The following is a 255,472-nucleotide window of genomic DNA, read 5'->3' on the forward strand; positions in this document are numbered from 1 at the left end:
GATACCTCGGAAGCCAGCGGAACTCCAGCGTTTCTCTGACAACCAATGATAACCCCTCCCGTGATGATCGGCGCTGCCATGACAACCCATGACATCACCCGCACACGTTACAACACGTCGAGTCATTTTTTTGTAGCACAGTATTAACGTCTTATTGTTTTCACAAAATAACATCAATAACATTATCAGATCACCTGCTAGTGTGTACTAAACACAACCTCAAATATCAGTGAATTGATACAGAGACAACCCGTGGCACCAGCATGGGGTTACAATGAAATTAATAAATAAATTACGACATAAAACAAAAACACATGTGGGTGTATTTTAATCAAAAATCCATGCATCCACAATTCTGATTATAATCTCACAGCTAATTCTTTACAAATGATCAATTTCTATATTTCTCGGCTAATGTGGTGTATAGTTTAACATATTAATGGATTTTAGAAATCATCTATGCTAGTCTGCCGCTCAAACAGTTTTAAATATAATTTAGATTTAAATGGCAGGTAGTATATCAATCAATTTCTAAAACAGGTCGCATTTTGTAATTTAAATAGGCCTACGTATGAGCTACCAAAACTTATTTTTGTTTCATGTCGTTATTAATGTATTTACTTATTTATTTGGTTAAACTTTAATCCAGCCTTACATTTTAACTTCTTGAAGTTACCACAGTGTGTCTGTGTATGAATTACTGACGAGTAATATTTGTGATTTGATTACTCTAGCAGATGAATTGATAATGTATGGATGTTATTTTGTGAAAACATTACAATATTAAAAAAAGAAATACTACAACATTTAATAAATAAATAAATTATACACCAAACTGTAGCACATTTCTTTAGTCTTAATATCATAACAAATATACTTATTATAAATACGTATCACCTTTTATTTGTTGGAAAACGGTCTGGAACTTCTAGTAAAGTATTATTTTAATACAGTACTGTTTGAGTTAAAATATTGTTTTCTTCAAAATTCAAATGCCAGCAACGGTGTGTTAATTTAACGAAGCGCCTAACGCCGCTCGGAACGTTCGCATTTTTAAATCCTAACGGTCTCTGCTCAGCTGAGTGGAATGTTCACGAGCCGGTTGCCTAGCAGCGTCTCCCCCTCCTTCTCTGCCCCGCCCTCTCGTCCTCTCTCGTTGTACCAGCTATGAGTTCAAATTTAGCTTCGTTGTATCTGCGCAATTCTTTCCTAATTTTTACAAATTAGCTTATTAGGGGCTTCGTGTTTTTAAAATGGTTCAGGTGCAGTCCGGACAGACTGACTGGAGCATCATTACAGTCTAACGCACTGCTCTGAGCTTTGTGTGGCGGCTGATACACAAAATAATGAACTATTATGACTAATGACTAATGACTGTTAAATAAATCACATGTATTGCTTTTTAATGCTAAATATGTATCTGGTATTCTAAGTATTATCTACAATGAATAATTCAGCTATATTCATATTCATAATGTAATATAGTATTGACAGGATCCAGTATTATAAATAAATAAACACGCTTTAAGAGAAACAGCAGTGATGTTTATTGACCATTCCCATACATTCTCTATATGTTTCTACATTGTTTTGAACAGGGACAAGGGACTCAGTGATGTTAAAAAAAAGAAAATAGAGCCCACAATTAACCAATATAGAAAGGAAGGGGGAGAAATGTATTGCCTGTGTGCAGTACCTTACACTTTTCTCTATTAAATGTCATTTGAAATGTGTCTGCCCAGTTCTGAATGCTGTCTAGATCACTTTGAATGTCCTCTGCTGCTGCAACAGTGTTTGCCACTCATATTTGGAACTGCAAACACAAGTCAAAAAGGAAGTTAGAAAGGCCAAGAGAGATAGATATAAATGAACATTGCTAAGGGGGCTAAAACCAATTCCAAAATGTTTTTCCAATATTATAACAGCAAGAGAACATTCAAAGAGGAGGTTAAATGTCTAAGAGATACAAATGGCAAAATCATAGATGAAAAAATAAAAAATAGCAAATATATTAAATGATTACTTTTCACAGGTTTTTACAAAGGAGGATACGGACAACATGCCCCACGTCAACCTGTTCCTATCCAGTTTTAAATAACTTTAGCATAACAGAGGCAGAAGTGTTAAAGGGATGAGAAGCTCTTAAAATAAACAAATCCACTGGGCTGGATGAGATCCTCCCAATAGTACTCAAAGAAATGAAAGAAGTTATTTACAAACTGCTAACCAAGATCATGCAACAGTCTCTTGACACAGGGGTTGTACCGACAGACTGGAAAATTGCAAACGTAATACCGATCCACAAAAAGGGAGACAAAACCGAGCCATGTAACTACAGACCAATAAGCCTGACTTCTATTATATGTAAACTTATGGAAACTGTAATAAGATCCAAAATGGAAAATTACCTATATGGTAAAAGTATCCTGGGAGACAGTCAGCATGGTTTTAGGAAAGGGAGATCGTGTCTAACTAACCTGCTTGACTTTTTTTGAGGATGCAACATCGACAATGGATAATTGCAAAGCATATGGCATGGTTTATTTAGATTTTCAGAAAGCTTTTGACAAAGTCCTGCTAAAAGATTAATTCTCAAATTGAATGCAGGTGGGATTCAAGGAAATGCATGCACATGGATTAGGGAGTGGTTAACATGTGGAAAACAGATTAGAGGAGAAAACTCAAAATGGAGCGAGGTAACCAGTGGTGTACCACAGGGATCATTATTGAGTTCTCTGCTATTCCTAATCTACACTAAGGATTTAGATTCTGGTATAGTAAGCAAACTTGTTATTTACAACAACACAAAAATAGGAGAAGTGGCAAACACTGTTGCAGCAGCAAAGGTCATTCAAAATGATCTAGACAGCATTCAGAACTGGGCAAACACATGGCAACTGACATTTAATACAGAAAAGTGTAAGGTACTGCACGCAGGCAATAAAAATGTGCATTATAAATATCATAATATGACACCAATTGAAACAGAAGTGCAGCGCTTAGAACACATATACAAATATAACTAATCCACTCTTCTATTAAACTGTGAACTTAGTGTTTGATTGAATCCATCTCTGTGTTTGTATAGCCTGGAAACAGGCATCAGTGCCTTGCATAGCTGCACACACTGCCATAATTCACACTGACCACAAGAGGGAGCCAGAGCACCACTGCTGTTTATAATGTAATAACACAGTAATAAGACAATTGACATAGGCATCAGTTACCTCTCCAGTCAGCCCAGTTCTCCCATTGTTAACACAAACCTCCTCACATCCAGTCATCTAAACACTACAGTGTGGTCTGTGTCTGTATATGAGCAATACTGAAATTGAAGAAGGAATTTATGAAAAATACCAAGGAGTTTATGTTGACTCAGAAATGTCGTCATCTAGACAATGTGGGGAAGCTATAAAAAAGGCCAACAAGATGCTCGGATATATTGTGAGAAGTGTTGAATTTAAATCAAGGGAAGTAATGTTGAAACTTTACAATGCATTAGTAAGACCTCACCTAGAATATTGTGTTCATTTCTGGTCACCACATTACAAAAAGGATATTGCTGCTCTAGAAAGAGTGCAAAGAAGAGTGACCAAAATGATCCCGGGTTTAAAAGGCATGTTGTATGCAGACAGGCCAAAAGAATTTAATCTATTCAGTCTTGAACAAAGAAGACTACGCGGCGATTTGATTCAAGCATTAAAAATCCTAAAAGGTATTGACAATGTCGACCCAAGGGACTTTTTCGGCCTGAAAAAAGAAACAAGGACCAACGGTCACACGTGGAGATTAGATAAAGAAGCATTCAGAACAGAAAATAGGAGGCACTTTTTTACACAGAGAAGTGTGAGGGTCTGGATCCAACTCCCCAGTAATATTTTTGAAGCTGACACCCTGGGATCCTTCAAGAAGCTGCTTGATGAGATTCTGGGATCAATAAGCTACTAACAACCAAATAAGCAAGATGGGCCAAATGGCCTCCTCTTGTTTGTAAACTTTCTTATGTCCTAGAAGCGGGAGTTTTTAAATGCTGTCCAAATGCTCACTGACATTAATCGATAAACTTGACCTTGTTATAATACAAGTTAATACAGACAGCACAGTGAGTCTTTAGAGCAAGGTCAATTCTAGCACATCATGATAATACAATACACACATTTGTGATTTGTTTCCCCAAAGTTGGAGAGTAATTCATTAGTAGAAGTGAAAGATGAGAGATGGTCCAGGTTCAATAACCAGTTTAATGTAGGGAGCACACAGTAAAGTAAAAGCAGGGTTTGCCATAACACCTCCAGCATCTCATCATGCCTCTTGGTTTACCCACAATATGCAAGTAACAATTACCTGGGAAAGAGCAACGTGCTTCTGAACGGCTAAACCGATGACATTATAGAAACAATCAGGCACTTTCTCCTTTACTAAATATGCAATGCAGAAGAAAGAGGAAATACATGAATCCTCCCTTGCCTGTTAAGAGTTCTTTGTTGTCAATAAAGAGTGCTTTTTGAATGATTTCAGTGGTGGCAGTTTGACAAGAATACATGTCTTGTGAAATAAACCAGTCCAAAACGAGACATTGATGCTAATAGTTTTATTGCTTAAAAAGCTTTACAGAAAGAGGCAGGCTTTTACCCAGTTTCATGTAACAGCAGATAGTGTTGTTTTGGCAGGACAGCATTTATACTGGTCAACAGTTGGAGCATTTGTTGTCATGAATGCAAATAAAGAGATTTTAAAATAATTGAGAGATGAAGAAAATCTCTATATAAACACAATGTTTTTGTCAGTCTGTGAACAAGGCCTGTCACGGGTCACTTTTGACATCACAGGGTGGCTGTGAGGAGCTGGGAGAAGAAAGGAGTCTACTGGTCAAACCTGACTCGGTGCAGTGATTATGAGCTGGGGCAAATCAATCAAGCACGCTCTCCAAGTAACGCTTTGTATATGTGCCCATGTGGAGTTGTATTTCTATTCAAACATGTGTGAGCATGTGATCTCACTGAGAATCTGAGACTACACGTTAAATAAGGACACCTTTCCATACTTTCCATATTATATATCCTTGAAGAGATTGACCAAATGCACAACAGAGAGCAGCTGTTTTAAACAAACTGGGAATGGCCTGATAGAAATAAGTATGGGTGCTGTAGCTGTGTGTTTGGAGAGGGACCACAACAGAAAGGTTACAGCCATGCTACAAAAGAAGGTTGCTGGTGTGTTTAAGCTTTGCTTGCAGGTCTGCTGTCAGGTAAACTCCATCACTGTGATCCCTGGGCGCTGCTGCTTCTCAGTAGTGCTGGCATCGCCTGCAGCGGTAGGTACGCCAGTCTGAAACCAATTGAAGACATTATCAGCAACCTGGGCAGAAAAGCTATTGTTCTGATCCATACCCTACAGAGCATTGCACAGCTAGGTAATGAGATTGTGGGGTGGTAATGGTCCGCATTGTCTAATAATATAGACAATCAGTGTCACACTGAGCTGCAGAATTGAACTCCCTCCCATGTGTAGACAGCATCCTCCACACTCTTTGTATTGCACTCCTTTGAATTACAAATTTGAGTAAAGCTTTGTGTAATTCAGCATGCAATTTCACAATCCCAAATGGTATGGAATCAACTGCTAAACTGTGGAGCCACCACAACCTCGCAATATAATCCTATCAATAAAAAACACGGAAACCCTCTATACTAGTTCAAATGCCAAACATGCTTCTGAGGTTTTATTCAGAGCAATCCTAGATCAAAGCTCCTCTGTTTTGTCCCCTGCTTTTATATTTTGTTTCACTGAAATGACAAAAGTTCCACATGAGATTGAGGTCAGTGGACCCTTCTTCTCAACTCAAAGCCAACCCTGACATAATGACCTCCCACAGAGAACTACTGTACACACACCATAAAACAGCAGCAAACACATTCATCAGATCTCCTGGGATTATTTGTGGAGTTGGTTACTCCTGCATGAGATCACACACATGTAATAAGTTTAAGTATACATTTCTTGATTGCAGGAGACAGGTTAGACTTTCCTCTTTCCAATAAGTTACGAATGACCTCAAATCGATCAATAGTTTGAGACAATGCAGTAGAAAGATGAATCATAAACTCATCTTGATATTTCCAGTTGAAGGATTATGATGGATGGCATCTGTTATAAAACTTATTCCAACAATTCTGTGTCTCTCTTGGAGTTCCATCCATATTTGACCTGGTCGACCTCATGTTCTAAACTGATATGGAATGACACTTGGTTTTCTATTTCAAATTGTTCTAATATATCCCACAACCAATGTATACAGAAATAATAAGGCATACTCACGGCGAGCGCAGCGGTACCCATGACGGTAGTAGAAATAGTAGTGATAGTGATGAGCTACACAAAAAAAGAAAAGATAATTAGGAACAGTCTATTTTTAACACAGAGCTTCTTAAACCCACTGCCTTCCACACTGTAGCCCAGAACTCAACCCCCTGAGCTACCCAGGGACAGTGGCCCAGTGGTTAATGAAAAGGGCTTGTTACCAGGAGGTTCACATCCCGGCTCAGCCACTCACTCACTGTGTGTGACCCTGAGCAAGTCAAAATGTAAAACTGGAGTCCTATTGTAAGTGACTGCAGCAGCAGTTGTTGATGCATAGTACACCCCCTAGTCTCGAAGGCACTTTGGAGAAAAGTGACTGCTAAAAGACTAATGAATAAAAAAGTAATACTCAGATCCACAAGCATGCACATTGCCTTCCACTCTGCAGGGCACCACTTTCTCTAAACACTGAGCTATCAAACCCATTAACTCCTATACTACAGCCCAGCACTAACCACTAAACTGCTCAAACCCACTACCTTCCACACTGCAGCTCTGCACTCTAGTCACTGTGTCACTGAAGCCTCTCAGCAAAGCTACACTGATAAACAATTCATGCCCTGATTGAAAATAATAAATAAAACCCACTGATTGCTGCATAAAATAAAGTAGAATCCATTTACTTACCATAGTAGCATCTGTACCTTACTGTGAAAGATACAAGTGATATATTGAGTTCAGTCCATTTGAAGTCACTGCAGTGGCTGCTTTATACAAGAATGGGGCCTCAGTAGTGTATTAGAGAGCTATATATTTCAAAGGAGTGTCTCTCTATTTGTACATTTCTATTATTGGCAAAATCCAAAGCCAGGGCTCCTTCTTTATATCCCCTCCCACAGGATACAGAACACCTCGCTATGTGAGTATGTATTAAATGAAGATGGCATTTCTTATTAAGAGCAGCTAATTCATATTATACAATAATACCCCATTCCATATTCTCAACATCAGCTGTAGGAGGCCCCATTGTTAACATGTATTCATTTCTTGTGACGCGCACAGTACATGTGTATTGTATTGTAGTGTACAGTCACATTTTTATTAAAATATCAGATTCACACTTACCACGAGCACAGATGCTATAATCTGGAAATGAAATAAACATAGACCATTAAATACAATTTAAAAATATATATACAATTCATTTCTACATATTAATGTACCATAATAAAATAAAATACTTACAACAGTAAGCTGTTCCAAAGAAAAAGAAAAACAGAAACAGTGGTTATTGGATTTAATAGTTCACTTTATATTCATGTTTGAGTTCCATTTACTGGAATGTTTTCTGTTCCTCTGAGAATATCAGTTGATTTTGATAGCTGTTACAGGCTTAATGAAGACACCAAGGGGCACATTTCAAAGTGTTTCCTACAGTCTGTCCAGAACAATGAAACCACTCCATGGTAGAATATGTTGTAATACTGAAGTGTTTCTCAATGTCTTCAATCAATTGACCTTCAGTCTACAATCCATGCGGTTCACCCAAACCAGGAGCCAGCTCCAGAGAGACACACACTTACTTCTGTAGTATCTTTTGGACAGGGCATCCTTCTTCACTACCATGGACTGTGTCAGGACCACTTCAGAATCCACTTCAGGAGACAGAAAGCACGTGAAGATCATTAAACAAACAGTAGGTTGCATCCCTTCTATTTAAACACAGACCATGTTGAGGAACTCTCCAAATTTGGATTAGGATTTCAATGTACATTAAAGAAGATTGCTGAACAGTAAGGAGCTTCAGATTTCATTTTGTTAGAGTGTGTGTTACGATGTTTTCACCTGAGTTCAGGAGCTGCTCTTCAGTTCTAGTTGCCTGTCTTAGATATATGTACATAATGTAGGCTGGATCAGTCAAAGTGTCTTTATAGAAGAGCCAGTGACTGGATCACGCTTCCTTCTGCTTTCAATTCACTGCTATGCACTAGATGGTGATGGCACTTACTAACAGAAAGATATTTCAGTCTGCATTACATATGAAAAGAATCACACAGACTTATGCACAAAACAACCGTGGTCAACTATGAAAGGTGCTATATAAAATAAATATTGATTGATAAAAAGGTAAGGGAACAGGACAACCTTTTAGTCAAGTTATTATATCTCAGTTGGGCGATCCTTCTTACTGACATTTAAGGAGATCAATTAATACAATACGTCTTATTAAAGGTGCTGCATCAACACATTTAAATTCACATGTTAAATGCAAACAGGTGAAATATTTTCAAAGTGTATATCCCTCAAGCTTTGTGTTTTCCTCTTCCGCATCAGTGTGACAGACAGACAGACAGACAGACAGACAGACAGACAGACAGACAGACAGACAGACAGACACTCAACCGAAGAAGCTATAGGACATCTGTACTCACTGTCAGCTCTTTTCTCCATCATATTGTCTCCTATCAGGTAAAACAGAAATAGGTTTATACAGTTAGAAGTACATTAGGAAACAGATCTGGGCACTTTGTGTTAGTGCCAGTAGAGAAACAGCAGCTAAATGTGCTCAGATTCACTGGGGTTTGGCCTTAAGTCTATCATTTGTAATTCACAATGTGTTCCTCTTGAAGGTTTAACGTTGTACCCACACACTACCCAGACGTGCTTTTCAAAGGACTCACCCAACTCCCGCTCTCCTTTGAGTCCATCACTGTCCAGCTCAGCATCACTGTTGCCTGAATCCTCTGCCTCTGGAACAGGGAGAAGAGATCTTCATGAAGCAATGAAGGATTCCCTCGACTGCAGTGCACAGCTTCATAGGACACTCAACACAGGGAGGCAGAGAGTTCCCCATTACATTGCAATGCAGAGCTGTGAGGTTTAACCAGGAGATTTCTGGATATACAGTAGCCCTTGATGTTATGCATGATTAGCGATGATTAGTCAGATTGAGTTTCTAAACAAATTGTGTGATCTGTGCAGGACTGTGCTTTTTTGTCATTGCTTAACTTAAATCCTGCAAATAAGAAACTTTCTTTCTTTCTTTCTTTCTTTCTTTCTTTCTTTCTTTCTTTCTTTTTCTTTCTTTCTTTCTTTCTTTCTTTTTCTTTCTTTCTTTCTTTCTTTCTTTTTCTTTCTTTTTCTTTCTTTCTTTCTTTCTTTCTTTCTCTCTCTTTCTTTCTTTCTTTCTTTCTTTCTTTCCTTACCCAGCGCTCTCTTGTTCTCCAGTGCTCCTTCCTGCTCCTCTGAGTCTTCCAAAGTGTTGCTGAGATCTGTAAACACAGGCTGTGGTTACATTTTTAATGAGAGCAGTCCTGTGTTGTATCCAGTGCTATGAAAGGAATGACACCATGGAATGGAGAATGCAAACGGACCGATTAGGAAAACTGGGATTTTTTTTTATTTTATTAAGATTTTTGTATCTGTTTTAAAAACATGTAATTATTGTCATAAAATTCTGCACTTTTGTTAATAACTGCAACAGTGTAGAATAGTTGAATTAATATTATATAAATAAACCACTTTAAAGTGCCACATATTATATAAGGCAAGGAATTGTAATAAATCAACTTGCAGTAAACATTTTGCATTTTTAATATCTCTTAAATAAATTATTATATTAAATCTGCTGTATAAAAAGTGGTTTGAATATTAGCACAATAAATGAAAGAGCAGGTTTATATGTTTCAAGGATATGTATATTTTGTGAAAAAGGTAAATCAAACTGAATGAACATTTTAAAATCTCAGTGTATTTTAAACACAACCTGCAATGGTTTATTGAAGAGATGAGCAGGAGGCAAGATCGACTCGAAGGGAAATTTCAAATGCAAACCTTGATTTGTCCCCATGGTGGGAGGTGGTTGATGCAACACATGGTAGTTTTCAAGTACTCCAAATGCTGTGTCTTATTCTAGTGGAGTACAGGCTCATCAAATCAAACCCCAAGACAAGTAGACAAACCTCTGTGTTGAGAATATAGGATTGAGTTCTGGAAGAATGGATCTTACCCAGTTCTCTCTTGCTGGCCTGGTAATCATCATCTCCCAGCTCTTCAGAGTCCTCAAGGAGGCTCCTTGCATCTGCACACAGAGGAAATGGAGGGGGTGAAATCATTCTTTTAAATGGCAATGTACAAATTAAGAACAAAGAAGGATATTCTTATGGTAAGTTGATTATTTAATAATGCAGCATTGAGGAAAAGCCTGCCTTCTCCACTATGTTATCCCATGGAAGACTGTCTGCTATCTCCCTACCCTTCTGTTATTCTGATGAAAGTCAGTCAATGCCATCTCTTCCCCCATTTATTTTACGTTGAAGGCAATCAATGCAATCCCTCCCTCCCTCCCCATGTTACTCAGAAGAAAGGCAGTCTTACCAGCCCCTGACAGAAGACATGCTGTCAGGACTGAGAGGAGAATGGCTCTTGTAGTCCAGGGTTTCATCTTGACAAGGTGCTGATGCTGCTTTTCCACTCTTCAGCTGCTCTGGTCCCTCCACCCTGCTCTGTTTTATACCCTCTCCCAGGCAAATGCACTCCTTCACCACTAAACCCTCATCAAGAACCCTTTCTTTTTCAACACTGTGATACTGTGTGATGCCCTCCTCTTCCAAATTTCCATACTTCACTTGAAAACTATTTCCTCTATACCCTATGATCCAAATCTATTGACACAGTGTCAGTGATCTCCATTGTTCTCTTAACACAGAGCAGGATCAGTGCTGGGATCAGCAGGTGCAGACAGGGGGCCCCATATACAGTATTAAAGGCAAAAGAATGATTAGTTATCAGTCATGCAAAATGAAGCATTCTCTGGAATTTCATATCTACAGTGCAGTACTGCAAACACCTGGCTCACAAACATGTTCATTATACCAGGTGTTGTGGTTGAGCTGCTTCTTTCATTAGCAAATCAGTCAGCTGCTGTACGGTGTGGAGTGCATGTTTCTTATTGAAACATTTCACAATTGTATTACTAAGTCTCTTTTTAGCAGGAAAAAAATAGGATTGAAATACCCAGTGGATGTGAGAGAAAGACCTTGGTGTTGTGATAGACTAATTTCTACCAGCAACAGGGAAGCAATCATAAAGGCGAAGACTAATCCCAGGGCTTAAAGGAACGAGCTGTGAAGAGGGTACTGAATTTGTTTAGCTTGAACACAGAACAATTAGGCGGACTTGACTGAAGTCTTTAAAAACTTGAAAGGTGTTGACAAAGTTAACCAAAACTAATACCTCAAGCATAGCACTGACACCAGGGTCAGAGGGCACTGTTGGAAATTAAGTGTGGATAGCTGAAATAAAAAAAAATGTGTTCTAGAAAGTTCTAGAAATGCGTTCGAGTCCATCTGTGCCCTTGCCCTGTAATAACCTGTACTGCTTGTATAATTTGTTTCTGTACTGTTTATCTAACTTGTTTTCGTGCTGCTCAACTAACTTGTTTTTGTATCGCTTATCTATCTTGTTTGTCTCAGAATGTTATGGGAAAAGGGATAGCTTACAGAAATGATTCACAGGGCGAGCCTCGAGAAAGTGATCTGGCCAATTACTCTCTCGCACACGGAAGCCTAACTTGGTAAGCTATAAAGGACGGGTTCCCCCCCCTGCTCTGGTGAGAGTCAGCCGTGAGGATTTGCGCAGTCCTGCTCGGTAGTTTTGGAGACAGCTGCTTTCTCTTGCCAGGGTCGAGGGGCTCTCCCGATCTGCTTGGAAGGGCAAGGATTAGTTCAGTTGCGTCTCTATGAGTATTGATCTGTGAACCTTTGTTGAGGAGAGTCAGCCGTGAGGATTTGCGCAGTCCTGCTCGGTAGTTTTGGAGACAGCTGCTTTCTCTTGCCAGGGTCGAGGGGCTCTCCCGATCTGCTTGGAAGGGTAAGGATTAGTTCAGTTGCGTCTCTATGAGTATATTATATCTCTGATTAATATATTCTTGTATGTGTGTTTGTCTATTATTGTATCAAGGGTGTGAAATAAAGCAGACCTTATTTGGAATTACTCTGTGTAGTAATTGTCTTATTTACCTCCACATCAACTTCCTTTTCAATTTAAAGTAATTAAAATTTCACACAACATTATTGGCGTTGTCGGCAGGACTCTAAAAAGGAAGTTTGGACGTAAATAATCATAATGTTTAAATGCAAGAATAAGGGGCTTGAGCCTGAGGTGCTGCCTGAATGGGATGAAACCATTAGTGATGGGGCACTAGAATTGAGAAAAGGCGGAGGGCTGCCAGAATCTTGGTGTAAACTATTGAAACGAGCAAAATACAATATGTCTAAGGACTAGTTATACGGGTTTGTAGTGCTTAACATGTACGGGCATACTCAGATTTATGTTTTATGTTTGTTTTGAGAGGGTTTGGTACACCTGTTTTGTCTTTGTTTTTACTGTTTGGTTTATAAGTCATGATAAGGGGGCAATAGGATAAGCCTCTTACTTAACTGTCCACATTAGGTGATACAGATAAGGAACAATCAGACAATAAGTTCCAGTTAAGCCCAAATAGCACATACAAAAGTGTAAATTAAATGTGCAATAAACCAAAATAAAAGTTTATGCTTCGTTAAGCATAGCTTTAAACATGGAATATTGGTAAAAACAAGATAAAACTAAAAGTGTTGTTGTTTGTCTGTTAGTTTTGTGTTTTGTTGGGAGTCTGATCAACTCCAAATATGTTAGAAGATAATATTGAGGGTCATCAAATGGATGACTGGAGAATATAGAACATAGACTATGTTTTAAAATATGGCAAAAAGGGAATATATATATATATATATAGAACAGTAATGTATACGTTCATGTAACAGGAGCAGGGAATGTGCGTGTGGATGTGGGAGATTACTCTGAGTTTTTGGACTTGAGCACAGATCCTATTATTAGGCAGTGATGCAGGAGACAAAAGCAGTGTCACTCAGAGCTACGCGAGTGATGTGAAATGAGATGTTTGCACACATGTTTCCGATGTGTTTTGTTTATGTTGGTTACAATTAGTTTTTTACGGAGCTTCTTGCAGGAGAGGTGATGATAATTAGATTAATGTGATAACTGAAACATGAATAAATCGTGAGTGACATGAGATTATTGATGGTGCAGTATAGGACTGCAGGCTTGATGGATTGTGGTACTAGCATGATAGACAGCCTGTTGGTTAATGTGAATATAGGGTATAAATGATGAAAATGCAATTGAAGGAAATTAAAGTAGTGGCAACATACTGAGAGGATGGAAGGACCGGCTAGTTTTAGCGGTCCAAATATTTGGAATTAAAAAAAAAAAAAAAAAGCAGGGGGGGGGGGGTCTGGAATGCTGATTGGGGAGGTCCATATGAGATAATGGACAAACTGGGAGAAACCAATTTGAAATTGGCAATACAAAAATGAGGGAGTGAAAACTGGCTTGAAAACGAAAACTAGTTTCACTGATAAGCAAGGGCACTGATGCAGTTATTTTAGAGTAGTAATTGTGAGCAATGAAGTAGATAGAGATTTGTAGTTACTTTCAGAGTACAGACACAGGTCTAAGGCTTTTCTCTTCTCCTACAGGTTCATGCTGGAACTGATATGTTATATTATGTTCACAATATGGGGTGGACATAGGCTCTGAGAAAAATACAAGATAGAATGAACAGACATTGGCGATTCTTAGAATTGCAATAACATTATCAATGCAGATGAAAAAGAGACTATTCAAGAATTAACCCTTTTGAATTTTGAAATTAAATCAGATATTGATCAAAAGAATAAATACTGCACTTGTTCTCCACAGGTCCCGAGATAATACTGATGGCGTTTAGGTGGAATGGAAGCACAGTGCTGTTCATCGGAACTGAGAGGACCATTTCAGAAGAGTTTGTGCAGAAAGTTCCAGTACACTTGTGGGACAATTTGGATATGCAAACAGTAACTGTACATATTAACCTGCATAACTTTACAATGCTTGTCCATGATATGTAGTAATTAAGCTCTACCATATATCTGGAACAAGAGTGTAAGTTGCTGAGAGACGGTCATGAGGAAGTATCTGAAACCACAGAGACATTCTTACATATGGGGAACCATTCCGGTCTGCATATCAAAAGAAGAAATATTTATGATGACGTTAAAGTGACATTTTTGGGGATGTAATGGGGACTGTTAATTTCAGTTAACACAAAAATGCAATATACACACATTTCTTTGATATACTGTACCGATAAATTAGAAACTAAACTATGTAAAAAATACAACAAAACACAGTACATTTTTGGGGATGTAATGGGGACTGTTAATTTCAGTTAACATACCTGATAATGAAACTACGTATTATAAACTTGGGGTATAGATGTATGATTGGTGAAAAGATTTGTCTTAGTTTAAAGATACTAAAGGTAATATGTCAGCGATCCTGGAGTGCAGAGATGGGAAGGTCTCATGTAATTTATTACTAATCACATTCAGTAAAATAACAAAAACTGCAAAGGTTGTAAAATTGCCCTCTAGAGGCACTGGGAGTATGGAGTTTGTGTTGTTCATGACACTTAAGAGTGGTATTGTTAAGACATTGTATCTGCCATCCATGTTAGGGAGGTAAAATGGTTGGCGTCTTGCAATGGATTATTTGGAGTGTTGTTAGGAACATAATACTATATTAATATGTACTTGTAATGTAATGGGACATCCTATGTTGAATGGAAATACCAATTGAAAACAGCTGTTCTACTGAAAAATATGGTAATGTATAAGTTCACAAATCTAACTGTTATGTTTGAACAGCATTGCAAGCAACACACCAATATCCAGAATTGGCTTCAAAGGGAAATAGGTAGTACAATAAAAGATTACAAAGAGCGAATAGCCAAACGAATGTGTGAAGGTAATGAGAATGTGTGAAGGTAATGAGAAACGTAGTAAGAGGGGGCTTTTTGATGAAATAGCAGGCTGGTTTGGTGCAGGAAATTCTGTTGCAAACAGCTGGGATATTTATCAAATGTCAAAAGGGCAAACTTGGATAGCAAGTACTGTGGGAGAAGGAATAGAAAGATTGGGGAATGGACAGATGTATGTAAACCAAGGGATTAGGCTCCAGGGTACAGCTATATATGAGCTAATGGATGGAACAGAGGGAGCCCTGCGCAATTTGACCAAAGCAATAGATTGTAGAATATTTGCGGGTGACCTTTTAAAAACAATGAAGGAAGAAATAATGGAGACATGAGCCGTTGAGGGAAATTTTGCACGAAGTTGGCCCTCATAAATTATGTATAAGTACGGTGCATGCCCATCCACAACTTACTTATGTGCCTTATTCTGGGTGTTTATCAGACATATATCTTTGGCATTGGGGAAATGGTACTTATTTGTTAACCAATCATTCCCAGCAAGAGCTTCTCACTAGGATCCAGTGGGAGGTTCTTCATTCAGGAATTCACATTTCCCTGCAAAAACATCAAGAATTGCTGAATCAATCGTCTGAATTAGTTGACCTAGCAAAACAACATCAACACAATGCTACTGTATTAAAAATTAAAACGATAATGGCACAAAATACAATCTTAGGGTTAGGGAAAGTTATTGAACGTAATGCACAAGATGCGTGGTGGTCCATATTTGAGGGATGGTCACCAAAGGCTAAAGGAGTATTAAATATATTAATCCACCCCATCTTAATATTATTGGGGATTGTATTTCTTTTATGTGTATGGCAAATATGTTTATGTATCTATCTTCGCAGAATTACACAGCGAATAATGTATTTGGCAGTGCACAGATGAATCTCGACCGAAGGACCGAATGAAATAAAAAAAATGTGTTCTAGAAAGTTCTAGAAATGCGTTCGAGTCCATCTGTGTCCTTGCCCTGTAATAACCTGTACTGCTTGTATAATTTGTTTCTGTACTGTTTATCTAACTTGTTTTCGTGCTGCTCAACTAACTTGTTTTTGTATCGCTTATCTATCTTGTTTGTCTCAGAATGTTATGGGAAAAGGGATAGCTTACAGAAATGATTCACAGGGCGAGCCTCGAGAAAGTGATCTGGCCAATTACTCTCTCGCACGCGGAAGCCTAACTTGGTAAGCTATAAAGGACGGGTTCACCCCCCTGCTCTGGTGAGAGTCAGCCGTGAGGATTTGCGCAGTCCTGCTCGGTAGTTTTGGAGACAGCTGCTTTCTCTTGCCAGGGTCGAGGGGCTCTCCCGATCTGCTTGGAAGGGCAAGGATTAGTTCAGTTGCGTCTCTATGAGTATTGATCTGTGAACCTTTGTTGAGGAGAGTCAGCCGTGAGGATTTGCGCAGTCCTGCTCGGTAGTTTTGGAGACAGCTGCTTTCTCTTGCCAGGGTCGAGGGGCTCTCCCGATCTGCTTGGAAGGGTAAGGATTAGTTCAGTTGCGTCTCTATGAGTATATTATATCTCTGATTAATATATTCTTGTATGTGTGTTTGTCTATTATTGTATCAAGGGTGTGAAATAAAGCGGACCTTATTTGGAATTACTCTGTGTAGTAATTGTCTTATTTACCTCCACATCAACTTCCTTTTCAATTTAAAGTAATTAAAATTTCACACAACAATAGCCATAGGACAGAGGGTATGAGACACCTTCTCACAGAGTGTGGTGAGGGGATGGAATGGGTTACCAAGTCATGTTGTTAGGGCTGGGATCCTTTAAGACCCGACTTAACAGGTTTGAGATCAATCAGCTGCTGCACTGATGGGCCGAATGTCCTCCCTGGTTCTGTGTTCTGAATTCTGGATCTCCAGTGTGCTGGCATTGATTGGTAACTCCTCTCCAGAGTCAGTTGTTTTCCTTGTACACTCAACCAACCCTAAATATGCTGAGAACAGTTGAGGGAACTAAATCAATTCAGTCTGGAACAGAAAAAAGACTAGAGACTAAAGGTTTTAAAAAGTTGGAGTTAACTGTAGTCACTCTTTCAAGCACAGCAGAGAGACCAGGACTAGAGTACACAGTTATAAGTGGAGACAGACTTAGGACAGAGGTTAGGAGACACATCTTCTCAAAGTAAGTTACTTAACCTCCTTGTGCTCTGTCCTTCGGATGAGATGTAAAACCGAGGTCCTATTGGAAGTGACTCTGCAGCAGAAATTGTTGGTGTATAGTTCATTCCCTAGTCTGTGTAGTTGCTTTGGATAACAGCGTCTGCTAATTGACACATTTATTATTACACCCAGAGTCAAAAAGGGCTCGGGTTGACGTGCTCCTCCGACTGGGCAACATCCCTTGCAGTGGAGTTAACAGACAATCAACAGACAAGGGAACTGAATCTATTTAGCCTGGAACAAAGAAGGATTAGAGAAGACACTTCTCACAGAGTTGGGAGTGTTTGAAATGGGTCACTAGAATGGTGCTGCTGCAGAGTCATTAGGATGTCTTTAAAAGCCAACTCGATGAAAGCCAGGGATCAGTCAGCTACTAGAAAAGTATTGATGCATTAAATTCCCTGATTTTGTTCATAACTTTTCTTATGTTATTACATCAATGCCCTATTGTAAGTGACTCTGCATATAATGCACAGTTCACAGCCTACCTCTGTAAAGCACTGTGAGATGGTGGTCCACTATGAAAGGTGCTATATAAAAATAAAGATGTTATTATTATATTATTACAAGCTAAAAATATTATTATTTATTTATTTCTTAGCAGACACCCTTATCTGTCTTACAACATTTGGAATTCAAAGAGAAAGAATAAATATGGTGTTTAACTTGTAATGCAATATATGAACATGTGAGCCTCCACACCTTGCATTACACTCAAATGCAGGTGCATAAGCTTCTATATGAAACCAAAGGAGTAACTGCACCTGCACAGAAAACAGCACATACTCAAGTATAAGCGCATGCGTCAATTCCTAGTGAGTATATGGTAATAAAACTAAACCTGATCTCACTGCTAAACATTACTACAGTACTAGCTTCAATAGTTCCTTTAAACAAACCACTCCCAATTCCAATAATATGACATTATTAGTACATAAATAGGTTACTTTTTAATTAACCAACCATTAAGAACACAATGAACAATGTTTGATAGTTTTAATGAGCTCGTTGCTAACAGTTACTAGACTAAACAAGCAGCACTTCAAATGAAGCGTGACCACTGCTCCCACTGAACACCTGATTGTGCATTTCAAAGGAACTTTGATGGATATCACATCACTGATGCATGTGCTGAAATATGGAAATATAAAAAGCAAATGTGTCACCAGTAGTTCAATTGCTTTTTGAGTAATGGCTTCTTTCTTGCCACCCATCCATACAGGCCAGCTTTGTGTAGGGACTGGCTTATTGTTGATGTGTGAATGCTGACTCCCACCATAGACACAGAACTTTGCAGATTTCTCAAGGTCATTGGTGGCTTCAGTGACATCCCGAACCAGTTTCCTGCTTGTCCAGCTGCTCAGTTTGGGAGGGCGACCTGATCTGGGTAGTGTCTGGGTGGTATGATGCATCTTCCACTTCTTAATGATGGCCTTCACTGTGCTGAGAGGGATAATCAGAGCCTTTGAAATGTTCTTGTACCCTTCTCTGTGCCTCTCTACCACTTTATCCCTGACTTGTTTCGAAAGCTCCTTGGACTTCATGGTTGCTTTGTTGGTTCACTATGTGAGTTGCAGCTTGAAAGTCTTTATATGCCTGAATGTAATTATCTACAAGTTAAACCACTTTGAGTACATACAGGCTAAAACTATTTCACTAATTTTGTGACCTTTAACTTTATCAATGTGGAGTAGTTTGTGTAGATTCTACATGTAAAGTCTAATTTGAAAGCGTCGTGGAGTACGCTCAGGTGCCAACAAAATGTGAAAACTTTGCAGGGGGGTGAATACTTCTGCAAACCACTGGAATTGCTTAATAAAAATGTCTTGTGCAAAATGCTTTTTCGGGTTCCCATTCGCTCAGTTTATTTTACTTGAGAAAACCCGGCTTTCACACAACGTCATGCAAATGAAGGGGAAAGGTGGGGGCTGCTATATAAATTAGCCATGTGTAAAGTTCTTGTGCTGTTTTTGCAGATGGCTCATGAAAATGTTGTTTCCATGCACAGAGAACTGGTACACAAGAGAATCTAAGCTGATGTAATAAAGATGTGATTTCTAAATACCTTGTGCCTGTTTGTTTAATAGAGTCCCCCAGAGAGAGAGGGGAGTATTCAACACATCTGGAGCAGAAATCACCTCGTTAAGAAGCAATGGTATGCAGCCCATTAAAGTGCTAAAAGGTCTCTGGCGCACCCTGCTGGAAACAGTATTGATTTTACACTTCAAGCTGCCCACATGATAACTGTGGTATACTGTGCTGCGTCCTGAGGTACCACAGATTCACCATGGTATCAGGGAAGATTCCACACAACACACTGCAAGAGGCTGAGCAATGCAGGAGGAAAAAAAGAGAAACTTGCACTCATAATAACAATCTATTTAATATATTACTAATGTGATGTAACACAATCAGAATGCTCAACAACATGATGAACACAGATTTTGGTGAGTTTTTGATCTGAACAGATTGTGATTAGGGGTGACCCTATTTATCAAGCAAGTTTATTCTTTTGTTTTCAGTTAATATTTCTGTATTTAGTCGAATGCACTCCTGTTGTTTAGGTGTCCCCAAGTGTCTGCATTTCTAAGAATGTTCTCAAGTCCTGTAAGAGCCTGCAACTGACTTAACTTCTTCACACTAAGTGCAGGGATAGGATTACACATATGTGTGAATGTTATGGTGTCTTGTGCGGTTTCCTAACTGACTGAATGAAGGTTTCCTAACTGTGTAAAACTCTTATCACTGGTCTGTATGTGAGAAGGTTTCTCTCCTGTGTGAACGCGCTGGTGTCTTTTAAGCAGTGATATATGATTGAAACTCTTCCCACAATCAGCCCAGGAACACGGAGTCCCTCCTGTGGGATTTCCCTTGTGAGTTTCAGGAGCATCTAATTGACAGGAACTCTTCCCACCTTTAATAGAATGAGGCAAGGTCTTCAAGTTGCCCTGGGTTTCAGAATTGTTAAAACATACAGAATGTGCCGTCTCTGTACTCTCCACAGTAAGTGGGTGTCTGTCTTGTAAGGAAGCGATTGTAACTGAGTGAGTTCTCAATGTCTTCACATATTCTTCTTGTTGTTTCTCTGTGTTTCTTGCACTGTGGTTTGCCTCTAGAAGCGTTTTTGCACTGGGCTGATAGAGTGGAGTCGTGTTCTCCTTCATCTACTTTAGAAGCTAAAGAAAGAAAGAGAAGAGAGACAAAGGTTATTGTACAGCATTTTTCCACATGCACTGTTCTGAACACAAGTGAATGAGCAGTTCAGTGATTGGTTGCTTGAGATGAGGTGGATTCATTCACCAGTTAGTGTCCCGCAAGTTTCAGTAACAGCAAAAATGATGTCAACATGTCAGCCAAGTGGAAAATGAAAACATGCTTTTTTTAATGTTTAAAATGGAATATTTTAAATCGAGCCAACAGAGCATCATGAAAAATCCTATTTAGTACCTGCATTTTGATAGTACTGCAATGTATCTAATATTTAATTTGTTTTTTGATAATTAATAATTAATATAGAAATTATCTGTTGAGCTGGTCTGCTGTACAGAACACCTCCACACACATACTTACTGTACTGTGACAATAATAACACAGCAATGCTTACTGTGAGACACACAAAAGTGAAATGTGGCATTGCGAGCAAACATTACAGTCCTCGGGATAGTTGCAGTGAGATGAGCGTTTAAAAATTATATTGTATTTGCATAAAGTGTAAGAAATAAAATAAGACTCATGTTGGTGATCCTGCTGCATACATTCTCCACAGAAACTCTCTACTGAAATGTTTCTTCTGGTGACGCTGAGCAACCCGACTGGATTTGGCATCACCCAGTGATGAGACATGTGATCCCTGTAGCTCTGTAAAGCTGTGGGAGCAGAACTGCAAACAGTCTACCAGGAATGAGGAAAGGCAAAGATCTAACACAGGGGTGTCCATCCAGACACAGGAGTATCACTTTATATAACTGAACCTGTTCAATGTGGAGTGGAATGGCCTCCAGGAGCGTGATTGGACACCGCTGATCTCACAGCATTCTAAAGAGGCGTGGCAGCGGCTTCACATCTAGCAGGTGCCTCAGGAGCAAGCACAGTGATGTCCTTGTTGACATAGTGGTTGGGCAGCTCCCCTTGGTTAAAATATGAATCTCAAGCACACTGCTGGTGTTCAGTACCAGGTTCTGCAGGATGAACAGGCAGCTCAATGCTGCTTGTTTTGTAGGATTACCTCTGAATCCCAGTTCACATTCAGATGGAGAGTCATCACACAGGTTGGATCCCAGCTTGTTGTTCTACCACAAGTGTACAGGCATGATTTTCATGAGGAAGTTCCTCTGCGATGGGGACACATTCCTGCTCTATGAATTCCTCTTTAATAGGAACACATTCCTGTTGAGGGACCTCTTCATCTTTAACACATGCCAGCTCTGTAACCTGCATTAGACTTGCACAGCACTCCTGCTTCTATCTTTGGCCCTTCCTGTGCTTCAGATTCAGGGATAGCGTGGCTCTCTTTGGGATCTGTGGGAAACAAAACTGTATACAATTAGATCTCTTACTTACCAGCTAGGTTTGTTAGTTGCTTTGATCAGGGATTTAAAGTTACTGTTCCTCAGTTATTTCGTATAGGGGTGAGCCGGTATAATAGTTTGGTGGTTTAGGTACATGATGGCATTGATACCATTCCTGATATTCTACATTGCAATTGTCGGTTAACGCTGTGTTTGTGTTCCTATGAACAAAGTGAAGGAAAAGGCATTTTCATATGAACATCTTTTTATTCTACGTCCTGTACAAGACTCAGTGCTGCTGGGCTTTCTCACCTCCTGTAGCCTCACACTGGAGCATTGCATCCACTTCTACCTCCCTGTCAATCACCATCATGACCGCCGTTCTGCCTTTGCATTGTTCTAATGCAAACATCCATTTCTCTACTGCAAACATGCTTAGAAACCAAGCCTGGAGACTTGCAGTCTTAGCAAAGTGTCTGAGGAATGTCTTTTTGTTACCTGATCCTGTATTGTGAGAACGGTTTTGAAGGAAACGGTCAACGCAGAATACAAGTTTCAATGTGTCAAATACAATGAGCAGACAAGCGACTGCAGCAGGATAACCTGCTTATTCTCAAAGCAGTTTCATTTAAACAGGTGATTTACACAACTCAAACTTTTTCAAGTGCAGCAATATGTTTTTTGTACAAACTCCACCTGTGTAATAATCATTAGGCAGAACATTGGAAGCTTACTTGAGCAACATCACATGACCTGTAGATATAAATCCAATAACATCCCTTGTAGTATTAAAATACATTTGTAATGGTGTGGCTCTCCCTACTGTATGTATCCTGTGCAAACTCATCTCTGCTCTTAAATAATAACCTGGATTAGTAAATGTTTATAAGCAATATGAGCGATTGTTTCCTAATTCTGTTTACCATCAGCTGAACAAAGTACTTTATTTAGAGACTCAATCTAGAGACTCAATAAAATGATACAATTCAGTTGACACCTTACTGTGTTGTATTTACTTCCTCCAACTTCAACCCTTAATTGAACTTGTGGAACCACTCGGGTCCAAAATCTTACAGCGGATTGGTGCAGGCAGGGTGCTGCTGCCGCCCCTTTATTCACACAGTGAGGTCTGGAAAGATCGTGTAAATGTGTGTGTGTGGAACAAGAAGGAAACAGGACTGAAGCAAAAGAACGAGCAGCGAATGAGCCGCGACTGTACCAAAGACAAACTCAACAGCACTGGAGCGGAATACAATGAAACCATTTATCTAAAAATAGATTCACAGTCAAACAGTTCAATCAAACACTGAAACCTGATGTGCTGCTGCCTGTATGCTGATATTAAATCACAAATCATTATTCTAACCCTCTGCAATATGGTCTGTGACTGTCTCAGTGGGACTCTATACAAGACATCACTTTACCAGAAGGATGCCATTGAAGCCTCCTAAATTAGACTGGTTAAGATTTTCCAATCTAGTACTTTCTAGAATACCTATTTAAATATATAAAATAATACAATGCCTCGATTTGACTCTTTATAACCAATATCAGGACAGAGCTGCGCTTATTATAATCAAACACTTTAAAACGTGTCTTAAGAAAAATTCTAACCAAAATCTTTCCAATAGAAGGTGGTTTAAGGTGTTTGATTGACCAAGCAATACCACACAATAAAATCAATCTTACCTTGAAATATTAAAGGTTGTTTAATGTCTGCATCTGTAGCGTTTATACACCCTCGCACAGCTTTCAGCTCGTTCTCTGATATTTCCAATCTCAGCTTCAGACTTTCATTCTCTTTCTCCTTTTTGTTCCATTTCCACTCTGAATTCAGTGAATTTGCTGCCGACAGCTTTAGTAATCGCGCACAAGACGGTGTGTAGAGCCGCTTTCACTGCGTGCTCGATGGTAGAGGCGAGCTCGTCTTGAAAGAGCGACACGGACACACTGACGCGTCCATCTTCACTGGTTTGAGTTTCAGACTGGTCTAGCGGAATCCTCTTTTCAATCAGAAACGCCGCCTGCGGTTTGTATTTAGTAATATTTATTTTTTACTGTAGTCTTCCCATTCAAATATATATTCATCACTTCTTCTGGTGTGATAAAGAAAGAACACAAACAACAGGCTTTGCAAGGAGTAACTTTACTTTGGTCTTTCAGAATCGCGCAGAGCTCTGCTGGAGCTTCAACGCGTTTGTTTCTCAGTAAATCATCTCATTGAAAAGCTCGACTTGTCTGTAGCTGCGACTGACGCGCTCCGCTCTGTGTGTGAAATTCAACACAGAAAAGGGATGCTTTCCTTTTCACGGAACTCCGTGAAGGTGATAAACAAACACAAAAATCACTAATTATTAGAAAACATTTCATCCCAGCCTACATATTTTAAACAGCAGGAGACAGCGTGTTGTAAAATCATCACTGACTGCAACCACCTCTCCACACATGAACAAAACAAACCTCTCTATTTCCTGTACTGAAATGAAAGCGTCACTAGCAGAAGGCGGGTCTGGTTGGATCCATCGCGTATTATTGGCTGTAGAAACACTCTATCCCCAGCATGTGAGCCTGATTGGCTGTAGAAACACTCTATCCCCAGCATGTGAGTCTGATTGGCTGGCCTCCCTATGGAGGCGGTTATGAAACTGGATGCCAGAGTTCGCCATGTTGGCTCTTTCAGCGCTGTGTTCAATGCGATGCATTCAGGCGCGTTAAGTAAGTGAGCCGCTCAGAAAGCACACGGAGCTGAATTTAAATGACTTAACGCTCTGCTACAGGAGAGCGCTGAGCGACTTTTAAAAATGGAGAATAATAATGATTTGCTTGTTTGTGTTTCTGAGGTGATGGTTGATGAAATGGCCCCGTGTGAAGTTACTGTCCCCTGCTGGACCTCGCTGAGTTCGGCGCTCTGTTTGGACTGAACCTCATATCTGTCTGTGTTTAATACCGACAATACCGACGTTAATAATGAACATTATAAATGATATTAATACCACAAACCTAATAATAATACATTAATAACTATAAAACAGCTCTACATTTAAAAAGAAAAATGAAATTAAATAATACAAATTCGAAAACAACCAGTTGTGGAGTAGTGGTTAGGGCTCTGGACTCTTGACCGGAGGGTCGTGGGTTCAAATCGCGGTGGGGACACTGCTGCTGTACCCTTGAGCAAGGTACTTTACCTAGATTGCTCCAGTAAAAACCCAACTGTATAAATGGGTAATTGTATGTAAAAATAATGTGATATCTTGTAATAATTGTAAGTCCCCCTGGATAAGGGCGTCAGCTAAGAAATAAATAAATAATAATATTTTTTACATTATTGTCTACATGCATCATCTCAGATAATTACAGTGTCATTTATCAGACCCTTCGGCGTTGTCTTTTGAAGAATTAAACCTGCCAGATCGAACGCAGGCTAACATTCAATTAATCAATCTATCTATTAATCATATATATTTTCTATAGCGCCCGATATGCGCTTCACAAAATCTACTTAAAAACAACAAAATATCTAATTGTAAGGCTGGTCGAACAAAATAAGTCTTCAGTGTAATTTTAAACAAAGAGCGCTTTCCACGATTTAAGATGCTTTCGAGAGACAGAATATTGGAATTGGCTGCCGAAACTGGGGGATAAAACTGCCTGTGATCAAAGTGGGCAGAAAAGTTGCATACTTTGCATACCGTATTTGGGAGAAAAGAAAACGGATCATCTCTGATTTGCAACGTTTCCATGGTTCGGCCCGGCCTCTGCCGTGTGACTGGTTAAAACGATGTTCAGTTTTTTTTTTCTGCTGCTGGTAATTCAGTCATGAGACAGCTGTAGCAGAGTGGCGCAGCGGAAGCGTGCTGGGCCCATAACCCAGAGGTTGATGGATCGAAACCATCCTCTGCTAGCTTGTTTTTCTTCTGTTAGCAAAGTAGTTTTTTTAAATATTAACTGAAGCAATTAATTAATATTACATTTCGCAATCAAGGATGATATAATGCGCAAAGATACTTGTCTCATAAGAGCTGAAATAAATTATAGCGCTTTGATATTATGTTACTAACGGATTGTTTAGAAATGTACGTAATTATATTACAACTATTCTAAAAAAGAATGTTATCTCGAAAAAGGAGGCTTGACAAGCCGAAATTGCTCAGCTGGGAGAGCGTTAGACTGAAGATCTAAAGGTCCCTGGTTCGATCCCGGGTTTCGGCAAACAACAAGACGATATTGGTTTTGTATTATTTTGAACTAAAAAAAACAGAGCACATTCATTCTTCAGCGTAATTGGATGAAATAACAGCGTATCAGAGTGCCATTTTCTAATGTGATTAAGAAATTCAAAAAACATCGTCCCTGGGTGGGCTTGAACCACCAACCTTTCGGTTAACACAAGAACGCGCTAACCGATTGCGCCACAGAGAACAACCTGTTAAGCAGCCAAAGCATACGAGAGTGATGAGCAAGGCGAGATGCTGCAGAACGTGATCGAGGGAGCAGTACTCATCAGAACCTGAGATCACATCTAAGAAGAAAGCAACACGGGGCAAGAAAGTCTATGTAATCAATTATGGCAGCACAACATATGTCGTTTTGTTAGATAACACCCTGGGAGACAACAGAGCAGTGTGTGTAAATAGCTACAATGGAAACCATATACTTACGACTTAATTTTGATACAGAACTGTGGTCATGTGTAATCTGTTTTCATTATGATAAGAAAGCTACAGTTCAGTGGATTATATTTGGAATCTTTGGTTCTGTCATTCACTATCTTCTCAAATAAGATGACAAATTAATAGCTCAGTTGGTTACAGTGAAAGAAACCTCGAAAAGTCAGCCCGGCTAGCTCAGTCGGTAGAGCATGAGACTCTTAATCTCAGGGTCGTGGGTTCGAGCCCCACGTTGGGCGTCCTTTTTAAATACAAATTGAAGATGTTTCTTCGAGACAACGGAGCAAAGTCTGATTCTGTTCACATTGTATACAGTATTGCAACAAAATTACTTATTGGTCATTGTCAAATAGCAATTGCTATTGTAAAAAGCATGCATCGTTTATAGCTATAACGAAATTGAAATAAATAATCTTACTTTTTTGGGTTGACTTCAATCCGTTTCTTTTTTTTAGAATTGTCTTAGCATCATTCATGGAGCATCAGTTGGTATGTGCGTAATAAACCCAATCGGGCCTTGATACGATCCCCTAGTGTGTGCTGAAATAAATAATGCGTTTTTCTACATTAACAAACGCAGCTTGTCAGAATGGCCGAGAATAACACAGATTTCATTTTTGTTGTAAACAGACTACTTGTTAACGTCACTGAAAAATATTTTGTGTCCAAACATGTTATTTAACTTGATTGTTTTAAAATTCCAAATAACATATTACTTTGAAAAACATCTCCGTCGACCACTGGATCGTGGTCTCAGGCTGGGACGTGGACCATTGAGAACAGTATAAACCATCTATTACTAGACGCAGCTTACAGGAGAAATGCCCTCCTTTAACATGCTAGGATGATCGACTTCGGCATTCTCCAACTGCTGTTTACATTTTCTAACACGTTATGAGAAAGAACAATATTTTGGTGTCCAAACATGTGTTATTTAATTTGATTGTTTTAATATTCCAAATAACATATTACTTTGAAAAACATATATGTTTTTAATACAGTCCTATTTGAGTATTTAAAATATGATTATATTCAAATGCCAGCAACGGTGTGTTAATTTAACGAAGCGCCTAACGCCGCTCGGAACGTTCGCATTTTTAAATCCTAACGGTCTCTCCTCAGCTGAGCGGAATGTTCACGAGCCGGTTGCCTAGCAGCGTCTCCCCCTCCTTCTCTGCCCCGCCGTCTCACCCTCTTTCGTTGCTCCAGGTAGGAGTTCAAATTTAGCTTCGTTATATTAGCGCAATTCTTTACTAACTTTTACAAATTAGCTTATTAGGGGCTTCGTGTTTTTAAGATGGTTCAGGTGCAGTCCGGACAGACTGACTAGAGCATCATTACAGTATACCGCACTGCGCTCAGCTCAGTGTGGCCGCTGATACACAAAATAATGAACGACTGTTTAAATAAATCACATGTATTGCTTTTTAATGCTAAATATGTATCTGGTATTCTAAGTATTATCAACAATTAATAATTCAGTTCTATTCATATTCAGAATGTAATACAGTATTAAAACTATCAAACTGACTGGAAACATGGAACACATTAATTGCGATCGATTCGATACCAATAGGATTACATAAGAGCTGTTGTGTATAGACAATGTCATAAACGCCGAAATGAACACGGGCGGTATTTATTAAGGGCTGAATCGTTTAGATGTTCGAGAGATCTAGGTGTACTGGACAAATCTACTGGATTTTTTTCCAAATCGTAAGTGTACCGCCTGTGATAATACATTTAAAACTAAGAAAATGCACAAGCCATACAACGAAAAAAAAAGAGTACAGTATCTTACAAGTGATTGTGCTTCAGCTCATGTCATTAATGTGATTTCTTGTCCTAGCCATTTGCAATATGATGGTAAAACTACTAGACAGTTACAATTGCGCATTAATGAGCGAACATAAAAGTTCAATTAGGAGAAAATATATTCATCCACCACTAGCTAGACATTTTGTAGATGCCAAACATTCCGTTTCAGATCTTAAATTCTGTGGCATACAAACATTTTCAAGATCGCAGTGGTGGTAATGTCACGGGTGACGAATGTGTTGATTATTATTTTATTCAGTGTTATCACTTATGATTTTTGAATTTTAATTGGATTGGTTTTCCTTTTTTTGCACAGTTTGTTTATTTGAATGATTGTTTTATTTTTGAGCATTAGATGCATTTTAATGTGTATTTGTTCACTTAACCATACGTCATCCACTCTCTGGTCCAGACCTCCTCTTAGGGCTCCTGTCCAGACGCCTGTTTGGGCAGCCCTCTCCATAGGGTGCTGCGCTTCAGCTGAAGTCCTCTGGAGAGATCCTGATATCCTGACATAAACCACGAACGCAAAGGTTCTTGTCAGTACCTCTTTTCAAATGTCTTCAATCACCAAATTCTGCAGTCCTCCCAGAGTGAGTCTACGAGAAAAAATAACAAAACGAAACTGACACTGTCCGTGCACAAAAAAACCCCAACCACTCGCTGTCTAATCTCGTCCGATTTATTTTCGTTTACTTCCCTCAGCATCTCTCTCTTTCCTATTCCGGTATCTCCTAGTTCCATGCTCCCAGTCTCTTAGTTCCTCACCCTTTTTATACCTCAAAGCCCTTCTAATTCCAGGTGTGTACAGGTACTTGCAATTGTTTGGGGCGGGACCTGAGGTCCGTGTGCACAGTGCTTGTGATAAACAAAACAAAAAATACTTTAATTACGAACTCCGTTTCACCCGTGCACCAAACAAAACAGACAAATAATAATCAACACAGCAAAAACACAGTGCAAAGCAAACAGAAAATTATGAAAATTATGAAAAGAAAAAAAAACGATCTAAATAAAATGTTCACACACGATCTAAATAAAATATTCACACAATACTAATTAATACGTGCAGAAAATAAATAAATAAACACAGGCATATGATTCCCAGCCAATACAACTGTGTTTATGCCCACGTTTCAAATAATGAAATTTCTAAAAGCAAATCGTATTGTTTTATGTTTTCTTTACTTTAAAAGCTGAGAATCAAACACACTTCCGACAACTTCATAGCCCTGCTGGCTACGAACAAGTATTGAGTCGGCTGTTTCCCATGACCCTGGTGATACACAGTGTTTTCCTAGTATCAGCGTCGGCATTACCATGTGTTTGGCATGCTTGCTGTACACTCTAGCATTGCATAACAAGCTGCCATTACAGCTGGACTTCGTGGCGCAACGGCAGCGCGTCTGACTCCAGATCAGAAGGTTGCGTGTTCAAATCACGTCGAGGTCCAAGCCGCCTTTGTTTTTATTCCGCACTATTTCATTTTTTAACGTGTTTGAATTTGACTGTTTCCGGACATTTATTTATACAATTTAGCCTATACAACATATTGATTGTATAGCGATCAAACAGATATTTATTGTATTGCGATTCATTTTTATGTTTCATTTGATACAGCACAATAAACTAAAGTGAATCCGAAATTACTGTTGACCAGTCTTCATTGACACAGTTGGGTAATAAAGTCATATTAACACTTCCTTGCATGAGATAGTGAAAATGTGTGTAACCTTTCAGTAAGTATTTTAAATTCATTTGGGAAGGTTTAAGATTGTGAAGAAGTTTAAATATGCTGCGTATTTGCGCATTGGGAACTTTGCATAATGACGTTTTTATCAATGACACTTTCTTACGGACAGTAGTCAGGGTGATGATACAAGACCAGAGCCAATAAACCTGCTATTTGCTTGTCCTTTCACTACCATATTCTATTGTGCTTGTTCAGAATACGCGTGAATCCTGAAAACATCTCGTTAATATTTAAACAAAGCCAGCAGTCACTTTATTGATCACCCTGTGGATTAACCGCTATTGGAATACAGATGATTGTGTTAAAGATGTTAAAAGACTTTCTATGTACACGTTTTAGAGCTAAGCGTTTCTTGAGGCAGTTCAAGCGCGGCACTTTCAGGCAAATAGTTCCAGTGTTTGCCTTTTGGACTTAGTCTGGAAGGAATACAAAAAAAAAAAAAAAAACATTTGTTGAGAACCGCATTTGGGAGAAAACTTAACAGTTTCGAAAAGCTTTTGTAAAGGCTTCGGATTCTATTATGGTGTTGCCGAGCTGTTGAACGTTTTTCATTACAGGTTTACTGGATTGCCAAAAAGAATGCTATCTCGAAAGATCAGTCTTGTCACGCCGAAATAGCTCAGTTGGGAGAGCGTTAGACTGAAGATCTAAAGGTCCCTGGTTCGATCCCGGGTTTCGGCAAACAACAAGACGATATTGGTTTTGTATTATTTTGAACTAAAAAAACAGAGCACATTCATTCTTCAGCGTAATTGGATGAAATAACAGCGTATCAGAGTGCCATTTTCTAATGTGATTAAGAAATGCAAAAAACATCGTCCCTGGGTGGGCTTGAACCACCAACCTTTCGGTTAACAGCCGAACGCGCTAACCGATTGCGCCACAGAGACCAACGTGTTAAGCAGCCAAAGCATACGGGAGTGATGAGCAAGGCGAGATGCTGCAGAACGTGATCGAGGGAGCAGAACTCATCAGAACCTGAGATCACATCTAAGAAGAAAGCAACACGGGGCAGGAAAGTCTATGTAATCGATTATGGAAGCACAGCATATGTCGTTTTGTTAGATAACACCCTGGGAGACAACAGAGCAGTGTGTGTAAATAGCTACAATGGAAACCATATACTTACGACTTAATTTTGATACAGAACTGTGGTCATGTGTAATCTGTTTTCATTATGATAAGAAAACTACAGTTCAGTGGATTATATTTGGGATCTTTGGTTCTGTCATTCACTTTTTTCTCAAATAAGATGACAAATTAATAGCTCAGTTGGTTACAGTGAAAGACACCTCGAAAAGTCAGCCCGGCTAGCTCAGTCGGTAGAGCATGAGACTCTTAATCTCAGGGTCGTGGGTTCGAGCCCCACGTTGGGCGTCCTTTTTAAATACAAATTGAAGATGTTTCTTCGAGACAACGGAGCAAAGTCTGATTCTGTTCACATTGTATACAGTATTGCAACAAAATTACTTATTGGTCATTGTCAAATAGCAATTGCTATTGTAAAAAGCATGCATCGTTTATAGCTATAACGAAATTGAAATAAATAATCTTACTTTTTTGGGTTGACTTCAATACGTTTCTTTTTTTTAGAATTGTCTTAGCATCATTCATGGAGCATCAGTTGGTATGTGCGTAATAAACCCAATCGGGCCTTGATACGATCCCCTAGTGTGTGCTGAAATAAATAATGCGTTTTTCTACAATAACAAACGCAGCTTGTCAGAATGGCCGAGTGGTCTAAGGCGCCAGACTCAAGGATTCTGTCTTTCTAAAGAATTGTGTGTTCTGGTCTCTGAATGGAGGCGTGGGTTCAAATCCCACTTCTGACAGTTGACTTTTACTTATTTTTAAAAATAATAAATTTCAGCACTCAATACCATTTTAATTTCCATTTTAAATCGGACTGAAATAGTGTTCCTAACACAGATTGCATTTTTGTTGTAAACAGACTACTTGTTAACGTCACTGAAAAATATTTTGTGTCCAAACATGTTATTTAACTTGATTGTTTTAAAATTCCAAATAACATATTACTTTGAAAAACATCTCCGTCGACCACTGGATCGTGGTCTCAGGCTGGGACGTGGACCATTGAGAACAGTATAAACCATCTATTACTAGACGCAGCTTACAGGAGAAATGCCCTCGTTTAACATGCTAGGATGATCGACTTCGGCATTCTCCAACTGCTGTTTACATTTTCTAACACGTTATGAGGAAGAACAATATTTTGGTGTCCAAACATGTGTTATTTAATTGGATTGTTTTAATATTCCAAATAACATATTACTTTGAAAAACATATATTTTTTAATACAGTCCTATTTGAGTATTTAAAATATGGTTATATTCAAATGCCAGCAACGGTGTGTTAATTTAACGGAGCGCCTAACGCCGCTCGGAACGTTCGCATTTTTAAATCCTAACGGTCTCTCCTCAGCTGAGCGGAATGTTCACGAGCCGGTTGCCTAGCAGCGTCTCCCCCTCCTTCTCTGCCCCGCCGTCTCGCCCTCTCTCGTTGCTCCAGCTAGGAGTTCAAATTTAGCTTCGTTATATTAGCGCAATTCTTTACTAACTTTTACAAATTAGCTTATTAGGGGCTTCGTGTTTTTAAGATGGTTCAGGTGCAGTCCGGACAGACTGACTGGAGCATCATTACAGTATACCGCACTGCGCTCAGCTCAGTGTGGCCGCTGATACACAAAATAATGAACGAATGTTTAAATAAATCACATGTATTGCTTTTTTAATGCTAAATATGTATCTGGTATTCTAAGTATTATCAACAATTAATAATTCATCTCTATTCATATTCAGAATGTAATACAGTATTAAAACTATCAAACTGACTGGAAACATGGAACACATTAATTGCGATCGATTCGATACCAATAGGATTACATAAGAGCTGTTGTGTATAGACAATGTCATAAACGCCGAAATGAACACGGACGGTCTTTATTAAGGGCTGAATCGTTTAGATGTTCGAGAGATCTAGGTGTACTGGACAAATCTACTGGATTTTTTCCAAATCGTAAGTGTACCGCCTGTGATAATACATTTAAAACTAAGAAAATGCACAAGCCATACAACGAAAAAAAAGAGTACAGTATCTTACAAGTGATTGTGCTTCAGCTCATGTCATTAATGTGATTTCTTGTCCTAGCCATTTGCAATATGATGGTAAAACTACTAGAAAGTTACAATTGCGCATTAATGAGCGAACATAAAAGTTCAATTAGGAGAAAATATATTCATCCACCACTAGCTAGACATTTTGTAGATGCCAAACATTCCGTTTCAGATCTTAAATTCTGTGGCATACAAACATTTTCAAGATCGCAGTGGTGGTAATGTCACGGGTGACGAATGTGTTGATTATTATTTTATTCAGTGTTATCACTTATGATTTTTGAATTTTAATTGGATTGGTTTTCCTTTTTTTGCACAGTTTGTTTATTTGAATGATTGTTTTATTTTTGAGCATTAGATGCATTTTAATGTGTATTTGTTCACTTAACCATACGTCATCCACTCTCTGGTCCAGACCTCCTCTTAGGGCTCCTGTCCAGACGCCTGTTTGGGCAGCCCTCTCCATAGGGTGCTGCGCTTCAGCTGAAGTCCTCAGGAGAGATCCTGATATCCTGACATAAACCACGAACGCAAAGGTTCTTGTCAGTACCTCTTTTCAAATGTCTTCATTCGCCAAATTCCGCAGTCCTCCCAGAGTGAGTCTACGGAAAAAAAATAACAAAACGAAACTGACACTGTCCGTGCACAAAAAAACCCCAACCACTCGCTGTCTAATCTCGTCTTCTTTATTTTCGTTTACTTCCCTCAGCTTCTCTCTCTTTCCTATTCCGGTATCTCCTAGTTCCATGCTCCCAGTCTCTTAGTTCCTCACCCTTTTTATACCTCAAAGCCCTTCTAATTCCAGGTGTGTACAGGTACCTGCAATTGTTTGGGGCGGGACCTGAGGTCCGTGTGCACAGTGCTTCTGATAAACAAAACAAAAAATACTTTAATTACGATCTCCGTTTTAACCGTGCACCAAACAAAACAGACAAATAATAATCAACACAGCAAAAACACAGTGCAAAGCAAACAGAAAATTATGAAAAGAAAAAAAAACGATCTAAATAAAATATTCACACAATACTAATTAATACGTGCAGAAAATAAATAAATAAACACAGGCATATGATTCCCAGCCAATACAACTGTGTTTATGCCCACGTTTCAAATAATGAAATTTCTAAAAGCAAATCGTATTGTTTTATGTTTTCTTTACTTTAAAAGCTGAGAATCAAACACACTTCCGACAACTTCATAGCCCTGCTGGCTACGAACAAGTATTGAGTCGGCTGTTTCCCATGACCCTGGTGATACACCGTGTTTGACTAGTATCAGCTTCGGCATTACCATGTGTTTGGCATGCTTGCTGTACACTCTAGCATTGCATAACAAGCTGCCATTACAGCTGGACTTCGTGGCGCAACGGCAGCGCGTCTGACTCCAGATCAGAAGGTTGCGTGTTCAAATCACGTCGAGGTCAAAGCCGCCATTGTTTTTATTCCGCACTATTTCATTTTTTAACGTGTTTGAATTTGACTGTTTCCGGACATTTATTTATACAATTTAGCCTATACAACATATTGATTGTATAGCGATCAAACAGATATTTATTGTATTGCGATTCATTTTTATGTTTCATTTGATACAGCACAATAAACTAAAGTGAATCCGAAATTACTGTTGACCAGTCTTCATTGACACAGTTGGGTAATAAAGTCATATTAACACTTCCTTGCATGAGATAGTGAAAATGTGTGTAACCTTTCAGTAAGTATTTTAAATTCATTTGGGAAGGTTTAAGATTGTGAAGAAGTTTAAATATGCTGCGTATTTGCGCATTGGGAACTTTGCATAATGACGTTTTTATTAATGACACTTTCTTACGGACAGTAGTCAGGGTGATGATACAAGACCAGAGCCAATACTTGCTATTTGCTTGTCCTTTCACTACCATATTCTATTGTGCTTGTTCAGAATACGCGTGAATCCTGAAAACATCTCGTTAATATTTAAACAAAGCCAGCAGTCACTTTATTGATCACCCTGTGGATTAACCGCTATTGGAATACAGATGATTGTGTTAAAGATGTTAATAGACTTTCTATGTACAAGTTTTAGAGCTAAGCGTTTCTTGAGGCAGTTCAAGCGCGGCACTTTCAGGCAACCAGTTCCAGTGTTTGCCTTTTGGACTTACTCTGGAAGGAATACAAAAAAAAAAAAAAAAAAACATTTGTTGAGAACCGCATTTGGGAGAAAACTTAAAGTTTCGAAAAGCATTTGTAAAGGCTTCGGATTCTATTATGGTGTTGCCGAGCTGTTGAACGTTTTTCATTACAGGTTTACTGGATTGCCAAAAAGAATGCTATCTCGAAAGATCAGTCTTGTCACGCCGAAATAGCTCAGTTGGGAGAGCGTTAGACTGAAGATCTAAAGGTCCCTGGTTCGATCCCGGGTTTCGGCAAACAACAAGACGATATTGGTTTTGTATTATTTTGAACTAAAAAAACAGAGCACATTCATTCTTCAGCGTAATTGGATGAAATAACAGCGTATCAGAGTGCCATTTTCTAATGTGATTAAGAAATGCAAAAAACATCGTCCCTGGGTGGGCTTGAACCACCAACCTTTCGGTTAACAGCCGAACGCGCTAACCGATTGCGCCACAGAGACCAACCTGTTAAGCAGCCAAAGCATACGGGAGTGATGAGCAAGGCGAAATGCTGCAGAACGTGATCGAGGGAGCAGAACTCATCAGAACCTGAGATCACATCTAAGAAGAAAGCAACACGGGGCAGGAAAGTCTATGTAATCGATTATGGAAGCACAGCATATGTCGTTTTGTTAGATAACACCCTGGGAGACAACAGAGCAGTGTGTGTAAATAGCTACAATGGAAACCATATACTTACGACTTAATTTTGATACAGAACTGTGGTCATGTGTAATCTGTTTTCATTATGATAAGAAAACTAGAGTTCAGTGGATTATATTTGGAATCTTTGGTTCTGTCATTCACTTTTTTCTCAAATAAGATGACAAATTAATAGCTCAGTTGGTTACAGTGAAAGACACCTCAAAAAGTCAGCCCGGCTAGCTCAGTCGGTAGAGCATGAGACTCTTAATCTCAGGGTCGTGGGTTCGAGCCCCACGTTGGGCGTCCTTTTTAAATACAAATTGAAGATGTTTCTTCGAGACAACGGAGCAAAGTCTGATTCTGTTCACATTGTATACAGTATTGCAACAAAATTACTTATTGGTCATTGTCAAATAGCAATTGCTATTGTAAAAAGCATGCATCGTTTATAGCTATAACGATATTGAAATAAATAATCTTACTTTTTTGGGTTGACTTCAATCCGTTTCTTTTTTTTAGAATTGTCTTAACATCATTCATGGAGCATCAGTTGGTATGTGCGTAAACCCAATCGGGCCTTGATACGACCCCCTAGTGTGTGCTGAAATAAATAATGCGGTTTTCTACATGAACAAATGCAGCTTGTCAGAATGGCCGAGTGGTCTAAGGCGCCAGACTCAAGGACTCTGTCTTTCTAAAGAATTGTGTGTTCTGGTCTCTGAATGGAGGCGTGGGTTCAAATCCCACTTCTGACAGTTGACTTTTACTTATTTTTAAAAATAATAAATTTCAGCACTCAATACCATTTTAATTTCCATTTTAAATCGGACTAAAATAGTGTTCCTAACACAGAGTGCATTTTTGTTGTAAACAGACTACTTGTTAACGTCACTGAAAAATATTTTGTGTCCAAACATGTTATTTAACTTGATTGTTTTAAAATTCCAAATAACATATTACTTTGAAAAACATCTCCGTCGACCACTGGATCGTGGTCTCAGGCTGGGATGTGGACCATTGAGAACAGTATAAACCATCTATTACTAGACGCAGCTTACAGGGGAAATGCCCTCGTTTAACATGCTAGGATGATCGACTTCGGCATTCTCCAACTGTTGTTTACATTTTCTAACACGTTATGAGGAAGAACAATATTTTGGTGTCCAAACATGTGTTATTTAATTTGATTGTTTTAATATTCCAAATAACATTACTTTGAAAAACATATATTTTTTAATACAGTCCTATTTGAGTATTTAAAATACGGTTATATTCAAATGCCAGCAACGGTGTGTTAATTTAACGAAGCGCCTAACGCCGCTCGGAAAGTTCGCATTTTTAAATCCTAACGGTCTCTCCTCAGCTGAGCGGAATGTTCACGAGCCGGTTGCCTAGCAGCGTCTCCCCCTCCTTCTCTGCCCCGCCCTCTCGTCCTCTCTCGTTGTACCAGCTAGGAGTTCAAATTTAGCTTTGTTATATTAGCGCAACTCTTTACTAACTTTTACAAATTAGCTTATTAGGGGCTTCGTGTTTTTAAGATGGTTCAGGTGCAGTCCGGACAGACTGACTGGAGCATCATTACAGTATACCGCACTGCGCTCAGCTTTGTGTGGCCGCTGATACACAAAATAATGAACGACTGTTTAAATAAATCACATGTATTGCTTTTTAATGCTAAATATGTATCTGGTATTCTAAGTATTATCAACAATTAATAATTCAGCTCTATTCATATTCAGAATGTAATATAGAATCGGTGATATAATGGGGCAAGTTCAGCATAGAAGAGGGGTTCTTGGTCTCAGTTCAGCTCCTTCTACATGGCACAAGGCAGCCTCAGCTCAACAGAGGAAGCTGGTGGTCAATGAGGTGCAAAAACAGGAGGAGAGGATGAGGTGTATAAAGGCCATTTCCCAGGCCAAACAGGGAGAATGGATGAGATGGGAGAGTGTGGAACAACGCAAGATTGGCTGGCAAGACCTATGGTCAATGGAACAGAGCAGGATCAGTTTCCTCATCAGGTCAACATATCATGTTCTCCCATCACCACAGAACCTAAACCTCTGGGTAGGAGAGGATCCCTCATGTCCTTTGTGTTCATCACCTGCAACATTAAGGCACATTTTGACAGGATGTAAGGTGGCTCTTAGCCAAGGACGGTTTACTTGGTGCCATGACCAGGTGCTGCGATGTTTGGCCTTAGCATTGGAAGACAAGCGTAACATGACCAATAAGTTGCCACCTGTTCCATCAAAACATTACACACAAAAGACAACATTCCTCCGCCCAGGAGAGCAACCACCAAGAAAAGGTGTTAAAACCAATCCTCGCCCAGGACAACTGGAAGCTGCTAGAGACTGGAATATGCTGGCAGATGTTGGTCAACGGCTTATTTTTCCACCTGAGATTGCCACCACTAACCTTCGACCAGATATTGTCTTGTGGTCTGGATCAGCATGCCTTGTTCACCTGGTAGAGTTAACAGTGCCATGGGAGGATGCTATAGATGAGGCGTATGAGAGGAAGAAACTGCGGTATGCTCAACTAGCCACTGAAGCGGAACAGCGAGGATGGAGAGTTCGGGTTTACCCAGTGGAAGTGGGTTGTCGACGATTTGTGGCACACTCTACAACCCGGTTTCTCAGAGACGTCGGATTCAGTGGCCAAGAGTTGCGTCGCACAGTGAAGAACTTATCTGAAGCAGCAGAGAGGAGCAGCAACTGGCTGTGGTTGAGACGGAAAGATTCTGGCTGGGGACAGGTAAGTAAGCTGGGCTGAGTTGAGTGGGGGACGGAGGGGGGTGATGCTGGGATGCCAGAATCACCGTCGAGCCCTCTTGAGGTGTCGTGGGCTAGTCGACGAAACACTGAGGATGGAAGGTGCCCACTTGAAAACCCCAGAGATGTACCCTACTTAGCTCAATCCAGACGGTTGTCATGCTGATGCGCTGGGGAGGCCGCACTTTGGTTGATCCCTGGAGCCAGCATTACACTTCAGCCATTAACACCAGACAGAAGGATATCTACATCATCATATGGAAGGAAACGTAAATGGAGGGAGACACATATGGATCACATTAGTTTACTGTAAAGCTACGTCTTAGTTGGTGCTTATCTTGGCGAGAGCCGAGTTCAAATCAGCATGAAGTTTTAACATCTACTCTCGTGTAATGGAAATCTTAAAACTATCAAACTGACTGGAAACATGGAACACATTAATTGCGATCGATTCGATACCAATAGGATTACATAAGAGCTGTTGTGTATAGACAATGTCATAAACGCCGAAATGAACACGGACGGCCTTTATTAAGGGCTGACTCGTTTAGATGTTCGAGAGATCTAGGTGTACTGGACAAATCTACTGGATTTTTTTTCCAAATCGTAAGTGTACCGCCTGTGATAATACATTTAAAACTAAGAAAATGCACAAGCCATACAAAAAAAAAGAGTACAGTATCTTACAAGTGATTGTGCTTCAGCTCATGTCATTAATGTGATTTCTTGTCCTAGCCATTTGCAATATGATGGTAAAACTACTAGACAGTTACAATTGCGCATTAATGAGCGAGCATAAAAGTTAAATTAGGAGAAAATATATTCATCCACCACTAGCTAGACATTTTGTAGATGCCAAACATTCCGTTTCAGATCTTAAATTCTGTGGCATACAAACATTTTCAAGATCGCAGTGGTGGTAATGTCACGGGTGACGAATGTGTTGATTATTATTTTATTCAGTGTTATCACTTATGATTTTTGAATTTTAATTGGATTGGTTTTCCTTTTTTGCACAGTTTGTTTATTTGAATGATTGTGTTATTTTTGAGCATTAGATGCATTTTAATGTGTATTTGTTCACTTAACCATACGTCATCCACTCTCTGGTCCAGACCTCCTCTTAGGGCTCCTGTCCAGATGCCTGTTTGGGCAGCCCTCTCCATAGGGTGCTGCGCTTCAGCTGAAGTCCTCAGGAGAGATCCTGATATCCTGACATAAACCACGAACGCAAAGGTTCTTGTCCGTACCTCTTTTCAAATGTCTTCAATCACCAAATTCCGCAGTCCTCCCAGAGTGAGTCTACGAGAAAAAATAACAAAACGAAACTGACACTGTCCGTCCACAAAAAAACCCCAACCACTCGCTGTCTAATCTCGTCCTCTTTATTTTCGTTTACTTCCCTCAGCTTCTCTCTCTTTCCTATTCCGGTATCTCCTAGTTCCATGCTCCCAGTCTCTTAGTTCCTCACCCTTTTTATACCTCAAAGCCCTTCTAATTCCAGGTGTGTACAGTTACCTGCAATTGTTTGGGGCGGGACCTGAGGTCCGTGTGCACAGTGCTTCTGATAAACAAAACAAAAAAATACTTTAATTACGAACTCCGTTTCACCCGTGCACCAAACAAAACAGACAAATAATAATCAACACAGCAAAATCACAGTGCAAAGCAAACAGAAAATTATGAAAATTATGAAAAGAAAAAAAAACGATCTAAATAAAATGTTCACACACGATCTAAATAAAATATTCACACAATACTAATTAATACGTGCAGAAAATAAATAAATAAACACAGGCATATGATTCCCAGCCAATACAACTGTGTTTATGCCCACGTTTCAAATAATGAAATTTATAAAAGCAAATCGCATTGTTTTATGTTTTCTTTACTTTAAAAGCTGAGAATCAAACACACTTCCGACAACTTCATAGCCCTGCTGGCTACGAACAAGTATTGAGTTGGCTGTTTCCCATGACCCTGGTGATACCGCGTGTTTTCCTAGTATCAGCGTCGGCATTACCATGTGTTTGGCATGCTTGCTGTACACTCTAGCATTGCATAACAAGCTGCCGTTACTCCTGGACTTCGTGGCGCAACGGTAGCGCGTCTGACTCCAGATCAGAAGGTTGCGTGTTCAAATCACGTCGAGGTCAAAGCCGCCTTTGTTTTTATTCTGCACTATTTCATTTTTTAACGTGTTTGAATTTGACTGTTTCCGGACATTTATTTATACAATTTAGCCTATACAACATATTGATTGTATAGCGATCAAACAGATATTTATTGTATTGCGATTCATTTGTATGTTTCATTTGATACAGCACAATAAACTAAAGTGAATCCGAAATTACTGTTGACCAGTCTTCATTGACACAGTTGGGTAATAAAGTCATATTAACACTTCCTTGCATGAGATAGTGAAAATGTGCGTAACCTTTCAGTAAGTATTTTAAATTCATTTGGGAAGGTTTAAGATTGTGAAGAAGTTTAAATATGCTGCGTATTTGCGCATTGGGAACTTTGCATAATGACGTTTTTATTAATGCCACTTTCTTACGGACAGTAGTCAGGGTGATGATACAAGACCAGAGCCAATAAACCTGTTATTTGCTTGTCCTTTCACTACCATATTCTATTGTGATTGTTCAGAATACGCGTGAATCCTGAAAACATCTCGTTAATATTTAAACAAAGCCAGCAGTCACTTTATTGATCACCCTGTGGATTAACCGCTATTGGAATACAGATGATTGTGTTAAAGATGTTAAAAGACTTTCTATGTACACGTTTTAGAGCTTAGCGTTTCTTGAGGCAGTTCAAGCGCGGCACTTTCAGGCAACCAGTTCCAGTGTTTGACTTTTGGACTTACTCTGGAAGGAATACAAAAAAAAAAAAAAAAAAAACATTTGTTGAGAACCGCATTTGGGAGAAAACTTAACAGTTTCGAAAAGCATTTGTAAAGGCATCGGATTCTGTTATGGTGTTGCCGAGCTGTTGAACGTTTTTCATTACAGGTTTACTGGATTGCCAAAAAGAATGCTATCTCGAAACCTCAGTCTTGTCACGCCGTAATAGCTCAGTTGGGAGAGCGTTAGACTGAAAATCTAAAGGTCCCTGGTTCGATCCCGGGTTTCGGCAAACAACAAGACGATATTGGTTGTGTATTATTTTGAACTAAAAAAACAGAGCACATTTATTCTTCAGCGTAATTGGATGAAATAACAGCGTATCAGAGTGCCATTTTCTAATGTGATTAAGAAATGCAAAAAACATCGTCCCTGGGTGGGCTTGAACCACCAACCTTTCGGTTAACAGCCGAACGCGCTAACCGATTGCGCCACAGAGACCACCCTGTTAAGCATCCAAAGCATACGGGAGTGATGAGCAAGGCGAGATGCTGCAGAACGTGATCGAGGGAGCAGAAGTCATCAGAACCTGAGATCACATCTAAGAAGAAAGCAACACGGGGCAGGAAAGTCTATGTAATCAATTATGGCAGCACAGCATATGTCGTTTTGTTAGATAACACCCTGGGAGACAACAGAGCAGTGTGTGTAAATAGCTACAATGGAAACCATATACTTACGACTTAATTTTGATACAGAACTGTGGTCATGTGTAATCTGTTTTCATTATGATAAGAAAGCTACAGTTCAGTGGATTATATTTGGAATCTTTGGTTCTGTCATTCACTATTTTCTCAAATAAGATGACAAATTAATAGCTCAGTTGGTTACAGTGAAAGAAACCTCGAAAAGTCAGCCCGGCTAGCTCAGTCGGTAGAGCATGAGACTCTTAATCTCAGGGTCGTGGGTTTGAGCCCCACGTTGGGCGTCCTTTTTAAATACAAATTGAAGATGTTTCTTCGAGACAACGGAGCAAAGTCTGATTCTGTTCACATTGTATACAGTATTGCAACAAAATAACTTATTGGTCATTGTCATATAGCAATTGCTATTGTAAAAAGCATGCATCGTTTATAGCTATAACGATATTGAAATAAATAATCTTACTGTTTTGGGTTGGCTTCAATCCGTTTCTTTTTTTTTAGAATTGTCTTAACATCATTCATGGAGCATCAGTTGGTATGTGCGTAATAAACCCAATCGGGCCTTGATACGAGAACCCTAGTGTGTGCTGAAATAAATAATGCAGTTTTCTACAATAACAAACGTAGCTTGTCAGAATGGCCGGTTGGTCTAAGACGCCAAACTCAAGGACATTGTCTTTCCAAAGAATTGTGTGTTCTGGTCCCTGAATGGAGGCGTGGGTTCAAATCCCACTTCTGACAGTTCAATTTTACTTATTTTTAAAAGGAATAAATGTGTTCATTTTACTATAAAAGATTGTTTTAAGGAAATCAACAGCTAATACCAAACTCTTGTCAGCACTCAATACCATTTTAATTTCCATTTTAAATCAGACTAAAATAGTGTTCCTAACACAGATTGCAATTTTTGTTGTAAACAGACTACTTGATGAAGTCACTGAAAAATATTTTGTGGCCAAACATGTATTTAACTTGATTGTTTTAATATTCCAAATAACATATTACTTTGAAAAACATCTCCGTCGACCACTGGATCGTGGTCTCAGGCTGGGATGCGGACCATTGAGAACAGTATAAACCATCTATTAGTGGATGTAGTTTACATGAGAAATGCCCTCGTTTAACATGCTGGGATGATAGACTTCGGCATTCTCCAACTGCTGTTTACATTTTCTAACACGTTATGAGGACAAATACAAAGTTGGACACTTTCCTTGTAAGTGGGGGTAAGCACAAGTTATTTTCAGGTGTAATGTCTTTATTTAAGCTCAATCTAGTCCTGCGTAGTGCAAATCACATTACTGTTTAAAGTGTTCTTAAATTGTTTAAAACATTAGCAGTGATCCATTTGAAATTTGCTTAATGATTTAAACAACTGAACTTATTGTCAGCTCGGTGCTGAGAAGAAAACACTCCCACTCCTCCTGGTGGATACCGAGACCAATCCCTTCAAAACAGTTTCACTCTAGAAATGATCCTTGCAAATATAGTCTTGTCTTTTATTGGCAGACCGTCACCCCCAGCTGGCAAGCTCTACTTCATATGATACAATGACTGGGCAACAACGAGGTGTTACATTAACAATACAAACTAACTTGAGACAGCCAAGCCGTTAAAGCATACCTTAAGTTTGTCATGTGATACAAAAGCAAGTTTTGGCATTTTTGCATTGCCTGCCTCGTCAAAGAAGCTCGAGCCACAGCACACAGCGCTGCTGCATCGGGACACATAGGTGGATTTTAAAGCGACTGAATCAACGAGCTGAGACTACTTTTTGAAGAAATTGAAAACATGCCTCTCGTCGAAATATTTGCTATTTAATTAAAAAAATGTTTCGAATTTGCAAATGGCAGACTACATTGCCTTGCCCCCCCCCCCCACAAAAAAAAGACAATCTGAATTGCTCATATCAAGCTGCGATGTAGCCTATGAGAATCTCTGACACAATTCGAGGGGAATTAGCTCAAATGGTAGAGCGCTCGCTTCGCATGCGAGAAGTAGCGGGATCGATGCTCGCATTCTCCAAATAGTTTTAACGTATCTGCGTATTTAGTCCCAACGCATTATGGAGATAAATACAAAGTGTGACAATTCTTTGTAACAGAGACGCCCGCCCTACATGTGTATTTTAAAGCACATTCTCCTAATTTGTAATATTCCCAAGACTGAAAAACTGCAGTGCGCCGTCCATCGTATGTCTTCCGAGAAACACAAAGGGAGATTATTTATTTATTTATTTATTTATTTATTTATTTATTTATTAGCAATTAAAGAGTTTGTGTTAATTGAGAATAAAAATAAATGGCTTGAAGTTTGCTTTCATTTGTAACGTGTTTATAATGAAATATCGGTTCTTGTGTTTTTACCAATCATTGTACTGTATACTAGCTACTGTTGCATGTCCATGATTTTGTTCCTCAGCTTCCCATATGGTCTAGCGGTTAGGATTCCTGGTTTTCACCCAGGCGGCCCGGGTTCGACTCCCGGTATGGGAACGTTCTTGTTATTGTCATTTTGTTACAGAACTGTGGTCATGTGTAATGTGTCTTCAATATGATAATAAAGCTACAGTTACTCGATATATATATATATATATATATATATATATATATATATATATATATATGTATATATATATATATATATATATGTATGTATATATATATATGTATATATATATATATATATATATATGTATATATATATATATATATATATATATATATATATACTGAATGATGCAAATGTATTTGACTCTATTCACATTCCCATCGCGTGGAACCATCGCAGTTTGTTTTTAGATTATATTAATCCCTGGTCAAGACAAAGTCTCTCTGGGGTGGGACGATCATTAAGAATGCGGATGTAAGGTCTCCGGTCCCATCATAGAAGCAATATAGTTTATTCACCAATAAATACCTACACATTTATTTATGTTTCTTTTTTTGGTAAATTAACACATTATTGCATTCTGTCATGTCACGCTGTGCACTCTAGGAATGCATAACAAGCATGCACTACGCCAGGACTTCGTGGCACAACGGTAGCGCGTCTGACTCCAGATCAGAAGGTTGCGTGTTCAAATCATGTCGAGGTCAAAGCCGTCTTTATTTCTATTCCACAATATTTCATTTTTTAACGTGTTTGGATTTGAATGTCTCCGGACATTTATTTATACAATTTAGCCTACACAACATATTGATTATAAAGCGACAAACAAATTACTTCCTGGGGGGGGGGGGGGGGGGGGGCAGTTCAGTTTCAATCAAGTTCCAGTCTCTCTGCCATTATCTTGCGCTGCTGTGTTTGGTCAGGTAAAAAGGGCGTGACCAGAGCGGTATGGGCAATCCCGTTAGGTAGCTTGCATGTCAATCTCTCCTTCTTTTCTATTTATACACCCAGCACTGCTTCCGCCCTTCGTCTGTGTTTGTTTTTGGTCTGTGTTTGTTTTTTTGTTGTTCGCTCCTTTCACTGCAGGTAATTTCTCTGCTCAGCGCTGGTAGACAGTATCAGCTATTTTCCTACCTGCTCAGGTGATTCTTTTCATCATTCAGCTTTTGTATTTTTCTGCAGGAGCTCCAACGTTAGTCTTCTCTGCTCCCTCCAGTCTCCAGCGCAGCTACAGCGCCGTTCAAAGCGCAGCGTCATTCTCAGCTTGCTCTGCGTTCTCATCAGAAAGACTGTTCCGACGTCACCGCTGCACTGCAACTCTCTACACCGGCGCCTCACAGACCATGGTTACCACGGCAACGCCTCATCGAGTGACTACTGGGAGTGGTAAGTTGCCATGGCGACCAGGCAGCTTTAACAGGCAATGCGAGCCTGTGCCTCACTACTGCAATCTTCTGGCTCCTGCTGCTGCGCTTTTGCAACATGAGAGCTTAGCTTCAACTCGCCGAATTATGACATCTAAATACTGCAGGCTCCTCTTCTAGACCTACGTTAACTTACTTATATCATCACTAACTGTTCTAAAGCAAACATTTTATCCATAGACAAGGATTTTAATCGCAATAACCAAATATATGCTACCCTGCTTCACTGAAGCCAGTAGTTTCAATTCCAATCGCAACCTCGAGATGGCAGCATAACACCACAAACTACATAATTTAAACTGATTTGCTATCGCTGCGAATCTCGCACACTCCAAACTTTCTATCAATTCCTGCAGTTCGTTGTCTTTCCGAGGGATTCTCAGTCCCCTCCTGCCTCAACCTCTTTTGCTTCATATATTAACTTGATTATTTCAAATCAAAACCCCTCCCTTCGAGGATCTGGTCATGAAGCCATGCTTATCAGCTTTCTGAGATGTTAAGAATCCACTGTCACATTAATTTTCCAGCTTCCTTGCATCAGGCCATTCCTGCAACCTTTTTGCTCCCTGATTTGCACTTCCTCATTTGCCCCCAACTTCATCAAGGCACTTAATACAACTTTCAAAGTCCATTTCATTCAATTTGAGCTTCCAGGCACATACGGAAACTATGTCCTACGATTATCAACATTTCAGTCAAGAGTCCTCCAACACCGCAATAGACAATACACTCTTAGACTGCTCCTGATCAAATCAATAGGTTTTGCAGCAGCCTCCGAGCAACACATTCTCATCCTCTCAGGTTCTGCAGAGGCCTCAGATCTACGCATTCTTCATCTCTGCCCAAAGGCAGACCCATCTCCGACATCATCTTAAACGCCTTAACTCTCAAATACCAATTTCCACTGCATTCAGCAGCTCTCTGCTCTCTACAGCAGGCCACTGCACACTACTGACAGCATTCCACCGTTTCTCTGTTTCCGTCTGTCCTAAACGGAGGGGGTTCTCTGTTTTTGTCTCTCCTAAACGGACCCGAGACACATTTCCAAAGCTCTCCACGCTGCCCAGCTGACAGCTTAGCTGCCTGAGGATGCCGCACTGAGTTGCGAAGGATCTGTCCTTTTGTCCTGTTGGTCCCCTTCCTGTCTCTTGTTCCACTAAATGCCCAGCAGCCAGAGGATGCTGCCTGACCCGTCGGGAGCGAGTGTCAGATTGTTGTATGTTATGTGTTTAAACTTTGCTCTTTCTCTCTCACTTTTACGTCACCCCTCTCAAGCCCTCGTAGGCAACCAGTGAAATGTGAGGTGATGTGAATAGAGACAAATACATTGCATCATTCTGTGTATATATATATATATATATATATATATATATATATATATATATATATATATATATAATTTCAAGTAACTGTAGGTTTATCATCATAATGAAAACACATTACACATGACCACAGTTCTGTAACAAAATGACAATAACAAAGACGTTCCCATACCGGGAGTCGAACCCGGACCACCTGGGTGAAAACCAGAAATCCTAACCGCTAGACCATATGGGAAGCTGATTAACAAACTCCTGGACATGCAACAGTAGCTAGTATACAGTACAATGATGGTAAAAAACCACTAATTCATTACAAACACGTTACAAATTAAAGCAAACTTCAAGCCATTTATATTTATTCTCAATTAACACAAACTCTTCAATTGCTAAAAAATATAAAAAATATCCCTTTGTGCTTCTCGGAAGGCATACGATGGAGGGCGCACTGCAGTTTTTCAGTCTGCGGGAATATTACAAATTAGCAGACTGCTTTAAAATACACATGTAGGGCGGGCGACTGTTACAGAGAATTGTCACACTGTATGTATCTCCATAATGCGTTGGGACTAAATACGCAGATATATTAAAACTATTTGGAGAATGCGGGCATCGATCCCGCTACTTCTCGCATGCGAAGCAAGCGCTCTACCATTTGAGCTAATTCCCCTCGAATTATGCCAGTGATTCTCATTGGCTACATCACAGCTTGATATGAGCAATTCAGATTGTCAGATTTTTGGCAATGTAGTCTGCCATTTGCAAATTCAAAAAATAAATGGATTAGCTAAATAGCAAATATTTTGACTAGAGGTATGTTTTCAATTTCTTCAAAAAGTAGTCTCAGCTCGTTGATTCAGTCGCTTTAAAATCCACCTCTGTGTCCTGATGCAGCAGCACTGTGTGCTGTGGCTCGAGCTTGTTTGACGAGGCAGAAATTAAAATGTTATTAAGTGCTGACAAGAGTTTGGTATCAGCTGTTGATTTCCTTGAAAATCTTTTATAATAAAATGAACACATTTATTCATTTTAAAAATAAGTAAAAGTCAACTGTCAGAAGTGGAATTCTTTACAAAGTCCTTGCTTGTGCTAGAGTGCTGCAGCAAGTTAGTTTTTGTAGTTTGACAGGTTTGTCTCTGTGGCGCAATCGGTTAGCGCGTTCGGCTGTTAACCGAAAGGTTGGTGGTTCAAGCCCACCCAGGGACGATGCTTTTTGCATTTCTTAATCACATTAGAAAATGGCACTCTGATACGTTGTTATTTCTTCCAATTACACTGAAGAAAAAAATGTGCTCTGTTTTTTAGTTCAAAATAATACAAAACAAAAATATTCTTGCTGTTTGCCGAAACCTGGGATCAAACCAGGGACCTTTAGATTTTCAGTCTAACGCTATTTCGGCTTGACAAGACTCAATTTTTGAGATAACATTCTTTTTTAGAACAGCTTTAATATAATTAAGTACATTTCTAAACAATCCGCTAGTAACATATATAATCTCAAAGTGCTATAATTTATTTATGGAGATAGAAGATCCTTTTTGATTCACATTGTAATAGTTTTTGATCGAGATCACCACCACCGCGATCTTGAAATGATTTTTTGTATGACACAGAATTTCACATCTGAACCGGAATGCCTGGCATCTACAGGCATCTACAAGAACTCTGTCTTTCCAAAGAATTGTGTGTTCTGGTCTCCGAGTGGAGATGTGGGTTCAAATCCCACTTCTGACAGTTCAAATTTACTTATTTTTAAAAGGAATAAATGTGTTCATTTTACTATAAAAGATTGTTTAAAGGAAATCAACAGCTGATACCAAACTCTTGTCAGCACTCAATACCATTTTAATTTCCATTTTAAATCCGACTAAAATAGTGTTCCTAACACAGATTGCATTTTGTTGTAAACAGACTACTTGTTAACGTCACTGAAAAATATTTTGTGTCCAAACATGTGTTATTTAACTTGATTGTTTTAATATTCCAAATAATATATTACTTTGAAAAACATCTCCGTCTACCACTGGATCGTGGTCTCAGGCTGGGATGCGGACCATTGAGAACAGTATAAACGATCTATTAGTGGAAGTAGTTTACATGAGAAATGCCCTCGTTTAACATGCTGGGATGATCGACTTCGTCATTCTCCAACTGCTGTTTACATTTTCTAACACATTATGAGGACGAATACAAAGGTTGACAGCTTCCTTGTAAGTGGGGGTAAGCACAAGTTATTTTCAGATGTAATGTCTTTATTTAAGCTCAATCTAGTCCTGCGTAGTGCAAATCACATTACTGTTTAAAGTGTTCTTAAATTGTTTTAACATTAGCAGTGATTCATTTGAAATTTGCTTACTGATTTAAACAACTGAACTTATTGTCAGCTCGGTGCTGAGAAGAAAACACTCCCACTCCTCCTGGTGGATACCGAGACCAATCCCTTCAAAACAGTTTCACTCTAGAAATGATCCTTGCAAATATAGTCTTATCTTTTATTGGCAGACCGTCACCCCCAGCTGGCAAGCTCTACTTCATATGATACAATGACTGGGCAACAACGAGGTGTTACATTAACAATACAAACTAACTTGAGACAGCCAAGTCGTTAAAGCATACCTTAAGTTTGTCATGTGATACAAAATCAAGTTTTGGCATTTTTGCATTGTCTGCGTCGCCAAACAAGCTCGAGCCACAACACACTGCGCTGCTGCATCGGGACACAGAGGTGGATTTTGAAGCGACTGAATCAATGAGCTGAGACTACTTTTTGAAGAAATTGAAAACATGCCTCTCGTCGATATATTTGCTATTTAATTAAAAAAATGTTTTGAATTTGCAAAAGGCAGACATTAGGACAATCTGAATTGCTCATATCAAGCTGCGATGTAGCCTATGAGAATCGCTGGCAGAATTCGAGGGGAATTAGCTCAAATGGTAGAGCTCTCGCTTAGCATGCGAGAAACAGCGGGATCGATGCCCGCATTCTCCAAATAGTTTGAACGTATCTGCGTATTTAGTCCCAACGCATTATGGAGATAAATACAAAGTGTGACAATTCTTTGTAACAGAGACGCCCGCCCTACATGTGTATTTTAAAGCACAGTCTCCTAATTTGTAAAATTCCCCAGACTGAAAAACTGCAGTGCGCCGTCCATCGTATGTCTTCCGAGAAGCACAAAGGGAGATTATTTATTTATTTATTTATTTATTTATTTATTTATTTATTAGCAATTAAAGAGTTTGTGTTAATTGAGAATAAAAATAAATGGCTTGAAGTTTGCTTTCATTTGTAACGTGTTTATAATGAAATATCGGTTCTTGTGTTTTTACCAATCATTGTACTGTATACTAGCTACTGTTGCATGTCCATGATTTTGTTCCTCAGCTTCCCATATGGTCTAGCGGTTAGGATTCCTGGTTTTCACCCAGGCGGCCCGGGTTCGACTCCCGGTATGGGAACGTTCTTGTTATTGTCATTTTGTTACAGAACTGTGGTCATGTGTAATGTGTCTTCAATATGATAATAAAGCTACAGTTACTCGATATATATATATATATATATATATATATATATATATATATATATATATATATATATATATGTATATATATATGTATATATATATATGTATATATATATATATGTATATATATATATATATATATATATATATATATATATATATATATACTGAATGATGCAAATGTATTTGACTCTATTCACATTCCCATCGCGTGGAACCATCGCAGTTTGTTTTTAGATTATATTAATCCCTGGTCAAGACAAAGTCTCTCTGGGGTGGGACGATCATTAAGAATGCGGATGTAAGGTCTCCGGTCCCATCATAGAAGCAATATAGTTTATTCACCAATAAATACCTACACATTTATTTATGTTTCTTTTTTTGGTAAATTAACACATTATTGCATTCTGTCATGTCACGCTGTGCACTCTAGGAATGCATAACAAGCATGCACTACGCCAGGACTTCGTGGCACAACGGTAGCGCGTCTGACTCCAGATCAGAAGGTTGCGTGTTCAAATCATGTCGAGGTCAAAGCCGTCTTTATTTCTATTCCACAATATTTCATTTTTTAACGTGTTTGGATTTGAATGTCTCCGGACATTTATTTATACAATTTAGCCTACACAACATATTGATTATAAAGCGACAAACAAATTACTTCCTGGGGGGGGGGGGGGGGGGGGGGGCAGTTCAGTTTCAATCAAGTTCCAGTCTCTCTGCCATTATCTTGCGCTGCTGTGTTTGGTCAGGTAAAAAGGGCGTGACCAGAGCGGTATGGGCAATCCCGTTAGGTAGCTTGCATGTCAATCTCTCCTTCTTTTCTATTTATACACCCAGCACTGCTTCCGCCCTTCGTCTGTGTTTGTTTTTGGTCTGTGTTTGTTTTTTTGTTGTTCACTCCTTTCACTGCAGGTAATTTCTCTGCTCAGCGCTGGTAGACAGTATCAGCTATTTTCCTACCTGCTCAGGTGATTCTTTTCATCATTCAGCTTTTGTATTTTTCTGCAGGAGCTCCAACGTTAGTCTTCTCTGCTCCCTCCAGTCTCCAGCGCAGCTACAGCGCCGTTCAAAGCGCAGCGTCATTCTCAGCTTGCTCTGCGTTCTCATCAGAAAGACTGTTCCGACGTCACCGCTGCACTGCAACTCTCTACACCGGCGCCTCACAGACCATGGTTACCACGGCAACGCCTCATCGAGTGACTACTGGGAGTGGTAAGTTGCCATGGCGACCAGGCAGCTTTAACAGGCAATGCGAGCCTGTGCCTCACTACTGCAATCTTCTGGCTCCTGCTGCTGCGCTTTTGCAACATGAGAGCTTAGCTTCAACTCGCCGAATTATGACATCTAAATACTGCAGGCTCCTCTTCTAGACCTACGTTAACTTACTTATATCATCACTAACTGTTCTAAAGCAAACATTTTATCCATAGACAAGGATTTTAATCGCAATAACCAAATATATGCTACCCTGCTTCACTGAAGCCAGTAGTTTCAATTCCAATCGCAACCTCGAGATGGCAGCATAACACCACAAACTACATAATTTAAACTGATTTGCTATCGCTGCGAATCTCGCACACTCCAAACTTTCTATCAATTCCTGCAGTTCGTTGTCTTTCCGAGGGATTCTCAGTCCCCTCCTGCCTCAATCTCTTTTGCTTCATATATTAACTTGATTATTTCAAATTAAAACCCCTCCCTTCGAGGATCTGGTCATGAAGCCATGCTTATCAGCTTTCTGAGATGTTAAGAATCCACTGTCACATTAATTTTCCTGCTTCCTTGCATCAGGCCATTCCTGCAGCCTTCTTGCTCCCGGATTTGCACTTCCTCATTTGCCCCCAACTTCATCAAGGCACTTAATACAACTTTCAAAGTCCATTTCATTCAATTTGAGCTTCCAGGCACATACGGAAACTATGTCCTACGATTATCAACATTTCAGTCAAGAGTTCTCCAACACCGCAATAGACAATACTCTCTTAGACTGCTCCTGATCAAATCAATAGGTTTTGCAGCAGCCTCCGAGCAACGCATTCTCATCCTCTCAGGTTCTGCAGAGGCCTCAGATCTACGCATTCTTCATCTCTGCCAAAAGGCAGACCCATCTCCGACATCATCTTAAACGCCTTAACTCTCAAATACCAATTTCCACTGCATTCAGCAGCTCTCTGCTCTCTATAGCAGGCCACTGCACACTACTGACAGCATTCCATCGTTTCTCTGTTTCCGTCTGTCCTAAACGGAGGGGGTTCTCTGTTTTTGTCTCTCCTAAACAGACCCGAGACACATTTCCTAAGCTCTCCACGCTGCCCAGCTGACAGCTTAGCTGCCTGAGGATGCCGCACTGAGTTGCGAAGGATCTGTCCTTTTGTCCTGTTGGTCCCCTTCCTGTCTCTTGTTCCACTAAATGCCCAGAAGCCAGAGGATGCTGCCTGACCCGTCTGGAGCGAGTGTCAGATTGTTGTATGTTATGTGTTTAAACTTTGCTCTTTCTCTCTCACTTTTACATCACCCCTCTCAAGCCCTCGTAGGCAACCAGTGAAATGTGAGGTGATGTGAATAGAGTCAAATACATTGCATCATTCTGCAGTAACATTGCAGCAGTAACTGTAGGTTTATCATCATAATGAAAACACATTACACATGACCACAGTTCTGTAACAAAATGACAATAACAAAGACGTTCCCATACCGGGATTCGAACCTGGGCCACCTAGCTGAAATCCAGGAATCCTAACCGCTAGACCATATGGGAAGCTGATTAATGAGCCCCTGGACATGCAACAGTAGCTAGTATACAGTACAATGATGGTAAAAAACCACTAATTCATTACAAACACGTTACAAATTAAAGCAAACTTCAAGCCATTTATATTTATTCTCAATTAACACAAACTCTTCAATTGCTAAAAAATATAAAAAATCTCCCTTTGTGCTTCTCGCAAGGCATACGATGGAGGGCGCACTGCAGTTTTTCAGTCTGGGGAATATTACAAATTAGCAGACTGCTTTAAAATACACATGTAGGGTGGGCGACTGTTACAAAGAATTGTCACACTGTATGTATCTCCATAATGCGTTGGGACTAAATACGCAGATATATTAAAACTATTTGGAGAATGCAGGCATCGATCCCGCTATTTCTCGCATGCGAAGCGAGCTCTCTACCATTTGAGCTAATTCCCCTCGAATTATGCCAGTGATTCTCATAGGCTACATCGCAGCTTGATATGAGCAATTCAGATTGTCAGATTTTTGGCAATGTAGTCTGCCATTTGCAAATTCAAAAAATAAATGGCTTAACTAAATAGCAAATATTTTGACTAGAGGTATGTTTTCAATTTCTTCAAAAAGTAGTCTCAGCTCGTTGATTCAGTCGCTTTAAAATCCACCTCTGTGTCCTGATGCAGCAGCACTGTGTGCTGTGGCTCGAGCTTGTTTGACGAGGCAGAAATTAAAATGTTATTAAGTGCTGACAAGAGTTTGGTATCAGCTGTTGATTTCCTTGAAAATCTTTTATAATAAAATGAACACATTTATTCATTTTAAAAATAAGTAAAAGTCAACTGTCAGAAGTGAGATTTGCACCCACGCCTCCATTTGGAAGCCAAAACACACAATTCTTTACAAAGTCCTTGCTTGTGCTAGAGTGCTGCAGCAAGTTAGTTCCCTTTCAAGTCGAAAATAACCATCAAGGTATGGGACATTGCCGTCAGGCAGTAGGGATTGGCTGAGCTTTATGTCAAAGCTGCCGTGTAAGCCCGCCCCCCTGGGAGCTTACTATACGCAGCGCGCGGAGAGTCACTTCCTCTTTTGCCTTCAGCATCAGTAGCGGTAGGACTTAGAGCTATTTAACTGATTGTACTCACTAAAGCTTAGGCTTGAGAAGCTGGTTTATCCCCTTCTCCGTGTTTATTTCAGTTATACTCTCCGGAGTTATTATTGTTTATTATTATTGTTATTGTATTATTATTTAGGATTATATATTGTTTACATTATATATTCCTTTTCGCTTTGCTTCGGCATCGCGTTCTTCGTGGTCTCCATCTTTCCTCTGTTCTTAATTATTATTGTGTGGGTTTTTTGTATATATATTTTGTATATATATTTATATTTTATTGTGTATATATATTTTGTTATATATATATTGTATATTGTGTGTTCGGACGCGTGTTGCGTTGGCCTTGGCCCACGCGCATTTTGCATCCTCGGTCTAGTGTTATTATTATTATTATTATTTATTTCTTAGCAGACGCCCTTATCCAGGGCGACTTACAATTGTTACAAGATATCACATTATTTTTACATACAATTACTCATTTATACAGCTGGGTTTTTACTAGAGCAATCTAGGTAAAGTTCCTTGCTCAAGGGTACAACAGCAGTGCTTAGTGCACTTGGGGCTCAGTGCTCGATGCTCGACGCTTCGGCGCTCGGTGCTCGACGCTCGGTACACGTTCCATCAGCGCTTGGTGCTCGGTGCTCGACGCTCGGTGCTCGACGCTCGGTGCTCGGCGCTCGACGCTCCGTGCTTCGGTGCTCGGCGCTCGACGCTCGACGCTCGACGCTCGACGCTCGGCGCTCGGCGCTCGACGCTCGACGCTCGACGCTCGGTGCTCGACGCTTCGGCGCTCGACGCTCCGTGCTTCGGTGCTCGGCGCTCGACGCTCGACGCTCGACGCTCGACGCTCGACGCTCGGTGCTCGACGCTTCGGCGCTCGACGCTCGACGCTCGGCGCTCGACGCGCGCACCCTCGACGCTCGACGCACGCACCTCGGTGCTCGATGCTTCGGCGCTCGGTGCTCGATGCACGCACCCTCGACGCTCGACGCATGCACCTCTGCGCTCGACGCGGCGGCGCTTGACGCACGCACTTCAGGTGCTCGACGCTTGGTGTCCGACGCTTAGGCGTCCGACGCGTGCACCTCGGCGTGTGACGCGACAGTGCTCGACGCACACTCTTTGGTGCTTGACGTCAATACTAGACGCTTCGGCGTTCTATTATGTCTGGGTTCCACCATTGCGTGACCTGTCAGGACAAGTTGCCTGCCAGCGACCCTCAATGAGACTGCGTCGCATGCTTGGGGCCGGACCATGCCGCATCTGCCCTGGCAGATAGGGCATACTGCCAGCTATGTGCGGGGTTTCAGACACGCACCCTTCGCCAGAGAGCGAGGAAGGCAGTTGGAGGTCGTTCCCCATCCTTGGGCTCGTCCCACACCGTCTCTGCCCCACTGTCATCGATCGTGTCGCTGCCGGCGACGTCTCAGCTCCCTCTGAGCCCATCTTACCAGCTTACAGCTGGTCAGAGATCTCCAGCCAGGTGTGCTCGGGAACGTTCCCGCAGATCCTCCTCTCGCGGGGCTCGCCCCCATCGGGAGTCTCGATCCAGGTCTCGATCGCCTCGCCGGAGAAGGCACTCTCGCTCCCCTCGGAGGGGTAGGCGTTACCAGGACACATCTGGGGTGGCTGAGCTCACCTCCAAGATGTCACAATTTATGGAGCTCATGATGGGACAACAATCCCTCCTTATGACCCTAGTAAATGTGGCGCCTCGGGCCCCAGAGCTAGTAACCGGACCCAGCACTAGTCAGCTGACGGTTCCTCCACCAGTGCCCCAGGAAGTAGAGTGGGACGCCGATGCTGTCTCAAGGGACGCATCTGAAGCAGACCCGCTCTTTGAGGACACAGAGCCTGAGGTGGCATCCCAGCACTCTGGGCAGGACGACCCTGATGTGCTGGATACTAATGACCCTATCTGGTCAGTGGTGGAGAGGGCAGCCCGTCACTTAGGCGTGGACTGGCCTGCGTCAGAGCCAACACGACGCTCTTTATTTGAGTTGCCATCGGCTCCGCCGCTTCAGTCCAGGATGCTCCCGGCGTTCCCGGATTTTATTAAGGAGGTGCAGTCCACCTGGGGAGCCCCGGCCTCCGCCCCTGCAACTTCTCGCAAGGCTTCGGCTTTTACCATGCACGGGGCGAGCGAAGCTGGATTAGCGTCCTTTCCGCGAGTGGGCGCCGCGTTCGCCGTGCTAGTAAAGGCACCGACATTATCGGGGCTGGCTAAGGACCCTTCCTGCCCTAACAGGCAGTGTAGGATTACGGAGGCCCACCTAAAAAAGGGTTATGCCGCGGCTACAGAGGCAGTTAGACTGTCTAACATGCCCAGCCTCCTGACAGTCTACCAGGTGGCGCTGATTCGCGACCTGCCTGAGTCCCCATCCGTCGGACTTAGAACCGAGCTGGGTGCAGTTGCACAGTTTTTGGTTAAGCTGGCTCAGCTGAATGCGCGAGCACAGGGCAGGAGCATTGCTTCCCTTGTAGTGGCAAGGAGGCAGCTCTGGCTCTCACAGGCCAGGGTACAGGAGCCTGATAAGGCCCCGTTGCTAGATGCTCCTATATCCCCGGGGCACACGTTTGGCCTAGCGGTGGAGGAGATGCTGCAACGCTCCGTCAAGGCGCGTGAGGCATCGCAGCAGTTGGCTAAGTTGTGGCCAAGCAAGCCTTTCCAGCCAAGGCGGCCGCAGGAGCGCCAATGGCGCAGGGCGCCACCGCAGCGGCAAGCGCACCCACAGGGCAGTAAAACCGCCCCTTTGGGGGTTTCAGCACGCAGCCAACCCGCGTTTGCAAGACCGCAGCGCGGAGGGTGGCGCCCCAGAGGAGGTAGCAGACCACGCCCTCGTGGCTCTGGTCAGGCCCCTCGTGAGCGAGCGCAGCCTAAGCAGCCCTGAGAAACCCTGGCAGCCATTAACCCACCCCTACACTGTTCCACAGCTTCTGTTCTGGCAACAATGCACCAACGACATCTGGGTGCGCAAGACTATACTCACCGGGTACACCCTTCAATTCCGGTTAAATCCCCCCCCCCTTCAGGGGAGTGGTGGTAACTGCAGTGAAGGACTCGGTTCAGTCCTCAGCTCTAGCTCTAAAGCTATTTCGGCTTGCCATGTACGCATTGACGGGTTATCACCTGGTTGCCATTTCCTGGCATCTCAGTTCCTAAAGGGCGCAAGACGCTTGCGGCCTCCAAGGTTGACCAGTTTACCGTCTTGGAGCCTTGATGTGGTGCTAGAAGCCCTTACCAATGCACCGTTCGAGCCTCTCCACAGTGTGGATATGAAGTTCGTGTCTATTAAGACTGCGTTTTTGCTGTCAGTGGTATCAGCAAAGCGTGTGGGCGAGTTACATGCACTTTCAGTGCATCCATCATGTACTCGTTTCGCAGGAGACGGTTCTAAGGTCTCCATGCGTCCAAATCCGGCCTTTTTACCCAAGGTCATATCCCCGTTTCACATGAACCAACCAGTCGAGTTGATGGCGTTCCATCCTCCTCCTTTTTCTTCCCAAGAGGAAGAGCGGTTACACATGCTCTGCCCTGTGCGGGCATTGAGGTGTTATATTGATCGCACAAAGACTGTGAGGCAAACAGAACAGCTGTTCATATGCCATGGTTCTAAAACTTTGGGTCAGCCGCTGTCTAAGCAACGCCTTTCTCATTGGATAGTGGATGCTATTCAGTTAGCATATGATTCTATGGGCCTTCCGCCACCAGGGCAGTTGAAGGCACATTCCACTAGGGGTATGGCAACATCCTGGGCCCTCTTTAGAGGGGTGCCGATGTCTGACATTTGCGCTGCAGCCAGTTGGGTTACACCGCATACATTTACGAGGTTCTACCGGTTGAATGTACTGGAATCCACTGCTCCGTCATTTGGAGCATCTGTGTTGCACTCTATGATGCCTCAGGTTGCGGACGTCTAGAGTGGTTGACAATATGGTGTGACTATTCCACCTTGGGACAGGTGTCATTGCGAGCATAGACGCTGAGGCGCAGCTCCGCATATGTGTAGATGTACTGCCTACGCAGTTGCGTTATGACGTAAGGCTGTCCTACTGCCGAGAATCCTCCCTCGCGACGGCTTGGGTACACTGTTCCCATACCTTGATGGTTATTTTCGACTTGAAAGGGAACGATAGGTTGCGGATGCAACCCCGGTTCCCAGAAAGAGAAAATAACCATCAAGCCGCGAGGTCGCTCTGGAGGCCTTCACGGCCTGAAGGGCAAAAGAGGAAGTGACTCTCCGCGCGCTGCGTATAGTAAGCTCCCAGGGGGGCGGGCTTACACGGCAGCTTGCGCGGAGGCCAATCGGCAGCTTTGACATAAAGCTCAGCCAATCCCTACTGCCTGACGGCAATGTCCCATACCTTGATGGTTATTTTCTCTTTCAGGGAACCGGGGTTGCATCCGCAACCTATCGTTTTATTGGATAACACCCTGGGAGCTCGACAGAACAGTGTGTATGCATATTGCTAAAATGGAAACCAAATATACACGATTCAAATGGGAATCGTATTCAGATTTTAAGCACAAATTTGATAGACTTCACAGTGCAAAGGAGGAAGGCAGACAATGCAAATGAGGCAACTGGCTCCTACTTTTTAGATCATACGAGAAAATTGAACCCAATTAAGCTTTTAACCGCCTGCAGTCTGGAATGAGTTTGAAATGTTGTTGTAACACCTCACTGGGCAACAGCAATTGCATTATATGAAAGTTCCTGTTAATTTCTCAGCGGCACAGCTACCGGTGCCACTCAGAGTTGGAGGGAGACGGTCGGCCACTTGCCCATAAAACAATACTTTCCGGGATCATTTCTATAGTGATTTGCCAGCGAAATGCGTTTATAAAGTGTTTGGACTCGCTATCAACGAGGAAGAGTGAGAGTGTTCACTTTTGAGCGTGAAGGAGGCAGTGAGTGTTGATTTTTGGCCAACTGCTCCCTGTTATTGATGACCCCTCCAGTGTTCCTTAGGGGGCTGGAGGAAGCGGACACGTTCTGAGTGGGTATCTTGCCTAAAGGTACGCAAGACGAACTACAGTTGCAAAGCACTGCTGCTTTTTCGACGATTGATTAAAACTATCAATCTGACTGAAAACACGGATCACATTAATTGTGATCGGTTTGATACCAATAGGCTTACATGGCAGGTATTGTGTATAGACAATGTCATATACACAGAAATGAACACGGATAGTGTTTATTAAGGGCTGACTCATTGAAACGTTCGAGAGATCTCGGTGTACTGGACAAATATACTGGATTTTTTCCATGTCGTAATTGTGCCGCCTGTGATAATGCGTTTGAAACTAGAGATAATGTGAGATAATGTCTGTTACTGGCGGATAGTTTACAAATGTACTCAATTATGTTACAACTTTTGTGTCTACGAAACATATCTGTAACATTTATGTAATGCCTGTGTGGTTTTTTCATGAAGTTAATTTGCTAACAGACTGTTCTGATTTGTTTCTAACCGTGAAGCGATCGCTCTGTTTGCCGTATATTTTCTGTCTGTAAGAGGAGTGTCCTTGTGATCCCATATAGAATGCGACGAAACAGGTCGCCCTCCTTAATATAAACAGATAAAGAATAAGTTCACGCACACACCAGGTGATTTACTGTAGCGTCAGACATTGGAGGTTCAGCAGTGTACTGCAGTGTTGTGCAAAGTCGTCGGTGTAAGTCAGGATGGCCGAGCGGTCTAAGGCGCTGCGTTCAGGTCGCAGTCTCTCTGGAGGCGTGGGTTCGAATCCCACTTCTGACAAATCAGTTTGCTTATTTATTTCTTAAAACGTCCACCTAATGCTTGGTAATTTGATTTGTTTTTCTTGTTAGTATTCAAATCACAAGGTCGTTAAATGAGAGAAAGTCACCGCAAGCCTGCACCTCACCACATCCTTCACACTGTTAAACTGCCTCATTATGACGAGGCCTCTAATTATGCCTTTCCAATACTTTGAATGTGTTATTGTTCAGTTTAACATGAGAACATCTTGGTAGCACACATAATGTCCGCAGGACTTATTTTCCTCGGGTTCTAGTATCAAGTTTTGAGTGTGTGGCCGGTTAGCTCAGTTGGTTAGAGCGTGGTGCTAATAACGCCAAGGTCGCGGGTTCGATCCCCGTACGGGCCATGGCTTTTCTTCTTTAAAGAAACCACAGCATTTGTAATGGTGCCAAAATGAACAATCTTTAACAAAATGAACCGAAGCGATATGAAGTACAACCAGTAATATTTCAGACTTCCTGAGCTTTAAACATGTATTAACAATGAACACATACAATCAATTAAAAACAAAGCTTACGTAGTCGGCAGGATTCGAACCTGCGCGGGGAAACCCCAATGGATTTCAAGTCCATCGCCTTAACCACTCGGCCACAACTACATGCTCGCACGGTTAGTTGTGAAAATATCCAAAAGAAGTAAACGGCTCCCGCAGTAATGCTGTAGATGGCAGTATAGGCTAACTAATGAACCCAAGTCAAATGCCTTTGTTGAAACTCTATCAGATTTGTACAAGGCAAGCACACGTGGGAAAAGTAAATACAATATACTTTCTGTTAACGCTCATAATAATGAATACATCTTTATTTCAAAATACGTAGCTATTTAACTGATCTTTTCAAAACACCCCAATCCACAAAAACAAAGTAGTTATTTATTTCAACTGAAAAACTGACTTGCTTCATGGCTGCTGCCAGAGCACTCGAGAACGTTCTGTCTAGCGTGAGCGGACTAAGCAGATAACAAGATCTACAAAATATCACATGCCAATAAAACTTACCATAATTATGTTCATTTTATTATTATTTATTTAGCAGACGCCTTTATCCGTGGAGACTTACAGAGACTAGGGTGTGTGAACTATGCATCAGCTGTAGAGTCACTTACATTTACATCTCACCCGAAAAACGGAGCACAAGGAGATTAAGTGACTTGCTCAGGGTCACACAATGAGTCAGTGGCTGAGGTGGGATTTGTGCCGGGGGACCTCCTGGTTACAAGCCCTTTATCTTTAACCACTGGACCACACAGCCTCCTATAACAAAATCAGACCCCAGATGGGACTCGAAACCACAATCCATGGCTTAGAAAGCCAGTGCCTTATCCATTAGGCCACAAGGGCTGACACGAAAAGCACATTTGGTAGTAAAAAAGAAAGTGGGAACAATAGTATCGTTGTTTAATACATCCTATCCAAGCCATCGTTGGTGTTCAAACACAGCAGAGTGTTACATTGGGAAAGGGCCGTACTTGTCAGTACGTATTTGACATTCATGTGGGAAGATTTAAGATTGTGAAGAAGTTTAAATATGCTGCGTATTTGCGCATTGGGAACCTTACATAATTAGGTTTTTGATTAATGCCACTTTCTTACAGACAGTAATCAAGGTGACGATACAAGACCAGAGCCAATAAAGCAGTTATTTTCCTGTCCTTTCATTACCATATTCTAGTGTGCTTGTTCAGAATATGCGTGAATCGTGAAAACGTCTTGCCAATATGTGAACAAAGCCAGCATTCACTTTATTGATCACCATGTGGATTAACCGCTATTGGAACACAGATGATTGTGTTAAAGATGTTAATAGACTTTTAATGTACACGTTTTAGAGCTAAACATTTGTTGAGACAGTTCAAGCGCTGTAGCAGTGTTTAACTATTTCCTGGATGTTTGCCTTTTGGTCTTACTCTGGAAAAAGTAATAATAATAATAAAAAGTAGGCAAAACCATTTTTTGAGAAACCGCATTTGGGAGAAAAACTAACAGTTTGGAAACACATTTGCAAAGGCATTGGATTCTATTGTGGTGTTTCCGAACTGTTGAACGTTTCTCATTACATGCAGGTTTACTGGCTTGACAAAAAGGCGATTGACGAAAAGAATGCTGTCTCGATAGCAACATTGCGTCAAGCTGAAATAGCTCAGTTGGGAGAGCGTTAGACTGTAACGGTCCCTGCTTCGATACCGGGTTTTTGTAAACAGCACGACTAGGGTTATTTGTTCTTAATTAATTTTTTGAATTAAAAAAACAGCACACTTTTTCTTTAGTGTAATTGGAGGAAATAAAAACGTATTATAGTGCCATTTTCTAATGCGATAAAGAAATGCAAAAAGCATCATCTCTGCGTGGGCTTGAAACACCAAAATTTCGATTAACAGCCGAACGTGCTAACCGATTATGGTGTTTTATTAGATAACACCCTGGGAGCTCAACAGAACAGTGTGTGTGCATATTGCTAAAATGGAAACCAAATATACACGATTCAAATGGGAATCGTATTCAGATTTTAAGCACAAATTTGATAGACTTCACAGTGCAAAGGAGGAAGGCAGACAATGCAAATGAGGCAACTGGCTCCTACTTTTTAAATCATACGAGAAACTTGAACCCAATTAAGCTTTTAACCGCCTGCAGTTTGGAATGAGTTTGAAATGTTGTTGTAACACCTCACTGGGCAACAGCAATTGCATTATATGAAAGTTCCTGTTAATTTCTCAGCGGCACAGCTACCGGTGCCACTCAGAGTTGGAGGGAGACGGTCGGCCACTTGCCCATAAAACAATACTTTCAGGGATCATTTCTGCAGTTTGTTTTCAACAGAATTGCTAAACTATCTAGAGAGTATAAAGCATTCCTGCTTCAGAGGAAGTCTTCTGCCGGGATTTGGAGGGGCTTTCTTCAGGAGCTGTGGGGATGCCGATGCAACCAGGTGTGCGGAGGCACAATGTAATTCGTTTTACATTGTGCGGCAAAATTGAAGAGAATTACCTAACTAGAATCGACTTCAGTAGAAAGATTATCCAGAAAATGTTGGAGACTTCACCAAAAGACCTGAACTGTTTAATCAAGAGACCTGGAACTGAGGCAAGCTTTGATGTAAGTTTTGTAAATTCTAAAAAAATGGAAAAGTTTTTACAAAGATATAGAATGAGAAAGAATGAACTTCCTCTGAAACATTTTTTGGTTGAACCTCTGTCTGACCGGGAGATTAAAGTTGTGACTATACAGTTTTATAATGAGTCTGTTCATGAATATGACGTGGAAACATGGCTTAAGAGATACTGCAAAGTTACTTCATCTAGCCGCAAAGTTGTGGACAGAGATGGCGTGTGGAATGGAGCACGTCAGTGGCTCATTCAACTGTTTAAGGATCCAGAGGGGATTGGTGGGGTGCGTCACCTTCCCAGTAATGTGACTTTGGGGGCAGCTCGTGGGTTTGTTGTATACAATGGGATGCCGAAGCTGTGTCGTAACTGTGGACAACTGGGACACCTGGCTGTGAGTTGTTCTGTAACTAAATGCAAGAACTGTGGAGGGCCGCATGTAACTGCTCTCTGCCATGAGGAGAAACACTGCAATCTGTGTGGGGAAGAGGGCCATGTTTTCAAAACTTGCCCAGAGTTGTATACCAATATAGTTAAAGGACAGAGAGTAACACAACAGCAGGATGTTGAAAGGGAGGAGGAAGCCAGCAAAGAGAGAACAGAGGAACAGCAGGATGAAGACAGGAGTCTTAAAGAGGACCTGTATAGCTCAGAGTTTTCGGAAAATGAGCCTGATGTCTCTGCAGAGGAGGATAACAGTGATAATGAAATGGAGATAATACAGCTGACCGGTAAACGGAAGCCTGAAGAACAGGCTGTGGCTAAAACAAAAAAGAAAGTCTGGGGGGTTAATATTGCCCCTGATGTTGTGCACGATCAGGAAAGAGAGCATTTACTTGCACATATTGGGAAGCAAGAAAAGTGCCTGGCTGTGATTAGTAGTCCAGACACTCCAACTCGGGGGCTGGAAATTGAAAGAACTGATTTCCAGGGCTCTACATTTCTGGAGGAGGGAGATGTGCAGACATTCTCTGCTGTGTCTGTATTTTTGAAACCAGCAGTTGTAGCAGAGGGTGAGTCAGATAACAATGAAAAGGTGGCTACCATGGGCAAAGACAAAGACAAGATGGCTGCCACAAACAAAGACAAAGACAAGATGGCTGCCACAAACAAAGACAAAGACAAGATGGCTGCCACAAACAAAGACAAAGACAAAGACAAGATGGCTGCCACAAACAAAGACAAAGACAAAGACAAAGACAAAGACAAAGACAAGATGGCTGCCACAAACAAAGACAAAGATAAAGGAGTTGATAACAATACAATCAACGACAAGGATAATATTGAGAACACAAGAGGAGACTATCAGTGGCATAACGTGGGAGAGAAAAAGAAGGGGGATAAAAAGGGACAAACAAATGATTAAGTTTGGGTTTTTTTCTGTCATTCTTGTTTATACAATGATGCTATTGAATTTATGTTCTGTAAATGTTAGAGGTATTAAAGGGACTGATAAGAGAAAGAGTGTTTTTGGTTACCTTAAATCTATTAGTGCCGATATTATATTTTTACAAGAGTGCAGTATTTCCTTTTCAAATGATTATGCAAATTTAAAGAAGGAATGGAATGTTGGGATATCTGTGTGGGCGGGATCAAATGTAGAAAAGGCTGCAGGGTTGGGGATTCTGTTTAAAAACCCTCATATTGAAGTTAAATCTGTTTCTGATATAATTCCAGGGCGTTTGTTAGCAGTTGATATAAAGTCATGAAACAGAAATTCGTTTAGTGAATATTTATGGGGCTCAAACGTGTGCAGAGAGGGAACATATTTTTGAACACTTAAGATTGCTTTTAGTGAGCAACAAAACTCTAATAGTGGCGGGAGATTTTAATTGTGGATTGTTACCTGCTGATAAAAGGAAGCGGAATTTAGATGAATCAGGAAAATTGTTAAAAATAATAGTGAAAGATGCTCACTTGAAGGATGCAGCAAAATGCTTTTGCCCATTAGACCCTGGTTTTACATGGTTCAATAATGCACAGTCCTCCTTTTCTAGAATAGATTTTTGTTTCGTTTCACAGTTTTTAAATGTGAAAAATTTTGAATTGGAAACTGTTTTTTTTTCAGACCACAAGAGTTTGGTGGTATCTGTTGAACTGGTTAACAATTTTGAATATGGAAGAGGTTCTTGGAAATTTAATTGTGCATTATTACAGAATCAGGATTTGGTTCAGGCTTTTAAAAAAAGGTATACAGAGTGGAAAGAGTTGAAAGTGTGTTTTGATTCGGTGTGTGAATGGTGGGAAATGATCAAGAGTAGGACAAAAGGCTATTTTATATCACTAGGAAGGAGGAGGGCAGAGGAAAGGAAAAATAAATATGTTAAATTACAAAAAAGATTACAAAACTTGTTTGGGTTGCAGAGTCAGGGGTTTGATTTCCAGGAGGAAATAAGAGATATTAAGGAGAAACTGTACAAGATGTTTTTAGAAATGGAAAAAAAGGTTATGTTTAGGGCTAGAGTCAAGTACATGGAAGAAAACGAGACTTGTAGTAGGTTTTTCTTTAAAGTAATGTTTAGGAAGAAGAGTTGTCTACAAGGCTTGAGAACTGAGAATGGGGGAGTTCTGAAAGGGAAAGATGAAATGTTAAAAATTGCAGAGGAGTTTTATAAATCTCTTTATGAAAAGAGAGAAACAGATCCTGTAATACAAGATTTGTTTCTTAAAAGTCTGGAAACCAAGGTAACATTAGAAGAGAATAATGATTTGTTGAGGGATATAAATTTGGATGAGATTAAAGAAGCATGCTTTTCTTTTAAAACAGGTAAGACTCCTGGATCAGATGGGTTGCCCATAGAATTTTATTGCACCTTTTGGGAAGTGATTAAAGAAGATTTATTAGAAGTTTTCAATGAATGTTTGAGCAGTGGACTAATGAGCGATTCTATGAGGGAAGGGCTGATAACTCTCCTATTTAAAAATAAAGGGGAAAAAGAGGAGCTGAAAAACTGGAGGCCTATTAGTCTCCTCAATTGTGACTATAAGATCTTGTCCAAGATAATAATGTTTAGGTTTCAAAATATAACGGCAAAATTAATTGATCCTGACCAAGTATGTGGTGTTCCAGGAAGAGCTATTGCTGAGAATTTAGTATTGATTAGAGATGCATGTATCTATGCAAAGGAGAGAGATTCGCCTTTATGTTTAATTAATCTTGACCAAGAAAAGGCCTATGATCGGGTTGATCATTGTTTTATGTTTAAAGTTTTGGAGTACATGGGTTTGGATCAAAGATTTATTAGATGGGTGAAGATGCTGTACAGAGGCATCAGTAGTAAAGTGATTGTTAATGGATTTATGTCTGCTGGTTTTGAGGTGAAGTCAGGGGTGAGACAGGGGTGTCCTTTGTCACCCCTGTTATATATTTATTGTTTAGAACCTGCACTTTTGCGAATTAGAAAGAATACACAGATTGAGGGGGTGGTAATTCCTGGCTCTGATCATCAGGAGGTTAAAGCCTTAGCATACATGGATGATGTGACATTGATGTGTAAAGACTTCTACTCTATTCAGGAAGCTTTGAAAATTATGGTTTTATATGGGAAAGCTTCTGGTTCGAAAATTAATATGGAGAAAAGTGAGGCATTTTGTATGGGGGAGTGGGAGGAGAGAGATGAAATTAAGAAAATGTTAAAATTGAAGAATGATTACATTAAAGTTTTAGGCATGATTTTTGATAAAAATGTGAGTGGGGTAAGGAATTGGGTGGAGGTGATGAGTAAAGTGAGAAAGAAAATCACTTTCTGGAATCCCAGAAAGTTGTCAATGGAAGGTAAAATTTTAATAATTAAAGTGGTGTTTATGTCAATGCTCTTATATGTAGCAAAGGTTTTTCCTCCGGACAGAGCATCTTGCAAATCGATTAATAGGGAGCTGTTTATTTTCTTTTGGTGGGGGGAGAATGGAAAAGGTGAAAAGGGAAACTGTAATGTTGGAAAAGAAAAATGGAGGGAAAGGTTTTCCTAATGTCATTTTTTATTTGTATGCAAATTTTGTCTGTTTTCTAATTAACACAATTCTTCAGATGAATAAGAAATGCAGTTTCTTTGCCAGGTATTTTTTTGGACATTTTGTAAGAAAGATGGGATTAATTTATATAAATTTGACAGTGCCCTACAGTTGGATGATGCCTTTTGTATACAAGAAGGCTTCACGGTTTATTTTAGAATATGATCTGATGGATTGGCCAAAAGCAAAGTGGAAACCTAGAGATTTGCAGAAAAATAAACTGGCAAATGATAAATTAATCAAAGTTAATTTTCAATGTGCACACGTGTCAACAGTTGTGTGGAGAAATGTAGGATATCCTGGCTTATCTAATACTCAGAAGGATATAGCTTGGCTATCTGTACATGCACGCTTACCTTGTCGGCAGCTTATGTACAAAAGTCAAATGGCAATGACAGATACATGTGTCAGATCTGATTGTAAAGAAACTGAGTCGGTTGAACATGTCTTTTGTAACTGTAAGTTTGCTAAAGGATGTTGGGGGAGGTTAAAAGTGCTTCTGAAAAAATTTATCAAAACAAATGAATTGACATGTAATGTGATTATGTATGGGCCAAGAGGGGGTTTAAAAACAGATAATTGGAAGAAGGCATGGCTGATCATCAACAGTGCCAAAGAAGCTTTGTGGTTGTTGAGAAACATGAATCTGTATAATAAAACAAAAAATCAAGCAACAGAAATTGATTTTTGTAAAATTGTTTTTGGTAGAGTGAAAGATTATATATGGATGGATATTAAGAACTTGGGAAGAAACAATGCAATGAAAAACTGGAAAATTAATTCAATGACAGATTTATTTTTGTAAAATGTATGTTTTGGTGATGTGATTATGTAATGGATTTTCTAATAAACTTTTATATAAAGCACTGCTGCTTTTTCGATGATTGATTAAAACTATCAATCTGACTGAAAACACAGATCACATTAATTGTGATCGGTTTGATACCAATAGGCTTACATGACAGGTATTGTGTATAGACAATGTCATATACACGGAAATGAACACGGACAGTGTTTTTTTAAGGGCTGACTCATTTTAATGTTCGAGAGATCTAGGTGTACTGGACAAATATACTGGATTTTTTCCATGTCGTAATTGTGCCGCCTGTGATAATGCGTTTGAAACTAGAGATAATGTGAGATAATGTCTGTTACTGGCGGATAGTTTACAAATGTACTCAATTATGTTACAACTTTTGTGTCTACGAAACATATCTGTAACATTTATGTAATGCCTGTGTGGTTTTTTCATGAAGTTAATTTGCTAACAGACTGTTCTGATTTGTTTCTAACCGTGAAGCGATCGCTCTGTTTGCCGTATATTTTCTGTCTGTAAGAGGAGTGTCCTTGTGATCCCATATAGAATGCGAAGAAACAGGTCGCCCTCCTTAATATAAACAGACAAAGAATAAGTTCACGCACACACCAGGTGATTTACTGTAGCGTCAGACATTGGAGGTTCAGCAGTGTACTGCAGTGTTGTGCAAAGTCGTCGGTGTAAGTCAGGATGGCCGAGCGGTCTAAGGCGCTGCGTTCAGGTCGCAGTCTCTCTGGAGGCGTGGGTTCGAATCCCACTTCTGACAAATCTGTTTGTTTATTTATTTCTTAAAACGTCCACCGAATGCTTGGTAATTTGATTTGTTTTTCTTGTTAGTATTCAAATCACAAGGTCGTTAAATGAGAGAAAGTCACCGCAAGCCTGCACCTCACCATATCCTTCACACTGTTAAACTGCCTCATTATGACGAGGCCTCTAATTATGCCTTTCCAATACTTTGAATGTGTTATTGTTCAGTTTAACATGAGAACATCTTGGTAGAACAATCATAATGTCCGCAGGACTTATTTTCCTCGGGTTCTAGTATCAAGTATTGAGTGTGTGGCCGGTTAGCTCAGTTGGTTAGAGCGTGGTGCTAATAACGCCAAGGTCACGGGTTCGATCCCCGTACGGGCCACGGCTTTTCTTCTTTAAAGAAACCACAGCATTTGTAATGGTGCCAAAATGAACATTCTTTAACAAAATGAACCGAAGCGATATGAAGTACAACCAGTAATATTTCAGACTTCCTGAGCTTTAAACATGTATTGACAATGAACACGTACAATTAAAAACAAAGCTTACGTAGTCGGCAAGATTCAAACCTGCGCGGGGGAAACCCCAATGGATTTCTAGTCCAGCGTCTTAACCACTCGGCCACGACTACATGCTCGCACGGTTAGTTGTGAAAATATCCAAAAGAAGTAAACGGCTCCCGCAGTAATGCTGTAGATGGCAGTATAGGCTAACTAATGAACCAAAGTCAAATGCCTTTGTTGAAACTCTGTCAGATTTGTACAAGGCAAGCACACGTGGGAAATGTAAATACAATATACTTTCTGTTAGCGTTCATAATAATGAATACATCTTTATTTCAAAATACGTAGCTATTTAACTGATCTTTTCAAAACACCCCCATCCACAAAAACAAAGTAGATATTTATTTCAACTGAAAAACTGACTTGCTTCATGGCTGCTGCCAGAGCACTCGAGAACGTTCTGGCTAGCGTGAGCGGACTAAGCAGGTAACAAGATCTACAAAATATCACACGCCAATAAAACTTACCATAATTATGTTCATTTTATTATTATTTATTTAGCAGATGCCTTTATCCGTGGAGACTTACAGAGACTAGGGTGTGTGAACTATGCATCAGCTGTAGAGTCACTTACATTTACATCTCACCCGAAAAACGGAGCACAAGGAGATTAAGTGACTTGCTCAGGGTCACACAATGAGTCAGTGGCTGAGGTGGGATTTGTGCCGGGGGACCTCCTGGTTACAAACCCTTTATCTTTAACCACTGGACCACACAGCCTCCTATAACAAAATCACACCCCAGATGGGACTCGAAACCACAATCCATGGCTTAGAAAGCCAGTGCCTTATCCATTAGGCCACAAGGGCTGACACGAAAAGCACATTTTTAGTAATAAAGAAAGTGGGAACAATAGTATCGTGGTTTAATACATCATATCCAAGCCATCGTTGGTGTTCAAACACAGCAGAGTGTTACATTGGGAAAGGGCCGTACTTGTCAGTACGTATTTGACATTCATGTGAGAAGATTTAAGATTGTGAAGAAGTTTAAATATGCTGCGTATTTGCGCATTGGGAACCTTACATAATTAGGTTTTTGATTAATGCCACAATCTTACAGACAATAATCAAGGTGACGATACAAGACCAGAGCCAATAAAGCAGTTATTTTCCTGTCCTTTCATTACCATATTCTAGTGTGCTTGTTCAGAATATGCGTGAATCGTGAAAACGTCTTGCCAATATGTGAACAAAGCCAGCATTCACTTTATTGATCACCATGTGGATTAACCGCTATTTGGAACACAGATGATAGTGTTAAAGATGTTAAAAGACTTTTAATGTACACGTTTTAGAGCTAAACGTTTGTTGAGACAGTTCAAGCGCTGTAGCAGTGTTTAACTATTTCCTGGATGTTTGCCTTTTGGTCTTACTCTGGAAAAAGTAATAATAATAATAAAAAGTAGGCAAAACCATTTTTTGAGAAACCGCATTTGGGAGAAAAACTAACAGTTTGGAAACACATTTGCAAAGGCATTGGATTCTATTGTGGTGTTTCCGAACTGTTGAACGTTTCTCATTACATGCAGGTTTACTGGATGGACAAAAAGGCGATTGACGAAAAGAATGCTGTCTCGATAGCAAAATCACGTCAAGCTGAAATAGCTCAGTTGGGAGAGGGTTAGACTGTAACGGTCCCTGCTTCGATACCGGGTTTTTTGTAAACAGCACGACTAGGGTTATTTGTTCTTAATTAATTTTTTGAATTAAAAAAACAGCACATTTTTTCTTTAGTGTAATTGGAGGAAATAAAAACGTATTATAGTGCCATTTTCTAATGCGATAAAGAAATGCAAAAAGCATCATCTCTGCGTGGGCTTGAAACACCAAAATTTCGATTAACAGCCGAACGTGCTAACCGATTATGGTGTTTTATTAGATAACACCCTGGGAGCTCAACAGAACAGTGTGTATGCATATTGCTAAAATGGAAACCAAATATACACGATTCAAATGGGAATCGTATTCAGATTTTAAGCACAAATTTGATAGACTTCACAGTGCAAAGGAGGAAGGCAGACAATGCAAATGAGGCAACTGGCTCCTACTTTTTAAATCATACGAGAAACTTGAACCCAATTAAGCTTTTAACCGCCTGCAGTTTGGAATGAGTTTAAAATGTTGTTGTAACACCTCACTGGGCAACAGCAATTGCATTATATGAAAGCTCCTGTTTATTTGTCAGCGGCACAGCTACCGGTGCCACTCAGAGTTGGAGGGAGACTGTCGGCCACTTGCCCATAAAACAATACTTTCAGTGATCATTTCTATAGTGATTTGCCAGCGAAATGCGTTCATAAATTGTTTGGACTCGCTATCCACGAGGAAGAGTGAGAGTGTTCGTTTTTGAGCGTCAAGGAGACAGCGAGTGTTTTTTTTTTTTGGCCAACTGCTCCCTGTTATTGATGACCCCTCCAGTGTTCCTTAGGGGGCTGGAGGAAGCGGACACGTTCTGAGTGGGTATCTTACCAAATGGTACGCAAGACGAACTACAGTTGCAAAGCACTGCTGCTTTTTCGATGATTGATTAAAACTATCAATCTGACTGAAAACAAGGATCACATTAATTGTGATCGGTTTGATACCAATAGGCTTACATGGCAGGTATTGTGTATAGACAACGTCATTTACACAGAAATGAACACGGACAGTGTTTATTAAGGGCTGACTCATTGAAACGTTCGAGAGATCTCGGTGTACTGGACAAATATACTGGATTTTTTCCATGTGTGGCGTCCACGACCTATTCTCTATTTAACTGTAACAAGACTTCTAGGCCGCTTCCATTCTGCAACAACAGTGATCTTCTCAGGGTCAGTGGCTACACCCTCACGGGAAACCAAATGCCCCAGATATTTAACTTTTGTACGGAAGAAACAGCACTTACTGAGATTAGCCTTAAGGCCCTGATGTTGAAGGCGACTAAGGACCATTTCTAGACGTCCCAGATGCTGTTCCACAGTCGAAGAAAACACAACCACATCATCCAAGTACAAGAGGAGAGACTGGCAACTCTGATCTCCAAACAGTCGCTCCATTAGTCGCTGGAATGTGCCAGGGGCATTACAGAGTCCGAAAGGCATCCTGTTAAACTCAAACAGACCAAAAGGGGTACAAAATGCCGTTTTATGCCGATCAGGTTCTGCTACCGGAACTTGATTATATCCGCTTGCTAAATCAAGTGTGGAGAACCAACGCGCGCCTGAGAGGGCATCCAAGTGTTCTTCAATACGGGGTAGGGGGTATGCATCCTTCCGGGTCCGGGCATTAAGTTGCCTGTAATCAACACACATACGCAGACTGCCATCTTTCTTCTGCACCAACACAATAGGAGAAGCATAAGGGCTACTACTCTCACGAATAACCTGGCTTTCCAACAGCTGCTTTATATGGGCCTTTACGGCCTCATATTGCGAAGGGGGTATTCTTCTATGTCGTTGGCAGACTGGCACATTGTCCACCAGGGGGATCTCATGGGTAATAACCTTGGTACACCCTATATCACCCTCACCCTCAGCAAACACAGTATGGTACTTGTGTAGCAACTGCTGCACCTGCTGCTGTTCAACTAAGGTTAACCCAGATAAATCAAGGCCAGAAAAATCAGATAAGGAGCCCATGTTACTAGATGGTACACCCTGCACATTAATAATTGCAACATGTTCAGGGGCCCCTACCTCCTCAAATTGGATACCTGTAGCAGGGTCCTGCACTACCTCTACCCAATGTGCTGTTCCCAAAACTTCACGGGGATGTAAATAGGCTACATTCACCCCTACATTTACCACTGGTACCTGTACCTGCCCCTTTACTATATTTACTACAGCGGAAGGCAATAGGAGTCCAGTAGGTAGGGTACCTTCACCTGGCCCCAAGGGTTCTAATAGTGCTGTCCATGGCAACATACTACCACCCTGAGGGCCAGTAGCCTGAACCATAACCATCGTTCCAGCAGGAATACTGACTAACCCAGCTCCCTGCACTTTTATCTTACCCACCTGGGATGTGCCAGTCACCACGCGTCGACAAAAATGAAGTGCCTTCTGCCAATCTACACCTGCATTAACAACAGGGGGGACCTGAAAAAGCACGGGCCCATGTTGTGAGAATAACTCACGATAACACTCCTCAATTACATTCATTCCCAGAAGCCCTGGTAGCTCTCCTCTACAACACTTGGCCCCAATGCCTGGGGGGTCTTTAACAACCAAAACCCCACGACTGGGAATTAACTTCCCCAATACTTGTACATCCAACTCCAAATAACCCACATACGGTATCTCTAAACCATTGGCAGCTTGAAGCCTTAACCAACCACAATCTCTAAGCTTCCCCCCACCTCTAAACTTAAAATTCTGGGAAAAGAAACTTTCTGTAACAGTAGTAACCATTGAACCAGTATCCAATACACAAGGCACTAAGACCCCACTCATATAGACTTTCACTACCGGACAACGGCCTAACAAACATGATACCGCAGTGGCGCTATCTGGAGTAGCACTGGAGCCTACACTGCCCCCAACCAATGTATGGCTCTGTACACTGGCGGGCCCTAGTTTTCCGATGGCAGAGTCCTGCTACTGGGCTCTAACCTCCCCCCATCACTACCAGGCACTTGCCCATGTTGTGACTGCTCTCGCACACAACGCCGCGCAATATGGCCAGCCAGGTTGCACCGATTACAAATGGGCCTCCCTTCTGAATCATACCTATACCTAGAAAGGCTCGGAGATGCCCCCTGTCCTTTACTAATAGCCCGGGGCTGTTCTAAGAGCTGTAATAAGTGATCAATTTGCAACTGTTGACTACTTAAAATCCCTTTAATTTCCTCCAACTCACTATCCTGTGTTTTTAATACAGCAACCGCTTCACAACTGCCTTGGACCTCTGATTGGATACTACTGAGTCGGGCTGGGGGAGCACGAACAGCACTAATTGATCCCCGTTCCCCTTCCTGAACCCATCTAATTGCCTCTTGACGTAAGGCTATTAAAGTAATCTGTGGGTCTCGACGTACGATACCTTTTAACTCCCGGCGCAACATACTGTCTCGCACATTCTCTGTGAATTGATCCCTTAGCACAATCTCTGAATTTGGAATACTGTTAGAATTACTCCGCAAGACCATTTCGAGTAAGGACATTAATGCATGGGAGTACTCATTAAGAGACTCCCCCTCTTTCTGCCTTCGCTCAAAAAACTGCTTGTACAAACCCACATAGGACTGAGAACAGCCGTATAATTCAATCAATATTTTAAATACTTTCTCAGGATCCTCTCTTTCTTCCTTGGATCGGTATTTTATCTCATTTCTAGCCTCCCCTTCTAAATGGTCATATAAAAAAATTGCCTGATCTACTTTAGACATATGTCAGGCCCTAATGCTAGTCCGTGCTTCCTCCACCCAATCATCAATAGACAATCCACCAACCATGGTCTTACCTTGGAATTTGGGGCACCTCCGTTCCCGTGGTAAATACACTAATCTTTCAGTTACCGCAGGGCTTTCTCCTGGTACAGCTGCAAGTACATTCTGCTGTCTAGCAGCCAGGGTATCATGAGCTGCCCTCAGCGCCTGCAACTGCTCCCTCAACTGCTCCATTTCTGCCATTTTAGCACCTTAAGACAAGTTAGCGCTAAAATGAAAAATAAACTTGATGGGGAGTGTTCTCTAGGGTGCCGAGTCTTCTACATCCACGTTAGAAGAGCCAAGCCACTGTTTCCCTATCTTTCCCTTTATACAAAAAAAAAAAAATAAACAAACAAATAACTTCAGCACTGCAGCATACACAACCAATTTCCAAAGGTCCTGCCGACTACGCCAAATGTGGCGTCCACGACCTATTCTCTATTTAACTGTACAGGTCGCGATGCAGACTACGCCATCTATAGTTTAACGAGAAATAGAACCTCACAACCTTATTAATCTAGCAGCAATATTTGGGTACCCCACACAGAGCCCCTCTCAAATAAATGAAAAGACAAAAGAATGGAAATTGGTTGTGCCAACAAAATCTTTATTATCAACAACAACACTAAAACCCACAATTGCTGCAGTGCAATTACACACAATCTTAACCATATATCTTGCACAATAGAATAATTGCTTATTTATTGTCCCCAGCGACACCTAGAGGAGAGATAGAGAAACGTCCATCCAATTAATAAATATTTGGCTGCTCCACCCACCAAAGCCCAGAAGGGCAGTCAACCACCACCTGTGATAAAATAAACAAAAGAAACCACACGTGAATTATTAAAGTAAATATATTAACAGTGTAACTATAAACAAAATCACCACACCAAACATAATAGTGCACAATTCAAAAAGAAAACACAACCCTGCACCTTACTTGACTAAACGTTCAATGCTCTGTAGAGCAGAGCAGCTACAATAGCGACGCTCTCCCTCTCAGCTCCTATAGACACACACTAAAAGCTAGCTAAACGCTGCACGATACTATTAAAACTGTAAAGACAAATAAAAACGTGCGTACACAAACTAAAACAAACAAGGGACAATAATAAGCAAAAACAATGTGCAAGATAAACACAGGGAAAGACAACTAGCAGAAACAGTGGCTGGCGGCGTTCCACTTCCTCGGGAGAGTCCGGAATACTGACGTCCAAAAGTATATCCGCCGACTCGCCCCCGTCACAGGGGGAACCACGGGAACACAGGAACACCAAAACACAGCTGCACATCGACTACCTGGTTCTCTTGCACCCTTATGGTGCCGATATTTATAATGCCAACAATTAACACTTCCTGGTTCCCGCGGTCCCACCTGTTACACATGTCGTAATTGTGCCGCCTGTGATAATGCGTTCTTATCTCCTATGTCCGCTAACGCTAGGCACAACGTGCCCGAGTGCTGTAGCAGCAGCCATGAAGCAAGTTAGTTTTTCAGTAGAAATAAGGCTTTTGTGTATGGGTGTTTTGAAAAGATTAGTTAAATAGCTACGTATTTTGAAATAAGGATGTATTCATTATTATGAACGTTGGCCGAAAGGATATTGTATTATTATTTCCCACGTGTGCTTGACTTGTACAAATCTGATAGAGTTTCAACAAAGGCATTTGACTTGGGTTCATTATTTAGCCTATACTGCCATCTGCAGCATTACTGCGGGTGTCGTTTGCTTCTTTTGACAATAATACGGCTGTTTTCACGGAAAACCGTGAGATCATGTAGCCGTGGCCGAGTGGTTAATGAACAAACAGAGCTGTCAGAAAAGGAATTCGAACCCACGCTTCCAGGGTAACTGTGATCTGAACGCAGCGCCATAGCTCGCTCAACCATCCTGAATTACACACGTCTTTTTACAACATTGCAGTACACTGCTGAACCTCCGATGTCTGACGCTGCAGTAAATCAACTCGTGTGTGCGTGTACTTATTCTTTTTCTGTTTATATGAAGGAGGGCGACCTGTTTTGTCGCATTCTATATGGGATTGTAGCAGCCACACCCAGTGACATCCAGTGAGAGTCCTAATACCGACACTACTAAAAATTAATTAAAAGGTTTGGAATAGGAATGACAACAGAATGACAAAGGCAGAATGACAGTTCACAAAGCTTTATTACAATGATCCATGATTCACATAAATCAGTTCAAATAACTAACAATAAAATGTATTAAAGTTGTACTAAAAACAAGGAGGGGAAATTGAATAAAGCCAGCCAATAGCCACATTTTAAAAGCATGGGGTATTAGACCAACATATAGCAGCGATTACACTTCTCTTTAAGAGTGCTAGGTGATTGGAAACAGCTCTTCCCAGCAAGGGTTCAACAACAAAAGCCAGATTGTTAATATACAAAAGTTTTAACAGTATTAGGGAACGTTAGCTGCAACATTACAGGTTTAACTATATTAGAGCAATTCAAGAACAATACAAGTTTAGTTAAGATAATTAGCAGCGACGTTCAGGTTTAGCAGCGGTGTAGCATAAGTAAACAGAACCAAAAGGTGTGGTGACATTTACCTGCTGCTGGAACACTTTTAATCTAACAAAACAAAATTGATGAGACCGGGATTTAACCACACATCTCAGAGCTTTATTCAACAGACTAGCTCTCGAATTATCCAGCACTTTACTTTTGGAATATACTCAAACGGCTGTAACACCGCAGACACAGAAACAGCGCGTCTCCAGAACACTCATCTACAGCAGCAGCACACCGAATCTCAGGTCCCACGCACGTGTCGGTACTTCCTCTCTCACCCCGCCTCAGAGAAAGAAACTTTCTCCCGACAGCCCGCTAGCTCAGTCGGTAGATCATAAGACTCTTAATCTCAGGGTCGTGGGTTCGAGCCCCACGTTGGGCGTCCTTTTTAAATACAAATTGTAGATGTTTCTTCGAGGCAACGGAGCAATGTCTGATTCTGTTCACATTGTATAAAGTATTGCAACACAATTACTTATTGGTCATTGTCATATAGCAATTGCTATTGTAAAATGCGTCCATCCTTTAAAGCTATACCGATATTGAAATAAAGAATCTTACTTTCGTGGGTTGGCTTCAATCTGTTTCTTTTTTTTACACTTGTCATTACATCTTTCATGGTGCAAGTTAGTATGTGCGTAATAAACCCAATCGGGCCTTGATACAATAGACAGCCCTAGTCTGTGCTGAAATGAAATAATGCGGTTTTCTACTATAACAAACGCCGCTTGTCAGAATGGCCGAGTGGTCTAAGGCGCCAGACTCAAGGACGCTGTCTTTCCAAAGAATTGTGTGTTCTGGTCTCCGAATGGAGGCGTGGTTTCAAATCCCACTTCTGACAGTTCACTTTTACTTATTTTTTAAATGAATCAATTTGTTCATTTTACTATAAAAGATTGTTTCAAGGAAATCAACAGCTGATACCAAACTCTTGTCAGCACTCAATAATATTTTCATTTCCATTTTAAATCGGACTAAAATAGCGTTCCTAACACAGATTGCATTTTTGTTGTAAACTGGCTACTTGTCGAAGTCACTGAAAAATATTTTGTGTAGAAACATGTGTTATTTAACTAAAGATTGTTTTAATATTTCAAATAACATATTACTTTGAAAAACATCTCCGACTGCCACTGGATCGTGGTCTCAGGCTGGGATGTGGACCATTGAGAACAGTATAAATGATCTATTAGTGGAAGTAGCTTACATGAGAAATGCCCTCGTTTAACATGCTAGGATGATCGACTTCGGTATTCTCCAACTGCTGTTTACATTTTCTAACACGTTATGAGGACGAATACAAAGGTTGACAGCTTCCTTGTAAGTGGGGGTAAGCACAAGTTATTTTCAGATGTAATGTCTATTTTAAACTCAATCTAGTCCTGCGTAGTGCAAAAGACATTGCTATATTTTTATATTAGTCAAGCCGTATTTAAAGTGTTCATAAATTGCTTTAGCATTAGCAATGACCAATTTGAAATGTGCTTATTGATTTTAACAACTGAGCAATTGTAGGCTTGATGTTGTCTTTTTTCTGAGTTTCTACCAGTATGAGACCAATCTTTCTACCCGGGGGAGGTTTCAGTCCCAGCCCACCTACATAGTATTCAGGAGGAGGAAGGCTCTGGTGATTTCAAGGGGTTTGCTGCAAATGTGTTTCTTACCCGTTAAGTGCCATTGTCCTAATCTGAGACTACTTTGTCATTTTTGGCGCATTTTTAACTGGCATGTTATTTGAATTTTCTTTTAACTCTATTGTTATGATAACTTACTCTAATTTTGTTAACCGTAACAGTTAAGTCTAGATGTAAGGTATCAGATTAAATAAACACACCTTGTGTTCAGATTTTTTTTTTGTTTTAATAAATGTATTGGTCCTCTATGGGTAGAGTCAGGTAAACTTCATACCTGCCGTTTCTACACCTTAACATTTACAAAATACACACACTAAATTGAAAAGTAATAACACAAAGTCTTGCCTTCAGTTAATATTTTAGAAAATCTATTTTACTAACAGAAGACAATGTCTCTCTGGGGTTGGCCTGTCATTAGATTGCCGATGTAAGATCCCTGGTCCCATCGTAGAAGCAGGATAGTTTATTCACAAATAAATACATACACGTTTGTTTACGTTTCTTTTGTTGGTAAATTAACCCAATACATTATTGCATTCTGCCACGTAATTAGACGATCAAAGCCCATTTGTGCCAGTGCGCATTCAAAGGAGACGCGCTGAGAGAATCCTAGTTAAATACTAGTTTTACTGATTTAAACTAGTTGTTTAATGTTTTCTTTACTTTTAAAGCTGAGAATCAAACACACTTGCGACAACTTCATAGCCCTACTGGCTACGAACATGTATCGAGTCGGCTGTTTCCTATAACCCTGGTGATACTGAGTGTTTTCCAAGTATCAGCATCGGCATTACCATGCATTTGGCATGCTTGCTGTGCACTCTAGCATTGCATAACAACCATGTAGTATGCCCGTACTTTGTGGCGCAACGGTAGCGCGTCTGACTCCAGAACAGAAGGTTGCGTGTTCAAATCACGTCGAGGTCAAAGCCGTCTTTGTTTCTATTCCACACTGTTTCGTTTTTTAACGTGTTTGGATTTGAATGTTTCCGTGCATTTATTTAAACAATTTAGCCTACACAACATATCGATTGTATAGCGATCAAACAGAGATTTATTGTATTGTGATTCTTTTTTATGTTTCATTTGATACTGCACAATAAATTAAAGTGACTCCCAAATTAATGTTGGCCAGTCTTCAATGACATAGTTGGGTAATAAAGTCATATTAACACTTCCTTGCATGTTATATTGAAAACAGCTCTACAAATACTAGTTTTGAAGAAACTTAAAGTACAGCAAGTAATGATTGATGCCTTAAAGCTTAACAGACCTTTACAAATTAACAAAGAAAACATAAAAAAGGGGCACATAGTCGGCAGATTGTGAACATGAGCGGGGAAACTCCAACATCTTTTAAGTACATCACCTTAACTACTTGGCCAAAACTACTTTGTGTAAAGTACCAAGTTCTATAAACATATCACAGACCAAGAACAAATACACACAGTTTGTTTTTAATAAAACATTGACCAAACCACAATCCCTGGTTTAGGAGGCTAGTGCCTTATCCTTTAGGTGACTGCGGCACTTTCATATGGATAGTAGTCAGCGTGACTAAATACGACCAGAGGGAAAAAAGCTGTGGTTTCCCTGTCATTCCATTGCCATATTACATTGTGCATGTTCAGAATATGCGGGAATCCTGAAAACAGCATTGTAATATGTGAACAAATCAATAACCGAATTTAATTAACGCATGGATTAAACGCTATTGAGTGTTACGGTTGTTAATTAACTTGCAAAGCAAACGTTTTAGAGCTCAATTTTTAAGAGAGTTCAAGAGCTGACATATGCAGGAGCTGGCAATATTGACGTATTCCCAAGGGCTTTATCTTTTGGTCTTTCTGGGAACAATTTAAAAAGAAAAGAAAGCAATGTAATTTGTAAAGAAACGAATTTGATAGAAAACCTAACGTTTTCTAGGTCAGTTGTCGATTTAAATGTGTCCAGTAATGTGCACATTTCCCTGATTGCGAATATAATATGAAGTCTTGCCTTCAGTTGATATTTTAGAAAAACTGCTTTGCAAACAGAAGAAAAACAATCTAGCAGAGGATGGTTTCGATCCATCAACCTCTGGGTTATGGGCCCAGCACGCTTCCGCTGCGCCACTCTGCTGCTGTTGCAGCATACCTCAATTACCTAGCAGCAGAAAAAAAAACTGAACTCATCGTTTTAACCAGCCACACGGCAGTGGCCGGGCCAAACCATGGAAACGTCGTAAATCAGAGATGATCCGTTTTCTTTTCTCCCAAATACGTTATGCAAAGTATGCAACTTTTCTGCCCACTTTGATCACAGGCAGTTTTATTCCCCAGTTTCGGCGGCCAATTCAAATATTATGTCTCTCGAAAGCATCTTAAATCGTGGAAAGTGCTCTTTGTTTACAAAAAGCTCTAAAATGTGTACATTAAAAGTCTATTAACATCTTTAACACAATCATCTGTGTTCCAATAGCGGTTAACCCACATGGTGATCAATAAAGTGAATGCTGGCTTTGTTCACATATTCGCAAGACGTTTTCACGATTCACGCATATTCTGAACAAGCACACTAGAATATGGTAATGAAAGGACAGGAAAATAACTGCTTTTTTGGCTCTGGTCTTGTATCGTCACCTTGATTACTGTCCGTAAATAAGTGGCATTAATCAAAAACCTAATTATGTAAGGTTCCCAATGCGCAAATACGCAGCATATTTAAACTTCTTCACAATCAAAAATCTTCCCACATGAATGTCAAATACGTACTGACAAGTACGGCCCTTTCCCAATGTAACACTCTGCTGTGTTTGAACACCAAAGATGGCTTGGATATGATGTATTAAACCACGATACTATTGTTCCCACTTTCTTTATTACTACCAAATGTGCTTTTCGTGTCAGCCCTTGTGGCCTAATGGATAAGGCACTGGCTTTCTAAGCCATGGATTGTGGTTTTGAGTCCCATCTGGGGTGTGATTTTGTTATAGGAGACTGTGTGGTCCAGTGGTTAAAGATAAAGGGCTTCTAACCAGGAGGTCCCCCGGTACAAATCCCACCTCAGCCACTGACTCATTGTGTGACCCTGAGGAAGTCACTTAACTTTCTTGTGCTCTGTTTTCGGGTGAGATGTAACTGTAAGTGACTCTGCAGCTGATGCATAGTTCACACACCCTAGTCTCTGTAAGTCGCCATGTATAATAAAAACGAATATAATTATGGTACATTTTATTAGCATGTGATATTTTGTAGATTTTGTTATCTGCTAAGTCCACTCACGCTAGCCAGAACGTGCTCGAGTGCTCTGGCAACAGCCATGAAGCAAGTCAATTTTTCAGTTGAAATAAATAACTACTTTGTTTTTGTGGATGGGGGTGTTTTTTGAAAAGATGAGTTAAATAGCTACGTATTTTGAAATAAAGATGTATTCATTATTATGAACGTTAACAGAAAGTATATTGTATTAACTTTTCCCACGTATGCTTGCCTTGTACAAATCTGACAGTTTCAACAAAGGCATTTGACTTCGGTTCATTATGTAAGCCTATACTGCCATCTACAGCATTACTGCGGGTTTCGTTTACTTCTTTTGGATATTTTCACAAATAATCGTGCGAGCATGTAGTCGTGGCCGAGTGGTTAAGGCGATGGACTAGAAATCCATTGGGGTTTCCCCGCGCAGTTCGAATCCTGCTGACTACGTAAGCTTTGTTTTTAATTGATTGTATGTGTTCATTGTTAATACATGTTTAAAGCTGAGGAAGTCTGAAATATTACTGGTTGTACTTCATATCGCTTCGGTTCATTTTGTTAAAGATTGTTCATTTTGGCACCATTACAAATGCTGTGGTTTCCTTAAAGGAGAAAAGCCATGGCCCGTACGGGGATCGAACCCGCGACCTTGGCGTTATTAGCACCACGCTCTAACCAACTGAGCTAACCGGCCACACACTCAAAGCTTCTTACTAGAACCCGAGGAAAATAAGTCCTGCGGACATTATGATTGTTCTACTAAGATGTTATGTTAAACTGAACAATAACACATTCAAAGTATCGGAAAGGCATAATTAGAGGCCTCGTCATAATGAGGCAGTTTAACAGTGTGAAGGATGTGGTGAGGTGCAGGCTTGCGGTGACTTTCTCTCATTTAACGACCTTGTGATTTGAATACTAACAAGAAAAACAAATTTTAAGAAATCAATGAACAAAAATATTTGTCAGAAGTGGGATTCGAACCCACGCCTCCAGAGAGACTGCGACCTGAACGCAGCGCCTTAGACCGCTCGGACATCCTGACTGACACCGACGACTATGCCCAACACTGCAGTACACTGCTGAACCTCCAATGTTTGACGCTGCAGTAAATCACCTGGTGTGTGCGTGAACTTATATTTTTTCTGTTTATATTAAGGTGGGCGACCTGTTTCGTCGCATTCTATATGGGATCACAAGGACACTCCTCTTACAGAAAGAAAATATACGGCAAACAGAGCGATCGCTTCACGGTTAGAAACAAATCAGAACAGTCTGTTAGCAAATTAACTTCATGAAAAAAAAAACCACACAGGCATTACATAAATGTTACAGATATGTTTCGTAGACAAAAAAGTTGTAACATAATTGAGTACATTTGTAAACAATCCGCCAGTAACAGACATTATCTCACATTATCTCTAGTTTCAAACGCATTATCACAGGCGGCACAATTACGACATGGAAAAAATCCAGTATATTTGTCCAGTACACCGAGATCTCTCGAACGTTTCAATGAGTCAGCCCTTAATAAACACTGTCCGTGTTCATTTCTGTGTAAATGACATTGTCTATACACAATACCTGCCATGTAAGCCTATTGGTATCAAACCGATCACAATTAATGTGATCCGTGTTTTCAGTCAGATTGATAGTTTTAATCAATCGTCGAAAACGCAGCAGTGTTTTGCAACTGTAGTTCGTCTTGCGCACCTTTAGGTAAGATACCCACTCAGAACGTGTCCGCTTCCTCCAGCCCCCTAAGGAACACTGGAGGGGTCACCAATAACAGCGAGCAGTTGGCCAAAAACAACACTCACTGTCTCCTTCACGCTCAAAAGTGAACACTCTCACTCTTACTCGTGGATAGCAAGTCCAAACACTTTATAAACGCATTTCGCTGGCAAATCACTATAGAAATGATCCCGGAAAGTATTGTTTTATGGGCAAGTGGCCGACCGTCTCCCTCCAACTCTGAGTGGCACCGGTAGATGTGCCGCTGACAAATAGACAGGAGCTTTCATATAATGCAATTGCTGTTGCCCAGTGAGGTGTTACAACAACATTTCAAACTCATTCCAAACTGCAGGCGGTTAAAAGCTTAATTGGGTTCAAGTTTCTCGTATGATTTAAAAAGTAGGAGCCAGTTGCCTCATTTGCATTGTCTGCCTTCCTCCTTTGCACTGTGAAGTCTATCAGATTTGTGCTTAAAATCTGAATACTATTCCCATTTGAATTGTATATATTTGGTTTCCATTTTAGCTCTATGCATACACACTGTTCTGTTGAGACTCCCAAGGTGTTATGTAATAAAACACCATAATCGGTTAGCACGTTGGGCTGTTAATCGAAATTTTGGTGTTTCAAGCCCATGCAGAGATGATGCTTTTTACATTTCTTTATCGCATTAGAATATGGCACTATAATACGTTTTTATTTCCTCCAATTACACTGAAGAAAAAATGTGCTGTTTTTTTAATTCAAAAAATTAATTAAGAAAAAATAGCCCTAGTCGTGCTGTTTGCAAAAACCCGGGATCGAAGCAGGGATCGTTACAGTCTAACGCTCTCCCAACTGAGCTATTTCAGCTTGACGCGATTTTGCTATCGAGACAGCATTCTTTTCGTCAATCGCCTTTTTGTCAAGCCAGTAAACCTGCATGTAATGAGAAACGTTCAACAGTTCGGAAACACCACAATAGAATCCAATGCCTTTGCAAATGTGTTTCCAAACTGTTAGTTTTTCTCCCAAATGCGGTTTCTCAAAAAATGGTTTTGCCTACTTTTTATTATTATTATTACTTTTTCCAGAGTAAGACCAAAAGGCAAACATCCAGGAAATAGTTAAACACTGCTACAGCGCTTGAACTGTCTCAACAAACGTTTAGCTCTAAAATGTGTACATTAAAAGTCTATTAACATCTTTAACACAATCATCTGTGTTCCAATAGCGGTTAATCCACATGGTGATCAATAAAGTGAATGCTGGCTTTGTTCACATATTCGCAAGACGTTTTCACGATTCACGCATATTCTGAACAAGCACACTAGAATATGGTAATGAAAGGACAGGAAAATAACTGCTTTATTGGCTCTGGTCTTTTATCGTCACCTTGATTACTGTCCGTAAGAAAGTGGCATTAATCAAAAACCTAATTATGTAAGGTTCCCAATGCGCAAATTCGCAGCATACTTAAACTTCTTCACAATCTTAAATCTTCCCACATGAATGTCAAATACGTACTGACAAGTACGGCCCTTTCCCAGTGTAACACTCTGCTGTGTTTGAACACCAACGATGGCTTGGATATGATGTATTAAAGCACGATACTATTGTTCCCACTTTCTTTATTACTACCAAATGTGCTTTTCGTGTCAGCCCTTTTGGCCTAATGGATAAGGCACTGGCTTTCTAAGCCATGGATTGTGGTTTCGAGTCCCATCTGGGGTGTGATTTTGTTATAGGAGGCTGTGTGGTCCAGTGGTTAAAGATAAAGGGCTTTTAACCAGGAGGTCCCCCGGTACAAATCCCACCTCAGCCACTGACTCATTGTGTGACCCTGAGCAAGTCACTTAACCTCCTTGTGCTCCGTTTTTCGGGTGAGATGTAAATGTAAGTGACTCTACAGCTGATGCATAGTTCACACACCCTAGTCTCTGTAAGTTGCCATGTATAATAAAAACGAACATAATTATGGTATGTTTTATTAGCATGAAATATTTTGTAGATCTTGTTATCTGCTAAGTCCGCTCACGCTAGCCAGAACGTGCTCGAGTGCTCTGGCAACAGCCATGAAGCAAGTCAATTTTTCAGTTCAATTAAATAACTACTTTGTTTTTGTGGATGGGGGTGTTTCTTGAAAAGATCAGTTAAATAGCTACGTATTTTGAAATAAAGATGTATTCATTATTATGAACTTTAACAAAAATTATATTTTATTTACATTTCCCACGTGTGCTTGCCTTGTACAGATCTGACAGTTTCAACAAAGACATTTGACTTCGGTTCATTAGTTAGCCTATACTGCCATCTACAGCATTACTACGGGTTTCGTTTACTTCTTTTGGATATTTTCACAAATAATCGTGCGAGCATGTAGTCGTGGCCGAGTGGTTAAGGCGATGGACTTGAAATCCATTGGGGTTTCCCCGCGCAGGTTCGAATCCTGCCGACTACGTAAGCTTTGTTTTTAATTGATTGTATGTGCTCATTGTTAATACATGTTTAAAGCTCAGGAAGTCTGAAGTATTACTGGTTGTACTTCATATCGCTTCGGTTCATTTTGTTAAAGAATGTTCATTTTGGCACCATTACAAATGCTGTGGTTTCTTTAAAGAAGAAAAGCAGTGGCCCATACGGGGATCGAACCCGCGACCTTGGCGTTATTAGCACCACGCTCTAACCAACTGAGCTAACCGGCCACACACTCAAAACTTGATACTTGAACGCGAGGAAAATAAGTCCTGCGGACATTATGATTGTTCTACCAAGATGTTCTCATGTTAAACTGAACAATAACACATTCAAAGTATTGGAAAGGCATCATTAGAGGCCTCGTCATAATGAGGCAGTTTAACAGTGTGAAGGATGTGGTGAGGTGCAGGCTTGCGGTGACTTTCTCTCATTTAACAACCTTGTGATTTGAATACTAACAAGAAAAACAAATCAAATTACCAAGCATTCGGTGGACGTTTTAAGAAATAAATAAACAAACAGATTTGTCAGAAGTGGGATTTGAACCCACGCCTCCAGAGAGACTGCGACCTGAACGCAGCGCCTTAGACCGCTCGGCCATCCTGACTTACACTGACGACTTTGCACAACACTGCAGTACACTGCTGAACCTCCAATGTCTGACGCTACAGTAAATCACCTGGTGTGTGTGTGAACTTATTTTTTATCTGTTTATATTAAGGAGGGCGACCTGTTTCGTCGCATTCTATATGGGATCACAAGGACACTCCTCTTACAGACAGAAAATATACGGCAAACAGAGCGATCGCTTCACGGTTAGAAACAAATCAGAACAGTCTGTTAGCAAATTAACTTCATGAAAAAACCACACAGGCATTACATAAATGTTACAGATATGTTATTATTATTATTATTATTTATTTCTTAGCAGACACCCCTATCCAGGGCGACTTACAATCGTAAGCAAAAACATTTCAAGCGTTACAATACAAGTAATACAATGAGAGCAAGAAATACAGTAACTGTATATGTATCGTAGACACAAAAGTTGTAACATAATTGAGTACATTTGTTAGCTATCCGCCAGTAACAGACATTATCTCACATTATCTCTAGTTTCAAACGCATTATCACAGGCGGCACAATTACACCATGGAAAAAATCCAGTATATTTGTCCAGTACACCGAGATCTCTCGAACGTTTCAATGAGTCAGCCCTTAATAAACACTGTCCGTGTTCATTTCTGTGTAAATGACATTGTCTATACACAATACCTGCCATGTAAGCCTATTGGTATCAAACCGATCACAATTAATGTGATCCGTGTTTTCAGTCAGATTGATAGTTTTAATCAATCGTCGAAAAAGCAGCAGTGCTTTGCAACTGTAGTTCATCTTGCGTACCTTTTGGTAAGATACCCACTCAGAACTTGTCCGCTTCCTCCAGCCCCCTAAGGAACACTGGAGCGGTCACCAATAACAGCGAGCAGTTGGCCAAAAACAACACTCACTGTCTCCTTCACGCTCAAAAGTGAACACTCTCACTCTTCCTCGTGGATAGCGAGTCCAAACACTTTATAAACGCATTTCGCTGGCAAATCACTATAGAAATGATCCCGGAAAGTATTGTTTTATGGTCAAGTGGCCGACCGTCAACCTCCAACTCTGAGTGGCACCGGTAGCTGTGCCGCTGACAAATAAACAGGAGCTTTCATATAATGCAATTGCTGTTGCCCAGTGAGGTGTTACAACAACATTTCAAACTCATTCCAAACTGCAGGCGGTTAAAAGCTTAATTGGGTTCAAGTTTCTCGTATGATTTAAAAAGTAGGAGCCAGTTGACTCATTTGCATTGTCTGCCTTCCTCCTTTGCACTGTGAAGTCTATCAAATTTGTGCTTAAAATCTGAATACGATTCCCATTTGAATCGTGTATATTTGGTTTCCATTTTGGCAATATGCATACACACTGTTCTGTTGAGCTCCCTGGGTGTTATCTAATAAAACACCATAATCGGTTAGCACGTTCGGCTGTTAATCGAAAATTTGGTGTTTCAAGCCCACGCAGAGATGATGCTTTTTGCATTTCTTTATCGCATTAGAAAATGGCACTATAATACGTTTTTATTTCCTCCAATTACACTAAAGAAAAAGTGTGCTGTTTTTTTAATTAAAAAAATTAATTAAGAACAAATAACGCTAGTCGTGCTGTTTACAGAAACCCGGTATTGAAGCAGGGACCGTTACAGTCTAACGCTCTCCCAACTGAGCTATTTCAGCTTGACGCGATTTTGCTTAAGAGACAGCATTCTTTTCGTCAATCGCCTTTTTGTCAAGCCAGTAAACCTGCATGTAATGAGAAACGTTCAACAGTTCGGAAACACCACAATAGAATCCAATGCCTTTGCAAATGTGTTTCCAAACTGTTAGTTTTTCTCCCAAATGCGGTTTCTCAAAAAATGGTTTTGCCTACTTTTTATTATTATTATTACGTTTTCCAGAGTAAGACCAAAAGGCAAACATCCAGGAAATAGTTAAACACTGCTACAGCGCTTGAACTGTCTCAACAAACGTTTAGCTCTAAAACGTGTACATTAAAAGTCTATTAACATCTTTAACACAATCATCTGTGTTCCAATAGCGGTTAATCCACATGGTGATCAATAAAGTGAATGCTGGCTTTGTTCACATATTGGCAAGACGTTTTCACGATTCACGCATATTCTGAACAAGCACACTAGAATATGGTAATGAAAGGACAGGAAAATAACTGCTTTATTGGCTCTGGTCTTGTATCGTCACCTTGATTACTGTCTGTAAGAAAGTGGCATTAATCAAAAACCTAATTATGTAAGGTTCCCAATGCGCAAATACGCAGCATATTTAAACTTCTTCACAATCTTAAATCTTCCCACATGAATGTCAAATACGTACTGACAAGTACGGCACTTTCCCAATGTAACACTCTGCTGTGTTTGAACACCAACGATGGCTTGGATATGTTGTATTAAACCACGATACTATTGTTCCGACTTTCTTTATTACTACCAAAAGTGCTTTTCGTGTCAGCCCTTGTGGTCTAATGGATAAGGCACTGGCTTTCTAAGCCATGGATTGTGGTCTCGAGTCCCATCTGGGGTGTGATTTTGTTATAGGAGGCTGTGTGGTCCAGTGGTTAAAAATAAAGGGCTTGTAACCAGGAGGTCCCCAGGCACAAATCCCACCTCAGCCACTGACTTATTGTGTGACCCTGAGCAAGTCACTTAATCTCCTTGTGCTCCGTTTTTCGGGTGAGATGTAAATGTAAGTGACTCTACAGCTGATGCATAGTTCACACACCCTAGTCTCTGTAAGTCTCCACGGATAAAGGCGTCTGCTAAATAAATAATAATAAAATGAACATAATTATGGTAAGTTTTATTGGCATGTGATATTTTGTAGATCTTGTTATCTGCTTATTCCGCTCAAGCTAGCCAGAACGTTCTCGAGTGCTCTGGCAGCAGCCATGAAGCAAGTGAATTTTTCAGTTCAAATAAATAACTACTTTGTTTTTGTGGATGGGGGTGTTTTTTGAAAAGATCAGTTAAATAGCTACGTTTTGAAATAAAGATGTATTCATTATTATGAACGTTAACAAAAATTATATTCTATTTACATTTCCCACGTGTGCTTGCCTTGTACAAATCTGACAGTTTCAACAAAGGCATTTGACTTCGGTTCATTAGTTAACCTATACTGCCATCTACAGCATTACTGCGGGTTTCGTTTACTTCTTTTGGATATTTTCACAAATAATCGTGCGATCATGTAGTCGTGGCCGAGTGGTTAAGGCGGTGGACTTGAAATCCATTGGGGTTTCCCCGCGCAGGTTCGAATCCTGCCGACTACGTAAGCTTTGTTTTTAATTGATTGTATGTGTTCATTGTTAATACATGTTTAAAGCTCAGGAAGTCTGAAATATTACTGGTTGTACTTCATATCGCTTCGGTTCATTTTGTTAAAGATTGTTCATTTTGGCACCATTACAAATGCTGTGGTTTCCTTAAATATGCTGCGTATTTGCACATTGGGAACCTTACATAATTAGGTTTTTGATTAATGCCACTTTCTTACGGACAGTAATCAAGGTGACGCTACAAGACCAGAGCCAATAAAGCAGTTATTTTCCTGTCCTTTCATTACCATATTCTAGTGTGCTTGTTCAGAATATGCGTGAATCGTGAAAACATCTTGCCAATATGTGAACAAAGCCAGCATTCACTTTATTGATCACCATGTGGATTAACCGCTATTGGAAAACAGATGATTGTGTTGAAGATGTTAATAGACTTTTAATGTACACGTTTTAGAGCTAAACGTTTGTTGAGACAGTTCAAGCGCTGTAGCAGTGTTTAACTATTTCCTGGATGTTTGCCTTTTTGTCTTACTCTAGAAAAAGTAATAATAATACTAAAAAGTAGGCAAAACCATTTTTTGAGAAACCGCATTTGGGAGAAAAACTAACAGTTTGGAAACACATTTGCAAAGGCATTTGATTCTATTGTGGTGTTTCCGAACTGTTGAACGTTTCTCATTACATGCAGGTTTACTGGCTTAACAAAAAGGCGATTGACGAAAAGAATGCTGTCTCGATAGAAAAAACGCGTCAAGCTGAAATAGCTCAGTTGGGCGAGCGTTAGACTGTAATGGTCCCTGCTTCGATACCGGGTTTTTGCAAACAGCACGACTAGGTTTTTTTTTTTTTTTCAATTAATTTTTTGAATTAAAAAAAACACAGCACATTTTTTCTTCAGTGTAATTGGAGGAAATAAAAACGTATTATAGTGCCATTTTCTAATGCGATTAAGAAATGCAAAAAGCATCATCCCTGCGTGGGCTTGAAACACCAAAATTTCGATTAACAGCCAAACGTTCTAACCGATTATGGTGTCTTATTGGATAACACCCTGGGAGCTCGACAGAACAGTGTGTATGCATATTGCTAAAATGGAAACCAAATATACAGGATTCAAATGGGAATCGTATTCAGATTTTAAGCACAAATTTGATAGACTTCACAGTGCAAAGGAGGAAGGCAGACAATGCAAATGAGGCAACTGGCTCCTACATTTCAAATCATACGAGAAACTTGAGCCCAATTAAGCTTTTAACCGCCTGCAGTCTGGAATGAGTTTGAAATGTTGTTGTAACACCTCACTGGGCAACAGCAATTGCATTACATGAAAGTTCCTGTTAATTTGTCAGCGGCACAGCTACCGGTGCCACTCAGAGTTGGAGGGAGACGGTCGCCACTTGCCCATAAAACAATACTTTCAGGGATCATTTCTATAGCGATTTGAAAGCGAAATGCGTTTTTAAAGTGTTTGGACTCGCTATCCACGAGGAAGAGTGAGAGTGTTCGCTTTTGAGCGTGAAGGAGACAGTGAGTGTTGTTTTTGGCCAACTGCTCGCTGTTATTGATGACCCCTCCAGTGTTCCTTAGGGGGCTGGAGGAAGCGGACACGTTCTGAGTGGGTATCTTACCTAAAGGTACGCAAGACGAACTACAGTTGCAAAGCACTGCTGCTTTTTCGACGATTGATTAAAACTATCAATCTGACTGAAAACACGGATCACATTAATTGTGATCGGTTTGATACCAATAGGCTTACATGGCAGGTATTGTGTATAGACAACGTCATTTACACAGAAATGAACACGGACAGTGTTTATTAAGGGCTGACTCATTGAAACGTTCGAGAGATCTCGGTGTACTGGACAAATATACTGGATTTTTTCCATGTGTGGCGTCCACGACCTATTCTCTATTTAACTGTACAGGTCGCGATGCAGACTATGCCATCTATAGTTTAACGAGAAATAGAACCTCACATAACCTTATTAATCTAGCAGCAATATTTGGGTACCCCACACAGAGCCCCTCTCAAATAAATGAAAAGACAAAAGAATGGAAATTGGTTGTGCCAACAAAATCTTTATTATCAACAACAACACTAAAACCCACAATTGCTGCAGTGCAATTACACACAATCCTAACCATATATCTTGCACAATAGAATAATTGCTTATTTATTGTCCCCAGCGACACCTAGAGGAGAGATAGAGAAACGTCCATCCAATTAATAAATATTTGGCTGCTCCACCCACCAAAGCCCAGAAGGGCAGTCAACCACCACCTGTGATAAAATAAACAAAAGAAACCATACGTGAATTATTAAAGTAAATATATTAACAGTGTAACTATAAACAAAATCACCACAACAAACATAATAGTGCACAATTCAAAAAGAAAACACAACCCAGCACCTTACTTGACTAAACGTTCAATGCTCTGTAGAGCAGAGCAGCTACAATAGCGACGCTCTCCCTCGCAGCTCCTATAGACACACACTAAAAGCTAGCTAAACGCTGCACGATACTATTAAAACTGTAAAGACAAATAAAAACGTGCGTACACAAATTAAAACAAACAAGGGACAATAATAAGCAAAAACAATGTGCAAGATAAACACAGGGAAAGACAACTAGCAGAAACAGTGGCTGGCGGCGTTCCACTTCCTCGGGAGAGTCCGGAATACTGACGTCCAAAAGTATATCCGCCGACTCGCCCCCGTCACAGGGGGAACCACGGGAACACAGGAACACCAAAACACAGCTGCACATCGACTACCTGGTTCTCTTGCACCCTTATGGTGCCGATATTTATAATGCCAACAATTAACACTTCCTGGTTCCCGCGGTCCCACCTGTTACATTCGGGATTGGTCTCGGTATCCACCAAGAGGAGTGGCAGTGTTTTCTTCTGAGCACCGAGCTGACAATGAGTGTTGTTATCGGTAACCTACTCGCTGCAAGGAATGACCACTTCAATCTTCAGTCGGGGGTTGCTGAAGGAAGGGGACACATTTTGAGTGTGTATCTCATTCCGGTAGAAACGTAGAAAAAAGAAACCATCAAGCCCACAAATGTTCAGTTGTTTAAATCAATAACCACATTTAAATTGATCATTGCTAATGTCAAAACAATTTAAGAACACTTTAAATAGGGCTTGACTAATATAAAAATATAGCAATGTCTTTTGCACTACGCAGGACTAGATTGAGTTTAAAATAGACATTACATCTGAAAATAACTTGTGCTTACCCCCACTTACAAGGAAGCTGTCAACCTTTGTATTCGTCCTCATAACGTGTTAGAAAATGTAAACAGCAGTTGGAGAATACCGAAGTCGATCATCCTAGCATGTTAAACGAGGGCATTTCTCATGTAAGCTACTTCCACTAATAGATCGTTTATACTGTTCTCAATGGTCCGCATCCCAGCCTGAGACCACGATCCAGTGGCAGTCGGAGATGTTTTTCAAAGTAATATGTTATTTGAAATATTAAAACAATCTTTAGTTAAATAACACATGTTTCTACACAAAATATTTTTCAGTGACTTCGACAAGTAGCCAGTTTACAACAAAAATGCAATCTGTGTTAGGAACGCTATTTTAGTCCGATTTAAAATGGAAATTAAAATGGTATTGAGTGCTGACAAGAGTTTGGTATCAGCTGTTGATTTCCTTGAAACAATCTTTTATAGTAAAATGAACAAATTGATTCATTTAAAAAATAAGTAAAAGTGAACTGTCAGAAGTGGGATTTGAACCCACGCCTCCATTCGGAGACCAGAACACACAATTCTTTGGAAAGACAGCGTCCTTGAGTCTGGCGCCTTAGACCACTCGGCCATTCTGACAAGCTGTGTTTGCATTAGTAGAAAACCGCATTATTTCATTTCAGCACAGACTAGGGTTGTCTATTGTATCAAGGCCCGATTGGGTTTATTACGCACATACTAACTTGCTCCATGAATGATGTAATGACAAGTGTAAAAAAAGAATCAGATTGAAGCCAACCCACGAAAGTAAGATTCTTTATTTCAATATCGGTATAGCTTTAAAGGATGCACGCATTTTACAATAGCAATTGCTATATGACAATGACCAATAAGTAATTGTGTTGCAATACTTTATACAATGTGAACAGAATCAGACATTGCTCCGTTGCCTCGAAGAAACATCTACAATTTGTATTTAAAAAGGACGCCCAACGTGGGGCTCGAACCCACGACCCTGAGATTAAGAGTCTCATGCTCTACCGACTGAGCTAGCCGGGCTGTCGGGAGAAAGTTTCTTTCTTTGAGGTGGTGTGAGGGAGGAAGTACCGACAGGTGCGTGGGACCTGAGATTCGGTGTGCTGCTGCTGTAGATGAGTGTTCTGGAGACGCGCTGTGTCTGTGTCTGCGGTGTTACAGCCGTGTGAGTATATTCCAAAAGTAAAGTGTTGGATAATTCGAGAGCTAGTCTGTTGAATAAAGCTCTGAGACGTGTGGTTAAATCCCGGTCTCATCAATTTTGTTTTGTTAGATTAAAAGTGTTCCAGCAGCAGGTAAATGTCCCCACACCTTTTGGTTCTGTTTACTTATGCTACAGCGCTGCTAAACCTGAACGTTGCTGCTAATTATCTTAACTAAACTTGTATTGTTGTTGAATTGCTCTAATATAGTTAAACCTGTAATGTTGCAGCTAACGTTCCCTAATACTGTTAAAACTTGTGTGTATTAACAATCTGGCTTTTGTTGTTGTACCCTTGCTGCGAAGAGCTGTTTCCAATCACCTAGCACTCTTAAAGAGAAGTGTAATCGCTGCTATATGTTGGTCTAATACCCCATGCTTTTAAAATGTGGCTATTGGCTGGCTTTATTCAATTTCCCCTCCTTGTTTTTAGTACAACTTTAATACATTGTATTGTTAGTTATTTGAACTGATTTATGTGACTCATGGATCATTGTAATAAAGCTTTGTGAATTGTTATTCTGCCTTTGTCATTCTGTTGTCATTCCTATTCCAAACCTTTTAATTAATTTTTAGTAGTGTCGGTATTAGGACTCTCACTGGGTGTCACTGGGTGTGGCTGCTACAATCCCATATAGAATGCGACAAAACAGGTCGCCCTCCTTCATATAAACAGAAAAAGAATAAGTACACACACACACACGAGTTGATTTACTGCAGCGTCAGACATCGGAGGTTCAGCAGTGTACTGCAATGTTGTGAAAAGACGTGTCTAATTCAGTATGGTTGAGCGAGCTATGGCGCTGCGTTCAGATCACAGTTACCCTGGAAGCGTGGCTTCGAATTCCATTTCTGACAGCTCTGTTTGTTCATTAACCACTCAGCCACGGCTACATGCTCTCACGGTTTTCCGTGAAAACAGCCGTATTATTGTCAAAAGAAGCAAACGACACCCGCAGTAATGCTGCAGGTGGCAGTATAGGCTAAATAATGAACCCAAGTCAAATGCCTTTGTTGAAACTCTATCAGATTTGTACAAGTCAAGCACACGTGGGAAATAATAATACCATATCCTTTCTGCCATCGTTCATAATAATGAATACATCCTTATTTCAAAATACGTAGCTATTTAACTGATCTTTTCAAAACACCCATACACAAAGCCTTATTTCTACTGAAAAACTAACTTGCTTCATGGCTGCTGCTACAGCACTCGGGCACGTTGTGCCTAGCGTTAGCGGACATAGGAGATAAGAAGACCTACAAAATATCACGCGCTGCAGTTTTTCAGTCCGGGGATTATTACAAATTAGCAGACTGTGCATTAAAATACACATGCATGGTGGGCCTCTCTGTTACAAAGAATTGTCACACTTTGTATTTATCTCCATAATGCGCCGGGACAAAATACGCAGATACTTTAAAATTATTTGGAGAATGCGGGCATCGATCCCGCTACTTCTCGCATGCTAAGCGAGCGCTCTACCATTTGAGCTAATTCCCCTTTAATGGTGCCAGGGATTCTCATAGGCTTCATCGCAGCTTGATACGAGCAAATCAGATTGTCAGTTGTTTTTTATTTTTATTTTGGCAATGTAGTCTGTGATTGCAAATTTAAAAAAATAATTTAATTAACTAAATAGCAAATATTTCGACTAGAGGTATGTTTTCAATTTCTTTAAAAAGTAGTCTCAGCTCGTTTATTCAGTCGCTTAGAAACCCACAATCTGTGTCCCGATGCAGCAGCGCTGTGTGCTGTGGCTCGAGCTTGTTTGACGAGGCAGACGATGCAAAAATGCCAATACTTGCTTTTGTATCACACGACAAACTTAAGGTATGCTTTAACGGCCTGGCTGTCTCGGGTTAGTTTGTATTGTTAATGTAACACCTCGTTGTTGCCCAGTCATTGTTTCATATGAAGTAGAGCTTGCCAGTTGGGGGCGACGGTCTGCTAATAAAAGTTAAGACTATATTTGCAAGGATCATTTCTAGAATGAAACACGTTTTGAAGGGATTGGTCTCGGTATCCACCAGGAGGAGTGGCAGTGTTTTCTTCTGAGCACCGAGCTGACAATGAGTGTTGTTATCGGGAACCTACTCGCTGCAAGGAATGACCACTTCAATCTTCAGTCGGGGGTTGCTGAAGGAAGGGGACACATTTTGAGTGTGTATCTCATTCCGGTAGAAACGTAGAAAAAAGAAACCATCAAGCCCACAATTGTTCAGTTGTTTAAATCAATAACCACATTTAAATTGATCATTGCTAATGTCAAAACAATTTAAGAACACTTTTAATAGGGCTTGACTAATATAAAAATATAGCAATGTCTTTTGCACTACGCAGGACTAGATTGAGTTTAAAATAGACATTACATCTGAAAATAACTTGTGCTTACCCCCACTTACAAGGAAGCTGTCAACCTTTGTATTCGTCCTCATAACGTGTTAGAAAATGTAAACAGCAGTTGGAGAATACCGAGGTCGATCATCCTAGCATGTTAAATGAGGGCATTTCTCATGTAAGCTACTTCCACTAATAGATCGTTTACAACAAAAATGCAATCTGTGTTAGGAACGCTATTTTAGTCCGATTTAAAATGGAAATTAAAATGGTATTGAGTGCTGACAAGAGTTTGGTATCAGCTGTTGATTTCCTTGAAACAATCTTTTATAGTAAAATGAACAAATTGATTCATTTAAAAAATAAGTAAAAGTGAACTGTCAGAAGTGGGATTTGAACCCACGCCTCCATTCGGAGACCAGAACACACAATTCTTTGGAAAGACAGCGTCCTTGAGTCTGGCGCCTTAGACCACTCGGCCATTCTGACAAGCTGCGTTTGCTTTAGTAGAAAACCGCATTATTTCATTTCAGCACAGACTAGGGTTGTCTATTGTATCAAGGCCCGATTGGGTTTATTACGCACATACTAACTTGCTCCATGAATGATGTAATGACAAGTGTAAAAAAAGAATCAGATTGAAGCCAACCCACGAAAGTAAGATTCTTTATTTCAATATCGGTATAGCTTTAAAGGATGCACGCATTTTACAATAGCAATTGCTATATGACAATGACCAATAAGTAATTGTGTTGCAATACTTTATACAATGTGAACAGAATCAGACATTGCTCCGTTGCCTCGAAGAAACATCTACAATTTGTATTTAAAAAGGACGCCCAACGTGGGGCTCGAACCCACGACCCTGAGATTAAGAGTCTCATGCTCTACCGACTGAGCTAGTCGGGCTGTCTGGAGAAAGTTTCTTTCTTTGAGGCGGGGTGAGAGAGGAAGTACCGACAGGTGCGTGGGACCTGAGATTCGGTGTGCTGCTGCTGTAGATGAGTGTTCTGGAGACGCGCTGTGTCTGTGTCTGCGGTGTTACAGCCGTGTGAGTATATTCCAAAAGTAAAGTGTTGGATAATTCGAGAGCTAGTCTGTTGAATAAAGCTCTGAGACGTGTGGTTAAATCCCGGTCTCATCAATTTTGTTTTGTTAGATTAAAAGTGTTCCAGCAGCAGGTAAATGTCCCCACACCTTTTGGTTCTGTTTACTTATGCTACACCGCTGCTAAACCTGAACGTTGCTGCTAATTATCTTAACTAAACTTGTATTGTTGTTGAATTGGTCTAATATAGTTAAACCTGTAATGTTGCAGCTAACGTTCCCTAATAATGTTAAAACTTGTGTGTATTAACAATCTGGCTTTTGTTGTTGTACCCTTGCTGCGAAGAGCTGTTTCCAATCACTTAGCACTCTTAAAAAGAAGTGTAATCGCTGCTATATGTTGGTCTAATACCCCATGCTTTTAAAATGTGGCTATTGGCTGGCTTTATTCAATTTCCCCTCCTTGTTTTTAGTACAACTTTAATACATTGTATTGTTAGTTATTTGAACTGATTTATGTGACTCATGGATCATTGTAATAAAGCTTTGTGAATTGTTATTCTGCCTTTGTCATTCTGTTGTCATTCCTATTCCAAACCTTTTAATTAATTTTTAGTAGTGTCGGTATTAGGACTCTCACTGGGTGTCACTGGGTGTGGCTGCTACAATCCCATATAGAATGCGACAAAACAGGTCGCCCTCCTTCATATAAACAGAAAAAGAATAAGTACACACACACACGAGTTGATTTACTGCAGCGTCAGACATCGGAGGTTCAGCAGTGTACTGCAATGTTGTAAAAAGACGTGTCTAATTCAGGATGGTTGAGCGAGCTATGGCGCAGCGTTCAGATCACAGTTACCCTGGAAGCGTGGCTTCGAATTCCATTTCTGACAGCTCTGTTTGTTCATTAACCACTCAGCCACGGCTACATGCTCTCACGGTTTTCCGTGAAAACAGCCATATTATTGTCAAAAGAAGCAAACGACACCCGCAGTAATGCTGCAGATGGCAGTATAGGCTAAATAATGAACCCAAGTCAAATGCCTTTGTTGAAACTCTATCAGATTTGTACAAGTCAAGCACACGTGGGAAATAATAATACCATATCCTTTCTGCCAACGTTCATAATAATGAATACATCCTTATTTCAAAATACGTAGCTATTTAACTGATCTTTTCAAACACCCATACACAAAAGCCTTATTTCTACTGAAAAACTAACTTGCTTCATGGCTGCTGCTACAGCACTCGGGCACGTTGTGCCTAGCGTTAGCGGACATAGGAGATAAGAAGACCTACAAAATATAACGCGCTGCAGTTTTTCAGTCCGGAGATTATTACAAATTAGCAGACTGTGCATTAAAATACACATGCATGGTGGGCGTCTCTGTTACAAAGAATTGTCACACTTTGTATTTAACTCCATAATGCGCCGGGACAAAATACGCAGATACTTTAAAATTATTTGGAGAATGCGGGCATCGATCCCGCTACTTCTCGCATGCTAAGCGAGCGCTCTACCATTTGAGCTAATTCCCCTTTAATGGTGCCAGGGATTCTCATAGGCTTCATCGCAGCTTGATACGAGCAAATCAGATTGTCAGTTGTTTTTTATTTTTATTTTGGCAATGTAGTCTGTGATTGCAAATTTAAAAAAATAATTTAATTAACTAAATAGCAAGTATTTCGACTAGAGGTATGTTTTCAATTTCTTTAAAAAGTAGTCTCAGCTCGTTTATTCAGTCGCTTAGAAATCCACAATCTGTGTCCCGATGCAGCAGCGCTGTGTGCTGTGGCTCGAGCTTGTTTGACGAGGCAGACGATGCAAAAATGCCAATACTTGCTTTTGTATCACACGACAAACTTAAGGTATGCTTTAACGGCCTGGCTGTCTCGGGTTAGTTTGTATTGTTAATGTAACACCTCGTTGTTGCCCAGTCATTGTTTCATATGAAGTAGAGCTTGCCAGTTGGGGGCGACGGTCTGCTAATAAAAGTTAAGACTATATTTGCAAGGATCATTTCTAGAATGAAACACGTTTTGAAGGGATTGGTCTCGGTATCCAGCAGGAGGAGTGGCAGTGTTTTCTTCTGAGCACCGAGCTGACAATGAGTGTTGTTATCGGGAACCTACTCGCTGCAAGGAATGACCACTTCAATCTTCAGTCGGGGGTTGCTGAAGGAAGGGGACACATTTTGAGTGTGTATCTCATTCCGGTAGAAACGTAGAAAAAAAGAAACCACCAAGCCCACAATTGTTCAGTTGTTTAAATCAATAACCACATTTAAATTGATCATTGCTAATGTCAAAACAATTTAAGAACACTTTAAATAGGGCTTGACTAATATAAAAATATAGCAATGTCTTTTGCACTACGCAGGACTAGATTGAGTTTAAAATAGACATTACATCTGAAAATAACTTGTGCTTACCCCCACTTACAAGGAAGCTGTCAACCTTTGTATTCGTCCTCATAACGTGTTAGAAAATGTAAACAGCAGTTGGAGAATACCGAAGTCGATCATCCTAGCATGTTAAACGAGGGCATTTCTCATGTAAGCTACTTCCACTAATAGATCGTTTATACTGTTCTCAATGGTCCACATCCCAGCCTGAGACCACGATCCAGTGGCAGTCAGAGATGTTTTTCAAAGTAATATGTTATTTGAAATATTAAAACAATCTTTAGTTAAATAACACATGTTTCTACACAAAATATTTTTCAGTGACTTCGACAAGTAGCCAGTTTACAACAAAAATGCAATCTGTGTTAGGAACGCTATTTTAGTCCGATTTAAAATGGAAATGAAAATGGTATTGAGTGCTGACAAGAGTTTGGTATCAGCTGTTGATTTCCTTGAAACAATCTTTTTTAGTAAAATGAACAAATTGATTCATTTAAAAAATAAGTAAAAGAGAACTGTCAGAAGTGGGATTTGAACCCACGCCTCCATTCGGAGACCAGAACACACAATTCTTTGGAAAGACAGCGTCCTTGAGTCTGGCGCCTTAGACCACTCGGCCATTCTGACAAGCTGCGTATGCTGTAGTAGAAAACCGCATTATTTCATTTCAGCACAGACTAGGGTTGTCTATTGTATCAAGGCCCGATTGGGTTTATTACGCACATACTAACTTGCTCCATGAATGATGTAATGACAAGTGTAAAAAAAGAAACAGATTGAAGCCAACCCACGAAAGTAAGATTCTTTATTTCAATATCGGTATAGCTTTAAAGGATGCACGCATTTTACAATAGCAATTGCTATATGACAATGACCAATAAGTAATTGTGTTGCAATACTTTATACAATGTGAACAGAATCAGACATTGCTCCGTTGCCTCGAAGAAACATCTACAATTTGTATTTAAAAAGGACGCCCGACCTGGGGCTCGAACCCACGACCCTGAGATTAAGAGTCTCATGCTCTACCGACTGAGCTAGCCGGGCTGTCGGGAGAAAGTTTCTTTCTTTGAGGCGGGGTGAGAGAGGAAGTACCGACAGGTGCGTGGGACCTGAGATTCGGTGTGCTGCTGCTGTAGATGAGTGTTCTGGAGACGCGCTGTGTCTGTGTCTGCGGTGTTACAGCCGTGTGAGTATATTCCAAAAGTAAAGTGTTGGATAATTCGAGAGCTAGTCTGTTGAATAAAGCTCTGAGACGTGTGGTTAAATCCCGGTCTCATCAATTTTGTTTTGTTAGATTAAAAGTGTTCCAGCAGCAGGTAAATGTCCCCACACCTTTTGGTTCTGTTTACTTTTGCTACACCGCTGCTAAACCTGAACGTTGCTGCTAATTATCTTAACTAAACTTGTATTGTTGTTGAATTGCTCTAATATAGTTAAACCTGTAATGTTGCAGCTAACGTTCCCTAATACTGTTAAAACTTGTGTGTATTAACAATCTGGCTTTTGTTGTTGTACCCTTGCTGCTAAGAGCTGTTTCCAATCACCTAGCACTCTTAAAGAGAAGTGTAATCGCTGCTATATGTTGGTCTAATACCCCATGCTTTTAAAATGTGGCTATTGGCTGGCTTTATTCATTTTCCCCTCCTTGTTTTTAGTACAACTTTAATACATTGTATTGTTAGTTATTTGAACTGATTTATGTGACTCATGGATCATTGTAATAAAGCTTTGTGAATTGTTATTCTGCCTTTGTCATTCTGTTGTCATTCCTATTCCAAACCTTTTAATTAATTTTTAGTAGTGTCGGTATTAGGACTCTCACTGGGTGTCACTGGGTGTGGCTGCTACAAACCCATATAGAATGCGACAAAATAGGTTGCCCTCCTTCATATAAACAGAAAAAGAATAAGTACACACACACACGAGTTGATTTACTGCAGCGTCAGACATCGGAGGTTCAGCAGTGTACTGCAATGTTGTGAAAAGACGTGTCTAATTCAGGATGGTTGAGCGAGCTATGGCGCTGCGTTCAGATCACAGTTACCCTGGAAGCGTGGCTTCGAATTCCATTTCTGACAGCTCTGTTTGTTCATTAACCACTCAGCCACGGCTACATGCTCTCACGGTTTTCCGTGAAGACAGCCGTATTATTGTCAAAAGAAGCAAACGACACCCGCAGTAATGCTGCAGATGGCAGTATAGGCTAAATAATGAACCCAAGTCAAATGCCTTTGTTGAAACTATATCAAATTTGTACAAGTCAAGCACACGTGGGAAATAATAATACCATATTCTTTCTGCCAACGTTCATAATAATGAATACATCCTTATTTCAAAATACGTAGCTATTTAACTGATCTTTTCAAAACACCCATACACAAAAGCCTTATTTCTACTAAAAAACTAACTTGCTTCATGGCTGCTGCTACAGCACTCGGGCACGTTGTGCCTAGCGTTAGCGGACATAGGAGATAAGAAGACCTACAAAATATCACGCGCTGCAGTTTTTCAGTCCGGGGATTATTACAAATTAGCAGACTGTGCATTAAAATACACATGCATGGTGGGCGTCTCTGTTACAAAGAATTGTGTACACTTTGTATTTATCTCCATAATGCGCCGGGACAAAATACGCAGATACTTTAAAATTATTTGGAGAATGCGGGCATCGATCCCGCTACTTCTCGCATGCTAAGCGAGCGCTCTACCATTTGAGCTAATTCCCCTTTAATGGTGCCAGGGATTCTCATAGGCTTCATCGCAGCTTGATACGAGCAAATCAGATTGTCAGTTGTTTTTTATTTTTATTTTGGCAATGTAGTCTGTGATTGCAAATTTAAAAAAATAATTTAATTAACTAAATAGCAAGTATTTCGACTAGAGGTATGTTTTCAATTTCTTTAAAAAGTAGTCTCAGCTCGTTTATTCAGTCGCTTAGAAATCCACAATCTGTGTCCCGATGCAGCAGCGCTGTGTGCTGTGGCTCGAGCTTGTTTGACGAGGCAGATAATGCAAAAATGCCAATACTTGCTTTTGTATCACGCGACAAACTTAAGGTATGCTTTAACGGCTTGGCTGTCTCGGGTTAGTTTGTATTGTTAATGTAACACCTCGTTGTTGCCCAGTCATTGTTTCATATGAAGTAGAGCTTGCCAGTTGGGGGCGACGGTCTGCTAATAAAAGTTAAGACTATATTTGCAAGGATCATTTCTAGAATGAAACACGTTTTGAAGGGATTGGTCTCGGTATCCACCAGGAGGAGTGGCAGTGTTTTCTTCTGAGCACCGAGCTGACAATGAGTGTTGTTATCGGGAACCTACTCGCTGCAAGGAATGACCACTTCAATCTTCAGTCGGGGGTTGCTGAAGGAAGGGGACACATTTTGAGTGTGTATCTCATTCCGGTAGAAACGTAGAAAAAAGAAACCATCAAGCCCACAATTGTTCAGTTGATTAAATCAATAACCACATTTAAATTGATCATTGCTAATGTCAAAACAATTTAAGAACACTTTAAATAGGGCTTGACTAATATAAAAATATAGCAATGTCTTTTGCACTACGCAGGACTAGATTGAGTTTAAAATAGACATTACATCTGAAAATAACTTGTGCTTACCCCCACTTACAAGGAAGCTGTCAACCTTTGTATTCGTCCTCATAACGTGTTAGAAAATGTAAACAGCAGTTGGAGAATACCGAAGTCGATCATCCTAGCATGTTAAACGAGGGCATTTCTCATGTAAGCTACTTCCACTAATAGATCGTTTATACTGTTCTCAATGGTCCGCATCCCAGCCTGAGACCACGATCCAGTGGCAGTCGGAGATGTTTTTCAAAGTAATATGTTATTTGAAATATTAAAACAATCTTTAGTTAAATAACACATGTTTCTACACAAAATATTTTTCAGTGACTTCGACAAGAAGCCAGTTTACAACAAAAATGCAATCTGTGTTAGGAACGCTATTTTAGTCCGATTTAAAATGGAAATGAAAATGGTATTGAGTGCTGACAAGAGTTTGGTATCAGCTGTTGATTTCCTTGAAACAATCTTTTATAGTAAAATGAACAAATTGATTCATTTAAAAAATAAGTAAAAGTGAACTGTCAGAAGTGGGATTTGAACCCACGCCTCCATTCGGAGACCGGAACACACAATTCTTTGGAAAGACAGCGTCCTTGAGTCTGGCGCCTTAGACCACTCGGCCATTCTGACAAGCTGTGTTTGCTTTAGTAGAAAACCGCATTATTTCATTTCAGCACAGACTAGGGTTGTCTATTGTATCAAGGCCCGATTGGGTTTATTACGCACATACTAACTTGCTCCATGAATGATGTAATGACAAGTGTAAAAAAAGAAACAGATTGAAGCCAACCCACGAAAGTAAGATTCTTTATTTCAATATCGGTATAGCTTTAAAGGATGCACGCATTTTACAATAGCAATTGCTATATGACAATGACCAATAAGTAATTGTGTTGCAATACTTTATACAATGTGAACAGAATCAGACATTGCTCCGTTGCCTCGAAGAAACATCTACAATTTGTATTTAAAAAGGACACCCACCGTGGGGCTCGAACCCACGACCCTGAGATTAAGAGTCTCATGCTCTACCGACTGAGCTAGCCGGGCTGTCGGGAGAAAGTTTCTTTCTTTGAGGCGGGGTGAGAGAGGAAGTACCGACAGGTGCGTGGGACCTGAGATTCGGTGTGCTGCTGCTGTAGATGAGTGTTCTGGAGACGCGCTGTGTCTGTGTCTGCGGTGTTACAGCCGTGTGAGTATATTCCAAAAGTAAAGTGTTGGATAATTCGAGAGCTAGTCTGTTGAATAAAGCTCTGAGACGTGTGGTTAAATCCCGGTCTCATCAATTTTGTTTTGTTAGATTAAAAGTGTTCCAGCAGCAGGTAAATGTCCCCACACCTTTTGGTTCTGTTTACTTATGCTACACCGCTGCTAAACCTGAACGTTGCTGCTAATTATCTTAACTAAACTTGTATTGTTGTTGAATTGCTCTAATATAGTTAAACCTGTAATGTTGCAGCTAACGTTCCCTAATACTGTTAAAACTTGTGTGTATTAACAATCTGGCTTTTGTTGTTGTACCCTTGCTGCGAAGAGCTGTTTCCAATAACCTAGCACTCTTAAAGAGAAGTGTAATCGCTGCTATATGTTGGTCTAATACCCCATGCTTTTAAAATGTGGCTATTGGCTGGCTTTATTCAATTTCCCCTCCTTGTTTTTAGTACAACTTTAATGCATTTTATTGTTAGTTATTTGAACTGATTTATGTGACTCATGGATCATTGTAATAAAGCTTTGTGAATTGTTATTCTGCCTTTGTCATTCTGTTGTCATTCCTATTCCAAACCTTTTAATTAATTTTTAGTAGTGTCGGTATTAGGACTCTCACTGGGTGTCACTGGGTGTGACTGCTACAATCCCATATAGAATGCGACAAAACAGGTCGCCCTCCTTCATATAAACAGAAAAAGAATAAGTACACACACACACACGAGTTGATTTACTGCAGCGTCAGACATCGGAGGTTCAGCAGTGTACTGCAATGTTGTGAAAAGACGTGTCTAATTCAGGATGGTTGAGTGAGCAATGGCGCTGCGTTCAGATCACAGTTACCCTGGAAGCGTGGGTTCGAATTCCATTTCTGACAGCTCTGTTTGTTCATTAACCACTCAGCCACGGCTACATGCTCTCACGGTTTTCCGTGAAAACAGCCGTATTATTGTCAAAAGAAGCAAACGACACCCGCAGTAATGCTGCAGATGGCAGTATAGGCTAAATAATGAACCCAAGTCAAATGCCTTTGTTGAAACTCTATCAGATTTGTACAAGTCAAGCACACGTGGGAAATAATAATACCATATCCTTTCTGCCAACGTTCATAATAATGAATACATCCTTATTTCAAAATACGTAGCTATTTAACTGATCTTTTCAAAACACCCATACACAAAAGCCTTATTTCTACTGAAAAACTAACTTGCTTCATGGCTGCTGCTACAGCACTCGGGCACGTTGTGCCTAGCGTTAGCGGACATAGGAGATAAGAAGACCTACAAAATATCACGCGCTGCAGTTTTTCAGTCCGGGGATTATTACAAATTAGCAGACTGTGCATTAAAATACACATGCATGGTGGGCGTCTCTGTTACAAAGAATTGTCACACTTTGTATTTATCTCCATAATGTGCCTGGACAAAATACGCAGATACTTTAAAATTATTTGGAGAATGCGGGCATCGATCCCGCTACTTCTCGCATGCTAAGCGAGCACTCTACCATTTGAGCTAATTCCCCTTTAATGATGCCAGGGATTCTCATAGGCTTCATCGCAGCTTGATACGAGCAAATCAGATTGTCAGTTGTTTTTTATTTTTATTTTGGCAATGTAGTCTGTGATTGCAAATTTAAAAAAAAATAATTTAATTAACTAAATAGCAAGTATTTCGACTAGAGGTATGTTTTCAATTTCTTTAAAAAGTAGTCTCAGCTCGTTTATTCAGTCGCTTAGAAATCCACAATCTGTGTCCCGATGCAGCAGCACTGTGTGCTGTGGCTCGAGCTTGTTTGACGAGGCAGACGATGCAAAAATGCCAATACTTGCTTTTGTATCACACGACAAACTTAAGGTATGCTTTAACGGCTTGGCTGTCTCGAGTTAGTTTGTATTGTTAATGTAACACCTCGTTGTTGCCCAGTCATTGTTTCATATGAAGTAGAGCTTGCCAGTTGGGGGCGACGGTCTGTTAATAAAAGTTAAGACTATATTTGCAAGGATCATTTCTAGAATGAAACACGTTTTGAAGGGATTGGTCTCGGTATCCACCAGGATGAGTGGCAGTGTTTTCTTCTGAGCACCGAGCTGACAATGAGTGTTGTTATCGGGAACCTACTCGCTGCAAGGAATGACCACTTCAATCTTCAGTCGGGGGTTGCTGAAGGAAGGGGACACATTTTGAGTGTGTATCTCATTCCGGTAGAAACGTAGAAAAAAGAAACCATCAAGCCCACAATTGTTCAGTTGTTTAAATCAATAACCACATTTAAATTGATCATTGCTAATGTCAAAACAATTTAAGAACACTTTAAATAGGGCTTGACTAATATAAAAATATAGCAATGTCTTTTGCACTACGCAGGACTATATTGAGTTTAAAATAGACATTACATCTGAAAATAACTTGTGCTTACCCCCACTTACAAGGAAGCTGTCAACCTTTGTATTCGTCCTCATAACGTGTTAGAAAATGTAAACAGCAGTTGGAGAATACCGAGGTCGATCATCCTAGCATGTTAAACGAGGGCATTTCTCATGTAAGCTACTTCCACTAATAGATCGTTTACAACAAAAATGCAATCTGTGTTAGGAACGCTATTTTAGTCCGATTTAAAATGGAAATTAAAATGGTATTGAGTGCTGACAAGAGTTTGGTATCAGCTGTTGATTTCCTTGAAACAATCTTTTATAGTAAAATGAACAAATTGATTCATTTAAAAAATAAGTAAAAGTGAACTGTCAGAAGTGGGATTTGAACCCACGCCTCCATTCGGAGACCAGAACACACAATTCTTTGGAAAGACAGCGTCCTTGAGTCTGGCGCCTTAGACCACTCGGCCATTCTGACAAGCTGCGTTTGCTTTAGTAGAAAACCGCATTATTTCATTTCAGCACAGACTAGGGTTGTCTATTGTATCAAGGCCCGATTGGGTTTATTACGCACATACTAACTTGCTCCATGAATGATGTAATGACAAGTGTAAAAAAAGAATCAGATTGAAGCCAACCCACGAAAGTAAGATTCTTTATTTCAATATCGGTATAGCTTTAAAGGATGCACGCATTTTACAATAGCAATTGCTATATGACAATGACCAATAAGTAATTGTGTTGCAATACTTTATACAATGTGAACAGAATCAGACATTGCTCCGTTGCCTCGAAGAAACATCTACAATTTGTATTTAATAAGGACGCCCAACATGGGGCTCGAACCCACGACCCTGAGATTAAGAGTCTCATGCTCTACCGACTGAGCTAGCCGGGCTGTATGGCAAGCCAAATTATCATTTAGAGATATCTCTAATTCATTTATAGATATCTCTAAATATTTGAAGATATCTCTAAATCATTTCCAGATATCTCTAAATATTTGAAGATATCTTCAAATATTTAGAGATATCTCTAAATCATTTTAAGATATCTAAAATGCATTTTTAGATATCTTTAAATCATTTGAAGATATCTTTAAATGGAGCTTTAAATGAGATATCTAAAATGCATTTTTAGATATCTTTAAATCATTTTAAGATATCTCTAAATGTTTTTGAGATATCTTTAAATACTTTTCAGATATCTTTAAATCATTTAGAGATATCTCTAAATAACGTCCTATTCATTTAAAGATATCTGCAAATCATTTGAAGATATCTTCAAATAGCTTCCTGTTCATTTCGAGATATCTCTAAATCATTTAGAGATATCTTTAAATAACTTCCTGTTCGTTTAGAGATATCTCTAAATCATTTGAAGATATCTTCAAATGAACAGGAAGCCATTTCAAGATATCTCAAAATGACTTCCTGTGAAAATGCTCTATGTTTTCAATGGACTTCCTGTCCATTTAAAGATATCTTCAAATGAACAGGAAGTTATTTAGAGATATCTCTAAATGTTTTAGAGATATCTCTAAATGAACAGGATGTTATTTGAAGATATCTTCAAATGATTTAGAGATATCTTTAAATGAACAGGAAGTTATTTGAAGATATCTTCAAATGATTTACAGATATCTTTAAATAATATGTGGATTTGGCTAGCATGGTGCGCCAAACTGTCATTTAGAGATATCTTAAAATGAGGGTTTTAAAGATATCTCTAAATCATTTAAAGATATCTTCAAATAACTTCCTGTTCATTTAAAGATATCTGCAAATCATTTGAAGATATCTTCAAATAGCTTCCTGTTCATTTCGAGATATCTCTAAATCATTTCGAGATATCTATAAATAACTTCCTGTTCATTTAGAGATATCTCTAAATCATTTAGAGATATCTCGAAATAACTTCCTGTTCATTTAGAGATATCTCTAAATCATTTGAAGATATCTTCAAATGAACAGGAAGCTATTTCAAGATATCTCAAAATGACTTCCTGTGAAAATGCTGTATGTTTTCAATGGACTTCCTGTCCATTTAAAGATATCTTCAAATGAACAGGAAGTTATTTAGAGATATCTCAAAATGATTTAGAGATATCTCGAAATGAACAGGAAGCTATTTGAAGATATCTTCAAATGATTTGCAGATATCTTTAAATGAACAGGACGTTATTTAAAGATATCTTCAAATGATTTAGAGATATCTTTAAATGAACAGGACGTTATTTGAAGATATCTTTAAATAATATGTGGATTTGGCTAGCATGGTGCGCCAAACTGTCATTTAGAGATATCTCTAAACCATTTCAAGATATCTCGAAATAACTTCCTGTTTAAAAGTAAACCAGGAGAAATATTTTATTCACTCAGTTAAGGAGTACAGTGGGGGCAAAGGCTCTATGGCTCATCCTGAAGCTGTACTAACAACTCTTGGAGCAATTAAAAATACACTCAGCACACTTGAAAGACATTTTCAAGACGGTTCTATTGAAATTGATAACAGTTATAGACTGTTTCAAAATGCAAAAACAAACTTTGATAGAATCAGTATGGAAATTCCAGAAAACGTTAGAGTGGAAATATCAAACTGTTTTCATGAATTAATGCCGGTGTTCGAAAACGAAGGAATTTCTGACACCCAGTCAAGCATAAATACCGGTGGTGATTTCGTGGTTCAGCGGAGGAGAGAAGGTAAGTTAATGTCTCTATTCTCTTTGGGAACTACAGTCATTTTAATACACACGTGGATTGGTTATTGTCGCATTTAATTTTTTATTTATTTATTTATTTTTAATACAGGTCAGTTTGGTTTGCCAAGGATTTCTGTTTCGAGACACCAGCTCCAGATTTTCGTTTCTCGAGGATACACAGGAAAGAGGATTGCTGAACATTTAGGATGCTCGGTGTCATACATTTATAAGCGCTTAAGCGGAGGGTCTGTCACCAAGAGACAAATACAGCAACATCACAGACAGCGAACTCGATACTGAAGTAAAGTCACTTCATTCCCAGTATCCAAATGCAGGGGCCGAGGTTAGTTATTGTATTTACAGCTTTGAAATTGGTGTTTATTCTTTAATGGTTGAGGGTCTGTGCCCGCTTTCACTACGAACGTTTACGTTAAAAAAAAAAAAAAAGATTTGAAAATGTGGGTTTGTATCTGATTTGTTCAAAATATAATTATAATTTGGAACGGATACCTGTTTATGGATACCTGCGCATACAAACAATGCTAATATTATAATGTCCTGGATGTATTACAGCAGTTTATTCCAATAATATAATAGTAACATTTTTGAGTCATAACAACTGTGTCATAAAAGTAAGCATAATAAAACAAATTGATGTTTGCTTTCCTCTATAGATGATGAATGGATATCTTAGAGCTAAGGGGATATTTGTTCAGCGACAGAGAATACGCAAGTCTCTAAACAGCATCGATCCAGTAAGCAGTGCTGGACGAAGGGCCCAAGTCATTAACAGAAGATCTTACCACGTCCCATCACCAAACAGCATGTGGCATATGGACGGTCATATGAAGCTGATAAGGTGAGTCTACTTTGTGTGTGTGTTAAATATATAATTAGCGTGCACAGGGGTAGGGGTCAGGGTTCGTAGGTGACGCAATCAAAGACATAAGCCCGATATCAACTTGACATCAACTCGAGTTCTGGGAGAAATCAGTATACTCGAGTTGTCTGTCCATGGTAACGAGGTTAATATTTTATTTTACCCAATTATCTGATCTGAAATCACATATGTTAAAGATATTTGTTTGGCTGCTCATGTCTATTGACCACGAAAAAAAAATTATATCACTTTATTACATTTTATTCTTTATGTATTTAATATACATGCATTCATTTTGAGTACATGTTTGTCCCAATTTGGCACAATGGCTTGTATGCATTTAGTCTGAAGCAAAACTATCCAATTTTCTCAAATTAAACTGCCATATTTGTTCCTGGAAGGAAAGTAATAGATTTGTATTTGTTTGTAATAGATTAGGCTCTCATGATGAATCTTACCCTCATTCTTCAGGTGATCGTACTGAAAGGTCAGAATCTTCATAATTAACTGGGTCATTGTTTTGAGAAGAGGTCATATAATTAAATTGTGACAAAGTGAGGATCGTAATTTTCACTTGTACCAACTGGAGGGCAGATTCTTCATGAAATCCTTCATGAAATCCATAGATTGTCATTCCAAAGGGCAAATAAGTAACTGAAATCAGGTGTAACAAAATGTGGCTACTGCACAGTTTTTATATGTAAACAATGTGACTATTTTTAGTTATAACCCTTTAAAAATTAACACAAACGATATTGTTGTTCTGTCAGCATTGTAGTAGGTGCCAGATATCCATTTTCCTGGATATTCTTGAAAATGAAACAGAACCTATATGTGCCAGTCCTGGTAGATAGGTGAATACTGCCTAATTAAAATAAACTTGAGAACTCTGCATTTCACCCCATATAGAGGCACAATATAATCTGAATATTTAACCTTTATTGGTGTTAAAATGCTCTGACTGCTATTGGTGAAAAAAATATGTATTGTTCACAATACGCATATCTCATTACTGTAAAAATAACTTTTTTAAAATGTTTACTTTTGATTGTAGGTGGGGATTTGTTATCCATGGTGCCATAGATGGTTTTTCTCGCCTTGTTCCATATTTGCATTGTGCCACAGACAATAGCTCAAGCACAGTTCTACAGGCTTTCTCCAAAGCAGTGGCAGAATATGGGTTACCGTCTCGCATGAGGTCAGACCATGGTGGAGAAAACATACAGGTAGCCTTGCTTATGAACATCTTGAGAGGGCTCCAGCGTGGCAGCCACATAACTGGAGTATCTGTTCATAACCAGAGAATAGAAAGACTTTGGAAAGATGTGTTCCTACAAGTTGTAGAGCCCTTGTACAAGGAATTCTATGATTTAGAAGATCTTAGTATATTAGAGGCAGATAATGATGTTCACAAAGCATGCTTGCAGTTGGTGTACCTTCCAGAAATTAATAAAAGATTACAATTATTCAGACAAGGATGGAATAAACATAAAATCCGAACAGAAAGGAACAGAACACCTGAACAAATTTGGTCAGATGGATTGGCTGCAACACTTGCAAGCTCTGCTGAATCAGGGGCAAACATTTTGGATGGTAAACAATTTGAAGAACATTTAATATTACATTTACAAAGAGCTGGAGTCCAAACAACAGATATTTTTAGTATGACAGAAACTGAAGAGCATTCCAATCCACTTAATTTAACTACTCAGCAGCTTAATACCCTTAAAGAGGAAATCCAACTTGAAGGAGACTTTAGAGATAAATATGCACGTTGCATTCACAAAACACTAGAGTTTATGTTTTCTAACGATACCTCCAATGCATCTCCAAATTATTAAATTAAATTATTAATTGAAACAAATAATAAAACCATCCTATTTGTTTTAATATGATCATTCTGGAACTTAAGTTTTCAAGACACAGCACAGCAAAATGTTGTACTTTTTAACCAATTCAGGAAGCTTGTTTTCCATGATTGTCTAGGTGCGGTCGGAGCAAATGAAGTTGTTTTATGATTTGGTCATGAATTACACCTAGCATAAGGGTGTCTAGAAACTGCAAGTGGACATAGACCTGTGTGGTTTTGTAAGCTGGAGGGTACACTAGCTGTGGGAAATTACGGCTTAAAGTCTTTATAACTACCAAGCAACATTCTACTTTTACCTACATATCTTAATTCCACTTAATCACTATTGTTCTAGAAAAAAAAGTAATACTTTTGAGGAACTGATCCTGCATTTATTTATTTATTGTACACAAAGAGATGATTGGTGGTCATAGTTACCTGTGGTAAAAACTTTCATATAATTTGTCCAGTCCAATATGAAAGCAGGACACATTGTATTTATAACATCAAACTGTATTTAAATGCTTCTGTTCTGATTGTAATATTTTACCATTAAAGATATGACTGAAGACTATAACAATGTTATCATTCAAAAACATGTTTATTTATTTGTGTGTCTTTTTTAACATGAACACCCTTAATGTCTGTTTGAAAGTTAAGACAGCATTATTTTCATAAATATGAAATGTTTACAACATCATTTTGGTACAAAAGTTAAACAGCAAGTATGTGAATTTGGCAATTAACTTCTTATCCAGTCAGGAAAAAAATAAAACTCACACATTTTCTTTCTTCACTTGAGGAAATAAAGGTTACATACAATGTTTAATCCCCAAAGAGGTCATTTTATACAAACAATTTGACGTCATATTTTCAAAATAAACTTTTTTGTAAGAAAACACACTTGAGATGTAGAAAGAAAATGCCTTACACAACAAAGGGCATTTGCTCAAACAACTTGACACCATCAGTATGATAAACCATGAGCGGCAAGGTTCCATTCCATTGAAAATGTATGGTTTTAATTGGCACATCGTAAGCTCAGACAGTAAAATGCAACAGAATAAAAACAGTGTTATTTCAATGAAATGGCTGAACAGCCCTGTAACTTTAAAGTAGGTGATAAGACAATGCAATCAAACATTTGGAAGGCAGATTTATCATATTTTCCACCATCACAGGACTTGGTGAGTTAAGTTTTACACCTTAAACTTAACGTGATTATTTCTTAGACTCAGATGAGAGGAACATCACAAGTCCCGTTTAGTAGTAGATTTTTTCTTTATTGAACATTGTGTATTGTAATTGTGTAATCGCATGACAAGTTACACGTGTTTGACAACTGTTTTGTGTGTATATATATATATATATATATATATATATATATATATATATATATATATATTAGCTCAAAGAGCCAGCTGCCAGATACACACATACATACATTATATATATATACACATACATACATACACACATATATATACATACATACATACATATATATACACACACACACACACGACTGCGGTGAAACCAGAGTAAGGGTGGTTATGTAAAAAGTCGGTTAAATGAATCCTGTTTTAAATATCATTATACACAGTTGTAACAATTACTATATTCACATAATTATTGTTTTGAGATTGGGCTTTTATTAGGGAGCTCCCCTAAATCACTTGAGAAGATAGATACAGGGTATTAATGCTTGTGACAGGGTAGACGTCTGTCATGTGGATGCGTGCATCTGCTGCTGAGTGACAGGCAGGAGATCGAGACGGAGTTGATATGCCCCGCAGGCGAACAGGTTTTATTTGCACATCAACACACTGAACAGCTCACGTGACACTACCAGCAATGGTAGCGCACGGAGCACATACCACGAAAGTGTAGAAAAACTTTGGTAGGATCTACAATCTCTGAACTAATCCTCTCTGTTCAATAACAAACTAAAGTTACTGAAGAGCTTGATCATAGCGGATAAACGACAGATTACTGTGTGTGTGTGTGTGTGTCTATATATATATATATATAAATATATATATATATATATATATATATATATATATATATATATATATATATATATATATATATATGCTCAATAAAAAGCCTATGTCATAAAAGTAATTGGAATGGATTAAAAGGGAATTGGAACAGAAAACTATAAATTTTATCTCAACTGATTGCTGACCCTCCATTTTTTACAGGCTTTACGCTGTGGTGTTCCTGGGAAGTCATGCTATCAAGGCTTTACAAATCATTATGAAAGAAGCAGGCTTAAGTAGTTGGGCATTTACAAGTAAAATATATATTTTTTTATATATAAAAAAATCCCTTGTCAAATGATTCTTCACATCACTTGACTTCAGATATAGCTGCTGTGATTCTAACCACTACCTTAAAGCATTGTCATTATAAATGCATTCTCTGAATTTAGAATGGATTTCATTTCTCGTTTGAAGTCCTGTACTGAAGCATAGCTTACTGGTATTTCTAGTGTATTGCTACAAGTGTGTGCAATAGGTCTCCTCAGGCTACCACAAAGTCTATTAAATACTATTGTAATGCCATCATTTGGCAGTAATGGGGATCCTGTAACAAAATGCAGAAATTTGGACATTTCATCCTGATCCACTGACTTGATGAAGTCACGTAAATAGTAATAAGCAACTTCTTCTTCAGGTTTCAGGTCTTTTTCAGAAGTTGTTATACACTGCAACACACGGTCTGCAGTAGGCATCTCCTGCCAGTACAGGTACGAAATTAAGTCTGTATCTAACTGTGACCAAAATGCTCTCATATGAGACTCTGGAATAGCCTGCCTTATAAAGCAATTCAAGAACATTGGTTTTATTACCAGTTCATTTTGTGCTACAAGAACCAGTTGCTCTCTAAAATCTTTAGCTGAAGGAACTGTGTGCATGCCATTCACAGAATAAAAGGTCAGCAAGTCAGATTTTTCAGAAATGCTTAGTTTTTCAAAACTATTCAAAGCCTTTTGCAGCAAGGTTCGTTCAGGTACTGTTACATGGAGCATAAAGTCATCCAACAGTGTTCTACTATCAATCATAGAGGTATTAAACACAACAGATAGCAGTGTTGATCTACAAAATCTGGGTGGCACGCAATGATTAAGCTGACACATATGTGACAAAACGTTACCAACAACAGAAAAAATGTCCTGCGCTTTGGCATATTGATTTACTGGTATACATGGGACAAGAGCATCCTCACCTTTAAACCACTGAATGAAAGCACTGTTCCAAAAAGAAGAAAAAAGATCTTTTGTTAACCCACCAAAGTCATCTCCCTCTTCCCCAATAAAGTTAACATGTAAACGTTTATTGATGATACTTTGATTACTGTAAATTCTTTGTACATCTTCTAGAACAGTGTGTCTTTTAACTTCAACTGTAACTTCTTCTTCCAATAACACATCTAGATCAGAGAAAGCTGTGTAAGGTAGAAACACAAATGTTACATTACAGTAAGTTGTACCTTTCATTCCTCAACTTTCATATTTTGCAGAAATATGCTGAATGTTATTAAAATATCCACTATCATGGCATCTCAATTGTGAGAGACACCGTGTTTCTTGAAGAGATCACTATAGTGAACATGAAATACACACCCAAGAGCCTCTTACGATGTATGGATTATCACCCAGTGCAGTCTCTACCTCACCGAGGGTTTTGTTCTTTCTTTTTTTTTTTAATTACGTGCAGTTTCATAAACTAAAGTTTAATACGGTAATATAACATAATTTTTAGTCAAAAAAGGTCAGTTTGGCAGTGTTCCTAAACTGCAATTTTAGAGTTGCCGAATAATGAGTTCTAACTGAGTTAAAAAAAATAAAATAAATACATACCTCTTTCAAGCTCCTGCTCCTTTTCTCCCAAAAGAGACTGGTGGAGCTGAACCTTATGGGAGAGAAATATTAGAGAAAATATCTAATATGTAACATTGCAGAAAATACTGAAATTAAAACCTCTCATTAAAATACCTTAACCATTCTTTTCATCCAATCAATTTCTTTGAATTCAATATACTGTATGTATTAGCATGGAAGACAATCCAGCAATAATGGAGAGGTTTAAAGTTCTGGCAACACAATTATTAACCTGGGAAACAACAAAAGCTTATACCATAACAGTAACAACATAAAAAACTTCAAATGTAATATACTTGAGCAAAGCTATTTCAAAATGAATTATCTTATGAGTGCGCTGAAAATTATTACATAGTTTAAACAAAGACTAAGCTAAATATAATATTTTGCATGAAAACATTAATCAATAACTTATGAACACCGAATTATAAAATACATTTTTCAAAAACTAAAAACACTCAGGCCGTAACAAACATTTTGTTTCTTGCCTTCCAAGCAATAGCAGAAAGGTTTGTAACTTTTCTGTAGATTTTCAAAACATTAAAACAGCACTTTCTAATTAAAAACATGTTGGCACCACAAACCTTTACTGGCAGGACAGGAAGATGCTCTCCAATGACATTGGTAACATGACCTGTGATTGGCCACCTTAGGTTGAAGTCCTATTGCTCTGCTGAAACTACAGATGCAGAGGAGTTGCTGTTAATGTGCTATTAGTCTGTCCTCCATTTTCAAACTACAGATGCAAGAGAGTTGTTGTGGATCTGTTTTTAGGTAAGTAAAATTATTGCTATCACACTCTTCATTCAGTATTTTACTGAAATATTATTTTCCAAACAGAATAATCTTGAAAGACTTTGAAATGCATTTTTTATTAAGCTTTCTTTTTGAAATTGCAGACAAACTAATGTAGTTAGATGTGTAGTTCTAAGAATACATCCTTTGAACTTCAAGTAAAAATACTACTACTGTAATAATAATAATAATAATAATAATAATAATAATAATAATAATAATAATAATAATAATAATAATATTGCATTAAGCATTCCAAAATGTAGATAAAATGATTCCTGTTAAACAAAGACCACCACATCTAGCTACAACACATTAGCTGTCTGCAATTTTTTTTAAAAAGAGGCTTAATAAAAAAAAGATATATGCTTTTCAGTCTTTAAAGATTTTCATGCTTGGAAAAGAATATTTTAGTAAAATACTGAATGAAGCGTATGATAGCAATTATTTTCCTTACCTAAAAAACAGTACATCCACAGCAGCTCTCTTGTATCTGTAGTTTCAACTTAGGTTGATCAATCAGAGGTCAGGTTACAAGTCATTGGAGTGCTTCTTCCTGTTCTCCCAGGGAGGAGTCCAGCCAGGAAAGGGTCTTTGTATCTTTGTTCCAGCAGTACACTTACTGTTGGTGTGTCAGCATTTACATATGAGAAAGGTAGTGGTGGAGGCGTTGATGGATGAGTAGTCCATTCTGATAATTGAAACTAGTTATAAAAATATATATAAAAGAGTATAATTAGAATAAAAGACTGAGTGCTTGAAGTATGCCAAATTATATATATATATATATATATATATATATATATATATATATATATAATCAATTACAGGATTTTGCAGCTACATAAAAAACAGCTTGTCTACAGTATTGCAATTTTCTAAGAATTCTGGAGGATGACATCATGATGACTGCAGAGTACAATGTTCATTCCAAGAAGTTCTAAGGTGTTATTAAAAATGACTTCACTTTATTGTTTGCACTGGTTCCATAGTCATCGCATAGTGAATCTATTCATCAATAGTAAGTGAATAACCTGATACCTGTGATTGGCCAGCTGCAATCAGTTCATTTTCGAAGCTATCAGCCTGAAATAGTTGCTCAATGTCCAGAATCTCAGTCTATATAAACAGAAATGCATTCTTTGTGTAAAAATAGTATTTGAACTACCTCTCCTTAAAATGAAAATGTCTACAGGTATCTGTTTGCCCCTAAGAGAAATGTTTTTTGGCAGCTCATTTCAGATGGAACATCCAGCACCAAAGTAACTGGTTTTGCAAAGACCTGGTGAACATATAAAAATCAGATCATGTTTTGGGGCAATACATCACTGCTGATCTGGTTTAAAACAATAACTGCATTTAAAGCCCACCAAACTGACCAGACAAGGGCTTTACAAACACTAATATATTACATAAATAAGCACAATAGACCAATTAAGCAATATAAGCAATATAGTTATCCTACTTCAGCTGCCCTTTGTGGGATGTTTTCTGATGTTTCATTTTCTAGAAGATCAGCCATTGCATTGGTAGCATGTTGTTGCATAACCTAAAAAACGGAATCATTACTTTTTCCAGTAAATGAACACAAATTAGAAACACATTGTGTAACAAGACTCCTTTAATGTGTATGGACTCCTAAGTGAAGGAACAAAAACTATGACTGTACCTCATTTTCTCTTTGGTGGTAGTCTTCTACAATGGGATTTTCTGAAGTCCTTGTACCAATATTTCCATTTGACAATTCTTGTATATGCACCTGGAAAAAATAGCAATGAACACTACTAAATATTCACCAATTTAAGTACATGACAACCTTTTGGCAGAGCTAAAAGCCAATTCTGCTCAATGAATGTAAAGTTAACATAAGACTGTACTGATCATTAATGTCATACTGCACCCACAAGATGAACTGGTTCCTACACCTTAGCATTGGGCATACAATAGTAGCACATTCTTTATTGAGCAGTTGTATGATACAATGGCCTGTGGTTTCATAGTAAAAAATATAAATAAGATAATTATTTATGAAGCTATCCAGTCATTTGTTCTTCTGTAGAGGTCATATCTACCTGCTCCTGAACTTGCAATTGGGTCACTGATGCATTGCTTCCTGCTGTTACTTGACGGCTTTCATTTAACATCCTTCCTTCTGTTCTCTGAATAATACAAACAAAAATCCATAGCTAATGAGGAAAACTCATGCAATTTCCTATTTGTACTCTTGTATGTTTGTATTGATTGACATAGATTTGTTTTAAACCTTAGGATAAATGTTGTGTGTGTCTGTGGTGCAAATATAGGGTTGGCAGGGAAGGGGTTAAAATCCATAATACATGTGAGAATGTGGCTGGAGCCTTAATTGAATGATTAATGGTTAATTAGGCTCCAGCCACATGTTATATAAGGAAGTGAGATCCTTTGTTTGGGGAAAGGTGTTTAGGTGTGTTTGAGGTGGTATTGTGTGGCACTTGGTCAGGGATGGGAATGCCGTCTGACTTCAGAATAGCTTTGTTTAACCTTTTATTTTGGCACTTGTGCTTGTTTATTTTCTTACTGACACTTCTTTGTGTTAATAAATGTGTGCACCGGTGCTTTAAACTGCAGCTTCCTGGGCTCCGAGTCTCCTTATTGATGCTATCCTGCTACAGTGAGCAATAAGAACTCTTACTTGAGAGGTTTGATGGGGATTTACAGCAGGTTACAATTCACATTTATTGAGACATAAAACAAACACATAACTGAACACACATCATGAGATAAAGAACAAAGTTAAATACAATTTGCAAGTGTGTTTCTTAAATAATGCAATAATACATTATTTTAAAAAGCATGTGTTTTAATGCCCTGATTTAAACTTTGTGTTTATGGCAACCAGCCGAGAAGTGACATATATTAGAATTAAGAAAATATATTGCAATTAAAACTAGTTCTATCAAAGTATAACTATTTACTAACAGACCACTGTAATAGACTGATCAAATACACTGGCATTTAGTTTTATTTACATTTGCAAAATTGGTAGGAATCACATATGTAGTGAATTTAAACTAGGCGAATCTCTGTATGATGAATTGCACTGCAGTATAAATCTTTATAGCTTCTTAAGAAAACATCCTCAGTTTTTGTAAAGTAGTTAAATTGATAAATATAATCTCAATCAATCCTGAAATTCTAGGTGATGCAGAAACTTTTGGCTATAGCTGTACATTTAAATTAAGCAGAGATTTCGGATATGTATGTATGTAGGCATATGTATGTCTGTCTCTTTGTCTATATATATATGCACACTATTTAAGCTTCTATTATTGTATTTTGATTTAATCTAAAAAAAAACTCGATCCATCTGTAGTAAAGATCCATCTGTCATAAAGAATAAACTGACCTACCTCAATTGGCAATGGTATATCACGATTAGGAACTATAAAAATCTTTCCTTTTCCTATCTTGGTTTGTAGGTCAGCTGCAGACGTTATGTTTAGCTTACTAAGACGCCGACCCTTCTCTGCCTTTGCAAAGGTAAAGCCAGTTAGATGCAAAGGAACGTCAGGAAAACTATCTTGCACAAAATTCTCTAACTGTCTTAAACTCCAGCTTCGCTGAACAGTAGATTTTGAACCATATCTTTCATTGGTAGCAGGTTGTTCACATTTAGGAACTCCTACAGCAACATAAACAATGGAGAAACAATCAGTGGTTTGATTAAAATATATAAATTTTATTGTGTAACATAACATTTGCAAATAAAATGCATGGTTTTAATCTTTACGCTTTTTCTTTTTTTTTTTTTTTAAATAGTAAAAAATAAAATGCACATTAAACACTGGAAGGGTTATCATTAGGAGAATACGTAACCTACCTAATCCATTTCTTGTCAGTCTTGATAGTTCAGACGGTGGTGGTACAAATTCTTCATTGTTCTTTTGCAGTAAGAAAAAATGAGTCTTCCATAAATGTCCCCTTTGCCGTCCTTTTTTTCTGCCTGTCTTTCCTACATTAGTTTCCAATTTCCAAGAAAGAAAGAAAGAAAGAAAGAAAGAAAGAAAGAATGAAAGAAACAGCTAAAAGTACAGAAGGCATAAAAATCAGGGATAAGAATTCTAACTTCAGATAGTCAACATTGAATATTATTCTAGAAGTAATGGAGAGCAGAAAAAAGGTTCACACAAAATCAAAGTTGATACGAAATAAAAGAAAATTACCTTATTAACATTAAAAATACTTTTAAATAACTAACATAAATTACTTAGCACCATTCTAAATATGAGGACATCTGTGTTGCTTTATAGTAACAAGGTAGCAGCAGAAAAGGAATAAAAGCAGTGTCTTTAGATATTCTATCCCTTTTTTCTGTCAAATATTAAATGATGTATGACACTGTAAAAAAGAAAATGAAAACGTACTTAAATGATCATTAACATTAAGATTAATAATAAAAAAGGCTATTATGGCCTACATTTAGAAAAATAACTGGCTGGCGTAAAGCAGGTTGGTAATATAACATATTTTCTTTATGTTTTATGTTACCTGTCCTTTGTGATGAGTCCACAGATCTACTTCTAAACAAGGCCCTTGTTTCACTGACAAAAGAGGCTGCATCAAAATCATCTATATCGTCAGTTGTATGAGACCTCAATTCAGATTCCGCTTGGCGAACTGATGACAGGGCGCGGGTTAAAACCCTGTGTACCTGCTCTCTTTCACCTGTCATGAGGCAGACCTCTGTAATCAAATAATGCTGTGAATATTTACAAAGGGTTATATAACGTTACATAATAAACACCCACAAAAGAACGTAGTGCTCTGAATAACCACACACATTACTGTATCATTCACAGTACATATATTTTAATTATATATCTGTTAATGATTAGTAGCCTATAAGTGAAATGCTGATAGATTGAAAACAGTCACAGTATCGGAAAAGAAGCACGGAGCCGGGGAGGGACATGAAAAGAAAATATGTCTTGCGGCGTTGCGCATGACCTGTTGCCCGAATATCAAAAGCGTCTTCCCACTGTGCGAAACTCGCTACCTGTTTTAACCTGTTTTTGTTTCCATAAGAAAATCAAAAACTTTTTTGATGCTTTCCGACAGCTGGACACGAGTGCAATTTACATAAAGGTCGCATAATTACTATGCATTGTGTAAATGTGAAACCTATATGTTGTCCTATATGTTGTTAATGACCCCTCACCCCCAACAACAGTCGGAAAAGCTTCCAGATCGCAACGAAGAACATATTGCAAGTGGTGCGCGACCAGTCTGAATTAACATGTCATATCTGCAACGCAATTATGTTCTAATATTCTCCATTAGCTCGCAGTCACATAAATAGCGACTCAATGTCAAGCTGCCACAACGTACACACATAATAATATATTGAACCCAACGATAAATTGTACCTGTTTTGTATGAAGTTTGCACGCTTAACTTCTAATCAAGTATACAGATGGTCTCACGTTACATTTTCATTAGGCTTTTTTTTCTTTTTCTTTTACACAAAAACCTTAACTAATTCTTTGTTCTAAAATCATTTATCTCGTTGAACGTTTTTGTACCTTACACATAAGCACATCCCCACGCGTCTAAGTTATACTGTACTTACTACACGATTATTTTTTCTGTCATAAATCATAAATAAACATAAATAGCGGTACTATTCATGTACTTACCTTTTTTTCCAGTACAAAAAAGTAATGAGGTTTAAATAAAAAAAATACAATCTTCACTTCGTTGTTAGAATTATAACAGTGATGCCTCCAAATGCAAATGGCGTACGTTTATTAACAAAAACAAACGTAAGGTACACACTTCCTGTTTATTTCGAGATATCTGTAAATCATTTAGAGATATCTCTAAATAACTTCCTGTTCATTTAGAGATATCTCTAAATCATTTGAAGATATCTTCAAATAACTTCCTGTTCATTTGGAGATATCTCTAAATAGACCGGAAGTCCATTCAAAACATAGAGCATTTTCACAGGAAGTTATTTCGAGATATCTTGAAATGGCTTCCTGTTCATTTGAAGATATCTTCAAATGATTTAGAGATATCTTTAAATGAACGGGACGTTATTTGAAGATATCTTCAAATGATTTAGAGATATCTTTAAATAATATGTGGATTTGGCTAGCATGGTGCGCCAAACTGTCATTTAGAGATATCTTATAATGAGGGTTTTAAAGATATCTCTAAATCATTTGAAGATATCTTCAAATAACTTCCTGTTCATTTAAAGATATCTGTAAATCATTTGAAGATATCTTCAAATAACTTCCCGTTTATTTAGAGATATCTCTAAATCATTTAGAGATATCTCGAAATAACTTCCTGTTCATTTAGAGATATCTCTAAATCATTTGAAGATATCTTCAAATGAACAGGAAGTTATTTCAAGATATCTCGAAATGACTTCCTGTGAAAATGCTCTATGTTTTCAATGGACTTCCTGTCCATTTGAAGATATCTTCAAATGAACAGGAAGATATTTAGAGATATCTCTAAATGATTTAGAGATATCTCTAAATGAACAGGAAGTTATTTGAAGATATCTTCAAATGATTTAGAGATATCTTTAAATGAACAGGAAGTTATTTGAAGATATCTTCAAACGATTTAAAGATATCTTTAAATGAACAGGAAGTTATTTCAAGATATCTTTAAATGATTTAGAGATATCTTTAAAACCCTCATTTTAAGATATCTCTAAATGACAGTTTGGCGTGCCATGCTAGCACAATCCATATGGTTTCCATAGTATTTAAAGATATCTGTAAATCAATTTGAGATATCTTTATTTCATTTTTAGATATCTCAAATTGATTTACAGATATCTTTAAATTAATTTTAGATATCTTAAAAACTGCACAATTAAAGATATCTGGAATTCAATTTGAGATATCTTGAAATGTTTTACAGATATCTCTAAATATTTCAAGATATTTTAAAATGCAATTAGAGATATCTCTAAATGATAATTTGGCTTGCCATAGGGCTGTCGGGAGAAAGTTTCTTTCTTTGAGGCGGGGTGAGAGAGGAAGTACCGACAGGTGCGTGGGACCTGAGATTCGGTGTGCTGCTGCTGTAGATGAGTGTTCTGGAGACGCGCTGTGTCTGTGTCTGCGGTGTTACAGCCGTGTGAGTATATTCCAAAAGTAAAGTGTTGGATAATTCGAGAGCTAGTCTGTTGAATAAAGCTCTGAGACGTGTGGTTAAATCCCGGTCTCATCAATTTTGTTTTGTTAGATTAAAAGTGTTCCAGCAGCAGGTAAATGTCCCCACACCTTTTGGTTCTGTTTACTTTTGCTACACCGCTGCTAAACCTGAACGTTGCTGCTAATTATCTTAACTAAACTTGTATTGTTGTTGAATTGCTCTAATATAGTTAAACCTGTAATGTTGCAGCTAACGTTCCCTAATACTGTTAAAACTTGTGTGTATTAACAATCTGGCTTTTGTTGTTGTACCCTTGCTGCTAAGAGCTGTTTCCAATCACCTAGCACTCTTAAAGAGAAGTGTAATCGCTGCTATATGTTGGTCTAATACCCCATGCTTTTAAAATGTGGCTATTGGCTGGCTTTATTCATTTTCCCCTCCTTGTTTTTAGTACAACTTTAATACATTGTATTGTTAGTTATTTGAACTGATTTATGTGACTCATGGATCATTGTAATAAAGCTTTGTGAATTGTTATTCTGCCTTTGTCATTCTGTTGTCATTCCTATTCCAAACCTTTTAATTAATTTTTAGTAGTGTCGGTATTAGGACTCTCACTGGGTGTCACTGGGTGTGGCTGCTACAATCCCATATAGAATGCGACAAAATAGGTTGCCCTCCTTCATATAAACAGAAAAAGAATAAGTACACACACACACGAGTTGATTTACTGCAGCGTCAGACATCGGAGGTTCAGCAGTGTACTGCAATGTTGTGAAAAGACGTGTCTAATTCAGGATGGTTGAGCGAGCTATGGCGCTGCGTTCAGATCACAGTTACCCTGGAAGCGTGGCTTCGAATTCCATTTCTGACAGCTCTGTTTGTTCATTAACCACTCAGCCACGGCTACATGCTCTCACGGTTTTCCGTGAAAACAGCCGTATTATTGTCAAAAGAAGCAAACGACACCCGCAGTAATGCTGCAGATGGCAGTATAGGCTAAATAATGAACCCAAGTCAAATGCCTTTGTTGAAACTCTATCAAATTTGTACAAGTCAAGCACACGTGGGAAATAATAATACCATATTCTTTCTGCCAACGTTCATAATAATGAATACATCCTTATTTCAAAATACGTAGCTATTTAACTGATCTTTTCAAAACACCCATACACAAAAGCCTTATTTCTACTGAAAAACTAACTTGCTTCATGGCTGCTGCTACAGCACTCGGGCACGTTGTGCCTAGCGTTAGCGGACATAGGAGATAAGAAGACCTACAAAATATCACGCGCTGCAGTTTTTCAGTCCGGGGATTATTACAAATTAGCAGACTGTGCATTAAAATACACATGCATGGTGGGCGTCTCTGTTACAAAGAATTGTGTACACTTTGTATTTATCTCCATAATGCGCCGGGACAAAATACGCAGATACTTTAAAATTATTTGGAGAATGCGGGCATCGATCCCGCTACTTCTCGCATGCTAAGCGAGCGCTCTACCATTTGAGCTAATTCCCCTTTAATGGTGCCAGGGATTCTCATAGGCTTCATCGCAGCTTGATACGAGCAAATCAGATTGTCAGTTGTTTTTTATTTTTATTTTGGCAATGTAGTCTGTGATTGCAAATTTAAAAAAATAATTTAATTAACTAAATAGCAAGTATTTCGACTAGAGGTATGTTTTCAATTTCTTTAAAAAGTAGTCTCAGCTCGTTTATTCAGTCGCTTAGAAATCCACAATCTGTGTCCCGATGCAGCAGCGCTGTGTGCTGTGGCTCGAGCTTGTTTGACGAGGCAGATAATGCAAAAATGCCAATACTTGCTTTTGTATCACGCGACAAACTTAAGGTATGCTTTAACGGCTTGGCTGTCTCGGGTTAGTTTGTATTGTTAATGTAACACCTCGTTGTTGCCCAGTCATTGTTTCATATGAAGTAGAGCTTGCCAGTTGGGGGCGACGGTCTGCTAATAAAAGTTAAGACTATATTTGCAAGGATCATTTCTAGAATGAAACACGTTTTGAAGGGATTGGTCTCGGTATCCACCAGGAGGAGTGGCAGTGTTTTCTTCTGAGCACCGAGCTGACAATGAGTGTTGTTATCGGGAACCTACTCGCTGCAAGGAATGACCACTTCAATCTTCAGTCGGGGGTTGCTGAAGGAAGGGGACACATTTTGAGTGTGTATCTCATTCCGGTAGAAACGTAGAAAAAAGAAACCATCAAGCCCACAATTGTTCAGTTGATTAAATCAATAACCACATTTAAATTGATCATTGCTAATGTCAAAACAATTTAAGAACACTTTAAATAGGGCTTGACTAATATAAAAATATAGCAATGTCTTTTGCACTACGCAGGACTAGATTGAGTTTAAAATAGACATTACATCTGAAAATAACTTGTGCTTACCCCCACTTACAAGGAAGCTGTCAACCTTTGTATTCGTCCTCATAACGTGTTAGAAAATGTAAACAGCAGTTGGAGAATACCGAAGTCGATCATCCTAGCATGTTAAACGAGGGCATTTCTCATGTAAGCTACTTCCACTAATAGATCGTTTATACTGTTCTCAATGGTCCGCATCCCAGCCTGAGACCACGATCCAGTGGCAGTCGGAGATGTTTTTCAAAGTAATATGTTATTTGAAATATTAAAACAATCTTTAGTTAAATAACACATGTTTCTACACAAAATATTTTTCAGTGACTTCGACAAGTAGCCAGTTTACAACAAAAATGCAATCTGTGTTAGGAACGCTATCTTAGTCCGATTTAAAATGGAAATGAAAATGGTATTGAGTGCTGACAAGAGTTTGGTATCAGCTGTTGATTTCCTTGAAACAATCTTTTATAGTAAAATGAACAAATTGATTCATTTAAAAAATAAGTAAAAGTGAACTGTCAGAAGTGGGATTTGAACCCACGCCTCCATTCGGAGACCGGAACACACAATTCTTTGGAAAGACAGCGTCCTTGAGTCTGGCGCCTTAGACCACTCGGCCATTCTGACAAGCTGTGTTTGCTTTAGTAGAAAACCGCATTATTTCATTTCAGCACAGACTAGGGTTGTCTACTGTATCAAGGCCCGATTGGGTTTATTACGCACATACTAACTTGCTCCATGAATGATGTAATGACAAGTGTAAAAAAAGAATCAGATTGAAGCCAACCCACGAAAGTAAGATTCTTTATTTCAATATCGGTATAGCTTTAAAGGATGCACGCATTTTACAATAGCAATTGCTATATGACAATGACCAATAAGTAATTGTGTTGCAATACTTTATACAATGTGAACAGAATCAGACATTGCTCCGTTGCCTCGAAGAAACATCTACAATTTGTATTTAAAAAGGACGCCCGACCTGGGGCTCGAACCCACGACCCTGAGATTAAGAGTCTCATGCTCTACCGACTGAGCTAGCCGGGCTGTCGGGAGAAAGTTTCTTTCTTTGAGGCGGGGTGAGAGAGGAAGTACCGACAGGTGCGTGGGACCTGAGATTCGGTGTGCTGCTGCTGTAGATGAGTGTTCTGGAGACGCGCTGTGTCTGTGTCTGCGGTGTTACAGCCGTGTGAGTATATTCCAAAAGTAAAGTGTTGGATAATTCGAGAGCTAGTCTGTTGAATAAAGCTCTGAGACGTGTGGTTAAATCCCGGTCTCATCAATTTTGTTTTGTTAGATTAAAAGTGTTCCAGCAGCAGGTAAATGTCCCCACACCTTTTGTTTCTGTTTACTTATGCTACACCGCTGCTAAACCTGAACGTTGCTGCTAATTATCTTAACTAAACTTGTATTGTTGTTGAATTGGTCTAATATAGTTAAACCTGTAATGTTGCAGCTAACGTTCCCTAATACTGTTAAAACTTGTGTGTATTAACAATCTGGCTTTTGTTGTTGTACCCTTGCTGCGAAGAGCTGTTTCCAATCACCTAGCACTCTTAAAGAGAAGTGTAATCGCTGCTATATGTTGGTCTAATACCCCATGCTTTTAAAATGTGGCTATTGGCTGGCTTTATTCAATTTCCCCTCCTTGTTTTTAATACAACTTTAATACATTGTATTGTTAGTTATTTGAACTGATTTATGTGACTCATGGATCATTGTAATAAAGCTTTGTGAATTGTTATTCTGCCTTTGTCATTCTGTTGTCATTCCTATTCCAAACCTTTTAATTAATTTTTAGTAGTGTCGGTATTAGGACTCTCACTGGGTGTCACTGGGTGTGGCTGCTACAATCCCATATAGAATGCGACAAAACAGGTCGCCCTCCTTCATATAAACAGAAAAAGAATAAGTACAGACACACACACACAAGTTGATTTACTGCAGCGTCAGACATCGGAGGTTCAGCAGTGTACTGCAATGTTGTGAAAAGACGTGTCTAATTCAGGATGGTTGAGCGAGCTATGGCGCAGCGTTCAGATCACAGTTACCCTGGAAGCGTGGGTTCGAATTCCATTTCTGACAGCTCTGTTTGTTCATTAACCACTCAGCCACGGCTACATGCTCTCACGGTTTTCCGTGAAAACAGCCGTATTATTGTCAAAAGAAGCAAACGACACCCGCAGTAATGCTGCAGATGGCAGTATAGGCTAAATAATGAACCCAAGTCAAATGCCTTTGTTGAAACTCTATCAGATTTGTACAAGTCAAGCACACGTGGGAAATAATAATACCATATCCTTTCTGCCAACGTTCATAATAATGAATACATCCTTATTTCAAAATACGTAGCTATTTAACTGATCTTTTCAAAACACCCATACACAAAAGCCTTATTTCTACTGAAAAACTAACTTGCTTCATGGCTGCTGCTACAGAACTCGGGCACGTTGTGCCTAGCGTTAGCGGACATAGGAGATAAGAAGACCTACAAAATATCACGCGCTGCAGTTTTTCAGTCCGGGGATTATTACAAATTAGCAGACTGTGCATTAAAATACACATGCATGGTGGGCGTCTCTGTTACAAAGAATTGTCACACTTTGTATTTATCTCCATAATGCGCCGGGACAAAATACGCAGATACTTTAAAATTATTTGGAGAATGCGGGCATCGATCCCGCTACTTCTCGCATGCTAAGCGAGCGCTCTACCATTTGAGCTAATTCTAATGGTGCCAGGGATTCTCATAGGCTTCATCGCAGCTTGATACGAGCAAATCAGATTGTCAGTTGTTTTTTATTTTTATTTTGGCAATGTAGTCTGTGATTGCAAATTTAAAAAAATAATTTAATTAACTAAATAGCAAGTATTTCGACTAGAGGTATGTTTTCAATTTCTTTAAAAAGTAGTCTCAGCTCGTTTATTCAGTCGCTTAGAAATCCACAATCTGTGTCCCGATGCAGCAGCGCTGTGTGCTGTGGCTCGAGCTTGTTTGACGAGGCAGACGATGCAAAAATGCCAATACTTGCTTTTGTATCACACGACAAACTTAAGGTATGCTTTAACGGCTTGGCTGTCTCGGGTTAGTTTGTATTGTTAATGTAACACCTCGTTGTTGCCCAGTCATTGTTTCATATGAAGTAGAGCTTGCCAGTTGGGGGCGACGGTCTGCTAATAAAAGTTAAGACTATAATTGCAAGGATCATTTCTAGAATGAAACACGTTTTGAAGGGATTGGTCTCGGTATCCACCAGGAGGAGTGGCAGTGTTTTCTTCTGAGCACCGAGCTGACAATGAGTGTTGTTATCGGGAACCTACTCGCTGCAAGGAATGACCACTTCAATCTTCAGTCGGGGGTTGCTGAAGGAAGGGGACACATTTTGAGTGTGTATCTCTTTCCGGTAGAAACGTAGAAAAAAGAAACCATCAAGCCCACAATTGTTCAGTTGTTTAAATCAATAACCACATTTAAATTGATCATTGCTAATGTCAAAACAATTTAAGAACACTTTAAATAGGGCTTGACTAATATAAAAATATAGCAATGTCTTTTGCACTACGCAGGACTAGATTGAGTTTAAAATAGACATTACATCTGAAAATAACTTGTGCTTACCCCCACTTACAAGGAAGCTGTCAACCTTTGTATTCGTCCTCATAACGTGTTAGAAAATGTAAAAAGCAGTTGGAGAATACCGAAGTCGATCATCCTAGCATGTTAAACGAGGGCATTTCTCATGTAAGCTACTTCCACTAATAGATCGTTTATACTGTTCTCAATGGTCCGCATCCCAGTCTGAGACCACGATCCAGTGGCAGTCGGAGATGTTTTTCAAAGTAATATGTTATTTGAAATATTAAAACAATCTTTAGTTAAATAACACATGTTTCTACACAAAATATTTTTCAGTGACTTCGACAAGTAGCCAGTTTACAACAAAAATGCAATCTGTGTTAGGAACGCTATTTTAGTCCGATTTAAAATGGAAATTAAAATGGTATTGAGTGCTGACAAGAGTTTGGTATCAGCTGTTGATTTCCTTGAAACAATCTTTTATAGTAAAATGAACAAATTGATTCATTTAAAAAATAAGTTAAAGTGAACTGTCGGAAGTGGGATTTGAACCCACGCCTCCATTCGGAGACCAGAACACACAATTCTTTGGAAAGACAGCGTCCTTGAGTCTGGCGCCTTAGACCACTTGGCCATTCTGACAAGCTGCGTTTGCTTTAGTAGAAAACCGCATTATTTCATTTCAGCACAGACTAGGGTTGTCTATTGTATCAAGGCCCGATTGGGTTTATTACGCACATACTAACTTGCTCCATGAATGATGTAATGACAAGTGTAAAAAAAGAATCATATTGAAGCCAACCCACGAAACTAAGATTCTTTATTTCAATATCGGTATAGCTTTAAAGGATGCACGCATTTTACAATAGCAATTGCTATATGACAATGACCAATAAGTAATTGTGTTGCAATACTTTATACAATGTGAACAGAATCAGACATTGCTCCGTTGCCTCGAAGAAACATCTACAATTTGTATTTAAAAAGGACGCCCAACGTGGGGCTCGAACCCACGACCCTGAGATTAAGAGTCTCATGCTCTACCGACTGAGCTAGCCGGGCTGTCGGGAAAAAGTTTCTTTCTTTGAGGCGGGGTGAGAGAGGAAGTACCGACAGGTGCGTGGGACCTGAGATTCGGTGTGCTGCTGCTGTAGATGAGTGTTCTGGAGACGCGCTGTGTCTGTGTCTGCGGTGTTACAGCCGTGTGAGTATATTCCAAAAGTAAAGTGTTGGATAATTCGAGAGCTAGTCTGTTGAATAAAGCTCTGAGACGTGTGGTTAAATCCCGGTCTCATCAATTTTGTTTTGTTAGATTAAAAGTGTTCCAGCAGCAGGTAAATGTCCCCACACCTTTTGGTTCTGTTTACTTATGCTACACCGCTGCTAAACCTGAACGTTGCTGCTAATTATCTTAACTAAACTTGTATTGTTGTTGAATTGCTCTAATATAGTTAAACCTGTAATGTTGCAGCTAACGTTCCCTAATACTGTTAAAACTTGTGTGTATTAACAATCTGGCTTTTGTTGTTGTACCCTTGCTGCGAAGAGCTGTTTCCAATCACCTAGCACTCTTAAAGAGAAGTGTAATCGCTGCTATATGTTGGTCTAATACCCCATGCTTTTAAAATGTGGCTATTGGCTGGCTTTATTCAATTTCCCCTCCTTGTTTTTAGTACAACTTTAATACATTGTATTGTTAGTTATTTGAACTGATTTATGTGACTCATGGATCATTGTAATAAAGCTTTGTGAATTGTTATTCTGCCTTTGTCATTCTGTTGTCATTCCTATTCCAAACCTTTTAATTAATTTTTAGTAGTGTCGGTATTAGGACTCTCACTGGGTGTCACTGGGTGTGGCTGCTACAATCCCATATAGAATGCGACAAAACAGGTCGCCCTCCTTCATATAAACAGAAAAAGAATAAGTACACACACACACACACGAGTTGATTTACTGCAGCGTCAGACATCGGAGGTTCAGCAGTGTACTGCAATGTTGTGAAAAGACGTGTCTAATTCAGGATGGTTGAGCGAGCTATGGCGCTGCGTTCAGATCACAGTTACCCTGGAAGCGTGGGTTCGAATTCCATTTCTGACAGCTCTGTTTGTTCATTAACCACTCAGCCACGGCTACATGCTCTCACGGTTTTCCGTGAAAACAGCCGTATTATTGTCAAAAGAAGCAAACGACACCCGCAGTAATGCTGCAGATGGCAGTATAGGCTAAATAATGAACCCAAGTCAAATGCCTTTGTTGAAACTCTATCAGATTTGTACAAGTCAAGCACACGTGGGAAATAATAATACCATATCCTTTCTGCCAACGTTCATAATAATGAATACATCCTTATTTCAAAATACGTAGCTATTTAACTGATCTTTTCAAAACACCCATACACAAAAGCCTTATTTCTACTGAAAAACTAACTTGCTTCATGGCTGCTGCTACAGCACTCGGGCACGTTGTGCCTAGCGTTAGCGGACATAGGAGATAAGAAGACCTACAAAATATCACGCGCTGCAGTTTTTCAGTCCGGGGATTATTACAAATTAGCAGACTGTGCATTAAAATACACATGCATGGTGGGCGTCTCTGTTACAAAGAATTGTCACACTTTGTATTTATCTCCATAATGCGCCGGGACAAAATACGCAGATACTTTAAAATTATTTGGAGAATGCGGGCATCGATCCCGCTACTTCTCGCATGCTAAGCGAGCGCTCTACCATTTGAGCTAATTCCCCTTTAATGGTGCCAGGGATTCTCATAGGCTTCATCGCAGCTTGATACGAGCAAATCAGATTGTCAGTTGTTTTTTTATTTTTATTTTGGCAATGTAGTCTGTGATTGCAAATTTAAAAAAATAATTTAATTAACTAATAAGCAAGTATTTCGACTAGAGGTATATTTTCTATTTCTTTAAAAAGTAGTCTCAGCTCGTTTATTCAGTCGCTTAGAAATCCACAATCTGTGTCCCGATGCAGCAGCGCTGTGTGCTGTGGCTCGAGCTTGTTTGACGAGGCAGACGATGCAAAAATGCCAATACTTGCTTTTGTATCACACGACAAACTTAAGGTATGCTTTAACGGCTTGGCTGTCTCGGGTTAGTTTGTATTGTTAATGTAACACCTCGTTGTTGCCCAGTCATTGTTTCATATGAAGTAGAGCTTGCCAGTTGGGGGCGACGGTCTGCTAATAAAAGTTAAGACTATAATTGCAAGGATCATTTCTAGAATGAAACACGTTTTGAAGGGATTGGTCTCGGTATCCACCAGGAGGAGTGGCAGTGTTTTCTTCTGAGCACCGAGCTGACAATGAGTGTTGTTATCGGGAACCTACTCGCTGCAAGGAATGACCACTTCAATCTTCAGTCGGGGGTTGCTGAAGGAAGGGGACACATTTTGAGTGTGTATCTCTTTCCGGTAGAAACGTAGAAAAAAGAAACCATCAAGCCCACAATTGTTCAGTTGTTTAAATCAATAACCACATTTAAATTGATCATTGCTAATGTCAAAACAATTTAAGAACACTTTAAATAGGGCTTGACTAATATAAAAATATAGCAATGTCTTTTGCACTACGCAGGACTAGATTGAGTTTAAAATAGACATTACATCTGAAAATAACTTGTGCTTACCCCCACTTACAAGGAAGCTGTCAACCTTTGTATTCGTCCTCATAACGTGTTAGAAAATGTAAACAGCAGTTGGAGAATACCGAAGTCGATCATCCTAGCATGTTAAACGAGGGCATTTCTCATGTAAGCTTCTTCCACTAATAGATCGTTTATACTGTTCTCAATGGTCCGCATCCCAGCCTGAGACCACGATCCAGTGGCAGTCGGAGATGTTTTTCAAAGTAATATGTTATTTGAAATATTAAAACAATCTTTAGTTAAATAACACATGTTTCTACACAAAATATTTTTCAGTGACTTCGACAAGTAGCCAGTTTACAACAAAAATGCAATCTGTGTTAGGAACGCTATTTTAGTCCGATTTAAAATGGAAATTAAAATGGTATTGAGTGCTGACAAGAGTTTGGTATCAGCTGTTGATTTCCTTGAAACAATCTTTTATAGTAAAATGAACAAATTGATTCATTTAAAAAATAAGTAAAAGTGAACTGTCAGAAGTGGGATTTGAACCCACGCCTCCATTCTGAGACCAGAACACACAATTCTTTGGAAAGACAGCGTCCTTGAGTCTGGCGCCTTAGACCACTCGGCCATTCTGACAAGCTGCGTTTGCTTTAGTAGAAAACCGCATTATTTCATTTCAGCACAGACTAGGGTTGTCTATTGTATCAAGGCCCGATTGGGTTTATTACGCACATACTAACTTGCTCCATGAATGATGTAATGACAAGTGTAAAAAAAGAATCAGATTGAAGCCAACCCACGAAAGTAAGATTCTTTATTTCAATATCTGTATAGCTTTAAAGGATGCACGCATTTTACAATAGCAATTGCTATATGACAATGACCAATAAGTAATTGTGTTGCAATACTTTATACAATGTGAACAGAATCAGACATTGCTCCGTTGCCTCGAAGAAACATCTACAATTTGTATTTAAAAAGGACGCCCAACGTGGGGCTCGAACCCACGACCCTGAGATTAAGAGTCTCATGCTCTACCGACTGAGCTAGCCAGGCTGTCGGGAGAAAGTTTCTTTCTTTGAGGCGGGGTGAGAGAGGAAGTACCGACAGGTGCGTGGGACCTGAGATTCGGTGTGCTGCTGCTGTAGATGAGTGTTCTGGAGACGCGCTGTGTCTGTGTCTGCGGTGTTACAGCCGTGTGAGTATATTCCAAAAGTAAAGTGTTGGATAATTCGAGAGCTAGTCTGTTGAATAAAGCTCTGAGACGTGTGGTTAAATCCCGGTCTCATCAATTTTGTTTTGTTAGATTAAAAGTGTTCCAGCAGCAGGTAAATGTCCCCACACCTTTTGGTTCTGTTTACTTTTGCTACACCGCTGCTAAACCTGAACGTTGCTGCTAATTATCTTAACTAAACTTGTATTGTTGTTGAATTGCTCTAATATAGTTAAACCTGTAATGTTGCAGCTAACGTTCCCTAATACTGTTAAAACTTGTGTGTATTAACAATCTGGCTTTTGTTGTTGTACCCTTGCTGCGAAGAGCTGTTTCCAATCACCTAGCACTCTCAAAGAGAAGTGTAATCGCTGCTATATGTTGGTCTAATACCCCATGCTTTTAAAATGTGGCTATTGGCTGGCTTTATTCAATTCCCCTCCTTGTTTTTAGTACAACTTTAATACATTGTATTGTTAGTTATTTGAACTGATTTATGTGACTCATGGATCATTGTAATAAAGCTTTGTGAATTGTTATTCTGCCTTTGTCATTCTGTTGTCATTCCTATTCCAAACCTTTTAATTAATTTTTAGTAGTGTCGGTATTAGGACTCTCACTGGGTGTCACTGGGTGTGGCTGCTACAATCCCATATAGAATGCGACAAAACAGGTTGCCCTCCTTCATATAAACAGAAAAAGAATAAGTACACACACACACACGAGTTGATTTACTGCAGCGTCAGACATCGGAGGTTCAGCAGTGTACTGCAATGTTGTGAAAAGACGTGTCTAATTCAGGATGGTTGAGCGAGCTATGGCGCTGCGTTCAGATCACAGTTACCCTGGAAGCGTGGGTTCGAATTCCATTTCTGACAGCTCTGTTTGTTCATTAACCACTCAGCCACGGCTACATGCTCTCACGGTTTTCCGTGAAAACAGCCGTATTATTGTCAAAAGAAGCAAACGACACCCGCAGTAATGCTGCAGATGGCAGTATAGGCTAAATAATGAACCCAAGTCAAATGCCTTTGTTGAAACTCTATCAGATTTGTACAAGTCAAGCACAAGTGGGAAATAATAATACCATATCCTTTCTGCCAACGTTCATAATAATGAATACATCCTTATTTCAAAATACGTAGCTATTTAACTGATCTTTTCAAAACACCCATACACAAAAGCCTTATTTCTACTGAAAAACTAACTTGCTTCATGGCTGCTGCTACAGCACTCGGGCACGTTGTGACTAGCGTTAGCGGACATAGGAGATAAGAAGACCTACAAAATATCACGCGCTGCAGTTTTTCAGTCCGGGGATTATTACAAATTAGCAGACTGTGCATTAAAATACACATGCATGGTGGGCGTCTCTGTTACAAAGAATTGTCACACTTTGTATTTATCTCCATAATGCGCCGGGACAAAATACGCAGATACTTTAAAATTATTTGGAGAATGCGGGCATCGATCCCGCTACTTCTCGCATGCTAAGCGAGCGCTCTACCATTTGAGCTAATTCCCCTTTAATGGTGCCAGGGATTCTCATAGGCTTCATCGCAAATCAGATTGTCAGTTGTTTTTTATTTTTATTTTGGCAATGTAGTCTGTGATTGCAAATTTAAAAAAATAATTTAATTAACTAAATAGCAAGAATTTCGACTAGAGGTATGTTTTCAATTTCTTTAAAAAGTAGTCTCAGCTCGTTTATTCAGTCGCTTAGAAATCCACAATCTGTGTCCCGATGCAGCAGCGCTGTGTGCTGTGGCTCGAGCTTGTTTGACGAGGCAGATGATGCAAAAATGCCAATACTTGCTTTGTATCACACGACAAACTTAAGGTATGCTTTAACGGCTTGGCTGTCTCGAGTTAGTTTGTATTGTTAATGTAACACCTCGTTGTTGCCCAGTCATTGTTTCATATGAAGTAGAGCTTGCCAGTTGGGGGCGACGGTCTGCTAATAAAAGTTAAGACTATATTTGCAAGGATCATTTCTAGAATGAAACACGTTTTGAAGGGATTGGTCTCGGTATCCACCAGGAGGAGTGGCAGTGTTTTCTTCTGAGCACCGAGCTGACAATGAGTGTTGTTATCGGGAACCTACTCGCTGCAAGGAATGACCACTTCAATCTTCAGTCGGGGGTTGCTGAAGGAAGGGGACACATTCTGAGTGTGTATCTCTTTCCGGTAGAAACGTAGAAAAAAGAAACCATCAAGCCCACAATTGTTCAGTTGTTTAAATCAATAACCACATTTAAATTGATCATTGCTAATGTCAAAACAATTTAAGAACACTTTAAATAGGGCTTGACTAATATTAAAATATAGCAATGTCTTTTGCACTACGCAGGACTAGATTGAGTTTAAAATAGACATTACATCTGAAAATAACTTGTGCTTACCCCCACTTACAAGGAAGCTGTCAACCTTTGTATTCGTCCTCATAACTTGTTAGAAAATGTAAACAGCAGTTGGAGAATACCGAAGTCGATCATCCTAGCATGTTAAACGAGGGCATTTCTCATGTAAGCTACTTCCACTAATAGATCATTTATACTGTTCTCAATGGTCCGCATCCCAGCCTGAGACCACGATCCAGTGGCAGTCGGAGATGTTTTTCAAAGTAATATGTTATTTGAAATATTAAAACAATCTTTAGTTAAATAACACATGTTTCTACACAAAATATTTTTCAGTGACTTCGACAAGTAGCCAGTTTACAACAAAAATGCAATCTGTGTTAGGAACGCTATTTTAGTCCGATTTAAAATGGAAATGAAAATGGTATTGAGTGCTGACAAGAGTTTGGTATCAGCTGTTGATTTCCATGAAACAATCTTTTATAGTAAAATGAACAAATTGATTCATTTAAAAAATAAGTAAAAGTGAACTGTCAGAAGTGGGATTTGAACCCACGCCTCCATTCGGAGACCAGAACACACAATTCTTTGGAAAGACAGCGTCCTTGAGTCTGGCGCCTTAGACCACTCGGCCATTCTGACAAGCTGCGTTTGCTTTAGTAGAAAACCGCATTATTTCATTTCAGCACAGACTAGGGTTGTCTATTGTATCAAGGACCGATTGGGTTTATTACGCACATACTAACTTGCTCCATGAATGATGTAATGACAAGTGTAAAAAAAGAATCAGATTGAAGCCAACCCACGAAAGTAAGATTCTTTATTTCAATATCGGTATAGCTTTAAAGGATGCACACATTTTACAATAGCAATTGCTATATGTCAATGACCAATAAGTAATTGTGTTGCAATACTTTATACAATGTGAACAGAATCAGACATTGCTCCGTTGCCTCGAAGAAACATCTACAATTTGTATTTAAAAAGGACGCCCAACGTGGGGCTCGAACCCACGACCCTGAGATTAAGAGTCTCATGCTCTACCGACTGAGCTAGCCGGGCTGTCGGGAGAAAGTTTCTTTCTTTGAGGCGGGGTGAGAGAGGAAGTACCGACAGGTGCGTGGGACCTGAGATTCGGTGTGCTGCTGCTGTAGATGAGTGTTCTGGAGACGTGCTGTGTCTGTGTCTGCGGTGTTACAGCCGTGTGAGTATATTCCAAAAGTAAAGTGTTGGATAATTCGAGAGCTAGTCTGTTGAATAAAGCTCTGAGACGTGTGGTTAAATCCCGGTCTCATCAATTTTGTTTTGTTAGATTAAAAGTGTTCCAGCAGCAGGTAAATGTCCCCACACCTTTTGGTTCTGTTTACTTATGCTACACCGCTGCTAAACCTGAACGTTGCTGCTAATTATCTTAACTAAACTTCTATTGCTGTTGAATTGGTCTAATATAGTTAAACCTGTAATGTTGCAGCTAACGTTCCCTAATACTGTTAAAACTTGTGTGTATTAACAATCTGGCTTTTGTTGTTGTACCCTTGCTGCGAAGAGCTGTTTCCAATCACCTAGCACTCTTAAAGAGAAGTGTAATCGCTGCTATATGTTGGTCTAATACCCCATGCTTTTAAAATGTGGCTATTGGCTGGCTTTATTCAATTTCCCCTCCTTGTTTTTAGTACAACTTTAATACATTGTATTGTTAGTTATTTGAACTGATTTATGTGACTCATGGATCATTGTAATAAAGCTTTGTGAATTGTTATTCTGCCTTTGTCATTCTGTTGTCATTCCTATTCCAAACCTTTTAATTAATTTTTAGTAGTGTCGGTATTAGGAGTCTCACTGGGTGTCACTGGGTGTGGCTGCTACAATCCCATATAGAATGCGACAAAACAGGTCACCCTCCTTCATATAAACAGAAAAAGAATAAGTACACACACACACGAGTTGATTTACTGCAGCGTCAGACATCGGAGGTTCAGCAGTGTACTGCAATGTTGTGAAAAGACGTGTCAAATTCAGGATGGTTGAGCGAGCTATGGCGCTGCGTTCAGATCACAGTTACCCTGGAAGCGTGGGTTCGAATTCCATTTCTGACAGCTCTGTTTGTTCATTAACCACTCAGCCACGGCTACATGCTCTCACGGTTTTCCGTGAAAACAGACGTATTATTGTCAAAAGAAGCAAACGACACCCGCAGTAATGCTGCAGATGGCAGTATAGGCTAAATAATGAACCCAAGTCAAATGCCTTTGTTGAAACTCTATCAGATTTGTACAAGTCAAGCACACGTGGGAAATAATAATACCATATCCTTTCTGCCAACGTTCATAATAATGAATACATCCTTATTTCAAAATACATAGCTATTTAACTGATCTTTTCAAAACACCCATACACAAAAGCCTTATTTCTACTGAAAAACTAACTTGCTTCATGGCTGCTGCTACAGCACTCGGGCACGTTGTGCCTAGCGTTAGCGGACATAGGAGATAAGAAGACCTACAAATTATCACGCGCTGCAGTTTTTCAGTCCGGGGATTATTACAAATTAGCAGACTGTGCATTAAAATGCACATGCATGGTGGGCGTCTCTGTTACAAAGAATTGTCACACTTTGTATTTATCTCCATAATGCGCCGGGACAAAATACGCAGATACTTTAAAATTATTTGGAGAATGCGGGCATCGATCCCGCTACATCTCGCATGCTAAGCGAGCGCTCTACCATTTGAGCTAATTCCCCTTCAATGGTGCCAGGGATTCTCATAGGCTTCATCGCAGCTTGATACGAGCAAATCAGATTGTCAGTTGTTTTTTATTTTTATTTTGGCAATGTAGTCTGTGATTGCAAATTTAAAAAAATAATTTAATTAACTAAATAGCAAGTATTTCGACAAGAGGTATGTTTTCAATTTCTTTAAAAAGTAGTCTCAGCTTGTTTATTCAGTCGCTTAGAAATCCACAATCTGTGTCCCGATGCAGCAGCGCTGTGTGCTGTGGCTCGAGCTTGTTTGACGAGGCAGACGATGCAAAAATGCCAATACTTGCTTTTGTATCACGCGACAAACTTAAGGTATGCTTTAACGGCTTGGCTGTCTCGAGTTAGTTTGTATTGTTAATGTAACACCTCGTTGTTGCCCAGTCATTGTTTCATATGAAGTAGAGCTTGCCAGTTGGGGGCGACGGTCTGCTAATAAAAGTTAAGACTATATTTGCAAGGATCATTTCTAGAATGAAACACGTTTTGAAGGGATTGGTCTCGGTATCCACCAGGAGGAGTGGCAGTGTTTTCTTCTGAGCACCGAGCTGACAATGAGTGTTGTTATCGGGAACCTACTCGCTGCAAGGAATGACCACTTCAATCTTCAGTCGGGGGTTGCTGAAGGAAGGGGACACATTTTGAGTGTGTATCTCATTCCGGTAGAAACGTAGAAAAAAGAAACCATCAAGCCCACAATTGTTCAGTTGTTTAAATCAATAACCACATTTAAATTGATCATTGCTAATGTCAAAACAATTTAAGAACACTTTAAATAGGGCTTGACTAATATAAAAATATAGCAATGTATTTTGCACTACGCAGGACTAGATTGAGTTTAAAATAGACATTACATCTGAAAATAACTTGTGCTTACCCCCACATACAAGGAAGCTGTCAACCTTTGTATTCGACCTCATAACGTGTTAGAAAATGTAAACAGCAGTTGGAGAATACCGAAGTCGATCATCCTAGCATGTTAAACGAGGGCATTTCTCATGTAAGCTACTTCCACTAATAGATCGTTTATACTGTTCTCAATGGTCCGCATCCCAGCCTGAGACCACGATCCAGTGGCAGTCGGAGATGTTTTTCAAAGTAATATGTTATTTGAAATATTAAAACAATCTTTAGTTAAATAACACATGTTTCTACACAAAATATTTTTCAGTGACTTCGACAAGTAGCCAGTTTACAACAAAAATGCAATCTGTGTTAGGAACGCTATTTTAGTCCGATTTAAAATGGAAATGAAAATGGTATTGAGTGCTGACAAGAGTTTGGTATCAGCTGTTGATTTCCTTGAAACAATCTTTTATAGTAAAATGAACAAATTGATTCATTTAAAAAATAAGTAAAAGTGAACTGTCAGAAGTGGGATTTGAACCCACGCCACCATTCGGAGACCAGAACACACAATTCTTTGGAAAGACAGCGTCCTTGAGTCTGGCGCCTTAGACCACTCGGCCATTCTGACAAGCTGCGTTTGCTTTAGTAGAAAACCGCATTATTTCATTTCAGCACAGACTAGGGTTGTCTATTGTATCAAGGCCCGATTGGGTTTATTACGCACATACTAACTTGCTCCATGAATGATGTAATGACAAGTGTAAAAAAAGAATCAGATTGAAGCCAACCCACGAAAGTAAGATTCTTTATTTCAATATCGGTATAGCTTTAAAGGATGCACGCATTTTACAATAGCAATTGCTATATGACAATGACCAATAAGTAATTGTGTTGCAATACTTTATACAATGTGAACAGAATCAGACATTGCTCCGTTGCCTCGAAGAAACATCTACAACTTGTATTTAAAAAGGACGCCCAACGTGGGGCTCGAACCCACGACCCTGAGATTAAGAGTCTCATGCTCTACCGACTGAGCTAGCCGGGCTGTCGGGAGAAAGTTTCTTTCTTTGAGGCGGGGTGAGAGAGGAAGTACCGACAGGTGCGTGGGACCTGAGATTCGGTGTGCTGCTGCTGTAGATGAGTGTTCTGGAGACGCGCTGTGTCTGTGTCTGCGGTGTTACAGCCGTGTGAGTATATTCCAAAAGTAAAGTGTTGGATAATTCGAGAGCTAGTCTGTTGAATAAAGCTCTGAGACGTGTGGTTAAATCCCGGTCTCATCAATTTTGTTTTGTTAGATTAAAAGTGTTCCAGCAGCAGGTAAATGTCCCCACACCTTTTGGTTCTGTTTACTTATGCTACAGCGCTGCTAAACCTGAACGTTGCTGCTAATTATCTGAACTAAACTTGTATTGTTGTTGAATTGGTCTAATATAGTTAAACCTGTAATGTTGCAGCTAACGTTCCCTAATACTGTTAAAACTTGTGTGTATTAACAATCTGGCTTTTGTTGTTGTACCCTTGCTGCGAAGAGCTGTTTCCAATCACCTAGCACTCTTAAAGAGAAGTGTAATCGCTGCTATATGTTGGTCTAATACCCCATGCTTTTAAAATGTGGCTATTGGCTGGCTTTATTCAATTTCCCCTCCTTGTTTTTAGTACAACTTTAATACATTGTATTGTTAGTTATTTGAACTGATTTATGTGACTCATGGATCATTGTAATAAAGCTTTGTGAATTGTTATTCTGCCTTTGTCATTCTGTTGTCATTCCTATTCCAAACCTTTTAATTAATTTTTAGTAGTGTCGGTATTAGGACTCTCACTGGGTGTCACTGGGTGTGGCTGCTACAATCCCATATAGAATGCGACAAAACAGGTCGCCCTCCTTCATATAAAAAAAAAAAGTACACACACACGAGAGTTGATTTACTGCAGCGTCAGACATCGGAGGTTCAGCAGTGTACTGCAATGTTGTGAAAAGACGTGTCTAATTCAGGATGGTTGAGCTAGCTTTGGCGCTGCATTCAGATCACAGTTACCCTGGAAGCGTGGGTTCGAATTCCATTTCTGACAGCTCTGTTTGTTCATTAACCACTCAGCCACGGCTACATGCGCTCACGGTTTTCCGTGAAAACAGCCGTATTATTGTCAAAAGAAGCAAACGACACCCGCAGTAATGCTGCAAATGGCAGTATAGGCTAAATAATGAACCCAAGCAAATGCCTTTGTTGAAACTCTATCAGATTTGTACAAGTCAAGCACACGTGGGAAATAATAATACAATATCCTTTCTGCCAACGTTCATATAATGAATACATCCTTATTTCAAAATACGTAGCTATTTAACTGATCTTTTCAAAACACCCATACACAAAAGCCTTATTTCTACTGAAAAACTAACTTGCTTCATGGCTGCTGCTACAGCACTCGGGCACGTTGTGCCTAGCGTTAGCGGACATAGGAGATAAGAAGAACTACAAAATATCACGCGCTGCAGTTTTTCAGTCCGGGGATTATTACAAATTAGCAGACTGTGCATTAAAATACACATGCAGGGTGGGCGTCTCTGTTACAAAGAATTGTCACACTTTGTATTTATCTCCATAATGCGCCGGGACAAAATACGCAGATACTTTAAAATTATTTGGAGAATGCGGGCATAGATCTCGCTACTTCTCGCATGCTAAGCGAGCGCTCTACCATTTGAGCTAATTCCCCTTTAATGGTGCCAGGGATTCTCATAGGCTTCATCGCAGCTTGATACGAGCAAATCAGATTGTCAGTTGTTTTTTATTTTTATTTTGGCAATGTAGTCTGTGATTGCAAATTTAAAAAAATAATTTAATTAACTAAATAGCAAATATTTCGACTAGAGGTATGTTTTCAATTTCTTTAAAAAGTAGTCTCAGCTCGTTTATTCAGTCGCTTAGAAATCCACAATCTGTGTCCCGATGCAGCAGCGCTGTGTGCTGTGGCTCGAGCTTGTTTGACGAGGCAGACAATGCAAAAATGCCAATACTTGCTTTTGTATCACGCGACAAACTTAAGGTATGCTTTAACGGCTTGGCTGTCTCGGGTTTGTTTGTATTGTTAATGTAACACCTCGTTGTTGCCCAGTCATTGTTTCATATGAAGTAGAGCTTGCCAGTTGGGGGCGACGGTCTGCTAATAAAAGTTAAGACTATATTTGCAAGGATCATTTCTAGAATGAAACACGTTTTGAAGGGATTGGTCTCGGTATCCACCAGGAGGAGTGGCAGTGTTTTCTTCTGAGCACCGAGCTGACAATGAGTGTTGTTATCGGGAACCTACTCGCTGCAAGGAATGACCACTTCAGTCTTCAGTCGGGGGTTGCTGAAGGAAGCGGACACATTTTGAGTGTGTATCTCATTCCGGTAGAAACGTAGAAAAAAGAAACCATCAAGCCCACATTTGTTCAGTTGTTTAAATCAATAACCACATTTAAATTGATCATTGCTAATGTCAAAACAATTTAAGAACACTTTAAATAGGGCTTGACTAATATAAAAATATAGCAATGTCTTTTGCACTACGCAGGACTAGATTGAGTTTAAAATAGACATTACATCTGAAAATAACTTGTGCTTACCCCCACTTACAAGGAAGCTGTCAACCTTTGTATTCGTCCTCATAACTTGTTAGAAAATGTAAACAGCAGTTGGAGAATACCGAGGTCGATCATCCTAGCATGTTAAACGAGGGCATTTCTCATGTAAGCTACTTCCACTAATAGATCGTTTACAACAAAAATGCAATCTGTGTTAGGAACGCTATTTTAGTCCGATTTAAAATGGAAATGAAAATGGTATTGAGTGCTGACAAGAGTTTGGTATCAGCTGTTGATTTCCTTGAAACAATCTTTTATAGTAAAATGAACAAATTGATTCATTTAAAAAATAAGTAAAAGTGAACTGTCAGAAGTGGGATTTGAACCCACACCTCCATTCGGAGACCAGAACACACAATTCTTTGGAAAGACAGCGTTCTTGAGTCTGGCGCCTTAGACCACTCGGCCATTCTGAAAAGCTGTGTTTGCTTGAGTAGAAAACTGCATTATTTCATTTCAGCACAGACTAGGGTTGTCTATTGTATCAAGGCCCGATTGGGTTTATTACGCACATACTAACTTGCTCCATGAATGATGTAATGACAAGTGTAAAAAAAGAATCAGATTGAAGCCAACCCACGAAAGTAAGATTCTTTATTTCAATATCGGTATAGCTTTAAAGGATGCACGCATTTTACAATAGCAATTGCTATATGACAATGACCAATAAGTAATTGTGTTGCAATACTTTATACAATGTGAACAGAATCAGACATTGCTCCGTTGCCTCGAAGAAACATCTACAATTTGTATTTAAAAAGGACGCCCAACGTGGGGCTCGAACCCACGACCCTGAGATTAAGAGTCTCATGCTCTACCGACTGAGCTAGCCGGGCTGTCGGGAGAAATTTTCTTTCTTTGAGGCGGGGTGAGAGAGGAAGTACCGACAGGTGCGTGGGACCTGAGATTCGGTGTGCTGCTGCTGTAGATGAGTGTTCTGGAGACGCGCTGTGTCTGTGTCTGCGGTGTTACAGCCGTGTGAGTATATTCCAAAAGTAAAGTGTTGGATAATTCGAGAGCTAGTCTGTTGAATAAAGCTCTGAGACGTGTGGTTAAATCCCGGTCTCATCAATTTTGTTTTGTTAGATTAAAAGTGTTCCAGCAGCAGGTAAATGTCCCCACACCTTTTGGTTCTGTTTACTTATGCTACAGCGCTGCTAAACCTGAACGTTGCTGCTAATTATCTTAACTAAACTTGTATTGTTGTTGAATTGCTCTAATATAGTTAAACCTGTAATGTTGCAGCTAACGTTCCCTAATACTGTTAAAACTTGTGTGTATTAACAATCTGGCTTTTGTTGTTGTACCCTTGCTGCGAAGAGCTGTTTCCAATCACCTAGCACTCTTAAAGAGAAGTGTAATCGCTGCTATATGTTGGTCTAATACCCCATGCTTTTAAAATGTGGCTATTGGCTGGCTTTATTCAATTTCCCCTCCTTGTTTTTAGTACAACTTTAATACATTGTATTGTTAGTTATTTGAACTGATTTATGTGACTCATGGATCATTGTAATAAAGGTTTGTGAATTGTTATTCTGCCTTTGTCATTCTGTTGTCATTCCTATTCCAAACCTTTTAATTAATTTTTAGTAGTGTCGGTATTAGGACTCTCACTGGGTGTCACTGGGTGTGGCTGCTACAATCCCATATAGAATGCGACGAAACAGGTCGCCCACCTTAATATAAACAGAAAAAGAATAAGTTCACACACACACCAGGTGATTTACTGCAGCGTCAGATATCGGAGGTTCAGCAGTGTACTGCAGTGTTGGGCAAAGTCGTCGGTGTCAGTCAGGATGGCCGAGCGGTCTAAGGCGCTGCGTTCAGGTTGCAGTCTCTCTGGAGGCGTGGGTTCGAATCCCTCTTCTGACAAAGCTTTTTGTTCATTTATTTCTTAAAACGTCCACTGAATGCTTGGTAATTTGATTTTTCTTGTTAGTATTCAAATCACAAGGTCGTTAAATGAGAGAAAGTCACCGCAAGCCTGCACCTCACCAGATCCTTCACACTGTTAAACTGCCTCATTATGATGAGGCCTCTAATTATGCCTTTCCGATACTTTGAATGTGTTATTGTTCAGTTTAACATGAGAAAATCTTAGTAGAACAATCATAATGTCCGCAGGACTTATTTTCCTCGGCTTCTAGTAACAAGCTTTGAGTGTGTGCAATTGCAATATAATGCAATTGCATTATATGAAAGTTCCTGTTAATTTGTCAGCGGCACAGCTACCGGTGCCACTCAGAGTTGGAGGGAGACGGTCGGCCACTTGCCCATAAAACAATACTTTCCGGGACCATTTCTATAGTGATTTGCCAGCGAAATGCGTTTTTAAAGTGTTTGGACTCGCTATCAACGATGAAGAGTGAGAGTGTTCGCTTTTGAGCATGAAGGAGACAGTGAGTGTTGTTTTTGGCCAACTGCTCGCTGTTATTTATGACCCCTCCAGATTTCCTTAGGGGGCTGGAGGAAGCGGACATGTTCTGAGTGGGTATCTTACCTAAAGGTACGCAAGACGAACTACAGTTGCAAAGCAATGCTGCTTTTTCGACGATTGATTAAAACTATCAATCTGACTGAAAACACGGATCACATTAATTGTGATCGGTTTGATACCAATAGGCTTACATGGCAGGTATTGTGTATAGACAATGTCATTTACACAGAAATGAACACGGACAGTGTTTATTAAGGGCTGACTCATTGAAACGATCGAGAGATCTCGGTGTACTGGACAAATATACTGGATTTTTACCATGTCGTAATTGTGCCGCCTTTGATAATGCGTTTGAAACTAGAGATCATGTGAGATAATGTCTGTTACTGGCGGATTGTTTACAAATGTACTCAATTGTGTTACAACTGTTTTGTCTACGAAACATATCTGTAACATTTATGTAATGCCTGTGTGTTTTTTTTTCATGAAGTTAATTTGCTAACAGACTGTTCTGATTTGTTTCTAACCGTGAAGCGATCGCTCTGTTTGCCGTATATTTTCTCTCTGTAAGAGGAGTGTCCTTGTGATCCCATATAGAATGCGACGAAACAGGTCGCCCACCTTAATATAAACTGAAAAAGAATAAGTTTACGCACACACCAGGTGATTTACTGCAGCGTCAGACATTGGAGGTTCAGCAGTGTATTGCAGTGTTGGGCAAAGTCGCCGGTGTCAGTCAGGATGGCCGAGCGGTCTAAGGCGCTGCGTTCAGGTTGCAGTCTCAATGGAGGCGTGCTTCGAATCCCACTTCTGACAAATCTTTTTGTTCATTTATTTCTTAAAACGTCCACTGAATGCTTGGTAATTTGATTTGTTTTTCTTGTTAGTATTCAAATCACAAGGTCGTTAAATGAGAGAAAGTCACCGCAAACCTGCACCTCACCACATCCTTCACACTGTTAAACTGCCTCATTATGACGAGGCCTCTAATTATGCCTTTCCGATACTTTGAATGTGTTATTGTTCAGTTTAACATGAGAACATCTTGGTAGAACAATCATAATGTCCGCAGGACTTATTTTCCTCGGGTTCTAGTAGCAAGTTTTGAGTGTGTGGCCGGTTAGCTCAGTTGGTTAGAGCGTGGTGCTAATAACGCCAAGGTCGCGGGTTCGATCCCCGTACGGGCCACGGCTTTTCTTCTTTAAAGAAACCACAGCATTTGTAATTGTGCCAAAATGAACATTCTTTAACAAAATGAACCGAAGCGATATGAAGTACAACCAGAAATATTTCAGACTTCCTGAGCTTTAATCATGTATTAACAATGAACACATACAATCAATTAAAAACAAAGCTTACTTAGTCGGCAGGATTCGAACCTGCGCGGGAAAACCCCAATGGATTTCAAGTCCATCGCCTTAACCACTCGGCCACGACTACATGCTCGCCCGGTTAGTTGTGAAAATATCCAAAAGAAGTAACGGCTCCCGCAGTAATGCTGTAGATGGCAGTATAGGCTAATGAACCAAAGTCAAATGCCTTTGTTGAAACTCTGTCAGATTTGTACAAGGCAAGCACACGTGGGAAAAGTAAATACAATATACTTTCTGTTAACGTTCATAATAATGAATACATCTTTATTTCAAAATACGTAGCTATTTAACTGTTCTTTTCAAAACACCCCCATCCACAAAAACAAAGTAGATATTTATTTCAACTGAAAAACTGACTTGCTTCATGGCTGCTGCCAGAGCACTCGAGCACGTTCTGGCTAGCGTGAGCGGACTAAGCAGATAACAAGATCTACAAAATATCACATGCCAATGAAACTTACCATAATTATGTTCATTTTATTATTATTTATTTAGCAGACGCCTTTATCCGTGGCGACTTACAGAGACTAGGGTGTGTGAACTATGCATCAGCTGCAGAGTCACTTACAGTTACATCTCACCCGAAAACAGAGCACAAGAAAGTTAAGTGACTTGCTCAGGGGCACACAATGAGTCAGTGGCTGAGGTGGGATTTGTACCGGGGGACCTCCTGGTTACAAGCCCTTTATCTTTAACCACTGGACCACACAGCCTCCTACAACAAAATCACACCCCAGAGGGACTCGAAACAACAATCCCTGGCTTAGAAAGACAGTGCCTTATCCATTAGGCCGCAAGGGCTGACACGAAAAGCACATTTGGTAGTACTAAAGAAAGTGGGAACAATAGTATCGTGGTTTAATACATCATATCCAAGCCATCGTTGGTGTTCAAACACAACAGAGTGTTACATTTGGAAAGGGACGTACTTGTCAGTACGTATTTGACATTCATGTGGGAAGATTTAAGATTGTGAAGAAGTTTAAATATGCTACGTATTTGCGCATTGGGAACCTTACATAAATTAGGTTTTTGATTAATGCCTCTTTCTTACGGACAGTAATCAAGGTGACGATACAAGACCAGAGCCAATAAAGCAGTTATTTTCCTTTCCTTTCATTACCATATTCTAGTGTGCTTGTTCAGAATATGCGTGAATCATGAAAACGTCTTGCTAATATGTGAACAAAGCCAGCATTCACTTTATTGATCACCATGTGGATTAACCGCTATTGGAACACACATGATTGTTTTAAAGATGTTAATAGACTTTTAATGTACACGTTTTAGAGCTAAACGTTTGTTGAGACAGGTCAAGCGCTGTAGCAGTGTTTAACTATTTCCTGGATGTTTGCCTTTTGGTCTTACTCTGGAAAAAGTAATAATAATAATAAAAAGTAGTCAAAACCATTTTTTGAGAAACCGCATTTGGGAGAAAAACTAACAGTTTGGAAACACATATGCAAAGGCATTGGATTCTATTGTGGTGTTTCCGAACTGTTGAACGTTTCTCATTACATGCAGGTTTACTGGCTTAACAAAAAGGCGATTGACGAAAAGAATGCTGTCTCGATAGCAAAATCGCGTCAAGCTGAAATAGCTCAGTTGGGAGAGCGTTAGACTGTAACGGTCCCTGCTTCGATACCGGGTTTTTGCAAACAGCACGACTAGGGTTATTTTTTTCTTAATTAATTTTTTGAATTAAAAAAAGCACATTTTTTCTTCAGTTTAATTAGAGGAAATAAAAACGTATTATAGTGCCATTTTCTAATGCAATAAAGAAATGCAAAAAGCATCATCTCTGCGTGGGCTTGAAACACCAAAATTTCGATTAACAGCCGAACGTGCTAACCGATTATGGTGTTTTATTAGATAACACCCTGGGAGCTCAACAGAATAGTGTGTATGCATAGAGCTAAAATGGAAACCAAATATATACGATTCAAATGGGAATCGTATTCAGATTTTAAGCACAAATGTGATAGACTTCACAGTGCAAAGGAGGAAGGCAGACAATGCAAATGAGGCAACTGGCTCCTACTTTTTAAATCATACGAGAAACTTGAACCCAATTAAGCTTTTAACCGCCTGCAGTTTGGAATGAGTTTGAAATGTTGTTGTAACACCTCACTGGGCAACAGCAATTGCATTATATGAAAGCTCCTGTTTATTTGTCAGCGGCACAGCTACCGGTGCCACTCAGAGTTGGAGGGAGACGGTCGGCCACTTGCCCATAAAACAATACTTTCAGGGATCATTTCTATAGTGGCTGCACTCAGCGTTTATTAACAAATAAAAAGGTTTTAAACGGTACACAAAACAGGACACGGCACTTGCGCCAAAATAAACAGACATACAAAACGACTAAACACTAAACAGACGGTGCAGGACAGACGAACAAACACGGTGAGCAGATTTAACTATTACTTTTACTATTATTACTTTACTTCACCTCCGTCTCCAATCCCGTTCTCCACTCACTGAACACCTAACCACGAGTGACTAAACTTGCATCTATTTATACTGTTGTGCTGGGATTCAATTACTAATTAATAATTCACTTGAATCCCAGCACGTGAATTAATTCTGTGCAACCCCGTGCTCACATATTATATTTTAAATGCACGTGCGTGATGTGCAATCCCGTGCCTAAATATAATTATACACTTTTTAAATACACGTGAAACACAGACCCGTTTATATCCCATGTACCAATGACTATACACCAACATTTACACACGCACGCAACATACAACACATAAATGCACACAGGGGCGGGGCGCATTGCCACATATACCCCCCCTTGTGCGCAGCACACATGGCCTCAACGGCCACCTCCCCCCTTAAAAATCCAGCAGTCCAGGACAAAGTCTCGGGCTGGGAAGGGAGGCTTCAGTGGGCCCATGGCTGGCCATGTTGTCAGCACCCCTGCCGGTAGTGGAACGGCTGACAGCCTGTTGGTCCACTCCTGCAGCGAAACTGCTGCTGGGGAAAGTGGTCTCCTGACCTCTCCCCCTGTCTTTGTAGCCGGTAGCTCCCTTTGGTGGGGCTCCGACCACAGTACTGCCGGCAGCGAAGAAGCTGCAGTGGGAGCAGGTCTCCGGACCTCCCCCACGATCTCCGGCAGCGAAACTGCTGCAGTGGGAGCAGGTCTCCAGACCTCCCCCACGATCTCCGGCAGCGAAACTGCTGCTGGGGTTGGTGGTCTCCAGACCTCCTCCCCCTTCTTCGTGGCCAGCAGCTCCCCTTTCTGGGGCTCCGGCTACAGTACTCCCTGCGGAGGTACGGGCAGCAGAGGCAGCTCCTGCTCCTCTGCTCCGGGCGGTGGCGGAGGCAGAGGCAGCTCCAGCTCCTCTGCTCCTGGCGGTGGCGGAGGCAGAGGCAGCTCCAGCTCCTCTGCTCCTGGCGGTGGTGGAGGCAGAGGCAGCTCCAGCTCCTCTGCTCCTGGCGGTGGTGGAACCAGCAGGTATTCACCCTCTGCTGGTGGAGGTGGGAGGGGCAAGCAGTCCTCCCACTGCGGTGGAGGTGGAACCAGCAGGCATTCACCCTCTGCTGGTGGAGGTGGGACCAGCAGGTATTCACCCTCTGCTGGTGGAGGTGGGAGGCGCAAGCAGTCCTCCCACTGCGGTGGAGGTGGAACCAGCAGGGATTCTCCCTCTACTGGCAGCTTGGGTCCTAGGGCTGTGGAAGCCCCGACTTCCCTCTCTTCGGGCTGTGGACGCACCGACTCCTCCCTTTTGGGCTGTGGACGCCCTGACTCCTCCCTGTTGGGCTGTGGACGCACCGACTCCTCCCTGTTGGGCTGTGGACGCACCAACTCCTCCCTGTTGGGCTGTGGACGCACCGACTCCTCCCTGTTGGGCTGTGGACACACCGACTCCTCCCTTTTGGGCTGTGGACGTTCGGGCTCCTCCCACTCAGGCGTAGGACGTTCGGGCTCCTCCCACTCAGGCGTAGGACGTTCGGGCTCCTCCCGCTTGGGCTGTGGATGCTCAGGCTCCTCCCGCTTGGGCTGTGGAGGCAAAACCAGCAGGCATTCTTCCTCTGCTGGTGGAGACGGGGACAGCAGGCATTCTTCCTCTGCTGGTGGACCTGCTACCTGGGCTGCTGTTCCACTTATAATTGCCTCCAGGTAGCTGAGGACCAACCCCACACCTTCCTCCCAGGTGCTTACGGTCTGTTCCCTCGCATATGCCTCCCATCGCTCTCTGTCCATAAACTGCAGGAACTGGACGACTACTGGTATAGACTGGGCCTCCAGCCCAGCATTTTCCAGCATCCAGTCCCGCACTTTGATGGCGTCTTCTGCCATTTTTTTTTTTTTTATTTTATTTTTTTTTAAATCCAAAACTGTGCTTCCTGCTCTGGCCTGAGTCCTGGAGGCGCTGTCGATCCCACGCAGGACACCACGTGTCACAAAGACGGCCAGAGTGGGTGGCGTCAGACCAGACAGGAATACACAGACAGAGACGGTGGTGATGATGAGCTGAGTGCAATGGCTGCACTCAGCGTTTATTAACAAATAAAAAGGTTTTAAACGGTACACAAAACAGGACACGGCACTTGCGCCAAAATAAACAGACATACAAAACGACTAAACACTAAACAGACAATGCAGGACAGACGAACAAACACGGTGAGCAGATTTAACTATTACTTTTACTATTATTACTTTACTTCACCTCCGTCTCCAATCCCGTTCTCCACTCACCGAACACCTAACCACGAGTGACTAAACGTGCATCTATTTATACTGTTGTGCTGGGATTCAATTACTAATTAATAATTCACTTGAATCCCAGCACGTGAATTAATTCTGTGCAACCCCGTGCTCACATATTATATTTTAAATGCACGTGCGTGATGTGCAATCCCGTGCCTAAATATAATTATACACTTTTTAAATACACGTGAAACACAGACCCGTTTATATTCCGTGTACCAATGACTATACACCAACATTTACACACGCACGCAACATACAACACATAAATGCACACAGGGGCGGGGCGCATTGCCACATATACCCACTTTTTTATAATTCTTAATTGAACAAGTTTGTGACCACTTTGAGATAATTACATGTCGGATTAAGGTGTCTGGCCAGACTAACTGCAATCAATTAAGTTGCAGATGGGGAGTTTCTTACCGCATTATATGTGGTTGGTGTCACATATCCCCCCCCAAACAAGAGGCACAACTGGGTTTAAAACCAAAGTAGGGTTTTAAGTTAACTACATTTAAGGTGTCACACTTGTGATCACCAAACTGCACTCGATAATTAACCGGTCCAAGTCGCTTCATTACTGTAAATGGACCAGTCCATTTGGGCGCAAGCTTAGCTGAAAACTTAGAAGCAGCTTCAGATAAAGGGTGTGACCTAACCCAGACCAAATCACCCTCCTCAAATGTTACATATTTATGTTTGGAGTTGTAATACTTGGCCTGCCTAGTCTGAGCCTTATCTACATTACTAACCACCTGATGAACTAACTGCTGTTGCCTTTCAAGTAAGTTTTGTCTTAACGACTCTTGCTGGGGAGCTACATTACAAAGCCGATCCAATGGCCCTTTTAATCTTCGCCCCAATGCCCGTTAAGTGGGACTAAATCCTGTGGATTCCTGGCGAGCAGAATTGATGGTGAATCGGAATCAGCAAATCCACTTATCCCATTCTTCATTGTTATTCCCCACATAAGAGGCGATCATTGTCTTCACCGTGCAGTTTATAAGTTCTGTGAGGTTGATTTGCAGGTGGTATGCTGTAGTGAGCTTGTTCACAACTCCCCAGGTCTTACAGATACCTTTCAGGAGTTGACTGGTGAACTGGCTCCCTCTGTCAGACACCAAATAGCGTAGTGTGCCCCATCGAGTAAAGATGTCCCTAATCAGGATGTTAATAATCCGGGGAGTCTTGCCATCTCATAATGGAAAAAAACTCAACCCATTTTGAGTAATAATCAACAACTACCACAAGTATGGTGTTACCGCTCTTACTGCGGGGAAATGGGCCCATCAGGTCGATTCTAAGCATTTCTCTCTGTTCGGGAACAGTGGTGGATTGTAAAATTCCTGCAGGTTTTGTGTTCGATGCCTTATACTGCTGACAGGTCTGGCATTCCTTAGTATGTCTCCAAGTTTCCTTGCGAATCTCTGGCCACCAGGCCACCTCCAGCATTCTGAGAAGTGTCTTTAGCCTGCCCAGATGTCCCCCTAGTGGATTGTTGTGGAAGTACTGTAAGAAAGTTGATGTTAACTCAGAGGGGACCACAAGCTGAAACTTGAATGCATCGCCTTTGATTGGTACCCGCCTATATACAACTCCCTGGTGTTCCACATAGGTGATGCGGTCAGGTTTGGTGGTGGTGTTGGAAGATGTTAATGAAGCGAGGATCTCCTGGATGTTCTTATCCCTTGACTGAGAGGCCGCAATTTCGTCAAACAAAACAGGCAAATCCAAGCTGAAGCTCTGTGAATTGCTGGAGTAGACTGCAATATTGGATGGACCAGATACTGGAACCTTCGATAAAGCATCAGGAACGGTATTGAGACTTCCTTTTCGATACAGCACAGTGAAGTCAAATTGTTGAAGTCTGAGTGTCCATCTAGTGAGCCGGGAGGATGTCTTTGGACAATTGAAGGCCCAGGCTAGAGCTGCATGGTCGGTTACAACTTCAAATTGACCAGACTGCACCCAGCTACCTCCAGACCCTCATCTCTGCCTACACCCCCACTCGACCTCTCCGCTCCTCCTGCACTAGAGGACTGGCTCTACCTCCTCTACGCTCCCCTGCCTCCAGAGCCCGCTCCTTCTCCACCCTCACTCCGCAGTGGTGGAATGACCTACCTAGAGATGTCAGGACCACCCAGTCCCTGACCACATTCCGGCGCCTCCTTAAGACTCACCTCTTCAGACAGCACCTGTAGAACTCCTCTGTTTTTCCTCTGGGACACTATCATCCTCCCTTAAATGCGCTTTATTTGCTCTTATCTGCCCCCTATTTTACTGCATTTAATCCTGTACTTCAGAATACTGTAATCTGCCAAGTGTTTAATCTGTAGTATTTTGTATTTAATCATATCTTGATGTAACTATCACTGTCACTGTTATCTGCTGTATTATTGAATTGTATTTTGTCACACTTGTACTTGCTTGAACCAAAGTCATTGTATTTATCTTGCTCTTATTGTATTACTTGTACAGTAACACTTGAAATGTATTTGTTTACGATTGTAAGTCGCCCTGGATAAGGGATCTCCTAAGAAATAAATAATAATAATAATTGTATTCCTTCCAAGAAATAACGCCATTTCTCCACAGCCCAAACGATTGCCAAACACTCCTTCTCTGAAGTGGAATAGTTCTTTTCAGCACTACTGAGGATTCGGGATGAGAAGGCAATAACATGCTCTCCATCATCAAAGTTCTGAGCCATCACTGTGTCACAGGGTGACTTAATGTTTATAACTTATTTTTTTGTTTGTGTGCACTTTTATTCTAGGTATCTTAAAGCACCTTATAAGATTTCTGTATTAGTTGTATATTAAAGGAAATGAAAGTTTAGGAACCATTTGATTGCAAAATACAACCACGTTTATAATATATAAATGTTTTTGGAAGATTTTTACGATATGATTGAATGTTTGTTAATCGTTTTTGCAGCTGCCAGAGGTACACACAGTAAGACTGCACGAGTTATTTTGAACACGTTTTATAAAATGTTCTATTGGTTTGGTATTTAAGTTTGATTTTGCTTTATTTGGAGTGAATTGTATGTATTATATATATTTTTTTTTATGACAGTATGTACACGTTTTTATTATATTAAATTTGGTCTTACCTTGTGTCTTGGTGTGGGACGGCGCTAGGCTGGGAAGGAGCTGAGAGCGAGTGATGTCACTTCCAGTGGGAGGTTTTAAGCAATTTCCGCAATGATGCTGGGAAATGTAGTTTGTACAAATACTGTTAATGGGTCTTGCCAATTGATTCGCTCTGGATAGTTAAGGGAGGAGTTTGATGGATATAAAAGAGCAGAGATAGAGGCAACGGAGAGAACTGCGAGAGACAGGGAGTGTGCCACAGAAGAGAGCCAGAGAACCAGAGAGACGGCAGAAGAGCGCTGCAAGAGCCACAGGAGTTCCTGAGAGAGCAGAGACGTGGAGAACAGAGGCTGGGATCCAAGAGGAATTTTCAGGACTAAATGTATTAGTAGAACAAGCAGGCTGTACTGGAGAGTGGATTCAGGACTAAAAGAGTGCAGTTTAAAAGTGAAGTAGCCGGACCACTTTTAATGATTAGTACAATGCCTAATAGGGTTTATGACCCGCTTGCTGTTTAGGGACCCTCGTGCACCTTTATATTTTCTCTGCTAGAGTGATACCTGTGTTTTTAAAAGGAGATAAACCCAATATTTGGTATTTGCCTGTAACTTGTAATTTATGGTTCTTGCACCTGTTCTATTGATATAAATATCTATGATAGAGAGTGGCATTTTGGGGTGTTGCATTTTAAATTACCTGTGGCTATAGGTTGTGCTCTTTAAATATATGGATTGGTATAGTTAACTATAAAGAAATATATTTTAATCTCTGTTGGGGTGTTTTGTATACTGCATAATTGTGAGTCACTCAGTGCTGTTGCTTTTTTTTGTCTCCAGGGGGGGTGCCTGCCACATCCAGGGAGGAGCTTGGCACCAGTGTGGGGGGGTCACTAGCTGCACCTTTTCCTGGAGCGGTTGATGAGGATCCAGTGGTGTCTATTGTGACTTTGGCCTGAAAATTATTTCTTTTGTATACTTTTGCACCCTAGCAAAGTAGTGGGTGCTTTTATTATTTTCTTTTGATACTTTGTGCACTAGTAAATTGGTGTGTGCCTTGTGTTTTTTTATTTTTATTTTTGGTAACCCCTGGTACTACCGAAATGGTATTATCATATTTTAATGATTTTATAAGGATAATAAACATTGTTTATTGCGAAATGGTACAACTGTCTGCCTTTCTTGTCATGGTCGATCTGTTCTGAGTTCCAACTGGTCATAATTACGAACCTGTGTTGTGTTTTAGTGTTGCTAGGGTCCTAGTGCCCCATATATTTAGGAACTAGGTGGCGTAGTTGGCTACTGTTTGAATTTAAACCCCAAAAGAGTGTCCCGTGACAAATGCACGGAAACATTCAAATCCAAACACGTCAAAAAACAAAATAGTGCGGAATAGAAATAAAGAAGGCTTTGACATCGACGTGATTTGAACACGCAACCTTCTGATCTGGAGTCAGACGCGCTACCGTTGCGCCACGAAGTCCCGGCATACTACAGGCCTGTTATGCAATGCTAGAGTGCACAGCAAGCATGCCAAACACATTGTAATGCCGATGCTGATATGATGACAACAGCAGGGGCTGGAACTGCACTGTTGCTCATAAGACCTTGATGCATATGGGGGCCTTTCCCTATAGGTGGAGTAACGAGAAGGGCTGCATTCCCTGTAGGTCTTGTAAGCACGCTCCTGTGATCTCCCTCTCTGATCAGTTCGGTATGTTGGTTGATAGTCCTGATGTGATCTGTAGAAGTCTGGCTCATAGCGGTGTGCTCTCTCATCACGAGCTGGCGAATGTGGTCTAGCACCCCTTGTGTGGTCATGAGTGTGAGGAGAACTTGATGCGTATGAAGCAGTTGGATATCTGTGGTATGGCGTTTCAGAGCCTCTTGGATCTCTGTTATCATAATGGCTCCTCTGGTGTCGGGTAGTTTCCACATTCATCCTTAGCATTGCTACTTCATTTGTTAGATGATCCACTTTCTGCATTAAGTCACGATATTCAGCTCCTCTCTCTATGCCCTGGACACTGAGAGCAACTGGAGTCACTGAGGATGGAGTTTGAATGGCCATTGGTGTCACAGCTGGTATTGCAGGATTAGTACATAAAGGGTTAATGATGTTCAGTGCCCGCTGTGCCCTTTCACACTGGCTGGCAACACGAATTGCATCTTCAATTGTATCAGCTCCAAATTCTTGTACTTTCATCTGAAGTGTTGGCTCAAGTCCAGCAAGGAATCTACGAAATACTTCTCCATTTATAGCTTCCCTGCCATATCCTGGGAAGGCATGCAGTACAAGTGTGCGGAGCTCTGCTGCATAAACTTCAAGTTGTTCACCTGCTTAGCGTGGTCTTGCATTGAGAAATGTTTTAAAAGTCTGCAAATATTGATCTTGTGTGAATACATTTTGTAGGTGGCGTTTAGCAGCTTCATAATCTAATTTAACCTGGTCTGAAAGACTATCCCAATATCTAAAAGCTGGGCCTGCAAGTCTTGATGGTAATATTTTAACTAAGAGTTCAGGTCTCATACTAGTCGCAGTCTCACATCCTACTTCAAACCTCCTTATCCACTGACTGAAGCCTTCATTGTTTTCTCCTGTAAAACATGGAGGCAGTTCTGTTTTAAATGGTAATGGTGAGATCCCAGTATCTTCTTCCGCCATTGCTGACAAGCAAGTCTCAATCTCTTTTTTTTTTTTCTTCAAATCGCACGGGCGGCAATGTTAAACGCGGTAGTTTATTTTTTCTCTTTTTCAAAGCGCACGGGCGGCAATGTTAAACGCGGTAGTTTTTTTTCTCTTTTTCATAGCGCACGGGCGGCAATGTCAAACGCGGTAGTTTTTTTTTTTTTTTTTTTTTTTTTTACTGCTCGGCAATAAAAACAAGAGGATAAAACATCTCCATCCGCTGCCACCAAATCTCTGTAGCGTGGTCTTTGGAATAATTATCAGGCACAATATATACAGTCAAATCTCAGAGAGGTAAGTTTATTTATTTTTCTTCTTGATACAGCAGTCGTGTAGATTTAGCAGGACAGACTTGAAACCGAGAACATGGCCGCTTGTTTATCTCTCGTTCGCTTACAGCGTATGTAAATATATATATATATATATATATATATATATATATATATATATATATATATATATATATAATAATTCTGCTGTTTTTAATTCTACACATGGTAATGCCGATGCTGATACTTGGAAAACACTCGGTATCACCAGGGTTATAGGAAACAGCCGACTCGATACGTGTTCGTAGCCAGCAGGGCTATGAAGTTGTCGCAAGTGTGTTTGATTCTCAGCTTTAAAAGTAAAGAAAACATTAAACAACTAGTTTAAATCAGTAAAACTAGTATTTAACTAGGATTCTCTCAGCGCGTCTCCTTTGAATGCGCACTGGCACAAATGGGCTTTGATCGTCTAATTACGTGGCAGAATGCAATAATGTATTGGGTTAATTTACCAACAAAAGAAACATAAACAAACGTGTATGTATTTATTTGTGAATAAACTATCCTGCTTCTACGATGGGACCAGGGATCTTACATCGGCAATCGAATGACAGGCCAACCCCAGAGAGACTTTGTCTTGACCAGGGATTGATATAATTTTAAAACAAACTGCAGTGGTTCCACTGAGGATCGAACCCAGGGCCTTCTGCGTGTAAAGCAGACGTGATAACCACTACACTATGGAACCTTGTCAGCACTGTGGTGGTGCTCCTACATTATTGTCTACATGCAGCATCTCAAATAATTGCAATCATTTATCAGACCCTTCGGCGATGTCTTTTTAAGAATTAACCCTGCCAATCCTAACTCAGGCCAACATTCAATCAATTAATCATATATATTTTCTATAGCGCCCCATATGCGCTTCAAAAAATCTATTTGAAAACGAAAATATCTAATTGTAAGCCTGGTCGAACAAAAGAAGTCTTCTGTGTAATTTTAAACAAAGAGCGTTTTCCACAATTTAAGATGCTTTCGAGAGACAGAATATTGGAATTGGCTGCCGAAACTGGGGAATAAAACTGCCTGTGATCAAAGTGGGCAGAAAAGTTGCATACTTTGCATAACGTATTTGGGAGAAAAGAAAACGGATCATCTCTGATTTACGACGTTTCCAATGTTTTGCCCGGCCACTGCCGTGTGGCTGGTTAAAACGATGAGTTCAGTTTTTTTTCTGCTGCTTGGTAATTCAGTTATGCTGCAACAGCAGCAGAGTGGCGCAGCGGAAGCGTGCTGGGCCCATAACCCAGAGGTCGATGGATCGAAACCATCCTCTGCTAGTTTGTTTTTCTTCTGTTTGCAAAGCAGTTTTTCTAAAATATTAACTGAAGGCAAGACTTCGTATTATATTCGAAATCAGGGAAATGTGCACATTACTGGACACATTTAAATTGACAACTGACCTTGAAAACGTTAGGTTTTCTATCAAATTCGTTTCTTTACAAATGACATTGCTTTCTTTTCTTTTTAAATTGTTCCCAGAAAGACCAAAAGATAAAGCCCTTGGGAATACGTCAATATTGCCAGCTCCTGCATATGTCAGCTCTTGAACTCTCTTAAAAATTGAGCTCTAAAACGTTTGCTTTGCAAGTTAATTAACAACCGTAACACTCAATAGCGTTTAATCCATGCGTTAATTAAATTCGGTTATTGATTTGTTCACATATTACAATGCTGTTTTCAGGATTCCCGCATATTCTGAACATGCACAATGTAATATGGCAATGGAATGACAGGGAAACCACTGCTTTTTTCCCTCTGGTCGTATTTTGTCACGCTGACTACTATCCATATGAAAGTGCCGCAGTCACCTAAAGGATAAGGCACTAGCCTCCTAAACCAGGGATTGTGGTTTTGTCAATGTTCTTGGTCTGTGATATGTTTATAGAACTTGGTACTTTACACAAAGTAGTTTTGGCCAAGTAGTTTAGGTGATGGACTTAAAAGATGTTGGAGTTTCCCCGCTCATGTTCACATCCTGCTGACTATGTGCCCCTTTTTTATGTTTTCTTTGTTAATTTGTAAAGGTCTGTTAAGCTTTAAGGCATCAATCATTACTTGCTGTACTTTAAGTTTCTTCAAAACTAGTATTTGTAGAGCTGTTTTCAATATAACATGCAAGGAAGTGTTAATATGACTTTATTACCCAACTATGTCATTGAAGACTGGCCAACATTAATTTGGGAGTCACTTTAATTTATTGTGCAGTATCAAATGAAACATAAAAAAGAATCACAATACAATAAATCTCTGTTTGATCGCTATTTAATCGATATGTCGTGTAGGCTAAATTGTTTAAATAAATGCACGGAAACATTCAAATCCAAACACGTTAAAAAACAAAATAGTGCGGAATAGAAACAAAGAAGGCTTTGACCTCGACGTGATTTGAACACGCAACCTTCTGATCTGGAGTCAGACGCGCTACCGTTGCGCCACGAAGTCCCGGCATACTACATGCTTGTTATGCAATGCTAGAGTGCACAGCAAGCATGCCAAACGCATGGTAATGCCGATGCTGATACTTGGAAAACACTCGGTATCACCAGGGTTATAGGAAACAGCCGACTCGATACGTGTTCGTAGCCAGCAGGGCTATGAAGTTGTTGCAAGTGTGTTTGATTCTCAGCTTTAAAAGTAAAGAAAACATTAAACAACTAGTTTAAATCAGTAAAACTAGTATTTAACTAGGATTCTCTCAGCGCGTCTCCTTTGAATGCGCACTGGCACAAATGGGCTTTGATCGTCTAATTACGTGGCAGAATGCAATAATGTATTGGGTTAATTTACCAACAAAAGAAACGTAAACAAACGTGTATGTATTTATTTGTGAATAAACTATTCTGCTTCTACGATGGGACCAGGGATCTTACATCGGCAATCTAATGACAGGCCAACCCCAGAGAGACATTGTCTTCTGTTAGCAAAATAGATTTTCTAAAATATTAACTGAAGGCAAGACTTTGTGTCATTACTTTTCAATTTAGTGTGTGTATTTTGTAATTGTTAAGGTGTAGAAACGGCAGGTATGCAGTTTACCTGACTCTACCCATAGAGGACCAATACATTTATTAAAACAAAAAAAAAAAATCTGAACACAAGGTTTGTTTATTTAATCTGATACCTTACATCTAGACTTAACTGTTACGGTTAACAAAATTAGAGTAAATTATCATAACAATAGAGTTAAAAGAAAATTCAAATAACATGCCAGTTAAAAATGCGCCAAAAATGACAAAGTAGTCTCAGATTAGGACAATGGCACTTAACGGGTAAGAAACACATTTGCAGCAAAACCCTTGAAATCACCAGAGCCTTCCTCCTCCTGAATACTATGTAGGTGGGCGGGGACTGAAACCTCCCCCGGCTAGAAAGATTGGTCACATACTGGTAGAAACTCAGAAAAAAGACAACATCACGCCTACAATTGCTCACTTGTTAAAATCAATAAGCAAATTTCAAATTGGTCATTGCTAATGCTAAAGCAATTTAAGAACACTTTAAATACGGCTTGACTAATATAAAAATATAGTAATTTGATTTGCACTACGCAGGACAATATTGATCTTAAATAAAAACATTACATCTGAAAATAACTTGTGCTTACCCCCACTTACAAGGAAGCTGTCAACCTTTGTATTCGTCCTCATAACGTGTTAGAAAATGTAAACAGCAGTTGGAGAATACCGAAGTCGATCATCCTAGCATGTTAAACGAGGGCATTTCTCATGTAAGCTACTTCCACTAATAGATCGTTTATACTGTTCTCAATGGTCCGCATCCCAGCCTGAGACCACGATCCAGTGGCAGTCGGAGATATTTTTCAAAGTAATACGTTATTTGAAATATTAAAATAATCTTTAGTTAAATAACACATGTTTCTACACAAAATATTTTTTCAGTGACTTCGACAAGTAGCCAGTTTACTACAAAAATGCAATCTGTGTTAGGAACGCTATTTTAGTCCGATTTAAAATGGAAATTAAAATGGTATTGAGTGCTGGCAAGAGTTTGGTATCAGCTGTTGATTTCCTTGAAACAATCTTTTATAGTAAAATGAACAAATTTATTCATTTAAAAAATAAGTAAAAGTGAACTGTCAGAAGTGGGATTTGAACCCACGCCTCCATTCGGAGACCAGAACACACAATTCTTTGGAAAGACAGCGTCCTTGAGTCTGGCGCCTTAGACCACTCGGCCATTCTGACAAGCTGCGTTTGCTATAGTAGAAAACCGCATTATTTCATTTCAGCACAGACTAGGGTTGTCTATTGTATCAAGGCCCGATTGGGTTTATTACGCACATACTAACTTGCTCCATGAATGATGTAATGACAAGTGTAAAAAAAGAAACAGATTGAAGCCAACCCACGAAAGTAAGATTCTTTATTTCAATATTGGTATAGCTTTAAAGGATGCACGCATTTTACAATAGCAATTGCTATATGACAATGACCAATAAGTAATTGTGTTGCAATACTTTATACAATGTGAACAGAATCAGACATTGCTCCGTTGCCTCGAAGAAACATCTACAATTTGTATTTAAAAAGGACGCCCAACGTGGGGCTCGAACCCACGACCCTGAGATTAAGAGTCTCATGCTCTACCGACTGAGCTAGCTGGGCTGACGGGTGAAAGTTTCTTTCTTTGAGGCGGGGTGAGAGAGGAAGTACCGACAGGTGCGTGGGACCTGAGAGTCGGTGTGCTGCTGCTGTATATGAGTGTTCTGGAGACGCGCTGTTTCTGTGTCTGCGGTGTTACAGCCGTGTGAGTATATTCCAAAAGTAAAGTGTTGGATAATTCGAGAGCTAGTCTGTTGAATAAAGCTCTGAGACGTGTGGTTAAATCCCGGTCTCATCAATTTTGTTTTGTTAGATTAAAAGTGTTCCAGCAGCAGGTAAATGTCCCCACACCTTCTGGTTCTGTTTACTTATGCTACACCGCTGCTAAACCTGAACGTTGCTGCTAATTAACTTAACTAAACTTGTATTGTTGTTGAATTGCTCTAATATAGTTAAACCTGTAATGTTGCAGCTAACGTTCCCTAACACTGTTAAAACTTGTGTGTATTAACAATCTGGCTTTTGTTGTTGAACCCTTGCTGGGAAGAGCTGTTTCCAATCACCTAGCACTCTTAATGAGAAGTGTAATCGCTGCTATATGATGGTCTAATAACCCATGCTTTTAAAATGTGGCTATTGGCTGGCTTTATTCAATTTCCCCCTCCTTGTTTTTAGTACAACTTTAATACATTTTATTGTTAGTTATTTGAACTGATTTATGTGAATCATGGATCATTGAAATAAAGCTTTGTGAATTGTTATTCTGCCTTTGTCATTCTGTTGTCATTCCTATTCCAAACCTTTCAATTAATTTTTAGAAGTGTCAGTATTAGGACTCTCACTGGGTGTCACTGGGTATGGCTGCTACAATCCCATATAGAATGCGACAAAACAGGTCGCCCTCCTTCATATAAACAGAAAAAGAATAAGTACACGCACACACGAGTTGATTTACTGCAGCGTCAGACATCGGAGGTTCAGTAGTGTACTGCAATGTTGTAAAAAGCCGTGTGTAATTCAGGATGGTTGAGCGAGCTATGGCGCTGCGTTCAGATCACAATTACCCTGGAAGCGTGGGTTCGAATTCCATTTCTGACAGCTCTGTTTGTTCATTAACCACTCGTCCACGACTACATGCTCTCACGGTTTTCCGTGAAAACAGCCGTATTATTGTCAAAAGAAGCAAACGACACCCGCAGTAATGCTGTAGATGGCAGTACAGGCTAAATAATGAACCCAAGTCAAATGCCTTTGTTGAAACTCTATCAGATTTGTACAAGTCAAGCACACGTGGGAAATAATAATACAATATCCTTTCTGCCAACGTTCATAATAATGAATCCATCCTTGTTTCAAAATACGTAGCTATTTAACTGATCTTCTCAAAACACCCATACACAAAAACTTTATTTCTACTGAAAAACTAACTTGCTTCATGGCTGCTGCTACAGCACTCGGGCACGTTGTGCCTAGCGTTAGCGGACATAGGAGATAAGAAGACCTACAAAATATCACGCGCTGCAGTTTTTTCAGTCCGGGGATTATTACAAATTAGCAGACTGTGCATTAAAATACACATGCAGGGTGGGTGTCTCTGTTACAAAGAATTGTCACACTTTGTATTTATCTCCATAATGCGCTGGGACAAAATACGCAGATACTTTAAAATTAATTGGAGAATGCGGGTATCGATCCCGCTACTTCTCGCATGCGAAGCGAGCGCTCTACCATTTGAGCTAATTCCCCTTTAATAGTGCCAGCGATTCTCATAGGCTTCATCGCAGCTTGATACGAGCAAATCAGATTGTCAGTTGTTTTTTTATTTTTATTTTGGCAATGTAGTCTGTGATTGCAAATTAAAAAAATAATTTAATTAACTAAATAGCAAATATTTCGACTAGAGGTATGTTTTCAATTTCTTTAAAAAGTAGTCTCAGCTCGTTTATTCAGTCGCTTATAAATCCACAATCTGTGTCCCAATGCAGCAGCGCTGTGTGCTGTGGCTCGAGCTTGTTTGACGAGGCAGACAATGCAAAAATGCCAATACTTGCTTTTGTATCACGCGACAAACTTAAGGTATGCTTTAACGGCTTGGCTGTCTCGAGTTAGTTTGTATTGTTAATGTAACACCTCGTTGTTGCCCAGTCATTGTTTCATATGAAGTAGAGCTTGCCAGTTGGGGGTGACGGTCTGCTAATAAAAGTTAAGACTATATTTGCAAGGATCATTTCTAGAATGAAACACGTTTTGAAGGGATTGGTCTCGGTATCCACCAGGAGGAGTGGCAGTGTTTTCTTCTGAGCACCGAGCTGACAATGAGTGTTGTTATCGGGAACCTACTCGCTGCAAGGAATGACCACTTCAATCTTCAGTCGGGGGTTGCTGAAGGAAGGGGACACATTTTGAGTGTGTATCTCATTCCGGTAGAAACGTAGAAAAAAGAAACCATCAAGCCCACAATTGTTCAGTTGGTTAAATCAATAACCACATTTAAATTGATCATTGCTAATGTCAAAACAATTTAAGAACACTTTAAATAGGGCTTGACTAATATAAAAATATAGCAATGTCTTTTGCACTACGCAGGACTAGATTGAGTTTAAAATAGACATTACATCTGAAAATAACTTGTGCTTACCCCCACTTACAAGGAAGCTGTCAACCTTTGTATTCGACCTCATAACGTGTTAGAAAATGTAAACAGCAGTTGGAGAATACCGAAGTCGATCATCCTAGCATGTTAAACGAGGGCATTTCTCATGTAAGCTACTTCAACTAATAGATCGTTTATACTGTTCTCAATGGTCCGCATCCCAGCCTGAGACCACGATCCAGTGGCAGTCGGAGATGTTTTTCAAAGTAATATGTTATTTGAAATATTAAAACAATCTTTAGTTAAATAACACATGTTTCTACACAAAATATTTTTCAGTGACTTCGACAAGTAGCCAGTTTACAACAAAAATGCAATCTGTGTTAGGAACGCTATTTTAGTCCGATTTAAAATGGAAATGAAAATGGTATTGAGTGCTGACAAGAGTTTGGTATCAGCTGTTGATTTCCTTGAAACAATCTTTTATAGTAAAATGAACAAATTGATTCATTTAAAAAATAAGAAAAAGTGAACTGTCAGAGTGGGATTTGAACCCACGCCTCCATTCGGAGACCAGAACACACAATTCTTTGGAAAGACAGCGTCCTTGAGTCTGGCGCCTTAGACCACTCGGCCATTCTGACAAGCTGCGTTTGCTTTAGTAGAAAACCGTATTATTTCATTTCAGCACAGACTAGGGTTGTCTATTGTATCAAGGCCCGATTGGGTTTATTACGCACATACTAACTTGCTCCATGAATGATGTAATGACAAGTGTAAAAAAAGAAAAAGATTGAAGCCAACCCACGAAAGTAAGATTCTTTATTTCAATATCGGTTTAGCTTTAAAGGATGCACGCATTTTACAATAGCAATTGCTATATGACAATGACCAATAAGTAATTGTGTTGCAATACTTTATACAATGTGAACAGAATCAGACATTGCTCCGTTGCCTCGAAGAAACATCTACAATTTGTATTTAAAAAGGACGCCCAACGTGGGGCTCGAACCCACGACCCTGAGATTAAGAGTCTCATGCTCTACCGACTGAGCTAGCCGGGCTGTCGGGAGAAAGTTTCTTTCTTTGAGGCGGGGTGAGAGAGGAAGTACCGACAGGTGCGTGGGACCTGAGATTCGGTGTGCTGCTGCTGTAGATGAGTGTTCTGGAGACGCGCTGTGTCTGTGTCTGCGGTGTTACAGCCGTGTGAGTATATTCCAAAAGTAAAGTGTTGGATAATTCGAGAGCTAGTCTGTTGAATAAAGCTCTGAGACGTGTGGTTAAATCCCGGTCTCATCAATTTTGTTTTGTTAGATTAAAAGTGTTCCAGCAGCAGGTAAATGTCCCCACACCTTTTGGTTCTGTTTACTTATGCTACAGCGCTGCTAAACCTGAACGTTGCTGCTAATTATCTTAACTAAACTTGTATTGTTGTTGAATTGGTCTAATATAGTTAAACCTGTAATGTTGCAGCTAACGTTCCCTAATACTGTTAAAACTTGTGTGTATTAACAATCTGGCTTTTGTTGTTGTACCCTTGCAGCGAAGAGCTGTTTCCAATCACCTAGCACTCTTAAAGAGAAGTGTAATCGCTGCTATATGTTGGTCTAATACCCCATGCTTTTAAAATGTGGCTATTGGCTGGCTTTATTCAATTTCCCCTCCTTGTTTTTAGTACAACTTTAATACATTGTATTGTTAGTTATTTGAACTGATTTATGTGACTCATGGATCATTGTAATAAAGCTTTGTGAATTGTTATTCTGCCTTTGTCATTCTGTTGTCATTCCTATTCCAAACATTTTAATTAATTTTTAGTAGTGTCGGTATTAGGACTCTCACTGGGTGTCACTGGGTGTGGCTGCTACAATCCCATATAGAATGCGACAAAACAGGTCGCCCTCCTTCATATAAACAGAAAAAGAATAAGTACACACACACACACGAGTTGATTTACTGCAGCGTCAGACATCGGAGGTTCAGCAGTGTACTGCAATGTTGTGAAAAGACGTGTCTAATTCAGGATGGTTGAGCGAGCTATGGCGCTGCGTTCAGATCACAGTTACCCTGGAAGCGTGGGTTCGAATTCCATTTCTGACAGCTCTGTTTGTTCATTAACCACTCAGCCACGGCTACATGCTCTCACGGTTTTCCGTGAAAACAGCCGTATTATTGTCAAAAGAAGCAAACGACACCCGCAGTAATGCTGCAGATGGCAGTATAGGCTAAATAATGAACCCAAGTCAAATGCCTTTGTTGAAACTCTATCAGATTTGTACAAGTCAAGCACACGTGGGAAATAATAATACCATATCCTTTCTGCCAACGTTCATAATAATGAATACATCCTTATTTCAAAATATGTAGCTATTTAACTGATCTTTTCAAAACACCCATACACAAAAGCCTTATTTCTACTGAAAAACTAACTTGCTTCATGGCTGCTGCTACAGCACTCGGGCACGTTGTGCCTAGTGTTAGCGGACATAGGAGATAAGAAGACCTACAAAATATCACGCGCTGCAGTTTTTCAGTCCGGGGATTATTACAAATTAGCAGACTGTGCATTAAAATACACATGCATGGTGGGCGTCTCTGTTACAAAGAATTGTCACACTTTGTATTTATCTCCATAATGCGCCGGGACAAAATACGCAGATACTTTAAAATTATTTGGAGAATGCTGGCATCGATCCCGCTACTTCTCGCATGCTAAGCGAGCGCTCTACCATTTGAGCTAATTCCCCTTTAATGGTGCCAGGGATTCTCATAGGCTTCATCGCAGCTTGATACGAGCAAATCAGATTGTCAGTTGTTTTTTTATTTTTATTTTGGTAATGTAGTCTGTGATTGCAAATTTAAAAAAATAATTTAATTAACTAAATAGCAAGTATTTCGACTAGAGGTATGTTTTCAATTTCTTTAAAAAGTAGTCTCAGCTCGTTTATTCAGTCGCTTAGAAATCCACAATCTGTGTCCCGATGCAGCAGCGCTGTGTGCTGTGGCTCGAGCTTGTTTGACGAGGCAGACGATGCAAAAATGCCAATACTTGCTTTTGTATCACACGACAAACTTAAGGTATGCTTTAACGGCTTGGCTGTCTCGAGTTAGTTTGTATTGTTAATGTAACACCTCGTTGTTGCCCAGTCATTGTTTCATATGAAGTAGAGCTTGCCAGTTGGGGGCGACGGTCTGCTAATAAAAGTTAAGACTATATTTGCAAGGATCATTTCTAGAATGAAACACGTTTTGAAGGGATTGGTCTCGGTATCCACCAGGAGGAGTGGCAGTGTTTTCTTCTGAGCACCGAGCTGACAATGAGTGTTGTTATCGGAAACCTACTCGCTGCAAGGAATGACCACTTCAATCTTCAGTCGGGGGTTGCTGAAGGAAGGGGACACATTTTGAGTGTGTATCTCATTCCGGTAGAAACGTAGAAAAAGAAACCATCAAGCCCACAATTGTTCAGTTGTTTAAATCAATAACCACATTTAAATTGATCATTGCTAATGTCAAAACAATTTAAGAACACTTTAAATAGGGCTTGACTAATATAAAAATATAGCAATGTCTTTTGCACTACGCAGGACTAGATTGAGTTTAAAATAGACATTACATCTGAAAATAACTTGTGCTTACCCCCACTTACAAGGAAGCTGTCAACCTTTGTATTCGTCCTCATAACGTGTTAGAAAATGTAAACAGCAGTTGGAGAATACCGAAGTCGATCATCCTAGCATGTTAAACGAGGGCATTTCTCATGTAAGCTACTTCCACTAATAGATCGTTTATACTGTTCTCAATGGTCCGCATCCCAGCCTGAGACCACGATCGGAGATGTTTTTCAAAGTAATATGTTATTTGAAATATTAAAACAATCTTTAGTTAAATAACACATGTTTCTACACAAAATATTTTTCAGTGACTTCGACAAGTAGCCAGTTTACAACAAAAATGCAATCTGTGTTAGGAACGCTATTTTAGTCCGATTTAAAATGGAAATTAAAATGGTATTGAGTGCTGACAAGAGTTTGGTATCAGCTGTTGATTTCCTTGAAACAATCTTTTATAGAAAAATGAACAAATTGATTCATTTAAAAAATAAGTAAAAGTGAACTGTCAGAAGTGGGATTTTAACCCACGCCTCCATTCGGAGACCGGAACACACAATTCTTTGGAAAGACAGCGTCCTTGAGTCTGGCGCCTTAGACCACTCGGCCATTCTGACAAGCTGCGTTTGCTTTAGTAGAAAACCGCATTATTTCATTTCAGCACAGACTAGGATTGTCTATTGTATCAAGGCCCGATTGGGTTTATTACGCACATACTAACTTGCTCCATGAATGATGTAATGACAAGTGTAAAAAAAGAATCAGATTGAAGCCAACCCACGAAAGTAAGATTCTTTATTTCAATATCGGTATAGCTTTAAAGGATGCACGCATTTTACAATAGCAATTGCTATATGACAATGACTAATAAGTAATTGTGTTGCAATACTTTATACAATGTGAACAGAATCAGACATTGCTCCGTTGCCTCGAAGAAACATCTACAATTTGTATTTAAAAAGGACGCCCAACGTGGGGCTCAAACCCACAACCCTGAGATTAAGAGTCTCATGCTCTACCGACTGAGCTAGCCGGGCTGTCGGGAGAAAGTTTCTTTCTTTGAGGCGGGGTGAGAGAGGAAGTACCGACAGGTGCGTGGGACCTGAGATTCGGTGTGCTGCTGCTGTAGATGAGTGTTCTGGAGACGCGCTGTGTCTGTGTCTGCGGTGTTACAGCCATGTGAGTATATTCCAAAAGTAAAGTGTTGGATAATTCGAGAGCTAGTCTGTTGAATAAAGCTCTGAGACGTGTGGTTAAATCCCGGTCTCATCAATTTTGTTTTGTTAGATTAAAAGTGTTCCAGCAGCAGGTAAATGTCCCCACACCTTTTGGTTCTGTTTACTTATGCTACACCGCTGCTAAAGCTGAACGTTGCTGCTAATTATCTTAACTAAACTTGTATTGTTGTTGAATTGCTCTAATATAGTTAAACCTGTAATGTTGCAGCTAACGTTCCCTAATACTGTTAAAACTTGTGTGTATTAACAATCTGGCTTTTGTTGTTGAACCCTTGCTGGGAAGAGCTGTTTCCAATCACCTAGCACTCTTAAAGAGAAGTGTAATCGCTGCTATATGTTGGTCTAATACCCCATGCTTTTAAAATGTGGCTATTGGCTGGCTTTATTCAATTTCCCCTCCTTGTTTTTAGTACAACTTTAATACATTTTATTGTTAGTTATTTGAACTGATTTGTGTGAATCATGGATCATTGTAATAAAGCTTTGTGAATTGTTATTCTGCCTTTGTCATTCTGTTGTCATTCCTATTCCAAACCTTTTAATTAATTTTTAGTAGTGTCGGTATTAGGACTCTCACTGGGTGTCACTGGGTGTGGCTGCTACAATCCCATATAGAATGCGACGAAACAGGTCGCCCACCTTAATATAAACAGAAAAAGAATAAGTTCACACACACACCAGGTGATTTACTGCAGCGTCAGATATCGGAGGTTCAGCAGTGTACTGCAGTGTTGGGCAAAGTCGTCGGTGTCAGTCAGGATGGCCGAGCGGTCTAAGGCGCTGCGTTCAGGTTGCAGTCTCTCTGGAGGCGTGGGTTCGAATCCCACTTCTGACAAAGCGTTTTGTTCATTTATTTCTTAAAACGTCCACTGAATGCTTGGTAATTTGATTTGTTTTTCTTGTTAGTATTCAAATCACAAGGTCGTTAAATGAGAGAAAGTCACCGCAAGCCTGCACCTCACCAGATCCTTCACACTGTTAAACTGCCTCATTATGATGAGGCCTCTAATTATGCCTTTCCGATACTTTGAATGTGTTATTGTTCAGTTTAACATGAGAACATCTTGGTAGAACAATCATAATGTCCGCAGGACTTATTTTCCTCAGGTTCTAGTAGCAAGTTTTGAGTGTGTGGCCGGTTAGCTCAGTTGGTTAGAGCGTGGTGCTAATAACGCCAAGGTCGCGGGTTCGATCCCCGTACGGGCCATGGCTTTTCTTCTTTAAAGAAACCACAGCATTTGTAATTGTGCCAAAATGAACATTCTTTAACAAAATGAACCGAAGCGATATGAAGTACAACCAGTAATATTTCAGACTTCCTGAGCTTTAAACATGTATTAACAATGAACACATACAATCAATTAAAAACAAAGCTTACTTAGTCGGCAGGATTCGAACCTGCGCGGGGAAACCCCAATGGATTTCAAGTCCATCGCCTTAACCACTCGGCCACGACTACATGCTCGCCCGGTTAGTTGTGAAAATATCCAAAAGAAGTAACGGCTCCCGCAGTAATGCTGTAGATGGCAGTATAGGCTAATGAACCAAAGTCAAATGCCTTTGTTGAAACTCTGTCAGATTTGTACAAGGCAAGCACACGTGGGAAAAGTAAATACAATATACTTTCTGTTAACGTTCATAATAATGAATACATCTTTATTTCAAAATACGTAGCTATTTAACTGATCTTTTCAAAACACCCCCATCCACAAAAAACAAAGTAGATATTTATTTCAACTGAAAAACTGACTTGCTTCATGGCTGCTGCCAGAGCACTCGAGCACGTTCTGGCTAGCGTGAGCGGACTAAGCAGATAACAAGATCTACAAAATATCACATGCCAATAAAACTTACCATAATTATGTTCATTTTATTATTATTTATTTAGCAGACGCCTTTATCCGTGGCGACTTACAGAGACTAGGGTGTGTGAACTATGCATCAGCTGCAGAGTCACTTACAGTTACATCTCACCCGAAAACAGAGCACAAGAAAGTTAAATGTCTTGCTCAGGGGCACACAATGAGTCAGTGGCTGAGGTGGGATTTGTACCGGGGGACCTCCTGGTTACAAGCCCTTTATCTTTAACCACTGGACCACACAGCCTCCTACAACAAAATCACACCCCAGAGGGACTCGAAACAACAATCCCTGGCATAGAAAGACAGTGCCTTATCCATTAGGCCGCAAGGGCTGACACGAAAAGCACATTTGGTAGTACTAAAGAAAGTGGGAACAATAGTATCGTGATTTAATACATCATATCCAAGCCATCGTTGGTGTTCAAACACAACAGAGTGTTACATTGGGAAAGGGACGTACTTGTCAGTACGTATTTGACATTCATGTGGGAAGATTTAAGATTGTGAAGAAGTTTAAATATGCTACGTATTTGCGCATTGGGAACCTTACATAAATTAGGTTTTTGATTAATGCCACTTTCTTACGGACAGTAATCAAGGTGACGATACAAGACCAGAGCCAATAAAGCAGTTATTTTCCTGTCCTTTCATTACCATATTCTAGTGTGCTTGTTCAGAATATGCGTGAATCATGAAAACGTCTTGCTAATATGTGAACAAAGCCAGCATTCACTTTATTGATCACCATGTGGATTAACCGCTATTGGAACACACATGATTGTTTTAAAGATGTTAATAGACTTTTAATGTACACGTTTTAGAGCTAAACGTTTGTTGAGACAGGTCAAGCGCTGTAGCAGTGTTTAACTATTTCCTGGATGTTTGCCTTTTGGTCTTACTCTGGAAAAAGTAATAATAATAAAAAGTAGTCAAAACCATTTTTTGAGAAACCGCATTTGGGAGAAAAACTAACAGTTTGGAAACACATATGCAAAGGCATTGGATTCTATTGTGGTGTTTCCGAACTGTTGAACGTTTCTCATTACATGCAGGTTTACTGGCTTAACAAAAAGGCGATTGACGAAAAGAATGCTGTCTCGATAGCAAAATCGCGTCAAGCTGAAATAGCTCAGTTGGGAGAGCGTTAGACTGTAACGGTCCCTGCTTCGATACCGGGTTTTTGCAAACAGCACGACTAGGGTTATTTTTTTCTTAATTAATTTTTTGAATTAAAAAAAGCACATTTTTTCTTCAGTGTAATTAGAGGAAATAAAAACGTATTATAGTGCCATTTTCTAATGCAATAAAGAAATGCAAAAAACATCATCTCTGCGTGGGCTTGAAACACCAAAATTTCGATTAACAGCCGAACGTGCTAACCGATTATGGTGTTTTATTAGATAACACCCTGGGAGCTCAACAGAACAGTGTGTATGCATAGAGCTAAAATGGAAACCAAATATATACGATTCAAATGGGAATCGTATTCAGATTTTAAGCACAAATTTGATAGACTTCACAGTGCAAAGGAGGAAGGCAGACAATCCAAATGAGGCAACTGGCTCCTACTTTTTAAATCATACGAGAAACTTGAACCCAATTAAGCTTTTAACCACCTGCAGTTTGGAATGAGTTTGAAATGTTGTTGTAACACCTCAATGGGCAACAGCAATTGCATTATATGAAAGCTCCTGTTTATTTGTCAGCGGCACAGCTACCAGTGCCACTCAGAGTTGGAGGGAGACGGTCAGCCACTTGCCCATAAAACAATACTTTCAGGGATCATTTCTGCAGTTTGTTTTCAACAGAATTGCTAAACTATCTAGAGAGTATAAGGCATTCCTGCTTCGGAGGAAGTCTTCTGCCGGGATTTGGAGGGGCTTTCTTCAGGAGCTGTGGGGATGCCGATGCAACCAGGTGTGCGGAGGCACAATGTAATTCGTTTTACATTGTGCGGCAAAATTGAAGAGAATTACCTAACTAGAATCGACTTCAGTAGAAAGATTATCCAGAAAATGTTGGAGACTTCACCAAAAGACCTGAACTGTTTAATCAAGAGACCTGGAACTGAGGCAAGCTTTGATGTAAGTTTTGTAAATTCTGAAAAAATTGAAAAGTTTTTACAAAGATATAGAATGAGAAAGAATGAACTTCCTCTGAAACATTTTTTGGTTGAACCTCTGTCTGACCGGGAGATTAAAGTTGTGACTATACAGTTTTATAATGAGTCTGTTCATGAATATGACGTGGAAACATGGCTTAAGAGATACTGCAAAGTTACTTCATCTAGCCGCAAAGTTGTGGACAGAGATGGCGTGTGGAATGGAGCACGTCAGTGGCTCATTCAACTGTATAAGGATCCAGAGGGGATTGGTGGGGTGCGTCACCTTCCCAGTAATGTGACTTTGGGGGCAGCTCGTGGGTTTGTTGTATACAATGGGATGCCAAAGCTGTGTCGTAACTGTGGACAACTGGGACACCTGGCTGTGAGTTGTTCTGTAACTAAATGCAAGAACTGTGGAGGGCCGCATGTAACTGCTCTCTGCCATGAGGAGAAACACTGCAATCTGTGTGGGGAAGAGGGCCATGTTTTCAAAACTTGCCCAGAGTTGTATACCAATATAGTTAAAGGACAGAGAGTAACACAACAGCAGGATGTTGAAAGGGAGGAGGAAGCCAGCAAAGAGAGAACAGAGGAACAGCAGGATGAAGACAGGAGTCTTAAAGAGGACCTGTATAGCTCAGAGTTTTCGGAAAATGAGCCTGATGTCTCTGCAGAGGAGGATAACAGTGATAATGAAATGGAGATAATACAGCTGACTGGTAAACGGAAGCCTGAAGAATAGGCTGTGGCTAAAACAAAAAAGAAAGTCTGGGGGGTTAATACTGCCCCTGATGTTGTGCACGATCAGGAAAGAGAGCATTTACTTGCACATATTGGGAAGCAAGAAAAGTGCCTGGCTGTGATTAGTAGTCCAGACACTCCAACTCGGGGGCTGGAAATTGAAAGAACTGATTTCCAGGGCTCTACATTTCTGGAGGAGGGAGATGTGCAGACATTCTCTGCTGTGTCTGTATTTTTGAAACCAGCAGTTGTAGCAGAGGGTGAGTCAGATAACAATGAAAAGGTGGCTACCATAGGCAAAGACAAAGACAAGATGGCTGCCACAAACAAAGACAAAGACAAGATGGCTGCCACAAACAAAGACAAAGACAAAGACAAGATGGCTGCCACAAACAAAGACAAAGACAAAGACAAAGACAAAGACAAGATGGCTGCCACAAACAAAGACAAAGATAAAGGAGTTGATAACAATACAATCAACGACAAGGATAATATTGAGAACACAAGAGGAGACTATCAGTGGCATAACGTGGGAGAGAAAAAGGGGGAAAAAAGGGACAAACAAATGATTAAGTTTTTTTTTTTTTTCTGTCATTCTTGTTTATACAATTCTGTAAATGTTAGAGGTATTAAAGGGACTGATAAGAGAAAGAGTGTTTTTGGTTACCTTAAATCTATTAGTGCCGATATTATATTTTTACAAGAGTGCAGTATTTCCTTTTCAAATGATTATGCAAATTTAAAGAAGGAATGGAATGTTGGGGTATCTGTGTGGGCGGGATCAAATGTAGAAAAGGCTGCAGGGTTGGGGATTCTGTTTAAAAACCCTCATATTGAAGTTAAATCTGTTTCTGATATAATTCCAGGGCGTCTGTTAGCAGTTGATATAAAGTATCATGAAACAGAAATTCGTTTAGTGAATATTTATGGGGCTCAAACGTGTGCAGAGAGGGAACATATTTTTGAACACTTAAGATTGCTTTTAGTGAGCAACAAAACTCTAATAGTGGCGGGAGATTTTAATTGTGGATTGTTACCTGCTGATAAAAGGAAGCAGAATTTAGATGAATCAGGAAAATTGTTAAAAATAATAGTGAAAGATGCTCACTTGAAGGATGCAGCAAAATGCTTTTGCCCATTAGACCCTGGTTTTACATGGTTCAATAATGCACAGTCCTCCTTTTCTAGAATAGATTTTTGTTTCGTTTCACAGTTTTTAAATGTGAAAAATTTTGAATTGGAAACTGTTTTTTTTCAGACCACAAGAGTTTGGTGGTATCTGTTGAACTGGTTAACAATTTTGAATATGGAAGAGGTTCTTGGAAATTTAATTGTGCATTATTACAGAATCAGGATTTGGTTCAGGCTTTTAAAAAAAGGTATACAGAGTGGAAAGAGTTGAAAGTGTGTTTTGATTCGGTGTGTGAATGGTGGGAAATGATCAAGAGTAGGACAAAAGGCTATTTTATATCACTAGGAAGGAGGAGGGCAGAGGAAAGGAAAAATAAATATGTTAAATTACAAAAAAGATTACAAAACTTGTTTGGGTTGCAGAGTCAGGGGTTTGATTTCCAGGAGGAAATAAGAGATATTAAGGAGAAACTGTACAAGATGTTTTTAGAAATGGAAAAAAAGGTTATGTTTAGGGCTAGAGTCAAGTACATGGAAGAAAACGAGACTTGTAGTAGTTTTTTCTTTAAAGTAATGTTTAGGAAGAAGAGTTGCCTACAAGGCTTGAGAACTGAGAATGGGGGAGTTCTGAAAGGGAAAGATGAAATGTTAAAAATTGCAGAGGAGTTTTATAAATCTCTTTATGAAAAGAGAGAAACAGATCCTGTAATACAAGATTTGTTTCTTAAAAGTCTGGAAACCAAGGTAACATTAGAAGAGAATAATGATTTGTTGAGGGATATAAATTTGGATGAGATTAAAGAAGCATGCTTTTCTTTTAAAACAGGTAAGACTCCTGGATCAGATGGGTTGCCCATAGAATTTTATTGCACCTTTTGGGAAGTGATTAAAGAAGATTTATTAGAAGTTTTCAATGAATGTTTGAGCAGTGGACTAATGAGCGATTCTATGAGGGAAGGGCTGATAACTCTCCTATTTAAAAATAAAGGGGAAAAAGAGGAGCTAAAAAACTGGAGGCCTATTAGTCTCCTCAATTGTGACTATAAGATCTTGTCCAAGATAATAATGTTTAGGTTTCAAAATATAACGGCAAAATTAATTGTTCCTGACCAAGTATGTGGTGTTCCAGGAAGAGCTATTGCTGAGAATTTAGTATTGATTAGAGATGCATGTATCTATGCAAAGGAGAGAGATTCGCCTTTATGTTTAATTAATCTTGACCAAGAAAAGGCCTATGATCGGGTTGATCATTGTTTTATGTTTAAAGTTTTGGAGTACATGGGTTTGGATCAAAGATTTGTTAGATGGGTGAAGATGCTGTACAGAGGCATCAGTAGTAAAGTGATGGTTAATGGATTTATGTCTGCTGGTTTTGAGGTGAAGTCAGGGGTGAGACAGGGGTGTCCTTTGTCACCCCTGTTATATATTTATTGTTTAGAACCTGCACTTTTGCGAATTAGAAAGAATACACAGATTGAGGGGGTGGTAATTCCTGGCTCTGATCATCAGGAGGTTAAAGCCTTAGCATACATGGATGATGTGACATTGATGTGTAAAGACTTCTACTCTATTCAGGAAGCTTTGAAAATTATGGTTTTATATGGGAAAGCTTCTGGTTCGAAAATTAATATGGAGAAAAGTGAGGCTTTTTGTATGGGGGAGTGGGAGGAGAGAGATGAAATTAAGAAAATGTTAAAATTGAAGAATGATTACATTAAAGTTTTAGGCATGATTTTTGATAAAAATGTGAGTGGGGTAAGGAATTGGGTGGAGGTGATGAGTAAAGTGAGAAAGAAAATCACTTTCTGGAATCCCAGAAAGTTGTCAATGGAAGGTAAAATTTTAATAATTAAAGTGGTGTTTATGTCAATGCTCTTATATGTAGCAAAGGTTTTTCCTCCGGACAGAGCATCTTGCAAATCGATTAATAGGGAGCTGTTTATTTTCTTTTGGGGGGGGGGGGGGGAGAATGGAAAAGGTGAAAAGGGAAACTGTAATGTTGGAAAAGAAAAATGGAGGGAAAGGTTTTCCTAATGTCATTTTTTATTTGTATGCAAATTTTGTCTGTTTTCTAATTAACACAATTCTTCAGATGAATAAGAAATGCAGTTTCTTTGCCAGGTATTTTTTTGGACATTTTGTAAGAAAGATGGGATTAATTTATATAAATTTGACAGTGCCCTACAGTTGGATGATGCCTTTTGTATACAAGAAGGCTTCACGGTTTATTTTAGAATATGATCTGATGGATTGGCCAAAAGCAAAGTGGAAACCTAGAGATTTGCAGAAAAAGAAACTGGCAAATGATAAATTAATCAAAGTTAATTTTCAATGTGCACACGTGTCAACAGTTGTGTGGAGAAATGTAGGATATCCTGGCTTATCTAATACTCAGAAGGATATAGCTTGGCTATCTGTACATGCACACTTACCTTGTCGGCAGCTTATGTACAAAAGACAAATGGCAATGACAGATACATGTGTAAGAGTTGATTGTAAAGAAACTGAGTCGGTTGAACATGTCTTTTGTAACTGTAAGTTTGCTAAAGGATGTTGGGGGAGGTTAAAAGTGCTTCTGAAAAAATTTATCAAAACAAATGAATTGACATGTAATGTGATTATGTATGGGCCAAGAGGGGGTTTAAAAACAGATAATTGGAAGAAGGCATGGCTGATCATCAACAGTGCCAAAGAAGCTTTGTGGTTGTTGAGAAACATGAATCTGTATAATAAAACAAAAAATCAAGCAACAGAAATTGATTTTTGTAAAATTGTTTTTGGTAGAGTGAAAGATTATATATGGATGGATATTAAGAACTTGGGAAGAAACAATGCAATGAAAAACTGGAAAATTAATTCAATGACAGATTTATTTTTGTAAAATGTATGTTTTGGTGATGTGATTATGTAATGGATTTTCTAATAAACTTTTATATAAAGCACTCAGCGTTTATTAACAAATAAAAAGGTTTTAAACGGTACACAAAACAGGACACGGCACTTGCGCCAAAATAAACAGACATACAAAACGACTAAACACTAAACAGACGGTGCAGGACAGACGAACAAACACGGTGAGCAGATTTAACTATTACTTTTACTATTATTACTTTACTTCACCTCCGTCTCCAATCCCGTTCTCCACTCACTGAACACCTAACCATGAGTGACTAAACGTGCATCTATTTATACTGTTGTGCTGGGATTCAATTACTAATTAATAATTCACTTGAATCCCAGCACGTGAATTAATTCTGTGCAACCCCGTGCTCACATATTATATTTTAAATGCACGTGCGTGATGTGCAATCCCGTGCCTAAATATAATTATACACTTTTTAAATACACGTGAAACACAGACCCGTTTATATCCGGTGTACCAATGACTATACACCAACATTTACACACGCACGCAACATACAACACATAAATGCACACAGGGGCGGGGCGCATTGCCACATATACCCACTTTTTTATAATTCTTAATTGAACAAGTTTGTGACCACTTTGAGATAATTACATGTCGGATTAAGGTGTCTGGCCAGACTAACTGCAATCAATTAAGTTGCAGATGGGGAGTTTCTTACCGCATTATATGTGGTTGGTGTCACATATCCCCCCCCCAAACAAGAGGCACAACTGGGTTTAAAACCAAAGTAGGGTTTTAAGTTAACTACATTTAAGGTGTCACACTTGTGATCACCAAACTGCACTCGATAATTAACCGGTCCAAGTCGCTTCATTACTGTAAATGGACCAGTCCATTTGGGCGCAAGCTTAGCTGAAAACTTAGAAGCAGCTTCAGATAAAGGGTGTGACCTAACCCAGACCAAATCACCCTCCTCAAATGTTACATATTTATGTTTGGAGTTGTAATACTTGGCCTGCCTAGTCTGAGCCTTATCTACATTACTAACCACCTGATGAACAAACTGCTGTTGCCTTTCAAGTAAGTTTTGTCTTAACGACTCTTGCTGGGGAGCTACATTACAAAGCCGATCCAATGGCCCTTTTAATCTTCGCCCCAATGCCCGTTAAGTGGGACTAAATCCTGTGGATTCCTGGCGAGCAGAATTGATGGTGAATCGGAATCAGCAAATCCACTTATCCCATTCTTCATTGTTATTCCCCACATAAGAGGCGATCATTGTCTTCACCGTGCAGTTTATAAGTTCTGTGAGGTTGATTTGCAGGTGGTATGCTGTAGTGAGCTTGTTCACAACTCCCCAGGTCTTACAGATACCTTTCAGGAGTTGACTGGTGAACTGGCTCCCTCTGTCAGACACCAAATAGCGTAGTGTGCCCCATCGAGTAAAGATGTCCCTAATCAGGATGTTAATAATCCGGGGAGTCTTGCCATCTCATAATGGAAAAAAACTCAACCCATTTTGAGTAATAATCAACAACTACCACAAGTATGGTGTTACCGCTCTTACTGCGGGGAAATGGGCCCATCAGGTCGATTCTAAGCATTTCTCTCTGTTCGGGAACAGTGGTGGATTGTAAAATTCCTGCAGGTTTTGTGTTCGATGCCTTATACTGCTGACAGGTCTGGCATTCCTTAGTATGTCTCCAAGTTTCCTTGCGAATCTCTGGCCACCAGGCCACCTCCAGCATTCTGAGAAGTGTCTTTAGCCTGCCCAGATGTCCCCCTAGTGGATTGTTGTGGAAGTACTGTAAGAAAGTTGATGTTAACTCAGAGGGGACCACAAGCTGAAACTTGAATGCATCGCCTTTGATTGGTACCCGCCTATATACAACTCCCTGGTGTTCCACATAGGTGATGCGGTCAGGTTTGGTGGTGGTGTTGGAAGATGTTAATGAAGCGAGGATCTCCTGGATGTTCTTATCCCTTGACTGAGAGGCCGCAATTTCGTCAAACAAAACAGGCAAATCCAAGCTGAAGCTCTGTGAATTGCTGGAGTAGACTGCAATATTGGATGGACCAGATACTGGAACCTTCGATAAAGCATCAGGAACGGTATTGAGACTTCCTTTTCGATACAGCACAGTGAAGTCAAATTGTTGAAGTCTGAGTGTCCATCTAGTGAGCCGGGAGGATGTCTTTGGACAATTGAAGGCCCAGGCTAGAGCTGCATGGTCGGTTACAACTTCAAATTGACCAGACTGCACCCAGCTACCTCCAGACCCTCATCTCTCCCTACACCCCCACTCGACCTCTCCGCTCCTCCTGCACTAGAGGACTGGCTCTACCTCCTCTACGCTCCCCTGCCTCCTATGCCTGCTCCTTCTCCACCCTCACTCCGCAGTGGTGGAATGACCTACCTACAGATGTCAGGACCACCCAGTCCCTGACCACATTCCGGCGCCTCCTTAAGACTCACCTCTTCAGACAGCACCTGTAGAACTCCTCTGTTTTTCCTCTGGGACACTATCATCCTCCCTTAAATGCGCTTTATTTGCTCTTATCTGCCCCCTATTTTACTGCATTTAATCCTGTACTTCAGAATACTGTAATCTGCCAAGTGTTTAATCTGTAGTATTTTGTATTTAATCATATCTTGACGTAACTATCACTGTCACTGTTATCTGCTGTATTATTGAATTGTATTTTGTCACACTTGTACTTGCTTGAACCAAAGTCATTGCATTTATCTTGCTCATATTGAATTACTTGTACTGTAACACTTGAAATGTATTTGCTTACGATTGTAAGTCGCCCTGGATAAGGGATCTGCTAAGAAATAAATAATAATAATAATTGTATTCCTTCCAAGAAATAACGCCATTTCTCCACAGCCCAAACGATTGCCAAACACTCCTTCTCTGAAGTGGAATAGTTCTTTTCAGCACTACTGAGGATTCGGGATGAGAAGGCAATAACATGCTCTCCATCAAAGTTCTGAGCCATCACTGCGCCCAACCCCACATCACTGACATCTGTGTAGACCTTAAAAGGTTTAGAAAGATCAGGATGCGCGAGGATGGGTGGAGACTGTAGTGCTGCTTTGAGTTTCATCCAGCTCTCATGACACTCTGTAGTCCAATTCCACAGCATGTCCTTCTTCTTCGGGTTATTTAAGGGTACTGCGATGTCAGCAAAACCTGGAATGAATTTATGGTACCATCCGGTCAACTCCCAAAACCGCTGGACCTCCTTCAGGTTTGTGGGCTCAGGGTAAGACTGAATGGCATCCAATTTTTTTGGATCTGCAGAAATGCCATCTCCCGAAACCACATGACCTAAAAAAGTCAAAGTGTGATTAAACAAATGACACTTCTTTAAATTTAAGGAAAGGTGAGCTTGGTGTAATCTCTTAAACACCTCTCCAAGGTCCCTTAAGTGCTGCTCCTCCGTCCTTGAATACACATTAGTATCATCAATATAAACAAAACAAGATACTCCCTTTAATTCACCGAGGACCTGTTCCATTAGCCGCTGAAACGTGGCAGAGGCTTTCTTCAATCCAAAAGGCATAACGTGGAATTGAAACAATCCAAAAGGGGTGGTAAAGGCAGTTTTCTTCTTGCTATCCTCAGCCATCGTCACTTGCCAGTACCCTGACTGTAGGTCAAGAGAACTGAAAACACTAGCTCCTTTAACCCTTTGTGGTCCTATGTCAGATCTGGTCCGACATTGCAATTATAACTATCCGGTCCATTGTCGGACCCTGTCCGACATCAAAAAACGCAAAAAACAGCTTTCTAGTCGTTTTTTCTCAGGAAAAAGCCAAGAAAACCATTCAATAGCCGAGTGGGAGCAACAGGATCTGAGACAAGCCAATAAAAAAAGGCATATCTTTAATAGTCATACTTGCCCCTAGCATCCCATATGGGCGGTCATAAGGAAACAAGCTGGCTGTTACTGTAGCAGTGCACAGAGACTATCACGGACATTTGCCGAGCTTTTTGAGATGTTATAGTAATAAAATAATGACTTGGATTGCATTATTGAGGAGTTTGGTGATAAAACGAGTGATCAGGAGATGATTGATCGGGATGTACGACTATTATTATTATTATTATTATTTATTTCTTAGCATATGTGAAAGCGATAGCGAACGAAAGGGTGGGGAGGGGCTGGAGATGCCTAGTGAGTGCTTTGTTGATATGCAGGGCCTTTTAAACCTGTTTGACTGTGGAAAAAAAATACTTTTAAACAGCACGTCTAAAATTAACTGCACGTGTGAAAATAAATTGGACCTGACGCACCTGACGCACACTTAATAAATGGACTGCAAAGGGTTAAAAGACTAGAGGATATCATGTATCAAGGGCATGGGGTATGCATCAAAATGTGTTTTTACTTTAATCCGCCGATAATCCACACAAAAACGCCAAGATCCATCCAGCACAACAGGAGAAGCCCAGGCGGAAGTCGAAGGTTCAATAACCCCATCCTCTTTCATCTGGTGCAGATAATGCTCAATGATGGCTCGCTTCTGTGGAGAGACTCTATAGGCACGTGAACGCACAGGAACTTCATCAATGGTATGTATTACATGCTTTGTAACATTGGTTCTTCCCAACTGGTTTGAACACACCCGTGTCCACTGCCTCATCACTCCCACAAGGTCAGGTCATAACAACGACAATAAATCACTCAACGCACCTGATGGTTCTGTGATAATAGTGCTAATGTGCCCCGTGATAGTTTTTGGGCTCTGAGGTGGAAGCGCATAATGCAAACAGATTCTGGGCAACAAGTCTCTGGGACGCCATGCCTGTTCCCATGCTGTCTTTTCCAGGAAGGGATGAAAGATATATCTCCCTCCATTCCAAACTCCATACTTTCTATTTGCCACGTCAATTCTTGTCTTGGTCTTGTCGAGAAAATCCAGCCCGAGGACGATAGGAAACGCCAGGTCTTTATCTGCCAGGATGAAAACAGGAATTGACCAGAACGTGTCATGAAAGCTGAAAGTAACGTGAGCTTTACCCATTGCTGTGTGAGAGGTTCCATTTGCCAAGGAAAACTGCTGCTCCGCACAAGGTGTCAGTTCTTCTTCTGGACGGCAAAGCCCCTTCCATAGCTTCCAGCAGATTAGAGAGTATGTGCTACCTGTGTCCAGTAAAGCTTGTCCGCAAACCCCTCTTGCTTCTATCTGCACTGCTAAAAGTGATAAAACATCCAGGCCAGGTTTCATTAAACGTTTTTTAGGCCTGCTGTGGATAACACTCACCTCTGCCAGTTTCTTTGGCTTCTTTTGTGGGCGTGACTATGGAAGGTTCTTGTTATTCACCTTCGCCCAATATTCCTTTTGATTAGCCCAGTCTCTCTCAATCATCGTGCCCACCTGCACGAGCTCAGACACAGACTTAATTGCCCCACGCAGCCCACTAGCAAGTTTGGGATTGGCATTATTGAGGATTCGGTGCACCACGTCTGCTTCTTCAATCTTCAGGTCTCCACTTAATGCACAAGGCACGATAGTCATAGGCAGAATCTCAAATGCACTCCTGGGGGGACTGCACTCTGTTCCTCAGTCGATCTTCTATTTCGGTTTGGAAATCGGAGGGTAAAAAAAGCCTAAAAAAAAGAGATTTTAAAAGCATACCATGAATGTAAATTGTGGCGTTCCGCAATCCACCAACTTTTTGTTGATCCTTTCAGAACAGACGACAAGGTAGCCATCAATCCAGGGTCAGACATAGGGCGCAAGGCTAAAAACTCCTCACACAGCTCCACATATATCATTGCGTCAGATGTTTGTTCATCTGTACCAAATTCTGGAAAATTAATTCTAATAGGCAACTTTGACCCTCTTCCTTCACTAGGTAATGCTTCTCAGCCTGGTTCACAGCTGGAACCGAAGACAATAAAGGGATACTAGCCTTTCTGGCTAATTTGTTAAGTTTATGCTCCCAAGCTTTATCTCGCTTGCCTAAACAATCAATAATAGCCTTTTCCAATTTTAACACAGGCTGTACTACAAATTCTTCAGTTTGCCCAAAACGTGTTCACACCTGCTCTCTGAATATCTCCTCCCGATTAAAGCTACTCGTTTGAGCTTGACGTACATCCTGCTCTACATTCCTTATACGGTCATTTATGGCTTGTATATCCTGTTTCACTTGTTCCAACTCCTGTACACTATTAACCAAGTCTCCTTCATCTTCACTCTCTGGCTCACTCAGATATAAGAGACTAAGAGAAGAAGCTAAATGATCTGTTTGATCCCTCCTAGTCACCACAGGTGCATTTATGTCAGTAAAAGCAACAGGGTCTGAACAACCAGTGTCAGTAACAGCAATGGGCGAGAGTGTGGTAGAATCTGAAGCCATGATAGACAAAATTGCACAGATGCACAAAGGGAAAGGTGTATACCCACTTTTTTATAATTCTTAATTGAACAAGTATGTGACCACTTTGAGATAATTACATTTTGGATTAAGGTGTCCTGCCAGACTAACTGCAAACAATTAAGTTGCAGATGGGAGTTTCTTACCCCATTATATGTGGTCGGTGTCACAAACTCATGTCATTTATTTGATTTCTTGTCCTTGCCATTTACAGCATGTTGGTAAAAGTACTAGACAGTTACGATTGCACATTAATGAGCGAGCATAAAAGTTCAATTAGGAGAAAAGATATCCACTCACCACTAGCTAGACATTTTATAGATGCCAAACATTCCGTTTCAGATCTTAAATACCGTGGCATACAAAAAAATATTTCAAGCTCGAGGAGGTGATAATCTCGATCAAAAACTATTACAATGTGAATCCAAATGGATTTCTATTTCCATACGGTACAACCCGAGGGATTAAATGAAGAGCTAGGGTTATCATGTTATCTGTGATATAATGTGCAAGCATACTTGTCTTTCATAAGAGCTGAAAATAATTAAATGATAGCGCATTGAGATAATGTCTGCTACTGGCAGATTGTTTACAAATGTACTCAATTATGTTACAACTTTTTTATCTACGAAAGATATCTGTAACATTTATGTAATGCCTGTGTGGTTTTTTATTGAAGTTCATTTGCTAACAGACTGTTCTGATTTGTTTCTAACCATGAAGCGATCACTCTGTTTGATGTATATTTTCTTTCTGTAAGAGGAGTGTCCTTGTGATCCCTTATAAATGCGACGAAACAGGTCGCCCTCCTTAATATAAACAGATAAAGAATAAGTTCACGCACACACCAGGTGTTTTACTGTAGCGTCAGACATTGGAGGTTCAGCAGTGTACTGCAGTGTTGTGCAAAGTTGTCGGTGTAAGTCAGGATGGCCGAACGGTCTAAGGCGCTGTGTTCAGGTCGCAGTCTGGAGGCGTGGGTTCGAATCCCACTTCTGACAAATCTGTTTGTTTATTTATTTCTTAAAACGTCCACCAAATGCTTGGTAATTTGATTTGTTTTTCTTGTTAGTATTCAAATCACAAGGTCACGAGGCCTCTAATTATGCCTTTCCAATACTTTGAATGTGTTATTGTTCAGTTTAACATGAGAACATCTTGGTAGAACAATCATAATGTCCGCAGGACTTATTTTCCTCGGGTTCTAGTATCAAGTTTTGAGTGTGTGGCCGGTTAGCTCAGTTGGTTAGAACGTGGTGCTAATAACGCCAAGGTTGCGGGTTCGATCCCCGTACGGGCCACGGCTTTTCTTATTTAAAGAAACCACAGCATTTGTAATGGTGCCAAAATGAACATTCTTTAACAAAATGAACCGAAGCGATATGAACTACAACCAGTAATATTTCAGACTTCCTGAGCTTTAAACATGTATTAACAATGAACACATACAATCAATTAAAAACAAAGCTTACGTAGTCGGAAGGATTCGAACCTGCGCAGGGAAACCCCAATGGATTTCTAGTCCATCGCCTTAACCACTCGGCCACGACTACATGCACGCGCGAGTATTTGTGAAAATATCCAAAAGAAGTAAACGAAACCAGTAGTAATGCTGTAGATGGCAGTATAGGCTAACTAATGAACCAAAGTCTAATGTCTTTGTTGAAACTGTCAGATTTGTACAAGGCAAGCACACGTGGGAAATGTAAATACAATATAATTTTTGTTAACGTTCATAATAATGAATACATCTTTATTTCAAAATACGTAGCTATTTAACTGATCTTTTCAAGAAACACCCCCATCCACAAAAACAAAGTAGTTATTTAATTGAACTGAAAAATTGACTTGCTTCATGGCTGTTGCCAGAGCACTCGAGCACGTTCTGGCTAGCGTGAGCGGACTTAGTAGATAACAAGATCTACAAAATATTTCATGCTAATAAAACATACCATAATTATGTTCGTTTTTATAAAACATGGCAACTTACAGAGACTAGGGTGTGTGAACTATGCATCAGCTGTAGAGTCACTTACATTTACATCTCACCCGAAAAACGGAGCACAAGGAGGTTAAGTGACTTGCTCAGGGTCACACAATGAGTCAGTGGCTGAGGAGGGATTTGTACCGGGGGACCTCCTGTTTAAAAGCCCTTTATCTTTAACCACTGGACCACACAGCCTCCTATAACAAAATCACACCCCAGATGGGACTCGAAACCACAATCCATGGCTTAGAAAGCCAGTGCCTTATCCATTAGGCCACAAGGGCTGACACGAAAAGCACATTTGGTAGTAATAAAGAAAGTGGGAACAATAGTATCGTGGTTTAATACATCATATCCAAGCCATCGTTGGTGTTCAAACACAGCAGAGTGTTACACTGGGAAAGGGCCGTACTTGTCAGTACGTATTTGACATTCATGTGGGAAGATTTAAGATTGTGAAGAAGTTTAAGTATGCTGCGTATTTGCGCATTGGGAACCTTACATAATTAGGTTTTTGATTAATGCCACTTTCTTACAGACAGTAATCAAGGTGACGATACAAGACCAGAGCCAATAAAGCAGTTATTTTCCTGTCCTTTCATTACCATATTCTAGTGTGCTGTTTCAGAATATGCGTGAATCGTGAAAACGTCTTGCGAATATGTGAACAAAGCCAGCATTTACTTTATTGATCACCATGTGGATTAACCGCTATTGGAACACAGATGATTGTGTTAAAGATGTTAATAGACTTTTAATGTACACATTTTAGAGCTAAACATTTGTTGAGACAGGTCAAGCGCTGTAGCAGTGTTTAACTATTTCCTGGATGTTTGCCTTTTGGTCTTACTCTGGAAAAAGTAATAATAATAATAAAAAGTAGGCAAAACCATTTTTTGAGAAACCGCATTTGGGAGAAAAACTAACAGTTTGGAAACACATTTGCAAAGGCATTGGATTCTATTGTGGTGTTTCCGAACTGTTGAACGTTTCTCATTACATGCAGGTTTACTGGCTTGACAAAAAGGCAATTGACGAAAAGAAGGCTGTCTCGATAGCAAAATCGCGTCAAGCTGAAATAGCTCAGTTGGGAGAGCGTTAGACTGTAACGATCCCTGCTTCGATCCCGGGTTTTTGCAAACAGCACGACTAGGGCTATTTTTTCTTAATTAATTTTTTGAATTAAAAAAACAGCACATATTTTCTTCAGTGTAATTGGAGGAAATAAAAACGTATTATAGTGCCATTTTCTAATACGATAAAGAAATGCAAAAAGCATCATCTCTGCGTGGGCTTGAAACACCAAAATTTCGATTAACAGCCCAACGTGCTAACCGATTATGGTGTTTTATTACATAACACCTTGGGAGTCTCAACAGAACAGTGTGTATGCATAGAGCTAAAATGGAAACCAAATATATACGATTCAAATGGGAATCGTATTCAGATTTTAAGCACAAATCTGATAGACTTCACAGTGCAAAGGAGGAAGGCAGACAATGCAAATGAGGCAACTGGCTCCTACTTTTTAAATCATACGAGAAACTTGAACCCAATTTAGCTTTTAACCGCCTGCAGTTTGGAATGAGTTTGAAATGTTGTTGTAACACCTCACTGGGCAACAGCAATTGCATTATATGAAAGCTCCTGTTTATTTGTCAGCGGCACAGCTACCGGTGCCACTCAGAGTTGGAGGGAGACGGTCGGCCACTTGCCCATAAAACAATACTTTCAGGGATCATTTCTGCAGTTTGTTTTCAACAGAATTGCTAAACTATCTAAGTATAAAGCATTCCTGCTTCGGAGGAAGTCTTCTGCCGGGATTTGGAGGGGCTTTCTTCAGGAGCTGTGGGGATGCCGATGCAACCAGGTGTGCGGAGGCACAATGTAATTCGTTTTACATTGTGCGGCAAAATTGAAGAGAATTACCTAACTAGAATTGACTTCAGTAGAAAGATTATCCAGAAAATGTTGGAGACTTCAAAAGACCTGAACTGTTTAATCAAGAGACCTGGAACTGAGGCAAGCTTTGATGTAAGTTTTGTAAATTCTGAAAAAATGGAAAAGTTTTTACAAAGATATAGAATGAGAAAGAATGAACTTCCTCTGAAACATTTTTTGGTTGAACCTCTGTCTGACCGGGAGATTAAAGTTGTGACTATACAGTTTTATAATGAGTCTGTTCATGAATATGACGTGGAAACATGGCTTAAGAGATACTGCAAAGTTACTTCATCTAGCCGCAAAGTTGTGGACAGAGATGGCGTGTGGAATGGAGCACGTCAGTGGCTCATTCAACTGTTTAAGGATCCAGAGGGGATTGGTGGGGTGCGTCACCTTCCCAGTAATGTGACTTTGGGGGCAGCTCGTGGGTTTGTTGTATACAATGGGATGCCGAAGCTGTATCGTAACTGTGGACAACTGGGACACCTGGCTGTGAGTTGTTCTGTAACTAAATGCAAGAACTGTGGAGGGCCGCATGTAACTGCTCTCTGCCATGAGGAGAAACACTGCAATCTGTGTGGGTGTCACAAAGACGGCCAGAGTGGGTGGCGTCAGACCAGAAAAGGAATACACAGACGGTGGTGATGATGAGCTGAGTGCAATGGCTGCACTCAGCGTTTATTAACAAATAAAAGGTTTCAAACAGCACAAAAACACAGGACACGGCACTTGCGCCAAAATAAACAGACATACAAAACGACTAAACACTAAACAGACGGTGCAGGACAGACGAACAAACACGGTGAGTACAAACAAAACACTTTACTTTTAATGATTTTAACTCTCCTCTCTCTCTCACCCGTTCTCCTCTTCCGAACACCTAACCCTGAGTGCAAGAAATGTGCGTCTATATATACTATTGTGCTGGGATTCAATTACTAATTCATTATTCACTTGAATCCCAGCACGTGAATTAATTCTGTGCAACCCCGTGCTCGCATATTATATTTTAAATGCACGTGCGTGATGTGCAATCCCGTGCCTAAATACAAATATACAATTTAAACACACGTGAAACACAGACCTGTTTATATCCCGTGTACCAATCTATACACCAACATTAACATACGCATGCATATATACAACACAGAACACACAAATGCACACAGGGGCGGGGCACTTTGCCACATATACCCCCCCTTGTGCGCAGCACACATGGCCTCAACGGCCACCTCCCCCCTTAAAAACCCAGCAGTCCAGGACAAAGTCTCGGGCTGGGAAGGGAGGCTTCAGTGGGCCCATGGCTGGAAATGCTGTCAGCTCCCCTGCCGGTAGTGGCATGGCTGACAGCATGCTGGTCCCGTCCTGCAGCGAAAAAGCTGCGGGGGCAGGTGGTCCCCCGACCTCCCCCTTCTTCGTAGCCGGCAGCTCCCTCCTGTGGGGCTCCGGCCACAAGAACTCCTGCAGCGAAACTGCTGCTGGGGAAAGTGGTCTCCAGACCTCGTCCCCCTTCTTCGTGGCCGGCAGCTCCCCTTTCTGGGGCTCCGGCCACCGTACTCCCTGTGGAGGTACGGGCAGCAGAGGCAGCTCCTGCTCCTCTGCTCCGGGCGGTGGCGGAAACAGAGGCAGCTCCAGCTCCTCTGCTCCTGGCGGTGGCGGAGGCAGAGGCAGCTCCAGCTCCTCTGCTCCTGGCGGTGGTGGAGGCAGAGGCAGCTCCAGCTCCTCTGCTCCTGGCGGTGGTGGAGGCAGAGGCAGCTCCAGCTCCTCTGCTCCTGGCGGTGGTGGAGGCAGAGGCAGCTCCAGCTCCTCTGCTCCTGGCGGTGGTGGAGGCAGAGGCAGCTCCAGCTCCTTTGCTCCTGGTGGTGGTGGAGGCAGAGGCAGCTCCAGCTCCTCTGCTCCTGGTGGTGGTGGAGGCAGAGGCAGCTCCAGCTCCTCTGCTCCTGGCGGTGCTGGCTCCCTCTGCTGTGGCGGCTGGGCATGTGCGCGCCGTGCTGCCTTCAGCAGCATAGTGAGAGGCTGCTGGGGGACACCAGCATCCTGCCCTTCTCCCCCCAAAAAAATTTCAGGGGGTTGAGCCTGTAACCCCTCCCCTTCCGGCTCTTGGGGCTGAACCAGCAGGCATTTCCCCTCTGCTGGTGGCTTGGGTCCCAGGGCTGTGGAAGCCCCGACTTGCCTCCCTTTGGGCTGTGGACGCACCGACTCCTCCCTTTTGGGCTGTGGACGCACCGACTCCTCCCTTTTGGGCTGTGGACGCACCGACTCCCCCCTCTTGGGCTGTGGATGCACCGACTCCCCCCTCTTGGGCTGTGGACGTTCGGGCTCCCCCCACTCAGGCGTAGGACGTTCGGGCTCCTCCCACTCAGGCGTAGGACGTTCGGGCTCCTCCCACTCAGGCGTAGGACGTTCGGGCTCCTCCCACTCAGGCGTAGGACGTTCGGGCTCCTCCCGCTTGGGCTGTGGACGCTCAGGCTCCTCCCGCTTGGGCTGTGGACGCTCAGGCTCCTCCCGCTTGGGCTGTGGACGCTCAGGCTCCTCCCCATAACTGCGGAAGGGACAGTGGGCGAACAGGTGATCCTGGTCGCAGAGGAGGCACCCCGACGATGGCTTGTTACATCGCCGTGGATGCCTGGCCCTTAGGCGGCACTCCTCCTCCCTGTCCTTCACCTCTTTATCTGTCTCCCGCTTGGGCTGTGGAGGCAAAACCAGCAGGCATTCACCCTCTGCTGGTGGAGATGGGGACAGCAGGTACTCCTCTGCTGGTGGTCCTGCTACCTGGGCTGCTGTTCCGTTTATCGTTGCCTCCAGGTAGCTGAGGAGAAACTCCACACCTTCCTCCAAGGTGTTTGGGGTGTGTTCCTGCTGATAGGCCTCCCATCTCTCACTGTCCATCATCCACAGGGCCCGAACGACTATGGGCAGAGCCTGGGCCTCCAGCCCAGCATTCTCCAGGAACCAGTCCCGCCATTTTGTGGCGTCTTCTGCCATTATATATATATATATATATATATATATATATATATATATATATATATATATATATATATATATTTTTTTTTTAATAAAACCCCTCCTGGTCTGACGCTTGGAGGCGCGGCTATCCCACGATGACACCACGTGTCACAAAGACGGCCAGAGTGGGTGGCGTCAGACCAGAAAAGGAATACACAGACGGTGGTGATGATGAGCTGAGTGCAATGGCTGCACTCAGCGTTTATTAACAAATAAAAGGTTTCAAACAGCACAAAAACACAGGACACGGCACTTGCGTCAAAATAAACAGACATACAAAACGACTAAACACTAAACAGACGGTGCAGGACAGACGAACAAACACGGTGAGTACAAACAAAACACTTTACTTTTAATGATTTTAACTCTCCTCTCTCTCTCACCCGTTCTCCTCTTCCGAACACCTAACCCTGAGTGCAAGAAATGTGCGTCTATATATACTATTGTGCTGGGATTCAATTACTAATTCATTATTCACTTGAATCCCAGCACGTGAATTAATTCTGTGCAACCCCGTGCTCGCATATTATATTTTAAATGCACGTGCGTGATGTGCAATCCCGTGCCTAAATACAAATATACAATTTAAACACACGTGAAACACAGACCTGTTTATATCCCGTGTACCAATCTATACACCAACATTAACATACGCACGCATATATACAACACAGAACACACAAATGCACACAGGGGTGGGGCACTTTGCCACAGTGGGGAAGAGGGCCATGTTTTCAAAACTTGCCCAGAGTTGTATACCAATATAGTTAAAGGACAGAGAGTAACACAACAGCAGGATGTTGAAAGGGAGGAGGAAGCCAGCAAAGAGAGAACAGAGGAACAGCAGGATGAAGACGGGAGTCTTAAAGAGGACCTGTATAGCTCAGAGTTTTCGGAAAATGAGCCTGATGTCTCTGCAGAGGAGGATAACAGTGATAATGAAATGGAGATAATACAGCTGACTGGTAAACGGAAGCCTGAAGAACAGGCTGTGGCTAAAACAAAAAAGAAAGTCTGGGGGGTTAATATTGCCCCTGATGTTGTGCACGATCAGGAAAGAGAGCATTTACTTGCACATATTGGGAAGCAAGAAAAGTGCCTGGCTGTGATTAGTAGTCCACACTCCAACTCGGGGGCTGGAAATTGAAAGAACTGATTTCCAGGGCTCTACATTTCTGGAGGAGGGAGATGTGCAGACATTCTCTGCTGTGTCTGTATTTTTGAAACCAGCAGTTGTAGCAGAGGGTGAGTCAGATAACAATGAAAAGGTGGCTACCATAGGCAAAGACAAAGACAAGATGGCTGCCACAAACAAAGACAAAGACAAGATGGCTGCCACAAACAAAGACAAAGACAAAGACAAGATGGCTGCCACAAACAAAGACAAAGACAAAGACAAAGACAAAGACAAAGACAAAGACAAGATGGCTGCCACAAACAAATACAAAGATAAAGGAGTTGATAACAATACAATCAACGACAAGGATAATATTGAGAACACAAGAGGAGACTATCAGTGGCATAACGTGGGAGAGAAAAAGAAGGGGGAAAAAAAGGGATAAACAAATGATTAAGTTTGGGTTTTTTTCTGTCATTCATGTTTATACAATGATGCTATTGAATTTATGTTCTGTAAATGTTAGAGGTATTAAAGGGACTGATAAGAGAAAGAGTGTTTTTGGTTACCTTAAATCTATTAGTGCCGATATTATATTTTTACAAGAGTGCAGTATTTCCTTTTCAAATGATTATGCAAATTTAAAGAAGGAATGGAATGTTGGGATATCTGTGTGGGCGGGATCAAATGTAGAAAAGGCTGCAGGGTTGGGGATTCTGTTTAAAAACCCTCATATTGAAGTTAAATCTGTTTCTGATATAATTCCAGGGCGTTTGTTAGCAGTTGATATAAAGTATCATGAAACAGAAATTCGTTTAGTGAATATTTATGGGGCTCAAACGTGTGCAGAGAGGGAAAATATTTTTGAACACTTAAGATTGCTTTTAGTGAGCAACAAAACTCTAATAGTGGCGGGAGATTTTAATTGTGGATTGTTACCTGCTGATAAAAGGAAGCGGAATTTAGATGAATCAGGAAAATTGTTAAAAATAATAGTGAAAGATGCTCACTTGAAGGATGCAGCAAAATGCTTTTGCCCATTATACCCTGGTTTTACATGGTTCAATAATGCACAGTCCTCCTTTTCTAGAATAGATTTTTGTTTCGTTTCACAGTTTTTAAATGTGAAAAATTTTGAATTGGAAACTGTTTTTTTTTTAGACCACAAGAGTTTGGTGGTATCTGTTGAACTGGTTAACAATTTTGAATATGGAAGAGGTTTTTGGAAATTTAATTGTGCATTATTACAGAATCAGGATTTGGTTCAGGCTTTTAAAAAAAGGTATACAGAGTGGAAAGTGTTGAAAGTGTGTTTTGATTCGGTGTGTGAATGGTGGGAAATGATCAAGAGTAGGACAAAAGGCTATTTTATATCACTAGGAAGGAGGAGGGCAGAGGAAAGGAAAAATAAATATGTTAAGTTACAAAAAAGATTACAAAACTTGTTTGGGTTGCAGAGTCAGGGGTTTGATTTCCAGGAGGAAATAAGAGATATTTAGGAGAAACTGTACAAGATGTTTTTAGAAATGGAAAAAAAAGGTTATGTTTAGGGCTAGAGTCAACTACATGGAAGAAAACGAGACTTGTAGTAGGTTTTTCTTTAAAGTAATGTTTAGGAAGAAGAGTTGTCTACAAGGCTTGAGAACTGAGAATGGGGGAGTTCTGAAAGGGAAAGATGAAATGTTAAAAATTGCAGAGGAGTTTTATAAATCTCTTTATGAAAAGAGAGAAACAGATCCTGTAATACAAGATTTGTTTCTTAAAAGTCTAGAAACCAAGGTAACATTAGAAGAGAATAATGATTTGTTGAGGGATATAAATTTGGATGAGATTAAAGAAGCATGCTTTTCTTTTAAAACAGGTTAGACTCCTGGATCAGATGGGTTGCCCATAGAATTTTATTGCACCTTTTGGGAAGTGATTAAAGAAGATTTATTAGAAGTTTTCAATGAATGTTTGAGCAGTGGACTAATGAGTGATTCTATGAGGGAAGGGCTGATAACTCTCCTATTTAAAAATAAAGGGGAAAAAGAGGAGCTGAAAAACTGGAGGCCTATTAGTCTCCTCAATTGTGACTATAAGATCTTGTCCAAGATAATAATGTTTAGGTTTCAAAATATAACGGCAAAATTAATTGATCCTGACCAAGTATGTGGTGTTCCAGGAAGAGCTATTGCTGAGAATTTAGTATTGATTAGAGATGCATGTATCTATGCAAAGGAGAGAGATTCACCTTTATGTTTAATTAATCTTGACCAAGAAAAGGCCTATGATCGGGTTGATCATTGTTTTATGTTTAAAGTTTTGGAGTACATGGGTTTGGATCAAAGATTTATTAGATGGGTGAAGATGCTGTACAGAGGCATCAGTAGTAAAGTTATTGTTAATGGATTTATGTCTGCTGGTTTTGAGGTGAAGTCAGGGGTGAGACAGGGGTGTCCTTTGTCACCCCTGTTATATATTTATTGTTTAGAACCTGCACTTTTACAAATTAGAAAGAATACACAGATTGAGGGGGTGGTAATTCCTGGCTCTGATCATCAGGAGGTTAAAGCCTTAGCATACATGGATGATGTGACATTGATGTGTAAAGACTTCTACTCTATTCAGGAAGCTTTGAAAATTATGGTTTTATATGGGAAAGCTTCTGGTTCGAAAATTAATATGGAGAAAAGTGAGGCTTTTTGTATGGGGGAGTGGGAGGAGAGAGATGAAATTAAGAAAATGTTAAAATTGAAGAATGATTACATTAAAGTTTTAGGCATGATTTTTGATAAAAATGTGAGTGGGGTAAGGAATTGGGTGGAGGTGATGAGTAAAGTGAGAAAGAAAATCACTTTCTGGAATCCCAGAAAGTTGTCAATGGAAGGTAAAATTTTAATAATTAAAGTGGTGTTTATGTCAATGCTCTTATATGTAGCAAAGGTTTTTCCTCCGGACAGAGCATCTTGCAAATCGATTAATAGGGAGCTGTTTATTTTCTTTTGGGGGGGGGGGGGGGGGGGGAGAATGGAAAAGGTGAAAAGGGAAACTGTAATGTTGGAAAAGAAAAATGGAGGGAAAGGTTTTCCTAATGTCATTTTTTATTTGTATGCAAATTTTGTCTGTTTTCTAATTAACACAATTCTTCAGATGAATAAGAAATGCAGTTTCTTTGCCAGGTATTTTTTTGGACATTTTGTAAGAAAGATGGGATTAATTTATATAAATTTGACAGTGCCCTACAGTTGGATGATGCCTTTTGTATACAAGAAGGCTTCACAGTTTATTTTAGAATATGATCTGATGGATTGGCCAAAAGCAAAGTGGAAACCTAGAGATTTGCAGAAAAAGAAACTGGCAAATGTTAAATTAATCAAAGTTATTTTTCAATGTGCACACGTGTCAACAGTTGTGTGGAGAAATGTAGGATATCCTGGCTTATCTAATACTCAGAAGGATATAGCTTGGCTATCTGTACATGCACGCTTACCTTGTCGGCAGCTTATGTACAGAAGACAAATGGCAATGACAGATACATGTGTAAGAGTTGATTGTAAAGAAACTGAGTCGGTTGAACATGTCTTTTGTAACTGTAAGTTTGCTAAAGGATGTTGGGGGAGGGTAAAAGTGCTTCTGAAAAAAATTTATCAAAACAAATGAATTGACATGTAATGTGATTATGTATGGGCCAAGAGGGGCTTTAAAAACAGATAATTGGAAGAAGGCATGGCTGATCATCAACAGTGCCAAAGAAGCTTTGTGGTTGTTGAGAAACATGAATCTGTATAATAAAACAAAAAATCAAGCAACAGAAATTGATTTTTGTAAAATTGTTTTTGGTAGAGTGAAAGATTATATCTGGATGGATATTAAGAACTTGGGAAGAAACAATGCAATGAAAAACTGGAAAATTAATTCAATGACAGATTTATTTTTGTAAAATGTATGTTTTGGTGATGTGATTATGTAATGATTTTTTAAGGGCTGACTCATTTTAATGTTCGAGAGATCTAGGTGTACTGGACAAATATACTGGATTTTTTCCATGTCGCAATTGTGCCGCCTGTGATAATGCGTTTGAAACTAGAGATAATGTGAGATAATGTCTGTTACTGGCGGAGAGTTTACAAATGTACTCAATTATGTTACAACTTTTGTGTCTACGAAACATATCTGTAACATTTATGTAATGCCTGTGTGTTTTTTTCATGAAGTTAATTTGCTAACAGACTGTTCTGATTTGTTTCTAACCGTGAAGCGATCGCTCTGTTTGCCGTATATTTTCTGTCTGTAAGAGGAGTGTCCTTGTGATCCCATATAGAATGCGACGAAACAGGTCGCCCTCCTTAATATAAACAGATAAAGAATAAGTTCACACACACACCAGGTGATTTACTGTAGCGTCAGACATTGGAGGTTCAGCAGTGTACTGCAGTGTTGTGCAAAGTCGTCAGTGTAAGTCAGGATGGCCGAGCGGTCTAAGTCGCTGCGTTCAGGTCGCAGTCTCTCTGGAGGCGTGGGTTCGAATCCCACTTCTGACAAATCTGTTTGTTTATTTATTTCTTAAAACGTCCACCGAATGCTTGGTAATTTGATTTGTTTTTCTTGTTAGTATTCAAATCACAAGGTCGTTAAATGAGAGAAAGTCACCGCAAGCCTGCACCTCACCACATCCTTCACACTGTTAAACTGCCTCATTATGACGAGGCCTCTAATTATGCCTTTCCAATACTTTGAATGTGTTATTGTTCAGTTTAACATGAGAACATCTTGGTAGAACAATCATAATGTCTGCAGGACTTATTTTCCTCGGGTTCTAGTATCAAGTTTTGAGTGTGTGGCCGGTTAGCTCAGTTGGTTAGAGCGTGGTGCTAATAACGCCAAGGTCGCGGGTTCGATCCCCGTACGGGCCACTGCTTTTCTTCTTTAAAGAAACCACAGCATTTGTAATGGTGCCAAAATGAACCGAAGCGATATGAATTACAACCAGTAATATTTCAGACTTCCTGAACTTTAAACATGTATTAACAATGAGCACATACAATCAATTAAAAACAAAGCTTACGTAGTCGGCAGGATTCGAACCTGCGCGGGGAAACCCCAATGGATTTCTAGTCCATCGCCTTAACCACTCGGCCACGACTACATGCTTGCACGATTATTTGTGAAAATATCCCAAAGAAGTAAACGAAACCCGTAGTAATGCTGTAGATGGCAGTATAGGCTAACTAATGAACCGAAGTCAAATGTCTTTGTTGAAACTGTCAGATTTGTACAAGGCAAGCACACGTGGGAAATGTAAATAAAATATAATTTTTGTTAACGTTCATAATAATGAATACATCTTTATTTCAAAATATGTAGCTATTTAACTGATCTTTTCAAGAAACACCCCCATCCACAAAAACAAAGTAGTTATTTAATTGAACTGAAAAATTGACTTGCTTCATGGCTGTTGCCAGAGTACTCGAGCACGTTCTGGCTAGCGTGAGCGGACTTAGCAGATAACAAGATCTACAAAATATTTCATGCTAATAATACATACCATAATTATGTTCGTTTTTATTATACATGGCAACTTACAGAGACTAGGGTGTGTGAACTATGCATCAGCTGTAGAGTCACTTACATTTACATCTCACCCGAAAAACGGAGCACAAGGAGGTTAAATGACTTGCTCAGGGTCACACAATGAGTCAGTGGCTGAGGTGGGATTTGTACCGGGGGACCTCCTGGTTAAAAGCCCTTTATCTTTAACCACTGGACCACACAGCCTCCTATAACAAAATCACACCCCAGATGGGACTCGAAACCACAATCCATGTCTTAGAAAGCCAGTGCCTTATCCATTAGGCCACAAGGGCTGACACGAAAAGCACATTTGGTAGTAATAAAGAAAGTCGGAACAATAGTATCGTGGTTTAATACATCATATCCAAGCCATCGTTGGTGTTCAAACACAGCAGAGTGTTACACTGGGAAAGGGCCGTACTTGTCAGTACGTATTTGACATTCATGTGGGAAGATTTAAGATTGTGAAGAAGTTTAAGTATGCTGCGTATTTGCGCATTGGGAACCTTACATAATTAGGTTTTTGATTAATGCCACTTTCTTACGGACAGTAATCAAGGTGACGATACAAGACCAGAGCCAATAAAGCAGTTATTTTCCTGTCCTTTCATTACCATATTCTAGTGTGCTTGTTCAGAATATGCGTGAATCGTGAAAACGTCTTGCGAATATGTGAACAAAGCCAGCATTTACTTTATTGATCACCATGTGGATTAACCGCTATTGGAACACAGATGATTGTGTTAAAGATGATAATAGACTTTTAATGTACACATTTTAGAGCTAAACGTTTGTTGAGACAGTTCAAGCGCTGTAGCAGTGTTTAACTATTTCCTGGATGTTTGCCTTTTGGTCTTACTCTGGAAAAAGTAATAATAATAATAAAAAGTAGTCAAAACCATTGTTTGAGAAACCACATTTGGGAGAAAAACTAACAGTTTGGAAACACATTTGCAAAGGCATTGGATTCTATTGTGGTGTTTCCGAACTGTTGAACGTTTCTCATTACATGCAGGTTTACTGGCTTGACAAAAAGGCAATTGACGAAAAGAATGCTGTCTCGATAGCAAAATCGCGTCAAGCTGAAATAGCTCAGTTGGGAGAGCGTTAGACTGTAACGATCCCTGCTTCGATCCCGGGTTTTTGCAAACAGCACGACAAGGGCTATTTTTTCTTAATTAATTTTTTGAATTAAAAAAACAGCACATTTTTTCTTCAGTGTAATTGGAGGAAATAAAAACGTATTATAGTGCCATTTTCTAATGCGATAAAGAAATGCAAAAAGCATCATCTCTGCGTGGGCTTGAAACACCAAAATTTCGATTAACAGCCGAACGTGCTAACCGATTATGGTGTTTTATTACATAACACCTTGGGAGTCTCAACAGAACAGTGTGTATGCATAGAGCTAAAATGGAAACCAAATATATACGATTCAAATGGGAATCGTATTCAGATTTTAAGCACAAATCTGATAGACTTCACAGTGCAAAGGAGGAAGGCAGACAATGCAAATGAGGCAACTGGCTCCTACTTTTTAAATCATACGAGAAACTTGAACCCAATTTAGCTTTTAACCGCCTGCAGTTTGGAATGAGTTTGAAATGTTGTTGTAACACCTCACTGGGCAACAGCAATTGCATTATATGAAAGCTCCTGTTTATTTGTCAGCGGCACAGCTACCGGTGCCACTCAGAGTTGGAGGGAGACGGTCGGCCACTTGCCCATAAAACAATACTTTCAGGGATCATTTCTATAGCGATTTGCTAGCAAAATGCGTTTTTAAAGTGTTTGGACTCGCTATCCACGAGGAAGAGAGAGTGTTCGCTTTTGAGCGTGAAGGAGACAGTGAGTGTTGTTTTTGGCCAACTGCTCGCTGTTATTGATGACCCCTCCAGTGTTCCTTAGGGGGCTGGAGGAAGCGGACACGTTCTGAGTGGGTATCTTACCTAAAGGTACGCAAGACGAACTACAGTTGCAAAGCACTGCTGCTTTTTCGACGATTGATTAAAACTATCAATCTAACTGAAAACACGGATCACATTAATTGTGATCGGTTTGATACCAATAGGCTTACATGACAGGTATTGTGTATAGACAATGTCATATACACAGAAATGAACACGGACAGTGTTTATTAAGGGCTGACTCATTGAAACGTTCGAGAGATCTCGGTGTACTGGACAATTATACTGGATTTTTTCCATGTCGTAATTGTGCCGCCTGTGATAATGCGTTTGAAACTAGAGATAATGTGAGATAATGTCTGTTACTGGCGGATTGTTTACACATGTACTCAATTATGTTACAACTTTTTTGTCTACGAAACATATCTGTAACATTTATGTAATGCCTGTGTGGTTTTTTCATGAAGTTAATTTGCTAACAGACTGTTCTGATTTGTTTCTAACCGTGAAGCGATCGCTCTGTTTGCCGTATATTGTCTTTCTGTAAGAGGAGTGTCCTTGTGATCCCATATAGAATGCGACGAAACAGGTCGCTCTCCTTAATATAAACAGAAAAAGAATAAGTTCACGCACACCCCAGGTGATTTACTGCAGCGTCAGACATTGGAGGTTCAGCAGTGTACTGCAGTGTTGGGCAAAGTCGTCGGTGTCAGTCAGGATGGTCGAGCGGTCTAAGGCGCTGCGTTCAGGTCGCAGTCTCTCTGGAGGCGTGGGTTCAATTCCCACTTCTGACAAACCTTTTTGTTCATTTATTTCTTAAAACGTCCACCAAATGCTTGGTAATTTGATTTGTTTTTCTTGTTAGTATTCAAATCACAAGGTCGTTAAATGAGAGAAAGTCACTGCAAGCCTGCACCTCACCACATCCTTCACACTGTTAAACTGCCTCATTATGACGAGGCCTCTAATTATGCCTTTCCGATACTTTGAATGTGTTATTGTTCAGTTTAACATGAGAACTTCTTAGTAGAACAATCATAATGTTTCCAGGACTTATTTTCCTCGGCTTTTAGTAACAAGTTTTGAGTGTGTGGAACGGTTAGCTCAGTTGGTTAGAGCGTGGTGCTAATAACGCCAAGGTCGTGGGTTCGGTCCCCGTACGGGCCATGGCTTTTCTTTTTTAAAGAAACCACAGCATTTGTAATGGTGCCAAAATGAACAATCTTTAACAAAATGAACCGAAGCGATATGAAGTACAACCAGTAATATTTCAGACTTCCTGAGCTTTAAACATGTATTATCAATGAACACATACAATCAATTAAAAACAAAGCTTACGTAGTCGGCAGGATTCGAACCTGCGCGGTGAAACCCCAATGGATTTCTAGTCCATCGCCTTAACCACTCGGCCACGACTACATGCTCGCACGCTTGTTTGTGAAAATATCCAAAAGAAGAAAACGAAACCTGCAGTAATGCTGTAGATGGCAGTATAGGCTAACTAATGAACCCAAGTCAAATGCCTTTGTTGAAACTCTGTCAGATTTGTACAAGGCAAGCACACGTGGGAAATGTAAATACAATATAATTTCTGTTAACGTTCATAATAATGAATACATCTTTATTTCAAAATATGTAGCTATTTAACTGATCATTTCAAAACACCCCCATCCACAAAAACAAAGTAGATATTTATTTCAACTGAAAAACTGACTTGCTTCATGGCTGCTGCCAGAGCACTCGAGCACGTTCTGGCTAGCATGAGCGGACTAAGCAGATAACAAGATCTACAAAATATCACATGCCAATAAAACTTACCATAATTATGTTCATTTTATTATTATTTATTTAGCAGACGCCTTTATCCGTGGCGACTTACAGAGACTAGGGTGTGTGAACTATGCATCAGCTGTAGAGTCACTTACATTTACATCTCACCCGAAAAACGGAGCACAAGGAGGTTAAATGACTTGCTCAGGGTCACACAATGAGTCAGTGGCTGAGTTGGGATTTGTACCGGGGGACCTCCTGGTTACAAGCCCTTTATCTTTAACCACTGCACCACACAGTCTCCTATAACAAAATCACACCCCAGATGGGACTCGAAACCACAATCCATGGCTTAGAAATCCAGTGCCTTATCCATTAGGCCACAAGGGCTGACAGAAAAAGCACATTTTGTAGTAATAAAGAAAGTGGGAACAATAGTATCGTGGTTTAATACATCATATCCAAGCCATCGTTGGTGTTCAAACACAGCAGAGTGTTACATTGGGAAAGGGCCGTACTTGTCAGTACGTATTTGACATTCATGTGGGAAGATTTAAGATTGTGAAGAAGTTTAAATATGCTGCGTATTTGCGCATTGGGAACCTTACATAAATAGGTTTTTGATTAATGCCACTTTCTTACGGACAGTAATCAAGGTGACGATACAAGACCAGAGCCAATAAAGCAGTTATTTTCCTGTCCTTTCATTACCATATTCTAGTGTGCTTGTTCAGAATATGCGTGAATCGTGAAAACGTCTTGCTAATATGTGAACAAAGCCAGCATTCACTTTATTGATCACCATGTGGATTAACCGCTATTGGAACACAGATGATTGTGTTAAAGATGTTAATAGACTTTTAATGTACACGTTTTAGAGCTAAACGTTTGTTGAGACAGTTCAAGCGCTGTAGCAGTGTTTAACTATTTCCTGGATGTTTGCCTTTTGGTCTTACTCTGGAAAAAGTAATAATAATAATAAAAAGTAGGCAAAACCATTTTTTGAGAAACCGCATTTGGGAGAAAAACTAAGAGTTTGGAAACACATTTGCAAAGACCATTGGATTCTATTGTGGTGTTTCCGAACTGTTGAACGTTTCTCATTACATGCAGGTTTACTGGCTTGACAAAAAGGCGATTGACGAAAAGTATGCTGTCTCGATAGCAAAATCGCGCCAAGCTGAAATTGCTCAGTTGGGAGAGCGTTAGACTGTAACGGTCCCTGCTTCGATACCGGGTTTTTGTAAACAGCACGACTAGGGTTATTTTTTCTTAATTAATTTTTTGAATTAAAAAAACAGCACATTTTTTCTTTAGTGTAATTGGAGGAAATAAAAAAGTATTATAATGCCGTTTTCTAATGCGATAAAGAAATGCAAAAAGCATCATCTCTGCGTGGGCTTGAAACACCAAAATTTCGATTAACAGCCGAACGTGCTAACCGATTATGGTGTTTTATTAGATAACACCCTGGGAGCTCAACAGAACAGTGTGTATGTATGTAAATGGAAACCAAAATATACACGATTCAAATGGGAATCATATTCAGATTTTAAGCACAAATTTGATAGACTTCACAGTGCAAAGGAGGAAGGCAGACAATGCAAATGAGGCAACTGGCTCCTACTTTTTAAATCATACGAGAAACTTGAACCCAATTAAGCTTTTAACCGCCTGCAGTTTGGAATGAGTTTGAAATGTTGTTGTAACACCTCACTGGGCAACAGCAATTGCATTATATGAAAGCTCCTGTTTATTTGTCAGCGGCACAGCTACCGGTGCCACTCAGAGTTGGAGGGAGACGGTCGGCCACTTGCCCATAAAACAATACTTTCAGGGATCATTTCTATAGTGATTTGCCAGCGAAATGCGTTTATAAATTGTTTGGACTCGCTATCCACGAGGAAGAGTGAGAGTGTTCGTTTTTGAGCGTGGAGACAGCGAGTGTTGTTTTTTGGCCAACTGCTCCCTGTTATTGATGACCGCTCCAGTGTTCCTTAGGGGGCTGGAGGAAGCGGACACGTTCTGAGTGGGTATCTTACCAAAAGGTACGCAAGACGACCTACAGTTGCAAAGCACTACTGCTTTTTCGATGATTGATTAAAACTATCAATCTGACTGAAAACACGGATCACATTAATTGTGATCGGTTTGATACCAATAGGCTTACATGACAGGTATTGTGTATAGACAATGTCATATACACAGAAATGAACACGGACAGTGTTTTTTTAAGGGCTGACTGAGATCTGGGTGTACTGGAGAAATATACTGGATTTTTTCCATGTCGTAATTGTGCCGCCTGTGATAATGCGTTTGAAACTAGAGATAATGTGAGATAATGTCTGTTTCTGGCGGATAGTTTACAAATGTACTCAATTATGTTACAACTTTTGTGTCTACGAAACATATCTGTAATATTTATGTAATGCCTGTGTGGCAATTTTAGATATTGAAGAAATTGAAAAGGGGAGGTTATTAAAAGTGAGAGCAAGGTTGGGTGGTACTGTATTTGTTTTTATTAATATTTATGCACCAAATAAAGGAAGGGAACACATTTTAATTTTTAATAAATTAAAGCAAGCTCTTTTAAATATTGATAATGATGATGTGGTGGTGGTGGGAGGAGATTTTAACTGCACTATTGATTTTACAATGGATAGAAATAATGAGGAACCCAATCCCCAATCCTCCAGTGAATTAGCTGCAGTTTTTCAGTTCAGTGGCCTGGTTGATGTCTGGAGGTGTCTGCACCCCAATGCAAGACAGTACACCTGGTCTCATTGTCGCGCACAACAAATATATAGAGCCAGGTTAGATCGCTTCTACACATCACACACACATTTGAATAAATTCATTAAAGCCAATATCATCCCCAGTAGCCTCTCTGACCACCACTGCCTGTTAGTTACAGTAATACTCACCACTGACTCTCACAGCACCTCCTACTGGCATTTTAATTTAAAGCTATTACAGGACACACTTTTTGTAAAACAATTTAATGATTTTTGGAACATTTGGAAAAAAGAAAAAACGAATTATAAAAATATTAGGCAGTGGTGGGACATTGGCAAAACGCAGATTAAAATCTTTTGCCAGCAGTACACACTCAATTCAACCGGGTCACTGAACGCTGCAGTGAGAGAGCTGGAGTTGAAAATTCTCCAGTTACAGAGCAGCCTGGACACAGACCACCAGGAGCAGACCATGCAAACGCTGAGGGAGCTGAAACACATGCTGGGTAGCCTGCTGAAGGAAAGAGTGAAGGGGGCGCTGGTGCGCTCTCGCTTCATGGAGCTTAAAGACATGGACACCCCCTCCAGTTTCTTTTTTGGCTTGGAGAGGAGGAGAGCAGACAGCCGGAAGATGCACTGCGTCCGGACGCCTTGCGGCAGGGAGCTGTACAGCCGGGAGGAGATCACCAGGGAGGCAGTAAAATTCTATTCTGAACTATACAGCAAAGAGCCTTGTGAGCAGAAGGATACAGACCTGCTGCTCCAGGATTTGCCCACCCTGAGCGAGGAAGAACAGAACCAATTAGACAAGCCACTAACATATCAGGAGCTGACCACTGCTGTTACACAGCTTTCAAATGGAAAAGCTCATGGCATTGATGGACTGCCCACTGAATTTTTTTAAAATTTCTGGACTGTGATTGGTGAGGACTTTTTGCAGGTGCTGGGAGAGAGCCTCCGAGATAAAGAACTGCCCCTCAGCTGCAGGAGGGCAGTAATCACACTACTGCCGAAGAAAGGAGACCTGTGTTTACTCAAAAACTGGAGACCTGTTTCGCTTTTATGTTCTGATTTTAAAATTATTTCAAAATGTCTGGCAAATAGACTAAAAATGTGTATAGGAGCTGTAATACACACGGACCAAACTTACTGCATACCGGGACGTTCCATTTTTGATAATTTGTTTTTAATTCGAGACTTTTTATCAATGGCTAAGACATGTGATTTGAATGTTGGGCTGGTTTCTTTAGATCAGGAGAAAGCGTTTGACAGGGTCGACCACACATACCTTTTTAAAACCCTTATATCCAGCTTTTATATTGGAATGTTTTTAGCATTTTAAAGATTAACAATGGGCTGAGTCAGCCCTTCCCAGTGTGCAGGGGTATTAGGCAGGGCTGCTCCCTGTCTGGAATGCTTTATTCACTGGCCATAGAGCCCCTGCTGCACCTGCTGAGGGGCCGGCTGGTTGGCTGGGCAGTGCCCTCCTCACCCTCCTCTGTCGCAGTGAAGGTGTCCGCTTATGCAGACGATGTGAACGTGTTTGTGTGCAGTGACGGAGACATCAAGGCACTACAGCAGAGCCTGCACACATTCCAAGGAGCCTCTACAGCAAGAGTTAACTGGGCAAAGTGTGACACCTTCCTGTCAGGCAGTTGGCATGATTGCACCCCCCCTGTCCTGCCTGAGGCGCTGAGATGGGACAGGACAGGTATAAAAGTGCTGGGGGTGTTTTTTGGAGTGGAGATATATATGCAGAAAAATTGGGAGGGCCTAGTGGACAGGGTGAGGGGGCGGCTGCAGAGATGGAGGGGACTGCTGGCCCAGCTGTCCTTTAGGGGAAGGGTCCTGGTGATTAATAATCTGGTGGCCTCCATGCTGTGGCACAGGCTGGTGTGTCTGGACCCTCCCCGGGGCATGGTGCAGGAGATCCAAAGAATACTGCTGGAGTTTTTCTGGAGCGGGAGACATTGGCTGAGGCCAGCGGTCCTGTATCTCCCCACTGATGAAGGGGGGCAGGGGTTGGTCTGCATTGCCAGCAGGGTGGCAGCCTTCAGACTGCAGGTGGTTCAGAGGCTCCTGTACGCTGGGGAGGAGGCTCATTGGAAGAGGCTAGCTTGTTTTTTCCTCAGCAGAGTAGGGGGGCTGTGGATAGACAAACACCCGTTTTTAATTGAGAGTGCCAGACTAGCTAAAGTAGGTCTCTCTTCTTTTTACTTGAGTGTTTTAGATGCCTGGAGGGCAGTGAGGGTGGCGAGAGATGAGGGGTCCCTGACAGGCAGGATCCTGTTGGAGGAGCCCCTATTTTTCAATCCGCTCTTCCCTGTACGTTTCTTTCAGTCAATGACGCTCTGTGCCAGCTTTGTGAGGGTAGGAGTGACCAGGCTGAGACATCTTATCAACTTTGAGCTCTCCTGCTGGCTGACTGCTACACAGCTGGCTGGGCGGCTGGGCTGGCACTCTGAGAGACTGGCAGAGAAAATGGTCAGTGAACTGAGAAGTTGTCTTTCCCCCGAGCTCAGGGAGGCTGTGAGAGAGGAGATGTCCAGCGGCACAGGGCAGAGACACGACTTCATCTTTCCAGGGCTGCTAGTGTGTCCAGCAGTAGGTGAAGGAGAGGAGGGTGTAGGAAATGAGGGAATGTTATTAAACCTAGACACAGTTAAAGATCTAACTCTTCATACAGCAGAGAGTAAGAAGATCTACCAAATTTGTGTGAAGGCATCACATTCCCACCAGTTGAGGGGGTTGGTGGATTCAAGATGGAGGGCATGTCTGGAGGTAAAGGAGGGGTGCAGGCCAGTATGGAGGGTACTGTATAAACTGCCCCTCACCAAGAGAGCGGGGGACCTGCAGTGGAGGATCCTGCACTGTATTGTGTCCACCGGCAGGTTTCTCCACAGAGTTGATGCTAGCATTAGCTCAGAGTGCTGTTTCTGCTCTGCAGAGGAAACAGTGTTTCACATGTATAGTGAGTGTGTCAGGCTAGGACCACTCTTCCATCTCCTACAGGAGCTCCTGCAGGGCCTAGGCGAGGAGTTCACAAAAGAGCTTTTTATCTTTGGGGTTCCCTACAGTTTTAAAAAGAGAAACAGGTGTGTTTTAATTAATTTTATAATGGGTCAGGCAAAATTGGCCATTTTAAAATCCAGAAAGAACAGTATTTCTGGCGCCGGGCTGACTGATGTTGTGTTGCAGTTCAGGGTTTTGGTGGTCAGCCGGATAAGAGTGGATTTTGAATTTTTTAAACTAAATAATAACCCGGAGGAGTTCCAGGAGAGGTGGTGTGTGGGAGACGCCTTGTGTGCTGTGAGTGAGGAGGGGGAGCTCCAGTTTTTGTTCTAGTTTTAATTTTATTTTTTATTGTTTTACAGTGTTTTTATTAATTTTGGCTTTAATCTGTTTTTAACAGAAAGAAAACACTGTGTTTTTTTAATTGATTTTTTATGATCCTTTTATATTGGTAAAATCTATTTTTAAGGAGAACATGATGTATTTTAGGATTTTTTAATATTGCTAAATCTTAATTTTGTTATGTTTTACCTTTATTGAGTTTTAATGGATTTTTTTGGAATGTTAAATAAAGGATCTTAAAAGCCTTTCTTTCTTTCTTTCTTTCTTTCTTTCTTTCTTTCTTTCTTTCTTTCTTTCTTTCTCTCTCTCTCTTTTGCTATTTCTTTCTTTCTTTCTTTCTTTCTTTCTTTCTTTCTTTCTTTCTTTCTCTCTTTCTTTCTCTCTTTCTTTCTTTCTCTCTTTCTTTCTTTGTTTGTTTCTTTCTCTCTTTCTCTCTCTTTTGCTCTTTCTTTCTTTCTTTCTTTCTTTCTCTTTCTTTCTTTCTCTTTCTTTCTCTCTCTCTCTTTCTTTCTTTCTTTCTCTCTTTCTTTCTTTCTCTCTTTCTTTCTCTCTTTCTTTCTTTCTCTCTCTTTTGCTCTTTCTTTCTTTCTCTCTTTCTTTCTCTTTCTTTCTTTCTTTCTCTTTCTTTCTCTCTATCTCTTTCTTTCTTTCTTTCTCTCTCTCTTTCTTTCTTTCTTTATTTCTCTCTTTCTTTCTTTCTCTCTCTTTCTTTCTTTCTTTCTTTCTTTCTTTCTTTCTTTCTTTCATTCCTTACCCAGCGCTCCCTTGTTCTCCAGTGCTCCTTCCTGCTCCTCTGAATCTTCCAAAGTGTTGCTGAGATCTGTAAACACAGGCTGTGGTTACATTTTTAATGAGAGCAGTCCTGTGTTGTATCCAGTGCTATGAAAGGAATGACAGCATGGAATGGAGAATGCAAACGGACCGATTAGGAAAACTGGGATTTTTTAAAATTTTATTAAGATTTTTGTATCTGTACTGAAAACATGTAATTATGGTCATACAATTCTGCACTTTTGTTAATAACTGCAACAGTGTAGAATAGTTGAATTAATATTATATAAATAAACCACTTTAAAGTGCCACATATTATATAAGGCAAGGAATTGTAATAAATCAACTTGCAGTAAACAGTTTGCATTTTTAATATCTCTTAAATAAATTATTATATTAAATCTGCTGTATAAAAAGTGGTTTGAATATTAGCACAATAAATGAAAGAGCAGGTCTATATGTTTCAAGGATGTGTATATTTTGTGAAAAAGGTAAATCAAACTGAATGAACATTTTAAAATCTCAGTGTATTTTATACACACCCTGCAATGGTTTATTGAAGAGATGAGCAGGAGGCAAGATCGACTCGAAGGGAAATTTCAAATGCAAACCTTGATTTGTTTCCCCCCCCCCCCCAATATATTTAAATATTTACTGTTGATGACTGTTTCATTTCTAATGTTCTTATAAATGATAAGAAACGACGAGTTGATTTGGCTATTCACGTGGATAAGCCACAGCTGCATTTTACAGTACCAGGGAATCCTTCTGGTCTGAAGCAGCCTCTTAATAAGGGGTCCCCATGGTGGGAGGTGGTTGATGCAACACATGGGAGTTTTCAAGTTCTCTAAATGCTGTTTCTTATTCTAGTGGAGTACAGGCTCATCAAATCAATCCCCAAGACAAGTAGACAAACCTCTGTGTTGAGAATATAGGACTGAGTTCTGGAAGAATGGATCTTACCCAGTTCTCTCTTGCTGGCCTGGTAATCATCATCTCCCAGCTCAAGGAGGCTCCTTGCATCTGCACACAGAGGAAATGGAGGGGGTGGAATCATTCTTTTAAATGGCAATGTACAAATTAAGAACAAAGAAGGATATTCTTATGGTAAGTTGATTATTCAATGATGCAGCATTGAGGAAAAGCCTGCCTTCTCCACTATGTTATCTCATGGAAGACTGTCTGCTATCTCCCTACCCTTCTGTTATTCTGATGAAAGTCAGTCAATGCCATCTCTTCCCCCATTTATTTTAGGTTGAAGGCAATCAATGCAATCCCTCCCTCCCTCCCCATGTTACTCAGGAGAAAGGCAGTCTTACCAGCCCCTGACAGAAGACATGCTGTCAGGACCAAGAGGAGAATGGCTCTTGTAGTCCAGGCTTTCATCTTGACAAGGTGCTGATGCTGCTTTTCCACTCTTCACCTGCTCTGGTCCCTCCACCCTGCTCTGTTTTATACCCTCTCCCAGGCAAATGCACTCCTTCACCACTAAACCCTCATCAAGGACACTTTCTTTCTCTACACTGTGATACTGTGTGATGCCCTCCTCTTCAAAATTTCCATACTTCACTTGAAAACTATTTCCTCTATACCCTATGATCCAAATCTATTGACACAGTGTCAGTGATCTCCATTGTTCTCTTAACACAGAGCAGGATCAGTGCTGGGATCAGCAGGTGCAGACAGGTGGCCCCATATACAGTATTAAAGGCAATAGAATAATTAGTTATCAGTCATGCAAAATGAAGCATTCTCTGGAATTTCATATCTACAGTACAGTACTGCAAACACCTGGCTCACAAACATGTTCATTATACCAGGTGTTGTGGTTGAGCTGCTTCTTTCATTAGCAAATCAGTCAGCTGCTGTACGGTGTGGAGTGCATGTTTCTTATTGAAACATTTCACAAATGTATTACCAAGTCTCTTTTTAGAAGGAAAAAAGTAGGATTGAAATACACAGTGGGTGTGAGAGAAAGACCTTGGTGTTGTGATAGACTCATTTCTACCAGCAACAGGGATGCAATCATAAAGGTGAAGACTAATCCCGGGGCTTAAAGGAACGAGCTGTGAAGAGGGTACTGAATTTGTTTAGCTTGAACACAGAACAATTAGGCGGACTTGACTGAAGTCTTTAAAAACTTGAAAGGTGTTGACAAAGTTAACCCAAACTAATACCTCAAGCATAGCACTGACACCAGGGTCAGAGGGCACTGTTGGAAATTAAGTGTGGATAGCCATAGGACAGAGGGTAGTAGACACCTTCTCATAGAGTGTGGTGAGGGGATGGAATGGGTTACCAAGTCATGTTGTTAGGACTGGGATCCTTTAAGACCCGACTTAACAGGTTTGAGATCAATCAGCTGCTGCACTGATGGGCCAAATGTCCTCCCTGGTTCTGTGTTCTGAATTCTGGATCTCCAGTGTGCTGGCATTGATTGGTAACTCCTCTCCAGAGTCAGTTGTTTTCCTTGTACACTCAACCAACCCTAAATATGCTGAGAGAACAGTTGAGGGAACTAAATCAATTCAGTCTGGAACAAAAAAAAGACTAGAGGAGACTAAAAAGCTTTTAAAAAGATGGAGTTAACTGTAGTCACTCTTTCAAGCACAGTAGAGAGACCAGGACTAGAGTACACAGTTATAAACTGAGTGGAGACAGACTTAGGACAGAGGTTAGGAGACACATCTTCTCACAGTAAGTTACTTAACCTCCATTTGCTCCGTCCTTCGGATGAGATGTAAAACCGAGGTCCTATTGGAAGTGACTCTGCAGCAGAAATTGTTGGTGTATAGTTCATTCCCTAGTCTGTGTAGTTGCTTTGGATAACAGCGTCTGCTAATTGACACATTTATTATTACACCCAGAGTCAAAAAGGGCTCGGGTTGACGTGCTCCTCCAACTAGGCAACATCCCTTGCAGTGGAGTTAACAAACAATCAACAGACAAGGGAACTGAATCTATTTAGCCTGGAACAAAGAAGGATTAGAGAAGACACTTCTCACAGAGTTGGGAGTGTTTGAAATGGGTCAATAGAATGGTGCTGCTGCAGAGTCATTAGGATGTCTTTAAAAGCCAACTCGATGAAAGTCAGGGATCAGTCAGCTACTAGAAAAGTATTGATGCATTAAATTCCCTGATTTTGTTCATAACTTTTCTTATATTATTAAATCAATGCCCTATTGTAAGTGACTCTGCATATAATGCACAGTTCACAGCCTACCTCTGTAAAGCACTGTGAGATGGTGGTCCACTATGAAAGGTGCTATATTAAAATAAAGATATTATTATTATATTATTACAAGCTAAAAAGATTATTATTTATTTATTTCTTAGCAGACACCCTTATCCGTCTTACAACATTTGGAATTCAAAGAGAAAGAATAAATATGGTGTTTAACTTGTAGTGCAATATATGAACATGTGAGCCTCCACACCTTGCATTACACTCAAATGCAGGTGCATAAGCTTCTATATGAAACCAAAGGAGTAACTGCACCTGCACAGAAAACAGCACATACTCAAGTATAAGCGCATGCGTCAATTCCTAGTGAGTATACGGTAATAAAACTAAACCTGATCTCATTGCTAAACATTACTACAGTACTAGCTTCAATAGTTCCTTTAAACAAACCTCTCCCAATTCCAATAATATGACATTATTAGTACATAAATAGGTTACTTTTTAATTAACCAACCATTAAGAACACAATGAACAATGTTTGATAGTTTTAATGAGCTCGTTGCTAACAGTTACTAGACTAAACAAGCAGCACTTCAAATGAAGCGTGACCACTGCTCCCACTGAACACCTGATTGTGCATTTCAAAGGAACTTTGATGGATATCACATCACTGATGCATGTGCTGAAATATGGAAATATAAAAAGCAAATGTGTCACCAGTAGTTCAATTGCTTTTTGAGTAATGGCTTCTTTCTTGCCACCCATCCATACAGGCCAGCTTTGTGGAGGGACTGGCTTATTGTTGATGTGTGAATGCTGACCCCCACCTTAGACACAGAACTTTGCAGATCTCTCAAGGTCATTGGTGGCTTCAGTGACATCCCGAACCAGTTTCCTGCTTGTCCAGCTGCTCAGTTTGGGAGGGCGACCTGATCTGGGTAGTGTCTGGGTGGTATGATGCATCTTCCACTTCTTAATGATGGCCTTCACTGTGCTGAGAGGGATAATCAGAGCCTTTGAAATGTTCTTGTACCCTTCTCTGTGCCTCTCTACCACTTTATCCCTGACTTGTTTCGAAAGCTCCTTGGACTTCATGGTTGCTTTGATGGTTCACTATGTGAGTTGCAGCTTGAAAGTCTTTATATGCCTGAATGTAATTATCTACAAGTTAAACCACTTTGAGAACATACAGGCTAAAACTATTTCACTAATTTTGTGATCTTTAACTTTATCAATGTGGAGTAGTTTGTGTAGATTCTACATGTAAAGTCTAATTTGAAAGCGTCATGCAGTATGCTCACATGCCAACAAAATGTGAAAACTTTGCAGGGGGGTGAATACTTCTGCAAACCACTGGAATTGCTTGATAAAAATGTCTTGTGCAAAATGCTTTTTCAGGTTCCCATTCGCTCAGTTTATTTTACTTGAGAAAACCCGGCTTTCACACGTCATGTAAATGAAGGGGAAAGGTTGGGGTTGCTATATAAATTAGCCATGTGTAAAGTTATTGTGCTGTTTTTTGCAGATGGCTCATGAAAATGTTGTTTCCGTGCACAGAGAACTGGTACACGAGAGAATCTAAGCTGATGTAATAAAGCTGTGATTTCTAAATACCTTGTGGCTGTTTGTTTAATAGAGTCCCCCAGAGAGAGAGGGGAGTATTCAACACATCAGGAGCAGAAATCACCTTGTTAAGAAGCAATGGTATTCAGCCCATGAAAGTGCTAAAAGCTCTCTGCTGCACCCTGCTGGAAACAGTATTGATTTTCCACTTCAAGCTGCCCGCATGATAACTATGGTATACTGTGCTGCGTCTTGAGGTACCGCAGATTCACCATGGTATCAGGGAAGATTCCACACAACACACTGCAAGAGGCTGAGCAATGCAGGAGGAAAAAAAGAGAAACTTGCACCCATAATAACAATCTATTTAATATATTACTAATGTGATGTAACACAATCAGAATGCTCAACAACATGATGAACACAGATTTTGGTGAGTTTTTGATCTGAACAGATTGTGATTAGGGGTGACCCTATTTATCAAGCAAGTTTATTCTTTTGTTTTCAGTTAATATTTCTGTATTTAGTCGAATGCACTCCTGTTGTTTAGGTGTCCCCAAGTGTCTGCATTTCTGAGAATGTTCTCAAGTCCTGTAAGAGCCTGCAACTGACTTAACTTCTTCACACTAAGTGCAGGGATAGGATTACACATATGTGTGAATGTTATGGTGTCTTGTGCGGTTTCCTAACTGACTGAATCTCTTCCCACAAACAGCACAGTGATAACGTTTCTCTCCTGTGTGAATGCGCTGGTGCCTTTTAAGCAGTGATATATGATTGAAATTCTTCCCACAATCAGCCCAGGAACACGGAGTCCCTCCTGTGGGATTTCCCTTGTGAGTTTTAGGAACATCTAATTGACAGGAACTCTTCCCACCTTTAATAGAATGAGGCAAGGTCTTCAAGTTGCCCTGGGTTTCAGAATTGTTAAAACATACAGAATGTGCCGTCGCTGTACTCTCCACAGTAAGTGGGTGTCTGTCTTGTAAGGAAGGGATTGTAACTGAGTGAGTTCTCGATGTCTTCACATTTTCTTCTTGGGGTGTCGTTTCTCTGTGCTTCTTGCACTGTGGTTTGCCTCTAGAAGCGTTTTTGCACTGGAGTGATAGAGTGGAGTCGTGTTCTCCTTCATCTACTTTAGAAGCTAAAGAAAGAAAGAGAAGAGAGACAAAGGTTATTGTACAGAATTCTTCCACATGCACTGTTCTGAACACAAGTGAATGAGCAGTTCAGTGATTGGTTGCTTGAGATGAGGTGGATTCATTCACCAGTTAGTGTCCCGCAAGTTTCAGTCACAGCAAAAATGATGTCAACATGTCAGCCAAGTGGAAAATGAAAAACAACATGCTTTTTTTAATGTTTAAAATGGAATATTTTAAATCGAGCCAACAGAGCATCATGAAAAATCTTATTTAGTACCTGCATTTTGATAGTACTGCAATGTATCTAATATTTAATTTGTTTTTTGATAATTAATAATTAATATAGAAATTATCTGTTGAGCTGGTCTGCTGTACAGAACACCTCCACACACATACTTACTGTACTGTGACAATAATAACACAGCAATGCTTACTGTGAGACACACAAAAGTGAAATGTGGCATTGCGAGCAAACATTACAATCCTCGGGATAGTTGCAGTGAGATGAGCGTTTAAAAATGATATTGTATTTGCATAAAGTGTAAGAAATAAAATAAGACTCATGTTGTTGATCCTGCTGCATACATTCTCCACAGAAATTCTCTACTGAAATGTTTCTTCTGGTGACGCTGAGGAACCCAACTGGATTTGGCATCACCCAGTGATGGGACATGTGATCCCTGCAGCTCTGTAAAGCTGTGGGAGCAGAACTGCAAACAGCCTACCAGGAATGAGGAAAGGAAAAGATCTAACACAGGGGTGTCCATCCAGACACAGGAGTATCACTTTATATAACTGAACCTGTTCAATGTGGAGTGGAATGGCCTCCAGGAGCGTGATTGGACACCGCTGATCTCACAGCATTCTAAAGAGGCGTGGCAGTGGCTGCACATCTAGCAGGTGCCTCAGAAGCAAGCACAGTGATGTCCTTGTTGACATAGTGGTTGGGCAGCTCCCATTGGTTAAAATATGAATCTCAAGCACACTGCTGGTGTTCAGTACCAGTTTCTGCAGGATGAATAGGCAGCTCAATGCTGCTTGTTTTGTAGGATTACCTCTAAATCCCAGTTCACATTCAGATGGAGAGTCATCACACAGGTTGGATCCCAGCTTGTTGTTCTCCTCAAGTGTACAGACATGATTTTCATGAGGAAGTTCCTCTGCGATGGGGACACATTCCTGCTCTATGAATTCCTCTTTAATAGGAACACATTCCTGTTGAGGGACCTCTTCATCTTTAACACATGCCAGCTCTGTAACCTGCATTAGACTTGCACAGCACTCCTGCTTCTATCTTTGGCCCTTCCTGTGCTTCAGATTCAGGGATAGCGTGGCTCTCTTTGGGATCTGCGGGAAACAAAACTGTATACAATTAGATCTCTTACTTACCAGCTAGGTTTGTTAGTTGCTTTGATCAGGGATTTAAAGTTACTGTTCCTCAGTTATTTCGTATAGGGTTGAGCCGGTATAATAGTTTGGTGGTTTAGGTACATGATGGCATTGATACCATTCCTGTTATTCTACATTGCAATTATCGGTTAACGCTGTGTTTTTGTTCCTATGAACAAAGTGAAGGAAAAGGCATTTTCATATGAACATCTTTTTACTCTACGTCCTGTACAAGACTCGGTGCTGCTGGTCTTTCTCACCTCCTGTAGCCTCACACTGGAGCATTGCATCCACTTCTACCTCCCTGTCAATCACCATCATGACCGCCGTTCTGCCTTTGCATTGTTCTAATGCAAACATCCATTTCTCTACTGCAAACATGCTTAGAAACCAAGCCAGGAGACTTGCAGTCTTAGCAAAGTGTCTGAGGAATGTCTTTTTGTTACCTGATACTGTATTGTGAGAACGGTTTTGAAGGAAACGGTCAACGCAGGATGGAAGTTTCAATGTGTCAAATACAATGAGCAGACAAGCGACTGCAGCAGGATAGCCTGCTTATTCTCAAAGCAGTTTCATTTAAACACGTGATTTACACAACTCAAACTTTTTAAAGTGCAGCAATATGTTTTCTGTTCAAACTCCACCTGTGCAATAATCATTAGCAACAACACTGGAAGCTTACTTGTGCAATGTCAGGTGACCTGTAGATATAAATCCAATAACATACCTTGTAGTATTAAAATACATTTGTAATGGTGTGGCTCTCCCTATTGTATGTATCCTGTGCAAACTCATCTCTGCTCTTAAATAATAACCTGGATTAGTAAATGTTTATAAGCAATATGAGCGATCGTTTCCTAATTCTGTTTACCATCAGCTGAACAAAGTACTTTATTTAGAGACTCAATCTAGAGACTCAATAAAATGATACAATTCAGTTGACACCTTACTGTGTTGTATTTACTTCCTCCAACTTCAACCCTTAATTGAACTTGTGGAACCACTCGGGTCCAAAATCTTACAGCGGATTGGTGCAGGCAGGGTGCTGCTGCCTCCCCTTTATTCACACAGTGAGGTCTGGAAAGATCGTGTAAATGTGTGTGTGTGGAACAAGAAGGAAACATGACTAAAGCACAAGAACGAGCAGCGAATGAGCCGCGACTGTACCAAAGACAAACTCAACAGCACTGGAGTGGAATACAATGAAACCATTTATCTAAAAATAGATTCGCAGTCAAACAGTTCAATCAAACACTGAAACCCCATGTGCTGCTGCCTGTATGTTGATATTAAATCACAAATCATTATTCTAACCCTCTGCAATATGGTCTGTGACTGTCTCAGTGGGACTCTATACAAGACATCACTTTACCAGAAGGATGCCATTGAAGCCTCCTAAATTAGACTGGTTAAGATTTACCAATCCAGTACTTTCTAGAATACCTATTTAAATATATAAAATAATACAATGCCTCGATTTGACTCTTTATAACCAATATCAGGACAGAGCTGCGCTTATTATAATCAAACACTTTAAAACGTGTCTTAAGAGAAATTCTAACCACGATCTTTCCAATAGAAGGTGGTTTAAGGTGTTTGATTGACCAAGCAATACCACACAATAAAATCAATCTTACCTTGAAATATTAAAGGTTGTTTAATGTCTGCATCTGCAGCGTTTATACACCCTCGCACAGCTTTCAGCTCGCTCTCTGATATTTCCAATCTCAGCTTCAGTCTTTCATTCTCTTTCAGAATCGCGCAGAGCTCTGCTGGAGCTTCAACGCGTTTGTTTCTCAGTAAATCATCTCATTGAAAAGCTCGACTTGTCTGTAGCTGCGACTGACGCGCTCCGCTCTGTGTGTGAAATTCAACACAGAAAAGGGATGCTTTCCTTTTCACGGAACTCCGTGCAGGTAATAAACAAACACAAAAACCACTAATTATTAGAAAACATTTCATCCCTGCCTAAATACTTTAAACAGCAGGAGACAGCGTGTTGTAAAATCATCACTGACTGCAGACACCTCTCCACACATGAACAAAACAAACCTCTCTATTTCCTGCACTGAAATGAAAGCGTCACCAGCAGAAGGCGGGTCTGGTTGGAGTCATCGCGTATTATTGGCTGTAGAAACACTCTATCCCCAGCATGTGAGCCTGATTGGCTGGCCTCCCTGTCGAGGCGGTTATGAGACTGGATGCCCGTGTTCGCCATGTTGGCTCTTTCAGCGCTGTGTTCGATGCGATGCAGACACTGCGCGAGATCCGAAATGGCGCCAGTTTCGAATGTCTATGCGTTCTCATGCGCGCGCTCAATTCCAAAGCCGCTGCTGCTGCGCGCGTGGGGTTTGAAAGCTGCTGAATATTTTACATCATCAGAAAGCAGCGGACAGCGCAGCGAGTTAACATTTCCAACAACATGCTTTTGACAGCACCTATTAACTTGTGTACTGGTTTAGTACCGGCCTCCGTACAACCATGGGATCATGTGCGTGACACGACACTGCAGAATATATAAGAGCAAATACAAAACCCAGTACGATTTGATATCGGGGCAGCTCAAGAGCAGATAACAGTGTTGATAGATACATCAGGGTTAGATACGAGTGCAAGTGAAATACAAGATACTACAGATTGGGTTCAGTGCAGAATTAAATACAGTAAAATAGAGCGCAGATAAGTGCAAGTTAAAGTGCATTAAAGGCAGAGTGCTATATTGTCCAGAATGGGGAGTTGAGTTTTACAGGCCTGTCTGAAGAGGTGAGTCTTGAGGAGACGCCGGAAGGTGGTCAGGGACTGGGCAGTCCTGACATCCATAGGAAGATCGCTCCTCCACTGCGGTGCGAGGAAGGAATCTGCAGTATCAGTAGTGTATGTACTAATATTAGTTACTATGAAAGACACTAAACCAGATTTTAAAACATTAGTTATTTAAACCAAAACCAGAGTATAAAGTGTTTTTGTGAGACAAATATAACACGAATGCACCGAGATTTGAACTCAGCTCGCTGGATTCAGAGTGCAAGCCATTACACCATGAAACCACCCATACGGGACCCCATTGCAGGGACTCTCGTCAATGTTTTGTCAAAACACCAAACAAGAAGTAACTGCACTACACTCTGTGACCACAAGAGGGAGAGAGAGAGACTAATAAACTGATGCTCTTTAATCCAGAGCAGTGGTTCCTAACCTGGGGTCCTCAGAGACAGTCCAGGGGGTCCACAGGAAAAAAACTGGAAACATTTCACTCAACATTAGCAATGTACAAAATCAAAATGTTTGCCTTTTGAGTGGATTTGATTTCACAAAGTTAATGATGGATCTGTTAACCTGCAGCTCTGATTTTAATATTTTACAATTAATAATTATTTACACTGTGTAACAAAGCTACATAATCACAGCTGTGGCTAAGATGAATTGTCTGAGAGAAGGGAGAAGAGAGAGAAATAGCTGTGTTTGTACAAACTCATCACAAAGAAAACTATAAGCTATTTATTTTTATTTGTGCTTGATAGAGATACTTGTTTTTTCTGTTTTTCTGAAAGGCAAAGAAACTGCATCCGCTGAAAATGAGTTTAAACTTAAGAGCACTGCTTGGCTAGAAGTGGCTGCTGTGCCAAGGAAGACAATTTGCATAGAAAAGACACTTTGCATTGGCAGCACATGCTTCAGTGCTCTGGGAGTGTTTATAGCCCTGTGAGTTTAACACTTCATGATTGAGAGCTGCCCTTCATGGCAACAGAATCCACAACAACAATGACTTTTATCAGCATCTTCATCTGGGCACTTGTCATCTGCACTCAGGGTAAAAAACATTTTGAAAAATGCATTTACAAAAAATATCTGTTTGTTGGATAATTTACAAAAGAGTCAAAAGTAAAACAGGCAAAAAAAGAAAAGAAAAAGTCTTGCCATTTAATGTGTTTTCATAATTAATTCAATCATTACTTATGTTCTATATTATTATTTATTATTTTCAGAATCCAGTGGACAAGTTACTGTGACTCAGACTCCAGCAGTGAAATCTGTTCTCCCAGGAGACACAGTAACTCTGAGCTGTAAAACCAGCAGCGCAGTGTTGAGCAATAGTAATGGCAACTACCTAGCCTGGTACCAACAGAAATCTGGAGAAGCTCCCAAACTCCTGATCTATGCTGCAAGTACCCTTCAGTCTGGGATCCCAACTCGTTTCAGTGGCAGTGGATCTGGGACTGACTTCACTCTGACCATCAGTGGAGTCCAGGCTGAAGATGCAGGAGATTACTACTGTCAGAGTTACCACTACCTCAACAGTAGAGCTGTGTTCACACAGTGCTACACACCCGTACAAAAACCTCCCTCAGCAGGACTGCACAGCGACTGCACTGCTGCAGCTGGGACCTACTGCAGGTGCTGAGGGTGAAGGCAATGAAACGGGACCCGGCCTGTGGAGGAGCTCAACTGCACACAAACACACTGAGCTCAATAACAAGGGCTCAAAATAAAAGACAAGATCAATCTGGTAAATATCTTGATTATTCATGTATTCTAATACATTGCAGAGGCTGAAGGGCTGTCATTGGATTTATATTTACTAATTTAGTTTCAAATGAAAATGAACATATAATTCTTGATTTATCTCTAGTAAGGAAAAGATAAAGGTGAACATTGTTAATTTTCTGATACTTAAATACAAACTGAAAATAAACTAAATCAGACACTTTACTCCTCTTAAAGGAAATAAATAAATATATACATGCATTCATACATACATACATAGCATATTACAATCCAACATATTTCTATTGAGTTACAAGTTTTAAAACTATCTATGGTTTAAAACACATATTAACATATTTCAATATTAACATATATTTTTTCATTTCTTTACATGTCTCCAAAGCAATTTAATATTTTTCTAATTGAAACTACAAAATAAATAAATATAGTGAAATAAATATGAATAAAAAACTATTTATATAAAGTGTATCAGTAATGCTACAAAATTTAAAACTCACGCTGAAAGTTCAAGCATTTCATTCATTTGAATCATGTTCACTAATTGGTAATAACGATATTAAGGGCTGGGTTTGCTTTGTTTCTTTTAAACACTGAGGATGGCTCTTTTGAGTCGAAACACCGCTGACTTCATTGTCAGCCGTGTTTCATTGTCAACCATACAGGACATTGTCAGTCAACAAGCAGACTAGGGTCACAGAGTGATATACTGTAAGCAAGGAGCTAGTCAAGTCTTGTGAGGCTTTTGTCTGCTCCTTGTCTGGTAAAGCAGGAGATGATGTTGAATGGGGTTACAGATTGATCTGCAGCAGAAAATGATGCATGCAGCTCTCCGACATCCCCTGCCTGCGCGCACTGCTGTGTTTTGTGTTGTGTGTTGTTTTCAGAGCGGTCGTTGTTTATATTTGTATTTATTTGTAATGATTGCAATGTTAAATAAATCATTTTTCACAGGTATTTATTGCACGGCGCACTTTAGTGTGCTTCTGGTGCTGAACGTTTCCTGCTGTGTATTAATCTGCTGCTAACATTCCATTTCTTTTTATCTGCAATAAAATAAAAGATTATTTTTTAATTGGAAGAGGCCGGTTTTCTGATCCCATCCTTGATTTGCTTTCAGAATAAAATAACCTGTAACTGTTTTATTTTCCAGTGTCTTACACTAATCTGGAGTAGACCGACTTCAAATGTGATTATGTATTTCAATTATGTGTAAGCCCTGCCTAGCGTGTGTTACAGTTACATAAAAGGACTCTATAGAGTCCTAATTCAAAAAGAAAGAGCAAAAAGCAAGTTGGGAAAGGGGAGGAGGGTGTCAGTAAATATCCAGAGTGCTCTGAGGTTTAAACACAAAACACACAGCTGAAAAGAAAGAGGAAACACTCTCTGAGCCTCCAGATCAATACAGCAAATCATGGAATAAAGAGATTCAGTGACAGCTAACACAGGAGCTGCTCTGTGTTCAAGTGAATAAGGTGTACTCATAAATTTGACCACAAGAGGGAGCCAGAGCACCTCTGCTCATGTAGTGAGAATGTTGAGCCGGATTCCTGTTCCTCCTTTGCTCAGTGAATAATTCATTCCACCTCAAATGCTCACGTCAGTAACCTGCTTCTCTGGTGGTGTAGGATTTGGCGTTTGCACTGCCGTGGCCCGGGTTCGATTCCTAGCCAGGTTGGAATATCTGTAGTGAAACTAAAGTGTCTCGAGTGAAATATCTGCAGGCTTGTCTATGCTCCACTCCAAAATTAAGTACTGCACAGTTTTGCAAATTAAACTAAAATCGTTCAAAATATGCATTTCACACCCAAGACATCGGAATCTGCATTCACTTTTAGATTCACTTATTTTCAGAGGTTGTGGGTTCAAGTCACACCAGAGTTGATTTTTTCGGTGGGTCTAGCTGTAAAAGTTTAAAGCATTAGTTATTGTAAAGTGAAAGCTCTGTATAAAGTTTTTTGTAAGACTAATGTAAAAAAAGCAGCTTCCACCAAGATTTGAACCCTGATTACTGGATTCAGAGTGCTAACCATTACACCATGGTACCTCCCATACAGGTTCCTCATTGCAGGGACACTCGTCAATTTAGCTTTTATTTGAAACGTTTTCAATGTGTTTATTATCGCTGGAGCTCTTCTATGTAACACGTGCTGAAACCACATTGTCCAGGGACAGGCTTCCTGTGAGACATTCTTTCAAACGCAGGCACATTTGCATATTCAGGCTCTTAAGAACAGGTTAGACAGCTTGTAGCCTATGGAGGATATTCGAAGCCAGAATTAAAAATAAATCAATAAATAAATGAATAAATAGATGGTAGTTGGTACCCAGTAAACATGTCTGAAATGGGCCAATACTGGACCAATATTAGCCCAGTGCTGGCAATCTGAATTGGCTTGGAACTGACACAGTACTGGCACATTAAGAAACACCATTACAGAGTTTAAGTTGGTGCCATAATGGCTTCATAACGGTCGTCAGAATACTGGAGCTTTTGATAATGTAAGGATTGGTAAATGTTATTATTTTGTAAAATCACCACACACACAGTGACAGGATTGAATGTTTTATTTGTCAGCTCTACAGCCCTTATAAGGACTCCCCAGACACAACCAATCGGCTGGCAGAGAAGAAGAGAGAGAAACTAATACACTGACAGCGTGTTACAAGTGCAGTTTATTGCCTTCAGTATATATAAAAGGAATAACACGCCAAAGGACTGGGACGCCTCACCACGCTGTGCAGACTGTGCCTTTAACGCCCCCTGCAGGCCTTGTTAACGATGACTGCTGATGATGAGGGTGACGCTGTCATTGTTTTACCTCACGCTGTACACGAGGACGTCTCGTCCGTTACCACGGCAGCTGAGCGGGAAACACACTTTCCAGCTTGATTGAACTGCTTTCGACTCCAAGAGAAAGTCTCACAGCAAGGAGCTCTAGAATCTCACATGGAGTGTCTTCCTTATGTGGAGACAGCGGTCACGTGGTGTAAGCACAGCTGGGAGACTTTCAAAGGAGAAATACAATTGCAGCAAGTCGGCCGGCCCGGACCTGAACCGTATATACAATAATTCATTCATTTCGATATTTATTTATGTATGGATGTATGTATGTATGTATTGTAAAAGACTCGCACCTCTCTGCGGTTCATTGCCCCTTTAAAAGCACTGACCCAACACACACAAATGGATTTTGCAAGCGCGGTTGCGCTATTTTTAATGAACACAAAAACAAAATAAACAAAAGAAACACCTAGCTCTCTTTGAGCACTAACTGAAACAAAACAGGAACCTAAACTAAACAGGACAGCTAAGCTGTTTACCTGTACAAAAACCAAACAAACAAAACAGCACACACAAAAAAGGCTTCACACTACCTTTTCTTTTAATTACAGCTGTACCCACACACCAGCACAGCCGGGCTTCTACCCTCTTCAGCAGCCGCCCAGAGCAGACTGACTGCTCTCCTTTTAAACCCTGCACCTGGCTCCAATTTTCAATAGTAGCCAGGTGCAGGTAATGATTAATCAATAAAACAATTAAACAAAAACAATTAAACAATTAAACAAAACAAATGTGCATTCCGCACATGTGTTTTTCTGCAGAGAGGTTTTAACCCCCTCCCTGCCATCTCACAGTATGTATGTATGTATGTATGTATGTATGTATGTATTACCAGTTGCTGTGAGCTTTTCTTTCTGCAGCTCGGCAGGGGGCGCTATTTCCCCACATATTTCTAATAATATCCTTGTAGCTCCAACTGGATTTTTTCTCACATAGCAACTATGGAGGATATTCCATGCCAAAATTAAAAATAAACAAATAAACAAATAAATAAATAAATACACAGGCATTTATTAATTTATTTAAATATGTATTTATTAATTCATTTATTTTTTTAATAAATACATATCGAAATAAATAAATACCTAAATAATAATAATAATAATAATAATAATAATAATAATTATTATTATTATTATTATTATTATTATTATTATTATTATTATTATTATTAATATTATTATTATTATTATTATTATTTATTTCTTAACAGACGCCCTTATCCAGGGCGACTTACAATCGTAAGCAAATACATTTCAAGTGTTACAATACAAGTAATACAATAAGAGCAAGAAATACAATAACTTTTGTTCAAGCAAAGTACAAGTGTGACAAACCACAATTCAACCACAAAATAAACAAATAAATAAAGGAATCAATAAATATTGAAATAAATAAACACATCTTATTTATTGTTGTTAATTTTCTGCATGTATGGTGATGTATTCTTGTTTTGTTATTCGCGTGTGAAGTGTAGGTGCTTTGTTGATTATACAAGCATCGCTACTGAAGCTCAAATTTTCAATGTATTATGGCTCGAGCTATCCTATGTAACAGGTGCTGAAACCACATCCGTTCATCTTCCAGGGACAGGTTTCCTGTGAGCCGTTGTTTAAACTGCAAGCAAATGTGCATAATCACGCTCTTAAGAACAGGTGAGAGGCTTCTATACCTGTCCTGTTCTGTGAAAAACAGGGAGTGTTCCACGCTATGGAGCCGACTGGAAAAGGAGTGCATGTACTAAAACAATCTGGAAGCAACTGGTTTAACTTGTTGGGGTGACTCAACTTTTATTAGGTCATTGAATCACACAAAAGTGGCTCAAAGGACAATATAAATCAATTAGAGACTCTCAACCAATTAAAACGCTGAATTCATGAAGATGCCAATACATCTTTTAGGGGAATTTTTCTGATCTTTATACTTTGAAAATATTCATGGTAAGTTGAGTCAGTCGAGCCTGTCTCTTATGGCATGAGAATATCTCTCTACAACCTTAAAATGAAAAAAAAACACCAAACAACACAAACTGCACTACACTCTGTGACCACAAGAGGGAGAGAGAGAGCAATAAAATGATGCTGTTTAATCTAGAGCGGTGGTTCTTAACCTGGGGTCCTCAGAGACAGGGGACAGGAGTTCAGGGGGTTCACAGGAAATAAAAAAGGAAACTTTTCACTCAACATTAGCAATGTGCAAAATCAAAATGTTTCCTCTTGAATGGATTTGATTTCACAAAGTTTTTGATGGATCTGTTAACCTGCAGCTCTGATTTTAATATTTTACAATTAATAATTATTTACTCTGTGTAACAAAGCTACATAATCATAGCTGTGGCTAAGATGAATTGTTTGAGAGAAGGGAGAAGAGAGAGAAATAGCTGTGTTTGTACAAACTCAACACAAAGAAAACTACAAGTTATTTTTTTCTTTTTGTTTGCAAGATAAAACTTTTTTTCAGTTTTTTTTTTTGAAAGGCAAAGAAACTGCATCAGCTGAAAATGAGTTTAATCTTAAGAGCACTGCTTGACTAGAAGTGGCTGCTGTGCCAAGGAAAACAATTTGCATAGAAAAGACACTTTGCATTGGCAGCACATGCTTCAGTGCTCTGGGAGTGTTTATAGCCCTGTGAGTTTAACACTTCATGATTGAGAGCTGCCCTTCATGGCAGCAGAATCCACAACAACAATGACTTTTATCAGCATCTTCATCTGGGCACTTGTCATCTGCACTCAGGGTAAGAATCATTTAGAAAACCACTTTTTTAAAAAAATATATTTTTCTGGGACAATTCTTAATACTTAACTGTTAAAAGTAAAAAGGGGAAAATAAAATGATGAAATGAAAACATGCTGAAATGTAACACATTTTCATTATTTAATTCACTCATTTACTATTATTTTCTATATCATTGTCTATTATTTTCAGAATCCAGTGGACAGTATACTGTGACTCAGACTCCAGCAGTGAAATCTGTTCTCCCTGGAGACACAGTCGCTCTGAGCTGTAAAGTCAGCAGCGCAGTGGACAGTTGCAACAGTAACAGTGACTGCCTATCCTGGTACCAACAGAAACCTGGAGAAGCTCCCAAACTCCTGATCTATGCTGCAAGTTACCTTCAGTCTGGGATCCCAACTCGTTTCAGTGGCAGTGGATCTGGAACTGACTTCACTCTGACCATCAGTGGAGTCCAGGCTGAAGATGCAGGAGATTACTACTGTCAGAGTGTACACAACCCCAGCAGTAGATATGTGTTCACACAGTGCTACACACCCATACAAAAACCTCCCTCAGCAGGACTGCACAGCGACTGCACTGCTGCAGCTGGGACCTACTGCAGGTGCTGAGGGTGAAGGCAATGAAATGGGACCTGGCCTGTGGAGGAGCTCAACTGCACACAAACACACTGAGCTCAATAACAACACGCAGTTACATGTAGGTATGGATTCAATATTAGTCTATTTAAACCAACTGATTTTGTTGTGACTACAGGGTCATCTAGTAATGTAGTGATGATACCTTCTATTCTAAATGTATTCAGGAATTCAAAAACATCATTCAATTATTCAAAGAATTGAAACTATGCAACTCACATTTTTTTTCTATTTGATTCTCATATGAAGATGTTCATGAACCTTGATTCTGATTCAGTCATATCACTGTCACTTTTCATGTATATTTTGCATGTAGGTATATCCATTAGGGTAGGATTTGTTTTAACAATTTTATATTCGAAATGGGATACATTTTAATAATATTTCAAGGTAAACATTTTATTTAATATGTGTATTGAAACTATCACTGAATTCCATTGTCACAGCAGTATATTGACTTGAATTCCCTACATCACAGACTCCCCACTAATTCAGTCTCATTCCAAATGAAAGAAAGCTGGTTTGTTCCAATCTTTCTCAAAACAACATGTCAATACAAGAGCCATGTGTTTCTCAGTGAGCTGGGATTGCCAATGCAATGGAGTGTGATCAGTCACTGTGTGCGCCCTTTCACACACATCAATCACTCAATCAATAAAGAAATTAGTACATGAGTTTTCTACCTTTTCCCCTGGCTTGTTAAATATTAGCATGATTGAAATCATGAAAACGCACCTGTAGCAGTTCAAGGTACATCTTGGAAAGGCCTGTGAAAGACAGTGAAGTAGATGTTCCATTTAGAAGAGTAAGAAGCTGTCAAAATGAGAACAATGCAAAGAAAAATGACAGGTCCATTACTTGTACAGCAGCAGCAACACATGGGAAGGTATAACACTAGGGTTAGGGGTAGGGCACTACATGCCCTTTAATTCTCAATAGGATTGAAATAATGACACAAACACAAACATTATTGTCAGTTTAGACAGACACACAGATTAGACAGCAATGCTATACTGAGAGCTTTGACTTGGGTAAAAATAGAAGAAAACAGTAAAAGTGGCCCAACCCTATGAAGCCCCACTGGTGCTCACGGCTCAGATCTCATCTAACTGCCTGGGACAGGATTTGTATAAAGGAAGGTGCTTTGCATACATGTGCCTGCCTCACTGCTTCAAACACTTTAATAATAATAATAACAATTTCTTTCTTAGCAGACGCCCTTATCCAGGGCGACTTACAAGATAACACATTATTTTTACATACAATTACCCATTTATACAGTTGGATTTTTACTGGAGCAATCTAGGTAAAGTACCTTGCTCAAGGGTACAGCAGCAGTGTCCCCACCGGGGATTGAACCCATGACCCTCCAGTCAAGAGTCCAGAGCCCTAACCACTACTCCATTCTTTTAGCCTGTCCTCGTAGCTCATGTCACTTAGTCCCGGGATAAGCTTTGTTGCCCTTCTCTGCACCTTCTCCAGTGCAATAATATCTCTTCTGTAGTGGGGTGACTAAAACTGCACACAGTATTCTAGATGTGAGCTAACTGGGGCATTGTACATTCACAGCATATAACAAATTATATTTAGTAATTTACCTTTGTTTTTTTCTTCAGTTACTTAATAATTAAAATATGGATTATGCTCTTTATAACTGATCTATTCTCACAGGAAAAGTAGCTCAAAGATCTTGAATATAAAAGCAGCATTTTAATGACAAAGTGTAATTTGGAAACAGGAACAGGTCTGTGTTCAGTGAATAAAGTGCAGAGAGACACAGTGCAGTTATTAACACTGACCACACGAGGGAGCCAGAGCACCACTGATGCCCGTAATGTAATAACATAGCAATAAGACTACGATTTAATAAGAAAGTGTAATTTGGGGAGGGGGGTATGACAGTAAATATCCAGAGTGCCCTGAGTTTTAAACACAAAACACACAGCTGGTAGGAAAGAGGAAACACTCTCTGAGCCTCCAGCTCAATACAGCAAATCATGGAATAAAGATATTCAGTGACAGCTAACACAGGAGCTGCTATGTGTTCAAGTGAATAAAGTGCACTCATTAATTTGACCTCCGATAGACACACTGCAGATATTAATACTGACCAGACGAGGGAGCCAGAGCACCACTAACACCCCCGACTGCCCCCAACCCCCTCTCTCCTCCAGCCCCTCCCCAGTGCAGTAAGAAGGAGCATGTGTGTATTCCTGCTGTCTGCTTCTCCCTGCCCCCCTCTCTCCTGTAGAATCCACACCAGCCCTGTTGAACAGAGCCCAGTGGCACACAAGCCTTTATCAGAGCACTGCCACTCCCCACACTGGATCAGTGTCTCACTGTTTCTAAATGACATGTGGGATTGGACACTGCACAGGACACTGGAGTGTTAGAGTGGCAATCAGATGAAACAGGAGCCTGGAGACGTGTCAGAAACATCAAACAGAGCTCTGACAAGCAGCACAGACTGCAGATATTAACACTGACCACAAGAGGGAGCCAGAGCACCACAGTAATAAGACAATGGAGACAGGCAGCTGTTACCTCCCCAGTCAGCCCAGTTCTCCCATTGTTAACACAAGGCACCTCACACCCAGTCATGAAACACTACAGTGTGAATAGACCCCTAAATGAATATATAGCAACATAAATGAATACATTCACAGACATTTATTTATTCGTTCATTTATTTATTTATTTAAATTTTGATGTAGAATATCCTCCATACAAAGGGAGTAGCCATACAATATTAAGATCTCAAAACACCACATACACCGCTGTTATTGCACAGTTCAAGACACAATGCACCACTGAACTTAAAAACAAAGTAAAATTAAATAAAATATACTATATATAAAAGGAATAACACACAAAAGGAAATGTACCACGCTGTGCAGACTGTGCCTTTAAGGCCCCATGCTGGCCTTGTTAACGATGACTGCTGATGATAAGAACATAAGGACATAAGAAAGTTTACAAACGAGAGGAGGACAAATAAAAGTGCCCCCTATTTTCTGTTCTGAATGCCCCTTTATCTAATCTCCATTTGTGACCCCTGGTCCTTGTTTCTTTTTCCATGTCAAAAAAGTCCCCTGGGTCGACATTGTCTATACCTTTTAGGATTTTGAATGTTTGAATCAGATCGCCGCGTAGTCTTCTTTGTTCAAGACTAAATAGATTCAATTCTTTGAGACTGTCTGTATACGACATGCCTTTTAAACCTGGGATAATTCTGGTTGCTCTTCTTTGCAATCTTTCTAGAGCAGCAATATCCTTTTTGTAACAAGGTGACCAGAAGTGAACACAATATTCTAGATAAGGTCTTACTTATGTATTGTAAAGTTATAACATTACTTCCCTTGATTTAAATTCAACACTTCTCACAATATATCCGAGCATCTTGTTGGCCTTTTTTATAGCTTCCCCACATTGTCTAGTGAAGACATTTCTGAGTCAACATAAACTCCTAGTTCTTTTTCATAGATTCTTTCTTCAATTTCAGTATTTCCTATATACAGACACTGACCACATTGTAGTGTTTAGATGACTGGGTGTGAGGAGACTTGTGTTAACAATGGGAGAACTGGGCTGACTGGGGAGGTAACTGCTGGCTATTTCAATTGTATTATTACTGTGTCATTACATTATGGACAGCAGTAGTGCTCTGGCTCCCTCTTGTGGTCAGTGTGAATGATGGCAGTGTGTGCAGCTTCAATTTCAGTATCTCCCATATGATATTTATAATGCACATTTTTATTGCCTGCGTGCAATACTTTACACTTTTCCCTATTAAATGTAATTTGCCATGTGTCTGCCCAGTTCTAAATGCTGTCTAGATCATTTTGAATGACCTTTGCTGCTGCAACAGTGTTTGCCACTCCTCCTATTTTTTTGTGTCATCTGAAAATTTAACAAGCTTGCTTACTGTACCAGAATCTAAATTATTAATGTAGATTAGGTATAGCAGATGACCTAATACTGATCCCTGTGGTACACCACTGGTTACCTCGCTCCATCTTGAGGTTTCTCCTCTAATCAGTACTTTCTGTTTTCTACATGTTAACCACTCCCTAATCCATGTGCATGCATTTCCTTGAATCCCTACTGCGATGAGGGTGACGCTGCCATTGTTTTACCTCACGCTGTACACGAGGACGTGTCGTCCGTTATCATGGCAGCTGAGGGGGAAACACACTTTTCAGCTTGATTGAACTGCTTTCGACTACAAGAGAAAATCTCACAGCAAGGAGCTCTAGAATCTCACATGGAGTGTCTTCCTTATGTGGAGACAGCAGTCATGTGGTGTAAGCACAGCTGGGCGACTTTCAAAGGAGAAATACAATTGCAGCGAGTCGGCCAGACCGGACCTGAACCGTATATGCAATAATTCACTTATTAATTCATTTTTCAATTCAATTCAATTCAATTATTAATTTATTTATTAATTCATATGTATGTATGTATGTATGTATTACCAGGTGCTGTGAGCTTTTCTTATTGCAGCTCGGCAGGGGGCGCTATTTCCCCACATATTTCTAATAATATCCTTGTAGCTCCAACTGGATTTTTTAAAAATTCTCACACATAGCAACTATGGAGGATATTCCATGCCAAAATTAAAAATAAATAAATAAACAAATAAAAAAATAGCTGCACTGACATTTATTTGTTTATTTCAATATTTATTTAATTAATTTATGTATTAATTAATAAATATCGAAATAAATAAATACCTAAATAATTATCGAAATAAACAAATAAGTAAAGGAATAAATGAATATTGAAATAAGCACATATTATTTATTGTTGTTAATGTTCTGCGTGTGTGGTGATGTATTGGTGTTTTGTTATTCATGTGTGAAGTGTAGGTGCTTTATTGATTATACGAGCACCGCTACTGTACTTCAGATTTTCAATGTATTATGGCTGGAGCTGTCCTATGTAACAGGTGCTGAAACCACATTCATTCATCTTCCAGGGACAGGTTTTCTGTTAGCCATTGTTTAAACTGCAAGCAAATGTGCATAATCACGCTCTTAAGAACAGGTGAGAGGCTTCTATACCTGTCCTGTTCTATGAAAAACAGGGAGTGTTCCACGCTATGGAGCCGACTGTAAAAGGAGTGCATGTATTAAAACAATATGGAAGCAACTGGTTTAACTTGCTGGGGTGACTAAACTTTTATTAGGTCATTGAATTACACAAAGTGGCTCAAAGGACAATATAAATCAATTAGAGACTCTCAACCAATTAAAACGCTGAGGTCATGAAGATGCCAATACATCTTTTAGGGGAGTTGTTCTGATCTTTACTCTTTGAAAATATTCACGGTAAGTTGAGTCAGCCGAGCCTGTCTCTTATGGCACAACCTTAAAATGAGAAAACACCAAACAGCACAAACTGCACTACACTCTGTGACCACAAGAGGGTAAGAGAGAGTAATAAAATGATGCTCTTTATTATTATTTGTATCATTATTTATTTCTTAGCAGAAGCCCTTATCCAGGGCGACTTACAATCGTAAGCAAATACATTTCAAGTGTTTCAGTACAAGTAATAATACAATAAGAGCAAGATAAATACAATTACTTTGGTTCAAGCAAGTACAAGTGTGACAAAATACAATTCAATAATACAGCAGATAACAGTGATAGTTACATCAGGGTATGATTAACTACAAAATACTACAGATAAAACACTTGGCAGATTACAGTACTCTGAAGTACAGGATTAAATGCAGTAAAATAGGGGGCAGATAAGAGCAAATTAAGCGCATTTAAGGAAGGGTGATAGTGTCCCAAGGGAAAAACAGAGGCGTTCTACAGGTGCTGTCTGAAGAGGTGAGTTTTAAGGAGGCGCTGGAATGTGGTCAGGGACTGGGCGGTGCTGACATCTGTAGGAAGGTCATTCCACCACTGCGGAGCGAGGGTGGAGAAGGAGCGGGCTCTGGAGGCAGGGGAGCGTAGAGGAGGTAGAGCCAGTCTTCTAGTGCAGACGGAGCGGAGAGGTCGAGTGGGAGTGTAGGGAGAGATGAGGGTCTGGAGGTAGCTGGGTGCAGTCTGGTCAAGGCATCTGTAGGCTAGTACAAGAGTCTTGAACTGGATGTGAGCGGTGATCGGGAGCCAGTGGAGTAGCGGAGTTGCGTGGGAGAAGCGAGGCAGAGAGAACACCAGGCGGGCAGCGGAGTTCTGGATGAGCTGGAGCGGACAGGTGGCAGATGCAGGGAGGCCAGCCAGGAGGGAGTTGCAGTAGTCTAGGCAGGAGAGTACCAAGGCCTGGACCAGGAGCTGGGTGGCGTAGTTGGTGAGGAAGGGTCGGATTCTTCGGATGTTGCTCAGGAAGAATCGGCAAGTGCGTAACAGAGTGGAGATGTGCTGGGAATAAGAGAGACAGGGGTCCAGGGTGACTCCGAGGTTCTTAGCAGAGGAAGAGGGAGAGAGTGTTGTAGATTCCAGAGGAACAGAAATAGAGAGATCAGAGGAGGGGAAGGAGGAGGGAAAGAAAAGGAGGTCAGATTTAGAGAGGTTGAGTTTAAGGTGATGTGAGTGCACCCAGGAGGAAATAGCAGACAGGTAGAGATACGGGAGGAGATGGTTGAATCAGAGGTGGGGAAGGAGAGGAAAATCTGAGCATCATCAGCATAGAAATGGAATGAGAAACCATAGGATGCGATGAGGGGGCCCAGGGAGCGGGTGTAGAGAGAGAGCAGGAGAGGACCCAAGACTGACCCTTGGGGGACTGTTGAGAGAGGGCGAGGTGTGGAGGTTGCTTCACGCCAGGTTACCTGGTAAGTGCGGTTGGAGAGGTAGGAGGAGAACCAGGCCAGAGCAGTGCCAGAGATCCCCAGGTCAGCAAGAGATGATAGTAGAATAGAGTGATCAACAGTGTCAAAGGCGGCAGAGAGGTCAAGGAGAATTAGGACAGAGGAGAGAGAGAGGCAGCTCGGGCAGACTTAAGTGAGTTGGTGACAGACAGGAGGGTGATTTTAGTGGAGTGAGCAGAGCAGAAGCCAGATTGGAGAGGGTCGAGCAGAGAGTGGTTGGATAGGAAAGCAGAGACCTGGCGGTGTACAGTCCGCTCGAGGGTTTTGGAGAGGAAGGGTAGGAGGGAGACAGGACGGTAGCTCTGGAGGGAGGTGGGTCGAGGGTAGGTTTTTTGAGGAGGGGAGTGATAAAGGCTTTTTGAAGGCAGAGGGAAAGAGACCAGAAAGAAGAGAGGTGTTGAAAAGGGAGTAGATGAAGGGAAGTAGAGCAGGAGCAGCCGCTTGAAAGAGGTGAGTGGGGAGGAGGTCCAGGGCACACGTGGTGGGTTTGTGACCCTGGAGCAGGGAGGAGAGGTCAGAGTCTGAGAGGGGCAAGAAGGTGGAGAAGGAGGGTGAGTTAGTAGGGGATGCAGTGGGTGTAGTTGTTGGAGCAGGAGGGGGTGCGGTGGAGGGAGTGGTGTTAAAGAGTTTGTGGATATCTGAGATTTTAGAAGAGAAGAAGGAGGCAAAGTCATCAGGGGAGATAGAGGAGGGATGAGGAGGGGGGAGGGTTTAGGAGGGAGGAGAAGGTAGAGAATAGTTTACATGGGTTGTTAGTGGAGGCTTGGATTACAGATTGGAAATAATTACATTTAGCAGAGGAGAGAGTAGAGACACATCTGAGCGTGTAACCTGTACACTGTGGCTCATGTTTGAACATGTTTTTTTTTTTATTTAATATTTTTATGCACATTCAATAGTTCAATAGTAACACATGTAATCAATGTGATGAGTTTTAAGTCTTACTCATGTTTAGAGAGAAATACATTTTACAGTGATTACATTGGGTCTTCACCTGTAACATATACTCTATACAACTGATTTAAAAAAAAAAAAAAAAAAAAAAAAATTATATTTCTTTCCAAGATTCTGACAATAATCATTTTTGTATTTTCACACAGATGGGGTAAGCCTGAGTTTGATGAAGTTGTAATGGAGGGCCTAATAGGATTTATATTGCTACAGAATTGTTTTGTCCAAGATAAGCATTTAATAATCAAAGTCTTTAAAATTATCTTGTTTTATCCTTTGCTATTTACAATATAGAACTGTAAGCAGTGTGATCCAAAGAGGTTAAATCAGACATTTGTGTGTGATGTCAAAACCTGTACACTGTAAAATATAGAATTTAAAGAAAATTGAGTTTTGAATTCTTCTTCTTCTTCTTCTTCTTCTTCTTCTTCTTCTTCTTCTTCTTCTTCTTCTTCTTCTTCTTCTTCTATCAAGTCTAAGAATGTAACAAGACTTCGTAAACACAATTTATTGTTGAATTGAAAACATATCTGCACACAAAACTGCAAATTTAAAAGATGCAACTACTAGCATGTGTTTAAAATCTGTTGCAAACGATTTAAGTTGAATTCTGAAACATCTTTTTTCAATATGTTAATAAGTTGAAATATGTCTCAACATACAAATTACAACAGCAACACCTTTCAAAGAAAAGCTGCAATAATGGAAACAAGTCTGTGGTTGCTGTGCAAAGGTTGCATCATTGTTTAAATCCACATTGATCTTCATCTATTACAATTCGAGACTATAACCACAGCCTATCTATCTATCAAAAAACAAAACGTAACATTGACCACAACTGAGACGAGTCCTTGGTTTTCATGTATGCGCTGCTGAAACACACAACACATGTTTGCACAGAGAGAGCAGCATGACTGCGCTGAGTGCATAAGAACAGGAAAGCCAGTCTTTCACACCCTGCCAGCGCTGGCCAGTGTGCACTCATCATCACCACAGTGCATCATTAAAGCAGGTCTTTGTGAAAAACAACAGCTTTAATAGTGCGTGGGGGTCTGTAGTGCAGTCTTATCAAATACCAATAAACGATACATTCCAGGTGTCAGACTTTTCATTTGGGATTGAATTAAAATGTAAATTATCCACGCAGCTCTCTTGTAGTGGAATGGTAAATCCCTTAAAAACCCAACAAAAACAAATGACACAACCTGATTGGTGGATGCAAAAGAACTGCTTTGAAATCACCTCCCCTAACATCATTGTTAATAATGCAAATGAATAAACAGGAGGGCAAAGGGGCGGGGCAAGTCTGTTTCCTAAATCCCATCACCTAGTCAATGAGTGACAGCTAACAAGGTGTGACATGTTTACTAAAATGGCCGCTGTAGGTAAGCGACAAGGTCTGAACATGTATTTGCTATTATGTCACTATTGTTTGTGAGTTTTCCACGCCCCCAGCTGGACAGTGTGAGCATTAAAATGGTATAGTTATTTATTTCTTAGCAGACACCTTTATCCAGGGCGACAATTGTTACAAGATATCACATTATTTCACATTATACATATATCACATTATTTTTACATACAATTACCCATTTATACAGTTGGGTTGTTACTGGAGCAATCTAGGTAAAGTACCTTGCTCAAGGGTACAACAGCAGTGTCCCCCACTGGGGATTGAACCCACAACCCGCCGGTCAAGAGTCCAGAGCCCTAACCACTACGCCACACTGCTGCTATTTAAGAGCTGAAAACAAGAAAAAGGTTCCAATTAAGCAAATGATCAGTTAAATTAAAGGGTCTGGTTCAGTATTTGAGAGCTCAGTTGGAATGAAAACTAGCAGACACAGGGGCTCCCCAGGACCGGGGTTGGGAACCACTGGTCTAGACCACTAGATGGCAGAAAAACCCTAATAATCAGAAATGTTGTGTTTTTTTTAACAATAGCAGTAGATGGCGCTGCTTCTTCATGTAATTTAATTTTGTGCAAAAAGTAAATGAAGTATAATTCGGGCTTCTGATCACACACACACACACACACGCACACGCACGCACACACACTCACATACACACACACGCACACACACGCGCACATACACATACACACCTTGTCCTTCTTGCAAAGGTTCTGGCAGGTAAACGGCATACGAATGAAGGGTCGCAGAAACTGAGCTTCAGCGACTGCAAGCTGTTTTCTCATAATTTCTAGTGTTTTTTTTTCTTTTTTTAAAGCAACACGTTCTTCATGTTGATGCTGTTGCACAATACATTTTCAAGATTAAGGTTAATTTTGCATAAAATATATATATTTTTCTTTGTTTTCAAGGTCAATTAACTCCTGGCTTCATTAACGGGTTTTCTTACTTGCTCTCCTACGTTTGCCATGTTGCAATTCCTCAGAAGTGTTTCTCTCAGGTGATACAACAGCCTCGTGTTCACTTACATCAGACTCCATTTCTAAAGGCACGTTGTCTTGCACTTCATCCCTCGGAGTGGAACACGAGGATAAGTCCCAGCAGCAGAGAATTCCTGTCCAAACACATCTATTCTTCCAGAGATGCCGTGCAAAGCTGCGGACCCCGATATATTGACAGCCTTTTCTTCTTCGGGGGTTCAGTTAATACAACAAATATGACTAGTTGCGGGAAAGTTCAATAACTCCATATAGAGAGGGGAGAGAGGAGAGGGGAGAGGGGAGAGAGGAAAGGGGAGAGTGGAGAGGGGAGAGGGGAGAGGGGAGTGGGGAGAGAGGAGAGAGGAGAGGGGAGAGGGGAGAGGGGAGAGAGGAGAGGGGAGAGATTAAAGGGGAGAGTGGAGAGGGGAGAGGGGAGTGCGGAGAGGGGAGAGAGGAGAGGGGAAAGGGGAGAGATTAAAGGGGAGAGTGGAGAGGGGAGAGGGGAGTGCAGAGAGGGGAGAGAGGAGAGGGGAAAGGGGAGAGTGGAGATGGGAGAAGGGAGTGGGGAGAGGGGAGTGGGGAGAGGGGAGAAGGGAGAGAGGAGAGAGGAGAGAGGAAAGGGGAGAGAGGAGAGAGAGGAGAGGGGAGAGGGGAGAGGGGAGAGGGGAAAGGAAAGAGGGGAGAGGGGAGTGGGGAGAGAGGAGAGAGAAGAGGGGAGAGAGGAAAGGGGAGAGGGGAAGTAGTTATGTTTTAATAAATTGATTTGTAAATTAGTTTTTCAGCATTTTGGCAAACTGCCCCATTTCCTGTGTTCACGAAACGGAAGCCATGTGCTGTATGTGGTAGTCATACTACAGGCCAAACTGTTTTTCATGTTTGCTAAATAAAATCGCCTTTTGCTTCTACTTTATTGACAAATATTTATTTTTCATTTTTTTTAAATGTAACTATTAGTTTTTTGGTAGCACTTCACAATATAGTGAACAAATAACTATGTAATTACTGTGTAATGTTATGGTAATAATCCAGTTGTTTTCTGTTATTTCATACTGTTGGAATAAGTAGGCAGTTCAATGGAAAGAGTCTTGTTTCCTGCTACAATTACACTGTAACAATTTGCTGTTGGTTGTCATCTTAAAGTGGTATTGTCATTAATGCAGTTACTGATTGCAATGAGAAACAGGCAGCAAATAAACAAACAGTTATTCAGTTGCAGTATTCCAGTCTATTCCAACAGTAGTTACAATGAAAGAACGGAAAACAATGGGTATTTACCCAGTAAAACTGGATTAGTATCATTAAATTACACAGTAATTACATGGTTATTTGCGCACTGTAATCTAAAGAGCTACCTTTTATATTATTTTACCTCCATCTTAAAAAAAAACTGTTTCTGTTTTTTGCTCTAAGCGAACAGCTATTTAGACCACGTATCTGTGTTTTAAACGTACCAATCAGACAGCATCACACGATGCACTTCAAGATCACTAGTTGAGCTGTATTTTCACGACGGTTTGGGGGAAACGCGCGTGAAGATCGGTTGCAGCAAATGGTAAGATTCATCGTGAAACCACAAGTACTACCTGTACCCTTGCTTTACTATAACTCGCTATTCTTTACAATGCTTCCCTATGCTTTATCATAACTCGCTATTCTTTACGATGCTTCCCTATACTTTACCACACCTCTCTGTGCTTTACAATGCTTCCCTATGCTTTACCAGACCTCTCTGCGCTTTACGATGCTTCCCTGTGCTTTATCATACCTCGCTATTCTTTACGATGCTTCCCTGTGCTTTACGCTTTCATTGTGATGTAATACGCTTTGCTATGATTTTACTGCGGGAGAATTCTACACGGTACAAACGGCCCCAGAGTGCTCCGCAGGTTTACACGCATCTAGCGTGCCGTCTGACGCCGAGAGCGCGTTTAAGTTTGTTGTCAAATTGACCTGCACATGACGTTAGTAACGTTTTCTGAATTGTTATCCGCTGTTTGTAAAGGAGAGAAAAAAAAAACAGCATGGTTCAAGTAGGCCTACGCTTTTCTATTGGTACCATCAAAAATACATCTTTCTTACAATTCTGTTTACTTGATCCAAAATGATACGTCATGGACCGTTTTTTTTTTTTCTTTATTATTATTATTATTATTATTATTATTATTATTATTATTATTATTATTATTATTATTATTATTATTTATTTCTTAGCAGAATAAATAAATACAGTCGTTTACAGTCGTAAACAAAAAAATACATTTCAAAATGTTTATAGTATGTATATACAGTAAAACCAACAACAACAGCACAATTCACACAGCCAGTACATGCAGGCCGCTGGTTTCTCTTGTGTTTTGCGGCTTACTTCTTCCTCTGGCCTGTACTCGCATGTATGTTTCTGCGTTTTGTAAAGTGAAATGGAAAATGTTGTTTGTTATGTCCGGAAGTTTACTGCCAGTAAAGACCTAGGCCTCGCGCTTCTAAATGCCACAACAGTTTTTGTTGCAACACCTTCAAAAGGTCTGCCTTCGCGAGACCAGTCAATGTATTAGCACTCAGTATAAAACAACATCTAAAGTAAGCAGCTAGTTCTGCAACACAACCCGAACCTCAGCATGACCCAATCGATAAGAATTTCAGGCAGCAGACATGCACCTGCAACTCGTCTATACATTTAATGTGATGTGATGTCTTATATGCAGTACAGTGTGTTTATTGCAATCACTTGAACAATAGATGGAATCATACAGCTAAATCGCGACATATCGTAACATATAATACATAAAATGTATTCAAGTATTTTAATGTTTACAATTGCATATCGTCTTGCAGTGTGTTTACAATGATTTAGCTTAAAAGGCTATTGTTTTGAATTGAAATTACGACTGGATTATGTATAAATAATAGTAATAATAATAATAATAATAATAATAATAATAATAATAATAATAATAATAATAATAATAATACATACATACATACATACATACATACATACATACATACATACATACATATTTTTAGGTTTTGCAGCAGTCAACATTGGTTTTGTTTGTATTTTCTTTGCTGATGTTTAAATTTGTATTACTTTTTACATAACTTAACGTTTTTAAAAGCAAAATAGACACAATGGTGAAAGACCGATGAGCATCAGATGCATTTAACCCAAATTCATGAATGTTTTAATTATGCACAAACAACCATCCTTTGTCCAAGGTTCAATTGCACCCAAATCATGTCCAAATAACACACACCGCTCACCCTCCTTTCCGGGGTCCAAGCTTCACTACAGTACAAGAACGGAGAAATAACATTAAAACTGACAAAGCAACTTATTCAAGAAATCCACACTTCAAAATAAAAACTACTCTACAATGTATTCATAGACCAAGACCTGGAATTAATAAACACACCTCCAACGATTCTCACTATATAATTTAAATATTGAATCTAAATCCAAAGTCCTTGTATTGATCTTGCTCTCAATTGTATTATTACTTGTACTGTGATTCTTGAAATGTATTTTTGTTTACGACTGTAAGTCGCCCTGGATAAGGGCGTCTCTAAGAAATAAATAATAATATATTGACATCGCCTCCACTGTTTATACTATGGTAAACCTTACAGGGTACAAACGGCCCCAGAGTGCTCAAGCACATCGGTTCAGTGTGCTATGCAGTGTAGCGCAACCTCACACTTTTTTGAACGGGTGATGGCACAAGCGCAATTGGTCCTGTGCGGGACAGGCTGGCGCTGTTACTTCTTTGTTTTTTATATGTTGAAATGCTGATGGCCGAATTTGTATTTTATTTTCTGTTTAGCTTGTCCGGGCCCCTGGCATCCCCGCCGTGGGCCTGCGTGCACCTGTATACGCCGTAAATAAATACTGTCAATATGTATAGATGGATTTTCTTAATAGTAATCGTCAAACTGTTTAACCAGAGTAGCTAAGCTTTATACTGCAAATCAAAATGCCTGAGAATTAAACATCATCCCATGCATCAGATTTTAGACTCGTCTTCAGGGTTCATTTTAATTGAATGTGTGAGAATTTATTTTTGACCAACACAATGTTAGCAAAATAAAATGCGATGCGTTTACACTGTAAACGTTTCAATCGGAAGTCATGCTACACGTTTACTTATTCTAACTGAATTGCTGATATATCCTCGGTCTCTGTAATCATTATTGCAAGACTCAACTCAATTGTTGTTTCATGTACTTCTTCCAAACCGGTCTATATTCTTTAAAGAAGAGCTGTCCGATAAGTGATAAAGAAACAAAAGGGGCTTGTGTGAAAATGTTAGACCGCCCTGTGGTTTAATCAGACATCTTCCATTAAATTATTCAATCACTAACGTGCCTATTTTGCCGATGTTATAAGATGTTCAGTTCCAGTGGTTTGATTTCATATGCACAACAAATCCAAGCAAAAAATTGGGTGTTCTAATAGATTTGCACGCGACTGTATGTGCGGCCTTTCTGGTTACCGGATGTTTATGTATTTGTTTAGACATAAATAACAGTAGACCATAACAATGTGATCTTGTGGTAGTGAAGGACCTTGCAGCGGGATCTGTATACAATATATGCACTTCCTGGCTTGTCTGTTGCAGCCCCTCTTCTTGCCCTGGTCACTGATACTGTCTGCAGTGCGGATAACACACACAACATCCTCGCCAGCCTTGCTGTGAACTTCCCACCATGCTGCTCCGGCTCATTCTGCTATTCTACACGCTGCAAGGTAAGCGTGGCTTTACTGTTTATATTCTAACATCGCACAACAAATGTGTGTTTCACTTTTATATTACTCTTGTATTTTGTATAATATTATTACTTACAGGCTATTTTTTGTTTCAATTGACCTATATGATTATTTTTGTACGGTGCGGTACAATTTATACAGAATACGATTTAAATGTATTATTTAATCAAAATATAAAACTTTCTACAGTTTGGTGTATTATTATTATTATTATTATTATTATTATTATTATTATTATTAGTAGTAGTAGTAGTAGTAGTAGTAGTAGTAGTAGTAGTAGTAGTAGTAGTAGTAGTAGTAGTATATAGATTGGGGTGTTTAAAAATATAAACAGTACCCGTTTTTCTTTTTTCCCGTTTCAGTTGCAGATGCAGGACTGTTCCAATACCCGCCCTTAGTCAGAGCCGAGGTCGGGAGCAGCGTCAATCTGACCTGTGATATCGAGGACACGAGTGGAAAGTGTTTCAGTGTCATCTGGTTCAAACTGCGGTCCACAAGCATCCCAACCCTGGAAACTTATCAAAGTGTCAGACCCGGTGGCAGCTTCGCAGGCAACGATATCGAGAAAACCTGTTCACTGAACCTAAACAACGCGCAGGTGAACGATTCCGGGACTTACTATTGCACTTTTATTAGGAGCTCAGCTATGTACACGGGCAATGGATCCACGTTAGTAGTACGAGGTCAGTAAGAAGCTATTGAATGAGTATGATGGTTTCTGAAATAATGTGTTATTTTGATGAAATATTGTTTTTGCTTTGGCCAGTGTGGTAATGATGCAAGCGAGTTAGAGGCTAAGGTGGGGAATAAATGTAATATCGTGTGTATCATCCACTGTCAATTATTTTTATGTTGTTTAAATCACCTACACAACTATAAATCTGACAGAAAAAGCTGCCTCCCAGTTCACGGAGCACAGGTCTATACAATGTTTTATTTACGTTCAAAGCACAGTTTTGTTAATGAACTGCAGACGGTTCTACAGAACGGGTTCCATAAGAAAAAGCCTATTGGTTCTATGATATACATCGCGTCAATACAAAGTACTGTGCTATGGGCTAAAGCCCTAAAGTAAAGTACTATGTTAAAGCACTGGGCTGTGCGCAAGACAGCATTTCTAATTAATAACGCTGAATAAATTGACTTGAATTGAATTGAATTGCAGACTTGAATTGAATTGCAGAACTGTAGTTTTCATAATGTGCTCAGTAGTATATAACCCCCCCCCCCCCCCTCCATTATCCAGCATGTTGTTCTTAATGTTTTATATATTCACATCGCTCTTATTGTTTCCAATACAGAACGCTCCGATGACCGCGCTTATATTGAAATCCTCACCCCTTCAGAGTCAGACGGCGAAGTCCAGTCCAGCGGCGCCGCTACTTTAGTGTGTCTGGTGTTCGGGGTATCCGAGCAGGCTCGTGTCTACTGGCTCATCGATCACGGACTGACCGTCTCCGGGTCCGGAGATTCCAGCGAATCCACTCCGGACTTTATCAGGAATCAGATCACCATTCCGGGCGAGGTCTGGAGCAGCGGGGCCGTGTGCACGTGTGTAGTGGAAACAGAGAGCGGACGCAATATGAGCAAAAGCGTGAGCAAAACCGGTAAGAGCATGAACATTTTATGTGATTATTTTTTTAAATTATTTATCCATAAATACATAAATAAAATAACATTATCTTATCGATATAGGTAATCTAAAGTACACCCCGATTTTTATAATGTAACCAGGTTTAAATTGCGATCACTTATGATAGATCCCTTTGGTAGAGCTATAAAGCTGTCTTGCTTTTAGAAATGTGTTTATCTAATGATCGATTACTAATGTTCAGCAAACATCGCATGCACACTTCAGGGTTGTCCACGAGTCGAATAGCCAGTGTAACACCCTTGAGAGAATTATCTTGTGCATATCAACTCCGCAGATGTGGAATTGTTAACATCCAATCATGAAGATGGAATCTGATCATCTTTCTCTGTGAATTGCTTAGACTCTTCTGCCAATGCTTCTCCTTCAGCCCACATTCACAAACTGATCTAGGTCTTATCGATTCAGTGCTTGACCTCTGTATGCAGCTGATTAAGTCTGAACCGCACATGTTTGTATTGTGTTGTTTATACTATGCGATTGTCCTGTGTAAATCTCCCGGTCAAATAAATAAATAAATAAATACATTGAAATGAGGTTATGTCTTGTTAAAGACACTTTTAAATATCGAGTAATGTTTTTGCAATGTAAATCAAGTAAGAAATTCTGTTTTTGTATTTAGATACTTGTACTGTAATGTATTTATTTTTAACTTCAGCGTACAGTGCAGTGTATTAATATTGAATATGAATATCATTAACACTCAGGCAGGACCATTTCTGATGCGTTAGACAGCGCGCCTACTGGGTAATAAACTAAAACAAGCGCCCGTTCAAATAAAGCGGGAGCGAAGAACCGTCTCTGAAAGAGGATCTTGAAAATGATCAGAATTGTGAAGGCGCCGCATCTTCTTGTGCCTCTTAATGCATCCCTCGTGTCGGCAGCACTATTGTACTGAAGCGGTATACAGTACCGGTGCGCGGTTCTCTTTTCACCTGTTTAACTGTGTTACAGGGAGCGGTGCGTGTCCACTCTTCCTCTATGGGTCGCTGGCGGCAGCTTCATTTCTTCTGATTACTCTGTTAATTACACTGGTATTATGCTATCGAAGACAGAATAAACCAGGTAACCTTTCCATGTGTATTATTAACAAGCTATTCGAAATAGAGCAAAACCACGAATGATTTATGAGTAAATTAATATTTGGTTTCTCTTTTCTTTCCTTTTTTATAACCAAACAGATGCGTACTTGGCAAATAAACCGTAAGTATGTATTTAAATATCAGCCCACACCGAATAATGTATTTATTTATGTATCTATTTAGTTATTGTAAACTTATACAATTATGAAATATAACCCATTTACCACGAAATAATGCGAAGTATTTGGTTTGTCTTTTTTTTTTTTAAACGGACTGAATCCTAATCGATTGGTAGATGTATGTTTTACGCATGTATGTGTTTTATTTATCACAGGTTCCATGAATATTGAAGGCAGAGTTCATATTGTTCACATTCACTTTTCTGATAGACCTTTCGGATAGTATTTATAATATGATACCATGTTGATTCTTGTTTTGAACCCACAGATCGATTTATTCCGAGATTCGCGTTACAGGGAGGGCGCCAGACAAACAAATAGCAGGTATTACAAACAAGCCACTGGCGATTCCTGGTTTACATAGCCTTCTAATTAGGTTTTTTCAAAATCAAAATGATGTTTAAAATGATAATTTTTCACAGGGCAACGTGAAAACACCGGTTCTGGAGGAAGGCACGCCAGACCAAAGATAAGAGCAGCGGTACAGTATTATTATTATTATTATTATTATTATTATTATTATTATTATTATTATTATTATTATTATTATTGCGCCATTTTATTATTAGGTCTAAATACATATATACAACACACATGCATATATACATGAATACAATTCCATCTTAACTCAAATATTATGAATTCATGATAATCTCACACGGCTTCTTTTGAACAGACCTATATATATATATATATATATATATATATATATATATATATATATATATATATATATATATATATATATATATATATTTATTTTTTTTTTCTACATGTCAATTCTATATGTACAGCAACACGACGATTTTTCCCCCTCCTAGCAGGTCCGTGATGATGTGCAGTACGCCAGTCTGCAGTTCGAGGCGCGCGGGCGACAGAAATGAAGACCGGGGCTGGACAGATTATTAGAAACACCTGTGTCATGTAGCACACACTTCTGTGTAACTGCACTGTCCCTCCTAGAACTGAATAATTTGATATGCAAAAAGAAGCACCGCTTTGCATTATAGATGAATGTATTCATTATATATGTTTAATAATATCAAAATAATTAAAAGTATCCAATGTAATCCACCTTTGAAATAATTGAAATACCCAATACAATAAGCATCATATCCTCATAAATTTCCTTGTTAAAAACATTTTACAAATATTTACAATTATTTATTTTATAAAAGCCGTAGATTTGCTGTATAGCACAATTCTTAAAACTCTCAAAATGACTTTTTTATGATTGTAGTTCATTAAACGCTTTTGAAAATAATTTGTATTTATAGGATTTACATCCAGTGTATGGGTCTCTAATGTTACAGGAAGTACCTGGGAGTACACTCTGAGTTACTGCAAGTGAAATGCATGGTGTGTTCCCAGTAAAGCTGGAGCAGCATCTAAAGCAGTTCAGCCTGAGAAAAGATTGAAAGAGTCACTATATGACCTCTTGCAACGTGTTGTTTGCAATGCAGAGAATAAGACGCGGCGATTCTTTTTCTTGGGTTTGCATGTATTTCTCAAGCTCGCTCTCGCTCTCGCTCTCTCTCTCTCTCTTTCACACACACACATACACACACAAATGCTTTACTTTTCTTTTTAAACAGCTGAAGAAGGGCTTTTGCCCTGAAAATATATATTTTTAAAATCTTTGAAATCTTTTGTGTACATTAAAAAAAAAACTTTTCTTTATATTATATATATATATATATATATATATATATATATATATATATACACACACACACACACACACACACACACACACACACACACACACACACACACACGACAAACCTTTTGTTATGCAAATCACTAAAATGATCCAATATTATGTCAGAATTGTTTTAGCGCCCTCTAGCGGCTACTAAATCCGATGTCCATTAAAGCTCTTGATCTGGACCTACTCTACCTGTTGGTAGGCTAGTAGTTACTTACTGGCCCATTCCTGTGGGATGATTTTTGCTTGATAAAGTCCCATTGAATCGACTGATCTCAATCAGATCGGGTGCAATATAGCTTTTACTGTCCCTGGTTTCATATTCGAAATGTCTCATTTATTTATTCAGTGGATCAGGCAATGTAGTTATCAAACTTGAGCTTTGAAGCAAGCTTCATGTTTTTATCCAGTTTCATTTAATTAGCCCACAGGTCTCTAATGAAACTCGCATATTTGGTTTGTCTTTCAGGTGTTAAGATGTAGGGAGGGAAACTTTCCTCGGAATTAATTCTTAAGAATATTTTTAACATCAATACACTCCATGTATTTTCTTTTGGTTCCCACAGCCAAATACAAACTTAAGTACTGTGACCCACTCTGCAATAATATAAATATATAACACATGGATGAGGACTATTTGCATCGCGAACCATGTGGGATAATACCGCAGCAGTTACGTCAAAATGTCATATTCTAGAAGATTATACATGACCTTTCAAACAGAAAATGTCTCGTTTTCAATCGCTCGACAACACTCACAATTCGTGGTTTTTAGGCACTTTTAACAAATCTGTCTGAAGATTTACAATCATCCTCATAAAACCTAGATGAAATTATTTCCTGAAACTGACTGACAATTCTATTATTCTCTCTCCGTGTTTTCTGGATACACAGTTACATTTTTAAACAATATTTTTTTATTTATATGTCACGCGATTACATTTCGTTTCCCGCCAAAACTGTAAGAAAGAGGGAGGGGGTGGAGAGAAGCAGGGTGGAAGGAGATATGTTAGTGACAATGAAAGGGTGAGGAAAACAGCGAGCTTCAGCAATGATGGGGTGTCTATATGTTTTACAGTGATGAAGAGACTGTCCGGTTTCCAAAAATTTATATTCTCAAACACGAACAACATTCAGCTCCCAACAGATAAGCATTCAGCTGTAACATGGAACTGCGCTCTTTTTTAATGACTCCCCCTGCACTTCCTCTCCCGCACATTCAACACGGGAAATACATTTGCGCTTCAATGACATCACTATTGCTATTGTAACAAAGTCTAGTTACATAAAATGTCCACTAGATGGTAGCAGTTACAGATTCACTTAATCATGTGTTAACCTTGAAGACCCTCCACTCCCCTTGTGTTCCTAACATTGACGTTGTACAGTGCTTAAATTTAAAGTTATCCGAGTACAGAATCCTTACTAGATCTTAGACTGAAATACAATCAAATTATTCGCAGTAAGGCTCATTTTGTGTTTAATCTATCCCCTTCAGTTACATTTCAGTCACTGTTTACATGAGCTTTATGGAGTAAGAAAAAACATCAATGAATTATACATTCTAGCATAGATGAGAAATATAACATGATACAATGATACATGCCATGACATGATGTATTATACACACCTGTTTCATGTAAATTACAGTCTTGCAATCTGCTTCCGTGTTGGGTGCCTCTGCTTGATTGACTTGCGTTCTTGTTGCCTTGGCAACTGCTAATGCTGCTCTGCTATTGCAGAGGAGGCGTGACATAGCAAGGGAACTTCATGTGGCGAGAGAGAGAGAGAGTTTGAGTTTTAAATCCCTTTATTTAAACAAAGGCTTACTTCTTCCTCTGGCCTGTACTCGCATGTATGTTTCTGTGTTTTGTAAAGTGAAATGGAAAATGTTGTTTGTTATGTCCGGAAGTTTACTGCCAGTAAAGACCTAGGCCTCGCGCTTCTAAATGCCACAACAGTTTTTGTTGCAACACCTTCAAAAGGTCTGCCTTCGCGAGACCAGTCAATGTATTAGCACTCAGTATAAAACAACATCTAAAGTAAGCAGCTAGTTCTGCAACACAACCCGAACCTCAACATGACCCAATCGATAAGAATTTCAGGCGGCAGACATGCACCTGCAACTCGTCTATACATTTAATGTGATGTGATGTCTTATATACAGTACAGTGTGTTTATTGCAATCACTTGAACAATAGATGGAATCATACAGCTAAATCGCGACATATATTTTAATGTTTACAATTGCATATCGTCTTGCAGTGTGTTTACATGCTTTACCTTAAAAGGCTATTATTCTGAAATGAAATTACGACTGGATTATGTATAAATAATAATAATAATAATAATAATAATAATAATTATAATAATAATAATAATAATAATAATAATACATACATACATACATACATACATACATACATACATACATACATACATACATACATACATACATACATATTTTTAGGTTTTGCAGCAGTCAACATTGGTTTTGTTTGTATTTTCTTTGCTGATGTTTAAATTTGTATTACATTTTACATAACTTAACGTTTTTAAAAGCAAAAAAGACACAATAGTGAAAGACCGATAAGCATCAGATGCATTTAACCCATATTCATGAATGTTTTAATTATGCACAAACAACCATCATTTGTCCAAGGTTCAATTGCACCCAAATCATGTCCAAATAACACACACCGCTCACCCTCCTTTCCGGGGTCCAAGCTTCACTACAGTACAAGAACGGAGAAATAACATTAAAACTGACAAAGCAACTTATTCAAGAAATCCACACTTCAAAATAAAAACTACTCTAAAATGTATTCATAGAGCAAGACCTGGAATTAATAAACACACCTCCAACGATTCTCACTATATAATTCAAATATTGAATCTAAATCCAAAGTCCTTGTATTGATCTTGCTCTCAATTGTATTATTACTTGTACTGTGATTCTTGAAATGTACTTTTGTTTACGACTGTAAGTCGCCCTGGATAAGGGCGTCTGCTAAGAAATAAATACTAATATATTGACATCGCCTCCACTGTTTATACTATGGTAAACCTTACAGGGTACAAACGGCCCCAGAGTGCTCAAGCACATCGGTTCAGTGTACTATGCAGTGTAGCGCAACCTCACACTTTTTTGAACGGGTGTTGGCACAAGCGCAATTGGTCCTGTGCGGGACAGGCTGGCGCTGTTACTTCTTTGTTTTTTATATGTTGAAATGCTGATGGCCGAATTTGTATTTTATTTTCTGTTTAGCTTCTCCGGGCCCCTGGCATCCCCGCCGTGGGCCTGTGTGCACCTGTATACGCCGTAAATAAATACTGTCAATATGTATAGATGGATTTTCTTAATAGTAATCGTCAAACCGTTTAACCAGAGTAGCTAAGCTTTATACTGCAACTCAAAATGCCTGAGAATTAAACATCATCCCATGTATCAGATTTTAGACTCGTCTTCAGGGTTCATTTTAATTGAATGTGTGAGAATTTATTTTTGACCAACACAATGTTAGCAAAATAAGGATGCGATGCGTTTACACTGTAAACGTTTCAATCGGAAGTCATGCTACACGTTTACTTATTCTAACTGAATTGCTGATATATCCTCGGTCTCTGTAATCATTATTGCAAGACTCAACTCAACTGTTGTTTCATGTACTTCTTCCAAACGGGTCTATATTCTTTAAAGAAGAGCTGTCCGATAAGTGATAAAGAAACAAAAGGGGCTCGTGTGAAAATGTTAGACAGCCCTGTGGTTTAATCAGACATCTTCCATTAAATTATTCAATCACTAATTTGCATATTTTATAAGATGTTATAAGATGTTCAGTTCCAGTGGTTTGATTTCATATGCACAACAAATCCAAGCAAAAAAAAAAGGATGTTCTAATAGATTTGCACGCGACTGTATGTGCGGCCTTTCTGGTTACCGGATGTTTATGTATTTGTTTAGACATAAATAACAGTAGACCATAAAAATGTGATCTTGTGGTAGTGAAGGACCTTGCAGCGGGATCTGTATACAATATCTGCACTTCCTGGCTTGTCTATTGCAGCCCCTCTTCTTGCCCTGGTCACTGATAGTGTCTGCAGTGCGGATAACACACACAACATCCTCGCCAGCCGTGCTGTGCACTTCCCACCATGCTGCTCCGGCTCATTCTGCTATTCTACACGCTCCAAGGTAAGCGTGGCTTTACTGTTTATATTCTAACATCGCACAACACATGTGTGTTTCAGTTTTATATTACTCTTGCATTTTGTATAATATTGTTATTTACAGGCAATTTTTTGTTCAATTACTATATGATTATTTGTATACGGCGCGGTACAATTTATACAGAATACGATTTAAATGTATTATTTAATCAAAATATAAAACTTTCTACAGTTTGGTGTATTATTATTATTATTATTATTATTATTATTATTATTATTATTATTATTATTATTATTATTAGTAGTAGTAGTAGTAGTAGTCGTAGTAGTAGTATATAGATTGGGGTGTTTACAAATATAAACAGTACCCGTTTTTCTTTTTTCCCGTTTCAGTTGCAGATGCTTCAACAGTGTCTGCCACTCCTCCTATTTTTGTGTCGTCTGCAAATTTAACGAGTTTGCTTAATATATCAGAGTCTAAATCATTAATGTAGATTAGGAATAGCAGAGGACCTAATACTGATCCCTGTGGTACACCACTGGTTACCTCACTCCATTTTGAGGTTTCTCCTCTATAAAACTTTCTACAGTTTGGTGTATTATTATTATTATTATTATTATTATTATTATTATTATTAGTAGTAGTAGTAGTAGTAGTAGTATATAGATTGGGGTGTTTACAAATATAAACAGTACTCGTTTTTCTTTTTTCCCGTTTCAGTTGCAGATGCAGGACTCTTCCAATACCCGCCCTTAGTCAGAGTCGAGGTCGGGAGCAGCGTAAACTTGACCTGCGATATCGAGGACCTGAGTGGAAAGTGCTTCACTGTCATCTGGTTCAAACTGCGGTCCAACAGCATCCCGACCCTGGAAACATATCAAAGTGTCAGACCAGGTGGCAGCTTCGCAGGCGACGAAATCGAGAAAACCTGTTTCCTGAACCTAAACAACGCGCAGGTGAACGAATCCGGGACTTACTATTGCGCTTTTATTAGGAGCTCAGCTATGTACTTGGGCAATGGATCCACGTTAGTAGTACGAGGTCAGTAAGAAGCTATTGAATAAGTATGATGGTTTCTGAAATAATGTGTTATTTTGATGAAATATTGTTTTTGCTTTGGCCAGTGTGGTAATGATGCAAGCGAGTTAGAGGCTAAGATGGGGAATAAATGTAATATCGTGTGTATCATCCACTGTCAATGTCGGACATGGTTTGCGCTTGAAGGCAACTTTGACGCAATGTCCAGTAAAATTCTTTATAAAATGCGTAACAGTCTATTTTAACTGAGTGTAAATTTGCCAGTTTGCAATAGTGTTTCCGGTAAATTTGCAGACATTTAGTCGGGTTCGGTTACATTGCTTCGTTTTCCCGTCTGCTGGCTGAAAACAGTGAAGTTGTCCGATTCAAACTATTTCTATGTTGTTTAAATCACCTACACAACTATAAATCTGACAGAAAAAGCTGCCTCCCGGTTCACGGAGCACAGGTCTAGTTTTATTTACGTTCAAAGCACAATTTTGTTAATGAACTGCAGACGATTCTACAGAACGGGTTCCATAAGAAAAAGACTATTGGTTCTATGATATACATCGCGTCAATACAAAGTACTGTGCTATGGGCTAAAGCCCTAAAGTAAAGTACTATGTTAAAGCACTGGGCTGTGCGCAAGACAGCATTTCTAATTAAAACGCTGAATAAATTGACTTGTACAACATTGCATAACTGTAGTTTTCAAAATGTGCTCAGTAATAAACACCCCCCCCTCCCCCCTCCCCATTATCCAGCATGTTGTTCTTAATGTTTTATATATTTAATGTCGCTCTTATTGTTTCCAATACAGAATGCTCCGATGACCGCGCTTATATTGAAATCCTCACCCCTTCAGAGTCAGACGGCGAAGTCCAGTCCAGCGGCGCCGCTACTTTAGTGTGTCTGGTGTTCGGGGTATCCGAGCAGGCTCGTGTCTACTGGCTCATCGAT

General features: G+C 39.9%; 2 protein-coding genes, 2 long non-coding RNA genes, 102 other non-coding genes, 3 pseudogenes and 1 gene segment (V, D, J or C); 59 read left to right on the forward strand and 51 right to left on the reverse strand.

Annotated features, from left to right (window-relative positions):
• Nucleotides 1-11,866: 11,866 nt before the first annotated feature.
• Nucleotides 11,867-16,763, forward strand: LOC131703020 (uncharacterized). The gene is made up of 2 exons (XR_009309638.1): nt 11,867-12,171; nt 14,065-16,763. It is a non-coding gene; the product is annotated as an uncharacterized LOC131703020 (long non-coding RNA).
• A 2,935-nt stretch (nt 16,764-19,698) lies between these two features.
• On the reverse strand, nt 19,699-24,302 carry LOC131703038 (uncharacterized). The gene is made up of 2 exons (XR_009309656.1): nt 23,532-24,302; nt 19,699-21,852 (listed from the first exon to the last, which is right to left on the reverse strand). It is a non-coding gene; the product is annotated as an uncharacterized LOC131703038 (long non-coding RNA).
• Nucleotides 24,303-25,981: 1,679 nt separating this feature from the next.
• Nucleotides 25,982-26,054, forward strand: trnaf-gaa (transfer RNA phenylalanine (anticodon GAA)). The gene has a single exon. It is a non-coding gene; the product is annotated as a tRNA-Phe (tRNA).
• Nucleotides 26,055-26,678: 624 nt separating this feature from the next.
• Nucleotides 26,679-26,751, forward strand: trnak-cuu (transfer RNA lysine (anticodon CUU)). The gene has a single exon. It is a non-coding gene; the product is annotated as a tRNA-Lys (tRNA).
• A 2,959-nt stretch (nt 26,752-29,710) lies between these two features.
• trnaw-cca (transfer RNA tryptophan (anticodon CCA)) lies at nt 29,711-29,782 on the forward strand. Its single transcript has one exon. It is a non-coding gene; the product is annotated as a tRNA-Trp (tRNA).
• A 909-nt stretch (nt 29,783-30,691) lies between these two features.
• On the forward strand, nt 30,692-30,764 carry trnaf-gaa (transfer RNA phenylalanine (anticodon GAA)). The gene has a single exon. It is a non-coding gene; the product is annotated as a tRNA-Phe (tRNA).
• A 135-nt stretch (nt 30,765-30,899) lies between these two features.
• Nucleotides 30,900-30,973, reverse strand: trnan-guu (transfer RNA asparagine (anticodon GUU)). The gene has a single exon. It is a non-coding gene; the product is annotated as a tRNA-Asn (tRNA).
• A 414-nt stretch (nt 30,974-31,387) lies between these two features.
• trnak-cuu (transfer RNA lysine (anticodon CUU)) lies at nt 31,388-31,460 on the forward strand. The gene has a single exon. It is a non-coding gene; the product is annotated as a tRNA-Lys (tRNA).
• Nucleotides 31,461-31,804: 344 nt separating this feature from the next.
• Nucleotides 31,805-31,915, forward strand: trnal-caa (transfer RNA leucine (anticodon CAA)). Its single transcript has 2 exons — nt 31,805-31,842; nt 31,870-31,915. It is a non-coding gene; the product is annotated as a tRNA-Leu (tRNA).
• A 2,653-nt stretch (nt 31,916-34,568) lies between these two features.
• trnaw-cca (transfer RNA tryptophan (anticodon CCA)) lies at nt 34,569-34,640 on the forward strand. Its single transcript has one exon. It is a non-coding gene; the product is annotated as a tRNA-Trp (tRNA).
• A 908-nt stretch (nt 34,641-35,548) lies between these two features.
• Nucleotides 35,549-35,621, forward strand: trnaf-gaa (transfer RNA phenylalanine (anticodon GAA)). The gene has a single exon. It is a non-coding gene; the product is annotated as a tRNA-Phe (tRNA).
• A 135-nt stretch (nt 35,622-35,756) lies between these two features.
• On the reverse strand, nt 35,757-35,830 carry trnan-guu (transfer RNA asparagine (anticodon GUU)). The gene has a single exon. It is a non-coding gene; the product is annotated as a tRNA-Asn (tRNA).
• A 414-nt stretch (nt 35,831-36,244) lies between these two features.
• trnak-cuu (transfer RNA lysine (anticodon CUU)) lies at nt 36,245-36,317 on the forward strand. Its single transcript has one exon. It is a non-coding gene; the product is annotated as a tRNA-Lys (tRNA).
• Nucleotides 36,318-36,658: 341 nt separating this feature from the next.
• trnal-caa (transfer RNA leucine (anticodon CAA)) lies at nt 36,659-36,769 on the forward strand. Its single transcript has 2 exons — nt 36,659-36,696; nt 36,724-36,769. It is a non-coding gene; the product is annotated as a tRNA-Leu (tRNA).
• A 4,106-nt stretch (nt 36,770-40,875) lies between these two features.
• On the forward strand, nt 40,876-40,947 carry trnaw-cca (transfer RNA tryptophan (anticodon CCA)). The gene has a single exon. It is a non-coding gene; the product is annotated as a tRNA-Trp (tRNA).
• A 912-nt stretch (nt 40,948-41,859) lies between these two features.
• trnaf-gaa (transfer RNA phenylalanine (anticodon GAA)) lies at nt 41,860-41,932 on the forward strand. Its single transcript has one exon. It is a non-coding gene; the product is annotated as a tRNA-Phe (tRNA).
• A 135-nt stretch (nt 41,933-42,067) lies between these two features.
• Nucleotides 42,068-42,141, reverse strand: trnan-guu (transfer RNA asparagine (anticodon GUU)). The gene has a single exon. It is a non-coding gene; the product is annotated as a tRNA-Asn (tRNA).
• A 414-nt stretch (nt 42,142-42,555) lies between these two features.
• On the forward strand, nt 42,556-42,628 carry trnak-cuu (transfer RNA lysine (anticodon CUU)). Its single transcript has one exon. It is a non-coding gene; the product is annotated as a tRNA-Lys (tRNA).
• A 2,139-nt stretch (nt 42,629-44,767) lies between these two features.
• On the forward strand, nt 44,768-44,839 carry trnae-uuc (transfer RNA glutamic acid (anticodon UUC)). The gene has a single exon. It is a non-coding gene; the product is annotated as a tRNA-Glu (tRNA).
• Nucleotides 44,840-45,370: 531 nt separating this feature from the next.
• trnaw-cca (transfer RNA tryptophan (anticodon CCA)) lies at nt 45,371-45,442 on the forward strand. The gene has a single exon. It is a non-coding gene; the product is annotated as a tRNA-Trp (tRNA).
• Nucleotides 45,443-47,644: 2,202 nt separating this feature from the next.
• Nucleotides 47,645-47,716, reverse strand: trnae-uuc (transfer RNA glutamic acid (anticodon UUC)). The gene has a single exon. It is a non-coding gene; the product is annotated as a tRNA-Glu (tRNA).
• Nucleotides 47,717-48,610: 894 nt separating this feature from the next.
• Nucleotides 48,611-48,684, forward strand: trnan-guu (transfer RNA asparagine (anticodon GUU)). The gene has a single exon. It is a non-coding gene; the product is annotated as a tRNA-Asn (tRNA).
• Nucleotides 48,685-50,865: 2,181 nt separating this feature from the next.
• On the forward strand, nt 50,866-50,937 carry trnae-uuc (transfer RNA glutamic acid (anticodon UUC)). Its single transcript has one exon. It is a non-coding gene; the product is annotated as a tRNA-Glu (tRNA).
• A 527-nt stretch (nt 50,938-51,464) lies between these two features.
• On the forward strand, nt 51,465-51,536 carry trnaw-cca (transfer RNA tryptophan (anticodon CCA)). The gene has a single exon. It is a non-coding gene; the product is annotated as a tRNA-Trp (tRNA).
• An 8,103-nt stretch (nt 51,537-59,639) lies between these two features.
• On the forward strand, nt 59,640-59,855 carry LOC117395685 (small nucleolar RNA U3). Its single transcript, XR_004543617.3, has one exon. It is a non-coding gene; the product is annotated as a small nucleolar RNA U3 (small nucleolar RNA).
• A 678-nt stretch (nt 59,856-60,533) lies between these two features.
• Nucleotides 60,534-60,615, forward strand: trnal-cag (transfer RNA leucine (anticodon CAG)). The gene has a single exon. It is a non-coding gene; the product is annotated as a tRNA-Leu (tRNA).
• Nucleotides 60,616-60,911: 296 nt separating this feature from the next.
• On the forward strand, nt 60,912-60,985 carry trnai-aau (transfer RNA isoleucine (anticodon AAU)). The gene has a single exon. It is a non-coding gene; the product is annotated as a tRNA-Ile (tRNA).
• Nucleotides 60,986-61,155: 170 nt separating this feature from the next.
• On the reverse strand, nt 61,156-61,237 carry trnas-uga (transfer RNA serine (anticodon UGA)). The gene has a single exon. It is a non-coding gene; the product is annotated as a tRNA-Ser (tRNA).
• Nucleotides 61,238-63,412: 2,175 nt separating this feature from the next.
• On the forward strand, nt 63,413-63,505 carry LOC131703607 (small nucleolar RNA U3; annotated as a pseudogene).
• A 5,748-nt stretch (nt 63,506-69,253) lies between these two features.
• Nucleotides 69,254-69,335, forward strand: trnal-cag (transfer RNA leucine (anticodon CAG)). The gene has a single exon. It is a non-coding gene; the product is annotated as a tRNA-Leu (tRNA).
• Nucleotides 69,336-69,633: 298 nt separating this feature from the next.
• Nucleotides 69,634-69,707, forward strand: trnai-aau (transfer RNA isoleucine (anticodon AAU)). Its single transcript has one exon. It is a non-coding gene; the product is annotated as a tRNA-Ile (tRNA).
• Nucleotides 69,708-69,873: 166 nt separating this feature from the next.
• On the reverse strand, nt 69,874-69,956 carry trnas-aga (transfer RNA serine (anticodon AGA)). Its single transcript has one exon. It is a non-coding gene; the product is annotated as a tRNA-Ser (tRNA).
• A 2,176-nt stretch (nt 69,957-72,132) lies between these two features.
• LOC117969584 (small nucleolar RNA U3) lies at nt 72,133-72,351 on the forward strand. The gene has a single exon (XR_004662607.1). It is a non-coding gene; the product is annotated as a small nucleolar RNA U3 (small nucleolar RNA).
• Nucleotides 72,352-78,572: 6,221 nt separating this feature from the next.
• On the forward strand, nt 78,573-78,683 carry trnal-caa (transfer RNA leucine (anticodon CAA)). Its single transcript has 2 exons — nt 78,573-78,610; nt 78,638-78,683. It is a non-coding gene; the product is annotated as a tRNA-Leu (tRNA).
• Nucleotides 78,684-83,081: 4,398 nt separating this feature from the next.
• Nucleotides 83,082-83,162, forward strand: trnas-aga (transfer RNA serine (anticodon AGA)). Its single transcript has one exon. It is a non-coding gene; the product is annotated as a tRNA-Ser (tRNA).
• Nucleotides 83,163-83,332: 170 nt separating this feature from the next.
• trnai-aau (transfer RNA isoleucine (anticodon AAU)) lies at nt 83,333-83,406 on the reverse strand. Its single transcript has one exon. It is a non-coding gene; the product is annotated as a tRNA-Ile (tRNA).
• Nucleotides 83,407-83,675: 269 nt separating this feature from the next.
• Nucleotides 83,676-83,757, reverse strand: trnal-cag (transfer RNA leucine (anticodon CAG)). Its single transcript has one exon. It is a non-coding gene; the product is annotated as a tRNA-Leu (tRNA).
• Nucleotides 83,758-84,439: 682 nt separating this feature from the next.
• On the reverse strand, nt 84,440-84,654 carry LOC117969583 (small nucleolar RNA U3). The gene has a single exon (XR_004662606.1). It is a non-coding gene; the product is annotated as a small nucleolar RNA U3 (small nucleolar RNA).
• A 2,153-nt stretch (nt 84,655-86,807) lies between these two features.
• Nucleotides 86,808-86,889, forward strand: trnas-uga (transfer RNA serine (anticodon UGA)). Its single transcript has one exon. It is a non-coding gene; the product is annotated as a tRNA-Ser (tRNA).
• A 170-nt stretch (nt 86,890-87,059) lies between these two features.
• On the reverse strand, nt 87,060-87,133 carry trnai-aau (transfer RNA isoleucine (anticodon AAU)). Its single transcript has one exon. It is a non-coding gene; the product is annotated as a tRNA-Ile (tRNA).
• Nucleotides 87,134-87,431: 298 nt separating this feature from the next.
• On the reverse strand, nt 87,432-87,513 carry trnal-cag (transfer RNA leucine (anticodon CAG)). The gene has a single exon. It is a non-coding gene; the product is annotated as a tRNA-Leu (tRNA).
• An 811-nt stretch (nt 87,514-88,324) lies between these two features.
• On the reverse strand, nt 88,325-88,539 carry LOC117395665 (small nucleolar RNA U3). Its single transcript, XR_004543598.1, has one exon. It is a non-coding gene; the product is annotated as a small nucleolar RNA U3 (small nucleolar RNA).
• A 2,173-nt stretch (nt 88,540-90,712) lies between these two features.
• trnas-uga (transfer RNA serine (anticodon UGA)) lies at nt 90,713-90,794 on the forward strand. The gene has a single exon. It is a non-coding gene; the product is annotated as a tRNA-Ser (tRNA).
• Nucleotides 90,795-92,205: 1,411 nt separating this feature from the next.
• Nucleotides 92,206-92,420, forward strand: LOC117395660 (small nucleolar RNA U3). The gene has a single exon (XR_004543593.1). It is a non-coding gene; the product is annotated as a small nucleolar RNA U3 (small nucleolar RNA).
• Nucleotides 92,421-94,537: 2,117 nt separating this feature from the next.
• trnal-caa (transfer RNA leucine (anticodon CAA)) lies at nt 94,538-94,648 on the reverse strand. The gene is made up of 2 exons: nt 94,611-94,648; nt 94,538-94,583 (listed from the first exon to the last, which is right to left on the reverse strand). It is a non-coding gene; the product is annotated as a tRNA-Leu (tRNA).
• A 347-nt stretch (nt 94,649-94,995) lies between these two features.
• Nucleotides 94,996-95,068, reverse strand: trnak-cuu (transfer RNA lysine (anticodon CUU)). The gene has a single exon. It is a non-coding gene; the product is annotated as a tRNA-Lys (tRNA).
• Nucleotides 95,069-97,209: 2,141 nt separating this feature from the next.
• LOC117395753 (small nucleolar RNA U3) lies at nt 97,210-97,415 on the forward strand. The gene has a single exon (XR_004543674.3). It is a non-coding gene; the product is annotated as a small nucleolar RNA U3 (small nucleolar RNA).
• A 550-nt stretch (nt 97,416-97,965) lies between these two features.
• Nucleotides 97,966-98,076, reverse strand: trnal-caa (transfer RNA leucine (anticodon CAA)). Its single transcript has 2 exons — nt 98,039-98,076; nt 97,966-98,011 (listed from the first exon to the last, which is right to left on the reverse strand). It is a non-coding gene; the product is annotated as a tRNA-Leu (tRNA).
• Nucleotides 98,077-98,423: 347 nt separating this feature from the next.
• Nucleotides 98,424-98,496, reverse strand: trnak-cuu (transfer RNA lysine (anticodon CUU)). The gene has a single exon. It is a non-coding gene; the product is annotated as a tRNA-Lys (tRNA).
• Nucleotides 98,497-100,635: 2,139 nt separating this feature from the next.
• Nucleotides 100,636-100,841, forward strand: LOC117395754 (small nucleolar RNA U3). The gene has a single exon (XR_004543675.3). It is a non-coding gene; the product is annotated as a small nucleolar RNA U3 (small nucleolar RNA).
• Nucleotides 100,842-101,558: 717 nt separating this feature from the next.
• trnal-caa (transfer RNA leucine (anticodon CAA)) lies at nt 101,559-101,669 on the reverse strand. Its single transcript has 2 exons — nt 101,632-101,669; nt 101,559-101,604 (listed from the first exon to the last, which is right to left on the reverse strand). It is a non-coding gene; the product is annotated as a tRNA-Leu (tRNA).
• A 347-nt stretch (nt 101,670-102,016) lies between these two features.
• On the reverse strand, nt 102,017-102,089 carry trnak-cuu (transfer RNA lysine (anticodon CUU)). Its single transcript has one exon. It is a non-coding gene; the product is annotated as a tRNA-Lys (tRNA).
• A 2,141-nt stretch (nt 102,090-104,230) lies between these two features.
• LOC131703550 (small nucleolar RNA U3) lies at nt 104,231-104,436 on the forward strand. The gene has a single exon (XR_009309991.1). It is a non-coding gene; the product is annotated as a small nucleolar RNA U3 (small nucleolar RNA).
• A 716-nt stretch (nt 104,437-105,152) lies between these two features.
• Nucleotides 105,153-105,263, reverse strand: trnal-caa (transfer RNA leucine (anticodon CAA)). Its single transcript has 2 exons — nt 105,226-105,263; nt 105,153-105,198 (listed from the first exon to the last, which is right to left on the reverse strand). It is a non-coding gene; the product is annotated as a tRNA-Leu (tRNA).
• Nucleotides 105,264-105,610: 347 nt separating this feature from the next.
• trnak-cuu (transfer RNA lysine (anticodon CUU)) lies at nt 105,611-105,683 on the reverse strand. The gene has a single exon. It is a non-coding gene; the product is annotated as a tRNA-Lys (tRNA).
• A 2,144-nt stretch (nt 105,684-107,827) lies between these two features.
• On the forward strand, nt 107,828-108,033 carry LOC131703525 (small nucleolar RNA U3). The gene has a single exon (XR_009309967.1). It is a non-coding gene; the product is annotated as a small nucleolar RNA U3 (small nucleolar RNA).
• Nucleotides 108,034-108,583: 550 nt separating this feature from the next.
• On the reverse strand, nt 108,584-108,694 carry trnal-caa (transfer RNA leucine (anticodon CAA)). The gene is made up of 2 exons: nt 108,657-108,694; nt 108,584-108,629 (listed from the first exon to the last, which is right to left on the reverse strand). It is a non-coding gene; the product is annotated as a tRNA-Leu (tRNA).
• A 347-nt stretch (nt 108,695-109,041) lies between these two features.
• trnak-cuu (transfer RNA lysine (anticodon CUU)) lies at nt 109,042-109,114 on the reverse strand. The gene has a single exon. It is a non-coding gene; the product is annotated as a tRNA-Lys (tRNA).
• A 1,522-nt stretch (nt 109,115-110,636) lies between these two features.
• On the forward strand, nt 110,637-114,210 carry LOC131702975 (uncharacterized). Its single transcript, XM_059005842.1, has 3 exons — nt 110,637-111,260; nt 111,592-111,776; nt 112,852-114,210. The coding sequence occupies exons 2-3, from the start codon at nt 111,592-111,594 to the stop codon at nt 113,636-113,638; spliced, it is 972 nt and encodes a 323-aa protein (XP_058861825.1). The 5' UTR covers nt 110,637-111,260; the 3' UTR covers nt 113,639-114,210.
• A 1,817-nt stretch (nt 114,211-116,027) lies between these two features.
• LOC131702957 (uncharacterized) lies at nt 116,028-123,897 on the reverse strand. Of its 2 annotated transcripts, XM_059005761.1 has the most exons (9): nt 122,858-123,897; nt 122,190-122,321; nt 120,403-120,489; nt 120,000-120,089; nt 119,796-119,879; nt 119,372-119,449; nt 118,954-119,034; nt 117,515-117,566; nt 116,028-117,099 (listed from the first exon to the last, which is right to left on the reverse strand). In XM_059005761.1, exons 3-9 carry the CDS (start codon nt 120,472-120,474, stop codon nt 116,045-116,047), a joined length of 1,512 nt encoding a protein of 503 aa, XP_058861744.1. In that variant the 5' UTR covers nt 120,475-120,489; nt 122,190-122,321; nt 122,858-123,897; the 3' UTR covers nt 116,028-116,044. The 2 variants fall into 2 exon arrangements, with proteins under 2 accessions (XP_058861744.1, XP_058861745.1); XM_059005762.1 differs by lacking the exons at nt 116,028-117,099; nt 117,515-117,566; nt 118,954-119,034 and adding an exon at nt 121,720-121,991 and having other exon boundaries at nt 119,176-119,449.
• Nucleotides 123,898-127,472: 3,575 nt separating this feature from the next.
• Nucleotides 127,473-127,678, forward strand: LOC117969067 (small nucleolar RNA U3). Its single transcript, XR_004662455.1, has one exon. It is a non-coding gene; the product is annotated as a small nucleolar RNA U3 (small nucleolar RNA).
• A 716-nt stretch (nt 127,679-128,394) lies between these two features.
• On the reverse strand, nt 128,395-128,505 carry trnal-caa (transfer RNA leucine (anticodon CAA)). Its single transcript has 2 exons — nt 128,468-128,505; nt 128,395-128,440 (listed from the first exon to the last, which is right to left on the reverse strand). It is a non-coding gene; the product is annotated as a tRNA-Leu (tRNA).
• A 347-nt stretch (nt 128,506-128,852) lies between these two features.
• On the reverse strand, nt 128,853-128,925 carry trnak-cuu (transfer RNA lysine (anticodon CUU)). Its single transcript has one exon. It is a non-coding gene; the product is annotated as a tRNA-Lys (tRNA).
• Nucleotides 128,926-131,064: 2,139 nt separating this feature from the next.
• Nucleotides 131,065-131,270, forward strand: LOC117969068 (small nucleolar RNA U3). Its single transcript, XR_004662456.2, has one exon. It is a non-coding gene; the product is annotated as a small nucleolar RNA U3 (small nucleolar RNA).
• Nucleotides 131,271-131,986: 716 nt separating this feature from the next.
• trnal-caa (transfer RNA leucine (anticodon CAA)) lies at nt 131,987-132,097 on the reverse strand. Its single transcript has 2 exons — nt 132,060-132,097; nt 131,987-132,032 (listed from the first exon to the last, which is right to left on the reverse strand). It is a non-coding gene; the product is annotated as a tRNA-Leu (tRNA).
• A 347-nt stretch (nt 132,098-132,444) lies between these two features.
• Nucleotides 132,445-132,517, reverse strand: trnak-cuu (transfer RNA lysine (anticodon CUU)). Its single transcript has one exon. It is a non-coding gene; the product is annotated as a tRNA-Lys (tRNA).
• Nucleotides 132,518-134,662: 2,145 nt separating this feature from the next.
• LOC131703586 (small nucleolar RNA U3) lies at nt 134,663-134,868 on the forward strand. The gene has a single exon (XR_009310025.1). It is a non-coding gene; the product is annotated as a small nucleolar RNA U3 (small nucleolar RNA).
• Nucleotides 134,869-135,584: 716 nt separating this feature from the next.
• trnal-caa (transfer RNA leucine (anticodon CAA)) lies at nt 135,585-135,695 on the reverse strand. Its single transcript has 2 exons — nt 135,658-135,695; nt 135,585-135,630 (listed from the first exon to the last, which is right to left on the reverse strand). It is a non-coding gene; the product is annotated as a tRNA-Leu (tRNA).
• A 347-nt stretch (nt 135,696-136,042) lies between these two features.
• trnak-cuu (transfer RNA lysine (anticodon CUU)) lies at nt 136,043-136,115 on the reverse strand. Its single transcript has one exon. It is a non-coding gene; the product is annotated as a tRNA-Lys (tRNA).
• Nucleotides 136,116-138,241: 2,126 nt separating this feature from the next.
• On the forward strand, nt 138,242-138,447 carry LOC131703514 (small nucleolar RNA U3). Its single transcript, XR_009309956.1, has one exon. It is a non-coding gene; the product is annotated as a small nucleolar RNA U3 (small nucleolar RNA).
• Nucleotides 138,448-139,163: 716 nt separating this feature from the next.
• Nucleotides 139,164-139,274, reverse strand: trnal-caa (transfer RNA leucine (anticodon CAA)). The gene is made up of 2 exons: nt 139,237-139,274; nt 139,164-139,209 (listed from the first exon to the last, which is right to left on the reverse strand). It is a non-coding gene; the product is annotated as a tRNA-Leu (tRNA).
• Nucleotides 139,275-139,621: 347 nt separating this feature from the next.
• On the reverse strand, nt 139,622-139,694 carry trnak-cuu (transfer RNA lysine (anticodon CUU)). The gene has a single exon. It is a non-coding gene; the product is annotated as a tRNA-Lys (tRNA).
• Nucleotides 139,695-141,834: 2,140 nt separating this feature from the next.
• Nucleotides 141,835-142,040, forward strand: LOC131703551 (small nucleolar RNA U3). Its single transcript, XR_009309992.1, has one exon. It is a non-coding gene; the product is annotated as a small nucleolar RNA U3 (small nucleolar RNA).
• A 716-nt stretch (nt 142,041-142,756) lies between these two features.
• trnal-caa (transfer RNA leucine (anticodon CAA)) lies at nt 142,757-142,867 on the reverse strand. Its single transcript has 2 exons — nt 142,830-142,867; nt 142,757-142,802 (listed from the first exon to the last, which is right to left on the reverse strand). It is a non-coding gene; the product is annotated as a tRNA-Leu (tRNA).
• Nucleotides 142,868-143,214: 347 nt separating this feature from the next.
• Nucleotides 143,215-143,287, reverse strand: trnak-cuu (transfer RNA lysine (anticodon CUU)). The gene has a single exon. It is a non-coding gene; the product is annotated as a tRNA-Lys (tRNA).
• A 2,132-nt stretch (nt 143,288-145,419) lies between these two features.
• On the forward strand, nt 145,420-145,625 carry LOC131703583 (small nucleolar RNA U3). Its single transcript, XR_009310022.1, has one exon. It is a non-coding gene; the product is annotated as a small nucleolar RNA U3 (small nucleolar RNA).
• A 550-nt stretch (nt 145,626-146,175) lies between these two features.
• Nucleotides 146,176-146,286, reverse strand: trnal-caa (transfer RNA leucine (anticodon CAA)). The gene is made up of 2 exons: nt 146,249-146,286; nt 146,176-146,221 (listed from the first exon to the last, which is right to left on the reverse strand). It is a non-coding gene; the product is annotated as a tRNA-Leu (tRNA).
• Nucleotides 146,287-146,633: 347 nt separating this feature from the next.
• Nucleotides 146,634-146,706, reverse strand: trnak-cuu (transfer RNA lysine (anticodon CUU)). Its single transcript has one exon. It is a non-coding gene; the product is annotated as a tRNA-Lys (tRNA).
• Nucleotides 146,707-147,660: 954 nt separating this feature from the next.
• On the forward strand, nt 147,661-147,742 carry trnal-cag (transfer RNA leucine (anticodon CAG)). Its single transcript has one exon. It is a non-coding gene; the product is annotated as a tRNA-Leu (tRNA).
• A 405-nt stretch (nt 147,743-148,147) lies between these two features.
• LOC131703426 (small nucleolar RNA U3) lies at nt 148,148-148,362 on the forward strand. Its single transcript, XR_009309884.1, has one exon. It is a non-coding gene; the product is annotated as a small nucleolar RNA U3 (small nucleolar RNA).
• A 1,059-nt stretch (nt 148,363-149,421) lies between these two features.
• On the forward strand, nt 149,422-149,495 carry trnai-aau (transfer RNA isoleucine (anticodon AAU)). Its single transcript has one exon. It is a non-coding gene; the product is annotated as a tRNA-Ile (tRNA).
• Nucleotides 149,496-149,665: 170 nt separating this feature from the next.
• trnas-uga (transfer RNA serine (anticodon UGA)) lies at nt 149,666-149,747 on the reverse strand. The gene has a single exon. It is a non-coding gene; the product is annotated as a tRNA-Ser (tRNA).
• Nucleotides 149,748-158,908: 9,161 nt separating this feature from the next.
• On the reverse strand, nt 158,909-158,980 carry trnaw-cca (transfer RNA tryptophan (anticodon CCA)). Its single transcript has one exon. It is a non-coding gene; the product is annotated as a tRNA-Trp (tRNA).
• A 2,150-nt stretch (nt 158,981-161,130) lies between these two features.
• Nucleotides 161,131-161,203, reverse strand: trnav-uac (transfer RNA valine (anticodon UAC)). Its single transcript has one exon. It is a non-coding gene; the product is annotated as a tRNA-Val (tRNA).
• Nucleotides 161,204-162,888: 1,685 nt separating this feature from the next.
• trnaw-cca (transfer RNA tryptophan (anticodon CCA)) lies at nt 162,889-162,960 on the reverse strand. The gene has a single exon. It is a non-coding gene; the product is annotated as a tRNA-Trp (tRNA).
• A 1,652-nt stretch (nt 162,961-164,612) lies between these two features.
• trnal-caa (transfer RNA leucine (anticodon CAA)) lies at nt 164,613-164,723 on the reverse strand. The gene is made up of 2 exons: nt 164,686-164,723; nt 164,613-164,658 (listed from the first exon to the last, which is right to left on the reverse strand). It is a non-coding gene; the product is annotated as a tRNA-Leu (tRNA).
• Nucleotides 164,724-165,070: 347 nt separating this feature from the next.
• Nucleotides 165,071-165,143, reverse strand: trnak-cuu (transfer RNA lysine (anticodon CUU)). The gene has a single exon. It is a non-coding gene; the product is annotated as a tRNA-Lys (tRNA).
• A 1,610-nt stretch (nt 165,144-166,753) lies between these two features.
• Nucleotides 166,754-166,826, reverse strand: trnaa-cgc (transfer RNA alanine (anticodon CGC)). Its single transcript has one exon. It is a non-coding gene; the product is annotated as a tRNA-Ala (tRNA).
• A 459-nt stretch (nt 166,827-167,285) lies between these two features.
• On the forward strand, nt 167,286-167,491 carry LOC131703552 (small nucleolar RNA U3). Its single transcript, XR_009309993.1, has one exon. It is a non-coding gene; the product is annotated as a small nucleolar RNA U3 (small nucleolar RNA).
• A 715-nt stretch (nt 167,492-168,206) lies between these two features.
• trnal-caa (transfer RNA leucine (anticodon CAA)) lies at nt 168,207-168,318 on the reverse strand. The gene is made up of 2 exons: nt 168,280-168,318; nt 168,207-168,252 (listed from the first exon to the last, which is right to left on the reverse strand). It is a non-coding gene; the product is annotated as a tRNA-Leu (tRNA).
• A 346-nt stretch (nt 168,319-168,664) lies between these two features.
• trnak-cuu (transfer RNA lysine (anticodon CUU)) lies at nt 168,665-168,737 on the reverse strand. The gene has a single exon. It is a non-coding gene; the product is annotated as a tRNA-Lys (tRNA).
• Nucleotides 168,738-170,880: 2,143 nt separating this feature from the next.
• Nucleotides 170,881-171,086, forward strand: LOC131703526 (small nucleolar RNA U3). The gene has a single exon (XR_009309968.1). It is a non-coding gene; the product is annotated as a small nucleolar RNA U3 (small nucleolar RNA).
• A 704-nt stretch (nt 171,087-171,790) lies between these two features.
• trnal-caa (transfer RNA leucine (anticodon CAA)) lies at nt 171,791-171,901 on the reverse strand. The gene is made up of 2 exons: nt 171,864-171,901; nt 171,791-171,836 (listed from the first exon to the last, which is right to left on the reverse strand). It is a non-coding gene; the product is annotated as a tRNA-Leu (tRNA).
• A 347-nt stretch (nt 171,902-172,248) lies between these two features.
• On the reverse strand, nt 172,249-172,321 carry trnak-cuu (transfer RNA lysine (anticodon CUU)). The gene has a single exon. It is a non-coding gene; the product is annotated as a tRNA-Lys (tRNA).
• Nucleotides 172,322-173,275: 954 nt separating this feature from the next.
• trnal-cag (transfer RNA leucine (anticodon CAG)) lies at nt 173,276-173,357 on the forward strand. Its single transcript has one exon. It is a non-coding gene; the product is annotated as a tRNA-Leu (tRNA).
• Nucleotides 173,358-173,655: 298 nt separating this feature from the next.
• trnai-aau (transfer RNA isoleucine (anticodon AAU)) lies at nt 173,656-173,729 on the forward strand. Its single transcript has one exon. It is a non-coding gene; the product is annotated as a tRNA-Ile (tRNA).
• Nucleotides 173,730-173,899: 170 nt separating this feature from the next.
• On the reverse strand, nt 173,900-173,981 carry trnas-uga (transfer RNA serine (anticodon UGA)). The gene has a single exon. It is a non-coding gene; the product is annotated as a tRNA-Ser (tRNA).
• A 2,166-nt stretch (nt 173,982-176,147) lies between these two features.
• Nucleotides 176,148-176,240, forward strand: LOC131703608 (small nucleolar RNA U3; annotated as a pseudogene).
• Nucleotides 176,241-188,547: 12,307 nt separating this feature from the next.
• On the forward strand, nt 188,548-188,625 carry trnal-cag (transfer RNA leucine (anticodon CAG)). The gene has a single exon. It is a non-coding gene; the product is annotated as a tRNA-Leu (tRNA).
• A 226-nt stretch (nt 188,626-188,851) lies between these two features.
• Nucleotides 188,852-188,925, forward strand: trnai-aau (transfer RNA isoleucine (anticodon AAU)). The gene has a single exon. It is a non-coding gene; the product is annotated as a tRNA-Ile (tRNA).
• A 170-nt stretch (nt 188,926-189,095) lies between these two features.
• trnas-aga (transfer RNA serine (anticodon AGA)) lies at nt 189,096-189,177 on the reverse strand. The gene has a single exon. It is a non-coding gene; the product is annotated as a tRNA-Ser (tRNA).
• A 2,153-nt stretch (nt 189,178-191,330) lies between these two features.
• LOC131703603 (small nucleolar RNA U3) lies at nt 191,331-191,420 on the forward strand (annotated as a pseudogene).
• Nucleotides 191,421-200,122: 8,702 nt separating this feature from the next.
• Nucleotides 200,123-200,204, forward strand: trnal-cag (transfer RNA leucine (anticodon CAG)). The gene has a single exon. It is a non-coding gene; the product is annotated as a tRNA-Leu (tRNA).
• A 298-nt stretch (nt 200,205-200,502) lies between these two features.
• trnai-aau (transfer RNA isoleucine (anticodon AAU)) lies at nt 200,503-200,576 on the forward strand. The gene has a single exon. It is a non-coding gene; the product is annotated as a tRNA-Ile (tRNA).
• Nucleotides 200,577-200,727: 151 nt separating this feature from the next.
• Nucleotides 200,728-200,809, reverse strand: trnas-aga (transfer RNA serine (anticodon AGA)). Its single transcript has one exon. It is a non-coding gene; the product is annotated as a tRNA-Ser (tRNA).
• A 2,153-nt stretch (nt 200,810-202,962) lies between these two features.
• LOC131703372 (small nucleolar RNA U3) lies at nt 202,963-203,175 on the forward strand. The gene has a single exon (XR_009309835.1). It is a non-coding gene; the product is annotated as a small nucleolar RNA U3 (small nucleolar RNA).
• A 678-nt stretch (nt 203,176-203,853) lies between these two features.
• Nucleotides 203,854-203,935, forward strand: trnal-cag (transfer RNA leucine (anticodon CAG)). The gene has a single exon. It is a non-coding gene; the product is annotated as a tRNA-Leu (tRNA).
• A 543-nt stretch (nt 203,936-204,478) lies between these two features.
• trnas-aga (transfer RNA serine (anticodon AGA)) lies at nt 204,479-204,560 on the reverse strand. The gene has a single exon. It is a non-coding gene; the product is annotated as a tRNA-Ser (tRNA).
• A 2,172-nt stretch (nt 204,561-206,732) lies between these two features.
• Nucleotides 206,733-206,945, forward strand: LOC131703323 (small nucleolar RNA U3). Its single transcript, XR_009309788.1, has one exon. It is a non-coding gene; the product is annotated as a small nucleolar RNA U3 (small nucleolar RNA).
• A 22,113-nt stretch (nt 206,946-229,058) lies between these two features.
• LOC131703001 (immunoglobulin kappa variable 3-15-like) lies at nt 229,059-229,728 on the forward strand (the record flags this gene model as incomplete). The annotated part of the segment is given in 2 exon segments: nt 229,059-229,133; nt 229,325-229,728. Coding segments are annotated over 2 exon segments (477 nt in total), but the record flags the coding sequence as incomplete, so codon positions are not given.
• Between the last annotated feature and the right edge of the window lie 25,744 nt (nt 229,729-255,472).

The sequence above is a fragment of the Acipenser ruthenus genome, chromosome 32 (genome assembly GCF_902713425.1).
Source record: "Acipenser ruthenus chromosome 32, fAciRut3.2 maternal haplotype, whole genome shotgun sequence".
In the NCBI taxonomy this organism is placed as follows: domain Eukaryota; kingdom Metazoa; phylum Chordata; class Actinopteri; order Acipenseriformes; family Acipenseridae; genus Acipenser; species Acipenser ruthenus.

Excerpts from the sequence above, each read along its gene's own strand:
- LOC131702975 (XM_059005842.1), top strand. The coding sequence starts at position 111,592 with ATGATGAATGGATATCTTAGAGCTAAGGGGATATTTGTTCAGCGACAG. Across the intron at positions 111,777-112,851 it reads GGTCATATGAAGCTGATAAG|GTGGGGATTTGTTATCCATG; the intron begins GTGAGTCTACTT and ends TTTTGATTGTAG.
- LOC131702957 (XM_059005761.1), bottom strand. The coding sequence starts at position 120,474 with ATGTTAAATGAAAGCCGTCAAGTAACAGCAGGAAGCAATGCATCAGTG. Across the intron at positions 119,035-119,371 it reads TTGCAGCTGGCCAATCACAG|TTTCAATTATCAGAATGGAC; the intron begins GTATCAGGTTAT and ends TTTTATAACTAG. Across the intron at positions 117,567-118,953 it reads TAAATGCTGACACACCAACA|GTTCAGCTCCACCAGTCTCT; the intron begins GTAAGTGTACTG and ends CTCTCCCATAAG.